General features: G+C 41.0%; 3 protein-coding genes, 2 non-coding genes and 1 pseudogene across 14 annotated transcripts; 1 reads left to right on the forward strand and 5 right to left on the reverse strand.

Annotated features, from left to right (window-relative positions):
* Positions 1–1,147: 1,147 nt before the first annotated feature.
* On the forward strand, positions 1,148–38,624 carry Reep5 (receptor accessory protein 5). Its single transcript, XM_045132360.1, has 5 exons — positions 1,148–1,340; positions 1,785–1,878; positions 27,218–27,356; positions 35,343–35,511; positions 38,445–38,624. The coding sequence occupies exons 1-5, from the start codon at positions 1,223–1,225 to the stop codon at positions 38,492–38,494; spliced, it is 570 nt and encodes a 189-aa protein (XP_044988295.1). The 5' UTR covers positions 1,148–1,222; the 3' UTR covers positions 38,495–38,624.
* Positions 38,625–41,424: 2,800 nt separating this feature from the next.
* Srp19 (signal recognition particle 19) lies at positions 41,425–65,713 on the reverse strand. 2 transcript variants are annotated; one of them, XM_045132361.1, is made up of 6 exons: positions 65,542–65,713; positions 64,733–64,808; positions 62,317–62,388; positions 62,114–62,225; positions 56,571–56,678; positions 41,425–41,596 (listed from the first exon to the last, which is right to left on the reverse strand). In XM_045132361.1, the coding sequence occupies exons 1-5, from the start codon at positions 65,580–65,582 to the stop codon at positions 56,572–56,574; spliced, it is 408 nt and encodes a 135-aa protein (XP_044988296.1). In that variant the 5' UTR covers positions 65,583–65,713; the 3' UTR covers positions 41,425–41,596; position 56,571. The 2 variants fall into 2 exon arrangements, with proteins under 2 accessions (XP_044988296.1, XP_004652528.1); XM_004652471.2 differs by lacking the exons at positions 41,425–41,596; positions 56,571–56,678 and adding an exon at positions 58,997–59,519 and having other exon boundaries at positions 65,542–65,694.
* A 20,003-nt stretch (positions 65,714–85,716) lies between these two features.
* Positions 85,717–227,652, reverse strand: Apc (APC regulator of WNT signaling pathway). Of its 9 annotated transcripts, XM_045132431.1 has the most exons (17): positions 185,153–185,282; positions 164,527–164,679; positions 158,713–158,797; positions 157,614–157,815; positions 148,734–148,842; positions 142,723–142,836; positions 135,668–135,751; positions 127,228–127,332; positions 115,306–115,404; positions 111,758–112,136; positions 108,608–108,703; positions 107,286–107,339; positions 103,649–103,788; positions 102,874–102,951; positions 101,421–101,537; positions 96,760–96,974; positions 85,717–95,506 (listed from the first exon to the last, which is right to left on the reverse strand). In XM_045132431.1, exons 2-17 carry the CDS (start codon positions 164,659–164,661, stop codon positions 88,939–88,941), a joined length of 8,580 nt encoding a protein of 2,859 aa, XP_044988366.1. In that variant the 5' UTR covers positions 164,662–164,679; positions 185,153–185,282; the 3' UTR covers positions 85,717–88,938. The 9 variants fall into 9 exon arrangements, with proteins under 9 accessions (XP_044988366.1, XP_044988372.1, XP_044988365.1 ...); XM_045132437.1 differs by lacking the exons at positions 164,527–164,679; positions 185,153–185,282 and adding an exon at positions 227,328–227,652 and having other exon boundaries at positions 111,758–111,833; XM_045132430.1 differs by lacking the exons at positions 164,527–164,679; positions 185,153–185,282 and adding an exon at positions 227,328–227,652.
* LOC123454175 lies at positions 102,286–102,695 on the reverse strand (annotated as a pseudogene).
* On the reverse strand, positions 134,689–134,795 carry LOC123454280. Its single transcript, XR_006633265.1, has one exon. It is a non-coding gene; the product is annotated as a U6 spliceosomal RNA (small nuclear RNA).
* LOC123454417 lies at positions 188,202–188,304 on the reverse strand. Its single transcript, XR_006633377.1, has one exon. It is a non-coding gene; the product is annotated as a small nucleolar RNA U13 (small nucleolar RNA).
* Positions 227,653–288,358: the final 60,706 nt, after the last annotated feature.

Here is a 288,358-nt window from a genome sequence, read left to right on the forward strand (position 1 = left end):
CTCTGCCCACTTCATGTAGAGGGGAAAACCGCCACCCCCCATCCCCACCAGAAGACTTCCCTCAGGACGGTCTACTCTTCCACCTTTAGGCTACAGATGCCTGGGCAGGGGCTGGAGAGATGGCTTAGCGGTTAAGGCGCTTGCCTGAGTTTGATTGCTCAGTACCCACTTAAAACCAGATGGTAATGGAAAATGGAATGTAAAGGGACACAACAGACCTGGTTAAACATCTTCCTGTGCCCTTGCCTTTAGGCACACAAAATGGAGGCCAACACCAAGTTGATCTTCCTGCCAGATAAAGAAGTTTCAGGAATCATTATCACAGGCCTTATTGCAAAATGCAGGTGTTTTCTGTTATCTAAGAAATGGGATGACCCCTCTGTGCAATGTACCATGGCCATCCTGGACCTCTCTTGTTTCTAAATACCTTTATGATTACATAGCATAGAATGTTTCTTGCCTCAGTTCTGCCTTATTTTGTATTTTAACTTCCATCCTGTTTTTACAATGAACATCTCGGGGTTTTCTCCAGTAAAATCTGACACTCCCAGCAGTTCCAGGATGCATCCTGAAATCCCGACCTCTGGGATGCAGACCTGATGCACCAATCTCTTTCTTTTCCTTTCCTTGCCTTTTTTTTTTTTTTAACCTAACAAAACTTTGCCTCACATTCTGTGAGTCTATGGTCTTAGTTATGTGACACCACACCTCCTAACAGTGCATGCATCTGCAGTTCATTTGCAGTGGCTAGAGACCCTGAAGCACCCATTTTCTCTCTCTCTCTCTCTCTCTCTGCAAATAAATAAAATATTTAAAAAGAAAAACACCAAATGCCTGGGCAGGTTTAGCACAGAGGTGTATGTACCAGACCAGTGGTACTCGTTCGCAGCGCGGGCGGGCACAAGGCGGCCAGCTCCTTCCTTTGTGTGTTTGTGCGGTCGTCGTCCCCCGCTCCTTCCCGCGGAGACCCCCGCGGTCAGGGAGGCGGCCGGGGTGTGGCGCGCGGCGCCCGCTGCGGGGGGGGGACAGAGGGGGGAACCGCGCGGGGCGGGCGGGCGTGGCGTGGCGAGGGGCGGCGCGGGCGGGCGCGCGGGCGTGCAGGGAGGACGCGAGCACGCGCCGCGGCCCCGCCCCGCCCTGCGTCCGTGCACCCGGCCGGCAGCCTCGCCTCGTCTCTCCTCGCCTCGCGATCGCGGCGGGCCGCGGCGCCCGGGTCCCCGCCATGTCTGCAGCCATGAGGGAGAGGTTCGACCGCTTCCTGCACGAGAAGAACTGCATGACCGACCTGCTGGCCAAGCTCGAGGCCAAGACCGGGGTGAACCGGAGCTTCATCGCGCTCGGTGGGTGCTGCGGAGCCGCCGCCGGGGAGGGAGGGCGCGGGCCACCGGCCTGGGGGGGGGGCGCTGGACGGGCGCACGAGTCGGGCCCGCGCTGACGTGTCGGTCGGTCGGTCGGTCTGTCTGTCCACCCGCCCGCCCGCCCGTCCGTCCCTCCCGCCGACCCGGCGCCGGGCTTGGTGCGCAGCCGCCGGAGTGCGGGGCCTCCCTCGGTGGGCTCCCGGGAAGAGGCGGGTCCCGCAGGCAGGTGCGGGGAAGGCCGGCCTGGCGCAGCCCTGCGCCTCCGGGAGGGGAGGGAGGCCGGCTTGGGGACTGCCCCGGGGTTCCCAGGCCCCGGCCGCGCCCCGCAGAAGGGCGGGCCCCACCTCCGTGTGCGCGGGGGCTTCCCCGCGGGGTGTCTGTGCTGCCGTCGACCCACCTCCCTCTCTCTGTCCTGTCCCTCTCTAGGTGTCATCGGGCTGGTGGCTTTGTACCTGGTGTTCGGTTATGGAGCCTCTCTCCTCTGCAACCTGATAGGATTCGGATACCCAGCCTACATCTCGTAAGTGGCTAACCCCGCAACTGTACCCTGCCTTCTGCACCCCTTCTCCCCAGGCAGGGCTGCTGGGGGAGATTAGACTATCTATGCCCAGTTCCCGAGAGAAGCGGAAAAAGAGAGACAGAGAAGTCCGAGAACCAGATGGTAGCGCTGACTGCTGAAGGTTAAACGTTTTGGAGCCTTAACTTGGTGCCTGATCTCTTGTCAGGTAGCCAGAAGTTATTTTATTTTTCATCAGATTATACCCTTGGGTGTTCACCCTTCTCCTGCTTGTACAGAAAGTGGCAAAGCTCAGGCCTCCTGCCTTTCCTGCTGGGGAGCCCTCAAGCAGCTGTAGGGAGGGATTACTTCTCTTTGATTATTGTGATGGGTATTTCACCTTTTATTAAATAGTTTATTTTTATTTATTTGAGAGCGACAGAGAAAGAGGCAGAGAGAGAGAATGGGTGCGCCAGGGCCTCCAGCCACTGCAAATGAACTCCAGATGACTTTGGAATTGAACCTCGAACCGGTTTCCTTAGGCTTCATAGGCAAGCGCTTAAAGGCTAAGCCATCTCTCCCATCCCCCCACCCCCACCCCGAGGTAGGGTCTCTCTCTCCCCCAGGCTGTCTTGGAACTCACAGTGATCCTCCTACCTCTGTCTCCTGAGCATTGGGATTAAAGGCTTGCGTCACAACTCCTGGGTACAGCATATGTTTTTGTCTTTAAGATCCCATCAGTTAGAATTTCCTTAATTCAGAATTTCAGCCTCCTTAGAACTAGAATTACTGGAACGAGCCATCACTCCTGACTTGACTTTGTGATTTTCAAAAAGACCAATGACCAAAGTAAAATATTGAAACATCTCAACAAACTTATAAAATACATCCATAATATAGCCCCTTGGTTATATGAATTACTCATTTATGTAATGAAACTAATGAATCATAAGATTAGACTGTAATGAAGTTTTTTTAATTTTTAAATTTTTTTGTTTATTTTTATTTTTTATTTATTTGAGAGCGACACAGAAAGATAAGGAGGCAGAGAGCAAGAGAGAGAATGGGCGCGTCAGGGCTTCCAGTCACTGCAAACGAACTCCAGACACGTGGGCCTCCTTGTGCATCTGGCTAACGCGGGTCCTAGGGAATCGAGCCTCGAACCAGGGTCCTTAGGCTTCACAGGCAAGCGCTTACCCACTAAACCATCTCTCCAGCCCTGTAATGAAGTTTTTATTTTATAATGCGTTTTCCTTTTGAAAATATTCTACAATTTCTCACGTAGAGAATTAGTCCTCTCCATGAATTAGTGTTGTTTTGTGCTCTAACATAGCTGGTGGGTTTGCCTTTATCCATTTGATTTCTGAAACTTGCCTCAAACATAGGTATAAACTTAAAGGAGGAATGCTGGGGAGATGGTTCAGTGGGTAAAAGTGCTGGCCTAGCTTGTCGGTTTGGGCCCATGTAAAGCTGGTCTTGCGCGTCTGTAGACCCAGTGCCCATGGCCAGAGGGGAGGTGGGAACAGGATCCTAGCAAGCTTCCAGCACAGCTGTGGCAGCATGGGCAGTGGGCACAGGTGGGAGTCACTGCTGCTTGCTAGAGATTCTGTCAAACAGTGGAACGGGTCATAGTATAGGGAGGTGGGTTTACCATGTTTCAGAGTCACTTTATTCAACAAGTACATAGGCTTTATTTTAAATGTGGCAAGGAACGGAGTAGACAGTACTTTCTCCTCTTTTCTTTTTTCCTTGAAGCAGGGTCTCACTGTAGCCCAAGCTGACCTGGAACTCACTCTTGTAGCACCAGGCTGGGCTTGAGCTCACAGCAATCCTCCTATCTCAGCCTCCCAAGTGCTGGTGTGTGCCCTGCGTTCTCCTCTGTGCATGAACAGTCTGCTTAGGTGAATGGGCCAGAAACAGGCGCGAAAAGCCCTGAAAAGAAAATAACCAGGGAGTTGTGTGGTAGAGGATAACAGGAATGGCTTTTCGGATATTTATCTGCAATAAATACTATTTAAGAGCTAGGTAGGCATGGTGGCGCGTGCCTTTAATCCCAGCACTCAGGAGGCAGAGGTAGGAGGATCACCATGAGTTCGAGGTCACCCTGAGACTACAGAATGAATTCCAGGTCAGCCTGGGCCAGACTGAGACCTTACCTTGAAAAACAAAACAAAAAAAAAGCTGAGGAATGAGAAGGGCCCAGCCAGGCAGAAGTGGAATGGGCCAGGCCCTGAGGCAGCAGACAACTTGGCTCTGTGACAAGGAAGAGCACTGAGGGAGGTACCAAAGAGGTAGAGTAGAGGTGTATGCCAGTGGGCGGCGTCAGCCTGGGAACGGAGAGCATGCACATTTCATTTCTGGTGGTTGGGGAATTTGCATTGTTTTCTGATCACCTCAGATGGGTTTTTTAAATAAGGGGTAACAAGACAGGAGGTACAACACGAAATATAAAGAGCCGCTGCTGTAGCCTCTGGAAGGGATTGGTGATCCTGCCAGATGCTTGCCAAAAGTTTATTTCCGCCCCTCGCCTTTTAGCTTTTGTGTTTGCTGTCCTAAGGAAGGACACACAGACGGTGTATGGTGATTATTGGGCCTAGAGGCTGCAGGGTGCAGAAATAAAACTTGGAAAAACTTACTTGCCTTCCTCCTACCCTTTTCTCTTCTCACCCCTGTGGGAAGTTCGTGGGTAAGGATCAGGTGCATCTGGACCCAGGTCAGGACTCGTTGCTGGCTGGAGCGTGGCTTGGCTAGTGGTGGTGGGAGGGGCGGGGAGTGGGCAGGGCCTTTCCTTGTACCACCTGCCCCCCCGATCGAGCGTTCTTACTTTCTATGCACACGTTTTCTCTTTGAGCTTCTTAACAATTACCTTTAATCCCAACGTCTGTGTTCCCAGACGTTTTGACCACCCCGTATAGGCAATCTGAAATCTAGTTCCAGCTTTCTTATTGGAGAACTGTTGACAGAATTACCTTAATCTCCTTCCTTCTGCTACTGATAAGAAAAGGCTAACTACTGAATAAAAATAGAAACCTCTATTATAAAGATAGACCTGTCAGTTTCTTCCTTAGCTGAGTACACAGTTCAGTGGCCAATGTCATTACAAATTAGTACAAACATTACCATTACCTGTCTAATTTGAAAATAGTTTTGTCACTCCCAACAATCTTTAGCAGTCATTCTCGTGTCTCCGGTCCCAGTTCCTGCTAATTGACTTTGTATCTCCATGAATCTGTCTATTCCGGGCATTTCATATCAGTGGAATCCTGTGCTTTGTGTCTGTGCAGCCCTGCTTTAACAGCATTGCTCAAATAACAGGCTCTGAGACCCGAGGGGAGTGCGATGCAGAGCCTGGGACCCAAGACGACCCTGGTCTGGTGTGGTCCTTGAGTGTGGTGCCAGGGCATGAATGCTGTGCCTGCTTTTCTGTACAAGCAGTTGTAATGCAAGGTTTAATGAGCTGAATTTCTATTTTTATTTTTGCTCTGCAGTGAGCAGAAAGTAGAGAGAATTTGGCTTTCTATCCCACCCAGGAACCTTCATGTTTAAAATTCTACAAAAGTATCTATTACTTTTCCTCCTTTTATTTCATATTTTTATTTATTTATCTGAGACAGAGCGCGAATAAGAATGGGTGTGCCAGGGCCTCTAGCTTCCGCAGGTAAACTCCAGATGCATGTCACCTTGTGCATTTGGTTTACATGGGGGTCCTAGGGAATTGAACCCTTGGTTCTTTGGCTTTGCAGGCAGGCAAGTGACTTAACCGCTAAGCCATATGTCCAGCCCTCATATTTTTCTTTTCTTTCTTTCTTTCTTTTCTTTTTTTTGGTGTGTGTGTTTTTGAGGTAGGGTTTTACTCTAGCCCAAGCTGACCTGGAATTTACTATGTAGTCTCAGGATGGCCTCCTTACCTCAGCCCCCCAAGTGCTGGGATTAAAGTTGTGCAGCACCACACCCGGATATATTTTTCTTTTAAAAGAACTTTTTATTGACAGTTTTCATACATGTATATAATGTATTTTGATCATAATCCCCTTGCTATTACTTTCTTTTTTTTTTAATTTTTTTTGCTCATTTTTTATTTATTTATTTGAGAATGACAGACACAGAGAGAAAGCCAGATAGAGGGAGAGAGAGAATGGGCACGCCAGGGCTTCCAGCCACTGCAAACGAACTCCAGACGCGTGCGCCCCCTTGTGCATCTGGCTAACGTGGGACCTGGGGAACCGAGCCTCGAACCGGGGTCCTTAGGCTTCACAGGCAAACACTTAACCGCTAAGCCATCTCTCCAGCCCTACTTTCTTGTTTCCCTCATCCTCTTGTATGAAACCCCTTCTTCTTTCTGACTAATCCCTCTTTTATCTTGACTTTTTAATTTTTTTGCCCTCCTCTGTCTTTCGTGATAGAATGTTGATGGGCCAAATATTGCGCAGGTAACTAGTCACTATGAGCACTCCCCCCTCCCCCCCCCGTGCTTTGGCTCTCACATTCTTTCCACCACCTCTTCCACAGTTGTCCCTGAGCCTTGGAGGATGTGATAGAGATGTTTCATTTTTTTTTTTAAATTTTTATTTATTTATTTATTTGAGAGTGACAGACACAGAAAGAAGGACAGATAGAGGGAGAGAGAGAGAATGGGCGCGCCAGGGCTTCCAGCCTCTGCAAATGAACTCCAGATGCGTGCGCCCCCTTGTGCATCTGGCTAACGTGGGACCTGGGGAACCGAACCTCGAACCGGGGTCCTTAGGCTTCACAGGCAAGCGCTTAACCGCTAAGCCATCTCTCCAGCCCGAGATGTTTCATTTATTGCTGAGCACCGAAGTCACTTGTTCCTCAGCACCTTGATGGGTTTTGAGTCTCCTCAGTAGTCATTACCATCTGCAAAAAGAAATTTCTCTGACCAAAAGTGAGACCAGCACTAATCTGTGGGCATAAGCATGAACATTTAGAGGACAACTTGATGGGCACAACATACCTATTTAGCCAAACAATACGGCCTTCTTTCTTAGGGCCAGTGACTTTCTTAGCCATCAGTTTTCAGTACCAGGCATCAATTCCCTCTTGTGGAGTGGCCCTCATATCCAATCAGGGAGCAGTCGGTCATGCCGCTTTTGTGCCTGGCTGGTCAGTTGTATAGCTCCCAGGGTCCGCTGCTGGAAGACAGTTGATGACTTTTCTGTTCTAGCCCTGCGGCATGAATTTTTCAACTGCTGCCTTCCTGGGATTTTCTGAGTTGGTTTAGGTCAGATATGTATCAAGTTCTTTTAGTTTTAGAGGTCCTAAATTTTTTGTTTTCTGTGGTACTGGGGATTGAACCCATGGCCTTGCACATATGAGGCAGGCACTCTGCCACAAGCTTCATCTGCAGTTGTTTTTAATTTTGACATGACAATATAGGGCCAGGTGTGGTGGTGCATGCCTCTAATCCCAGAACTTGGGAAGTAGGGGCAGGAGGATCAGGAGTTCAAGGTTATGCTCAGCTACATAGCATGTTTGAGGCTAGCCTACGATGGAAGAGATCCTGCTTTAAAAGCAAAAAAAGAAGGGGTGGGTAGGTTGTTCAGTAGGTACAGTGTTTACCACGAAAGCATGAAGACTGCAGTTTGATCCCCAGTACCCACATTAAAGTGCCAGGCGTCAGTGAGCTGTGGGTTCAGTGAGAAACCCAGTCTTGGAAAATAAGGTAGCGCGTGATTGAGGAAGCCACCCAGTGTTTTCCTCTGGCCTCTGCCTGCACAGCAGCCAGGCCTAATCTGGAATCCTGTCACTACAAAAGGATGTAAAAGCACATTTAGGCATGTTATCTGAAAATATTAAATATGTTTAGGATCCAACTGTGGAATCTATATTTAATGTTTGACAGCACGTTTGAAATCTCATACCTACTTCAGGAATGTGTTGTTTTTACCTCATTGTAAACTTGAGGCACCAGTACAAAGGGTTTTATTTTTACACTCTGCACAGCTGGTGGACACTTGTGTAGCGTTTTATTTAACTGAAAAGTATATTTATCTCTAAGGCTTTTACAAGTACAGCTCATCTGACGGCCATAGCAACCCTGTTATGTAAGTGCTATGATCATTCTCATTTTTACAAATAAGAAAACAGAAGTAGAAGTAACCTCATAGAGGTTCTGCAGTTGATTGATGAGACTGGTGTTTGACCCCAACCACCTTGTTACCAACGGTTTTGATGTTACACTACCTCCTGTGTATCCATTTACATCTGTTGCTTGGTGCAATAACCTTATGAAGAGAAGACAATCAAACTGTGGGTTAACTTTTCCTTTTATCATTTGACTCTGGTAACACATTACCTTTGTGCAGTGTTTATTTCCTATCTCAGATGAAGTACTGTCACCCCAAACCATAATTCTGTACACACAGATGAGCTAGATCACTAGTAATTTCTCATTATCTGTTACGCAGCTTTAATTTGACTATCTATCTATCTGTATATGTATATAAACTTGCAGAGTGTTGCTTTGTTTTACTGGTTGGTCTAGGACCATTTGAAATAAAGATCACACACAGATTTGCCTTTCTTGAATAAAAAAGCTTTGCTTTTATTTCTGTATTGGGAGTCAGTGAATCTCAAGGACTGTTGTTTGATCAGATCCCAAAGGAGCTGTGAGAGGGGAATTAAAGTCAAGATGTCTATAAGAAGTGTAATACAATGAACCACAAGTAAGAGTGACAGCCTCGTATTAGCTAGTGGTGCACAGCAGTTATGGAATGTAGGTTAAAAAGAATTGCAGTGTATTTACTTAAAGTTTTCAGTGACAAATTCCTAAGAGCAGTTTTGAGACAATCACCACAGTGTGACAAACCATTGTGAACCTTTTTTTTTTGAGGTAGGGTCTCTTTCTAATTCCAGGTTGACCTGGAATTTACTCTGTAGTCTCAGGCTGGCCTTGAACTCATAGCAATCCTCCTACTTCTGCCTCTTGAATGCTGGCATTAAAGGTGTGCGCCACCATGCCCGGCCTCTTCTGTTTCATAGCAGGTTTTTGGTAGCAGAGCTAAGCTTCTTTGTGGTACTGGTACCTGTAGCTTTTTTCAGGGACTCATTCGTGTGGGTTATGATTGTTTTCTTGGGCTTTTCTGAGAATCTGTAATTGTCTTTCGTTTTCTTCCTTTGTACTTATGACACTTGGGAACCACCATTTGATGCTTCTGTTCTGTTCACACTAGCTTTCCTCTCTGTGCTCTTTGTTAAAGCGCTTCGGAGCATGGCATGTTCGCACTCCACCTTCCTGCGTGTTATGAGGCTCACACCATTACCACCTTTGGCAAACTGAACTAGGATCAAAAATATAATTGGCATCCTGAAAATTATATGTCTTATTTAGTGATTTGCTGCTATAATCTTAAACATTTAAATATTTTACTTTTGTGAGGTTTTTTTTTTTTTTTTACTAGCCATGTTTTAATTTAATTTACTGCTAATATTGTTGAATTACCTTAAGATGACAGTGTTGTGGAGGAAACTAAAAAGTAATAAAATAGCTTTAAAATAATTTGTGACTGTTCTTGTAGATAATTGCAGTCAGTAGTTTGGAGTCTTCCTATTTACAGGTGTAATAAAAAAAAATAAAGTTTTGAGGAAGAAATAAGGGGAATGATTAAATTTACTTGTCCATGATTGCAGTTTTCTAGGCTCTAAAATAGTTATGGAAGGGATTCCATTTCTAATACTTTAGAGTGTTGTTCCCTATGAATTTTCCCCCATGAACTTCTTTCCTGTCCTCCCTGTGAAGATTCTAGAGGTTTGGTCTACTTACCCTTATTTCTATCCAGGCTGACTCCTGTCCCCTCTGTCCTGAAAGTCTCTTTTTTAGGCTGCTTTTGAATGAGGACTGGGTTTTGAAATATGACATCTTAAATCACTTAGTGACTATTGATAACACCAGCAGTTTAGAGGAATAATGAATTATTCTATCAGGTGTTTAAAAATAATTTCAAAATTGTTCATGAAATTACTTCTTGTGGCTGAGAGTGGTTGCTCATGCCTATAACCCCAGCACTCGGGAGGAGGCGGTAGGAGGATCACATGATCACACGTTCAAGGCCATTTTGGGCTTCAGAGTTAAGTTCAGGTCATCCTAGGCTAGAGAAATCCTGCTTCAAAAGAATACATTTCTTACTGTAAAAGCAGCCAAAGTATAAGCAGGTGCTGTAGAAACATGTCCCAGGTTCATTCTACCACTGCTCGCTTTTCTGATTCCTGGGCATAGAGTTTTGTCATCAGTCCCTTTCAGTCACATGGCTGCTGTATCTACCCGGCTTTGCATCCTTTGGCCTGGTGATCTAGTTAAGGGTTTGCTTGAAGTCAGAGGTAACTCTAGACTGTGCCTACTTCTTGCTGTGGCCCACTTTTATCTAGGAAGTAGTACTTGAGGTTGTGCGCTAAGTTGTAAGGTTCTTGAGTTTGGGTTAAACGGCTGCGCTGGGGATGAGTATATATGCTCTACCACCGAGAGACATCTAGCTCTGCTTTTTTTTTTTTTCTTTAAATGTTTTGAGAAACTTTATTAGCTTAAGAAAAGGAGGAAGTACAGAGAGCTCCCATCATGAGGGAGGTGAGAAGGGTTAAAGCCCCTGCTTTTTTGAGACAGAGAATTGATCCATAGCTTAGGCTGGTCTGGAACCCACAATCCTCTTGCCTCTCTTTCCAGTGTTGAAATTATTGTGCTACCACACTTGGCATAAGTTAAATTTTATGATACCATGTTAGACATAGATGTTATATTTATAGAACCATCAGTTTTATGATAAATGGTTATGACTCTGATAGGATCTGCCTGTGAATTTAATTTGTCATACAGTATGCTGGTCATGTGATACTTTAGGAGAATGTTGAAGAGTAAAGGATACTAAAGATAGAAAATAGGTTTTTGTTTTCCTTTCATATCTCCTTTTTGTATTTGCTGATTTTATTTTACTTAATTTTTTTGAGGTAGTGTCTTACTCTAGCCCAGGCTGACCTGGAGCTCCTTCTGTAGTTTCAGGTTGACGTTGAACTCACAGCAATCCTATTATCTCTGCCTCCCAAATACGTGGATCAAGGGGGTATGCCACCATGCCTAGCTTAGTTTTAATTTTTTAAAAATTTTTTGTTTATTTTTATTTATTTGAGAGCGACAGAGAGAGAAAGAGGCAGAGAGAGGGGGGGGGGGAGAGAATGGGCGCGCCAGAGTCTCCAGCCCCAGCAAACGAACTCCAGACGCGTGCGCCCCCTTGTGCATCTGGCTAACGTGGGTCCTTAGGCTTCACAGGCAAGCGCTTAACCACTAAGCCATTTCTCCAGCCCTCTTTTTTTTTTGCTTTTGTTTTCTTGAGGTAGGGTCTCACTTTAGCCCAGGCTGACCTGGAATTCACTATGCAGAGTGGCCTCAAACTTACTGTGATCCTCCTACCTCTGCCTCCTGAGTGCTGGGATTAAAAGCGTGCATTAATGTTATAGTAGTATTTATAATCATAAGTACTATATAAAAGTTGGATAGCATATTATTAGCATATTATTAGAAATATTTATTGTATATGAAAATTTCTTGTTTCTTTTTTTTTTTTGGTGCTAGGCATTGAACCAAGGGCCTCGTGCATACTAAGCAAGTGTGATAACCACTGAACTACATCCCTAGCTCCTTCTTGAACTTCTGAATGTTGTTGTGTTGCACATACAGACAGACAGGTTATATAGTTTACATGTGAAATAGTTTTAATCTGTTCTGCTTACTAATACCTTTTGTTTTTAATTTAGGTCTGAATTAAGAGCATTAAATGGTTCTTATCCTAGATGGTTGTGCTGTGTTTGAAATAATTTGCAAAGTAGCAGGAAGGGTGGCCTCTTTTTTGTTCCTTGCATAGACATTGGCTCTAAACATGTGGATAGATTAATTAGGAGGTGAAACCTCAGCAAGGAAGAAGCTGTTTCTGATCAGCATCTGGACATCCAGCTCAAGCTTGGTTTAGAAAGCCCTGCTGACGTGAGGATGCATGCCGTTTACACGAGGAGAGAGTCAGCCATAGCCATGAGTGTTAGTGACCCGTCATAGTTGCCTTCTCATTGCTGGGATGAAACATCCAGACCAAAGCAGCTTATGGGAGGGAAGTATTTGGTCTTACAGGCTCAAGGGGAAGCTCCTTAATGGCAGGGGAAAGGGTGACATAAGCTGAAGCTGGACATCACCTCCTGGCCCACACCAGGTGGACAACAACAGGCCTGTGCTGAACACTGACTGGCAAGGGGAAGCTGGCTACAACAATACATTGCCCCCAGAAGGCTCCAATTCCTAAATTGCCACCAGCTGGGAACCAAGCATTCAAAACACATGAATTTATGAGGAGCACCTAATTCAAGCTACCACATGACTTTAATTGTTTAGGGCCTTGCATAATTGAGGCAAGCACTACACTCTTGAACAGTGTCTCTAGCCCAGGAAGCTGGAAGGGGCAGAACAACAACAAAAAAGATCCTGTGCTTTTAAGGCTTTCTGATTTTATTTTCTGTTCCAAAGCTACCTAGTATATTTCGCTGTTTCAGTGGTCAAAACTTCTTGGCATGAACATCTCTTAACAGCAAGGAGCTACAACAACGTACCATGCATACACGTTGGGGTTTCCATGGTTGGTTTAGACTAACTTTGATTAATCTTCTTTTTTTTTTTTTTTTTAAATTTTTATTAACATTTTTCATGATTATAAAATATATCCCATGGTAATTCCCTCCCTCCCCACCCCCACACTTTCCCGTTTGAAATTCCATTCTCCATCATATTACCTCCCCATTATGATTAATCTTCTAAACCTGGGCCCAGCCCAGCTTCCCCGAGCCAAGGCATCTGTGCTTGATACAATGCATGAAGCCTGAGCTCTGTGGGTGAGTAGGAGGAAGGCAATAAAGTGTCCATATACATAGGGCTGGTGTTCCGCTCACGTGTTCAGTGCTCATTTGGCCATCCTTGGGTCTGGCTTTTACTTTCAGAAAGCAGCAAAGTGTGAGCAAGTAGCTCAGCCAGCAGGGTGGAGTCACCTTGCACCAGTTGCTCGGCCCAGTGGGCTATAAGAAGCTTGTCAGTGAGGTCTCTGAGCGTGTCAGTACCAGTTCAGTACCAAAGAGAAGAATGGTGTCGGTGTACCTTTCAGGGTGGGCACATAGAATGTTTATACCTGTTTGTTTGTTTTGTTTTTTGTTTTTCGAGGCAGGGTCTTACTCTGGTCCAGGCTGACCTGGAATTAACTCTGTACTGTCAGGGTGGCCTTGAACTCAAGGCGATCCTCCTACCTCTGCCTCCCGAGTGCTGGGATTAAAGGCGTGCGCCACCACGCCCGGCTAGAATGTTTATACCTGTATCCAAAAATTTCCTATTAACTTGCAAATAGCACTTTGGGGATTTGAGCTAACTCTATACCATTGTAGCATTGGGGATTTGGAGTACTTAGGATTTAGGGTATAATTAAGATCCGTAGATAATTCTCTAGTCTCCTTTTAGCCTCATTAAACAATACACCCTCTCTCCCAGCTCCTGTTAGCCAGAATGACTTGAATCTTCTTTCTGTTTCTCTACATAATCTCCTATGAATAACAGCAAATTATCACACTATAATTATTACCTGTCACAGACGTATGTACTCTGTGTCATGTGGTGTTCCCAAGGGTTTTCCATGTGTAACTGCTTTAATCTTCATAGCAACACAGTGAGGGTTTATCATGCTAGTTGACAGATGAGCAAGCTTAAAGCCCAGAGAGAATGAATAACTCACCCATGGTTAATACCTTGTAAGTGGTGGGATCAGGATAGAAAGCTGCAGGCTTAGGATAGTGAAGTAATGCTAGGTGTGTTTTTCTGTTTTTTTGTTTGTTTGTTTGTTTGTTTAGGTGTAGAGAGACTATTAAATAAAAGGAAAGAGGAGGTAGCATGAAGTATGCCCATGAGAAGGCAGGAAAGGGTAAAGGCTCCCTAGAGACCCAAATTGGGGCTATTCACAGGTTCTGAGTGGGGAGTGAGCTAGTAAGCCATGGTGCCAGGTTTTGGGGGCTGAGCTTAACTATCCACAATATGAATTTGGGTTTTCTTTCCAGCAACATTTATTATACCACCTCTTCCACAATAGAACATTTAGTTTTTGATAGCTTGTTTTGTTTAAATACAAAGTTCAGTTGAGAGCTGGGAGATTGCTCAGTGTTTAAAGTGCTTGCTTGCAAAGCCTGCCAGCCCTAGTTCAATTCCCCGGTATCCACATAAAGGCAGATGCACAAAGTTGCAAATGCATCTGGAGGTTTTTTTTTTTTAATTTATTTGAGAGAGAGAGAATGAATGGGCATGTGAGGACCTCTAGCCACTGCAAACAAACTCCAAACGTGTGTGCCTCCTTGTTTATACGGGTCCTGGGGAATAGAACCTGGGTCCTTAGGCTTTGCAGGCAAGTGCCTTAACCACTAAGCCATCACTCCAACCCACATCTGAAGTTTGTGTGCATGGCAAGAGGCTCTGGTGTGCCCAAACACATTCATATTCTCTCTCTCCCCCCCATTACCTTTCTTCCTGCAAAAAAACAGATAAAAATATTTTTTAAATATTTGTTTATTTATTCGTACGCAGAGAGAGATCAAGACAGAATGGGTGCTCCAGAGCCTCTAACTGCTGCACACAAACTTCAGATGCATGCGCCACTTTGTGTATTTGGCTTTACATGGGTACTGGGAAATTGAACCCGGTCCTTAGGCTTTGTAGGCAAGCACCTTAACTGCCAAGCTGGACTGTATGGCTGTTTTCTCTCTCTTTCTGTGTGTGTGTGTGTGTGTAAAACATAACAGATTGTGTCTATTGTTAGAGAAGTTTATAAGGAAATCTATTAATGATTATCTCAAGAGAGAAGTTAATTTAATACATTCACTTTAGAGTTTGTTTTTAACAAAGCCCCATTGAGAATCAGTCTCATAGGAAGAAGTAGTTACCGAATATCCCCAGAGCCCATATTAGCCAGATGCACAAGGTGGCTGATGGTGTACCCATTCTCTCTCTCTCTCTCAAATAATTGAAATTAAAGATAAAAAAAAGTTGCATTTTCACTGCAAAACATTACACAAGTAGCAGCTGTCCTCCCATCACCCAGGATTAAGCTTATAGAGCTGGCAGTGGCGCTTTCTGGATAACGTTCTTACACATTTGCCGATGGTGCAGTGGAGTGGCTAACACGAAACGACGAGAGAGAGCCTGTGTCAGGCGAAGTGGAATGAGAGGACCACTGCACGTGGTCTCCAGGCCGCCACACGTGCACCACGGCATCACACACACACGTACACACACACCAAAAAAAATGTGGAATTTAAAGCCAGGCATGAAGCTGGGCATGGTGGCGCACACCTTTAATCCCAGCACTCGGGAGGCAGAGGTAGGAGGATCACTGTGAGTTTGAGGCCACGCTGAGACTTCATAGTGAATTCCAGGTCAGCCTGGACCAGAGTGAAACCCTACCTTGAAACAAAACAAAACAAAACAAACAAAAAACTCATTCTTTTTTTAAATTTATTTTTATTTTTTTAATTATTAAATTATTATATTTATTGAGGGATGTACAAAGCCAAGGAAAGGCACCCATGTGGCTAGAGATCCCATGTAGAGGGCCTGGAAAAAAGCATGAAAAGAAAAAGAAAAAAGCCAGGTGTGGTGGTGCATGCCTTTAATCCCAGCAGAGGTAGAAAGATCACAGTGAGTTCGGGTCAGCCTGGGCTAGAGTGAGACCTTACCTTGCAAAACCAAAAAAAAAAAAAAAAAAAGAAAATTCAAGGCGTTCCTGCCATGTGAGGAGCTGGAGGGGAAAAAGAACCCATGTGGAGAGTAAGGGCTGGGGGTCCCTCCTAGTTGGGCCTGGGCTTGGGCCAGCAGAAAAACTCACCTACAGCTGGAAGTTCTCCAGTGATCAGAGCACAAAACTCATTCTTAAAGCCAGGCACTGTAGCATGCCTGTAATCCCAGCAGTAGGGAGGTGGAGGCAGGAAGAGTAGGAGTTCAAGGCCAGCCTGGGTTGTGTGAGACTCAAAATATCTTCTGTTTGTTTGTTTGTTTGTTTTTGCAAGGTAGAGTCTCACTCTGGCCCAGGCTGACCTGGAACTCACTACGTAGTCTCAGGGTGGCTTGGAACTCATGGTGATCCTTCCACCTCTGCCTCCCAAGTGTTGGGATCAAAGGCGTGTGCCACCATACCCGATTTACCTTTTTTTTTTTTTTAATGTAGAATTTGGGCTGGGAAGATAGCTCGGTGGATGCCGTGCCAGCATGAGTGCCTGTGTTTGGATCCCTACATGAAGCTGGATGGAGTAGCACCAGCATTTGTATTTCCAGAGGCGAGCTGGGAGGCAGGGATAGGAGATCCCTGGAGGATGGTGAGGCAGCTAGCCTGGTGAACAGAGCAGGGAACAGTGAGACGCCCCGCCTCAGAGTCGATGGTGAAAACCTGAGGTCCTCTGACCTCCACGTGCCACAGTGGCATATGCCCTGCACTTGCACAAACATGTATGCATGCATGCGCGTGCGCGCGCACACACACACACAAATGCAGAATTTGAGCTAGTTTATCTATGAGATGTCTCCACATCAGCATTTTATATTCCCTAACTGCTTCATGAGTTTTTAGAATTGTTGTCTGCTCCAGCCTAGGTTTGTTTCTGCAGCTCACTCAGCCCAGCCTCTCTCTTGGCATTTGCTTTGGAGAAGTAGAGCCCCACCCCTAGAAAATGGCTGGTGGCTTGAGGGACAGAACAGGGGAGTGATAGAACGGAACCGAGGTGGTCAGGCTTTGGTCAGTGGTAAGAATGTGGCAGAGAGCAGTGGACTTGTAAGTCCATGGTGTGTGTCCCGAGGAGCTGTATGTGGATGTTCGTAGCCCAGGGTCTGTGTCTACTACTTAAGGATGAAGTGGCACCGTAAGACAGTGATTTAGGCCTCTTCAGTCACTGTCAGCTGCTGTTGGAACAGTCGCAGAATGCCTCTCGAGTTTAGCTAGGGACTGAATGAAGCTGGAGAGTTTTATGTTCCAACAAAGCAAATAAAGGGCTATGGGTATAGTTCTTAAAATCTTAGTGAATGGTTTTATGCATTATCTTAAATCTACAGATTGGACAGTGCTTAGGTGAGTATTCTAGGCCTACTGGAGCTGATACATTCAGTTTGTAACTATTCTTCAATTTGCCTTTGATGTGCAACTTGCCTCTCCTAGCCTCTCACTCATTGCTGGGAGTAGGTAGTCGGAGTTTGGCTGCAGCCTACTTAGACCCATATTTTCTTTCTTGGCAGTGAGCAGGGTGGCACTGTTCAGACTGTGCGATGGTTAGTCTCTGGTAGTCAACTTGGCACGGTTTACAATCACAGTGGGAACAAATCTCTGGTCCTGCCGGTGAAGGATTTTCTAGATTAGATTAGTTGAGGTTGGAGGACCCACCTTACCTATGGGTGGCACCATCCCATGGCTGGGTTTCTGGACTATGTAAAAAGGAGAGAAAGAAAAAAAACACTTGTACATTCAGCATTCATTATTTCCTTCCTGTAGATATGATGAGGAGTCGCTGGCTGGTTGCCCCTGCCATGCCCTGCCTGCCATGACAGGCTCCCCCCGCCCCAAACTGCAAGCCACACTAAACCCTTTTCCTCCCACAAACTGTTTCTGGTCGGGTATGTCCCGGGAACTAGAAGGTGACCGATACCGATTGGAAATTTGACATGGTGGTTGTCAAGTTTGACAATACCTTGGCGTCACCCACACAACTCTCTCTGCTTCCTCCTCTCCCTTTCTCTCCCTCCCTCTCTCAGTTCTCCTGCCTCCAACTCCTGAGTGCTGGCATTACCGGTGTGTGCCATCCCCCTTGCTTCCTACACAGTCTTCTCAGAGTGTAGCTTGTGCTGCACATGCCAGCGTCTCAAACAGTAGGTCTTAAGGACTCAAATAAATAACGTTTACTAACTCGCCTAGGTGGGTGTGTGGTCACCTTCTAAGTGTGAGGGCACCATCTCGGACCACCTAGTGGTCACCTTGTAAGAGTGAGGGCACCATCTCAGACCACCTAGTGGTGCTCCCCACCACACCCAAGCAGATTGGGTGAAATGGGCCTCTGTGGATCTGGACCTGGAGGCTGTGACCTTTTTTCTTCCTCTTTTTCTGCTCTCTGAACAATTTGTGAGCCTTGGCTTTTCCAGTACAGGACTAGATTTCTGTGGTATGTCCTGGCACTGCCCATTTTGTACCAGACATTTTGGTCAGTGCTGTCTGGTCTGATGAGGAATTGTTTTTATAACTGAGAAAATAGCACGTGGTAGAGAAATAGGCACAGGCTTTGGAGATGCGCCGAGGTGTAAATCCAGTCTCTGAGCTTTGTAGTGTGGAGCCTTGTGCATTTGTCTCTTCTTAGCTGCCATTTCTTCCTCTCAAAAATAACCCAATATTGTAAGGCTATTCTAAAGGTTTAATTACTCAATGCTGTTTTGGTTGGTCTGCAAGTGATCTAAGGATTCGGACTTTAATTCCCTGTTACTTGATAAGTTGCTGCGGCCTCATTCTAACACACTTAGTTGTAATAGGATTCAGTACATGTACAGTAGCACATGTTTCTGGAAAGCCACCTTGTCCACCACTCACCTGGACAAGAAAGACTATTCAGAAGCTATCAAAATAAAGTGCTTGAGCTCCCACGGGATTTTCTCTCTGTGACTAGACTGAAGCACCTCACCTCTTCTAGTCTCAGGCTCCTGAGTGGGTGAGAGTATCTCTGTTTTATTAAAGTTTTCTTATTTTGGATAGCTTACAATTTTATCACATGGTCAATATATATTTAAAACATGAACATTGTGTTTTAAAAGTTAAAACAATAAGTAAATGTTCAATAATGTGAAAGGTCCTATAAATTTTTAATTTTATTCTTTTAAAACATTTTTATTTATTTTTTTAATTAATTGAGAGCGACAGACACAGAGAGAAAGACAGGTAGAGGGAGAGAGAGAGAATGGGCGCACCAGGGCTTCCAGCCTCTGCAAACGAACTCCAGACACGTGCGCCCCCTTGTGCATCTGGCTAATGTGTGGGGAACCAAGCCTCGAACCGGGGTCCTTAGGCTTCACAGGCAAGCGCTTAACCGCTAAGCCATCTCTCCAGCCCTAAAACATTTTTATTTTAAAAATATTTATTCATTTGAGAGAGAGAGATAGTATGGGTACACCAGGCCTTCTGCCACTGTAAATGGACTGCAGATGCATGTTTTACTTTATGCATCTGGTTTCATATGGGTGCTAGGGGATCAAACTCTGGGCCATTAGGCTTTGCAAGCAAGTGCCTTTAACCAATAAGCCATCTCTCCAGCCCCCTATTTTTATTTATTTGAGAGAGAGACAGACAGACAGTGAGTATGGGTGTGTCAGAGCCTCCTGTTTCTACAAACAAACTCCATAAACATGCTCCACTTTGTGCACCTGCCTTTATGTGAATACTGAGGAATTGGACCCAGGCTATGGGTTTTGCAGGCAAGTGCCTTTAGCCACTGAGCAATCTCTCCAACCCAAAAAAATTGTTTTCAAAGCTACGTGTGATCATGCATGTCTAAGTGGGGCAGAGACTGGGAATCACTGAGGTTGCTGGTCAGCCAACCTGACTGAAAACAGCAGCTCCATCTCAAAGAAACAAAGTGGAAGAAGGATAGAGAAGGACACCAGATGGTCTGCTTTGGCCCTCTTGTGTGTGCATGAGACAGGAACATCTATGCACATGTGTATACACCCCCTCAAAAAAAACACCTTTCAGTTTAACTAGACTTTTTTTCTTATTCTGACTTTATTCTTGCGTCTGATTTTCTTTTTTTTTTAAATAAAGTTATTTATTTATTTGAGAGAGAGACAGACACACACACACACACACACACACACACACACACACACAATGGGCATGCCAGGGCCTCCAGCCACTGCAAATGAATTCCAGATGCATGCACCACCTGTGCATCTGGCTTATTTGAGTCCTGGGGAATCGAACCTGGGTCCTTTGTCTTTGCAGGCAAATGCCTTAACCACTAAACCATCCCTCCAGCCTCATGTGCCTTATTTTCATTTTATTCTTTTTTCTTTGTTATTTCAAAGTAGGGTCTCACTCTAGCCCAGGCTGACCTGGAATTCACTAGTCTCAGGGTGGCCTTGAACTTAGGGTGGTCCTCCTTTCTCTGCCTCCCAATTGCTGGGATTAAAGGCATGTGCCACCACACCTCGTTCATTCCCCCCCCTTTCTCTCTCTCTCTCTCTCTCTCTCTCTCTCTCTCTCTCTCTCTCTCTGTGTGTGTGTGTGTGTGTGTGTGTGTGTATGTATATTATTGTTATTATTTTTATTATTTGAGAGAGAGAGAGAGAGAGAATGGGCGCACCAGGGCCTCCAGCCATTGTAGACGAACTCCAGATTCATGTACCCCCTTGTACATTTGGCTTATGTGGGTCCTGGACAATCAAACTGGGATCCTTGGGCTTTGCAGGCAAATGCCTTAACCACTAAGCCATTTCTCCAGCCCATTTTCTTCTGTTTTTATGTGTGTGGTATGCTTGTGTGTATCAGTGTTCACATGTGTGGAGTTGTGTATATGGAGGCCAGAGGTTGAAGTTGAGTTTCTTCCTTGATTGCTATCCACCATATTGACTGAGATAGGGTCTCTTGCTTGAACCCAGAGTTTACTGGCTTGGCCAGTTTAGCTGGCACCTTGCCCTGGTGATTCACTATGTCTTCCTATGCTGGGATGACAGGTGTGCCCCTGTGTGTTTGGGTGTCAGGTCCTCATACTACCAACTGAACCAGGTTTTCTATGGACTTGTGGATAATGTATATGTGTTCCATTTCCTCTTTCTCTTTCTCTCTCTTTGGTTTTTTGAGGTAGGATTTGGCTGTAGTCCAGGCTGACCTGGAATTCACTATGTAGTCTCAGAGTGGCCTCAAACTCCTCCTACCTCTGCTTCCCAAGTGCTGGGTTTAAAGGTGTGTGCTGCCACACTTGGCTTTTTTTTTTTTTTTTTTTTTTTTGAGACATAGTTTATTAGCTCAGCCTGGCCTCAAACTTGCTATATATAACCCAGGCTGGCTTTGGACTCATGATCCTCCTGTCTGTGCCTTCTAAGTGTGAGTTGTTAATTTCTTCTTTCTGGTATTATATAGTTCTCTAACGGCTGGAGAGGAAGCTCAGTGTTTAAAGGTGCTTATTAGCAAGGCCTGCTAGCCCAAGTTCAGTTCCCCAGTACCCATATAAAGCCTGATGCACAAAGTAGCACATGCATCTGGAGCTCATTTGCAGTGGCCAGATGCCCTGGTGTCCCCATTCTCATTTTCTCTCTCATAAGTAAATAAATCAAATATTAAAAAGTATAGTACTCTTAACATATTAACATGGAAATTTTTGAATTAATATTTTGACCATTTATCCATATTATTGATGAAGTGATTTGGTCCATAAAACTTACACCTTAAGTGAAATCTGACTATGTATCTGCTATGTATGGGGTCAAAAATAACACATTTTTGAACTTGAGAGGCAGAGGTAGGAGGATCGCCATGAGTTTGAGGCCACCCTGAGATTACCTAGTAAATTCCAGGTCAGCCTGAGCTAGAGTGAAACCCTACTCAAAAACCCAAAAAGAAAACAACAAAAAAACCCACACATTTTTATTATACTAATAACTTTCAAATCCACCTAAGTGCTGGGTTAAAAGTTCTTGCTTGCAAAGCCTGCTGGTCTGGGATCAGTTCCTCAGTACCCACATAGAGCCAGATGTACAAAATAGTGTATGTGTCTGGAGGCCCGGACACACCTATATTCCCCCTCTCGAAGTAAATATATATATATATATATACACACACACTTTTTTTGAGGTAGAAATTCACTCTAGCTCAGGCTGACCTGGAATTTACTACTTAATCTCAGGGTGGCTTTGAACTCATGGTGATCCTCCTACCTCTGCCTCTGGAGTGCTGGGATTAAAGGCGCATGCCACCAAACTTGGCTTAATTTTTAAAAATACAATAGCCGGGCGTGGTGGTGCACGCCTTTAATCCCAGCACTAGGGAGGCAGAGGTAGGAGGATCGCCGTGAGTTCAAGGCCACCCTGAGACTACATAGTGAATTCCAGGTCAGCCTGAGCCAGAGTGAGACCCTACCTCGAAAAACAAGACAAAACAAAAAAAAAATAAATAAATAAAAAAAATAAAAATACAATAAAATCCACCTAAATATAAATAGACGAGCCATATTAAACCAAATAAGACACATAGAGGAAAAAAGTATTTGAGGTTGGGCCACCCTGAGATTACATAGTAAGCCTGGGTTAGAGAGAAACCCTACTTCAAAAAAAAAAGGCTGGGGAGATGGCTTAGTGGTTAAGTTGTTTGCCTGCGAAGCCTAAGGACCCAGGTTTGATTCTCCAGTACCCATGTAAGCCAGATGCACAAGGTAGCACATGCATCTGGAGTTTGTTTGCAGTGCTTTGATGCCCTGGAGTGACCATTCTGTCTATCTGCCTCTTCATGCCTCTCTTTCTTAAATAAAACAAATAAATTTTTAAAAAAGGGCAGAAGAGATGGCTTACCAGTTAAAGCGCTTGCTGGGGAAGCGGAACACTCAGAAAGCAGAAGCCGGGGCTCGCTGCATGTTGGAGGCCAGTCTGCTTTACATAGCAAGTTCCAGCTGGGACTGTATGGCAGGGCCCTCTGTCAAAGAGCAAACGAACAATTCAGAAGCTTGCCAAAGACAGACTGCTGAATCATGCTGAGTCATCTGCTAAGAAGGCCTCATACAGTTAGAAGTGGCCTTACAGGTAGAAGTGGCCTTACGTGCATATGTCGATGCATGCATGTTTTGATAATCACAGAGAAAAATTTATAGCTGAATGAGATGATGGCTAATGATGTATGGAAGAGGGAGAAGAAGTAAAATTCAAGACTGGGCAAAACAAAATACTAACTTGAGAGGACTGGAGGGATGGCTTAGTGGTTAAGACGTTTGCCTGTGAAGCCAAAGGACCCAGGTTCAATTCTCCAGGGCCCACGCAAGCCAGATGCACAAGGGGCACATGTGTCTGGAGTTCGTTTGCAGTGACTAGAGGCTCTGACGTGCCCATTCTCTCTCTCTCTTCTATCTCTCTCTGCTTGCAAATAAATAAAATTTTTAAAAGTCCTTGAAGGGAGCGGGGCATGGTGGCACACGCCTTTAATCCCAGCACTCGGGAGGCAGAAGTAGGAGGATTGCTGTGAGTTCGAGGCCAGCCTGAGACTGCATAGTGAGTTCCAGGTCAGCCTGGGCTAGAAAAAAAAAAGTCCTTGAAGGACAATCACATTGAAATTTAAGAAAGTTAGCTGGGCGTGGTGGCGTTCGAGGCTAGCCTGAGACTCCATAATGAATTCCAGGTCAGCCTGAGCTAGACTGAGACCTTACCTTGAAAAACCAAAAAAAATTTTTTTTAAAAAATAAGAAAGTTGATCAGATTGTAGCTAAGTCAAAGAGCAAACATGGTATACCCTTTATAAAAGTATTATTTTTTTCAGTTTTTTCTTTTAAATATTTTATTTATTTGAGAGAGAATGGGGCACTCCAGGGTCTCTAGCCACTGCAAGTGAACTCCAGATGCATGTGCCACCTTGTGCATCTGGCTCATGTGGGCACTGGGGAATTGAACCTGTGTCCTTAGGCTTTGCAGGCAAGTGCCTTAACTGCTAAGTCATCTTTTCCGCCACTTTCTTTTTTTTTTGAGTCAGGGTCTAATGTAACTCAGGTTGGCCTAGAACCTGCTTTATAGCCAAAGATGACCTTAAATTTACAGTTCTGCTGCCTCCACCTCCCAAGTGCTGGAATTACAAGTGTGTACCACCATATACATCTGGAGTGCTAATATATAGCCAATGTATTTTCTTTTTTTTTTTAATGTAAAAGCAAAGAGTGTTTATTCTGCAGAAGCAGCCAGAATGCGGTGGTCAACCATTCATGCATAATGGCAATCCTGTGAGAAGCTCGCAGGCTCCTTTGAAGCACAGCTAGAGGAATTATGGCAGGCTTAGTCTTTTCTAACATGATTTAGCCAATGTATTTTCAATAATATGTCTTATAGGCTAACCTTTCTTCTAGTTTATTTTATTGTGTCTTAGTTATACTTTTATTTCTTGCATTTGTGGGCATGCGTGTGTGTAGGTGCACGTGTGTGCGGGTGTGCTTGAAGGCCAGAGGTCAACATCTGGTGTCCTTCTCATTCTCCACCCTATTCTTGTGATACTTTCTCTCTCTGAACCCAGAGCTCACCGGTTCAGCTCACCATCTAGCCAGCAAGCCCTGCAGATCACCTGTCTCCATTTCCGCAGAGCTGGGATCACGGGAGCTTATCGCCATGCCTGACACTTCATGTGCGTCCTGGGGATCTGGTGCCCATGCTTGTGCTGCGAGCACTTGACCCACTGAGCCACCCCTCCAGTCCATCCCCATCACCTTTGCTTTTTTGTTGTTTGTTTTGGTTTTGGTTTCTTGAGGTAGGGTCTCACTCTAGCCCAGCTGACCTGGAATTCACTGTGTAGTCTCAGGGTGGCCTCGAAGTTATGGTGATCCTTATACCCCTGCCTCCTCCCCAGTACTGGGATTAAAGGTGTGCACCACCACACCTGGCTCCTGTCACCTTAAAAAAATTATTTACTTATTTATTTGAGAGAGAGAGAGAAAGAGGCAAATAGAGAGGGAGACAGAATGGAGTGGATGGATGTACCAGGGCCTCTAGCAATAGCAAATGAACTCCATATGCATGTGCCACCCTGCGCATCTGGCTTACGTGGGTATTGGTGAATTGAACCTGGACCCTTAGGCTTTGCAGGCAAGAGCCTTAACTGCTAAGCCATCTCTTCAACCTCCCAACCACCTTTAAATTTTTAAAAATATTTTATTTATTTGAGATAGAGAAAGAGATGCATGCACATGCACACACACACACATACATATATAGAGAGAATGAGTGAATGAATGAATGAGAATGGGCACACCAGGCCACTGCAAATGAACTCCAGATGCATGCACCACCTTGTGCATCTGGCTTTAATAGATACTGGGGAATCGAACCTGGTTCCTTTGGCTTTGCACACAAGCGCCTTAACTGATAAGTCATCTGTCCAGCCTCTAACCACCTTTTTTTTTTTTTTGGTGAGGTAGGGTTTCACTCTAGTCCAGGCTGACCTGGAATTCACTATATAGTCTCAGGGTGGCCTCAAACTCAGGTGATCCTCCTACCTCTGCCTCCCGAGTGCTGGTATTAAAGGCATGTGGCACCATGCCTGGTTCTAACCACCTTTTTTTTTCTTTTCTTTTTCAAATTTTATTTTTATTAACAACTTCCATGACTATAAAAACATCCCATGATAATGCCCTCCCTCCCCCCACTTTCCCCTTTGAAACTTCATTCTCCATCATATCCCCTCCCCCTTTCAATCAAGCTCTCTTTTATTTTGATATCATGATCTTTTCCTCCAGTTATGATGGTCTTGTGTAGGTAGTGTCAGGCACTGTGGGGTCATGGATATCCAGGCCATTTTGTGTCTGGAGGGAACACGTAAGGAGTCCTACCCTTCCTTTGGCTCTTACATTCTTTCTGTCACCTCTTCCACAATAGACCCTGAGCCTTGGAAGGTGTGATAGAGATATTGCAGTGCTGAGCACTCCTGTCCCTTCTTTCCAGCACCATGATGCCTTCTGAGTCATCCCAAGGTCACTGCCATCTGAAAAGAGAAAATTCTCTTCCAAAAGAGAGAGTAGCATTAATATAAGGGTATGAACATTAAGAGAAGTGCTTATTGGGCAGTTTGATAAGCATAGTACATTTAGCCAGACTGGAGCAGACGTTACACCCCCAGGACTCATGACTACCCCTGTTTTAGGTTTTCAGTATCAGGGATGTATTCCCTCCCATGGAGTGGGCCTCCAGTCCAATTAGAGGGCAGTTGGTTTCCACCATGACAGACGTGCCACTAATGCACCCATTGGCTCATTTGGCCTGGCTGGCCAAATATATGGTTTGCAGTATCCACTGTCTAACCACCTTTTTTTTTTTTTTTTTTTTTTTGGTGGTTGTTGTTTTTTTTTTAAATTTATTTATTTGAGAGCGACAGACACACAGAGAGAAAGACAGATAGAGGGAGAGAGAGAGAATGGGCACGCCAGGGCTTTCAGCCTCTGCAAACGAACTCCAGATGCGTGCGCCCCCTTGTGCATCTGGCTAACATGGGACCTGGGAAACCGAGCCTCGAACCGGGGTCCTTAGGCTTCACAGGCGAGCGCTTAACCGCTAAGCCATCTCTCCAGCCCTAACCACCTTTTTTGAGACAGGGTGTCACTATGTTACCCAGTCAGACCAGAATTCACTATATACCCCGGGCAGGCCTTGAACTTGAGATCTTTCTACCTTCATTTTAGGAATGCTGGGAATAGAATGCATGTGCCACCATGCATGGATATATGTTAGGATAGAATAAAAAGTGGTTTAGAATACAGAGTTCCGTGAACTCAAGGAAGTTTATGCGATTCAGAATTAAAAGATTACTTAATTTCCATTCATTAGCAGAATAAATTTTGTCTGAGCAGTAGTTAGGCTTGGAAATGTCATGTTATCAATGAGTAAAAGGAAGATGGTCTGCAGCTTAGGATCCCACAGGGACAATCTGAACTGAATGGGCACGGTAATGGTTCTAGTCTGTTTATTATACAGCGTGTTACAGATTTTGGGCAGAAGATGACCCATGTTCTAAAAGTCCCTTATGAGAAACTCCTATTCATATGTGATGTATTCCAGCTATTAAAAATGCATGTGGAGCTGGGTGTGGTAGCACGTGCTTTAACTCCAGCACCGGGAAGCTGAGGTAGGAGGATCACAGTGTGTATGAGGCCAGCCTGGGCTAGAGTGAGCTCCAGGTCAGCTTGGGCTAGAGTGAGACCTTGTCTCAAACAAACAAAAACACATATGAATCTAGTTGTCATGAAAGAATTTTTCCCGATACATATCTGGAGGTAGTACTCAGCCTGGGAGTCTTCAGCCTTCAAACCCTGCTGGTATGTCCTAGGGCCTGGGTGGTGGCTCTGGCAGGCTAGAGATTCCCAAGAAATGACAATGCTATGTTCTCTGGTGGCCAGTAGATAGGGAGCAAGTCGTGACAATAGCCCTTCCGATAGCTTCACTTTCTTTTAGTCTCTATGCTGTATTTGCATCTAGTGACAGTACATACATCTGCGTGAGTTTTTCTGTATTGGAGAACAGGCTGTGAAAGAATAGCAATTGAAAGCGTTTCATTGAGATCTAACTAAATAATGTATTTTCTTTTGTGTTGCTTTTCAGAATGAAAGCCATAGAGAGTCCCAACAAAGATGATGACACCCAGTGGCTAACATACTGGGTAGTGTATGGTGTGTTCAGCATCGCCGAGTTCTTCTCTGATCTCTTCCTGTCCTGGTTCCCCTTCTACTACATGCTGAAGGTACAGTGGCTCCCAAACCTCTTCCACATATGTATTTACTCTCTATCACTAAAACTTTTTTTTTTTTTTGGTTTTCTAAGGTAGGGTCTCACTCTAGTTCAGGCTAACCTGGCTATCACTAAAACTTGATCTCATGACTCTATACAAGGAATAAGAACAAATGCTTAAGTGTTGAACATAGTGGCTTTTGTTGCCCATTACAAATAAGATAGGATTCAGGCTGGAGAGATGGCTTAGCAGTTAAGGTACTTGCCTATAAAGCCAAAGGACTCAGGTTCAGCTCCCCAGGACTCACCTAAGCAAGATGCACAAGGTGGCACATGCTTCTGGAGTTTATTTGCAGTGGCTAGAGGCCCTGGCACACCCATTCTCTCTCTATGCCTTTCTCTCTCACATAATATTAAAAGGAGGAAGACAGAATTCAGTATCTAACTTTCTTTTCCAACAACCCCCCCCCCACAAAACTTGTAACTATTATAAATACCATAGTAGTACACCTATTAAGATCCTATGTGCATACTCTTATGTCTACATGTGATGTGGAAACATTGCAGATTGCAGCATGATATCAATTCATGGTGGTGAGCAGGAGTTGTTGTTGTTAGTATGATGTTGGTTTTCGAAGTAGGGTCTCACTCTAGTTCAGGCTGACCTGGAATTAACTCTGTAGTCTCAGGATGGCCTTGAACTCACAGCAGTCCTTCTACCTCTGCCTCCCAAGTGCTGGGATTAAAGGCGTGCGCCACCACGCCCGGCTTTGATTTTTAATTAGTGTTTAGTTTTCTCGTGGGCATGCACATGTGCATTTATGTGTGTGAGCGTGTGCATGCCACAGCATGTGTGTGGAGGTCAGAGGACATGTTCGGCTTGGTTCTCACCTTTCCCTCAGTTGAGGCAGGGGTTCTCTCTCTGGCTCACTCTGCTGCTGCTTTGTTCTCTGCTGTACTTTCTGCAAGCTTCTGGGAAAGTTTCCTGCCTCCGTTTCCCACCTTGCTGTCAGTGTGCTAGCTTTGTAGAAGCCCACCACAGTTTCTGGCTTTTTACATGGGTTTTGCGGGTTGAACTCAGGCCCTCATGTGTGAGTGGTGAGCCATCTCCCCAGCCCTAATTAATTACAAAAGTACACATACTATAACTTAAAGGTACAGATCGTTCTGAAAGGTTTCTTTTGCATACATTTGTGTGAGGTGCATTGTTGCTAGGTGTGTGGGAACGTGTGCATGCATTCACTGGCCAAAGGCCTGTGTCAAAGGTCTTTGTCAATTGTTCTTCGTCTTATTTTTTGAGACAGGATCTCTCACTGAATCTGGAGCTCACTGATTTGACTTAAACTAACCAGTGAGCCCCGAGCATTCCTTGTCTCTGGAATAATGGGTGTGCACCACCATACTTCATATTTTATGTGAGTCCCAGGGATCTGAACGCCGGTCCTTAAACTTGTGTGGCAAGCACTTTACCCACCTGAGCCATCTCCACAGCCCCTAGTTCTGAAAGGTTTTTAAGAAAAACCACCAGTTCTGACAGGAGACTCACTCCCAATTGAGTCTATGGTGAGGGAATCCCACACAGACATTTTGTGATACATGACAGTGATCCTATTCACAAATAGATTGAACCCCAAGTTCACTCAACTCAAATTAAACAAATTATGGTCATTTCCTTCAAATTTTGAAATGGATTGAGAGTGTTAAGCAGTGGCTAAATTGAAACCATCATAATCTGAATGCCAAGAGCCTCTGTATTTTATTTTATAAAATGAAGGGAAGGAGAGGGAGGAAGCATCCGAGACTGCTAAGGGCCTGTATATTTTAGTGGGTAAAATGCAGAGAGAGAGAGAGGCTGACTGATTATACAGTAGATGACAGAAAGTCCTGTCCCAGTATTTCCTCAACCCAATTATAATTCTGGGTTGGTCTGAATAAACTTATCCTTATAATATTTTTTTTTTTTCGAGGTGGGGTGTCACTCTAGATGAAGGAAATTAGATGATAGATAGGATGTTGTCTCACTCTTCAAGTCTGTTTTCTTTTATGTATTTATTATTTTTTTGTTTTTGTTTTCTGAGGTAGGGTCTTCCTCTAGCTCAGAGCTGACCTGGAATTCACTATATATTCTCATGAGTCTCAAACTCATGGCAATCCTCCTACCTCTACCTCCTGAGTGCTGAGATTAAAGGCGTGTGCCACCATGCCTGACTTCTATTTTCTTAAAAAAATTTTCTTTTTTGGGGGGGGAGGCTGGAGAGGTGGTTTAGTGGTTAAAAATGCTTGCTTGCAAAGCCTGATGGCCCAGGTTCAATTCCCTGGTAACCACTTGAAGGTAGATGCACCAAGTTTTGCATGCATCTGGAGTTCATTTGCAGTGGCAGGAGGCCCTGGCTTGCCCATTCCCTTTCTCTCTCTACTTGTAAAGAATTGTTTCCAAAAAAGTAGTTTTTGGTAGGGCCAGGAACCAAGCCAGGGCTTTGCACATGCTGGGCAAGTGTTTACCACTGTGGTGGCTTGGTTCAGGCGTCCCCCATGAACTTAGGTGTTCTGAATGCCAGGTGCCCAGCTGTTGGCATCTTGGGAATTGGAGCCTCCTGAAGGCATGTATTGTTGTGGGCGGGCTAAAGGGTGTTACAGAAGCTTCCTCTTGTGTACTCCTGCTGCTGCTGTTCACCTGAAGTTGGCCAGGAGGTGATGCTCCCATTCTGTGCATGCCATCGTTTTCCCCTGCCATCATTAAGTAGACAAATTTAAGAAGATTCATATTTTACAACAAAACAACTTAAGCATTACTGAATGACTAAAAGCTTCATGTGTCTTCAATATTGAATGATAAAATGGGTCATGTAGATTAAATCCTGAAAAATAATTCGTAACAGCAAAGTCTCTTTCCTTCCCTCCCGCTCTCCCTGTCTTCCTTCTTTCTGAGCAACATCTTCTGCCCTGCCTTACATATTTATAGTTTTTACATATTTTATTATTTATATGTGAGAGAGAAAGGCAGATAGAAAGAGAAAGGGCACGCCAGGGCCTTGAGCCTCTGCAAACGACACATGCTCTGGCTTATGCAGATCCCAGGGACTCCAATCTGGGTCCTTTGGCTTTTCAGGCCTTAACTGCTGAGCATCTCTCCAGCCCAGATTTGACTCATTTTTAATGAGATAAGTTTGAAACCTTTAGTAAGATTCATCTATAGGCAGTGATCTCATAGTGCAGTGGTCTAATAAAAACTTGGCTTTTGCTGTGGATTCACCTGCTCACTGCTGTGCAAGTACCCCTCAGCAGCACTGTTTCCACCAATATTTGACCTTGAATTTCCTTACATGAGCAAGCCTGACTTGCCACCTATTCCTGATCACTTCTGTTAATGGAGACCACTGAGTAGCAAGAGGTTCAGAATGAGAGACAATCACTGGATCATTTACATTTGGTTAAGAATTTCTTTTAAAACATCACTTTGCAGCATATTTTCTTTCCTGATTGTAAAAAGAATGTGTATGTATTAGTGTCATTGAATGAATTCTCTGCATGATCCAAATAGGGTAACATTCTTGACATTTTAAGAAACTGATTCTGACAATCAAAGTGCTTTCTTCTATTCTTTTAATCCCAGAAGGGAGGCAGAGGTAGGAGAATTGCTGTGAGTTTGAGGTCAGCCCAAACTAGAGCGAGACCCTACCTCCAAAAACCAAAAATAAAGGCCGGGCGTGGTGGCGCACACCTTTATTAATCTCAGCACTTGGGAGGCAGAGGTAGGAGGATTGCCATGGGTTCGAGGCCCACCCTGAGACTACATAGTGAATTCCATGTCAGCCTGGGCTAGAGTGAGACCCTACCTCAAAAACAAAACAAAATAAAACCAAAAAAGCTTTCTTCTAGTTGTATGTTCTGAGTGGCTTTAGCAAATAGCTAGCCTTGGACTTGGAGCATCTGTAAGTTTTAGGAGTTTCACATGTTTCCATACTAGTGTAGATTTCATCTCTGCTATTCAGCAGTCACATGATTGTGTGGGAAGTGAAAGAGATCTGCAAATAAGGATGCTTTCTCAAAATTAAAATTGTTGGCCGTTTTTCATTTTTTGAAAATGGTCTGGAGCTGGAGAGATGGCTTAGCAGTTAAGGTGCTTGCCAGCAAAGCCAAAGGACCCAGAGTATTCTCCAGTATCAACATAAAGCCAGATGTCCAAGGTGCTGCATGCATCTGGAGTTTGTTTGTAGTGGCTAGAGGGCCTGGCATGCCCATTCTCTGTGTGTGTATGTGTGTGCGTGTGTGTGTCTTTCTCTCAAATAAATAAATTAAAACATTTTTAAAAAGCTAGGTGTGGTGGCACATGCCTTTAATCCCAGCACTAGGGAGGCAGGTGTAGGAGGTTTGCTGTGAGTTCAAGGCCACCCTGAGACTACATAGTGAATTCCAGGTCAGCCTGAACTAGAGTGAGACCCTACCTTGAAAAACCAAAAAGAAAAAAAGAAAAAAAAAAAGAGGAACCAGTGATTAAGTGTCAGCTCTTATTTAAGGAGATAACATATGAGGCACTAGCTAGCAATTGAATTCTACATGTCCCTAAGTGTGCTGTGGGATTGCCCTTGAACAGGAGTGTAGAAAATGATGATTGAGAGCTGGGCGTGGTGGCGCACGCCTTTAATCCCAGCATTCTGGGAGGCAAATGTAGGAGGATCGCCATGAGTTCGAGAACACCCTGAGACTGCATAGTGAATTCCTGATCAGCCTGGGCTGGAGTGAGACCCTACCTCAAAAAAAAAAAAAGAAGAAGAAGAAGAAGAAAAGAAAATGATGATTTAGAGCTAGAGAGATGGCTTAGTGGTTAAAGCGCTTGCCTACAAAGCCAAAGGGCCCAGGTTCAATTATGTATGATTGAGAGCGCATAAAATATAGATGACTATACCTTTATTTTCAGTTAATAATATTTTCTTGTCATTATAAGTATTTGCTTGCCAGTATAAGTAATGTTGCAAAGAACTGGCATAAGAGTGGGCCTGTGGCAACCTTTGGAGAATTGTAACTTGCACTTTGAGGGCACCTTGATAGAAAACATGGTTACATTTGTGTGGTAGCTTTAATGAATTTGGACTGTAGAATAAATACATAAATCAAGAGGAGGGAGTTGTAAAAGCTGACAGCTGAATACTGCCTTGAGAGTTGAGCAGTAATTAACTTTAGTTTTAATATAAGAACATGATTTAATTTGAGATCTTGAAAATGCTAAGAACATGGGTAGCGAGCAGTAATTATTTTACACTCCCAAGACAATTACTAGGGGGCACCAGAAAGCCCTTAGTGAATCCTGTAGAGCATAGCGTAGAACGTAGTCACCTTGAAGAGACAGACTGCAGACACTTTAGTGGGGTCCTCTCTGCTAATTTTGCCTCAGTTCATCCAGAAAAGATAAGCAGTTTGGCTGTATCACTGAAGAGCTAGTATCTACATAGGCAAATGATGTGTATTAGGTTTTCAACAATAGTGAAGACTTAGGTAATACTATTGTTCTTTAATGTACTTTCTTAAAATACATTAATTTGTGACTTTCCTAAAACCTAAAACTGACTAAGACAGAGTGACTTGCCTAACTTCATGAAACAGACCTCTTTCTGTCTCCTGATTCTTAATCTAGTGTGATTGTGTTACAGTCAGGTTCACAGTGCTGGCAGAAGTCACCTGACCAAGAGCAACTTGTGGGGGAAAAAAAGGTTTATTTTGGCTCACAGACTAGAGGGGAAGCTCCACAATGGCAGGGGAAAACGATGACATGAGCAGAGGGTGGGCATCACCCCCTGGCCAACATAAGATGGACCACAGCAACAGAAGGGTGTGCCAAACACTGGCAAGGGGAAACTGGCTTTAATACCCATAAGCCGGCCCCCAACAACACACTCCCTCCAGGAAGTGTTAATTCCCAAATCTCCATCAGCTGGGAATCTAGCATTCAGAACACCGAAGTTTATGGGGGACACCTAAATCAAACTACCACACTCTGCAAGTTGGGAGTTGGAATCCCCAGCACCATTGTAAAGCCAGATGCAAAGTTGCACACATACCTATATCTCAACATGCTTATAGCATCACCCATTGGCCCACATCAGATGGACAACAGCAACAGGAGAGTGTGCCAAACACCAGCAAGGGGACGCTGGCTATAACACCCATAAGCCTGCCCCCAACAATACACTGCCTCCGTCAGCTGAGAACCTAGCATTCAGAACACCTAAGTTTATGGTGGACCCCTGAATCAAACCACCTCAGATTGTTTTTATCTTTATTTGCAAGCAGAGGGAGAGAAGGGCATACTGGGTCTCTAGCTACTATAAATAAACTCCAGATGTTACATGTGCCACTTCATCTATCTAGCTTTAGGTGGGCTCTGACTGGGGAATCAAACCTGGGTTGTTAGGCTGGGCAGACACCTTAACTGCTGAGCCATCTCTCCAGCCCTAGTGTAATTTTTTTTTTTTTTTTTGAGTAAAACAAAACAAAACTCCCCAGACAAAAATCCATAAAGCTTCCATGAGCAATTGTTAACTGGAGGTATGATCTGCTGTAATTAACCTGATACCAAGAAAAACTAAAAGCTATAGCTGCAAAAATAGCTACTTCTCCATTTAGAGTTAATGTAAATATGTAGCTCAGAAAACAACTCCTATCTGGTAGCTAATCTCTTTTTTTCCCTCCTTCCTTCCCTTCCACATTCCCTCCTTTCTTTCTTTTCCTTCTCCTTTCCTCCCTCCCTTTCTTTGAGTGTGTGTGTGAGAGAGTGATTTGGGCATGGCAGGGCCTCCTGCTGCTGCAAATGAACTCCAGATGCATGCACCACTTTGTGCATCTGGCTTTATGTGGGTACTGGAGAATCGAATCCTGGAAATCAGGCTTGGTAAGCAGGTGCCTTTAACCCATTGATCCTGCCTGGTAGCTTCTATTTCACTGAGCTCTACTTGACATGCTTCAAGTACACAGGACAGCACATGCCTAAAATGCTAGCACTTGAAGCTGAGGTAGAAGATTGCTGTGAGTTTAAGGCTACACTGGGCTAGAGTGAGTCCATATTTCAAGAAAATAAAACTGGGGCTGGAGAGATGGCTTAGTGGTTAAGAGCTTGCCTGTGAAGCCTAAGGACCCTAAGGCTTGATTTCCCAGGACCCACGTTAGCCAGATGCACAAGGGGGCGCACACATCTGGAGTTTGTTTGCAGCGGCTAGAAGCCCTGGCACGCCCATTCTCTCTGTCTCTCTCTCTCAAATAAATAAATAAAAATGAACCAAAAAACTAAAAGAAAGAAAATAAAACTGCATAGTTCAAAACTATCTTTGAAAGGTATATATGGTAACTATAAAATTAAATTATAAAATTATAAATATATACAAAGATATGTTGCAAAGAAATTGGTAAGTTCAGGAATTTAAATCTTTTTGTTTGTAGCTCAGGGTAACCTTGAACTCAGAATATCTGTCTATTTTAGCCTCTGTAGAAGTTGGGATTACATATGTATCATATTGTGTTGGCTTTATATACACAGACAAGTACATATTTAAAAGATATTTTTGTTTATTTGTGAGCAGAGAGAGAGAGAGAGAATGTGTGCAAGCCAGGGCTTCTAGCTGGTGCAAACAGATGCAGCATCACTTTCTGCATCCAGCTTTACGTGGGTACTAGGGAACTGAACGCGGTCATTAGGTTTTGCAGGAAGTGCCTTAACTGCTGTGCCGTCTTTCCAGCCCCACAAGTACATATTCTTAAATTGATTTTCATAATCGAAAAGGCTGGTGATCCTGGTGTTTTTTGCCATTTTTTTCCAGTTCAGGTAACAAGCGCATTTTTGGTCAAGTTTATTTTTTTCCCCATCTAAGAAAAGCCTAACATTAACTGGAGAAAGCACTGGAAGTGCCACTGGAGGAAGCAGCAGAGGCAGCACTCTTCCTGGTTAGGGTGGCAGGGCGGAGTCTCAGCGCACGCTTTGCTCTGCTCACCGGTGTCTTGTTCTGTGCAGTGCGGCTTCCTGCTGTGGTGCATGGCCCCCAGCCCTTCCAATGGGGCGGAACTGCTGTACAGGCGCGTCATCCGTCCTGTCTTCCTGAAACATCAGTCGCAGGTCGACAGTGTGGTGAAGGACCTGAAAGACAAAGCCAAGGAGACCGCAGATGCCATCACGAAAGAAGGTAAGGCCTGATGACAGCCAGGATCGACCTGTGGAGATGGGATTCACTAGGCTCAGATGACAGGCTCTGGCCTAGTCCCCCTGGCTTGCCTCAGCCAAATGCCAAGGCCACTCAAGGAATTTCTTGCTTGTTTGTGGGTTTTTTTTTTTTTTGTTTTGTTTTTTTTTGAGAATGTACTTGTTAGCGTAATGTGCAGGGCACGTGTGCCATGGTGTATGTGTAGAGATCAGAGGACAGCTTCAAGTTGTCCCTGCTCCACCTCCTTGGAGACATGGTCTCTTACTGCTGCAGGCAAGCTGCCAGAGTGCAAAAGAACATCAGACCTGATTCTCCTGGCTGTTTTCCACCATCATGGGAGTGTTGGAAGCACAGATGCATGTACCACTTTGCACTTAGCTTTACATGGGTGCTGGGGAATTGAACCCAGGTTAGCAGGCTCTGCATGCAAGTGCCTTTAACCACTAAACCATCTCCCCAGTCTCAAGGAATTTCTTTTGAGGAAACTGCCCTTTGCTTTTCCTAATTCTTCCTCCATGACACTTAATGTAGCATTTAGTCATCATGTTGGAAAAATGGCTTTTCTACTGGGGGCAGGAATTTTAGTGAGTCATGTATTTCTTTCTCACTGACACATAAATAAATGAATCACATTTTTAAAAGCTAGCCTGGGGGGATAAGGTAAGAGTCGGAGGAGGATGGATGAGGGGTCACATAGTTCCATGCAGGCCATTGGAAGGCTCTGGCCTGTAGTTTGTGAGAAAGGCACTGGTGGAGATCTTTCAGCAGAGCCACAATATAAACTGTGGCCACTGTATTAAGACGGAAGGAGGAGGCAAATTGAAAGTTAGTAACGATAAGTATCACATTCTTGGCTATTTTGAAGCTAAAACAAATAGAATTTACGGATGGAAGTTTGAGAGAGGAAAGAAGTCAAGGCTAAGGCCATGCTTTTCAGCCTGTAAAGTTGATGGGAAGATTGGGTAAAACAAGTTCAGGTAGGAAAAAAATAAGAAATTGAGTTCTGGATGTAATTTGAGGTGTCTATGAGATGCCTACATGGAGTAGTCATTCAGCTGGTTGGGGATGTATGTTGAAAGTTTGGGAAGCAGGTCTGGATTGGGGGGTGTAAGAGATGAATCATGTACACTGACGGGGCAAATTGCAGGAACAAGGAAGCCCTAAGAGTATGGTGTCCAAGCAAAGAAAGTGTTTTTGGGAGGAGGAAGGTATGATACCTGTCCGTTGTGTTTAAACTGTAGACAGACCAAATAAGATGAAGTCTGAGTGAGAGATGACCATGGGATTTAACCATGAGGAAGGCATTAGTGATCTTGAGAAAGGGTGTTTTGTTTTGTTATTGTTGCTGCAAACATGTCCATTTGGCAAAACAACAGTAACCAGCTTCCTTCCTGAAACCCACAACCTCCCCACCCTATGCTTTTGGCTAGGTTTTAGTACCAGGCATGAATTCCTCCTGTGGGGTGGGCAAGCAAAATAGATTTTTGGAGTTCTGAGAACAAGCATCTGATTGAAAGGGATTTGAGGACAGGAGAAGAGGCACAAGAGACTATAGACACAGCAAGAAATCTCCTGCAGGGAAGTAAAGGCATTATTACCAGAAGAAATAGAGTACTGATAATTTTTTCTTAAGGTAAGAGCATGCTTAAAAATTAATTAGAATAACTCAGTAGAGAACAAATGATGATGGTTGAGAGAGAAGGTGAATCGCTGACCTTGGGAGCATAGCCGTACGGTGAAAGCTGTCCTAGGGTAGAGCAGAAATAGGATTTGGTGTATAAAGACAGGGATTGGGCATTGGAGCTGGACCATTTTACAGCAGGAAGGAGATGAAGGTTTACAGGTAGAGATGCTGGTAGGTGAGTATTTGTAACTGGGAGCTTTGAGAAGTGATTTTTCCAATTGCTGTAAATTTCTCAGTGATGTAAGATTTTAAAAAAAAAAGGCCAACAGAAATGATGGGGATGGAGATCATGGAAGGAGAAGAAACATGAATGGTTGTCTGGGCAACAGATGACAAACTTTAAGGGCCAGGTAATAAATACTTCAGGTATTGTGGGCTTTCAGGTACCTGTCACAAGTACTCAGTGTAGCATGGTAGTGTGAAAGCAGCCCAATATAAGGGTTCAGGAAATCGGAGGCTCGTGTGCAACTAGCACTATTGAATCGCTTCTAAGAGAGCTCTCTATGGAAGTTAGCATGAGAGAGTTGGCCTGCCGTGGGAAAGGTCCCTCCCACACCGCCCTCTTTCTCCTCTGGAGTCCTCTTTGTGGGCACACAGCCCTAGTCTATTCAATATATCTTTCTGTAACTCTGTTCTATTTGTAACTTTCATGTTCTCACACTTCAGGATTGGCAATTCCTTTTAAAAACTATTTTATCTTTATTTATTTGAGAGAGATAGAAAGAGGCAGAGGTGGGGAAGAATGGGCGTGCCAGGGCCTCCTCACACACTACAGGTTCTTACAACACGTTCCAAGCCACTTTTCCGCACAAAAGGAGACGGTGGTGGTGCAGGGAAAGAGCAGGAACTTTTCTAGAGCTGTCATGAGGGTTCTCTGCCTGGTGTCACTATGGGATGGAGGAACTACTAACACTGATGTGCAGTGAAGTCTTAGTGGCAAACACATGCATCCAGTGAGCATTTGACTGTATAATGAACACTGTGCCTAAAGAATCTCAGAATATATAGCTCGGTGACACTATCACATAAGAGGTGAGGCTAGCTGGCCGTCGAGAATTTTGCTCAAGTTTTCAGGATGTGTGTTCATTTCCTGGAAGCGTTCTCATCCTCACCACAAGCCTGTGGGTGCTCTCATCTGCACATGAGTCATCTATGTTGTTATCTAATAGCTGTGGTAGGCATGGAGTTTTCATTACTAAAACTTTTCATAATATTCTTTCCCTCCCAACAGCCAAGAAAGCTACTGTGAATTTGCTGGGTGAAGAGAAAAAGAGCACCTAAACCCCTGCCTGATGGACCCTTCCACCCTCTGAACGGCCTCTCAGAGCTTGATGTTGTATCAGGGACTGCGGTAGAGTCAGTCATGTTGCCTTGGAAACATTTGTGACATTAAAAATGGAATGTGTTGTAAGTTGTTTTGCTTACTGTGTACATAGCATCTTAAATTTAATGCAGTGGGCAGTATCTGAACTTCTGAAAGAATATTTTGCCTCTTAAGCAGGAAAAGACATTATCCTACAGGAACTATAAACTAAAAATCAAATTATATATCCCACAGGCTCTATACTTTACTAGGCTCACTCTGCATGCGTTTTCTTGGTACTTAACACTTAGGAAATCTTTATGGTTCTTCATGTACCGTATAATTTTACATAATTCTTAAATGTTTTTAATGTATTTGTGCATATATAAAGGGGAATGTTAATTATCTGGCTAGAACATGTACATTGTTTATGGGGAAGGGGCCAAAGGCAGGTTGTATATACCATTTATAACTTCGGTACAAGAAGACAGCCTGCTGATAGCTGCTAAATAATAGTGCATATAATTAATACAAATGAGGACAATTCACCTGAACACACTGACAGATGAGATTGAAAGGAAACTGGCCTTGTTATTTTCCTAACATTATAGACTGAACTCCCTGGACAAATCTGTGGAGCAGTTAACAACTTTACACACACACAGCAGTGCTCTGTAATTCCCATTTCCCTATAGAAATAGTGATACTGTCTTATCTGCTTTGGATTTGCCTGTTTTTAAGCTGGCAAAGTAGAAACTGAGTAACACGTTGACTTAGTGTTGTCCCTCTCCCCCTCCTGTACTCTTTTTTAAACCAGTTTAAAAACTTCAAGACCACCCACCTCTGATTGCATAGATGTTTTTGTTTGCTTGTTTTTTGAGACAGATCTTATGTAGCCCAATCTTGCCTTGAACTCACTATGTAGCTGGGGATGACCTTGAATTACTGATCCTCCTGCCTCTTCCAAAGTGCTGAGATGCCCATGCCTGAATGTGCCCATGTGCACCCACCCTCCCTTCCTATTTATATCATCAGCAGTATGCCAGTGATAACAGATAGCTCCAAGAGCAAATCTGGGGGAATACATGGATATATGATACAACCTATAATCACATTGGCAGTGGTTAAGTCAAACTACTTTCACCTTTTTCTCTATAGTCAGAATTATTTGTACTCAATTTAAATACCTTCACCTTTATTTTTTTATTTTTATTTTTTTAAAATTTTTATTAACATTTTCCATGATTATAAAATATATCCCATGGTAATTCCCTCCCTCCCCACCCCCACACTTTCCCATTTGAAATTCCATTCTCCATCATATTACCTCCCCATTACAATCATTGTAATTACATATATACAATATCAACCTATTAAGTATCCTCCTCCCTTCCTTTCTCCACCCTTTATGTCTCCTTATTTTGTTTTTGTTTTTATAAGCAGAATAAAAAAAAGTTTAAATGAATGATTGTAACTTGATTGGCCAAACAATTCTGGACCTGAAAACCTGAACTTTCCATCATGCTGTTAGACAGTTGCTTTAGTCTAATTCAAAAGGATCCTAACAAAATTAACATGGCAAAATACTTAACATTTAGCTCCCTTTCAGACAACTAGTTAGGTCATAGTGCTATTTCATTATATAAAAGTATTAAAAAAGCTGGGCACATGTCTTCAATCCCAGCAATTGGGAAGCTGAGGCAGGATCACTGTGAGTTTAAGGACACCCTGAGGCTACATCGTGAATTCCAGGTCAACCTGGGCTAGAATGAAACCCTACCTTGAACAAATCAAATCAATAAATCAACTTTTAGGAAATAAACAATTGTTATTGGGAGAAAATCAATTTTTATATTTATAAAAAAAAGTATCTCTTAAAAGTATATAAGTCCCTTTCCCATAAATTAATGTATACCTGGTGGCAGAATGAAAGTCAGCAACTGCTAGGATGTAGAATATATCAAATTGTTAACATAAGAATGTTCTTTGATATGATGGGAGACAAAAAGTGTTGCTCATAATTACTTAAAAATTAATACCAGTGTAAAAACTACTATAGTAAAATGTATTCTAAAATGCAAAGTTTTGTTGCCTTGATACCACAACTTTCGCCTACAGTGCTACTGTTGTTGCCAGTTAAATGTATGCTAGTGGTAGAAGTTATGAATTTTGTCTGTGTTTATATTTCACAAATAAAATATTGTTGTGACTAGAGTATTTGAAAAATGAATTGAGCCTGTGTCTGGCTAGAAACAAAGTATTTATTTATGTGGATAGTATGTCAATGGCATATAAAGTTTCAGAATTCCTACTAAACTTTTGAAATTCTCCAAAAAGAAGGAAAGGGCTCATGCAACAATTACTTCCCTACTTGAAAGCTTCAGTCACTCTATCGGTAAAATTACTACTTCTCTGGGGAGAATCCTCTGCCTGCAGCCTACAGAAAATGATCATGGACGCAAAAGTAAATCACTGCCTGTCCAGAAGGTATGATATACTGACCAGAAACGATTGTGCCTTTCCTTAATGATTCAAGGGATGTATATTCCAGAACCTCCAGTGGGTGCTTGAAACAGATGATACCAAACTCTGTATGTACTATCTCTTCTTACATATACATACCTATGACAGAGTTTCTAAACTGGGTAAAGTAATAACTATAATGAAATTTATCAATATAACAATTTAATAAAAGTTGCATGAGTATGATCTTAAAATATCCTACAGTGCTGTGCTATATTTCAGACTGGTTGGCCACAAGTAACTGAAACCAAACAAAGTGTAACCACAAAGGAGGGAGGTGAATCTCAAGTAAAATATCCATGTCTAGTGTTCACTTGTGTCTACTTAAAATTTTGCTAAAATATGGACTAGGAAAATACCCACAAAATACAATGAAATATAGTAGTTAAATAAAAACTGGATTTTATTAAACCCATTCTTCACTTGGCTTGTAATTTTCCTTTGGTGATTTCTGTCTGACAAAGGATGACTCCTGGGCTGCAGAGATGACTCAGAGATCAGCGTTGTTTCCTTGCAAACCTCTTGGCCTTGGGCCATTCTCCAGCACCCATGTAAAACTAGATACAAAAAGTGGCACATATGTCTAGTGTTAGTTTGCAGTAGCAAGAGACCCTGGAGCATGCACATGTGCAAATAAATTTTTTTGTTTATTTTTGTGATGTAGGGTCTTACTCTAGTCCAGGCAGACCTGGAATTCACTATGTAGTCTCAGGGTGGCCTTGAATTTACTGCGATCCTTCTGCCTCTGTCTTCTGAGTGCTGGGATTAAAGGGGTATGCCACTGTGCTTCACATCAAAAATTTTTTCAAGACCCTCAAGAAAGCATTTCAAGCAGTTATGTCTACATTAGATTTAAAGGAAGCCTAAATCACTGCTTCCTGCCTATTGCAGCTAGGTATGCATTGCTGGTAGAAATCACCCAACCAATGAATGCAATTTGGTCCAGCCATTGTGGAAATCAGTGTGGAGGTTCCTAAGACAGCTAAAAATTGATCTACCATATGACCCAGCTATAGCACTCCTAGGAATATATCCTAAGGACTGCTCTCATTTCCTTAGAAGTACGTGCTCAACCATGTTTATTACTGCTCAAGTCATAATAGCTGGGAAATGGAACCATCCTATAAATCGCCCAACCAAGAGCAGCTTGTGGGGGGGAAAAAAAGGTTTATTTTGGCTTACAGGCTTGAGGGGAAGCTCCACGATGGCAGGGGAAAATAATGGCATGAGGAGAGGGTGGACATCACCCCCTGGCCAACATCAGTTCAATAGCAACAGGAGTGTGTGTCAAACACTGGCAAGGGGACACTGGCTATAACACCCATAAGCCCACCCCAACAATACACTATCTTTAGGAGGCATTAATTCCCAAATCTCCATCAGCTGGGAACCTAGCATTCAGAACACCTAAGTTTATGACCTGATCAAACCACCACATTCCACCCCTGACCCCCATAAACTGATAGCCATACATGATGTAAAATACAATGCATTCACCCAACTTTAAAAGTTCCCATAGTTCTTAATGAATCCTAATGATGTTCAAACATCCCCATAGATCTTTTTAACAGCCATAATACCAAAAAACTCCCCCCCCCCAAACCCATAATGGCACAAAACAAACATTCACACTGCAAAAGATGGCATTGGGCATAGCAAAGAAATATTCAACCAATACAAGATTTAAAACAACCAGGGCAAACATCACACTCTGGAGCTCCAAGTCCAACAACTCTAGTCAGTAACACCACCTAAATGTTTTATTATACACCAGAGGTCTCATAGGACTTAGCATCGTGTCTGGCATACATTGGATGTAACAGTTTGGGAGTCTCAGTATGTAGTCCAGGCTTACCTCGAGTTCACCATCAACCCACCTCAACCTTCCTAGGCCTGAGGTTACAGGGTGTCACACACCCGGCCCAACACTTCCTATGTGTTCTACCTTCTGCAAAAACACCTTGAGAGTGTTACTTGAAACACCTACTTCTAGGGTGGGGGTGTAGCTTTGTGGTAGCGTGAGCACTTAGTGTGTGTGAGGACCTCTTATCCCTAGCACCAAAAAACACAATGCCACCCAAAGCCCAGCTCCCAAGAAAAGTGTCTAGAGGTTGTGCTTTGGTCAGTGGTTTCTTCCATCTGCTTTTATTGTATGTCTGCAGTCATGTTACTTAGCATAACACAGGTACAGTTCAGCATTCCGCCATGGAACCACACAGCATGGGTACACTTCAGATCCTTAGCTAATACTGTAGTTCCATATGGCATAGCAGGAAAATAACTATATTTGAAATTGACCTTTAGTTTTTTTCTGGCTCTTAACTAATATTAACTGGGTTTTTGTTTGTTTTGAGGTAGGGTCTCCCTCTAGCCCAGGCTGACCTGACACTCACTCTGTAGTCCCAGCCTGGCCTCAAACTCATAGCACTCCTCCTACCCCTGCCTCCCAAATGCTGGGATTTAAAGATATACGCCACCATAAAACAACCAGGGCAAACATCAAACTCTGGAGCTCCAAGTCCAACAACTCTAGTCAGTAACACCACCTAAATGTTTTATTATACACCAGAGGTCTCATAGGACTTAGCATCGTGTCTGGCATACATTGGATGTACTTGGCCTGATATTAACTCTTAAACTGTCTTCTAACACACTGCACAAAGAAGCACAGGGAATAAGATGCCTGAATGGGGTTGCACAAGCCTCCCTTAAGTCTTCTACAAAGAAGCACCAGATACAAGCTGCACTGTAAAGTGAGTGACCAGTGGAGAACAATGGAATCAGAGAGACACTGGAGCCTTCTTAGACCTAGTGACCTTGATCTGGAACAAGAGCATAGAAAGAAAATCAAAATCCCTTAGCGTCTGCCACCTCAGCTCTGCGGCCCAGTCCCAGTGCTGACGCTGGTAAACCTAGACACTGGGAAGTTTCAGTTCTTTCCAACTTACAAGCTACTTAGACACATTCTGCACAGGGGCTTGCTGTCATCTTTCAGCAAACACAGGGTGCTGAAGCCAGGGGCCATCTTGAGAAGGAATTTAGATTGCTATGAGAGTTAGAAAAGGCTGCATCTGGGGCTGGAGAGATGGCTAAGCAGTTAAGCACTTGCCTGTGAAGCTTAAGGACCCTGGTTTGAGGCTCAGTTCCCCAGGACCCACGTAAGCCAGGTGCACAAGGTGGTGCATGTGTCTGGAGTTCGTTTGCAGTGGCTGGAGACCCTGGTGTGCCCATTCTCTATCTGTCTCTCTCTCTGTCTCTCTGTCGCTCTCAAATAACAATTAAAAAGAAATAAAGAAAAGCCTGCATCTTCCCATCCCTGGGACCTCCCTGGTATTCCACTGTACTGGGGAGTATCTGCTTTGTGAATCCACAGCAGCTATGACGTAAGCCCATGGGGTGCCCTGCAGTGTAGGAAACAGGTACTGGAAGAGGGGAACGGAGGTGCTGTATTCAAGAACCAGGAGATCAGATCGGGGAGTGTGCCCTCTGAAACCCAAGTGTAGCCAACTGCCCCAGTTGCCTTATCCCAGTGCCAGCCCCAGGTCAGGGCAGGTGCCCATGTGGATCCCACGGCGCCTCCCCTGTGCACTGACCCAGGCACCTGTTGCTGGAAGGGTAGGGAGGGAGCGCCGGTCCCCTCTGTGTTCCCGGCACAGTAAGGGGCTTGCGGAACTCTGCCTTCAGTTGTCCCCTGGCCTGCAAGTGCACAGGTTGAGAGGGTTCTTAGTGAAGCGCCTCTCCCAGGTAGAAACTTCCAGCAAAGGGAAGAGAAGCACTAGTTTCTGCTGTCACTCCCGTCTACATAGTTCCCACTGTAGCTCTGCTTGTGCTCCTTGCCTGACTGTAGTACTGCCAGGCCTGGGTGTGAGACTGTAAGGGGTGAGGTTCCCGTGACTACCTGTCCCCATGTAGCATCTGGCCTCCACTGTGGACTGGTGGAAGGACAATGCTTTAGGTACCGTTGGGGTCCTTGGGACCACGAAGTACTTGCTAGTGGCACAGCTAAAAGCAGCGGCCTGAGGAAACTGCCATTGCCTGGTAGGGGCACCAGTGCCATTGTGTGGGTACAGTAAGCGCCCACACCTACCTGAACGGCTGGGGTCCCTGTTCTCACATGACATGCCACAGTATGCACTGTGCCCAGAGTCACCAGTGGAAGTCAAAGAAGCGATAGAAAATGACACTCTGGTGCCCAGGTAGACGCACAGCTAACACTGGCTAACAAACACACTCCTAAACACATGCCACACTCCTAAACACATGCCAACATAAAGCTGAGCACCAAGAAGGCTAACCAGTGTAAATAGTGGAGCATGTGATCTGGCACATGTGTAAATTTCAGTGGCAGCACAAGAATGAAAAAAAAAAAAAAAAAAACAGGCAATTTGACACTTTCCAAAGAACATGTCTCTAACAACAGACTCCAAACAAGCTGAAATGGGTGAAATGCCTGCTTTACCTCCATTTTGATGAAGTTAAGAATTTAAAGAATGAAGCTGGGAGCTGGGGAGGTGACTCTATTAAGCCTGGCTTAATAGAAATATTTAATTTTTTTTAAATAAAGAATGAAGCCGGGGCTGGGCATGGTGATGCACGCCTTTTAATCCCAGCACTTGGAAGGCAAAAGTAGGAAGATTGCTGTGAGTGCAAGGCCAGCATGGGACTACAGAGTGAGTTTCAGGTCAGCCTGGGCTAGAGTGAGACCCTATCTCAAAACACCAAAAAAAAAAAAAAAAAAAAGAATGAAGCTGGGTGTGGTGGCACATGTGTAATCCCAGCTATGAGGGAGGCGGACCCGGGAAGATTAGGTGTTTAAGGCCAACCTGAGCAACACAGCCCATCTTAAAAAGAGAAAATAAAAGAAAAAAATTTAAAAAATGATTATTAGATTCAATGAAATCCAGGAGACTACTCATAAACTATTACATGAAATTAGGAAGACAGTCTAGAATGCAATTGGGAAGTTCAGCAAAAAATTTTTGACAAAGAACCAAACAAATCTTGGAAATGAAGAGCTCAACAAGCCAAATTTAAAAAGTAATAAAACAAAACCAGCAACCTCTAGCTAAAGAACTGGGGGCACATCACAGCACTTGTGCGAGGCCAAGGTTTGGTCCCCGCAGTGCGGAGGGTAACAACAAAACGCAAGTGGGAGACGGCACAGATTAGACCAGGCAAAGAAAGAACACCTGAACGGAAGACAGGTCTTCGGAAATAACCTGGTCAAACCAAAGTGAAATGAGAGGGAGAGAGCAAGGGTGGGAAGAAAGTCAAAAGGAAGGTGTGGGAATGTACTATTAAGAATGAACTTTGGGGCTGGAGAGATGGCTCAGCAGTTAAGCGCTTGCCTGTGAAGCCTAAGGACCCCGGTTCGAGGCTCGGTTCCCCAGGTCCCATGTTAGCCAGATGCACAAGGGGGCGCACGCGTCTGGAGTTCGTATGCAGAGGCTGGAAGCTCTGGCGTGCCCATTCTCTCTCTCCCTCTATCTGCCTTTCTCTCTGTGTCTGTCACTCTCAAATAAATAAATAAATAATTAAAAAAAAAAAAGAATGAACTTTGGTTGGCTGGGTGTGGTAGCTCAGGCCTTTAATCCCAGGACTCAGGAGGTAGAATAAAACAAAGCAAAAAGCAAGAACTAAAAACAAAACAAAATGAAAAACTTGAAGATAAATAAGTAAGGGCTGGCGGGATGGCTCAGCAGTTAAGGTGCTTGCCCACACACAAAGCATGCAATGCCATGCGTGTACACAAGGGTGCACACATGTCTGGAGTTCATTCGCAGTGGCTGGAAGGCCCTAGCGTGCCCATTCTCTCTCTCTCTGCCTCTCCCTCAAAAACAAACAACAACAATCCTGTGGGAGTATGTCTTAGGGACCTTACAAATAACTTTTCTGAGAATATTGCTGTGAGATGCCTTCCTGATTGGTTACTTGCTCCAAAGTCAGTCTTAAATCATGTTAATCTACTGGCTTAAAGTGATGTGCCTATGTTTCCTTGCCTTGGTTTATCTGAGCAGCACAGATGACCAATATTGGCAAGACTGATCTTTAAGCTATGCTCATTACCCTATTTCCTCAGTGACCTGGTTGCACTTTTTTTTAAGAATAGGTATTTTTTGTATTGTTTATTTATGGAAGAGAGAGAGAATGGGCATGCCAGGGGCTCCAGCCATTGCAAGCAAACTCCTGACACATGCACCACCTTGCGCATCTGACTTACATGGGTTCTAAGGAATCAAACCTAGGTCCTTAGGCTTCTTAGACAAATGTCTTAACAGCTAAGCCACCTCTCCAGTCTCCTTGTCCTTTTTTTTTTTTTGCTGTTGTTGTTTGTTTTTTGCTATTTCTTTTTTGAAGTAAGGTCTTACTCTACCCAGGCTACAGAAGATTAGGGAAATTTTCAGCTCACTATATAGTCACTATATAGTCTCAGGGTGGCGTTGAACCCATGGCACCTCCTGTGTGCTGGGATTAAAAGCATACACCATCACTCCTGGCTTCTGGTTGCACTCTTGACCCAGAACAAGTGTGCATGTGTGAGAAGTGCAGAGCACGAAATTGAAGACAGTGCAATCAGTAATGAACTGCCTTCAGGACTGGCACAGACCTGTTGAAGACAACAGGTGTGATCACTGTCAGCAGAAGCTACAGACACAGGAACTTCAGAGCAGGGTGAGCAGAAGCTATGGGTCCCCCTCGGTTTAAATGATTCCAAGGGTTACTTTTCTTTCCTTCAGGCTCTGCTCATAGAAGCAGCTAGCCCAGGTTTGGGAAAATGACAAGGGCCAGTTTTCCTTTGTTCAGGCTCTGCTCTGAAAAGCAGTTAGACTACTCTTGGGTAGCAATTCCAAGAGTTAATTTCTATAATTCCAAGACTGTGTCCCTCAACTGGCAGGAAGAAACGGAGGAACCAAGACCTTTGGGACAACATTAAATAAACATCTACATTTTCAGACTGCCTGAAGGTGAGGAGAAAAACATTAAGGGGATAGGAAACCTATTTGATAAAATAACAGCTGAAAACTTCCCTAATCTTCTGAAAGATAGGTATATTCAGTCAGGGACAGGAGGCTTATAGGATTCAAGTAGCTATGACCAAAATATAGCTTCATGGCAGTATTAAGTACTGGACAAAAAGGAAAAAAAAAAAAAAAAACTTAAAAATGTGTGAGGGAAAAGGCACCAAGTCCCAGTTAATGATACCAACAAATAGATTTTCCCACAAAACTGTCCTCTAAACACTTTTTAAAAAAATGCTTATGCCTATATATTAATGCTACTCTCACTTTTGGCTAGAGAAGCTTCTCTTTTCAGATGGTGGTGACCACTGGGGTGACTTAAAAGTCACCATAGTGCTGAGAAGAAATGACAGGAGTGTTCAGCACTAAGACATCTCTATGACACCCTCCAAGGCTCAGGTCCATTGTAGAGGAGGTGGCAGAAAGAATTTTTAAGAGCCAAAGGAAGAGTAGGACAATGCAGCCTTCAGATGCACAATGGCCTTGATATTCGTGACCTCACAGTGCCTGACACTACCTACAAGAGACCTTCATAATAATAAGAAAAGATGATATATCACCTTTTATAACATCAACATAGAAGAGAGGGCTGGAGAGATGGTTCACAGTTGAAGGTTCAATTCACTGGTTCTTATGTAAAGCCAGATGTACAAAGAGCCACATGCACTGGATTTGTCTGCAGTAGCAAGAGGCTCTGGCATGCCCGTATTCTATCTCTATACTCTCTAAAATAAATAAAAAATTAAAAATAAAGATTCAACCATGGGCTGGAGCTGGAGCTCAGTGGTAGTAGAATGCTTGCCCTTCACCTGTGAGATCAATCACAGTCAATATATAAACCCATCAAACCACGAAGATGAATGAGAGGAAAAATACAGAATATATGAAACAATGAGAAGTCAAAAAAATGACAGAAATGAGTCCTTAACTTACTAACAGTAATCATAAATGTAAACTGCCTACCAAGAACACAGTTTCCCAGTAAGAGCACATGAAAACTGAAAGTGAAAAGACCCTAAAGGGAAGGCTTTACCCCGCTCTTGCCTTCATGGGCAGGAGCTCTGTACACTGCGGGTTTTACCTGTCCCTGCCTTCTCCTAGGCAGTGACTCTCTGTATTCTCTTTTCTTTCCTTCTCTTAAGCTTTGGGCTTCCCCATTTCAGGGAACCCCACTTATACCCCTTGGCCATGAGCTCTATATTCCTTCCTCTTAAGTTCTATCTATAATCTAAAAAACCCAATAAACCTTAAAAACTATACTAATGGAGGAGTAGCTATATTTATATTGTGACAAACATTAGTACAAAAGTTATTAGAGAAAAAGTTATATGATGATGTAAGGATTAATTCAAAGATGATATACGTATTGTATATTTATTTACTTTTAATTTATTTTGCATGCAGAGTGAGAGAGAAAATAGGCACACCCAGGCCTCTAGCCACTGCAAATAAGCTCCAGATGCATGCGCCACTTTGTGCATCTGGTTTTATACAGGTACTGGGAAATCAAACCCAGGTCACTAGGCTTTGCAGGCATGCACCTTAGCCACTGAGCAATCTCTCCAGCCCAGCTATTGTAAGTCTATATATACACCTAATATTGAAGCATTCAATTTTATAAAACAAGTGTTAGACCTAAAGGGAGGGAAGGTTTGATCACATTAACAGTGAGGGATTTTAACACCCCATTTTCATCAGTTGACACATCATCTAGACATTAACAAAAGACAAATATAGTGTTAAACCACAGTAAGGACCAGATAGATTCAACATACATGCATAAAATATCCCATTAGGATATGTGGCTCAGTGGTAGACACATGCCTAACATGCATGAGGTCAACTTCTAAGCAACAAAAACCTTGGCATACTTCACACTAGCCTTGTCCATTTACCCATCAGCAGTCACTGAAGTCATGAGGAACATTCACTACTAAGGCACTTGCATAGCAGGCATATCCACCAGCTTGGGTCACACCTAGCATGACTCTGGGAGTAATATTAATTGCCACATCTGGCACTTTGAGCTCCTACCCTGAAAATATAACTTCTGATTCACATTCCATGAATACAGCTAATAACTGAAAACCTAATAATTGAAATAAATAACTTGAGATGCAAAAATATCTATGAAATAATACAAGAAATACAAAAAAAAAAAATCAAGACAACATAACTCCTCCAAAGTTATAAATCCAACACTAATGACCTTAAGTGAGACTGAATTAGATGAAATACGAGAGAATTCAGAAAAATAATTACAAATACTCTCAAAGAATTCAAAGAGCAAATCAAAGGCATAAAGAAGAAAACAAACTCCTGAAGAACACAGGAAATCAATATAACAATCTGAAATACTGGAAATGAAAAACATAGTAAGTCAAGTACAAAACTCTGTACAAAGTCTCACTAACAGAATGGATCAAAGAGAAGACAAACCAGTAAGGTATATGTGGGAATTTCAAGTCATTAAGGACACTAAGAAGAGATCAAATTTAAGAATTCAGGGTATAAATCGGGCATGGTAGCACACACCTTTAATCCCAGTACTTGGGAGGCAGAGGTAGGAGAACTGCTATGAGTTTGAGACCATCCTATGACTACATAGTGAATTCCAGGTCAGCCTGAGCTAGAGTGAGACCCTACCTCAAGAAACCACAAAAAATTAAAAAATAAAAAATCAGGGTATATATAGAAGGAAAAGAATTTCAAACTAAAGTCATAGTAAATAAAATCATAAAGAAAAATTTCCCAAAATAAGGAAAGAGACACCAATAGAGATATAGGAAGCATTCAGAATATCAAATACATAAGACCAGGAAAAAAAACAAAACACCTCTCCTTGCATATTGTAATTACACTTCTAAACAAACAGACCAAGAAAATATGCTGAAATCAATAACAGTGAAGCACCTAGTCCTATAAAGGCAAGCCCATCAGGATAACAACAGATTACTCAACACAAACTTTAAAAGCCAGTAGGGCTTGGAATGATGTATTCAAAGTTCTGAAAGATAGCAACTGCCAACCCAAATTGTTGTATCGAGCAAAGCGATCTGTCAAAATTGGAGGAGAAACAAGAACTTTCCATGATAAAAGCAGGGTAAATGAATACATGACCACTAAATCAGCTAAAACATTTGAAGGGGGCTAGAGATGGCTTAGCAGTTAGGGCACTTGTCTGCAGACCCTGATAACCTGAGTTTGATTTGCCAATGCAAAGCCAGTACACAAAGTGGTGCAGGTGTTTGAGGTTCCTTTGCAGTGGCACACCCATTTTTTCTCCCCTGCCCTGCCTCTCCTCTCTCTCTTTGCTTACAAATAAAATAAAATTAGCCAGGTCTGGTAGCACACATCTTTGATCCCAGCATTTGGGAGGCAGAGGTAGGAGGATTGCCATGAATTTGAGGCCACCCTGAGAATACAGAGTGAATTCAAGGTCAGCCTGAGCTAGAGCAAGAAACTTACTTGATAAACCAAAAATAAATAAGTAAATAAAAATAAAATAATACTTGAGGGGCTATTCAATCTGAAGAGAAGGAAAAGCACATTCATGAGATCATAGGAAAGAATAAACCATGTTCAAATAGTAGCTAATGAAGGGAGTTAACAGAAAAATAGCAAGTACTACAAAATCAGGAAGAATAACAGGAATAAATACACAGCTTCTGCTGCAGTCAGGTTCTTATTGCTGATAGAAATCACCCAACCAAGAGCAGCTTGTGGGGAAAAAAAAAAAAAGAAAAAAAAAAAAAGAGAGAGAGAGAGAGAGAGAGATTTATTTTGGGGCTGGGAAAATGGCTTAGCAGTTAAGGTGTTTGCCTGCAAAGCCAAAGGACCGTAGTTTGATTTCCCAGGATCCATGTAAGCCAGATGCACAAGGGGCGAGGGAGGCATGTGTCTGGAGTTCATTTGCAGTGGCTGGAGGCCCTGACATACCCATTCTTTTTCTATCTTTCTCTCTATTTGCCTCTTCTCTCACTTTCTCAAGTAAATAAATAAAATATTTGTTTTTTAAAAAGAGGTTTATTTTGGCTTACAGGTTGAGGGGGAAGCTCCATGATGGCAGGGAAAATGATGGCATGAGCAGAGGGTGGACATCACCCCATGGCCAACATCAGGTGGATAATAGCAACAGGAGAGTGTGTCAAACACTAGCAAGGGGAAACTGGTTTTAACACCCATTAAGCCCGCCCCCAACAATACACCCTCCTCCAGGAGGCATTAATTCCCAAAACTCCATCAGCTGGGAACCCAGCATTCAGACCACCTAAGTTTATGGGGGACACCTGAATCAAACCACCACAGCTTCCAATAATATCTTTTAATATCAGTGGTTTCCATCCCCCTTGCAGATGATGAAAAGTCTGCTACCTCCAAGAAACTCACCTCTCCATAAAAGATAGTTACTACCTTAAGGTGAAAGAATGGAAAATGGTATTTTAAGCAAATGGGACTAGGAAACAAGAGAATGTTGCTATTTTGATATCTGACAGGATAGACTTTAAACAACATTAGTTAGAAGGGATAAAGAAGGTCACTTTATACTGATTAAGGGAACAGTCCAGGCTGGAGAGATGGCTTAGTGGTTAAGGTGCTTGCCTGTGAAGCCAAAGGACTAAGTTTAATTCTCTAGTACCCATGTAAGCCAGATATACAAGGTGGCACATGCGTCTGGAGTTCGTTTGCAGTGGCTAGAGGCACTCCTGCATCCATTATCTCTCTATCTGCCTCTTTTTGGCTTTCTAATAAAATAAAATATTTTTAAGAAGAGAATAACTCAACAAGATTAAAATTCTAAGCACCTGCACCAAACATGGGTGCACTCAACACTACTAGATGTGAAGTCACAGGGAGGGCTGGAGAGATGGCTTAGTGGTTGAGGTGTTTGCCTGCAAAACCAAACGACCCAGGCTCAACTTCCCGGGACCCTCAAACGCCAGATGCACAAGGTGGCACTTGTGCCTGCAGTTTGTCTATAGCGGGTGAAGGCCCTGGTGTACTCATTCTTTCCCTATCAGCCTCTTTCTCAAATATATAAAATAAATTTTAAAAGAAATATAATTCCTTTGAAAAATTAAAAAAAAAAATAGGGCTGGAGAAATGGCTTAGCGGTTAAGGAGTTTGCCTGTGAAGCCAAAGGACCTAGGTTCGATGCCCCAGGACTCATATAAACCAGATGCACAAGGGGCACATGCATCCAGAGTTCATTTGCAGCGGCTAGAGGCCCTGGTGTGCCCATTCTCTCTCTGTTTGTCTCTCTTCTATCTCTCTCTGCTTGCAAATAAGTAAGTTAAAAATTTAAAAATCACAGATAACCCCAAGCACAACAGTAGTGGGTGACTTCAATATTTCTCTCTCACCAACTGACAGGTTATCCCAGAGAAATATCTGCATTAAATTATAGAACAAATGGACCTAACAGACATTTACAGAATATTCCATCCAAATGCTGCAGAATGCATATTTTTTCAGCAGCACATAAAACTTTCTCTAAAATAGATCATATATTAGGCAAGTGTCTTAGCCACTGAGCCATCTCTCCGGCCCCCTAGATCACTGTTGCATGCAGGTTCACATTGCTGGCAGAAAGCACCCGACCAAGAGCAGCTTGTAGGGAAGGCAAAAAACAAGGTTTATTTAGACTTACAGAATCGAGGAGGCGCTCCACGACAGCAGGGGAAAAAGATACGATGAGCAGGGGCGGACATCACCTCCTGGCCAACATCAGGTGGACAACAGCAACAGGAGAGTGTGCCAAACACTGGCAAGAGGAAGCTGGCTTTAATAGCCATAAGCCCGCTCTCAACAATACACTGCCTCCAGAAGGCTTTAATTCCCAAACTGCCATCAGCTGGGGACCTAGCGTTCAGAACTCCTAAGTTTATGGGGGACACCTGAATCAAATCACTGTACTCATATAGTAGGACAGAAAGCAAATATAAAAAATTAAAGAAAACATTAGGGCTAGAGAAATGGCTTAGAGGCTAAGGCACTTGCCTTAACAAGCCAAAGGAACAAGGTTCAATTCTCTAGTCAAATGCCATCATTTGCTGTGGCTAGAGGCTCTGATATGCTCATTTTTTTATCTGCCCCTCTCAAATAAATAAATAAAATATTAAAAAATAAAGGAAGCCGGGCGTGGTGGCACACGCCTTTAATCCCAGCACTCGGGAGGCAGAGGTAGGAGGATTGCCATGAGTTCAAGGCCACCCTGAGACTACAGAGTTAATTCCAGGTCAGCCTGGACTAGAGTGAGACCCTACCTTGAAAAAAAAAAATTTTTTTTTAAATAAAAATAAAGGAAGGGCTGGAGGGATGGCTTAAGGGTTAAGACATTTGCCTGCAAAGCCAAAGGACCAAGGCTCGATTCCCCAGGACTCACGTTAGCCAGATACACAAGGGGGTGCATGTGACTGGAGTTCGTTTGCAGTGGCTGGAAGCCCTGGCGTGCCCATTCTCTCTCTCCCTCTCCCTCCCTTCCTTCCCCCTTCTTTCTCTGTGAAATAAATAAATAAACAAAAATAAAAGATTTAAAAAAAATAAAAGAAAACTTTAAAGGTTCCTTGTATTCTATGTAATCACAATGGAATTAAGATGCAGCAGCAAAAAAGACTATAGGTCATACATAAACCTCATAGAAACTAAACAACAGACTAGTGAATGATGAACAAATTAGGAAAATAAAAAAATTCTTAGAATCAAATGATAATGAAAGCACAATATACCAAAACCTTTGGGATACAATGAAGAGAGTCCTAAGAGGAAAATTTATAGCTTTACGTAGCTATTAAAGAACTGGACAGGTCACAAGTAAACAACTTAATGCTACACCTTAAGGCCTTGGAAAAAGAATAAGCAAAACCAAAAAAATCAGTAGACAGAAAGAAATAATAAATATCAGGGCAAGCTAGGCAGTTACAGCCATCTGATTTTTGACAAAACTGACAAAAAATATCCACTGGAGAAAAGACAGCCTCTTTAACAAATGGTGTTGGGGAAACTGGATATCTGTTTGTAGAAGATTGAAAGTAGATCCTTATCTGTCTCTATGCACAAGAATCAAGTCCAAATGTATTAAAGAATTTGATATCAAACCTGAAACTCTGAAACTGCTAAAGGAAAAAGAAGGGGAAACACTTCAACATATTGGCATAGGTAAGAACTTTCTGAACAGAATCCCAGTCATTCAGGGAGTAAGACCACTAATGAACTACGAGGACCTCATGGAATTAAAGTGTTTAGGCATCAAAGATGGGTAGAGCAAAGAGGCTGCCTGAAGAATGGAAGAAAAGCTTTGCCTATACATCTGACAGAGGATTAATATTTAGGATATACAAAGAACTAAAAAACAGAACAAAATAAAAGCCGGGTGTGGTGGCATACGCTTTTAATCCAAGCATTTAGGAGGCAGAGGTAGGAGGATCACTGTGAGTTGGAAGCCATCCTGACACCACATTGTGATTCCAGGTCAGCCTGGGCTAGAGTGAAACCTTACCTGGACAAACAAAATAAGTAAGTTAAAACAAAACCCTAAATAATAATAAATCAAACTCAATCAAAAAGTGGGCTATAGAGCTGGGTGTGGTGCACAGCTTTGATCCCAGCTCTTGGGAGGCAATAAACATCTAAAAACATATTATGTATTTTTAGCCACTCTCACCATCAGGCTTGAAAAGCTGCCTGTTACTTTGCTAGGAACCAACCTGGCTACAGATGGACATGCTCTCCACACAGCTCTCAACAGTGAGACTTGGTCTGTTGAGAAGAAACCTGGGAACTCTTTTCCTTTCTTTTTTGGGGGGGGTTGGGGTGGGGGAACAGAAGTAGCTAGCATGAGGATGAGCAACTGTAAGATTCTTCTCTGCTAATCCACGATCCAGTTTTTCAAAGGTTGGGAAAGAAGAAAAATTAACTACAACAGGCCTGAATAGAAGGCAAGATGTGGTAAAACCAGAGCCTCCTTTGTGCAGGGGCCATCTAGGCCTTGTGAGGCTGTGCCGGACCAAATACCTGCTGCTGTAAGAGGTGGGCCCAGGGGAAATGGAACCAGGACTTGTACGCCAGAGCAAGTGTGCTCTTCATTTTCTACAGAAACTAAGAAACAGGGCTTGGAGACATGGCTCAGCTATTAAGGCACTTGCCTGCAAAACTTAATGTCTGGTTCCATTTCCTAGTACCCAGGTAAAGTCAGATGCACAAAGGAGTGCTTGCACCTGAGTTTGTTTGCCACAGCTGGACACCCTGGCCCATCCACTCTCTTTGTCTCTCTCTTCTATCTCTCTGCTTACAAATAAAATTTTAAAATATATTTAAAGAAAAGAAACTAAGGAACGTTAAGTTGGAGTTGATCATTAGATTCAGGCCTGAGCCTTGGCTGAACTGCCATACACAATCCCTTGTTGTGTATGGTACTCGATGTAGGTCAAGCCTAGAGCACTGCTGGGGCCGTGATCACGAGTCCTAGAGGAAGAGGGCTCTACTAGGACAAGGGGAAGTGAAGACCAACTACCTCAAAACCCGTAACGGACTGAGCACCAACTGAACAGCTCCATTTGCACCTGCGCCTTCACAACCTTCTCTCCCTCTATGTAACAGACTCCCTCAGTAAAGATGGATTCTGGAATATTTAAAAAAAAAAAAGTAAATAGCATGGTTATCATTCTTCCCACCTTGAACTCTTATGTAAATGTTCAATGTTGTGTTAGCCCTTTTACAAACCTGAGATGAAAATATGTTAGAAATATCACAGATTGGGAAATGGCTCATTGGATAAGGCACCTCTTTTACTAGCAGGAGGACTGGACTTGAATCCAACTGGCAGTGGGCTCTGGGTTTAAGTGAGATCTTGCCTTAGTAAATAAAGTGCAAAGTGATTGAAGAAAACACCCAATATTAAGTTCTGGTCTCCACACGTGTACATGTGTACCCTCAGGCACAGGAACATACATTCATACCACATGCATGTAAAAAATAAAAATGTTACAGATAGTAGAGAGGAAAAACACACGGCATTATTAAGAAATTAACATATGGGGCTGGAGAGACGACTTAGCGGTTAAGGCGCCTGCCTGCAAAGCCAAAGGACTCAGGTTTGATTCCCCAGGACCCACGTCAGCCAGATGCACAAGGAGGTGCGTGCATCTGGAGTTCGCTTACAGTGGTTGGAAGCCCTGGTTCACCCATTCTCTGTCTGTCTCTCTTTCTTTTGAGGTAGGATGTCACTCTGGCCCAGGCTGACCTGGAATTCACTAGGTAGTCTCAGGGTGCCCTCGAACTCACAGCAATACTCCTACTTCTGCCTCCCAAGTACTAGGATTACCTGGCTCTCTCTCTTAAAATAAATAAACAAATAAAAATGAACACATAGCTGTAACAAGTTGTTGGATTTCATGCTACTTATAAATAAATTCTTTCTCAATTCCTTGTTTTCCTAACCAAACATTTCTAAGTGATTTACTTTCCAAAAGGAGTTCTGAATGTTTGACATATACACCCCTACTTCCAAATATGTGTAAGCACTATATACTTACTATAAAACATGGAAAATGTGAAAAAAAATAGTTGGCAGTAATTAAAATTTTTAAAAACTTTATTTGGAAGAGGGAGAGAAAATGGGCATCCCAGGGCCTTCAGCCACTGCAAACGTATGCATCTGGTTTACATGGGTCCTGGGGTATCAAACTGGGATCCTTTGGCTTTGCAGGCAAATGCCTTAACTGCTAAGTCATGTCTCCAACCCTAATTTTTTTTTTAGATATGGTCTATGTTGTTATGCTCAAGTGATTCTCCTACCTCAGCATCCCATTTAAGTTACCCATTGTAATTTTAATTATTTTAATACCACCATTTGGTATATGACTTGTGTGTCTGTGTGAGTACAGGCTTGTGCATGCCACATGTGTGTGGTCAGAAGACCACGTTCCATGGTTAGTCCTCACCTTCCATCTCACTTGAGGCATGATCTTCAGTTCTCGCTATTCACCGTGATGTGACCACTAAGGTAGGAGCTTTGTGAAATCCTCCTGTCTCCACCTTCCATCTGGCTACCTGGTTGGCATGCTATTATACAGAAACTTGTCACAGCGTCTGGCTTTCACATGAGCTCAGGCACTCTTGCATGGCAAGTACTTTATCTGCCCAGCCATCCCCCAGCCCCACACTGCATTATTTTCATGGAGTCTAGCTGTATAGTGCTCTGGGACTTGGGGTTTGCTTACTTTGGAATCAAGATTAATCACAAAAAAAAAAAAAAAAAAAAAGGCTGGGCGTGGTGGCACACGCCTTTAATACCAGCACAGGGCAGAGCTAACCCTGTTAGAATATAATCAGGTAGCTCAAATCGCTGCTTTCAGGAAGTGCGCTGAATGACTTCAGAAGGACCTTTCCAGTTCAGTTTCCTCACTGAAAAAGCACAAGGGAGGGCTTTACCATCTTTACCCTCCCTCATGTACTTCCTTCTCTTAATCTAATAATCTCTTTACACTTTAAGAAAAAAAAGCACAAATGAGTTTCAGAACTCCAAGGCATAAACGTTCTTATAAAGCTGCACAATAAGCAAATTTAAAGCTTAAAATCCAGGACTTCCCATATGAAAAGCAGCAGCAATTAACAATTTGATTAGAGTAACAGATTAAAGGGCTACACACTAGCTGGGCATAGTGGCTCATGCCTTTATTCCCAGCACTGGGAGGCCGAGGTAGGAAGACTGCTGAGCTCAAGCCCAGCCTGCAACTACAGAGTTCCAGGTCAGCCTAGCATAAAGTGAGATGCTACCTTGAAAAAAACAAAACAAACAAAAAAGGGTATGCCTTACAAACTGACTTTCCACAACAGGATTTACCATTTTCTTCCCTGTATCTCACTAAGCTTAAACTACCAATTTTATTCTTGTTAACAATCTCCTCTACTGGTATTAATTACTTCATAAGCAAAAGCTACAAAAATGAATTAAAAATTTTATTTCATTAACTTAAAAGGTGAACAAAGCCTGTATTTCAAATCTTATTATACTTATTTACCTGAAATACATTTTTATACAGAAGACAGATACAGAATTTCAAGTAACTTATGGAACAGTCATTGTCCATTGAAAATATTCTTCTTTCTTCCAAAAGAACTCATCAAAAGACAAAAAAAGAACAGGAAATCTTTCCTTTATACAGCATAAAAGCTAGATGCAAACTTATGGCGTAAATGCACTTCAGTGTCAACTCCGACGATGAAGGTGGGAGACACAAATGGTCAGAGTTCAGTTAAATGATGTCAACAAGACGCCTCCATTCACGTCTCTTACAGTAGGGCCACATGCTGATGATCACTCCTGATCACTTCTTCTTCTTCCCTTTCCCTTTTTTACTTCCCTCTCCTTGCTGAAGACTTGGGTCACCACCTCCTGTTTTTTGTGTCCTTGTTTTTAGTTTGGGTATCATTTCTGCAGCATACAACATTACTGACTTACCTAGAAATTAGAAGTTAGGCTCAGTGTAATAATCTAAGAATAAGACATAAAAGGTAATTAACTTGAACATCACTAGATCCAAGAAAGTATCGTATCAGGAAAATGAGCAGTAATCTTAAAACTCAAATGACTGAAGACAGTGACCTACTCACGCTGGTGCCTCTTAAAGAAAAGATACTGAGGGTAAGAACAAAGCTGAAAATATTCAAGTGAACATCAAAATGAAAAACTTTTAAGCTTGAAACAAGAATTTTGGTCTTGAACCTAACAATTGGTTTATAATGGAAGATAGTGGAAATTATATATAAATATAACAAATTGGAACAGGACTAGATACCACTATACCTTAAAACTACTGAAATACAGCCTCTGAACATTTTAACAGAAACCAAACAGCAGGGCTAGGAAGATAGCTCGATCAGTAAAGTGCTTGCCACATAAGCATGAGAACTTGAGTTTGATCCCCAGAACCCAGGTCAAGATGCCAGTGGCATGATGTGTGATCCCAGTGCTGGGGAGACAAATACAGGATTCCTGGGGCTCACTGGTCAATGAAAGACTCTATCTCACAAATAAAGATGGTGTTCTTAAAGAACAAGATTGACACCTGATGCTGTCCTTTGGCCTCCACATATACACATGCACACCCGACATATAAAAAAGAAAAAATAAAATATTAGAGATGATGGTATTTAGCATTCTTTGAAATCAGCCCCTTGAGGTCTCCACTCCTTATCCACCACTTGCCATTTAAAACTACTGTTTTAAAGGTGGATGTTTCACTTTTTTTTTTTAGATTGTTTTTGTCCATTTTTTATTTATTTACATTTGAGAGTGACAGACACAGAGAGAAAGACAGATAGAGGGAGAGAGAGAGAATGGGTGTGCCAGGGCTTCCAGCCACTGCAAACGAACTCCGGACACATGCGCCCCTTTGGGCATCTGGCTAACGTGGGACCTGGGGAACTGAGCCTCGAACCAGGCTCCTTAGGCTTCACAGGCAAGCACTTAACCGCTAAGCCATCTCTCCAGCCCTGGATGTTTCACTTTTTAGTCCATTTCAAAAACATTTACATCAAAACCGGTATATGTTTTTTTTTTTTTTTTTTAACAAACAGTATTTTATCTTTATGTCTGTATGCATGGCAACACACTATTTATTGGTCCTTCTTTCTCCACTCGTTGTTTCTTAGAGTGAGTTTTATTTATTTTATTTGCAAGCAGAGAGAGGGAGAGGGAGAGAGAGGAGGCAGGAAGGGGGGATGGACATGCCAGGTTCTTCTTTTTCCCCCTGTGCCTGACTCTAGACCAGCCTGACCGGGAATTCACTATGTAGTCTCGGGGTGGCCTCAAACTCATGGCAATCCTCCTACCTGTGCCTCCTGAGTGCTGGGATTAAAGACCTGCAACAGCATGCCTTGCATGCCAGGGCTTTTTGCCACTGCAAATGAACTCCAGATCCATGTGACATCTTTGTGTAGCTGGTTTTACAGCAATCAAACCTGGGCCATCAGATTTTGCAGGCAAGTGCCTTTAATCACTGAGCCGTATCTCTAGTTCTATTATTATCACTTTGCACGTACTGGGGATTGAACCCAAGGCCTTGTGCATACTATACAGGTGTTCTACCACTAAGTAATATCCCCAGGCCTGTTTTTACTTTGGAGACAGGGTCAATTTGCTTTACAACCCAGGCAGGCCTTGCTTCTTGTAGTCTTCCTGCTTTAGCTTCCCAAATAGCTGGACTATAAGCTTGTACCATCAGGCCTGGCTTCTGCAGACTTATTAATGAGGAATGATTAACAGGATCTGAAACAGCAATTAATATTCATCTGACTAGTAATATTATAGCCATAATCTAGGAGCAATGATAGCTTTCCAGATTTATAAAATATATAAAATGTTCACAAAACAATGTCTTTTGAGAAACAAGTGTGTTTTTTTGTTTTTGTCCCCCCTCCCCCCACCCCGAGGTAGGGTTTCACTCTAGCTCAGGCTGGCCTTGAACTCAGCCTTCTGAATGCTGGGATTAAAGGTGTGCACCACCACGCCCGGCTACAAGTGGTTTTTATTACATTCTCAAAGAGGTTCTTAACCACTGTTTATTTCTGTTAACAGTAGTTCTTTCTCTAAATTAATCAGTAAGATGCAAAATTATTTAGACTTTTTTTTTGAGACAATATCTTGCTATGTAGTCCAGGCAGGCCTTGAACTTGTGACAATCATCCTGCCTCCCAAATGCTGAGATTATAGGTGTGCACCACCATGCCCAGCTAGTTAAACTTTTTAAAAGGTTGGTCTTATGACTTTAAAAAAAATATTTTTTTATTTATTTGCAAGTGTGTGTGTGGGGGGGCGACAGAAGAATGAATGAGAACTGGGGTACCAGTTCCTCTTATGACTGCAAATGAATTCCAGATTCACGTGCTACTTTGCCCATCTGGCTTTATGGGAATTAAATGAACTAGACTGTTAGGCTTTGCAATCAAGTGCCTTTAACCATTGAACTATCTCTCCAGCCCCTTAGAAGTTGTGTATGTGTTAGAATAATAACCTCTCCTTGAATGTTATATATTCACTTAAAAAAAGCTTACGTGATGGAAACTGTACAAGACAGAGGCTGCCATCTTCCTGTCTGAGCTGTACTCGAACTCTGCCTCTGTATTGAACATCACGATTCCATTCTCTGGAGTACATTTTATTTTTCTAACAAAAATAAAGGAAAACAAAAACAGGCTTTAACAGAGTTATTACAACAATGAGTATGAAACATAGTGAAAAAACAATCATAGCATACCTCAAGAAATACATTAAGTCCAACTGCTGAGCATACATCTTGAATCTCTGTAGCTGTAGGATTTTCAACAGCCTAAATAGTTAAAAAGAAAAGCACTAAATAGCTGAGTTCTAAGTAGATATTGCTATATATTATACAAGTCGTTTTAAATACTATGATCAAAACACAGATTAAAACCTAGGTTTCTTTTTTTTAATGGGTATAGTTGCTTCAATTTAATTTTTTAAATTCCTAAGAATAACAGTGATGCATACTTGTGTGTTCATTTCTCTTTCAACTGAACATAAGCTTAATGAGGAAAAGGAATTTTTAAGTATATTTCCCATTACCTAGCATGTTACTTTGAACATATAAGTGCTCAATGCAAACTGACCGGTTAAATGATTACACACACAACCATTTTAGAATACCGTTTATATCTATTAAAGCTAAATAGATGATTCCACAGCCTATAATTTAGGCATATATGCAATATAAATACAAAAGCAAGTTCCCCTATAGACAAGCTCAAGAGTGTTCATAGCAGCAGCACTATTCATAATACCCTCACACTACAATCAATCCAGCTATCCATCAATTGCTCATTCATGTTACTGCTGCTCTGTTCACAATAACCAGGAAATGGGATCAGCCTAAATGCCCATCAATAGATGTATAATGACAATGTTGTACATAAACGTTATGGAATTTGGTTCTGCCAAAAAGGAAATTTAAGTTCAATTTGCAGTAAAAATGGATGGAACTGAAAATAAGTGAGGATCCCAGGTTGAGAAAGACAAACACTACATGTTCCCTCTCACACACAGAACTTAGCTTCTAGTCTTTCTATATGTGCATCTACATGGAAGTGAGGGAAAAAGACACAAGGAAACTAGAAAGGGGCCTAGGAGAGAGGGAAAAATTTTCAGCAAGAAATTACCTTGTAATTAAATCTCAGCAAACAGTATCTATGCTACATTAAACAAATATTTTTTGTAAGCAGAGAGAGAGACAGACACAGAGAGTGACAGAGAATGGGCACACTAGTTTGCTGCTGCAAACTCCAGATGCATGTGCCACTTTATGCATCTGTCTTTGTGTGGAGGTAGTGGGTAATTGAACTTGGATCATCAGGTTTTGCAGGCTAGCACTTTAACTGTTAAGCCACTTCTCCAGCCTTTATGCTATATTTAAAACTTAAAAGTCACTATTAACAGGATTAGCACCTGACCATTTATGAGAGCTTTAAAAAAATTATTTATTTGTGAGTGTGTGTGTGGTGGTGGTGGTGATGGTGGGGGTTAAGTGTGGGTGTGTCAGGAATATTTACAGTTGCAAAGGAGCTCCAGACACATGTGACACTTTGTGCATCTGGCTTTATGTGGGTAATGGGGAACTGAACCAGGGCCAGCAGGCTTTGCCAGTAAGTGCCTTTAACAGCTGAGCCATCTCCTGAGCCCATGAGATATTCTAGATACCTGATTATGTTTTGTTAGGAATTGCTGTTCAAACTTACTTCCAGATGTATTTCTCTTCTGATTAGTAATACCACTGAAAGTGTTATGGTATTGTTTTTGCACATTTCTACACAACAATTTTCATTGAGTTTCATTTTTATTGAGGTCTTTCATTATGTAAACTTAAATAACTTCAATTTTTTTTTAATGTAAAAAAAAAAAAATCTTTGTTTTGGGTTTTCAAAGTAGGGTTTTTTCCTAGCCCAGGCTGACCTGGAATTGACTATGTAGTCTCAGGGTGGCCTTGAACTCATGGGATTCTCCTACCTCTGTCTACCCAGTGCTGGGATTAAAGGCAGTACCACTATGCCCCACAAAAAAATTAAATATTTTATTTATTTGAGAAGGTGGGGGAAGAGGAGAGAATGGGTACACCAAGACCTCTAGCCACTGCAAACTAACTCCAGACACATGTGTTACCTTGTGCATCTGGCTTATATGGGTATTGCAGAATTGAACCTGGGTCCTTAGGCTTCACAGGCAAGTGCCTTAACCGCTAAGCCATCTCTCCAGCCCCCCAAGAAACTTTTTACCAAGTGTCAATTCTATAGACACTTTCTTTTCTCTTATACCTTACAGGTTCATTAAGAATGTATATTTTTGCTGGGCATGGTGGCACACACCTTTAATCCCAGCACTTGGGAGGCAGAGGTAGGAGGATTGCCATGAGTTCGAGGCCACCCTGAGACTACATAGTGAATCCCAGGTCAGCCTGGGCTAGAGTGAGACCCAACTTCAGAAAAAAAAAAAAAAAGTATATTTTTCAGATTCTTTTAGCTATGCAACAGTACCTTTTCTGGTTTTAATAATATTAACACTATTCCAAATCTTGGCTGCTGGTTCCCTCGGATCTCAAGAAGTGCAATAAAGTAAAAAATAACAAATGTTGTGGTCATAACAGGAATAACCTAACTGCTCACCTTATTTATGGGAATGCGCCTTCCTTCTGCGATGGTCTTCTTGTTATTTAAGTAAGCAGGGTAAATACAAATAAACCTGCCACAGAAAGTACAGCCGTGTAACTAGAACGGTATTAGAAAACCAGTCATTGTCAATGCAGGCCCATCTACACTAGTACTTAATAGATTTTCTTTAGACTGTCCCCATTTTACTGAACAAACTTAAAAAGGAAACCATTTGCTAACTCAGACAGAATAAGTATCACTGTTAGAGAAGAATCAAACACGACAGAAACAAAACGCGGCAACTGTTTCTTTAGACACAACGAGCTGTCAAAAGTTCCTGGGGGTGGGGCGCATACTCTTACGTAAAAAGTCGTTTATTTTCTTTTTTTTTTCCCCGAGGTAGTGTCTCGTTGTAGCCTAGCCTGACAGGATTCACTATGTAGTCTCAGGATGGCCTTGAACTCACAGCGATCCTCCTACCAATATGCTTCCCGAATGCTGGGATTAAAGGCGTGCGCCACCACGCCCGACTAACATGAAGTATGGAAAGAGGTATACAACGCCTTGAAGACGCCAGGTAAGTTTTTCTGAGCGCGGTCACAGTGGAAAGAGGGCACGTCTCCCTGCGTGGGTCTGTTATCTAGACCATGCGGGCTCGGGCTCGGGCACTCGCGCGGCTACCTGCGGACTCCGTGGCCCGGGCACGCGTGGGTGAGGCCGCGCGCTGCGGGCACAGGGGCGGGGCGCACGCTGCGGCCGAGGCCGCCGTGCAGAGGGAGGCCCGGGCGGCATGGCCGCGAGCCCCTTCCTTTCTTAGGACCCACCTGTCTTGGTCCGCCGGGGACCGCGCTGAGGCGCAGGCCATTGCGGTAAACAGTGCACACCACCAGAGCCTAGGGCAGAAAACCAGCCGGGTGCTGACTCGGAATTACAAGCCAGCCTTCTTTTCCGGCGGAAGTCCACCCCGCCAAAACAGCCGGCAGGCCGCATTTTCCACCACCACTTCGTTCCGGAACCTGACGCTGGGCGCCCGGACGTCTGCTCCGACGTGGCTCGGAACCCTGTCCTCTCGCGAGAAGTGTACCAACGGGACCCTCGCCTGCAGCGAGCGCCGGCCGCGCTTCCGCACGCTGTGAGCGCCCGCGTTACAAACGTGGCAGTACACGTGTTGAAGGTTAGGAAACACGTCCGCCGTAAAAGTAATGCCTTTGCAAGCGCTTATGTGTAGGAGAGGAAAATCTGCGCTTCCACCCTCTTAACAGCCCTAGCTGGGGTTCAGAGTTGAAGTGACAAAAGCAGAGAAACAGGGGGAAAAAAGAATATAAATTGTATGTGGCCCCGGAGCTTTAACACGTACATAAAGACGGGGAGAAAGAAGCCGAGATGATTATACTCCGGATTGGACAGTTAATTGACAAAAACACATTATCTGAAAAGGCTTAAAAGATGCTTTATTTTAACATTTGTTTATAATTCTCTTGGTTTCAATTTCTCATCCTTAAAGACAACATCGTTACCTTTCCTTCTAGCATAGGGAAAACTCTTCCACACGGAAATCTCATCCTTTTCTTTTTAAATTTTATTCAACTTTTATTTATTCATTTGAGAGAGAGGGAGAGCGCGCGCACCAAGGCCTCCAACCACTGCAAATGAACTCCAGACGCGTGCGCCCCCTTGTGCATCTGGCTTACGTGGGTCCTGGGGAATCGAGCCTCGAACCAGGGTCCTTAGACTTCATAGGCAAGCGCTTAACCGCTAAGCCATCTCTGCAGCCTTCATCTTTTTCTTTTAACCATCATAGCACCCTGAGAAAGGATCTGAGTCCAAAGCCATCGCTGGCTATATAGTGAGCTGAAGGCCAACTGGGGTGCATGGGACTCTATCTCAAAAAACAACAAATGGTTGACTGGGTGTGGTGGCTCACGCCTTTAATCCCAGCACTCGGGAGGCAGAGGTAGGAGGATCGCTGTGAGTTTGAGGCCACCCTGAGACTACATAGTGAATTCCAGGTCAGCCTGAGCCAGAGTGAGACCCTACCTCGAAAAAACAAAAAACAAACAAACAAACAAAAAATAGCAAATGGGGCTGGAGAGATGGCTTAGCAGTTAAAGCGCTTGCCTGCAAAGCCAAAGGACCTCGGTTCGATTCCCCCAATACCCACGTCAGTCAGATGCACAAGGTGGTGCAGCATCTGGAGTTTGTTTGCAGTGGCTGGAAGCCTTGGTACGCTCTTGCTCTCTCTCTTTCTCTCTCTCTGCTTCTTCCTCTCATAAATAAATAAATATTTTTAAAAAACAGAAGGGGGCTGGGACGATGGCTCAGCTGTTAAAGGCACTTGCTTGCAAAGCCTGCCGTACTGGGTTCGAGTCCCCAAGCCACCTATGTACACCAGGCACAAAAAGTGGCATAAGCATCTGGTGTTCACTTGCTATGTCAAGAGGCCCTGCCTTCCTCCTCCCATCCCCTACACACACATTTGCCAGTAAATAAAAATTTAAAAAATTCTTTAAACAAACCAAAAAGCTGGGCATGGTGCCACACACCTTTTAATTCCAGTACTTGGGAAATAAGATGTAGGACAATCACTGTAAGCTTGAGGCCATAATGAATCATTCCAGGTCAGCCTGGGCTAGACTGAGACCTTACCTGAAACTACATAGTGAATCATTCCAGGTCAGCCTGGGCTAGACTGAGACCTTAGCTGGAATCCCAGGTGTGGGCCACTTTTTTATCTGTACTTCTGAACTCGTCCACAGTGATTAAATCTCCTTTGACCACTCCTGATCTCTTAAATGGCTTAACCTTGCCTTTGGAACTTCTGGGGTTTTTGCCCTAAAACTCTGGTAATGTAATTCAGACAGCTTTGAACTTGGTATGTAGTCAGGGACGACCTTGAACTAGTAACCTGTCTCTCTTTTCCAAGTGCTAGAATTACAAATATGGGCCACTGGGGCTGCAGAGATGGCTCAGCAGATAAAGGTGCTTGCTTGCAAAGCTTGCTGGGTCAAGGTTGACGCCCTGGTACCCACATAAAGCCAGATACACAAAATGGCACATGCATCTGGAGTTCCTTTGCAGAGGCAAGAGCCCTGGCATGCCCATACTTTCTCTCCTTTTCTCTCTCAAATCAATCCCTGATTTAAAAAAAAAAAATGTTTAAAAATAAAAGACAAACTAAAAAAAGAAAGCCTACTCCTACAAAAAATACTTTAAATATCCTCCAAAGCTCAAGTGTATACAGTAAGGTTGGATAATTTGTCTTTTTGCACTTATGGATATAGATGCTTGGCTTGCATGACCCGAAACCCCTGACCTTTCTCGATTACTTTACTTCCAGAATCTCATTCTGAGTTTCTTAAAACCTGACCCAGTTCTGATATGTTACTTCTTATTAATGTGTGTGTGTGTAACAGGATCTTACTGTGTATCCCAGGCTGACCTCAAATTCAGAATGATAAGTCCTCAGGTGTGTGTAACTATGCCTGAGATCTTACTTTTTAAAAATTAATATTTGCATGTGTGTGTGTGTGTGTATTTGTCTGTCTGTTGGTATGGGTGAGCCAGGGTGTTGGGAAATTGAACCCTATGCAGCAGACTTTGCAAGCCAGTGCCTTTAACTGCAGAACTATTTCCTTCTTACTTTTTTTTTTAAGTCTACATGATTTCAGGAAGAGTGTCACACTATGTAAGCCCAGGAAGGAACACTGAGAAAGTTGATGGTGCCAATAAGCAGGCAAGACTGCATCCAGACTTTGCACCAATCCAGCTCTATTCTCTTCCTAATTATCCTTCCTTTATATAATACCCAATGTCAACTTAGCACGCCAGCCTTGCCCTACTTTATTCTCTTCTTTTCCATTTCTCATCCTTTCTCTTCTCTTGTTTTTTTCCTCTAGTATTTTCTTTTTCATTTCTTCCCTTTCCATTTTGTATTACTTATTTGCATATGTGTATGTACATGCATGATGTATGTGCACATCACAGTGCATGTCTGGAGGTCAGGGGACCACCCTGATGTGCTTCTATTCTTCTACCTTCTTAGGACATTTTTTTTTTAAGGTAGGGTTTCAATGTAGCCTAGGCTAACCTGGAATGTAGTCTCAGGGTGGCTTTGAACTCACCTCGCTCTTTCTACCTGTGCCTCTGAAGTGCTGGGATTAGCGGTGTGCGCCACCATGCCTGGCTTATTACTGCATTTTCATAATGAATTTACCCTTTGATAGTGATTGTTTTTTTTTTTAATTATTTATTTATTTTGAGAGCGACAGACACAGAGAGAAAGACAGATAGAGGGGGAGAGAGAGAATGGGCGCGCCAGGGCTTCCAGCCTCTGCAAATGAACTCCAGACGCGTGCGCCCCCTTGTGCATCTGGCTAACGTGGGACCTGGGGAACCGAGCCTCGAACCGGGGTCCTTAGGCTTCACAGGCAAGCGCTTAACCGCTAAGCCATCTCTCCAGCCCTAGTGATTGTTTTTTGCCAAGTATTCTACTGCCAGGGTGAAAAGGGGTGTGGTGGTTTGATGGAGATTTGGGAATTAGTGCCTCCTGGAGGCAATGTATTGTCGGGGGTGGGCTTATGAGTTTTATAGCCAGTTTCCCCGTACCAGTGTGTGGTACACTCTTCTGTTGCTATTGTACACCGGATGTTGGCCAGGAGGTAATTAATGTCCACCCTCTTCTCATGCTGTCATTTTCTCTGCCATCATGGAGCTTCCCCTTGAGTCTGTAAGTCAAAATGTGATTTCTGCCAGCACTGCAAACCTGACTGCAATAGGAGAGTAGAGTTAAAAAAAGAATAAAGGCGGGCATGGTGGTGCATGCCTTTAATGCAGTACTTAAGAGGCTGTGGTAGGAGGATAGCCATGAGTTCAAAGCCACCATGACTCTACAGAGTGAATGTCAGCCTGGGCTACAGCAAGACCCTACCTTGAGAAATGTAAAAAAAAAAAAAAAAAAAAAAAAAAAAAAAAAAGTTCAAATAAATCAGAGGGGATATAAATTCCCAAGTAAATTCCAAGAAAACAAACATGAACAGCTGAATGAAATACAAAGTCAGTATTGGATATGAAAGTGGAATTTGAACTTTCGGTTAAGATGGCACCATAAGAAATATGCCAAAGCAGCCTAGGGGGTAAAAATTCCAAAAGAAAAATCCCCCAAGATACATTCTTCTGCTAAAAAGTGAAGGTTTCTAAGAAATTATCAACCACAGCAGAGAAGTAGGAGAGATCCAGAGTGTCTAGAGACCACAGAAGCAGGCAGACGTGGCTCCAGCAGCAGAGGGACCAGGTCCATGTGGCCACAGCTGCCAGGCTTGGCCTGAAAGCAGGAAAAACCAAGTGAGGGGATTTTCCACTCACACTAGTTCCTCACAAACTCAAGAAACATGGAAGGGAGGATGGGAGAGACCAGTGGAGTGTCTCATGAGGAAAAGGATCACAAGGATCAGGGGCAGAACTTCAGTCACCATCCACAGCCTCCCCTCCCAAGCACCAGCAAGCACCAGACGCCTGGGGAAGGGAACTCACATACACACCACCTGGCATAGGCTATCAGAGCAGCGACATACAGACCTAGCCAGCCTACCTGAGCCCACAGCACAGCCAAGAGGGATCCCAAGCAGACATGCAGCATAATTGAGACCTAAGCCATCCCAAAACATAGCTGGGATTACACCAGGTCAATATCCATCAAATAAGCCTGGTATATAGGCTTGCATTGGAAGTGGTAATTGCACCTTCCATGTCAGGGTAAATTATATGTTAAATCTGATGGATGGTTGGATTTGCCATTATTAAATAAGCTATATTTTGGGCTTGTCATTTGTTGCTTCCTGATTTATAGTGCCCAATGTCTTGTGTTCTGTCATTCATTGAGAAAGGGCCTCACTTGGTCACAACCTGACCTTGGAACCCTCTACTGACCAGAAATCTCAGCCTCCCAGTTGACAGGATTAAGGCAACACACATCCTTAGGGACTGTGACTTTCTTAGAGGATCATTTTGTCATAATACCTACTCTTGCATAAATACTCTGTGATGCTTTTCATTGAGTATGTATATTGTTTAGTTAATTTTTAGAATTTGCCTATACTTTGTTCCATCCAGCCTACATGAATACTCTCATAGCAGGCAAACTCAACATCTAGGGTTACTTTTGTGGTTACTCTGAGAGTCTTAAGAGCCACACCTAGCACCTTAAGCGCCTACCTTGAAGATATATAATATCAACTTGATTGATACATCTAATTATACTGCAGATAATTAGAAAACCCAAGCATTAAATTAATCCAAGATGCAAAAATCTGTACATTATAACACAAGAAATACCAAAAATCAAGACAATGTAAAGCCACCAAAAAGTATTATTAATTCATCAGAAATGATCTCCAATGAGAGTGATTTAGAGGAAATGCCTGAGAAAGATTTCAAAAGAAGGATTATAAATATGCTCAAATAAATCAAAGAAGAAATCAAAGAAGACACAGGAATCAGTTTAATGAATTAAGGAGGTAAATATAAGACATAAATAGGGAAATAGAAACAATAAAGAAAAACCATTCAGAAATCCTAGCAATGAAAAACAGTCAGTCAAGTAAAAAACTAGAAAATCTCACCAGTAGAATGGGTGAAGGAGAGAACAGACTATCTAAACTAGAAGACCAGGTGGCAGATCTAATACAGTCCAACAAAGAGAAAGACAAACTAATAGGAAGATATGAATGGGAAGATATTTGGGGCACTATGAAGAGATCAAACATAAGAATTCAGGGTATAGTAGAAGGAGAAGAATTTCACTCCAAAGGCATAGTAGGCATTTTCAACAAAATCAGAGAAGAAAACTTCCTCCAAATTGGGAATGAGGTGTCAGTGCAGATATAGGAAACCATTAAAGCACCAAACAGACAAAACCTGTTAAGAAACTCTCCTCGTCATATTATAATTAAACTATCAAACACACAAACCAAAGAAGATATATTGAAAGCAGTTAGATAGGAAAATCAATTCACGTACAAAGGCAAGCCCAGCAGGATCACAGCAGATTACTCAACACAAACTTTCAAAGTCAGAAGGGCTTTTGAAAGATAATAGCTGTCAACCAAGGTTACTTTATCCTGCAAAGCTATCCAGCCAAATAGAGGAAGAAATAAGGACATTCCACAACAAAAGCAGGCTTAAGGAATATTTGAAGACAAAACCAGCTGTACAGAAAATACTTGATAAAAAATCCTTCATGCTGAAGATAAAGAAAAGCACACATATAAGGAACCTGGAAAAAAAAAACCATACTCAAATACTAGTTAACAAAAGAGAGCAAAGGTGAAACCAGAAGACTACAAAACAAGAAAACTGGCAAAAATAAATACACATCTTTCAATAATAACTCTTAACATCAAATGGCCTCAATGCCCTAACCAAAAGACATAGGTTTACAAACTAGGTTAAAAAGCAGGGAGCCTTCAATTTATGCCTCCAAGAAACTCACCTTTCTACAAAGGATGGACACTATCTTAGGGTGAAAGGTTAGAAAACGGTGTTTTAAGCAAATGGGCTTAGAAAACAAGCAGGGGTTGCCATCCTAATATCTGACAAGGTAGACTTCAGTCCAACACTAGTTAGGGAAGATAAGGAGGGTCACTTTATATTGATCAAAGGCACACTCCAACAGGAGGCATTATAATCTTAAACATATATGACCCAACATGGGGGCTCCCAACTTCATCAAACAAATGCTATTAGAATTAAGGTCACAGATAACACCAAATACAGTTGTAGTGGGTGACTTCAACATCCCACTTTTATCAATAGGTCATCCTGGCAAAAAATAAACAGAGAGGCATCTGGATTAAATGAGGTCATAGAACAAATGGACCTAACAGATACATATATACAGGACATTTCATCCAAATGCTGCAGAATACACATTCTTTTCAGCAGCACATGGAACATTCTCTAAAACAGACCACATGTTAGGACACAAAACAAATCTTAACAAATACAGGAAACTTGAAATATTTCCTTGCACTCTATCTGATCACTACAAATCACTACAGATCAAACTACAAATCAATAGTAAGAAAAGCTATAGAGCATATACAAAATCATGGAAACTAAATAATACAGTACTAAATGATGAATGGGTCAATGAAGAAATCAAGAAGGAAATAAAAAAAATTCACAGAGTCAAATGATAATGAGAACACAACATACCAAAACCTTTGGTACATAGTGAAGGCAGTCCTAAGAGGGAAAATTATAGCTTTAAGTGCCTATATTAAGAATGTAGAAAGGTCGCAAGTAAACAACTTAATGCTTCACCTTAAAGCCCTGGAAAAAGAAGAACAAGGCAAACCAAAAATCAGTAGACAGGAAGAAATAATAAAATTAGGGCAGAAATTAATGAATAGAAACCAAAAAAATTCTAAAGAATTAATGAAACAAAGAGTTTTTTCTTTGAAAAGCTAAATAAGATTGATAATCCCTTAGCAAATCTGACCACAAGAAAGAGAGAAGAGATACAAATTAATAAAATGAGAGATGAAAATGGAACCATCACAACAGATACCAGAGAAATTCAAAAAATCATAGGGATATACCATAAGAACATATACTCCACTAAGTTTGAACATCTGAAAGAAATGGATGATTTCCTTGATTTGTATGACCTACCTGAATTAAATCAAGATGAGATTAACCACTTAAATAGGCCTACAATAAGTATGGGGATCCAAGCAGTTATAAAAAAATCTCCCAACTAAGCCAGGCGTGGTGGCCCATGCCTTTAATCTCAGCACTCGGTAGGCTGAGATAGGTGGATTACTGTGAGTTTAAGGTCACCCTGAGACCACATAGTGAAATCCAGGTGAGCCTGGGCTAGAAAGCGAGACCCTACCTTGAAAAACAAAACAAAACAAAACAACAGCAACAGCAACAACAAAATCTCACAACTAAAAAAAGTCGAAGCTCAGATGATTCACTGGTGAATTTTACCAGACCTTCATGGAAGAACTAACACCAATGCTTCTCAAACTTTTCCATGAAATACAAAAGGGAGGAATCCTTCCAAACTCCTTCTATGAAGCCAGCAGGCAAAGACACAACAAAAAAGAAAATTACAGACCAATCTTCCTCATGAACATAGAAGCAAAAATTCTCAACAAAATACTGGCAAACAGAATACAAGAATATATCAGAGAGACCATTCACCCCGACCAAGTAGATGCAGGGATCATCTCGTTAGATACAGCAAAAGCATGTGACAAAATCCAACATTCCTTCATGATCAAAGTCCTACAGAGACTGGGAATAGAAGGAATATATCTCAACATAATAAAGCTATTTATGACAAACCTACAGCCAACACAATACTAAATGGAGAAAAATTTGAAGCTTTTCCATTAAATTCAGGAGCAAGACAAGGGTGCCTACTGTCCCCACTTTATTTTATTTTATTTTTTGTTTTTTTTTTTTGAGGTAGGGTCTCACTCTAGCCCAGGCTGACCTGGAATTCACTATGGAGTCTCAGGGTGGCCTCAAACTCATGGCAATCCTCCTACCTCTGCCTCCAGAGTACTGGGATTAAAGGTATGTGCCACCACATCTGGCTTTGTCCCTACTTTTATTTAACATAGTATTGGAAGTCTTAGCCATAGCAATAAGGCCAGAGACACACATACTGGAAAGGAAGAGATCAAATTATCATTATTTACAGATGATATGATTCTATATATAAAGAACCTTAAAAACTCTACTAGCAAATTTTTAGTGTTGATAAACACTTATAGCCATATAGCAGGATATAAAATAAACACATCAAAATCAGTAGCCTTCCTATATGCTATCAACAAACACACAGAGGATGAAATTAGAGAATCACTCCAATTCACAATTGCATTAAAATAAAGTACCTTGGAATAAACCTAACCAAGGAAGTAAAGGAGCTCTACAATGAAAACTATAAAACACTCAAGTGAGACATTGCAGAAGACACTAGGAAATGGATAAACATCCCTTGTTCCTGGATTGGAAGAATCAATATTGTGAAAATGGCAATCTTACCAAAAGCAATCTACACATTTATGCAATCCCCATCAAAGTTCCAATGGCATTCTTCATGGGAATAGAAAAACAACCCAAAAATTCATTTGGGATCACAAGAAACCTCGAATATCTAAAATAACACTGAACAACAAAAATAAGGCTGGTGGTATCACCATGCCTGATTTTAACCTATACTACAGAGCCACAGTAACAAAAACAGCATGGTACTGACATAAAAACAGTCATGTTGATCAATGGAACAGAACAGAGGACCCACATGTAAGTCCAGGTAACTATATCCACCTGATCTTGCTGGGAAAACTAGATATGTATCTGTAGAAGGATGAAAATACATTCTTCTCTCTCTTCATGCACAAGAATTAAGAAGTCCAAATGGATTAAGGACCTTAACATCAGACCTGAAACTCTGAAATTGCTAGAGGAAAAAGTAGGGGAAACCCTTCAACATATTCGTCTTGGCAAAGACTTCCTGAATGTAACCCCAGTTGCTCAGGGAATAAAACCACTGATCAACTGCTGGGGCCTCATTTGAATAGAGCAAAGAGGCAACCTATAGAATGGGAGAAAAATACTTGCCAGATATACCTCTGACAGAGCACTAATATTTAGGATATACAAAGAACTCCAAAAACTAAATAAGAAATTAAGCCACCCAATTAAAAAAATGGGCTATGAAGCTGGGCGTGGTGGTGCACGCCTTTAATACCAGCACTTGGGAGGCAGAGGTAGGAGGATTGCTGTGAGTTCAAGGCCACCCTGAGACTACATAGTGAATTCCAGGTCAGCCTGGGCTAGAGCAAGACCCTACCTCAAACAACAACAACAACAACAACAAACAAACAAACAAACAAAAAGGGGGGGGACTATGGAACTAAATAGAGAGTTCTCAAAAGAAGAAATACAGATGGAATATATAAACATCTAAAAAATGTTCTACATCCTTAGCCATCAGGGAAATACAGATTAAAACTATGCTGAGATTCCATTTCACTCCTGTCAGATTGGCTACCATCATGAAAACAAATGACCATAAATGCTGGAGAGGATGCAGAGAGAGAGGAACCCTTCTACATTGTTGGTAGGAATGCAATCTGGTCCAGCCATTTTGAAAATCAGTGGAGGTTCCTGAGACAGCTAAAAGTAGATTTACCATATGACCCAGCTATACCATATACCTTAGGCATATATTCTAAGGACTCATCTCACTACCTTAGACTTGCTCAACCATGTTTATTGCCACTCTATTCACAATAGTTAGCAAATGGAACCAGCCTAGATGTCCCTCAACTGATAATGATAAGTGGATAATGAAAATATGGCACATTTACACATGAAGTTCTACTCAGCAGTAAAGAAAAATGAAGTTATCAACTTTGTAGGAAAATGTATGGATGTGGAAAGAATTATACTTAGTTAGGTAACCAAGGCCCAGAAAGCCAAAAATCACATGTTCTCTCCTATGTGGATCATAGCTACAAATGATTGGACTTCTATTTGAGTAGGAATAAAACTCAGTAGCAGAGACCAGTAAGCTAAAATGGGGATATAAAGGGAATAGAAAGGGAGGGAGAGAGGGACTTCATAGGATGGTATTGAATATGTGTAAGTAGAAGAACAGATTAATAGGGGTGAAAAGGCCTAAGTAAGGTCAGGGGAAGAGATTGAGTAAAGGAGAGGTGGAGGGAGGGCTAATCAAAATCTAAGAGGATATAGCTCAAGCTCTGAACAACAGCAACTGCCAACCAGATTACTATACCTAACAAAACTATTTCATAATTAACACACTTTTGTAATTGAAATAAAAATATTATTTATTTGAGAGATAGAAAGAGCAGATAGAGAATGGACATGCCAGGATCTGTAGCCACTGTGAACTCCAGATGCATGTGCCCCCTTGTTCAACTGGCTTATGTGCATTCTGGGGAATCGAACCTGGGTCCTTAGGCTTTCAAGGGTAGCTCCTTAACCAATAAGCCATCTCTCCAGACCATAATCAAAATTTTTACCATGGAAAATATTTTCTATCACAAAAAATGCTAAAGGAGCTCACAAACACTAAGTCTACTCTACAGAATATATTTGAGGGAATGCTTTGAAGAAAAATATAAATACATCTATGAAGCTACAAGAATAAATGCTACAACAGTAGTTAGGAAAATGAAGGAAAGAAAAACACCCAACATCACAGAAATGACAAGAATTAATATATTCCTTTCAATAATAACCCTGAATATTAATAGTCTTAATTCCACAGTTAAAGGACACAGGTTATTCTGGAGAAGAGTGGGCTTGCACACCCAAAAAAATCTCTCAAAGAACTCTGCATACTCCCTTTAAGTCAAGCTGCTCTTACTCTTAGTTAGTTATTTTACAAATATTTTACAAATAGCGGAGAAAATGAAGGAGAACCAAGATCCATCAATGTGACAAAAAGGTAGCCCACCACAAGACATTCCACCTCTACCACATCTGCTGGGGCCCAAGAGAAACTGCAGAAGCTGTGACATAAAAACTGCTGTTACTGCTAGCCTGACAACCAGCTCCAGGGCGATGCTGACATCCATGTGATCAATCAAAACCTATCAAAGCAAAAGGTCCAGGTGTGGTGGTACACACCTTTAATCCCAGCACTTGGGAGGCAGAGGTAGGGGGATCCCTGTGAGTTCAAAGCTAGCCTGAGATTTCACAGTGAATCCCAGGCCAGCCTGGGCTAAAGAAAACCTACCTCAAACAAACAAACAAACAAACAAACAAACAAACAATAACAAAAGAAACTTAACAAAGCAGAAATCCAGAGGCTATAAAGAACTCAACACTAAATTGGACTGTCAACATGCCTGCCATGGCTCAGGGAACATTGTGGAAGAGAGGGCAGATTGTAAGAGCCACAGGGTGGGTAGGAATATCCTGAGGTACGGTTTCCTGCTACTCTACAGGGACTGACTGAGCCCTTCATGATCCCACAGTCAATACCATAAACCTACTGAGGTGGGCCTCCAGGGTAACAGGAACAGGGGCAAAAAAAATTATAAAAGAAACAAAATATAATTAAAAATAAATAAATAAAAACAGGATGGTAAGACAAGTGTAGTGGCTACATTAATACTGAAAAAAAGTTTATAAAAAAGACAAACTACTAGACATGGTGGTGCACGCCTTTAATCCCAGCACTCAGGAGGCAGAGGTAGGAGGATTGCCATAAGTTTGAGGACACCGAGATTACATAGTAAATTCCAGGCCCGCCTAGAGTAAGACTGTATCTCAAAAATCCAAAAGAAAAAAAAAAGACACAGACTAGCAGATTGGATTAAAATATAAGATCTATTGATTTGTTGATGCCAGGAAACGTACCCTGACATAAAAGACAGATCCAATCCTAGGGTGAAATTATAAAAAAAGGAATTCCATGCTACCCTACTGATCTGCTAGGCTCAAGATGTGCCAACTAGTACAACAGTGGCACATAAGCTTTTGGTGTATTTTTAGAAATTGAGAGTGAGAGACAGACGAGAGAGAATGGGTGCACCATTCACTGCAAACAAACTCCAGATGTGTGTGGCACCTTGTGCATCTAGCTTTCGTGGGTCCTGGGAAACCAAACCTGGGGCTTTGCAGGCAAGCATCTTAACTGCTAAGCATCCCTCAGCCCCTCTGTTTATGTGTCTGTCACAGCCTTTTGGCCCTGCAAATTAACTCCAGATATATGTACCACATTTTGCATCTGGCTTGATGTCAGTTCTAGGGAACCAAACCCAGGCAAGCAGGCTTTGCAAGCAAATGCCTTTAACTGCTAAGCCATTTCCCCATCCTAGGGTGGCATAATTATTATAGGGGTAATCAACTATTTTCTAATTGGGTCTGAGGACCACTCCACAGGAAGGAATTCATGTCTGGAACTGTTAAATTTGTCAAAAGCTCAGAGCTGGGGAGGTATAGACCCTAGTGAGGAAACTACTGCTATGGTTCTGCTAAATGGATGGGATATCCCTGTAATATAATTCTAATATTTATGCTTGTGTTCAGAGGTTAGTGCTGCTGTCAGCTTTGGTCAGGGACTCTTTCTGCAGTGGGCACTCGTTATTGTAGATTCACAACCGGTCACAGTGCTGAGAGTAAGTGACTGTTGAGTGCTCAGTCCTAATATAACACAGCCCCTCCAAGGCTCAGGGAACATTGTGGAAGAGCTGCGGGAAGGGATGGAATGCTGTGAAGCTCTGTCTTCTGGGCATGACTCGAACTCTCAGCACCTGTGATTATCCATGCCAGACCCACAAAAGCCTGGGCTTGTCAACATTCTGTCATGGATGGTGGAGGGACTTGTAACGGCCTCTCTCTCCCAGAGGATTTATAGGTAGTCAGTGGTTGCAGTGAGAGGGAGAAACAGTTCTTCAGTGGTTTAGCACTGATAAGTTTCCTATGCTCAGTGAATAACCTCTCACTTGATATTCCTGTAAACAAGTCCAATTAAAGTCATTGGATTACCAAAACCAACAGCATCAAATAGACATGAAAGTAGAAAGCCCACTCAAACTCTGCGGAATGTACATTCTTCTCATCATGTTGGCTATGGAACCTTATCTAAAATAGAACATATAATAGGATACAAAACAAGTCTTAAAATATAGGAAAATTGAAATAACCTCTATCTGACCATTATGAAGTAAAACTACATATCAACAATAGAAATCCCAGAATATTTTCAAACTCATTGAATGATGTGTTATCAAATAAATCAAGAAGAGAGCTGGAGGGCTCAAGAGATGGCTTAGCAGTTAAGGTGCTTGCCTGTGAAGCCTAAGGACCCAGGTTTGATTTCCCAGTACCCACTAAGCCAGATGCACAAGGTTGCATGCATCTAGAGTTTGTTTGCAGTGACTAGAGGCCCTGGCATGTCCATTCTTTCTACTTGCCTCTTTCTCTCTCTGAAATGAATAAATATATATATTTAAAGACCTGGAGATAGAAAGCTCAGTGGAAAAAGGTGCTTTCTTGCAAAACTTGACAGACTGGGTTTGATTTCCTCGACACCCACATAAAGCCAGATGCACAAAGTAGCTCATGAGTCTGGGGTTCATTTGCAGTGGTAGGAGATCCTGCCATGCCCACACTGTCTTTCTGTCCTCTTCTCTTCCTCCCTTTCTCTTTGGTTTTAATTGAGGTAAGCTCTCACACTAGCCCAGGCTTGACCTGGAACTCACTCTGTAGTTCCAGGCTGGCCTTGAACTCACATCACAGTAATCCTTCTACCTCTGCCTCCCAAGTGTGGAATTAAAGACATATGCTACCACACCTAGCTAAAAATATTTTTTAAAAATGAAATCAAGTCAGGTGTGGTGATGCATGTCTTTAATCCCAGCACTTGGGAGGCAGAGGTAGGAGGATGAGGGTGGGTTCAAGGCTGTCCTGAAACTACATAGTGAATTCCAGGTCAGCTTGGGCTAGAGTGAGACCCTACCTTGAAAACAAGCAAACAAACAAACAAAGAAATCAAGAAAAAAAATTCCTCATATTGAATGAAAATGAAAACACAACATACCAAAACCCATGGGACACAGTGAACCGTCTCAAGAGGGAAGTTTATAAGTGTATACATTTAAAAAAATGGACAAGGGCTGGAGAGATGGCTCAGCAGTTAAAGCAGTTTGCCTGCAATGCCTCACAACCTTGGTTCAATTCCCCAGTACCCACATAAGCCAGATGCACAAAGTTGCACATGCATCTGGAGTTTGTTTGCAGTTGTCAGATGACCTGGCACACCCACTCTTTCTTTTTCTCCCTCCTTGCAAATAAATATATTTTTTTACAAAAGAAAAAAATAGAGAAATCTCAAATAAATAACTCAGCATGCACTTTAGGGCTTTTGAAAAAGAACAAGAGGGACTGGAGAGATGGCTTAGCAATTATGGTGGTTTGAATCAGGTGACCCCAAGTGCTGGGATTAAAGATGTGTGCCACCAGAAAACTCTTAGTGCTGATAAAAACTTTCTGAAAAGTGGCAGAGTACAAAATTAACATACAAAAAACACCAGTAGCCTTCCTTATATCGATAACAAACATACTGAGAAAAAAAACTCAGGGAATTATCATTCATAATTGCCTACAAAAAATACCTTGGATTGAACGTTAAGGAAATGTAAGACTTTGAATGAAAACTTTTTCATATGAAAGCACAAAATCCCTGGTTAGCCAAAGCAACCCAGAGCAAAAGAATAATGCTGGTGGTCATCATACTTGATTTCTATACAACAGAGCCAACAGAACAGAAATAACATGGTGTTTTCACAAAATCACCACATAGATCAATGGAACCATGCAGAGGATTCACCTTTGAACCCATGCAGCTATAGCCACATGGATTTTGACAAAGATGCCAAAAATACATATGAGAGAAATGACAGCCTCTTCAACAATGTTGCTAGGAAAACTGGTTGTCCACATTTACAGATCTCTGTATCTCATTCTACACAAAAATCGACTCCAAATGGACCAAAGACCTCAGTGTGAAACCTGAAACTTTGAAATTATTAGAGGAAAAACTAGGGAAAATGTAGATACAGGCACAGAGAACTTTTTAAATAGATTCCACTTACTCAAGAAATAAGACCAATAAATGACAAATGGAACTTCATGATATAAAAACGCTGCACAGCCAAGAAAACTATTGGGTGAAGAGACGGCTTATAGAATGGGAGAAAAATCTTTGCAAGCTATACATCTGACAGAAGATTACCATCTAGAATGTACAGTAATTCAAAAACCAAAAACAGGAAATAAAAGAACCCAATAAATATAATTTTAATATATTTCTAATTTAATATAATAAATATATTAATATTTAATAATATAGCACATATATAATATATATGCAGATTAAAACTACACTGAAATTCCATCTTACTCCATTCAGAATAGCAGTCACTAAGAAAATAAATAACAGGACTGGAGAGATGGCTCAGTGGTTAAAATGCTTGCCTACAAAACATAAGGACTCGAGTTTGACTCCTTGTATAGCCAGATGCACAAAGTGGCCCATGCATCTGGAATTGCAGTGCTTAGAGGCCTTGACATGCCCATTCTTTCGGTCTGCTTGCAAATAAATAAATACTTAAAGTCTGGGGGCTGGAGAGATTGCTTAGTGGTTAAGGCGCTTGCCTGAAATGCCTAACAACCTGGGTTTTATTCCCCAGTACCCATTATTCCCCAGTACTCATCCAGATGCGCAAAGTGGTGGATGCATCTGGTGGAGTTCATGTGCAGTGGCTAGAGGCTCTGGCATGCCCATTCTCATTCTGTCTCTCCTTGCAAATAAATATTCCTGATATAATACAGTAGCATGTAGAGTGAAATACACAATGAAAACAAAAATAGTGTCATGTAGTTACTGCAGAGAGGAATACATTTTCTGGTTCGTAGACACTGAGGAAATTAATGACAGATGACAGCTACTTTTGAGTGCCATTCTATGTTAGATCTATGCTCTTCTTTAACTTTACAGTACTGTTAAAGTCGGGGGGGGGGGGAGGAGACAGAGTGACAGAAAAAGGGAGACAGGTTTGATTTCCAATACTACTGCTGAAGTGACAGCACAAGCCTGTAATTCCAGCACCAAGGAGGTAAAGGCAGGAAGATCAGGAGTTCACAGCTAGCCTTGGCTACATACCAAGTCTGAAGCCAGTCTGAGCTACATGAGAATCTGTCTCAACTTATCTTCTAAACTAAATACAAATAAGAAATTAAAAAGATCCAATGCTGCTACCAAGTGAGAGAAAGAAAATGATGGAGAGGCAGCAATAATAAAGAATGACAATGTCTGGGCCGGCATGGTGGTGCTTGCCTTTAATCCCAGCACTCGGGAGGCAGAGGTATGAGGATTGCTGTGAGTTCGAGTCCACCCTGAGACTAATTCCAGGGCAGCCTGAGCTAGAGTGAGACCATACCTTGAAAAACAAAAACAAAAAAAGAATGAGAATGTTTGCTGTAGATTCAAGTTAAAAAGGTTCAATGTTAAAAGACAGGGTTGTGAGGTGAAAAGCACATAGTCAAATTTACTCTAGGAAACCTTTTTTTTTTTTTTTTAAAGCAAGGATGAAAACAGAACCCTATAAATGTGTAGGTGGGAAAAAGCCTAGACTGATATTTGAAGTAAGAAATAAGTATTATGAGGAAAAAGAACTATGACCATAATTGTGACCCAAATTATCCTTGGTGAGGGCAGTTTTAAACTATGAGTGGACATAGAAAGTATGTCTCAATTTAGCTTTTGTGAAAAAAAAAATTGATAAAATATTCCAGTAAAGCCAAAATGATTGCTACAAAGCATCAAAGACAACTGAAGACATGTAATAAAGAGGAAAGAAACAATGGTGAATACTAACATCTGTTTTCTATTAGTTAATAATTGAAAATATGATGAGAAGCCAATTTTAACAGTTAAGGAAACAAGTGAATAAACTGGGAATGGTGGTGTCTACCTGTAATCCCAACACTCAGGGGCCGAGGTAGAAGGAACATGAGGTGTTTAAGGCCAACCATGGCTAGTTTTATTCTGTCTAAAACAACATCAATGACAATAAAAACAAAAATAAATAAAAAGCAGGACAGAACCAACCAAGAAAAGGAAACACCACTCCAAAGCAAGCAAGCAACGAATGACCAACGAGAGAGTAAGTTAAAGCAGGAGAGGACATCTTACACAGCACTAGGTTTTAGCTGAGCTAGTAAACATCTCGGCCGCTACAATGATCTCAGCCACCACATCCCAGGGGTCCGCTGGCCATGACCCCACCCAGGACCCTGAACTTCCACAATGGTACTGCCTCCCCCTCCCAGTGTTGGGATCAAAGGTGGTGCCATCATGCCTGGCTTGTTTACATATTAAGTTTAAAAGTTCTGAGTGCTTGAACGTTACCTTAATTCAGCTCCACTTATTTTAAATGCTGGGGCGCTAGGATGCCGTGACAGGGCTGTCATGGTTTCTGGTTGCCCAGTGCTTAAAATGCCCCTTGAGGATTTTGATAATTCATGTTTTTTTGTTTTTTTTTTTGTTTGCTTGCTTTTTGAGGTAGGGTTTCACTCTAGCCCAGGATGACCTGGAATTCACTATGGAGTCCCAGGGTGGCCTCAAACTCACAGAGATCCTCCCACCTCTGCCTCCCGAGTGCTGGGATTAAAGGCGTGCACCACCACGCCCAGCAACTGATAATTCGTGTTTGTTAAGTCCAGCCTCCTCAATGGAGAAACCTCTACAAAACCACCACCCACCCACCACCTTTCCCAGATTACACAGGCATGCCACAGGGCACCAGCCAATGCAAGACAGCTTGAGTAAGCAATGCAAGGAGGCAGTGCCACCTTATTTCATGGCCATGGCTACGGTGTTAGAGGGCTTTGGCATTTAGGAGTAGCATCTGGGTCTTTACAGCAGTCTGAGTTTGGCTTGGATATTGTTTCTTGTGTGTAGTTTCCAAGACTTTTTTTTTTTTTTTTTTTCAAGGTAGGGTCTCATGCTTGCCCAGGGTAACTTGGACCTCACTCTGTAGTCCAAGGCTGGCCTCAACTTAACAGCGATGCTCCTACCTCTGCTGGGATTAAAGGCACAGGCCTCCGTGCCCTGTGAACTGCTCCTTCTTAAACACCTTGTCATTTAGAGGACTCGTTTTAAACAACTTTAAGAATGACTAAAGCACCTCAGATAAACAGAATGTTAGCTTGCCTAGCTTCAGAATTCTCAAGAACCACTTCGACTGGCTTTAGGTTCTGCGCGTGCTGCTTTGCGGTGGTGGTCTTGTCACCTGTGTTGCAGAGATCTAATGCCAGCCTATTTCTTTCAGAGGCAACCTACTCTCCTCTTCCCAGTGTTTTTTGTTGCTGTTGCAGTTTTCCCTCTAGTTCTGACAAACACCTGCTAAAGTACGGCTTGCTGTAGTGTGCTTGCCTCACTTGTGTTAAGCCCTGGACTTGATCTCAGCACCACAAAAAAAAATAACTCTCTAAGATGTGTAAGAGTAGTTTTCGGTTAGCTTCACGCTACTTCAGGAATAACAAGGGTTAGTTCTTAATGCTTCCAACTCAAGAAAAGCAGAAGTAGCCGGGTGTAGTGGTGTACGCCTTTCATCCCAGCACTTGGGAGGCAGAGGTAGGAGGATCGCCATGAGTTCAAGGCCACCCTAAGATTCCATAGTGAATTCCAGGTCAGCCTGGGCTAGAGTGAGACACTACCTTGAAAAACAAAACAAAAAAGCAGAGGTAGGTTTTGGAAATGGCAGACTGAAGGGAGGGCAGTGGTTAGTGACTTGTCTCTCATTTGCTCTCTACCCCTCCTTCTTGAATCTGTTTTCTTCCCAGGCTGGCTGTACAACTCACAACGCAACGCTCACCATCAGTCAGCTTTAAGTGTACACGAGCTTTCAGTTCCAGTGCCCAGCAGCCAGAATTATTTTTCATGTTTAAGACAGGCTCTCATCCAGGCTGACCTCTAATTCACTACATAGCTCAGGATGACCCTGAACTTTTACCTCCCTAGTGCTGGGACTATAGGTGCACTACCAACCTGGGCTAGATTCTTTTGGGACCCTTATTTCAAGATTTGCCTAGTCTTGTTTAAAAGCCAGGCCATACAGGTTTTGTTAGTGACTAGCTTGTTGTAGGGTCTCCTCTAGGGTAAGCATTACAAATGGCCCTGGACATGGGCAAAGACCGGGACATGTTCAGAGACTCACCACTAGGGGTGGATGATTCTACCTGAAAAGGTAGTGTGAGTAGGGCAGGTATTGTCTGACATGTGTTTTCAACAGTTATTTCTTACTAGTGTTGCTTTATATTCAATGGCCAGCTCTACTAGTTATACATTAAGTATTTTTTAATTAAAAAAGTAACAATCAGGAAACTTCAAGAAAACAAATGAACAGTCATAAATGTAGAGAAAAAAATTATCCTGATTACCAGAGGAAAGAAAGTGTATTTAGCACCAAGAACAGTATTATACATATAGAACATACAGGTTGAAAGAAGCATCAATGGCCTAACAAAAACCAGCATATATTTGTATAGACCAGAGTTGAGAGAACAGCAGAAAAAGGTCCTGGGTTTACAGGAGTCACAGTCCATAGATTTCAACAATTACAAAGTAGAATTTTAAAGTCAGTGTAAGTATGGGGAGGAAATATGCTTACTTGAAAATGAAAAAAAAAATTTTTTTCTACTCTGATTCAGCCACTTTGAAAAACTGTTTTGGTAAATATTAATGACCTACTACTCAAATCTTTCTTTAGCTCTGGGCAACCTATTTTCACATTTCTGATACTCTGTTCCTTTGTATTAAGTTTACAAAGAAACACTGTGACTTCAAGAATTCAGATGCAGTGTAACTGGCTTCCATCCTCAGCACTGAATTACCTTTGTGGTAACATGATCCACATTTTACATAATCAAGAAAATTCTGACTATGCTTAGAGCATTATTTTGGTACTTAAATGTCTTAATCTTTTAGTTACTTACCTCTCATTAACTTTCCTTATAGTGCCTGCTAATTTGTAAAGTTTATCCTTGAGTGTCTGGTTTAATAAATTGAATTTTTCTTTAATCTGAAACCAATCTCTCTCATCCCAAAGTTCCCTTTACATGTCTCTTCTAATTCTATTGCAAATTCAAATTAGGTGTTTGTTGAAGTTCTTGTCTTTCACAACTGTTTCAAACGGAATACCAGCCGATTCTTCAGACAGTGGATATCCTCAGACTTACTTTTAGTCTGCAAGTTTGCTCCCTACTGGGAGTTGAGACTAGCTATGTTATATTGGATAGCTCACTATTCAAGTCTTCCTTGCTTAGCGAGAAGAGTTTGCTGGCAGATTATAAAGTTCCAGTTAATGAATGGTCAGAGTTGAAGGCCATCATGTCAAGAGCTTCACTGTGGTATAACTTAGGACAGTCTTTCTCAGAAGCACCAGGATCACCTTTGAACTTGTCATTTTTGTAGCCCTCTCCAGATCTACTCAAACTGGGGTGTGACCCTGCTGTGTCTTAATAAGCACTACTGGGGATTCAAACATCTGTTTAAAAGTCACTTCCTTAGGATTTTTCCCCCCCAGCAGTCCAACAGGGCCCTCCATCTTTAACAGTCATCATGCCTATTAATTGATCTTCAACACTGGGTTTAGTATGCCATTTGGAACAAACATAAGCTGGAAGTATTTGGCCTATTACTTAAGGCAGCATTCAGTGAACTTCCCAAAGTAGAACTGGGACTTACCCCTTAACTAAGCCAAACCTATTATCTTTAACCAGAGGGTTTTACCCAGCAACTTTTTCTTCAAGGGACAATACAGATTGGCCCTTCTTCCAGAAGTGTTGCCTTCAGGAATTCAGTCTTCTAGAATGTGAAGTTAATTCTTTTACTTCCAACATTGCTTTTAACTTGAATTAAAAGGTAATATTCTAAATAACTAGTACATCATCTCTTTCCACAAAAATACCTGAAGTGGCTTACAAAAGCTGTCATTCAATAGTTCAAATAGAAAATCAAGAATGAAAGAAAAATAGATAGGACCTATATTCATAATCTTCCTAGTGTTTACAATAGTCTTGGAGAACTATATTGATCACAACAACTTTAGAAAAAATTTATTTGCTAATGAAGTGTATTCTTCATGATGGAAGGTTCTCTTATAGTGTTAGAAAGTGGACCCTTACTAACACTCTATCACTATACCTATCAAAACAGTTTTCTGTAACAAGGAAGGATTTCTAAAATATTCTTTTCAATATGTTAATGATAGTAAATCTATCTGTGAAGTTCCATGTGATTTTTATTTTCTGAGTATAGCAAAATACTGATTATACTTGTCTGAAAAAAAAAGTCTGCCTTAACATGTCATGCGGTAATAGGTGTTCATTTCAGCAATAAGGAGAAGAGGAAGGAGGAAGACAGTTACAATGTAAAACCTGGAAGAGACTACTTATACCTAGGAATAATGCGTATTTTTTCAAGGATAGAATTCTGTTGAGAAAAAGGAAACATTCTAGGTGGGCCAGTTATGTCCAGGGCTTAGTCCTGTGCTATCATATACATTTGTTTTAACCACGCTCCAGTAGAGTAAGAAAAAAAGTGGAAAATACTGAACATTGAGAAGTGGTAATTACATAAAAATAAAATGTAGGAATGGTTAAGTGTCAACAGTTTTCTTTTAACTGTTTGTATTACAGTAGGAGGAATTTTACTCTTAATGCATAGAATCTGAAGAAAAAATTATATAAGCTTTTAAAACAGGCCCTTTTGACAATTGTTAATACAAATGTGAAATAAGACCCTTCAAACAAATACCAATTTCAGTAATAGTTTACATATAGCAATAATTTATTCTGAAATGTTCATTTAAGTTTGTTGAGACACAATTCAGGTCTCATTAATAAAAGAGCAGCCATCTCACCTCAAATACCAGAATATACAACAGTTACAGCATAGCAAAAATTCTATCTACTTTCAGATAAAATCTAGTTCAGGTAAAATAGTTCCATTCAATGTTTTACAGTTACACAGACTTTTTTTTTTTTTAAGCACAAAATAGTGTGAATTGTTACACTGTAGCTATCTCTATGCACATCATGTGACCACAGAACTGTTAAATCATTACTTCTGAAATTGAACCATCAGTTTCATTCATGCAGTAAAGCAAAGCAGGCTGGGTAAACTTAATCATCGGGAACCATATTACTGTGAATTTCACAGCCACATGATTGTTTATGAATTAGATGGATTCACAAGGACTAATTTTTTTGCATAAATACCAATTTCTCCCTGATGTAAGTTTAGTTTATAATCTAGAAATGATTGATAACAGCAATATACCATATTTTCTATCTGTAGTGTACATTATTTTAAGATGAGCGATAATTAAGGGATGATGGGATGGATGCTACTTAAATACATGTAAAACATACTGTACAAATATACTTGGCTTTACCATTTTTTTCCCTATCTATCAATAGTGCCTCCCAAAATATGACCAGTGAAGACAAAGTGTACTATCAAATATGGCTTCCAGAACAAAACTCTTCTAAAAGGAATCAAACCTACTTTACAAAAACCTTCAATCCCTTAAAGTTTCATTTGAAATAGAATTTGTAAGTAGCAGTTGGAATTGACGACGAATTTTCCAGTTCTTTTAAACAGATGTCACGAGGTAAGACCCAGAGTGGCGCTTGGGGCTCTGAGCACCACTGGAGTCTGTGCCGTCAGACTTGGAGTCTCGCTTCTTTGTGTTGTTACTCACTGGCGTGGGGATCTGTGACGGTCGGGCTGAAGTACTGTCTGCGCTGCTTTTCCTAGGGCTTGGGTTGTAATTAAAAGGAGTCACTCTGGCAGCAACAGTCCCACTTGGTGAACTGTGTTTGCTGGAGCTGCTTGAACTGAATGGAGTGCGCTCTGCTATAGAAGTCTCACTAGTCTCTGCTGCAGGGACAGAATTACTTTGTCCTGATTTTGTTTCAGTTCCTTTTTGGTCTGGGGCATCTACCTGAATAAAGGAGTTTAGGCGGTTTTCCAAACCTATGGTGTGCACGGGAACACTGCCATTACCCACATTTTGTTTTCCCTGATTGTCTTTTGAATCTTTAACATTTGGATTCCCCTTTTCTGAAACACCATCAATCACTGGGGGCATATTACCTGTGGGAGATCTTCCAGATCTAGGGTTGTTAATGGGACAGTCCTCAATCCGCACCCACACATCCTCTGTCTTAGAAACAGCAGGTGCCATCTGATAAATCAGAGTCTTTGATTCAGCACCGTTTGTAGCACCTGAGGAAGTGGTTTGAGGAGTATTTGTGGGAGAAATTTCACTTTCTTTTATTTTTCTCCATGTTCCTTTTGTAGATAATTGGCTTTCTTTAGTTTGTTTGGGTCCTGGCATGGAGTTTACGTGTTTCTCGTCCTCACTTTTTGCTTTTTCACTGGACTCTGACGAAGCAGAAAGAATAGAAGATGAGCTGCCGGTTCTTCTCCAAGTGCTCACTCGAGGAAGGGATGACGAGTGCTTGCTGTGCTCACGCTTCCAGGTTCCTGACCTGTTGATTGGAAGTCTGGAAGGGCTTTCCGAATGCGAGCGTGCTATGTCATGGCGCTTTGCTGCTCTTCCATCATTATACTCTATAGTGGGACTGAGATTCGGTGGGAGTTTTCGCCATCCACCAGGCTGAACAGATGGATGTGTGGAAAGAGACATATCAGGAAGGGAAGGACTTAAAACTGGTGTTTGTGCCTGGGACCTAGTGGGAGAATCTGGTCTAGAAGATGGAGAGAGAGATTCAAATGAAGCAGATTCCTCTAATTTCCTCCTTAGGGTTGGGCTTGGGGCTTCTTTGATGAAAGTAGACTGGCGTACTAATACAGGTCTTTCTGACCTATCAGATTCACTTCCACTTGATTTAGTTGAAGACATTCTAGAAAGTTCTACCTTTTTATTGGACCCATTGCCATTATTCATCTGATTTAGTCCTTTAGAGGCAGACTCACTTCTTGGGATACTACTGGCATTCTTGGATAAGCCTGTTTGTTTGGTAAGGTTCTGTTGGCTCAACTGTCTGCCTGGGGATGTATATGACATTTTCCCAGAACCTGAGGACTTAGTTGAAGCAGTACTAGGGGATGATGTCCTAGGCAGTTGAGATAATTTGTTAGGAGGACTTATTCCATTTCTACCAGGAGAAATTGAGTTTCGTCCTGGAGATTGCATAGGTCTAGTTAGTGGTTGCTGGGCAGGCCGTGAAGGAGTCGAGTCTCTAGACCCTGATCTTGAAGGCCCTTTATTTGAACAACCTGCTGTGGAAGTCTGCCTGGTAATAGGGCTCAGCTCTGATTTCACTGAAGGCTTGGTTCCTCTAGGAGAAGTGGTGGCTGTCTGACCTTCACTAGGGCTTTTGGAGGCTGGAGTCTTAAGGGGTGGGCCTTTTTTAGAAACAGGACTTGTACTTGAGGAACTATTTCGAACTCCTGGAATATGAATCATTGTCCTTCCTCGAGAGATTGAAGGCATGCCTGTTTGAAGGGGCTGTTTCATTTGGCTTGAAACTTCTGAATTAGATCGAACTTTTCCAGTAATCAAACTCTTATAAACCTTTTTTCCACCTTTGATCCCTTTGTTTTCAGATTCTATCTTTTTAGCTTCTGATGTGCTTTTCTCCCCAGGTTTGAGAATTCGAGGGCCTTTATTACTTGTGAAGGGCTTTTCTTCTTGATCAGGTGTAAGATGAAAAGGTGATCCCAGAGAAATCCCTGATTTTAGTGAAAGAATGGAGTCTGAATCGGATGAGGCTTGTCTTGATAAGCAGGCAGCAGCAGCAGCTTGGTGCAAACTACTCACTATGGAATTTGCACCTTCCTGAATGGCTTTCCAGTCAAAATTTTCTGAATCAGGGGACAGACCATGTTCTGAATCTGGTCTCTGTATATCTTTCAAATCAAGAGTCAAATCTTCAGCTAATATGCCACCCATGCTTCTGGGACTAGGCTTTTCATTGTCTGCCCTGAGTCTTGGGGGCCTTTTCTTTTTGGGCATTGCTGAACTTATACATTCCTGCAACAGATCGTCTTCAGAATCAATACTAAGGGAACTAAGAGAACTGTTTCTTGAGAAACAAACGGGGGTATCTTCAACATGAAATGATTTAGGAGCATAACCTGATACCTGAGGCTTACTTGTTTCTCCTTGTGAGTCAGGAGGCTCAGTCTCTTTGACAGGTTCATTTTCTTTACTGTTGTTATTTTCTTGGTCAATATCACTGAGGGAACTGAGAGAGGAATTACGAGAAAAGCAAACTGGAGTATTTTCAATAGCAAAATTCTGTAATTTTTCATCAGTTGCTGCTCCTCTGTCTGGTATGTCTTTGGGAGACTGGGAGAACATGGGTTGCTTCTGTAGTTGTGGTTTGGACTGACTTCTACTTACTGGCTGTTTTGTGACAGCTTGTGACTTATTAGCTGGCTGTTGGTTTGAGGTTAGCTCTGTGTGGCAGGCAGCTTTAGCCTCTGAATCCTTATTTTCTTTCCCCTTTCTTAGTTCAGCCTTTTCCCTGGAAAGGTCAACATCATCATCATCAAAATCTAGAGAACTCAAAGAGTCATTTCGTGAAAAACAGTAAGGCGTTCCTTCAATAGGGGTGTAATGATGAGGTGAATCAAAAGTAAAACTTCCTCTGCCTCGATCTTCATTATTAGGCAACTTATCATTGAAATCTTTAGAATTATTTTTCATGCTCTGTTTCTTTGAATCTTTGTTGTCTGGGAAACTTTGTTCACTTACGTTATTTTTTGAGTCTGCGTTCTTTCTTACACGTGTCCTGTATTCTATATTTTGTGGCATAGGTTTTACTGGTGAAGTAGGCTTCTTTTTCTTACCATCTACTTGATTTTTGTTAGTCCCAGATGAAGACACAGCTGCTTGCTGGACCTGGTCCATTATCTTTTTCACTCGGAAAGGCTTGTGACTTTTCCCTTTGGGCATAGCAGAATTGATGCATTCCGCAAGAATGTCGCCTTCCTCGGCTTTACTGTCATCCGTGTCCGGTGTGGCTACAGATGAGGCTTTTCCTCTTTGAGCCTCATCTGTACTTCGGCCTTCTGTCGGAATGGTGTCTCGTTTTTCAAATTCACCTGACAGTGCCCCTGCTTTAACTCCTTCTCCAGCAGCTAACTCATTTGGAGGGGATTCTATTGTTAGATCACTTAGAGATGTAGCTGTGGAAAAATTTATAGGTGTCCCTTCTACACAGTACACCCGAGGCATATCATCTCCTGGTGTAAAACTAACATGTTTTTGTGCTTGCAATCTGTTTTGTGACGGTAGAAGTTTGTACACAGGCAGCTGGCTTGGCTTCCTTGCCACAGGCGGAGGTAATTTTGAAGTCGTCTGGGCTAGCTTTTTGGCTTTGCGTGATGACTTTGTTGGCATGGCAGAAATAATACATTCTTCTAATATTTCAATATCATCATCATCTGAATCATCCAACAAATCTTTTTCAGAATCAATAGGTTTTTCCATCTCTTTTTCCTGTTTTTCACTTGGTTCTTCAGGCTGCTCTGGTTCTGTTTCATTCCCATTGTCATTTTCCTGCACTGGAGGCATTATTCTTAGCTCCACATCTTTCTGTATAAATGGCTCATCAAGGCTCAGAGCACTCAGGCTAGATGAACAAGAAAATCCATCTGGAGTACTTTCTGTGGCAAAATGTAGTAACGTATCAGTATCTGGAAGAACCTGGACTCTCTGAACTGCAGCACTGACTGCAGCCTGCTTAGGCACACTCTCTCTCTTTTCAGCAGAGGGTACTTTATTTTTTGGCACCTCTCGCTTGGTTTGAGCTGCCTGAGGAGGGGGTGGAGGAGTTTTGCTTCTGCTTGGTGGCATGGTTTGTCCAGGGCTATCTGGAAGGTCACTTGGGCTTATAATGCCACTTACCATTCCACTGCATGGTTCACTCTGAACAGAGCTGGCAATGGAGCGACTCTCAAAACTATCAAGAGAACTGACAGAAGTACACCTGCTAAACATGAGTGGAGTCTCTTGAACATAGTGCTCTGGTGGACTTTTGGGTGTTTGAGCACCACTTTTGGAGGGAGATTTGGCCCCTGAAGAAAATTCGACAGCTTTGTGCCGGGCTGATTCTGAAGATAAGCCAGAAGCTTGCAGCCTGCTAGACTTGGCTCTAGCATGCTGGGATGCTGCTGGAACTTCACTCACAGGGTCTTCCACTGACCCAGCCACACTGCTCTCTTTTATTTCCGCTATTTGCAGAGTAGTAGCAGAATCTGCTTCCTGTGTTGCCTGATCACATCCCATTTCATCTTCAGCTGATGACAAAGATGATAATGAACTACACCTTGAAAAACATATTGGGGTATCTTCTACACAGTAAGTTTGTATTGTTTCTTGGTTGATAGAGGGAACTTTGCAAGTGGCACTTTTTTGAGCCTGTCCACTTCTACCTTGGGCTGAACTTGGATGCAGCTGATTCTGCCTCTTGGCATTAGATAAAGGTGTGGATGCGTTCTCACTGCTTGAAGAGATGTGTTCAGGTTTAGTGCTTTGTGTTGATGAACTCTTAGAGAAAGAAAAGGATGGTTTTTGTGAGGAAGAAATGTCACTGGTGTATTTTAAACTATAATCAATAGGCTGATCCACATGTTTTTCCTCACTGTACTTTATACTAAAATTTGTTGGTCTCTCCTCTTCTTCAGGCTGCTCTTCCTCAGAGTAACGCTCACTATAGTTGGTAGGCTTATCATCTTCATAGTCATCTTCCTGACACAAAGACTGACTTACATTCTGATTTATTCCATGACTAGAACCCACTCGGTTTGTTTCTGAACCACTGGTTCCTCTCGACCTATATGGGGAAACACATTCCTGTTGTCCAAAATGTGGTTGGAACTTGAGATGCTTATCATCAGTGCTCTCAGTGTACACAGGGTAAGTGGTGTTTTGAGTTCTTGATTGTCTCTGCTCACTCTGTTTTATTTCATCTTCTATTATATGCTTGGGTCTTGCCCATCTTTCATTCTGTGAAGGACTCTGCCTTCCAGAGTTCAACTGCTCATCTGAATATTTAAGACTGTAATTTATTGGTGTATCCAGTTCTCCATCATTATCATCCATATGATTTGCACTGTGTATTTTATGAGCTAGATCAGCTGGATATTGTCCATAGCTGCAAAATTTACTCTCATCATCTTCAGAGTAGGATTCAATTGAGGGCTTCATTTGTCCTCGTTTACCATAACCATCACTACTACTAACACTATTTAAACTGTCATTTGAAGATCTCTTATATTCCGCTTTGGCATAAGGCATAGAGCATGTTCTATTTGAATTCTCTGACTTGGTAAAATTGTATGTGTTTGAATGTGTATGGGCAGCAGAGCTCCTCCTCACTGCATTCCTCTCATCTGTCACACAGTGCAAATCCGTGGTAGAACCAGAACTTCTTTCTTCCTGGGAGGTGTGAATGGCTGATACTTCTTCCATGACTTTGGCAATCTGGGCTGCAGTGGTAGAGATCTGCAAACCCCTCTTGGAAGAGGTGCCTGGATTTTCTGTTGCTGGGTGGTAGGTGCTGAGGCCAAGCCCTCGTTCTCTCTCCAAACTTCTATCTTTTTCAGAACGAGAACTATCTAAACTTCCCCTTGATGAGGAGGAGCTGGGCAACACTGTAGTATTCAAATATGGCGAAAGAACAGTCATGTTTCCAGTATTAAAATTTTCTGATCTGTTATCATCATGTCGGTTGGTGTCAAAAACATAGTCTCCATAAAGATTTTGCTTGTGTCTCTGCTTACTACGATGAGATGCCTTGGGACTTAAATTGTCAATATTGTCAAAAGTTTCTGATAAATGTTGAGCATCTAATTCTGCTTCCAGGGCTTTCTGTTTCCTAACATGAAGAGAGGGCAAGCTGGAACCAGGAGACATAATATTGGCATCCTTATACTTTGCAGGTCTATTTGCCATGAGATTCCTTAAAGCTGCAGCACTTCCCATAGCAATCATTTTGTGCTTTGAATGAATGAGGTTCTTGAGCATGCTAACTGCCCCCATGTCCCATAATGCTTCCTGGTCTTTAGGATTTCTTGCTGAGAGATTCCACAATGTTCCACATGCATTACTGACTATTGTCAAACTGTGAGATTTCAAGTGCTGTAATAAGGTTTGCAAGCAGTTGTTTTCTCTTAAGATTTGCCTAAAATAAAAACAAAAAATTACAAAACTAAGGCCAAAATTTGCGAGTAGTAACAATCAATAAAATGACAAAATAATTTAAAATCCAAAGATAATTGCTAAAAGAAATAGGCATATATGATTTTATCAATTCTCATATGAACTCCAAGCACACCACATTTCTTTTATTCTTTGATTTACATAATGTTTATTGTTCTAGAGTGGACCAAGTAAACAAGTTACTTTTCATTTATCCTATTTACTACTATGAGTTAACAAATGAAAAAAAAATTGAGCAAGCACATTCACTTTATTTACATAATAACAGTTTTCTAACTTAAGGACTGTAAACATGTCATAAAATCTTAAACAGGGACTTTGTGGTATTTAATATATAGTGGGCACCACAACTTTGACTATTTAGATATTTTGGAAGAAGTAGACAGAACTGATTGATAGACCGTATGTAGTTAGGTAGCACACTCTATGTTCCTAGACCAGCAAACTTACTTTCAAAAGTCATCTCTATCTCTGGCTTGATTTTGGATATTCCCATCTCCCTTACAAGTGCTCTCTGTCAGACTTGAGTGTGTAATCTTTAATATTGGTTGTTAAGGTGAAATATAAGCTTCAACGGGGTATTCTTCACCAGCAGGAGGAGGATAGATAGAGGGTGATAGATCAAAATATATTGTATACATGTATGAAAATGTTATAATGAAACCCAATATTTTATACAATTAACAAACACACATACACACACACTAATCAAAATGAATAGTGGCATAGAGTTCCTAGTTTACATTATCAAAAACTTTTAAAATGTCGGCTTTTCTTTTACTGGTATAATCTCATATTCTTTTGAAAACAGCAGAACAATGAATAAATTAAAAGGAATTAGTAAGCTGTGAAAGGTACCTGTATTCAAGCAGCAAGAAAGTAACTATTGTATTGGGTCATACTCATAATTTTTCTTTGTTTTAAAAATAAGCCATATACTCCTTTATGCCATCTGAATAAATAGGGATGATTTTCTGTAAAATTTTGACCTCTCATCTATAATTTATTTGTAAATTCCTATGAGATACTATAGAATTTATTAGAATGAACATGTTAATGACTTTATCTAGGAGTTAATAGTTATTTTTTCACTGCGATAAGGTTATTTTGCCTTGGAACTTTCAGTTACAGAAAGTACTGTTTACAATTAGGTCTTTTTAAAGAAATAAATTCTGTAATAATTCATTTGAAAGGAATATAAAACTTGTTATATACCTGTGGTCTTCATTTGTAGCTATCAAGCTGGACACATTCCGTAATATCCCGCCTCCACTTTCTATAATGGCTAAAGTATTTGTCTGGCTCCTGTAAGTCAGTGTGCCGACCAAAAATGCAAGTGCACCATCTACAGCACATATATCAGCTTTATTCTCAGTGCAATGTGCCGACAAATTCCATAAGGCACTCAATACACTTTTGAGAGTTGATTCCTATTGATAGAAACAATATATATCATATAGTTAGAATTGGAATTTTATATATATATATTTCAAATATATATATTACTTATATATATTATTTTTATTTGAGAGAGAAAGATAGGGAGAGAGAGACTGGGTGCACCAGGACCTTCAGCTACTGCAAACAAACTCCAGAAGCATGTGCCACCATGTGCATCTGGCTTAAGTGGGTCCTGGGGAACTGAACCTGGGTCCTTTTGCTTTGCATGCATGCTAGTGCCTTAACTGCTAAGCCATTCTTCCTGCCCAGAATTTTTTCTTTTTATTTCTCTTACTGCTTTACTCTCCTCACTGGTAAATTAGATGGGAAAATCTTCTAAGATGCCAAATGGAACTGAAGTCAGTATCCCTATAAAATAACCACAACACAATATTAAATGAATCATTTTCATCCTGTGTATCAGAGTACAGATGTATCTTTAAAGAAATTATATTAGGATATGAAATGTAATTGATATACATTACAAAAAGATAACATTTTTAGGATAACAGGAATTCTTAAAAAACCTTTATATACTACATATGGATAGGGAAAGACATTTAAGAAGTATTAAATAACAAGAACAAGTTGCAGAGCAACATCCTACATGTATGCAAATAAATGAAAATGTATGCACATGGTGTTGATTAAAAATAACAATTTGCTGGGTGCAGTGGTGCACACCTTTAATCCTAGCACTTGGGAGGCAGAGGTAGGAGGAGTAATATGAGTTCAAGGCTAGCCTGGGACTACAGACTGAGTTCTAGGTCTAGGCTACAGTGAGACCCTACCTGGAAAAAAACCAAAACAGAAAAATTATTGTTAACATTATTTATTATTATTAACATTATTTGCAAAACAGACAGAGGTACACACACACACAGGAAAGAGAGGTAGAAGGAAGGGAAGGAGGTAGGGAGAAGGGAGAGAATGAGAGTATGGGTGCACCAGGGCCTCCTGTCATTACAAATGAGCTCCAGACACATGACACCCTTTGTGCATCTGGTTTTACATGGACACTGGGGAATTGAACCCAGGCCATCATACTTTCTAAGCAAGTGTTTTTAATAGCTGAGCTATCTCTCCAGCCCAATATAACATTTTAGTAAGTACTAAGAGGCCTAGAGATGACTCAATAGTTAAAAATGAAAAGAACATCACAGCAAACATTATAGCAGTTAGAAGCCACAGAGTATTATTATTAGTACTACTACTACTACAATATTTGGATTTTTTTTTTTTTTTGAAGTAGGGTCTTACTCTAGCTCAGGCTGACCTGGAATAATTAACTATGTAGTCTCAGGGTGGCCTCGAACTCATGGCAATCCTCTTACCTCTGCTTCCTGAGTGCTGGGATTAAAGGTGTGTGCCACCACACCTGGCAATATTTGGATTCTTACAGAGAACTGAAGCATAAGAAAGGATCCACAGTAGACATGAGTGAAGGACTAACAGCTTTAAAGAAATAGCAAAGCTTGGGGGATAGGCTTTGGGTGTATATAACACTAGTTTATTTATTTACTTATTTCTTTTTGTTTTTTTGAGGTAGGGTCTCACTCTGGCCTAGGCTGACCTGGAATTTACTATGTAGTCTCAGGGTGGCCTTGAATTCACAGTGATCCTCTTACGTCCTATGTGCTGGGATTAAAGGTGTGCACTACCAGGCCTGGCTGAATACTATTTTTTTAGTACAATTTTGTGGAGGTATAATTGAAGGGAAAAAAAAAGCACATCTTTTAAGTATACAATTTGATCCTTTTGATGAAACCATCACTCCAATCAATATAGCAAACATTTCTAACACCAACAAAGGTTTCTTGGCATTTCCCTCCTAATCTATCCTTCCCATTCTACTGCAAGCCCAAGACAGCTATTAATCTGCTTTCTACATGTGTCAGCAGTCCATTTAAACAATTTTTTTTTTCTTTTTTTGTTTAAATTTTATTTTATTTTTTATCTTTCACAATTTTTATTAACATTTTCCATGATTATAAAAAAATATCCCATGGTAATACCCTCCCTGTCCCCCAGCACTTTCCCCTTTGAAATTCCATTCTTAGACAAGCTCAATAGACTAGGCTTTTTTTTTTTTTTTTTTTTTTTTTTTGGTGAGAGAGCAAAAGTGAGAGAGAGAACTGGCATACCAGGACCTATACTTGAACTCCAGACACTTGTGTCACCTTGTGCACATGTGTGGCCTTGCACACTTTTGTCACCTTGGGCGTCTGGCTTACATGGGACCTGGAGAGTCGAATAGGGTTTTTAAGAGTTCGCAGGCACGAGCCTTAACCACTAAGGCGTCTCTACAGCCCAACAGTCCATTTCTGACCAGCTAGAGGTTAACTAATACCTCTCCCTATGAAGATGCAATGTTTGGTGCAGTTGCCTGAGTTTCAATAAATAAAATCCTAACAGTAATCCAGAAATGAAAGAACCATATAGAGTTAGAAACAGCTGTTGACTATTTCATTCAAAATGACAATTGGGGAAGTTTGTTTTTAAGTATCTTTTTCTTTTGAGATAGGGTTTCACATTATGTTGCCCAGGCTGGTCTTGTATTCTTGAGCTTGAGGACTCCTCCTACCACAGCCTGTTGAATAGCTGTGATAACAGGTACATAATACTGCTTATCATTTACCTGCTAATAGCCAATAATGGCTATCACAAACTGCTTCATCTAAGTCTGTGTGTAGAGCAGGTTTGGTTCCTTTGAGTGAATACTTAGAAGTGGAATAGCAGGGTTGTATGGCAGAGATTTGGTAATTTGAAAACTCTGCCAAATATTTCCCAGACTGTGTTTGTTTCTACTATTTCACATTTCTACCAGCAGCGTGTTAAGATTTCTGATTGTTCAACATACTTGGCAAATCCCTGGTTAATTTAAAAAATTTTAACCAGTATGATGCGTATAATAGTATTTCAATGTAATTTTAATTTGCTTGTTCTTTATAACTAATGTCATGCACTAGTTTCAGTGCTCATTGGCTCTTCATACCCTATTTCATTAAGTGTAGGTATTAATCTTCTGTCCATTCAGTAGTTCTTTTGTTTTTGTTTTTTTTGAGGTTGGTCTTGCCCTAGTCCAGGCTGACCTTGAACTCATGGTGATCTTCCTACCTCTGCCTCCAGAGTGCTGGGATTAAAGACGTGGGCCACTATACCCAGCTTTTTTTGTTTGTTTGTTTGTTTTCAGAGGTAGGGTCTTACTCTAGCTTGAACTAACCTCGAACTCACAGTGATACTCCTACCTCTGCCTTCCAGCTTCTGGGATTAAAGGCAGGTGGCACCAGGCCCAGTCCATTCAGTAGTTTAGAGTTATCTTTATGCACACTCTATAAATTTGAAAACTATCTTTATAAATGGAAATTTAGTTAAATATTTTTCTAATAAATTTCTAAGGTATAAGACCACTTAGTTTATAAAAGAAAAAGAAAACAAAAACAAAAACAAAAAACACACAACCAAACAGGGCTGGGGAAATGACTTTAGTGGTTAAGGAGTTTGCCTGGGAAGCCTAAAGATTGCAGTTTGATTCCCCAGGACCCACGTAAGCCAGATGCACAAGGGGCGCATCATCTGGAGTTTGTCTGCAGTGACTGGAGGCCCTGGTGTTCCCATTCTCTCTTTCTGCCTCTTTCTCTCTGAAATAAATAAATTGCATTAAAAAAAAAACCCCAACCAAACAAATAATAAAAAATAAAAAACTTTGCCTCCTCCCTAGTACGTGGAATTAAAATCAAGACCTTGCATATGCCATAGCAAGTGCTTTACCACTGAGTTTTATTTCCAGCCACTATGGGTCTTGGACTGGCTGAGTGGAAAGAAGTCCAGACTGGTTAAGATGACTTGATTGATTACTCTCAAAATTTAACTTTCCCTTTTTTTTTTTAAATTAGTTTAGTTTCTAAAATAGATAACCCAACTGGAGGTATTTTCTTCTATAAATAAATTATTATTTGGAAAATTCCTCACCTCTGAATCTGATTACTTCTTGCTAATTTGACCATCAATATTCGAGGACTTTGGGGTACTGAGATTTGGAGAGCTCAATGGTTGACACACCAATGATGTCAAACCGGGAATGATTTTGTCCCTTTTCCCTTCCAGAAAACATACAGCTGGAAACATTTTTAATTGTCACTTCTGGGGGTGGGGGCGTGTACTCATAGCTAGTGGCAAAGGTTAGGAATGTCGCTGAACATCCTACAATGCACAGGCCAGCCCTAACATAAAGAATTATATGGTTCAAAATATTTCTAGTGCTGAGCTGAGAAGCTGACTGAGACACTGTCTAAACCCCCTACCCCCTTCACACTTCAGAGTTTGCAGTAAAACAGTAAGCTGTTGAGATGAGTAGGTCAGACATTAGGAGAACTCCTGGCTGGAGAAGGCAGTGAAAAAAAATGCTGAATAGGAATTACTGAATATTTTGTTACCTTTTTAACTTCCAAAGCACATTCCATCAATGCTTTAACACTTCCAACTTCCCGCAATGTCTTTTTGCTATTTACGTCTGCTCGCCAAGACAAATTCCTCAAGACACTTGCAATAACCTGAAAATAAACCAACTTTAGGATAATTTTTATATAAAATGATTCATGCTAGCTGCCTTTTTGCTCCTAACTCTAAAAGTAAGAGTAGAAATCTATTCAGGTTGATTAAACTTTATCTGAATGCTTGGAAACACAAGCATTTTGGGCTTCAAATTTTCTCTTTGAGTATTTGTATATGCATAACGAAATAATTCTGAGTATGAAAGCCAAGTCTATGTACATAAAGTATTGTACATAACCAAAAGGTTACATATGTGTGTGTATGAATAAATGTGACTTGATAAAATATTGAACTTTATGCATGAAACAGTTTCATGGGACAAAATTTTCAATGTGTGGTGTCATGTTGGCATGCCAAAGTTTCAGATTTTAGATTTTGGGTTAGGAATGTTCCACTTATATGATCAAGCATGGCATATGCATATATGAATGTCACAGTACAACCTATTGAGTTGTATAATCAGTGATTATAATAAAAATAGGAATACTGCTGGTTGTGGTGGTACACGCCTTTAATTCCAGCACTTGGGAGGCACAGGTAGGAGAATTGCCGTGAGATTGAGGCCACCCTTAGATTACATGAATTCCAGGTCAGCCTGGGCTAGAGCAAGACCCTACCTTGAAAAACAAAACAAAACAACAACAACAACAACAAAAGGAATATTCTGCCAATAATAAACAAATTCCTATGAGTTGCAACTACGGTGCCAAAATGAATTACTCTAATATATTGCCCTTTGTTCTAGTGTTAATGGAACCATTCTTTACTTTTTGAGCCAATTATTTTCAATTTGTTCATTTCTTGTCCTTGTCTCGAGACATCCTTGGCTTGAGATTCTTTGCCATACTCCTTAACAATTACATACCTGCAATGAACCACTTTATGGGGTTCGCCTCCTGACCAGAGGCTTAGCCATTCCCCTAGTTTCATTCTGTCACCAGCCTTAGTTAGGTTGATTTGGATTCAGCACAAAAGGCCTCCACTACCCTCACACACACTGGCTCATCACACTGGGAAGCAAGCACACAACGACGGGCTCTAGCAGCTTCACAAGTTCCATGTGCTAGACCATGTGGGATGACGGTGCTCGTCAGCACCTCTTGTAAACCAGTATTAATGTCCACTACACCTCCAGTAACAATGCCTTCCTTGGCCATGGTGGTGGGTTATGGGAAAATCACCCGAGCTTCCACCTCCATACGACTTGCTGGAAGAAGGGAGAGAGACTGGAACTATATTTAAATATGAGGTCCTACACACTACACCATGGCTTAATATAAATCAGTACAATAACCTCTTATATCCAAGTAAAACATCTGCAACCGCAAGTAGTACCTGCTGTAAGTCTTCGCTTTCCGATTTTAGTTGGGCCACAAGTGCTCTCATGCAGCCTTTCATAGAGCATAAGGTAGCCTGTAACGACAGATACGGAACAGAGCGTCATCAGTCCTGAAGCCACTTTATTTGCTGTTTGAGTTTAAATATATATATATATATATATATATAACTAAAATATATAAATAAATTTTAAATATAAATATATAAAAAATATAAATATATTTTAGTTTCATTTTAAATGAAAATCTTAGTTTTCATTTTAATTATAACTGATATTTCACCTGTAAAAGATCTGAAATAGATTATCTAAATGAAAGAGAGATGCCTTACCAAACTGGAAAAGCCAAACAGAATAATAACGATAAGCCAAGACTTGTAGAATAATGTCTTTCCCCCTCTATTTAACGTGGCTGCTGGGGACTGAAGTCAGGTTCTCATGCATGAGAGGCAAGCACTTTGCCAACTATCCCCCAGACCTAGAGTATAGGTTTTTAATCTGGATAGAATCAGTACATGTGAATACTTGTCTGTCATTAGCATTTTCAGATTTATTCTCATCCCCAAGAACAGTGGTGGTTTTTACTTACTTATTTATTATTGGGAAGTCAATCTGTAAACACACTTTTCCCTTTGTTTAGGGATAAGACAACCACATGAGTAATGACATGCAGTGGGTAAGATCAGTAAAAAGTAAATTTTAAAAGTAGTATGCATGAAAGTAAACTGACACACACTAGGCTATTTTAAGAAGTTAACTTTTTAAAAGACATACCTTGTTGGCTACATCTCCAAAGGTCAAGTTTGTTAAAGCCATTCCAGCATATCGTCTTAAAGTAATACTGTAGTGATCATTAGTAAGCCCATACATCTCACAGTCCACTTGCAATAATTCTGCAATGGCCTGTAGTCCTCCTAATTTACAAAAGGCAAGAGGAAAATGGTAATAATCTAAAATTAAACAAACTGATATCAGGTTACTAACTTAAATATTAGGAGAAAAATCCCAAAGAATGAGAATATAGTTTAAATTTGCTTTTAGAACTACAAGTCACAAAAAAAGTTGTAAAGGAATTTGTGTAATATATTTGTAAAGTACAACTGCCAACAATTCCATGTCCTGCCAGTTTCTCCACCCTCCAGCCTCTTGCTTAACTGAACGAGTATTATTTTCTATTTACTGCATATACACTACACCTTGCCAACAATGAAAGCTTTGTATTTAAACTCTAGGTCTCCCTTAATCTAAAAGTAACTTACTTTTCTAAGGGCTTTGTAAATACTCTTCATTCTCACACACTATGTATGGACTAATTACTTTAATATTTTATGTGCCACATACTTAGTCTTAGGAATAAAGCTAAAAAAGGAAACTTACTTAAGCAAACATTTTTTTTTTCATAAGAGAATTATCTGTCCCAGTTACTAAATTCTATAGTTCCTTTAAAGATGATAGTGTCAAATATCAACTATACCAGGATTCAGTGTTTTCCTTCCCCTAATTCTTCCCATGTGACATGCTCAACAATGCTCACAGTGGTCAACACTAGGAAGGTAAGGAGGAAGACAAAAGGAAAGGAAATGGAAAGACAACAAAGGAAGGGGTTAAACAAAGTGAAGCAGTGAAGTAAAATGGTGAGGAAGTGAATTAAGAGAGTAAGAATGCATATAAAGTTATTAAATTCATTATCAACATTAGTTATCACAAGACTTGGAACATAGAGAAATGGCTCATACATTAACAAGATGGGTAGTGTAAGTCTAAACAGGTCATTAGCCTGAAAGAGAACCAGTATATTAATATTAATTATGAATTATCTGAAAGGATCAGCACATCAAAGAACTTCTAAGTTTGTAAAACAAAGTTCTATCCTGAGGCAAGAATTTCAGGTGAAGATATTTATAGGAAGATTCACGAAAACCTTTATAACCAATAGAAATGACAGTTTCAAGCACAGATGAGCAAAAATTAATTTGCATAGAGAGAACCCAAGCCATACTTAGGAAGATTTTCCTCTATCCATCTCTGGTAATGAAAAATTATAGCTAGTGAACCAAATCCTTATGGTTCTTATAAACTAGACATTTGAACCGATTTAAATGTGATAAATTGTGTCAAACACAAGGTTAACAAGTGGATTTAACCTAGACCTCAGGTGGCCCCCATAAGGCTGAAGAAATAGCAAGTGAAACTGAAAGAGAAGTGCATATCTAACAACGGCAAGGCAATGATGAGAAATAATTACTTCAGGGAAGAGAAAACAGCACGTGTGAGGACCCTTGGGTCTGAAATTAAATCAAGGAGAGAGCTACAAGACTACAGAATTGGGTAGATACAGACCACATAGACTGTGTGTGCCATATGAAGGATTTTAGGCAGAGTTAAGAATCACTAGGTGCGTACCTCAAATAGGCTATGGGTAAAATGGGCAGAATGTGTTATGACTAGAAACAGGGAAAGAAGTAGGACAAAATACTCAGGACCAGAGAGACAATGGTGTCTTGCACTTGGGACAAGAAGAACATCAATCTGAGACATCTTTAAGAAGTGGAATTAAAGTACTCAGTTACAAAATGCAGAGCGATAAGGATGGACTCATGAATGACTTCTTAAGATTTTTGTTTGAGCAACTGGTTGATTAGTATGACAAAAGGAACCCTGGACTATGACAGTGACTTGGAGGAGGTAACAAATTCAGTTAGTAACTGGTGAACTGGAAGAGTCTAAATACCATCTAAAGAAAGATGGCAGGTAGGCAGTGTCAAAATGTGTCCTCAGGGTCAGGATGGAGTTCAGTGGTAGAGTTCTTGCTTAGCATGTATGAGACTCCAGATTCAATCCCCAGTAAAACATGCGTAGGAAATAGAACTTGGATTGAGATGTAAATTTGAAAAACACTAACTGAATACTGACCCTGATAAGGTAACTGAAGCCTAGGAGTGGATGATACTGCAAAGGGACAGAGAAAAAGCTTAAGGTAAGCTTCAAGGAAAGCCAAGGTTTTAAACTTGAATGAAGGAGAAGCAATAGCGTGAGAGGATTCTGACAGCGAACACTGACAGGGGAGGCGCTGTAGACCTGACATGAGTTCAGGACACTCAAGAAATGCCCAAAACGTTCAGAACTATGAAGGAGAGCAACACTGTTGAAACAAACTACACTTTGTTGTATCTAAAATGCTGTCTAGCATAATGATAGCTGGAATATTTTCTTAAGAAAGATAAAATGCATCCAAAGAAAGTCCCAAGAAAGCATTAAATTGTTAGTACTCTTGTATCAAGCACTAATTTTAGGATTTGATTTCAAAAGCAAAGACTAGTGAAGGATATATGAAGATTAAGGCTAATGCTAAAAAGATTTAATAAAATTTGGAGTATCAGATAAGATAGGGAGCCCTTTATAATTTCAGGCAAGTGAATTTCGAGACAATGAATACAATTCACAATTTAAAACTATAAATGAATTCACTGAAAAATGAAATTTATGGTTGAAAGAATAAAAAATTGTCCCAGAAAAATCACATTTCAATGTGAAGATGTTGATTATGCCCTTCTATATTTTTCTCGGTGTCTATGTTAGAAAACAGAGTATTTCAGAAACAGTATCTCATAACCTTAGAGAAAATGCAGGACAAAATGCTTCAGGTGACATTATTGGAATCCTTAATTTAGACTCATAGTTAAGAAAAGATAGGGAGAGATTATATTTAATTTTTAAAAAGTACATAAATTTTATTTTATAAGGTTTACATATGTCACCATAAGCTTGAAATACCTATTCTAAAAATCCCTATTAGGGGACACACATCAGTATTCTGAAGATCGATGTTCTACAAAATTTCCTGATCATAAGCATCACTTAGGCTGCTAATTAAGTATTATTTCTAGGTCCCTCCCCTTGGAATACTGTTTGTCACAGGACCAGAGAATCTATATGTCTTAACTGGTGCCTCTGGTGATTGTCATGATCTAAAAATTTTGTAAAATACTACTTGCAAATAAATCAAGCCAAGACCAAGTCTTAATCATTTGAGAGTTCTAGTGCCTAGCAAAATGCTTGAGGCACATTTGGGAACTCATAAACATTTAACACTGGTATTATATCTAAAACTTCCAATACTAATAGGTACAAACTTAAATGACCCTGATAGTTGCAGGTATTCACATCCGTATACATGACAGTCCTAGCAGATTGGGCTTAAGAGTTTCCCTTTCTAATTGGGACTCATGTATTCCTTATTCCTCACTGCCAGATACCTGTGCTATCTTATGCTATCCCCCATCCCTCAACTCATGAACTAAATCCTCCTTCTGCCCCAGTGAAAATTCGGAGGCTAGGAGTGAGAGGAAGGCAAGGCCTGTGGCTATGTCCCCAGCAGTCACACCCCCAGAGGCCCCATCCTGCTCCTCACCTGAAAGCCCCCGCCCTAGCTCCTGTGATGAAATGCCCCGGGTAGCCTTCCTACCTGAAGAAGAAGAGGAACAAATACTGAGTCTAGATTTTATTTTGAAATCCATATAGTTAATGTGTCAGTCCTAGACTATACCCCATTGGAACATATGACATTTATAGAAAAACCTTTATAATATCTTAAAACTGCTTTCCTATTTATTAGTTTTATCCTATTTTTATAATTGTCATTAGTTTATCATTATTATTAATTACTGTTACTATTTTGCAAATGCTGAGATTGTATTGAAATGGGAGAAAACCCATAGATTAACTGAGATTAATTAATGTCACAGGATGCTGGAAAGAGAACTGTGTGGGCCTGTGGGAAGAAAAGCATAGCTGGGGGACAGGCCTGAAATCTCAAAGTTCAGATCCCCCCGAAGTGATGACTCCCACAGTGCAGGAGACAACACTCACTTTTTGCTGAGCAGCTTCTCTGTGCTTAAGAGTTGATAACTTTACTACATTTAAGATAAATGATGAATGATAATGATACAAGTGGTAGGAATACAAAGTGGGCAATGGGATGTAATGTAACATAAACATCACAAAAGGTAAGGGAACAGCTCCATTAAGATGGAAATTCAACTGTATGGCTTTTGCTTGTGGCACGACTAGAGAAATCTAGTTCACATGAGTCAGCTCAGCATGATGCAATTTATAGAGTAGAAATCAAAGAAAAACCTTAACATAAAAAGTGGGATGCATAAGTGCATGCCATATATGGTTTCAGATGTGATTATATGTACCTAAAGGGTTAACTTGCAAAATTAATGAAACATTTCTAACTTATATTCTTCTATATAACTAGTTTCAAAAACATCATGATGAAAATCCAGTAGAAAAATCACAATGATAAATTAAATCTTAATAGTAATTCCTCCTAGAGCTCATCTAAAGTGACTGATAAATTTCAAGGAAAATGAAGTAGGCCCTATATTTCAAAACAACCCAAACAGCTCTCTCCATCACCTGTCACATAGGATCTACCTTAGCAACAGGGTCAGGAGTGGTCCATTTGGTAATTTTCTCAATGCTTGGCTAATTTTGAAAATCCAAGTTAGTTTATCGCAGGGTAGCAGTTTCTGTGATGCTGAACCCTTTCTGCCATGGAAACCAGGGTAGTTTTGGTTTTGCTCTAAGAAGGAAGCAGCTAGACAAAAGTTAGTGACCTTGTATTTCAATTCATCAATATCCATTTATAGCAATAATCAATTTCTATCATGATTTAAACATTCCCCAGTTATTAGTTTATGGCATTAAGAAACATTTTCATCTTACCGAGTTCATTCATTGCATGTCTATGCTCTTCATCAAATGAAAGTTTCATCAGAACACACACAGCAGGACAGATCTGATGTTCAACAGGAGCTGGCACTAAAAGATAAAATTACCTAAGCCATAACACTCTGTTACTTTAAAAGCAGGGTCATTAATATGTCCCTAATATATAGGAGGTTAGTAGATCAACAAATATTTGCTGAATGGATGAATAAATACTACCAACATGGAACAGAAGTTGTACAAAAGACCTTTCCTGGTTCCATGAAAATGTTTACCACTTGTCTGCTTCTAACCAAGCCTGTAAAATTAAATCCTTTCTAAGTTTATGTTGCAACTCACATATCTCATACTTTTAAAGAATAGTGACTATATGAATAGATAAAATTTTGGTATAAAGCTGTCAGACTTTGCTTATAATTCCATTGTAAATTATTTTTATGTCTGTAGTATCTAGTTTACAATATAAATATACTAAACAGTAAAACATTTAAAGGAATCAGGTGTTCATAAAATGTGACTACACATTTAATACTACAAGGTTTCAGAAGTCAGTATTTGAAGGGCTGAGGACATGGCTCAGTGGTTAAAGGCACTTGCTTGCAAAGCTTGATAGGCTGGGTTTGATTCCTCAGGACCCACATAAAGCCAGACTCCCAAAGTGGTGCATGTCTGGAGTTCTTTTGCAGTGTCAAGAGGCCCTGGTGTGCCCATTCTCTTTCTCTCTGCTTGCAAATAAAACCAAAACAAACACTGAAAAAGTCATTGCTTAACATACAATATGTTTTTCTTTGCATGTGCATGTGTGTATGTGCATGTGGAGGCCATAGGCTGGTATTGAGTTTCTTGCTCAATTGGTCTCCACTTTTATCTTTTTTGAGACAGAGTCTCTTAGTGAACCTAAAATTTACTGATAAGGCTATATTAGCTGGCTAGCAAGCCACATAGATCCTGACTTCACTTCCCCAGGGCTGGGGTTACAGGTCCTTGCTGCCATGTCTGGCTTTTCTGTGGCACTAGGGATCCAAACTCCAGTCGTTATGCTTGTTCAGTGTATCAATGGAGCCATTTCCCTAGACCTACAATGTTTTAAAATTATTTTTTTGTATACTTTGTTTCATGTGCCTGTGTTTGTGTGTACACATGTGCATGCAGATATATATGTCATTTCCTTGAGATAGTCTCTCATCGAACCTAGAGCTTGTGCCATTTTTTGGTTTGACTGGCTGACCAGCTAGCCACAGTAACCTTCTGGTCTCCTCCCCAGCTCAGCACTGGGGTTAACGGTATGAACGGCCATACCTTGGATTTTATGTGGGTGCTGGGGATAAACTCAGGTATTCTGTTTGTGCAGCAAGTGCTGTTACCAGCTGAGCCATCTCCTAAGGTCCCTTAAATTTTTAAAAGTATTTTTCAGAAGTAATAGTATGAGTCATTTCATAATTGTAGATAGCCAAATGAAATAATCCAGAAAAACAAATTTCTGCAAATAAAGTGTACTATTAGTTCTCATCCCTTGGTCTCCCAAGTAAATACAAAAAAATCATATCTGCCTTTTTCTTATTCTTAAAACTTTTAGATCTGAAACTATCTTCATACTTAAGCTTGGAAGAAAGTTTGTTACACAGCTTTATAATCTTTTTTTGAGGTAGGGTCTTGCTCTAGCCCAGGCTGACCTGGAATTCACTATGTAGTCTCGGAGTGGCCTCAGACTCATGGTTATTCTTCTCTTACCTCTGCCTCACAAGTGCTTGGATTAAAGGCCTGTATCACCATGTCAGGCAACTATGTAATTTTCTAAACTGGAAACCCATACACTAGGTTTTTTGTTTTGTGTTTCAAGGTAAGGTCTCACTCTAGCCTCACTTGAGCTGAAACTTACTTTGTAGTCCCAGGCTGGCCTCTAACTCACAGTGATCCTCCTATGTCTGCCTCCCAAGTACTTAAAAATTAAGGATGTGTGCCACCATATCCAGCTCATATACTAATATTTTAGCTGGAGCTAAGGAGATGCTAATACCTTCTTTTTGTTACTTCACAAGATTGTTGTGAGGATCAAAACAATTTACCAAGTGTTCACTGAGTATGGATACACTAATTTAAAGATAATGGCTTGGTCACCAATAGCTTGAGGAACCTATCTAAACCTAATCACTCACATTCTTTAATTACCAAGAGTTCCATGGAGTTGAGGACAACCTTCAACTCTTGGTCTTCCAGCCTCTACTTTCTAAGAGTAGGGATTCTAGAGGTGAGCCTCCATACCCAGCAAGTTTTAGCTCTATAAATTGCTTTTTGTGTTTTTTCTAGGTAGGGTCTCACTCTAGCCCAGGCTGACCTGGAATTCACTACGTAGTCTCAGGGTGTCCTCAAACTCATGACAATCCACCTACTTCTGCCTCCCGAGTGCTGGGATTGAAGGTGTGTGCCACCATGCCTAGCGATAAATTGCTTTTGATTTGCTGTTTTGAGAGTTTGACTGGAGCTTTTAGCAGGGTAACAGCTATCTGTATAACCTTGACTAAAAAAAGATCCTCCTGGCTGGACAGATGGCTTAGCAGTTAAGGCGTTTGCCTGTGAAGCCTAAGGACCCATGTTGGTCCTCTCCAGATCCCAGTAAGCCAGACACACAAAGGTAATGTAAGTGCAAAGTCGCACATGCGCACTAGGTGACACAAGTGTCTGGAGTTCGACTTCAGTGGTAGAGGCCCTGGCATGCCAATTTTCTTTCTCTCTCTCTTAAAAAAAAGGTCCTCCTATTGGGAAAGGACATTTTTGACTCAGTATTTAGCTTCAGAAGGGAAGCACATTGAACAATGAGAGAGGAAGAGGAGAACACTTGCCCAGCCAACCTGATAAGCCAAGCAATCCTGGTTATAAACATAGTGACATATTGTAGCCAGATCACCCTCCTATTTGATTTGTTGGTCCTTTTTTGGTTGCAGAGTAGTGTACAGGACATTTTCCTTTGCTCCATTTTTCTAGGGAAATATAGATACAAGCCTCAAAGATATTTTACTAGCATAGATACCTAATAGGAATTTCCTCCTCTATTCATAAAGGAAACACATTAATCTAAAAAAGTTTTATAATCTAACTTTTACATTTCTTTTGAAACATGCATTGTGATGTACACTACAGGGAACATACTTGGATTTTTGTCCTGGTCCATGCCTTGTTCATGGGCTTCCTGCCACTCCCAACAGGTTTCACAGTAAGCTCGTATCTGTTCCAAAAGATGAAGGACTCGGATTTCACGCCTGCCTCTCTTGTCATCAGGCTGTGAGTGAATGATGTTGTGGAGTGCTGCACTGGCCCTGGCCCGAGCCTCTTTACTGCCCCGGGAATTTCCCAACAATACAGAGTCTTTGTCATTGCCATGTAAAAGCTGGATGAGGAGAGGAAGACATCCAGACTGTCGCATGGATATACAGCTGTCTTGGGAGCTAGACATAGCTAGCAAAGTTCGTGACATATCATCCTTATCATGAGTACCAAGCATTGACAACAATGAATACACCATTTCCACCTGTGGGCCAAATGAGTTTAGAAACAAAATTATGACTTTAATATCCAAAAGTCAAAACTAATGAAGTGATGAATGGGATTATTTATTTTACTCATTAAAAATGAAAATAAAAACAAAGCAAAACAAAAGCCCTTTTCTGGATGAAATGAATGCTATTTCATAATAATATCCACAGTTTGCTTATGTGAATAAATGACAGCAATGATATTGTACAATGCTAAATAACATAGGTTCTACATACTTATATTGCTATTTGTCTGAATCAGTTGTCTGTAATCCACTGACTAATGAAAACCAACTAATTCTGCCATATATACACTCTCCAAAAACTTTTTTATCAAGTTGTACAATTGTATTTTGCTACTTTAAATCTATAATAGAAAGCATGATATAACAATTATAATTTACTAATTCTCAGCAACAATTTTTAGATTATAATTACATTTAAAATTATATGATTTTTCCCTTGTCATGTAAAAAATATTTTGCTGTAAAAAGGAAAATGCCATGATCACATAGCAAGTGACAAAGCCAAGATGTGTAGTCGTTTTCTTTTTAAAAAGTGACTGGTAGCTGGGCCTTTAATTCCAGCACTTGGGAAGCAGAGGTAGGAGGACTGCCCAGAGTTCGAGGCCACCCTGAGACTACATAGTGAATTCCAGCCTGGACCAGAGTGAGACCCTATCTCAAAAAACAAACAAACAAACAAACAAAAAAAGTGACTGGCAAGCATTAACTACTTTGACAATAAGCTCTAAGAATTAACTTAGAAGCACATGAGAAATAAGAAAAAGCACTCAGTGGCTTTGGATCATTATTAGCTTCATTTAAAAGGTAGAGGCTATTATATACAAGTAGAGGGTACTATATAAAGAATGCATCATCCCCATAAACCAGTACTTGGCAGGGGTAATTTGTCCCCATCAGTACATTTGACTATCTTAGAGACATTTGGTTTTAACCAAAAGAGCATGGGAATGTTGGGGGAGACCAGGGAATGCTGTGTACCGTAGTACAATGTAACAGAATGATCTGACCCAAGGGCTGAGGTTGAGAAAAGATGTTTTGCATGTGTAAACACACACATACTTTCAGAGGAGGAACAGTTCAGGATGGCAGTAGAGGACTGTAGACAGATGTCTTTTCATGAGAGCTAGGTTAAAAGTTTGGCTCCACCACTTAAAAGCAAGCTGGGTTATGCTCATGAATGAACTTGATTTCTCTGAACTTTGGTTTTCTACATTGCAAAATAGAGGAATTTATCTAATAGGGCTTTCTTTCTTTCTTGTTTTGGTTTTTCAAGGTCAGGTCTCACTCTAGTCCAGGCTGACCTGGAATTCATTCACTATGTAGTCTCAGGTTGGCTTCTATTCAAGGTAATCCTACCTCTGCTTCCCGAGTGCTGGGATTAAAGGTGTGCCTGGCTCTAATAGGGTTTTCTCCATGAAGATTAATTGAAATAATAATGTATAAAATAATAGCTCATACTCAAATTGCATAGTAAAGCCTTAATATAATCATAGGTAGTCACTTTGAAAAGAAATGGTATCCAAACTGCCAGTTTTCATGTAGCAGCAATGTTAAACAACAAAGCCTTTCCTTTTCTTATGGTGTGTGCAAACACAAGTGTGCCCCAGTGTAAAGGCCAGAGGAGGACCACAGGTACTCTCCTCTGTGACTCTTCCATTGTATTTCCTTAAACCTGGACCTTGAACAACTTTTTCAGTTAGACTGGCTGACCAATGAGCCTTAGCAATCCTCCTGTCTCTGCCCTCCACAGCACTGGGGTAACAGATGTGCATGGCTAGTCTGGCTCTTTCAGTGGGTGCTAAGGACTGAACTCAGGTCCTCATGCTTGCACAGCAAGTATTCTTATCCAGGGAGTCATCGCCCCGCTCATGAGATTTTCTTTACTTTCAAAAGCTATGTGCTGAGCTGGGCATGGTGGTGCATGCCTTTAATCCCAGCACTCGGGAAGCAGAGGTAGGAGGATCACCTTAAGTTCAAGGCCACCCTGAGACTACAGAGTGAATTCCAGGTCAGCCTGAGCTAGAGTGAGACCCTACCTCGAAAAATCAAGAAAACCAAACCAAACCAAACCAAAAAGTTATGTGCTAATGTTGGAGTAATCTGGTCAACTCCAGATTCAATTTCATTACTAAGAGCTGCTTGAACATTTTTTTTCCTTTCAGTTTTCTCATTTGGAGTGATGATAATACTTCACTGGGTATCTGAGAGGATTAGAGACAATGTAGAACAATTATTGGTATACAAGAGGTCCCAAGTAGTCACCACTGTGTATTATTGCAGATTAAAATTCATTTCTTAATTCAGCATTAGTTATTTTGGTGTGTTTTATAAGAGCTTTTATGCTGCTTAAACAGTTTATAGAGTACTCTGTGAAGATGATAGAAGTCTTTTGATCTACCTGGAAATGTACTGTTTAGTAACATTAAAATTCCATCTTAGTTAATATAATATTAAAGACTTTGGCTTTAAGACAGTAATAAAATAATTTTAAAACATTTTTTTTCCCCATGCTAAATCTGTTAACACCTAAGAAAGCTCACTTATCAGCACTGGCTAAAGTTCAATCTCCATGATTTTTCCATCCATTTCAATAAATATTTATTAAACCTCATATGCAGGTACTGTGCTAGATGCTAGAAAGATAAATAGAAGAAAAAAAAATCCTGTTTTCCAAAAAGGAGTTTCATGCAATTGTTAACTGAGATTCTAAGGAGGTCAACCTATCACATTATAGAGCCTGAACCCTAGGAATTACAAAATGTTTGCAAAAGAAGCAAAGCTCAAGAAGAGTTCCTGATCCTGGTCAAAAGAATTACTGCCATCTGTGCTGGGGGAATCTGCTGCATGCTGCTGGCGACAGGTGCAGAGGCAGAAAGCCACAGTAGTGCTCAGGAAGTCAGTTTGGCTGGAGCTTAGGATACTTGCAGAGAAGTGGGCAATGTGGCTGAAAAAGAGACAAGCTAGCACCTAACTTGACAGGATTTTAAAAATAATTTTCATTTTCCTGTTTATGCTTCTTTGTATAAAGGATATTTCTTTTTTCCCTAAAGAGATTGAGCCAGAATTTTCTAGAAACCATTCATGAAGAATGTCTTAGGAGAGCTAGCATTAGCAAGCAGGATTTGTAATATTCTGTTACCTTGGTTCCCAGGTGACTTGTCAGTCTTCGAGGAGCAGAATGTGTACTGCTGGAACTTAGAACACTGGCTGTTTCATGGTCTACTCGTGTAGTTGAACTCTAGAAATTAAGCAGATTTCAAATAGTGCAATTTAGATGACAAGGAACATAACATAACCATTTAAAATGTGTATATATACAATAACACATTTTCTTCAGGGATTGAATTCAGTGCCTTGTGCATACTAAGCATGTACTCTATCACTGAACTATACTCCTAGCCCCAAAATGAGTATTTTTGCTTATAAACTTATTGTTTTAGAGAAAAATTAAGGAAAAGGGGATCTTTTACAAGGAAACTCAATCCCACCAGTGTGAACATTAACTAATTACCGAGGAAATTCTAGAGTAATATATTTCCACAGACTGAAAGAAATGAAATCTTGTTCACATTCAGCCAATATGGAAACAATGAAGGAATTTTTGAATTCTGAAATGCCTCTGTCAAAAACTACATGTGAACTATGGACAGTACAGAGTGCTTTAATGTGGACAGAAGACAAGGTGGGAGAAAAGGACTGTCTTTAAATATTAGGTGACATTTTAGGCAAATGCTCTGTCACTGAAATACATCCCCACTTGTCATTTCAAAGACGTTACTTTCAAGCTGTGGATATTATGGAGCCGCTGAAATTTAAGTGGCATATTGGCAAAATCAGGACTATGTCTTTTAAAAAGAACATAAGACTTCATTCTCTCTCCCTCTCTGCAAATGAATAAATAAAAATAAAAAATAAAGTGAGAAGTCAATGTGGATGTGGTCCATGTGGATCACTATATTATTCTGCTTTTGTATATCATTTGGTTAAGGCACATGCCTATGAAGCCTAAGGATCCAGGTTCGATTCTCCAGGTCCCACATAAGCCAGATGCACATGGTGGTGCATGTGTCTGGAGTTTGTTTGCAGTGGCTACAGAGGCCCTGGCACACACATTCTCATTCTCTCTCTCTCTAGTAAATAAGTAAAATCTTTAAAAAATGTTTCCAAAATAAAACATTTGAATTTTTATTTTTATTTTAGAGAGAATAAGAGAGACAGAGAGAAGAGAGAATTTGGCGTGCTAGGGCCTCAGCCATTACAATCAAGCTCCAGATGCTTGCGCCACCTAGTGGGCATGTGTGACATTGTGCTTTCCTCACCTTTGTGCATCTGGCTATGCTGCGATCTGGCTACGGTGGTATCTGGAAAGTACAGCATGGGTCCTTAACTGCTAAGCCATCTCCCCAGCCCCCAAACAAAACATTTTAAAAGCTAGCAGCATCAGAATAGGATCTCTAGCCATTTCATCCTTCCCCCAACTTTGGCCTGAGCTTCATCACTGCCTACTCACTATAAGGACTTGGTTTTAAATTTCAAATCACACAGGTGAGAATATGAATTATAGCTATCAGCAAGAAGGTATCTAGTTTGTGTAATGTACTTTTCACCTTTCCTACTATTTTCTCTTCCTGGGGAAATCAACGTAAGCTCAAGAGATCCTATTTCTAGCAAAGATGTCAGGCCTTCCTTCCAACCATCAATTTATTTACTCAATTCTTTATAAGGGACTGTGGTGCATGAAAATGAACCTATCAACTAGTTAGGATTCTTTTGGGAAAATTTCTTATTTATTTCTTTGCAAGCAGAGTACGAGACACGAAGAGAAGGAGGGAGCTAGCAAGGGAGGGACAACGGGCACTCGGCGGCTTAGTGCCACTAAAAATCAACTCCAGAAACACGGGCCACTTTATGCACCCAGCTTTATGTGTGCACTAGGGAATCAAACCCAGGCTGTCAGGCTTTGCAAGCAAGTGCTTTTAACTGCCGAGCCACATTTCCAGTCCCTCTTTCTGTTGGCAGGGTCATGGCTATGTAACCCAAGCTGGCCTGAAACTCACGATCCTCCTTGCTTTTGCCTTCCCAGAGTTGGGACTAGAGGCTTGTATTGGTACTTCTGGTATGATAGAATTCTTGTGTTTCTGGAGGTTGTAGTCTAGTGGGGAAATACAGATATTGACCAATTAATTACACAAATAAATATAAAACCAAAAATGTGGTAGTCTTCAAAGGAGCCTATCAACAGTAGATTTGATCTGGGCTTATCTGAGACACACATGGACTCAGGTTAACTGAGCAAAGTGGGATGAAAGTAACAGTGCATGGAACAAACAGAAAGGTGTCCAAGGCACAGAAGGAGGAAGCCCGGTAAATACAAGGCACTCGAAAAGTCCATTATGGCTGAAGAGGGACAGTAAGGTGTGCCCCAAAGCTAACCAAAAGGGAGCACACAGATCATAGTAGAGGATAAGCTTTATTCTAAGAACAAAGGGAGGTCAGTAAGTAAGAGTGTTGCAGAGATTGATTTATACTGTGTAAAGATCATTCCCATAGAGAATAGAGAAGGGGTACAATGAACTTGCATGTGGTAGTACAGGCTAGTGTCCTAGAGAAGTATTTTGGTGGAATATGCCATTTGATGTGGAGAAAAATCAATAAAGTCAATTATCATTTTAAATGAGTGTCACAAGTTTTTGTTTCTGGGGCAAATAATATGATGAAAGAAATTTTAAAAAAAATATCAAGATGTTGTCATATATACAGTCTATTAAGGTAGATTAATGGAATTTTTTTAAATCTATGTGTGTGCATGCACGCATACACACCATGGGACATGTACAGAGATGAGACGATATCTCTGGTATTAGTCTTCACCTTATGCCTTACTTGAAATTATTGTTCACGACCGTATGTACCAAGCCAGCCCTTTATCTTCTGGGAATTCTCCTGAATACACCTCCAAACTTGCTGGAGGCACTAAGATTATAGATGCTCACAATCACATCTGGTCTTATGTGGGTTCTGGGGAATCCACACTCAGGTTGTCACACTTGCACAGTAAACACTTTATTGTGGAGTGATCTCCTTAGTCCCTTTCTTTTTCTTTTTTCTTGCTTGTGTGTGTGCATGTGGAATGTACATGTATGAGTCCATGGTATGTGCTCACCTGAGGCAGGGCACACTGGCCTGTGGTGGCTGGAGTGGAATGTTGGTGCCACACTGTGGTGGTTTGATTCAGGTGTCCCCATAAGCTTATGTATTCTAAATGCTAGGTTCCCAGGTGATGGCAATTTGAGAATTAACACCTCCCGGAGGCAGTGTATTATTGGGGGTGGGCTTATGGGTGTTATAGCCAGTCTCCCCTTGCCAGTGTCTGCCACACTCTCCTGTTCCTGTTGTCCACCTGATGTTGGTCAGGGGGTGATGTCCACCCTCTGCTCCTGCCATTGTTTTCCCCTGCCATCATGGAGCTTCCCCTTGAGTCTGTAAGCCAAAATAAGCCCTTTTATCCCCCACAAGCTGCTCTTAGTCTGGTGATTTCTGCCAGCAATGTGAACCTGACTGCAACACACACAGTGACTTACTTGCCCGTTCTTATTTGAGTCTAGCCTAGCCTTTGCAAAGAAACTTCAGACACATACACCACTTTGTGCAACAGGCTTTACAAGGAATTGGACCCAGGTCATCAGACTTTGCAGACAAGTGCCTCAACCACTGAGCCATCTCTCCAGCCCCAGCAATAACATTTAAACTGAGGAAGAGGTGGATAAAACATGGAAGTGAACTGAAGCAACAGAGTTGGAGGCAAGGGGAACATCATGTCAGATGGGAAGGCTGCACATACTCAAGAATTAAAGAACCTGAAGCTGAGTAAATGTGAGAAATGAGGGCAAATGCTGAGGGATACTGCCGGAGACTAGCAACATAAAGATATGGATCCCACTGTATGGGTACTGAGCAGACAGGGAAAGGCTTAAAAAAGTGAATAACAGGACAGGCGTGGTGGTGCACACCTTTAATCCCAGCACTTGGGAGGCAGCAGTAGGAAGGATCACCATGAGTTCCAGGTCAGCCTGAACTAGACTGAGTTTCTGCCTCAAAAAAGAAAAAAAAAAAAAAGTGAATGATGAAACTGAGAAGATGGCTCAATGGTTAAGAGTGCTTGTCACAAGCATGAGGATCTCTCAGGCTAGACAGCACCAAGTTTGACTCCTCAGAATCCACATAAAAAGCTGGGCATGGGCTAGGCATAGTGGCGCACGCCTTTAATCCCAGCACTTGGGAGGCAGAGGTAGGAGGATTGCCATGAGTTCGAGGCCACCCTGAGACTCCATAGTGAATTCCAGGTCAACCTGGGCTAGAGTGAGACCCTGCCTCAAAAAACAAAAACAAGCAAAAAAGCTGGGCATGGCCACACATGTGGGGGTGAGGTATGGAGACAGAATTGCTAGCCCTGACTGTTGGACAGTAGCTCTAGGTTGAGGGAGAGACCCCCATCTCAAGGAAAGAAATAAGCAAATTAGTGATAAGAGGACACTCATTGTTCTCCTCTGGCCTCCACACACATGTACAAACACTACATGTATTCTTTGAACACATACATATAAAAAGTGAATATGATCAGATGTGTATTTTTTAAACTTTATTTTTTTATTTACTTGAGAGAGAGAAAGACAGAAAGAGGCAGAGAGAGAATGGGCATGCCAGGGCCTCCAGCCACTGCAAACAAACTCCAGATGCATGCACCCCCCTTGTGCATCTGGCTTACGTGGGTTCTGGGGAATCGAACTGAGGTCCTTTGGCTTTGCAGGTAAATGTCTTAACTGCTAAGCTATCTCTCCAGCCCCATATGTGTATTTTGAAAGAATCACCTTGATTATAATGTGAAGGATGCACTAGAGATGGAAAGGTCAAAGGCTGAACACAAGTTAGACATTTACAGAAACAGATAATTCATCATTAGGTTTCATGAGACCAGAAACTGTCCTTTCCAATTCTCAATTTCCAGAATTCAACACAGTACCTAGCACATAATCACTCTTTGTTAATTTAAAAACTGTAAATAGTTATGAACAAGAATTCCCAGTATCTTTTTTTTCATTTTCTTATTTATTTATAGTCTTAAAATTTTTTTATTAACAACTTCCATGATTGTAAACAAAATCCTATGGTAATGCCCTCCCTCCCCCCATTTCCCCCTATGAAAATCCATTCTCCATCATATCCCCTCCCCTTCAACTCCTAGTATTTTTCACTGAACACTTACTATATTCCAAGGAGTGTGCTAAGCATTTAGTTCTCACAAGTCTTCCATGAGGCAGGTATTATCGTCGTCATATTTATGAGACAGGAAATACTAAAGCCCAGAGTCTAAGGGAGAGCTGGGGATGTAGCTCAGTTTGTGCCTTGCATGCCCAAATCTTCAGGTCCCATTCCCAGCAACACATAAAGTGGACAGGGTAGCACATGCCTGTAACTGCAGTACTTGAGAGATGAAGGCAGGAGGATCAGAAGTTCAAGATCATCCTGGAACACAGTGAGTTTCAGGCCAGCTTGGGATACTATAAGGCTCTATCTCAATAACAAAACAATAATAACCCCCCAACTCTCTGCCCCTGGAAAACCCCAAAGCAAACAAGCAAAACTCAAACCAAACCAAGCTAGAAAAACAAAACAAAATCCTCTACTAACTCCAAAATATGGGAGAGTAGAATTTCCTAGGTTTGCTGACTTAAGCATTTTGCTACTTATCTACAGCTGACGAACAATCTAATCAACTACTAAGTAGTGCACATTTAGGTTACTTCTCATTTTTTGCTCTACAAATATGATTAATCAGTTCAACCATGTTGGACTACTCAGGGCTGCTGAGCTCATCAGCATAAAATGTTAGGTGTTACAATGACAATTCACCCAGCAGGTACCTTATAAACTTTAATATTTCAATTCAAAATAGTCAATTTAACCTCATATAAACTAAAAGCATTATGTAAGAATGCCTGTTCATTAATACTGAGTTCTCATTAAGCTCTAAAAACAGGGTATCTTCATCCATATGATGTCAATTTTCTCTTTTAATTTACTATGCACACCACTTGCTCATTTTAAAGGATGCTTAATTTAGTTGTAAGTACTCTATGTATTTTGAACTTAAACTTAAAAATTATTTATTTACTATCTGTACAAGTGCCAGGGTCTTTAGGTGCTATAAATGAGCACCAGATGCATGTGTCACTTTGGGTCTGGCTTTACATGGGTGCTGGGGAACTGAACCTGGGTCAACAGACTTTGAAAGCAAGTGCCTTTTAACCACTGAACCATCTCTCCATCCCCAATTTATTTTCTTTGAGGTAGGGTTCCACTCTAGCCCAGGATGACCTGGAATTTACTATGTAGTCTCAGGGCGGCTTCCAACCCATGGTGAACTCCTACCTTTGTTGAGATTAAAGGCGTGCACCAGCATGCCCAGCTCTCCCCAGCCCAAATTTCAACTTTTGCTTGTCATAAGTATTTGCAAATATTGTGATCATCATGACTTTTCTTTTTCAGACAGGGTCTCAGGTAACTCAGCCTGGAGCTGAGGGTGGCTTTGAACTTCATGTCTCTGCCTCTTAAGTGGTAGGAGGTAAACTTTGTGTCTGCTACCACACCTGGCTGTGATCATGCCTTTCATTTGTTTTCCTCAAATACTTACATTTCACATATTTATTTGAAACTCAGTTTATGGTTTTCCCATCCACTTCATTATACAAAAATTTTAGTCCTTTTATATTTGTCAAAGTCTGTCTGTCTTTCTTTCTTTATTTTGGCTTTTCAAGGTGGGGTCTTGCTCTAAACTCAGGCTGACCTGTGATTCACTATGTAGTCTCAGGGTGGCCTTGAACTCACGGCAATCCTCCTTACCTCTGCGTCCCAAGTGCTGGGATTAAAGGCATGCACCACCATACCCGGCCCAAAGTCTGTATTTTTGATATTGAGTATCATCTATAATTTATCTGGTATAGCAAGTGTATTATAGATCTAAGTATTATAGATAGCTTACTGGATATGTAAGAGTTTCAAAGTTCACAGCAATTAGAATATGACCTAAAGCCCGAAGCAAATAATTTTTTTCTCTTGTCAAACAACTGTATGCTTCTTGCTTCCTCACACTGTATACAAAAATTTCTCAAATAATCCCTAAACAATAAGACAAAATAACTTAAAATAAGCTCTTTAGATAGAATTCCTTTATTTAAATATACCACTCAAGAGATTTGCTATATCATGTTAAATAGTGAATACAGTGGCAATAAACATGGTTGAGGGAGTATCTCTAAAGTAGTGAGATGATGAGTCCTAAGGATATATGCCTAGGAGAGCTATAGATGGGTCATATGGCAAATCTATTTTTAGCTGTCTCAGGAACTTCCACACTGGCTGGACCAGACTGCATTCCCACCAACAGTGTAGAAGGGTTTCTCTTTTTCCGTGTCCTCACCAGCATTTATGGTTGTCTTCATGATGGTAGCCAATCTGACAGGAGATGGAATCTCAACATAGTTTTAATCTGCATTTCCCTGATGACTAGGGATGTAGAACATTTTTTAGATGTTTATGTGCCACCGGTATTTCTTCTTTTGAGAACTCTCTATTCCATAGCCTGTTTTTTAATTGGGTTGTTTGATTTCTTAGTTTTTTTGAGTTCCTTGTATATCCTAGATATTAATCCTCTGTCAGACGTTTAGCTGGCAAAGATTTTCTCCCGTTCTGTAAGCTGCCTCTTTGCTCTATTCAGTGTCCTTTGCTGTACAAAAGCTTTGTTATTTCATGAGGTCCCAGAGGTTGATCTGTGGTTTTATTCCCTGAGCAATTGGGGTTATACTCAGAAAAAGTCTTTGCCAAGACCAATATGTTGAAGGGCTTCTCCTACATTTTTCTCTAGAAGTTTCAGAGTTTTAGGTCTGATATTAAGGTCTTTGATCCAGCTGGGTGTAGTGGCGCACACCTTTAATACCAGCACTCAGATGCAGAGGTAGGAGGATCTCTGTGAGTTCGAGGCCACCCTGAGACTACATAGTGAATTCCAGTTCAGCCTGAGCTAGGGAGACTACCTCAAAAAACAAAACAAAACAACATCAATAAAAAAGACCTTTGAGCCATTTGGACTTGTGTATGGAGAGAGATAAAGATCTATTTTCATCCTTCTACAGATACATATCTTGTTTTCCTAGCACCATTTGCTGAAGAGGCTGTCTTTTCTCCAATGAGTATTTTTGGCATTTTTGTTGAAGATCAGGTGGCTATAGCTACCTGGACTTACATCTGGGTCCTCTATTCTTTTCCATTGATCTACATGTCTGCTTTTGTGCCAGTACCATGCTGTTTTGGTTATGGCTCTGTGGTATAGGTTAAAATCAGGTATGGTGATACCACCAGCCTTACTTTTTTGCTAAAAATTGTTTTAGATATTTGAGGTTTTTTGTGTTTCCAAGTGAATTTTTGGATTGTTTTTTCTAGTTCCATAAAGAATGCCATTGAAATTTTCATGGGGCTTGCATTAAATGTATAGATTGCTTTTGATAAGATTGACATTTTCACAATATTGATTCTTCCAATCCAATAACAAGGGATGTCTTTCCATTTCCTACTGTCTTCTGCAATTTCTTGTTTGAGGGTTTTAAAGTTTTCATTGTAGAGGTCCTTCACTTCCTTGGTTACGTTTATTCCAAGGTACTTTATTATTATTATTATTATTATTTTGATGCAATTGTGAATGGGAGTGATTCTCTAATTTCATCCTCTGTGTGTTTGTTATTAGCATATAGGAAGACTACTGATGTCTGTGTGTTTATCCTTTCAAAGAATCAATTCTTTGCTTCATTGATTATTTGGACTTTTTTTTTTTGTTTTCTATTTCATTAATTTCTGACTTAATCTTTTAATTACATTATTTTTATTTATTTATTTACTTGACAGAGAAAGAGGAAGGGAAGGAGAGAGGGAAGGAAGGAGGGAGAAAGGGAGGGAGTGAGGGGGAGAAGGGGAGAGAGAGAGAGAGAGAGAGAGAGAGAGAGAGAGAAAATGGGTGCGCTAGGGCCTCCAGCCACTGCAAACAAACTCCAGACACTTGTGCCCCCTTGTGCATCTGGCTGACGTGGGTCCTGGGGAATCGAACCTGGGTCCTTTGGCTTTGCAGGCAAATACCTTAACCACTAAGCCATCCCTCCAGCCCTTCTGACCTAATTTTTATTATTTCTTCCTATTTACTGATTTTTTTGGTAATAACTTAAAAAAATTTTGTTCATTTATTTATTTATTTGAATGTGACAGAGAAAGAAAGAGGCGAGGGGAGGGGGATGGGTGCACCAGGGCTTCCAGCCACTGCAAACGAACTCCAGATGCATGTGCCCCCTTGTGCATCTGGCTAGCGTGGGTCCTGGAGAATCGAGCCTTGAACTGGGGTCCTTAGGCTTCACAGGCAAGTGCTTAACCGCTAAGCCATCTCTCCAGCCCTGTCTGTCTACTAATTTTTGATTTGCCTTGTTCTTTTCCTAAGGCCTTAAAGTGAAGCATTAAGTTGTTTACTAGCAACCTTTCTAATTTCTTAATATAGATACTTAAAGCTATAAATTTCCCTCTCAGGACTGCCTTCATTCTGTCCCAAAGGTTTTGGTATGTTGTGTTGCTAGATAATTTTAAATAGTGGTATTGAATGAAATATCTCCGTTTTAGTTCAGTAAAAGAAATTTAAATTTTTGGTGATGAGGATATATATGTATTTTGGCCTTTTGGAGGTGAAATGTCACTCTGCCCCAGCTAACCTAGCATTTACTCTGTAGTCCCAGGCTGGCCTCAAACTCATAGTGATCTTCATACATTTGCCTCCCAAGTGCAGGTTATGAGGAATTTTAAGCTTTAAGTCTAAATAAACTAACAGAAACATTCTTTTAGTTGTTTGTTTTTTGTGGTAGGGACTCATTCTAGCTCAGGCTGACCTAGAATTCACTATGTAGTCTCAGAGTGGCTTGAACTCACAGCAATCCTCTTACCTTTGCTTCCCAAATACTGAGATTAAAGGTGTGTGCCACCATGCCTAGTGAAATATATTCTTTTTATCAGAGAGAGAGCGGGGAGCGGGGTGGGGGGTAAGGATGGGGAGAGTGGGTGAGGGAGGGTGAGGGAGGGAGGGAACTGGCATGCCAAGGCCTCCAGCCACTGCAATCGAACTCCAGACATGTGCGCCACCTGCGCACATGTGCAACCTTGCGCACTTGTGTCACCTGTGCGTCTAGCTTACGTGGGACCTGGAGAGTCAAACACAGGTCTTTAGGCTTCTCAGGCAAGCGCCTTAACCACTAAGCCATCTCTCCAGCCCAGAAACATGTTTTTCTTTTTAATGGATAGTACCATTCAAAAGTAACCTAGTAAGGTAAAAAGGAGACATAAAGGGTAGAGAAAGGAAGGGGGGAGGATACTTAATAGGTTGATAATGTATATATGTAATTACAATGATTGTAATGGGGAGGTAATATGATAGAGAATGGAATTTCACATGGGAAAGTGTGGGGGTGGGGAGGGAGGGAATTACCATGGGATATATTTTATAATCATGGAAAATGTTAATAAAATTTTTTTTAAAAAAGTAACCTAGAAAAATTGAAGTAATTTTTTATATTGACAGTAGGAAAATTATCTTAAAGCCAATTTAGTGAAATTTTACTTTTTTATAAAGTCATTCATTTTAGCCAGGCATGGTGGTGCACGCCTTTAATCCCAGCACCTGGGAGGCAGAAGTAGGAGGATCGCTGTGACTTTGAGGCCACCCTAAGACTACATAGTTAATTCCAGGTCAGCCTGAGCCAGAGTGAGACCCTATCTCCAAAAACAAAAACAAAACAAACAACAACAACAAATCACTTGTTTTACAACATAAAAAATTCACTGAAGAAAATCTGAAAACTATAGTACACTCCAAAAGTTTTGTCACATTGAATTGTATGTCAATAAAACTATAATAGAGGGCTGGAGAGATGGCTTAGCGGTTAAGCGCTTGCCTGTGAAGCCTAAGGACCCCGGTTCGAGGCTCGGTTCCCCAGGTCCCACGTTAGCCAGATGCACAAGGGGGCGCACGCGTCTGGAGTTCGTTTGCAGTGGCTGGAAGCCCTGGCGCGCCCATTCTCTCTCTCTTCCTCTATCTGTCTTTCTCTCTGTGTCTGTCGCTCTCAAATAAATAAATAAAAAAAAAAAAATTAAAAAATTTAAAAAAAAAAAAAAAAAAAAAAAAAACTATAATAGAAAATGGTGGCAACTTCAATTGATGGTAAAAATAATGTAACACATATAATTAAGCTAGATCTATATTATTTATGAGCATCAGAACCATCCCTTTCAATAAGATCTGTACTTCTAGATTTATGTAACCTTGAAATACAATATAAAGTAAAAATTATTTTTAAAAAGTCCTGTGGTAATTTTTGTTTATTTTTATTTATTTATTTGAGAGCAACAGAGAGAGAGCGAGAGAAAGAGAATGGGCACATTAGGGCCTCCAGCCACTGCAAACGAACTCCAGATTGCACCTGGCTATGTGGGTACTGGGGAATCGAGCCTCAAACTGAGGTCCTTAGGCTTCACAGGCAAGCGCTAACCTCTAATCCATCTCTCCAGCCCTGGCACAATATTTTTTGTTTATTTTTATTTATTTATTTGAGTGAAAAAGAGAGAGAGGGGCATCCTGTGGTAATTTTTAAAACACATGGCCATTTCTTTGTACAGAATGCCTTAGAGAAAGAGCAAACCTATTCCAAAGCAATAACTAGGTCAATTGCACATATAACCAAACTATTTTTTTAAAAAAATGCTATATTCACACCATTTTAGAGTACCACAGAAACACAACATAGAGTTATGACAACAGACCCACAAATTTAGAAAGCATTACTGTTAAATGTAATAAGTACTTTGATACTGACTGCTTCTGGAGATAGCCATTCTAAGGAAATACAAAAGATTTATAGATCATCTTGTTCAAATTTCCTTTTTAAACAGTTAACTTGAAAATATGATAGAATAAATCACTTACCTGACCACTACCAGAAGTTGCCATGTTGAGTTCTGCCACTCCTTGACCTTCATTCTGCCGCTCAGCTTCCTGTGAGCTGGCTTCATGCTTGCTCTGAGATGACCTCTGTTAACATAAAGTTAGCATCATTATATACAAAAATGGTGTGGGCTTTTATAGCCCACAGCTTCTTTTTTGTTTTAAGGCTTTGAATGACAGAAGCATGGAACTGCATGCAACACTGCAAACGTCTAGCACAGCAGTAGTCAACTTCTGCAAGAGGAGAGTGAAGTGTGTGTCCCTTGAGCATCTGAGCTGCACAAGACAAAGGATTTCCTGAGACTCAGAAACACCGCCCTCCACCGCTGTGCTCTCATCACTATCAGGAATATAACCCAACTAGAACAAGTAACTGTCTTTTCTGCAAGAACACGTGATTCTGGCATTAAATGGAGCTGCAAATATAGCAGTTGAACTATCATCTAAGCTCACAAAGGGCTCTCGTGTAGGCATATTTATACACAGCATACACATTTTCTGCTAATAAAAGTCACATGAAAACAAAAATGACAAGCCCTTAGATACAGATAATGAATAAAAAAGAGTATTTTTCTAATGTAACCACCATCATCTGTTACATGAAGTAAAAGTGAGATTTTATCCAGTAAGAGTAGTCATTTCAAAACAAATATATTTAGTACAAACCAGTCACTTTGTCAAAACTACTGCTGAGTCAAAGAAAATACTTTTCTACTATCTTATATAGAAATATTTGCTTGCTTGCTCTAGGAAAATGATATTCAAAAATAAAAATTAATTTAATAATCTAACATAAAAGTAGATCATTACGTTATACCTTCTACTGAAAATTTTCAAACTGCAAACCTTTCTAGATCATTAAAAATGTCTTGAAAGGGCCAGGTGTGGTGGCACACACCTTTAATCCCAGCACTTGGGAGACAGAGGTAGAAAGATCGCCATGAGTTTGAGGCCACCCTGAGACTACACAGTAAATTCCAGATCAGCTGGGACCAGAGTGAAACCCTACCTCAAAAAACTTAAAAAAAAAAGGGGGGGGCGCTGGAGAGATGGCTTAGTGGTTCAGGTGCTTGCCTGCAAAGCCTAATGACCCATGGTTGCCCCTCCAGATCCCACATAAGCCAGACACACAAGGTGAGGTATGCATCTGGAGTTTGACAGCAGTGGCTGGAGGCTCTGATGGGCCAATTCTCTCTCATGCATGGTCTCTCTCATAAAAGATTACAAAAAACTAAAACAAAAGATTTATAGATCATTTTGTTCAAATTTCCTTTTTAAACAGTTAACTTGAAAATATGATAAAATAAATCTAGCATTCTAGCAAAAAAGTCTGGCTGCTTTCTGCCCATGTTTTGAACATGGGAATGAGGCTGAGGTGAGAGGTAATGGGCTACATTTTTTTTTGGTGGGAAATTTTAAGATACATTCATTACATGCTGGCCACAGCATGGTTATTGCATACTGCTCTTAGTGTGATGGTTAACAGCTGGCTGTCAACTTGACAGGATTTAGAATTATCATGAAACAAATCTCGGGAACTGTTGTGAGGGATTTTATAGACTTGGTGGGAGGACCCAACCTAATTGGGCAGTGTCATTCCATGAGCTAGTGATCTTGGACTGTATAAAAAGGAGAAAGTTAGCTAAGCACCAGCCTCTTTGCTTCCTGATAGTGGACATTCTGAATGTGACCAGCTGCTTCAAGCCCCTGCCTCCATGCCTCCCTAGCCATGATGGATTGTAAATGCAAAATGTAAGCTGAAACAAATCCTCCTTCCTTAAGTTGCTTTTATCAGACTATTTGGTCACAGTAATACAAAAAATAATCAATACAGTCAGATTTACAGTTTCGAGAAAGAGAACAGAAACATATGGAAAACATGCAGTTCGGCAAGGAAAGGAGCAGAGTGAGTTTAGGTTGCAGATGAGGAGGCGTAGATAAACACCTGCAGTTGTTACAATGTGCAGCACAACAGGGAGGACCCTCGCACTTTGTACTAGGACGACAGAAAGGCACCTGAAGAACAACACAAGGCCTTTCCCACTACTTCTCCAGCTTTCAGAAGCATAAATTCATTTAAAAGGTTTTAAAAATGATTTCACTGATACGAAGTTGCCACTGAAGAGGTTCCTTGCTAGAAAAGACTAGGAAAATGTTTTCCAGGGTTCACCAGGACCACTACAGATGTGATAGAAGGGGAAGAGTGCACCTTACACTTGCAGCTTGAGTTGGAAGCAGAAGCCATGTGGCTTTGCAGACATATACAAAATTCAAGAGCTACACAGTCACAAAGGCTGGCTGGTTTGGGAAGGTGCAGGGGCCAGGCAGCATATGGCAGAGTTGGAGAGTTTGCAAGGAGGTTCTGAAATACCACTGTGTGAAGCGGAAGCCGAAACTGCAGTGAAGTGCCCAGGATGCTGGACATGCCAGAGTTGTGGTGCCTCCTGAAGAAAGCGGAGGCACAGAAGGGAACTCGAGAGAGAGGTTACATGTGCTACAGGAGGCAGAAGTGCAGGCACAGTGCTATCCAAGCCAGGTGGAGCCCAAATGATGCCACCACCAGTCCCAGCTGCAAGGCACAGAGACGAAGCTCAGGTATTTGCCCTGCTGGATTTCAGTCTGTCTTTGGTTTGATCTTTCTTTGCTATGCTCCCCATGTTTATGCTGATTCAATGTGTACTGAAAGTATGTAACTTCCTTTGTGACTACAGAGGATCACAGTTAAGAGGTTGCGCTGAGTCTCAGGAGAGATGCTGAGCTGTGTTAGAACTGCTCTGGAGAATCCTGAGATGGACTAAATGCACTCTGTATTATGAGATGGCCATGAGCCGTTGAGGGCCAGTGGAGGAATGTTATGATATAAAAGTGATGTATTTGGCTGTCAAGTTGACAAGGGGTGAACTTGTGGTGTTTACCTTGATTATTAACTTGACTAGATTTGGCATTACCCAGATGATGGTGGCTTAACTAAGGAGGGAAGAACCCGCACACTCTGAAGGTAGGCAGCACTATGCTATGGACTTGGGTCCCAGACTGAATAAAAAGGGAAGAAAGGAGAAAGGGAGCCGGGCATCAGCATTCATCTTACTGTTTCCCGACTATAGACACAATGTCACCAGCCACCTCATGCTTCTGTTGCCTTGCAGTCCCTAGCATGATGGACTGTACGGTCCCCAACTATGGGTTAAATTAAACCCTTAAATTGCTTGTGTTAGTTTGTCACAGCAGTGTGGAAAGTACATCTTGCTATGGGGTATCAAGTCTTACTCCTGCGATCCTTAGCTGGCACAATTTAACATGAAGGGGCTAAGCACAGAGATAAACAAGAATGAATATGAGGATTTGAGGGGCTCAGTGGGGGGCAGTAAAGTGGACTTAGCAGTATGCCATTTATTATACTGTTGGTATGTTGGATTTAAAGTGTCTTTGACACACCTTAAGTAGAGATGTACAGCAGAAATATAGATTTAAGAATCTGGCCAGAACAGTTTAAGAGCCCATAACATATATATATGGTTACATAAGCCCCAAGATGAAATGAAACTGTCTAAAGGTAGGACGATATATTAATGTTCAGATAAAGAAAGATAACCCTAAAATACCCAGAGGGGTAAATAAAACAAAATGACAAACAAAAAATAACCAAATACTGATAATAATGGTGAATATAATAAAATTAAAAAAAAAAAAAAAAGCAACCAATGTCTCTAGGCCCAAATCAGTTAACAGCTACTGACTTCTTTTTTATTACCCTGTGAAGCACTATTATTATTTCTATGCTGCAAAGAAATGGAGGTGCAAAGACCCTAAGTGAGGGTTTCTGTTATAGACCCAGTATACGGGAAAAACACAGATGGAATCTCAACTCCACAACCCAACTCCCTAGCCCAATCTCCACTTAACATGCACCACTACTTTTCTCTTTTGCTTCTTCCAGTTCACTCACCTGGATTATCCCACTGGCCCTAGTCTATAGGCACACATACACTTTTGTATCACTATCAAAAATTACTAAAGCTGTACACAAGAGAGGCTACTACTGACTCCTAATAAAGAATAAGGCCATCTGTTTCTTCATTATCAAACTTACTTTCAAACTTCCCCAAGGCTTTCTATGCTTACTTATAGGTCTGAGAAAAAAGTATACATGTATGTAGGTATGCGTGCATGTATGCATTTTTGAGACAAGGTCTTATGTAGCACATATAGGGCACTGAGCTCCTGATCTTCCTTGCGTCCACCCCCTGAGTATTAGGATTACCACAGTATACCACTCACTTGGCTAAAAACCTTAAAAGCATTTTGGTTGAGGTATTTGTATGCCACAAAATCTACTATTATGTGTGAAATTCAGCAAATGTACCACCACAAACCAGCTTTAGAACAGTTTCATCATTCTAGTAAGGTCCACCTGCCTATTTACAGCTAATCCTTATCCCCACTCTAGCACAAGGTAACCACCAGTCTATTTTGTGTGGTTTTGATGTATGCGTCCCAAGCTGGCTTTGCAACTCCATCCCCCTGTATCATCTCCCAAGAGCTGAGAGTACAGGCATTAGCCATAATACCCGGGTATTTTTTTTTAAGTTTCCCCTTCTAGGCATTTTATACAAATAGATGTATATACCTGGCTTATTTCACCTAGTAGGTTTTTAATGTTCATCTATATTGTATTATGCTACCAGTGATTGCTGGAAGTTACTTTTTTTTTTGGTTCATTTATTTATTTGAGAACAACAGACACAGAGAGAAAGAGGCAGATAGAGAGAGAGAGAGAGAGAGAGAGAGAGAGAGAGAGAGAGAGAATGGGCGTGCCAGAGTCTCTAGCCACTGCAAATAAACTCCATATGTGTGCGCCCCCTTGTGCATTGGGCTAACGTGGGTCCTGGGGAATCAAGCCTTGAACCAGGGTCTTTAGACTTCACAGGCGAGCGCTTAACCGCTAAGCCATCTCTCCAGCCCCAGAAAGGTACTTTTTATTGCAGAACAGTATCCAATTATAAGTGTGGTATATAAAGCTGCTAGGAATATCAAAGTTAAGTTATTTTATAGTACCAAATAAAAACAAAACTTCTGAGGTCTCCAACCCCAAATAAACTTGTAGCAGTGCTAGAAAATGAGGATTACAGGGGCAGATTTTAGACAGAGAGAGAGAGGGAATGCATGAATATACAATCTTATGTTCCTCTCTTGTAAATCTTGCCCTATCTAATTTGACTCTAGTTGTATACCCTTATAATAAAAGTGGAATTGTAAGGCTAGAGTTTTAGTAACTTCTTAGCCATTTTAGTGATTTATCTAACCTTAGGGGAGTATGGGAAGGCTTAGACTTTTAAACTGGTAGACATAAGCTGGGGACACCAAAGCTTAATGGTTAGCACAAAAGGGGTGGGCAGTAAAAGGACTTGCCTTACCTTGTAAGGTCTGGGCAGTGTTAGAAGGAAATGTAGTGTAGTACATCCACTTGCGTGAGATTTATAATCAGGGTAGGTAGGACACTCAAAAACTGGGCCTGATTAAATGAAGTGAGAGCAGGCTTGTAATTGACTATGATTTTACTTGTGGAGTCTAATACTAACTCTAGGTAGTTAGAATAAAAATTGAACTGGGGAGGTAATATGATGGAGAATGGAATTTCAAATGGGAAAGTGTGGGGGTGGGGAGGGAGGGAATTACCATGGGATATATTTTGTAATCATGGAAAATGTTAATAAAACTTAAAAAAAAATTGAACTGAATTGTGGACATAAGAGTCAAATTTGGGTCAAAAGAGCTGAAAATAATTTTCAAAAGTTTTAAGAGATTGCAATGTACCTCCCACCTTCCAGTGTTGGCTGCTAAATAAAAACCTTTCTAGTTTTGTTCCTCCGTGTGAACTTTGTTTTCTCTTCTTTCTCTGGGTTTCAGGATTTTCCTTTCATCTCCAATGATGTGATATTTCATCACAATGTGGTCTTTGGATGGGATTATTTTCTTACGTGATATCAAATATTGGAGAGACTATTTTATTTGGGAAACTATACCTTTTAATTTTGGGAAATTTTAATCAATTAATTATTATTATTATTTTATTTTTTGGTTTTTCGAGGTAGGGTCTCACTCTAGCTGAGGCTGAACTGGAACTCACGGTGACCCACCTACTTCTGCCTCCCGAGTGCTAGTATTAATGGCATGCGCCACCATGCCTGGCTTAATTTATTTTTAATATAATTTTGCCTTTCCAGTTTGTCCACTCTCCTTGGGCCTCCTTTTATTTGGATATTGAAACGCAGAATGATAATTTCTATTTTCTATTCATTATCTTTGTTTTACTTATGAAAAAATCATTTTTTAGCTTTTCTACTGAGTTTTTCATTTCTGCTGAAATTTCAACTTCCATGAGCTCTTTCATTTTTTTATTCTAAGTGTTCTATTTTATGTCATCTTTTTCTTGCTCTACGAATGCATTATATTTTTCTATTGAAGATATTATTCCTGTCTATCTAACTACCATCCATCCATCTGGTGTTTTTTTTTTTTTTTTTTTTTTTATTTGAGAGCGACAGACACAGAGAGAAAGACAGATAGAGGGAAAGAGAGAGAGAATGGGCGCGCCAGGGCTTCCAGCCTCTGCAAACGAACTCCAGACGCGTGCGCCCCCTTGTGCATCTGGCTAATGTGGGACCTGAGGAACCGAGCCTCGAACCAGGGTCCATCGGCTTCATAGGAGAGCGCTTAACCGCTAAGCCATCTCTCCAGCCCCCATCTGGTGTTTTAAGACACGGTATTATGTACCCCAAGTTGACCTTGAACTCCTAATCCTCTTGACTTCACCTCACAAGTGCCGGGTTTATAGGCATGCAACACTATACCTGGCAGATGTTCAGAAAATTAATGTTACTTTTATTCTTGAAGTTTTCTTCTTTCAACAAGAAGAAATTAACTATTTCTATAATCTTTCCTACCAGAAACTTAATTAAAATGTCTAGTGGTCAACAGTATTGACCTCTATTCATTCTGAGAGTGAGCTAGGTATAAAAAAGTTAAATGAAGCTATGTATGCCTGTGTGATGAAGGTTTATCAACAACAGTGGCTCCATGGTGGCTTAGCTGAACTGGGGGATCTTCCAACCCAAGTATCTTCAGCTCTTCTGTTTGGGTTAGCTTTCTCAAGTAAGTTCCTTACAAAACTTGCTTAGAGATGGCAAGTGTGGAGGATGAGGTAGGTTTCAACATTAAGTATATTTTCAGCTGATATGGATTTCTGTATGGCATCTCCAACTTTAATTACACTAGGCTTATCCTTATCCAAAGATACTCATCTTTTCTGGTGTGGGGTAGGGGAGTGGGAATCACCCATTTTTTGCTAGGCATGGAAAGGAGGAGGAGTCACTGAGCTGTTTCAGACTGTGAAGTTTTTGGAAGCTCATCTGCTTCTTCTTTCTCCCCCCTCCTCCTCCTTCCTTATTAATGGAATGCTTCACGAATTTGTGTGTCATCCTTGTGCAGGGGCCATGCTAATCTTCTCTGTATCGTTCCAGTTTTAGTGTATGTACTGCCAAAGCGAGCATTCATCTGCTTCTTCACAGATTTTCAACTATCGTGCTTCCAGCCACTTTTCACACTTAGGTTGCCTGGTACAGCTAATTTGGACCCTTTAGGATCCCACAGTATGTACTACGTTGCTTCATGGCTTTCCTTATTCCCTACAACAAGCTACAATAGTTACAATTTATTTACCATCTCCTCGAATTTTATTATGAGAGAGAGAGAGAGAGAGAGAGAGGGTGTACCAGTGTCTCTAGGTGCTGCAAAAGAACTCCAGACACATGTGCCACTTTGTGCATCTGGCTTACATGGTTACTGGGGAATCAAACCTGTGTCCTTAGGCTTCACAGGCAAGTGCCTTAACTGCCAAGCCATCCTTCCACCCCTGTGCCTCTTTCATTTAATCCCTTTACTATCATTTTAATGGAATATGTGGAGTAAGCACAGGCAAACATGTTTGATCTGTTTTCTCACAATGTAAATATAAGGAAAAATCTTATAGGTGATGACAGCTAAATTAGTTATTTGATAATGTATAAACTGACAGCTAAAATGAGGCATCTTTATTAATGACTATACATATATGTGTATATACACACATTCTATTCTAGCTGACCTTGAACTCACTGTGATCTTCCACTTCTGTCTCCCACGTGCTGGTATTAAAGGTGTGGGACCCCACACCTTTAGCATAATGACTAGCCTAATGACTATAAATTTTGCTCTGAAAAATTATGAAGTCAAAATAGTCAAGGCTTCTGATAACTTTATGAAAAAAGTTATAGCGTATCTCTCTTTAGAAGAATACCCATATTTCCATGATGTCACATTAATTATAGGTATTTTCTAGGAATAACTACCTATATTTATATACCACAAAAGGTCATTTACTAACCTCTGCTTCTGTTGCTTGGGATTGTAAAAGCTGTCGTATACGAAGGATGTCCTTCTCTATTTGTTGAATTCTGGTTATTCTTCGCTACAGTAAGAGGCAAAATTAGACATAGTTTTATTAAAAACATTATTGTAAAGAATCATACTGTACCACTTAACAGCTCAATGCTACATAAATGACAAATTGGAGATATTTCAAGTTTTTTTTTTTTTTTTAAAGGGAGTGATAGGGAGAGAGGCAGATAGAATGAGAATATGGGTATGCCAGGGCCTCCAGCCACCACAACTGAATTTTAGATGCATGTGTCACCTTGTGTATCTGGTTTAGGTGGGTACTAGGGAATCAAACCTAGGTCTTTAGGCTTTTCAGGCAAGCACCTTAACTACTGAGCAATCTCTCTAGCCCAAGCTTTTTTTAGTATATTGAACTTCATGCACTAGATCTTTAGATCTGGTAAACAAAACTATAAAAATATAAGTCATATTAAACTGCATAGCACATATACTATAAAGATTAATAAACCAAAGCTATTTTTAGTAGTTCAGTGGTAGTAGTTAGCGTGTGTGGTGCCCTGGGGTCAATCCCAAACTCCCTCTCCAAAGTTATTTTCAAAAATATTTCAAAAGATCTGGGCGTGGTGGTGTATGCCTTTAATCACAGCACTTGGGAGGCAGAGGTAGGAGGATCACCGTGAGTTTGTGGCCACCCTGAGACTACATAGTGAATTCCAGGTCAGCCTGAGCTAGAGTGAGATCCTGCCTCAAAAAACCAAAAAAAAAAAAAAAAAAAAAAAAAGAAATTATACCTTTCAAAACTCTCCCTAATTATTGTTTTGAGATAGGCAGGTCTGGAACTCATGATGTATCTCGGTCTGGCCTTACACTCACATTATCTTCCAGCCTTGGTTTTCCAAGTACTGGGATCACAGACATAAGCATCATGCCTGGTGGTTGAATTTAATTTTTATATTTATCTAGAATTAATATAATGTAGTTGATTTATATACAGGATGGTATAACTGTAGAAGGGAAGAACATATGATCTATTTCAATAAACATCAAGGCTTTTTTAAACAGTAGAACTAAGCACTCTGACAGTTATTCCCATTACAACCCAGTAATGTTAAGATTTTCTAAGTACCTACTGCAGCTAAACTACTTGATTTTATGGCAGGCTTTCCCTAGCTTAGCCTGGAACTTGCTACATAGCTCAAGATAGCTTTGAACTTGTGACCCTTCTCTCTGTGCCTCCCAAGTAAGTATTACTTTTCCTTCAAATACAGGTATTAAAAAGATGGTCCAGATTTGCATTCATGCTATAAAGAGACCATCAAATAATCACAAAGCAGCAACTATAGAATGAACTACATAGGACTGAAGAAAACATGAAAAATATTATTATTAATACTGTTTTAAGGTAGGGTCTTGCTTTAGCTCAGGCTGACCTGGAATTCACTTTTTAGTCTCAGGTTGGCCTTGAACTCACAGTGATCCTCCTTCCTCTGCCTATGAAGACCTGGAATTAAAAGTGTGTGCCACCATACTGGGATTTTTTTTTTTCTTTTTTTTTTTTTGGTTTTCTGAGGTAAGGTCTCATGCTAGGTCAAGCTGACCTGGAATTCACTATGTAGTCTCAGGGTGGCCTTGAACTCTTGGCAATCCTCCTACATGCCCGGCTTTGCTTTTTTTTAAAAATACTTATTTACTTTAAGGTGCAGAGGGATGGGCGTGCCAGAGTCTCTAGAGGCTGCAAACTCCAGGTGCATGTGCCCCCTTATGCATCTGGCTTACATGGGTCATGGGGAATCAAACCTGGGTCCTTTGGCTTTGCAGGCAAGCACCTTAACCACTAAGCCATCTCTCCAGCCCCTATTTTTTAAAATTATTAAAAATATATATATATTTATTTATTTGACAGAGAAAGAGGGAGAGAGAGAGAATATGAGTGGGCGTGTCAGGGCCTCCAGCCACTGCAAACTCCAGACGTGTGTGCCCCCTTGTGCATCTGGCTAACGTGGGTCCTGGGTCCTTTGGTTTTGCAGGCAAATGCCTTAGCTGATAAGCCATCCCGCCAGTTCTCCCCCCTCCTACATTTGTTATTTTTAAATGCTAGATTCTATGTCTTTAATCCCAGAATTTGGGAGGCTGAAGCAGAAGGATCACCAAGAGTTTGAGGTCAGCTTGGGATATGCAATGAATTCTGGCCAGTCTTGGCTACGGAATGTGAAAGTGTCTAAGCACAAACAAAACAAACAACAAAATATCAGACTTTAATAAGCTGTGTGTGTGTGTGTGGATGCACGTGCGTGCACATGTGTGTGAGAGGGAGAGAGAGACTCATGCATATGTAGGGGTAAATTAAAAATTTGAGGTGCCTTTGCTCTACCTTCTTTGAGACAGGTATTATTACTTGAGAACAGAGATATGCAGAGAGAAGGGGGAGAAAAGGAAGGGGAAGGAGACAGAATGGACATGCCAGGCCTCTAGCCACTGCAGATGAACTCCAGATGCATGTGCACTTTGTCCATCTGGCTTTATGTGAGTACTGGGGAACTGAACCTGCGTCATTAGGATTTGCAGGTATGTACCTTAACTGCTGAGCCATCTCTCCCACCCAAGACAGGTCTTTTGCTACTACAAATGAGTTGCCAGACTGCAAAGGAATGTCAGACTAACTGGCCCAAGGGCTTCAGGTTCTTCTGGCTCTGCCTCCCACTGTTGTAGGTATGTTGGGATCAGAGATACATGTGCCACTTTGCATCCAGCTTTATGTGGGTGCCATGGAATTAAACCCTGGCCAGCAGCCTTTGCAGGCAAGCACCTTTAACTCCTGAGCCGTCTCTCCAGCTTTTAAGTTTGATCAATACTAATAAGAAGTAGTGTTATAGTTTGAATGTGAAATGTCTCCTGTTGGGCCATGTGTTTGAATACTTGGTCCTTTGGGAAGGTTGTGAAACTTTTAAGAGGCAGAGCTTCCCTGGAGGAAGTGGGTCACTGGTGTTGGGCACTGAAGTTTTCTAGTCCAGCCCCACTTCCTGTTTATGCTCAGTTTCCTGCTATGAAAACAATGTGACCAGCTGTTTCATGCTCCTGCTATCATGCCTTCTCTGCCATAATGGACTGTATCTTAAAATTTAAGCCAAAATAAGCCCTTTCTCCTTTGAGTTGCTTCCTGACAGATAATTTGATTACAGCAACGAGGAAAGTAATTAATACAGTGGAAAAACCCGAATCATTACATTAAAAGACTTTGAAAGCTGAATTGATTTTTAAAAATTAGCTTTAGGGGACTGGAGAGATGGCTTAGTGGTTAAGTGCTTGCCTGTAAAGCCTAAGGACGCTGGTTCGAGGCTCAATTCCCCAGGACCCATGTTAGCCAGATGCACAGGGGGTGCACACATCTGGAGTTCGTTTTCAGTGGCTGGAAGCCCTGAAGCATCCATTCTTTCTTCTCTCTGCCTGTCGCTCTCAAATAAATAAGAATAAAAACAAACAAAAAAACATTAGCTTTAGGGATGGAGAGATAACTTAGCAGTTAACATGCTTGCCAGCAAAGCCAAAGGACCTAGTATACATGTAAGTCATATGCACAAGGGAGAACATGTGCCTGGAGTTCATTTGCAGTGGCTAGAGGCCCTGGCATGCCAATTCTCTATGTAGCCCCCCCCCACCATACGGCCTCAAAATATAAATAAATTTAAAAAAACTTTCAAAAATTATCATTACAATAAATCAAATGTAGCATTTAAAACTAAGTACTGGGCTGGAGGGTTTTAGGTGCTTGCCTACAAAGCCTAACGACCCTGGTGTGATTCCCCAGTACCAATATAAAGTCAGATGCATAAGGTGAAACATGCATCTGAAGTTTGTTTGCAGTGGCTGGAAGCCCTGATGTGCCCATTCTCTTTCTCTCTTTTATCTCATTCTGCTTGCAAATAAATGAATAAAAATATTTCTAAAAAATAAGTATTGACAATGCATGATTTTTAAATAATAATTACATAGTGGGTATCCTAATACTGAAGTATCAAAATTATAAAGCAACTGTTTTAATAAAGAAAAATAGCATTAGAAGTTAGTTTCCAAATGATCTTTGATTGTCAGTCCCATCATAAAAACATGAGCATATAGTCATTAACAGATAAATAATAAAAATGCTTACTGCTGTAGCTATCCAATGTTATGTAGGAACAGAAAACATCAAAGTCGTTTTGTTATGCCACTGAAACATCAATACATCCTTTTTCCTGTAACATTCCAACTTCATTAATTCTCTAGTATAACTGTTAAAGTAGTAAGCTTAGAGCAAATAACATTCTCTAATTCACAATAATTACCATGGCCAATTCATGTAATGTAAAGTGACTGAAGTAATGCTACATTTTTCAAAATATTCTGAAGATGAGTACTCAATTTTCAAAGTAGGTGGTTCTCATTACTTGGCTTTAGAGAAACAACTAAAGTACACAATTCCTGGCTTCCTACATAAATGTTTTCTCCCTTTCTATGTTATCATTCCTTCTATACCAATAAAGTCCTACATCAAAATTTAGTATTTAGAGGATAAATACAGGAAACACTGCATTTCTGTACTAGCATTCTCTCAGTTAAGTCCTGAAGTCTGCCAATGTCCTGATGTACACTGATGTGGAGGATTTCTGATATGATGTCCCTTGTGCTTCTGTTTCTCAACACAAAAATTAAAAAATGCAGTAGGTTATTTTTCCTTTTTCTTTTTTTTTTGAAGTCAAAATACATCTTCAGAAGAACTTTAATGATATAGAAATCATTAAATACATTACATACCATTAAATATAAATAAGGAAGACTTAATAATGAGAGAATTATATGGGAAATCAAAAGTTTCTTTTGTAGGGAGAGCCAAAATTTTAAGGGAACATGAAATTTTCAACATCTGAAATGCCATAAGTGCAGGATGGTATGTAACATAGTAACATAGTTTAGGAATTGGTAAATGAATTTCTGTATAAGCATGCAGCCCTGTGTTCAAATATATGACCCTCACCTTAAATTTTGACATAGTGAAGTGTACCTATCATCCCATGTCCTGATATTTTTCCTTTTTCTACATAACAATCTGAAATATATCATGTTTAGTATGGAGTTGGTATGACTTTAGAAAAAGGGACTAAAAATTAGAATAATGCAGATTCAGGATAACTCTCAAAAATTAGACAATAATATAAATTCCTTAATTTTGAGTGAACAACATATTTAATTGTGAATTTTTAGGATTCTCTTTAAAGCCAAAACAAGACCAGTGACATTGCTTCCATTCAGAGATGCAATTTCTTATGCAAGAAATGGGAGGGGGGGGGGAAAGCCCCAACTATAAGGACTATAAAAAAAACAAATTATTGTCCTTTGCACACAATGTAACTATAGAAAATCCAAAAGAATCTTAAACTGATGAGGAAACTAAGGTAAAGAGTTTGCCGAGATCACAATGCTGGTAAGTAGCAAGTATGGTATTTGAACCAAGGAGTGTGCTTTTGGTCATCCTTTTAAATTGAGAAGGTTTGATATTGTAAAGACACACCATCTTCTTAATCTATATACTTGATGTGATTCTAATCAAAAACTATACTGAGGGCTGGAGAGATGGCTTAAGGGTTAAGGCACTTGCCTACAAAGCCAAAGGACCCAGGTTCAATTCCCTAGGACACATATAAGTCAGGTGCATAAGATGGCGCATGTGTCTAGAGTTTACCAACGGCTGGAGGTCCTAGTATGCCCATTCTGTCTCTGCCTCTGCCTCTCTCTCAAATAAATAAATAAAATATAAAATATTTTAGAAAAGGAAAAATTATTATATTGATTGAAATAATAGAACCTTATTACTACTTTACTTTTTCAAATTAATATAAAGTTTACTTATGATTTATTTTCTTTTTAAATTTTTCTTTTTTTTGTTTATTTTTATTTATTTGAGAGCAATGGACAGAGAGAGAAAGAGGTACAGAGAGAGAGAGAGAGACACAAAATGGGTTGCCAGGGCCTCTAGCCACTGCAAACAAACTCCAGATGCACACGCCAACTTGTGCATTTGGCTTATGTGGATACTGGGGAATTGAACATGGGTCTTTAGGCTTTGCAGGCAAGAGCCTTACCCACTAAGTTGGCTCTCTAGCCCAGAAGTGTGTATGTGTTTTTAAGTGAAAATAAAAAAAAAAAAATTCCTCATGCTTATTTGGGAACAAAGAAAGTAATCATCAAAATTTCTATAGGACTTAATTAGTGGATACAGAAAGGCTAATTTCAATAATAAAAAATGCTTATAGATAGCAAAATTGCTGTTATTTCTTGACATGAGTTTACAAATATGGAAATGTTTTCTATGTAACTCATTTCATCTTATCACAGTTTTCTCTTCTGTTTTGCAAAACTGAAGAGCAGCGGCATATTCTGAATGTTACTCCATATACTTAATGGCAAGACATAAAAATTGAAAGGAGAGCTGAATGAGGCTTAATCATCAGCTACTAAAACTTCAAAAATGCTCTTTGACCCTTATAATTGCAAGGCAGATCAGAACAATATTAAGGAAAACAAAATGTGGTAGAGGCAGAATTACATATTGGTTGTACTGGCCAGGAGTCAGGATAAACTGTTATCTTGAAATAGTTCCTCATAAGACAATTATTAATACCTTGGTAAGGCCAGGTGTGGTGGCGCACGCCTTTAATCCCAGCACTTGGGAGGCAGAGGTGGGAGAATCACTGTGAGTTCAAGGCCGCCCTGAGACTACAAAGTGAATTCCAAGTAAGCCTGGACTAGAGTGAAACCTTACCTTAAAAAAAAAAAAATATATATATATATATATATATATGTATATATATATATATACACATACATACATATGTATATATATAAAACTTTGTTTTCTTCATGGTGCTGACTGTTGAACCCAGAGCACATGTGAGGCAAATGCTCCACCACTGAGCTACACCCTAGCCTCACAAATATCTGTAATAACAAATTTCAGTAAATGTTAACAGCAATGTCATTTGTATAGTGTAGAAACAATTCAGTTACCTGTGCTCGTTTTTCCATATCCTGACAAGTACCCAGTTGTTCTTCCATTGCAACTCTGATCTGCCTTGCTTCATATTCCAATTGCCTTCTGGTCATATCTGTTTGCAAGGAAAACTAAAACCACAAATAATATTAAAGTATTAATAGTTCACTGTGTTTACTAGCAAAACAAAGAGCATAAAGGTATCAACAAGGTAAATAAGTAAGCTAACTGTGTAAGTAATAGACAATGAGGAATTTTTTTTTCTTTTCCTCAAAGGAACCAAAAAACTTGAGTGCAGGTGCGATAGGTTTCTTAGGTGATATGAAGTTAAAGCCTGCCCAACATTACAAATATTGCAATTACACTGGACTGTTTCATTTAAAGTATGTAATCATAACCAGTTAGAGTGAATCTAGCTTCAATTCCCTTATGATTTTTCTCCATTAAAAAGGTAGTATGGGCTGGAGGGATGGCTTAGCAATGCACTTGTCTGCAATGCCGAAGCACCCAGGTTCAATTCCTCAGGATGTGTGTAAGACAGACGCACAAGGAGCACACGTATCTGGAGCTCATTTGCAGTGGCTAGAGGCCCTGGCGTGCCCAGTCTCTGACTCTCTATCTCAAGAATAAATAAATAAAATAAAATTATTTTTAGAAAAGGTACTACAGGGCTGGAAGGATGGCTTAGTGGTTAAGGTGTTTGCCTGCAAAGCCAAAGGACCCAGGCTTAATTCCCCAGGACCCACGTTAGCCAGATGCACAAGGGGGCACTCGTGTCTGTAGTTTGTTTGCAGTGGCTGGAGGCCCTGGCACGCCCGTTCTCCCTTTCCCTCTTCCTCTTTCTCTGTCAAATAAAAATAAATAAATAAAAGTATTTTTATATGTACATACATTCATTTTTTCATTTATTTATCTATTCATTCATTCTTGTGGTGTTGCCCCATAACTTTGTGCATGCTAAGCTCTAACATTAAGCTCTACTCTCCAGACCTGAGGCATTTCTTGTATTTATTAAAAATTAGTATGTTACCATTGACAACATGAAAAAAAAATCAAGAAATAGTTCCTCTATACTTAAGTTTATATTTTCTTTTAAGGTAAGGATTACTTTATATATACAGGCTAAACAGAGAAAATTTCTATTTATAGGATGAAGAAAAGGGGACAAGAAAACCCACATTATATGTAAGCACAGATAAAGTAAGCAAAGACTGATAAAAATCTAAAAGTGAGGCAAAAATGAAATAAATAAAAGTGCTTTTCACGAAATGGATGTTAACTCATAAATGGATGTTAACTCATTAACCTTATTAAAATTCCAAGCACTGAGATAACTGCCGTGAATTCAGGAGAAGGAAAAGAAGAAAGAAAAAGAGACGAAATGACATGATAGGCAGCGGAGTTCTAAGGGGCCATGAAGAGAGAGAAGAGCCATAGATTTTTTCATGCTTTGGATGTCTATAGAAGGCTGCATGTGACAAGTGGTCCCAGCCCTCCAAACTGTGTTGCTATTTAAGTTACTAGTTCTCATGCTTGTCTTTATGTAAGACATCCACATGCAGAATGCATTTAGGTCAGCATACCCAAATTAAGGCTAAAATATAAGCCAGTTTGCATGCTGCTTTCCTATTCCAGCTGAGTTTGTTGTCATTTCTCTTGTCCTCTAGTTCTCAACCATCCCTTGTCCATCCCCCAAATAAAAGTTGAATGTGACATAGTATGTTACAATGTGGTTTGGAGCTGATGTTATAAGTACTGTGTTCACATCAAACATACTCATTAACTTTCTTTCCAAAATGAAAAGAAAATTTGCTTAATAAATTATAAAACACTGCAAATTTGAATTTTCTAATGCTGTCAATGGTCCGTAATATTGCCTTCTGTAGCCTAATAAATACCGAATAAAAAGAGAATAATTTATTTAACAACTGGTCTTTATTTTAAACGTTAAAAAAATTTTAATGCCGGGCGTGGTGGCGCACGCCTTTAATCCCAGCACTCGGGAGGCAGAGGTAGGAGGATTGCCATGAGTTCAAGGCCACCCTGAGATGACAGAGTTAATTCCAGGTCAGCCTGGACCAGAGTGAGACCCTACCTCGAAAAACCAAAAAAAAAAAAAAAAAAAAAAAAAAATTTTATTTTACTGTCATTTGAGAGAGAAGGGGGGGAAATAGAAACAGAGAGAAAGGGTACACCAGGGCCTCCAGTTGCTATAAACGAACTCCAGATGCATGCCAGATCTTGGACATCTGGCTTATGTGGGTCCTGGGGAATCAAACCTGGGTCCTTTGACTTTGCAGGCAAGTGCCTTAACCACTAGACAACCTCTCCAATCTCTGGTCTTTATTTTCAATAGTAACCAACTGCACTTGCATTGCCATATAAACCACACCTGTGACTGTTCTAGGAAGGTGAGTACTTAGGCCTAGGAGTTCTGGCTCCTGACAGCCAACTGTCAATTAGGAAATATAGTGTGTTACATGTTCTTGGAAAATTTTTTTTTCCTTCCTTTTGGCATACTATATTTTCCCAAAGCTACTATCAGAGGGGATGGGGAGATGGCACAGCAGTTAAAAAGTGCTTGCTTGCAAAGTCTGCTGACCTAGGTTTAATTCCCCAGTACCCACATAAAGCCAGATGCACAAAGTGGCACAGGCACCTGGAGTTTGCAGTGGCAAGAGGCCCTGGCCCATACACACTTTCTGATCACAAGTAAGTAATTTAAAAATTCTGAAAGTATTTATTGTCTTTTGCAAGAGGGTAGAGAGAGAGGGAGAGAGAAAGATATAAGAACAAATATGGGGATACTAGGGCCTCTTGCCACTGTAAATGAACTCCAGACACATTAAACACTTTGTTCACCTGGTTTTATGTGGATTCTGGAGAATCAAACCTAGGCCATCAGGCTTTGCAAGCAAGTTCCTTTAACTGCTGAGCCATCTCTCCAGTCCAATCAAAATATTTTTAGAAACCCTATTAGAAGATGAAAAATCTAGGGGCTATGGAGGTGGGTCAGTGGTTAAAAGGTGCTTATTTACAAAGCCTGCTGGCCCAGGTTCAAATTCCCAACTGCCCACATAAAACTAGATGGCTACAAAAATTGGTGCAAGCATTTAGCATTCTGTTTGCAGTGGCCAGAGACCCTGACACATGTGTGCATGCACATAACATGTGCAAACAAATAAAATGAAAAATCTAAGCAAAGAAAGCAAGTTATATTCTATCCAGTCCTTTAAGTCTCCTCCCCTCAACCTCTCTCTCCCCCACCCTGTCCCTTTCTCTCATTTTTTTGTGAGACAGTGTCTTGCTATGTGACCTATGCAGCCTCCCAAAGTGTCAGGATTATAGGCGTGAAACATCATCCCTGACTTATTTTCTCTTCTTAAAGTAGTCTATATAAAATATTTATGGACTAAAGTTTAAATATATAGTTTTGAGATTATTAATGTATTTCAGAAACTTCCCCCAATTCCTTCCTTTTTAAAAATTTTTAATCATGAAAGAGAAGGAGTGAAGTGCAAGAGTGAGACAGAACAAGAGAGAGAAAGAATGAATGAGCATGGGCATGCCAAGGCCTTAGCCACTGCAAATGAACTCCAGATGTGTGTGCCACCTTGTGTGCATATGCCACCTTGTGCGCCTGGCTTATGTGGGTTCTGGGGAGTCGAACCTGGGTCCTTAAGCTTTGCAGGCAAGCACCTTAAACACTAAGCCATCTATTCAGTCCTCTTCTTTCCTTTTTTATGTGTGTGTGGGGAGGGCAGGGCCTAATGCATCTCAGACAGGACTCAAACTTTTTATATAGCCAAGGATGACATTGAACTTCTGATCCACCTGCTCCTACCTCCATAAAGCTACGACTGCAGGTGTGTGCCACCACACATTTTTTATGTAGAACTTGGTATAAACCAGAGTTTTGTGCATACCAGGCAAGCACTCTACCAACAGAATAACAAGCCCTGAGCAACTCTTTTCATAGTATCATCTTATGAATAAAAGTTGATGTGAGAGGGCAGGAGGGATGGCTTAGTGGTTAAGTGCTTGCCTGTGAAGCCTAAGGACTCTGGTTCGAGGCTCGATTCCCCAGGACCCATGTTAGCCAGATGCACAAGGGGGTGCACACGTCTGGAGTTTGTTTGCAGTGGCTGGAGGCCCTGGCATGCGTATTCTCCCTCTCTCTCTCTCTCTCTCTCTCTCTCTCTCTGTCTCTTTCTCTCTCTGTGTCTGTTGCTCTCAAATCAATAAATAAAAAAGTTAATGTGAGAGATGGTAGGTGGGATAAGGGACAGGATGACAGAAATATTACTGCTTCTTTTGACAGCTGTATTTGAAAAAGGAACTGTAGAACTCACAAAAATAATAATATACATGCCTATAGTTACTGTCATTTATACCTGGAATAAGGTTCAAATTACCTTCAAGATATTTTAGTTGCAGAAAGTATTGGGCCTGATTTTCATAATAGTATACAAAAAGCCAGACAGATTGGGATAAACATTTCTATAGAATATGTTTGGAAATTTAACATATAGAACTAAACAACAACAACAAAAACCTCAAATCACAAATCTGAATACTTGGGGCTGGAGAGATTGCTTAGTGGTTACGGTGTTTGCCTGCAAAGCCAAAAGATCTCAGTTGGATTGTTCAGGACCCATGTAAGCCAGATGCACACGGGGACACATGCATATAGAGTTCATTTACAGCGGCTAGATGTCCTGGTGTGCCCATACCCTCTTTCTGCCTCTTTCTCTCTCTCAAATAAATAAATAAAATATAAAAATATCAGAATATGTGATGGGGGTGGTGGTGCACACCTTTAATCCCAGCACTCAGGAAGCAGAGGTAGGAGGATCACCGTGAGTTTGAGGCCACCCTGAGACTCCATAGTGAATTCCAGGTCAGTCTGGGCTAGAGTAAGACCCTACCTCGCAAAACAAAAAACAAAACATAACAAAAAATCAGAATACTTTAAAAAAAAAAACAAAAAACACCCAAATACTTGCCTCGTGAAATCCTGATTCAAACTTAACAGGTTTGCTCAACTGGGAACTTAAAATTATTATCTGTTGGAGCACAATGAATACTTATTTTTAATTTATTTATTTGTAAGCAGACATACAGAAAGAATGAGAGATGGGGACAGAAAATAGGCAGGCCAGGGCCTCCAGATGCATGCACTACTCTGTGCATGCAGCTCTATGTGGGTACTGGGGAACTGAACCCAAGTTGTCAGGCTTTGCAAGCAAGTGCCTTAACTGCTCAGCCATCTCTCCAGCGCCCCCCTTTTTCCATTTTTTATAATATTTTATTTATTTATTTGAGGGGGGGTGGACAGAGAAGGAGAGAATGGGCATACCAGAGCCTCTGGCCACTGCAAACAAACACCAGATATATGTGCCACCTTGTACATTTGGGTCCTTAGGGCTTTGCAGGAAAGCTCCTTAACTGCTAAGCCATCTCTCTAGCCCTCTTTTTATTTTTTAATAATATTTTTATTTATTTGCAAACAGAGAGAGCGAGTGAGCATGTGTGTGTATGTGTGTGTGTAAAAGGAGGGGGGAGGCAGAGATGGGTGCAGCAGGATCTCTTGCTATTGCAAATTCACTCCAGATGTATGTGCTACTTTATGCATCACTCTTTACATGGGTACTGGGAAATAAAACCCACGCCAGCCAGCTTTGTAAGCAAGTGCCTTGAATCACTGAGACATCTCCCCAGCTCTGAACATTTATCTCCTATTAAATAAAATTTCATTAACCAGCTAGGTGTGGTGGTATCTGAAATTGAAGCATTTGGAAGTTGGATCAGGAATTCAAGGTTATCCTTGGCTAAACAGTAAACTTGAGGCCAGCTTGGGCTACATGAGACCCCATCACACAAAACAACAAAAAACCCCCCAGAAAACATTCGTTAACTATTATATATTCAGGTTAAAAGTGGATTAAGACACATTACAGTTTATTACATACTCAAGTTATCTTGAATTCTTAGTGGATGACTTAAATTGTGTTGCTAAGTTACTTACATTTTCAGTTAAAGGAAGGCTATCTATTCTTTTAGTGAGATTCTGAAGTTGAGCATAATACCAGTCTTTTTCCTTTTCTTCTTTGTCCAGATCAGCAAGGAGTAATGATCTATTTTTAAAAGAAAGGTAACTTTATTCAGTGCTGCATGAGAGCAATTTTTACCAGCTATTATTGTAAAGTCTTCTACTTAAACCAAAATAATAATGAATTACTGAAAAATAATAATTTGGATTTTTGAAGGTAGGACTTAAACAATATTATAGTCCCTAAAAACTGAATATTAATAGAAAGTTATTACTTTACTCCCTAAGTAAGCTAATATTCATCTTTATTACTTACATTTTAACCACAGACTTTGTTATATACTTACTGTCTAAGAATAGGATGAAAAGTAAAAGGTACTGATATAACAAAATTCAAAGCTAGTGTAGGAACAAACAGTATACTAATGGAATAAAAAGAAAAACATTATGCTAGAACACAAAGTGAAAAGTATTGGAAGATGCTACCTTGGATACAGTGTACTTTCTGCTTCTTACACTTGAATTATAAGATATGTCATCTCTGTGCAGTTAAGAGAAAGTTATTCTAAGGAAGAAATATTCGGTTTGGAATTTGAATTTATGTAATTCTTGAACAACCCAATCAAAAGTATCCTTAATAGCAGGGTGTGATCAAGGCGCCCCACATCTGATCATTATCAACACACTACAAAAGAGTGTTTGTTACTAGACAAAATGTAGTAGGTAAAAAAAAAGTCTATCTTGTTTTGAGTGGCTATTTCCCAAAGAAATGCACATCACTTTCTTGTGCATACTTTCAGATCTATTCTATAAGTAATGCAAAGAGCAATGTGTATAATTACATCTGCATTTTAAATATAAATATTAGCTTATTAGTGTATATGTTGCTCTATACATTTTTTCATTTGCAAATGTATTATGTATTGGAGGTCATTCCACAACAGAACATAGAGGTATTGTGTTTTTTGCTAGCTGTACAATATCCTATGTAACTCACAGTACCAATGAACCCATGAAGGAAATTTACTATACCCATTTCTTTGTTGGGAAGCACTTAGGCCTTTTAAATATTTGGCTATTATAAGTAACATTACAAGGAATGTCTTGCCGGGTGTGGTGGTGCATGCCTTTAATCCCAGCACTCAGGAGGCAGAGGTAGGAGGAACGTTGTGAGTTCAAGGCTGCCCTGAGACTTCATAGTCAATTTCAGGTCAGCCTGGACTAGACTGAGACCCTGCCTCAAAAAAAAAAAGTCTTTACACACTCCAATTTACACATGTGCAAACATGTACAAAAGATAAATGGAACTTATTGTCCTTATTATGTGTTACACAACTTATGCTTTCACCACTTTAACAAATTTAAGCATTTGATTCAAGTGCTTCATTTTTATATATTTTGATTTTTTAAAACCTGCATATCACTAGGATTTTTTGTTGTTGCTGTTTTTCAAAGTAGGGTTTCACTCTAGCCCAGGCTCACCTGGAATTCACCATGTACTCTCAGGGTGGTCTCGAACTCATGGTGATCCTCTTACCTCTGCCTCCTGAGTGATGCAATTAAAAGTGTGTGACACCATGCCTAGCTATTACTACAATTAAAAATTTTTAAATTTATTAATCGAGAGTGACAGAGAGAGAAAGAGGGGGAGGGAGGGAGAAAAAGAGGAAGAATGGAGGGAGGGAGGGAGGGAGGGAGGGAGGGAGGGAGGGAGGGAGGGAGGGAGGGAGGGAGGGAGAGAGAGAGAGAGAGAGAGAGAGAGAGAGAGAGAGAGAGAGATTGAGAATATGGGTGTACCAGGGCCTCCAGCCACTGCAAATGAACTCCAGATGCCACTAAGCCATCTCTCCAGCCCCTATTACTATGATTTTTATGTGTGGATATGTGTACATGTGTTTGTGTATATGAGTGTATGTGTGTACAGAAAGAGGACAGCCTCAGGTGTCGTAAGGAATGTCTACCTCCCTGAGACAGGGTTTCTCACTGGATGGGGAGTTTATCAATTAGGACAGACTAGCTGTCCAGGAAGCTCCATAGATTTTCCTATTCCTGCCTCCTCAGTGCTAGGATTATAGGTATGTACCACCATGCTGGCATTCTTTATACAAGTTCTGGGGACTGAACTTGGGTCCTCATACTTTACCAACTGAGCTATCACTATGATTTTAACTTGATTTCTCGTCATGTGAGCTAAGCATTTTTCCATGTTTATTAATAATTCTTTTTCTGTGACTTTCTTACATACTGGGAAATGATAGTATTTTTTTTGTCAGTTACTGAACTGCGTATGTATTTCTCAATTTGCACCTAGAATTTGGTCCCATATAGAGTTGTTTTCCACTCTGATGATATCGTTATTTTTAAAGTTGTTTGATACTTCCTTGGTAAATGTGGGAATGAACGAATCATAGTTGTGATTATAATTGTGTGTGGAAGGTTTCGTTCTTGTTAAAATCTCCTTTATTGGGCTGGGGAGATGGCTTAGCGGTTAAGCGCTTGCCTGTGAAGCCTAAGGACCCCAGTTCGAGGCTTGGTTCCCCAGGTCCCACGTTAGCCAGATGCACAAGGGGGCGCACGCGTCTGGAGTTCGTTTGCAGAGGCTGGAGGCCCTGGCGCGCCCATTCTCTCTCTCTCCCTCTATCTGTCTTTCTCTCTGTGTCTGTCGCTCTCAAATAAATAAATAAATAATTTTTAAAAAATCTCCTTTATTTACTGAGAAACAAATTTAAAAATAAGTAATCTTAACAGTGATAAAATATATGAACAGTAAGCCAGGCACAGTGGCGCATGCCTTTAATCCCAGCACTTGGGAGGCAGAGGTAGGAGGACTGCTGTCAGTTTGAGGTCACCCTCAGACAACATAGTGAATTCCAAGTCAGTCTGGACTAGAGTGAGACTAGAGTGAGAAAACAGATAACAACAAAAACAAAAACAAACAAACAAACAAACAAAAAAAGACCATGAACAGTGAGAAAATACATGGGCAGGAAGAAAGCACCTATTGATAATCTAGCCACTTTGGAGTGGTACAGATCTATGAGAGGCTATTCCTACCTTCCATTTTGTACAACAGGAACAGATAATATCACTGCAGGAAGCCTTAAGCCCCTTCAATCTGGGCACGAAAACATAATATTTGATTCTGTTTCTCAGATTTTCCTAGTTAGGACCTGTAGAGCCTACCAGGTAAAAGTTAGGGAAGAGTGAGGCACATGGTAATGGTACTGTCTTCTCTGATTATTGTTCAGTAAGTTTGATAAAACATAAGGCAGGTGCTAAAAATGCTCAAGCTGACAGATCAACATCAGTGTTGATGGTGGAGTGAGTGACAGGTTAAAGATACTGAGACCAGTTGTTACTATCAAATTTAATAAGTAGTAAATGCTCTGGGGAAGCTAAGGTTACAGGGTCTTAAGCCAAAATAACAAGTGGTAAAATGAGAGGAGCTGACTTTGTGGTTCACATAACAGTTCTTAAGGCTCAGAATGAGACAGGGATAAACCTAAAGCCTATTCTGTGATTGTTAATAGTCTTCTTTAAAAAAGCTTTGTCAGCACTTCTGGTTAAGGTAGAAGAATGGAAGCCACCTGAAAGAAACTAGGGACAAAGGAGGAAGATTCCAAATAACTCACCCTTCTTGTCAAAAAATGAAGGACCGAGTAACTAGCAATCTAGATGGTAGTGAAAATGGAGGAGAATCAAGAAGAAAGCTGACTGCCCATCATGAAACATGCCACCTCTACCACATCTGTTGGGGTTCAGGAGAAACTGCAGAGCAAGTGGTGACATGAATACTGATCTCACTGCTAGCCTGACAACCAGCTCCAGGTCAATGGTGACAGAAACTGTGGTCAATCAAAGCCTATCAAAGGAGAAATCCAGAGGCTACAGAGAACTCATCACTAATCAAACTGGTAACAGTAAATAAATAAAAATATAAAAAGACTCTCCTGTTTTAGGCTGGAGAGATGGCTTAGTGGTTAAGGTGCTTGCTGGCAAAGCCAAAGAATTCAGGTTTAATTCCCCAGTACCCATATAAAGCCAGATGCACAAGATGGCACATGCATCTGCAATTAGTTTGCAGTGGCTAGAGGCCCTGGTGCACCCATTCTCTTTTTCAACCAAATAAATAAATATTTTTTTTTTTACAAAGGACTCCCAAACTTCTAACAAGCCTGCCCTGGCTCAGGGAACACTGCAGAAGAGAGGGCAGAAAGACTGTAAGAGCCACAGAGCGGGCAGGAGTACTCGGAGGCATGTGTTTCCCCCCCACTCCACCCACAATCCCACTAAGGAGGACCCTCAGGGAAATGGGAACCTGGGGAGGGGATAAAGAATACAACCTGTTATAATATATGAAATTTTAAAAATGCCTTTTCAGACTGGAGAAATGGTTCAGTAGTCAAAGGTGCTTGCTTGCAAATCTGCCAGCTTAGATTCAATTCCCCAGTACCCAACTATAAAGCACAAAGTGGCACATGCATTTGAGTTCGTTTGTAGCAGTAAGAGGCTCTGGTGTGCCTGTATATTCTTTCTTTCTCTCAAATACAAAAACTAAAAAAAATTAAAAAATGTTTTTTCTTTGTAAACCTCTTGCCTTCTTAGGCCTGTTACTAGCTCAGAGTCATCTAAAAGAGTATGACACATAAGTAGTAGGCATAAGTTGACAGTTAACATGACAATAGCTAATATTTATTGAATTGGATGGCTTATGTACAGGCATATTGCTGAGGACTTAAAAAAATCCTAATCCTCATGACATCGTATTTTTAAATTTATTTTTATTTTTATTTACTTTTTTGAGAGCGACAGAGAAAAAGGCAGATAGAGAGAGAGAGCACAAGCAAGAGAGAGAGAATGAGCATGCCAGGGCCTCCAGACACTGTAAATGAACTCCAGACGCATGCGTTCCCTTGTGCATCTGGCCAACGTGGGTCCTGGGGAAAAGACCCTCGAACCAAGGTCCTTAGGCTTCACAGGCAAGCGTTTAACCACTAAGACATCTCTCCAGCCCACAACATCCTTTTATTTTTCTTTCAGTTTTCTGAGGTAGGGTCTTACACTAGCTCAGGCTGACCTGGAATTCACTATGTAGTCTTAGGGTGGCCTTGAACTCTTGGCGATCCTCCTACCTCTGCCTCCCGAGCACTGGGATTAAAGGCGTGCGCCACCACACCTGGCTGAACATCCTACTTTTTAAAAAGTAAATTTTATTTATTTATTTGTGGTGAGAAAGGAAGAGGGAGAGACAGAAGAGAACGGGGAGTGGAAGGGGGGGGGGGAGAGAGAAAAAACATGGCACACCAGGCCCCCTTGTCACTGTAAACAAATTCCAGATGCATGTGCCACTTTGTGCATTTGGCTTTCCATTCTGGGGAATTGAACTCAGGACTGGCAGGCTTTGCTTTAACTACCAAGCCATCTCTCCAGCCCATACCTAACATCTTTTGAAGATATCATTTCTTTTACAGACTACAAAAGTGAGGTTTAGAAGGGTTATAGAGTACTGAAAACCCTTAGCCACTTTCTAGCCCTCATCTTGGACAACTTGGAAAAATCAAATGAAGAAAGAATGAATATATAACTTAAGAAAAGTCTTGAAAGAAAAAAACAAAGGTGGGAAACAATCATCAGAGTAGCACAAGAGAATTTTTTAAAGTTGAAGAAAGCAAGTTTCTAGATTACAAGGGCAAGTGGCTATTCAGCATGATGAAGAAATCATGCAAACTAAAGCATTTAAACTTCTAAAGAGGAAACACAGTCACTACAAAGAAATGAGAAACAGATTGGTCTTCAAAAACTCACCAGTCACCTTAATGTTTATTTTTTTAATGATGTATTTGTGTTGTGTGTATAGATGTGTATGGTGTGCATGTGTGTGCCACTGTATGTGGAGGTCTGAAGATACCCTCTAAGTGTTTATCACCTCTTTACAACCTACTTGAGAAAGGTATCCCTTCTTGTCTTCCCCCCACCCTGCACACCTGCACCAGTCTAGCTGGCTACAGGTTTCTGGATTTTCTTGGCCCCACTTCCCACTGATGTAGTTAAATTGGGCATCATGTGCCATTCTGCAGGGTCTGGCTTTACACAGTTGCTGGGGAATCAAACTCAGGCCAGCAAGTGTGCCACCAAGTGCCATTAACCACGGAATCACGTGTTGTATAGCTTTTTCCTCCAAATTGAAACATTCCCTTCTGGAGGGAGGTATGAGGGTCATAAAGACTTCTGAGTAAACCTGTAAGATGGAAAAGGCTCAGAAAACTGCAAGAATCACAAGCCCCTTCCCAAGGCTATGTAGGCAATAAATAATTGTTAGGGAGGGATCTTGGGTGGGGCATTCTGCAAGCTGGGCAAAGAGCTCCTGAGATGCAGTTTCCATGAGTCATCATTCATGCTGAGGTAAGCATTTCCATGATACAGCTGCTGTTTGGTCACCCAAGCTCCTCTAAGCAACTCCTCACCCATTCTCCTGTAGCAATCCTAACAGACCCACTGGCTTTATAAACCTAGACTAGTATGGAATAGTTTCTTTGGTCTGCAATTGGTGACCCATCTGTCTCATTTTGTCTTACTAGGAAACAATACAGCATAATTTAACTTTTATTAGTATCAATAAAATGAAATTAAATACACAATTGCTGCATTTATAGAGTACAGATTCAACAGTCATAGAATAGAAAAAGAAAGAAGGATATTGTTTAATCTCTATATCTCTCTCTGTACCAGTCTATCTCTGCTTGAAAGTAAATGAATAAAATATTTTTAAAAATATGTTAGATATGTGTTTTAAAAAATATTTTGTTTATTTATTTACAAGAGAAAGAGAGAGACAAAAGAGAAGAGAAGGGAAGAGAGAGGAAGAAGCAGATAGAGAGAGAATGGGCATGTCAGGGATTCTAGCCACTGCAAACAAACTCCAGATGCATGTGCCACCTTGTGTATCTGGCTTATGTGGGTACTGGGGAATCAAACCTGGGTCCATAAGGTTTGCAGGCAAGCACCTTAACTGTTAACCACTCTCTCCAGCCCTAGCTCCAAATTTTTAAACATAAAAATAAAGTGAACCTAGTGATGCTAATAATCAGTCTGCCAGGGTTGAGAACCTTTGAATAAAACCATATTAGTTATTAGTACATCTTTCTCTTCAGATAAGTCAATCCTTTTTATTTTTTCAAGATAGGGTCTTGTACTAGCCCAAGATGGCCTGTGTACACTCAGGCCGGCCTCAAACTCATCACAATCCTACCTCTGCCTCTCTAGTGCTAGATTAAAGGTGTGTACCACCACCATGCCCAGCTAAATCAATCTTTTGTGGCATGTAATCATGTCTGAAGTAGAAGTTGAGCCATATTCTGGGGATGAAGTAAGCTTTTCATGGATTTAAATTCAAAACCTTGGAACACTGGCAAGAAATAAGTAATACCAAGGCAGAAAACAAGAACTCACCCTTCAAGTATCAGAGACATTTAGATAAAAGGGGTATTTTATTATAAGTACTCATTACTAATAGCTGTAAGCTAGCATTTGCAATAAAACTTATTTCAAAAATTAAATCTGGGGCTGGAGAGATGGCTTAGTGGTTAAAGTGCTTGCCTGCAAAGCCAAAGGGCCCAGGTTTGATTCCTGAGGACCCACATAAGCCAGATGCACCAGATGGCTCATATGTCTGGAGTTTATGTGCAGTGGCTGGAGGTCTTGGTGCACCCTTTCTTTCTTTCTCTCTCTCTCAAATAAAAAAAAAATATATTAAAAAAATTAAATCTTTCTCCAAAACTCTTTGCTAGTAAAACCAGACTCAAAATAAGTTACTTATAAAGTTGGTATGCTCCCATGTCCTTTGGCTCTTAAAATGAAAGGGGACAAGGAGATGGAGGAGCATGGGCTCCAATTTACTCTTTATTTTCCAGGATAGTGTTCTACTGGTCTAGGTTTAGGGTAGAAAATAAAAACCTGAAAAGTTAAGAGATGAAAGAAAAGCTTAACTTCACCTTTGGTAATAGATGGACACACCCCAAATTATAAAGTAATAAAAGGCCTTTTGCTACTCACTGAAATATTTTGGGTTATTCTGTTTTTTTCTTTTAGGTTTCCTTATGGCATTTTGGGTATATTCTATATATGGTCTCAATAACAATTTCCACAAGTATAATTTTTTTTTACAGAGGTCACAGAGCTAATATGTAATGCACATTTATAATTTTGAATGTGTAATAGAACTTTTAGGGATAAGAAAGATAAGATAACATCTGTGCATTAGGGGATATTTTGTGAGTCAACTAACACTAATAAGCATTCTTGATAATAACCTATATTCTGGCATTTGTGGAAAGATAATCCCTATTTTAAAAAAAGAATATATTAGCTATAAGACATGTGAACTTATTCCATATGTCTAGCAATTTTTTTAGATAAGAAAATTAATAAGTGAGAAGTATTTCATTTGTGGTCACTTGTGATAGGCATTCCATAATAGAGTCATATTATACTTGATCTAACAGACACAGAGCCTTTACTTCAAAAGATAACCAGAAATTCAATTGAAAATTGCTTATATCTTTAACAAGATATAAATACCAGGATTAGGCATATTACACAATGTATAGAATATTTGAAAGATTTAAGTAATAAAACAAGTCTGTAGAATCCCCAAAAATTCCATCTTTCCATTTTTATATTTAATATATAAATATGATTAGCAGCATTCTCTCTTTATACTGACAATATAAAATGTTCTTTGGGTGTCAACTATTCCTACCATGAAACCGTGAGTGATATCCTTTGTTACAAAGAACATCGATAAATGCAGAGTATATGGTAAGTCAGCACTTACACTATCTAATGAGCAAAAGTTACCTTTCTTTCTCAAGCTCTTCTAGATATCCAGTACTTTCTCTGCTTCCATTTACAAAGACTCTTCTTGGAAACGACCCCATGGGAACAGGACTACCCTCTCCTGAACGACTTGATACAGATCCTTCCCGACTTCCGTAAGACCGGAGGGACATTTTTGACCGTAGTTTCACTCCAAGGAAATTGCTGCTATCTAAGTTAAGTTCTAAATAAAACAGAGACAAATTTTTATGCAGTAACTGCCTTAAGTCATGAAAAATATTCCTAAAGTTAACACATTATTTTGAAAATAAAATTTTTTGTTGCTTTCTTGAGGAAGGGTGCTTTGGCCCAGGCTGACCTAGAATTCATTATGTAGTCTCAGGGTGGCCTTGAACTCATGGGGCTCCTTCTACCTCTGCCTCTCAAGTGCTGGGATTAAAGGTGTATGCCATCATGCCTGGCAAAAGTAAAATTTTAGGTTTATGTTTAAATTATAAATATACACTAAATAATTATTTTGAACCGGATTCAACTGTCTCTGTGAAGTGAGCTTGAGTCAGGAAGAAAGCAAACATGTCAAAGGAAAGCTATAGAAACTGTCTATCCTTAAGATTCCCTCTAGATATTATCTAGACCATAAAAGTAAATTCACTGAGTAGTTTCAATTTTTACGAAGTACTGTGCCTGCCTGACATTGGTATTTTAGATAATAAAATGAGAATGACATTTAAAATTTTCGGTTAAAATGGCTTATAATCTGCTTATGTATGTAAGAAGCATTTGTATCCCAAATGAAACAGAGGAAGACAATACTCCTTCAACATATTTGCCCTGAAGTCTGTGGCATACTGAAGTGTTGGTTAGTGACTGGCAGGATACAATAAATTTTAAAATGAGTTTGGAACTTTCAAAGAAGAAATCAAAAATCATATCATTAAAAACCACTTAAATGTTTACCTAAAGAAATGACAGCAAAAAGACTTGATTTGTATTTGTACTTGAACAATTATATCCTAATGGATAAGACAGAGATAATACACAAAGAAAACTGATGCGAAACCAAATCAAGAGTAGTCAATCTGAGCCTAAAAATTACTTTTAAACACCTTTAAAAATCTACCTTTAAGACGTTCTAGTAAATCCATCTGTCCAGAAGAAGCCATGGCTTCATCTTCAATACTTCCTTGTAGCTGCTTAAGTACTTCCTATGGAAAAGAGACCATTAATATATTAAAGCAATGACATTCTAAAAACCTCTCCAAGACAGGATTTTGTATTTTGGCATTTAATTATCGTAAGGAAAAATGTTATTTCAGTTCCTGAAACCAGGCCATCAGCTATAAAGCATATTAAATATACAAATCATTGTTCATTGTGTTACATCCCAGTAACAGTAATAGTGGTAATTATATGAGTATGGGAATATCCACGGAAGATGCTAGATACATATTCAAGTAGTGGGTTAGGTATGATCAAAGTACATTATATGCATGTATGGAAGGTCATAATGAAACATACTAATAAAGATACCTCAATTAAAAAACCCTATTTATTTATTTACTTGAGAGAAAGAGAGACAGATAACAAACTAGAGGTTCACCAGGGCCTCCTGCCACCACAAATGAATTCCAGATACATGTATCATCTTGTACATGTGGCTTTATGTGGGTACTGGGGAATTGAACCTGGGCCAGCAGCCTTTGCAAACAAGTCCCTTCAACCACTGAACTATCTTCTCAGTCCTATCTTAACTTTCATCAAGATAATTATTCATCAAATTAATTCATCAAAATAATTTTCAACCAACTGAGATTCAGAGACCTGCTGAAGCACAAAAAGGGTTATACGTTCAGTGTCCATGCCTTTTAAATTTGCCGCAACATGACCATAAGACAAATGAACACATAAAACTGGCTGTTTCACAACTTACAATATAAGCATTCATATATCACATTGAAGTATGTTCTACTAGAATACTGATTTACATTTGCAAGATAATGTTCACTGCCTCCTACTCTTCATGTCATTGTTTTCTTTCCTCATATAAATTGTTTCTTGATGCTTTTCTCAGAGAATGCTACAAATTATTTTTCCAGCCAGTTTTTTTGTCCTTATATTTGTGCATGTTGTAGTATACCTGACAGAATTTGCTCTTTCCATTACTGGGGGTTAATATCTTCCATCTAACCAAAAACCCTAGGTAAGCTGGAACCTAGTTCAGTTTTTAGTTAAGTACACATCTGATTTGGTTTTACTGGTTCCCTGTATATGTCCTTTTTTTTTTTTTTTTTTTCTTTTGGTTTTTCAAGGTAGGATCTCACTCTAGCACAGGCTGACCTGGAATTCACTATGTAGTCTCAGGGTGGCCTCGAACTCATAGTGATCCTCCTACCTCTGCCTCTTAAGTGTGCTGGGATTAAAGGCATTTGCCACCATGCCCAGCTTGTCCTTCTTTTTAGATTAAAAATATGACATGTCTCTATTTCTTTAGCCTTTAAGCTCTTATCCCTATGCAACTTTAAAACTTGGTATTTGTCTTAAATACAAAGCCAGCCATGTTAGACAGATCTCAGCATTTCAAGTCTATAGGACATGTCACTTTGTCTTTTCAGCTCTGCTTGATTGTCTGGTGACATTTGTCTTTTGCCTAAACATTCTGTTTCCAGAGTTGTGGAACTCAGGTCTTTAACCTGCTTCAAAAAGTTCAAAATCAGACAAAAATCTTAAAGAGGACCTATTGTATGAAAACAGTTTCTCTCCCTGTGGCAAGGCTTGCCTCCTAACAGTCTGCCTTTTAGTCTATTCTCTCAGGCTTATGCACCTGGAGTTTGTTTGCAGTGGCTATAGAGACCCTGGTGCACCCATTCTCTATCTGTCTCTCACTCTCACTAATAAGTAAAAAGTAAATCTTAAAAAAACAAAAACAGGGCTGGAGAGATGGCTTAGCGGTTAAGCGCTTGCCTGTGAAGCCTAAGGACCCCGGTTCAAGGCTCGGTTCCCCAGGACCCACGTTAGCCAGATGCACAAGGGGGCGCACATGTCTGGAGTTCGTTTGCAGAGGCTGGAAGCCCTCGCAAGCCCATTCTCTCTCTCTCCCTCTATCTGTCTTTCTCTCTGTGTCTGTCGCTCTCAAATACATAAATAAATAAAAAATTAAAAAAAAAACAACAACAATGGGTTGGAGACATGGCTTAGTGGCTACACACACATGCTTGGAAAACCTGATAGCTTGGGTTCAAGCCTCCAGTACCCATGCAAAGTCAGATGCACAAAGTGGTGCATGTGTCTGGAGTTTCTCTCTCTCTCCCCCTCCTTCCTCTCTCTAATAAATTAATAAACATGTTCATTTAAAAAAAAAATGGAGCTGGGGGATGACTTAGTGGTTAAGGTGTTTGCCTGCAAAGCCAAAGACCCTGATTCAGTTCCCCAACACACATGTAAGCAAGATGCACAAGGCGGCACATGCATCTGGAGTTCATTTGCACTGACTGGAGGCGCTTGCACGCTCATTCTCTCTGTCTCTCTCTCTCTTTCTGACTCTCTCAAATTAATAAAACTTTTTTTAAAAAATGAGTAATATTACATAATCACATTGTTTTTAAAAATAGTTAAAGTAGTTAGAGACATCAGAGAATTACAACATGCTGTTTTTATTGGCAATTAATACACAACTGTCATTTAAAGGAGTTGCTACTTAAACCAGCTGTTTTTCTCAGAGATCACAGATGTTCCTTTTATTACCAGCTACAAATATATTTGTAAATTTCAGTAAATTATGAAATATGCTAATCTGAGCTTTTATTTTTTTGCCATCTGAAGAGATACTGTGCATATAGTTTTAAATTTATAGAGCTACCTTTCATTTTACCAAAATGCAGCAAGTAATGTAAATGTTTCAATAATAACTTGCCCACTGATAAGTCTTCCTATAATATGGCATTTCTTAGTTTACATGCTTCCTATCCTCATAAAGCTGTGATTTGTTGCTATGCTCACTACATAAAAGGTAAGTAACTTGAGCAAAATATTTGTGTCTGTGTGTATTTATAGACAATAGACAGGGCGCACTAGTTTCTGTTTAGAGTTCCAGCTACCTGGGAGGCAGAGCAGGAGGGTAACTTGAACCCGGAAGACTGAGACTTACTTGGACAACATAACAAGATCTTGACTACAATTTTTTTCTTAAGTTTAGATACAATTTTGCATTTATCTGGTTCCAGACCACCTCTGTTTTGCTTTATTATTATGGAAAAATTTAAACATATCTAAGTATGGTGAATATTATAGCAAATTCCCATTATTCTCAAACTCCCTTTCAATGATTCAAGCATTCTTGTTTTACCTACACTTATAGCAAGTACTTCAATTTCCACCTCTCCAGTCCAGATTTTACTTTAAAAACAAATCTTAGACATCATTTCTGAATTTTTTCTTTTGTGGCTGGGTTCCAAATCTAATGGTCCACCACAGAGCTCTATCCCTGGGTTACATAGGACAGTTTTTTTTTTTTTGGGGGGGGGGTGAACTCACTGCCTTACAACATCATTTTTTACTTTATCTCAGGCTGACCTGAAATTCACTATGTAGTCTCAGCGTGGTATCAAACTCATGATAATCCTCCTACCTCTGCCTCCCGAGTGCTGGGATTAAAGGCGTGTGCCACCATGCCTGGCAAGATATTTTAATAGTATATTTAAACATAAATCCTTTCTAAATACAGTAACAAGGCCATAATTATACCTCGAAAATGCATGTTTCCTGAATATCTCTTGTTCCTGTATTTAGTTTATAGTTTGTGAACACCATATAACCATCAGCAAGGCAGTATATTTTCTTGCCAGTAGGTGGTATTACTGCATAAAGTTTAGATATCCTTAGTTTAAATAATATGGTTAAAGGAGGTGTGGTATGCCTTGCTTGCTTTGTGGTAATAGGTTAATGACCAGGAAACATGATCAATATTATATAATGTACTGCAAAGTCTAGTGATTTTGTTTTTTAGAATAACCACAGTATTGCATTAACTTTAACCCAGTGTAAATAATTATCAGTAGTTTCAAAGTATCTTTCTACAAACAGTATTTTAAGATAAAACAAATATATTACAGTTCCTGTTCTTAAATACAGCGTTTTAAAGGAGCAGATGCATGAATAATTTCACTTAAGGTTGCAGTTGGTATGCTGTCATATGCTCAGTCCTACTAAAATATATGAATGGGTCTGGCAAGGATTTCTGCAGAAACAAGAGATGAGTACCAAATCAACTGACCACTGAATTCAGACATATCTGAAATTCATTAGAATTCCTGATGTTTACCCCAACTCTATGAACCTGATATTCCACTGCAGAAAGTTAAGTATGTGACTTACACTGTCACCCTAACAAACTTTCCACTTCGGTATGAAGGACTGGTTAAAATCTCTCCCAATAAATAAATTCCTAAAACCAAGCTAGTATTTGTGAAGGAGACAAACAGAAAATTAGAGATTGCAGAGTTGTACATTGAAAATCAGTTATCTACTATCTAGCTGTACTATGTTGTTAAATGTGAAGGTAACAACTGGCTTTAAAAAAAAAAAAAAAAGACAGCCAGGCATGGTGGCACACGCCTTTAATTCCAGCACTCGGGAGGCAGAGGTAGGAGGATTGCTATGAGTTCGAGGCCGCCCTGAGACTCCATAGTGAATTACAGGTCAGCCTGAGCCAGAGTGAGATCTTGAAAAAAAAAGAGAGAGGGACCCTTATTGACTTAGGTGTTTTTAAGGTTACTGAAAATAAGTTTCGTGGTAAAGAAAAAAAAAAGTTTGTTTATAGTCTACCTATTACCAAAAGGTCATGAGGCAGGGTATCTTGGAGGTGTTATTACTTGGGAGTTTTATCACAGAAACAGGCAAGTAGAGTAGAAAAAGGACAAGAGAAAGATAGGTAGGAAAAATAGCAAGAGCAAATGGCTGAACTGTTAGGATACTGAATATAAAGGGTAAAAGAGGAATAAGAACAGTTTCTTCAGTGGTAGAAAAAAAAGCCTAGAGAATAAAGGAGACTTTGAAATGCACAGAAAGGAGCTAGATAGACTAAGAAGTAAGTAAAGAACAAGAAAAGCAGAGAATTAGGCTCAGTCAGGAAGCAAGATGTGAAAACAGGCAGGCAGAAGAAACAGCACAAGGCAGAATTTTTAAAAGGAAAGGAGATGATTTTTTTTATAATCTCCAATTTCATGAAGTTATTTAATCCAGTGAAAAGAGATTCTGCCTCAGTGGAAATTTAAACAGCTAAAGTTTTAATCTTGGTTACTTTGAAACTAAAGTATTTTTCCCCCACTGTAAGACTGAATACTTTGCAACTTTCCTTGCTATTTAGCAAACTAATTTTAAGGCTTGAAGATATCATGGAAATAATCTAGGCTGGAGTTATACCAGTATTTTCCAAATAAGACAAAAATTTAAGCGTTCAAGAGTTCAGAAGGGGTCATGTAGCTCAGCTTGTGGCAAAATCAGGACTAGGAGCAGGTCCTGACTGACTCTAGCTTGGGGCTCTTCCCAGTAGTTCATCCTGATTTTCTTGATTATCACTGCAATCCTGAGTTGAGAAGATCTGAAGGAGTGGGGGAAGGTAGTTGTACTTAATACAGAGATCAATTCTAGAAAGAAGGTACTTTCCATGAACTACAAAGAAAATCTTGCTACTAAACCTAGCAGAGCAGTGGTGGAGTTGGGTTCTTATATTTAAGTTTAAAAAATAAAGTTACTGAGGTTAATTTCTTTATATGATTCATTAGATAAATTCAATACATCTCAATAAGAGCATGCTAACTTTTGCAAGAAAGAATTTACATATTAGTTTTGAATAAGGAATGTCTTACCTACCCGAAATTTACTAGAGGGAATACTGAATAAAAATGGATAAGCTACAGTTAAGTTATAGTCTTTATACCTTCATATTAGATGCCTCAGTTTCCAGTTTTGTAAGATGATTGGAATTATCTTCTAGCTCTTGTCGAAGATTTGAGTTCTCCATCTTCAGTGCCTCAACTTGCTTTAACAACTGATCATATGAAGCTGCAGCCATCCTTGGCTACCCTTGGACCTATAAGGTTAAAAAGGATTTTGAAATTCACTACTAAAAAAAAAAAAAATGGCTGCCTGTTTTAAAGAAAGGGGCAAAGAAAGCAAAACTCTCAAGATATGTAATATAAAGACTTGTTTATGCTTTGGTTTGGTCTCAGAACTGGTAAGTGAAGTAGCAGGATTAAATATAAGGAGCCTTAGCTGAAGACAAACAGGATTAAAATAGAAGACAGAACCTCAGTAGTGTTTGAATACATTTGCCTTTCCATCAGTGGGTAAGACTTCTATGATGTAAGTTTTTTTTTCCCCCCAAGGGTTTAGAGATGTTTTAACCAGTATTACATGTAAAACTTTAGGAAATGTAATCATTGATAAGAAACTGATATTAGTAATGTTACTTTATGGATTTGGACATCATTATAAGTTTTAGGGAGCCTAAATGGATTAATGAGATTATATAGCTCATTGTCTTACTTTCAGTTAATGACAGGCTCACACTAAACATCATCCATGATGAAGTAGTTCTGAAGAGCTAAGATTTTATGAAACAGTAGTCATTTTCAAAATGGTCACAAAGGAGACTTTAAATATTGATAGGGTGAATAGCCCAAGTGGTCTTAGGACAAACTGCATTCAAACTGAGGCTAACAGATACTTAAAGAAAATAGATGGGCAAGAAAAAAGAAAAGAAAAGAAAATGGATGGCCATAGAACTAAAGACTGTCAAAGAGAAGTGAAGCAGATGCTGGAAGTTAATAACATGATTGTGAAAGAAGAGGGGTGACAAGATAAGGCAGAGAAAACAGCCGGGTAATAAGAAATCCTTGGCATGACAAATTTAGAATGTTAGGATGTATATAAGGATTAGTCAAGAAAGTCAAGGAAGCCAGATTCTCTTTCATTTAATATTATTAATTTACTTTGGAATAAATAGAATTAAGAACAATTCTAAATACTTATTAGATTAAAATGCACATGTTATATATACATTAAAAGGTTTTGACATGCTGTTAGCATGGGTTAGTCTTGACAATGACAAAGTTGTGTCAACTGGAAAACCCTAGCAACAGATCAAGGGGTTTGGATCTAGTCAGTTCTACAAGGCCACAGTCACTGATAAACTGGGTGTGACTCAATGATACCTGAAAAGGAAGGAGGGATCTGAGGCTGGGGATCCCCTACAAAAGGCTGGATGGTTAGAAAGAATGAGAACTTTCACTTGGAGACACATGTCTTAATTTCAGATTTGGTCATCAGGTAACTTTTACTCCTTCATTTTAATTCACTCACTATTTGTAAATGGCATCCACTACCTGCTCTAACTTATAGAAAAACTGTTAAGATTAAGTAACAAAATGTAGGTTGAAAAATAAAAGTGTAAGCAAATATGCTATATAGTAAAAATGTACATGTAACTGAACTTCTGGTTAAACCTTCCTCCCCTATACCAAAGGACACAAGACAAGTAAACCAATCTCTTGAGGAAAGGAAACACCTTAAACATGAAGAAGGAACTCAGGACTGATCTATTTTGTGTTATAAATATACAGCACACTGAATATCATATAACATGTGATCTGAATGAACTCTAATCATTAGGCCTTAAGATTCTTAATTTCAAATACAATTATAGGTAATATTCACACTAAAATAGTAAAATAAGAAAAAGTAGTAACCAGAGAACAAAATGTATAGAGGTATGTTGAGACAGAGAGGTTGTAACTTTACATAATCACACAGAGAGAAAGACAGACAAGGTGGGCAGAACCATGAAAACTGCTCATTAGAGATAAAAAAATTAATTCTTCAGATGGACAATTAAATCTCTGTTCTCTGCTCTTCTCCAGAATCCTACTTACTAAAGTCCTCCTGCTCCTGAAGCAGGGTGTTTCTTCTAATTTTATGGGAAAATCCGGTGTTTCATGGAGAAATTCCTTACCTTATTGTAAGCCTTTTAGGTTGTAGCCATCTCTTCTTCCCAATTAAAATTTGCTTTATGTAATCTTGTGAAATCATGAATTTACTTTGAAATGCCTTTTAGGTAATCATAGGAAATTCATATCAAATATATAGTAAAATATGTATTTGTGGGTGCACCAGGTTCTCTTGCCATTGCAAACAAATGCCAAATGCTTGGGACACTTTTTACATCTGGCTTTATGGAGGGTGGTTAAGGAATTGAAACAAGGCCAGCACTCTTAGCAAGCAAGTGCCTTTAGCAAGCAAGTGCCTTTCACTGCTCAGTCATGTTCCCAGACCCCCAAATATATCTTAACTGTAAATCACTCAACAATGTTTCCTTTAATTGGGGGTGTAACTCAGTGACAAGAGTACAAAGGGACTGGATTCAATGCCTGGCATCACAAACAAGTAAACAAACAAAAGAAACTAGCATGATCACATTATAGTGTCATGTCTTAAAGATTCTTTGAATCTTTAACTTTACTGACAGCATACAAACATCAAAGTTATATACCAGTAAGTGAGATGTTCACTTAAGATTCCCTATTGCATTAAGTGTGGGACAGAGTAAAAGACAGCAAAATGAGACTACCTAGACTTCGGTACGAATGCTTATTGATAAACTTGTAAGACTGTAAGAAAGGGGGACCGAGAAAATGGCTCTGGGTTACAGCACTTGTTGCACAACCAAGAAGACTTATGTTTGATCCAAGCGCCACCAGAAAAGTAGAGTGGGACCATGTGTACCTGTAACCGTAGTGCTGACAGAAGCAGAGACTGGAGGACTGCTGGGGTTTGCTGGTCAGCCAGTCTAGCTAAAAAATGGGGATCTCCAGGTTCAATGAGGGAAAAAAGGAGGCAAAGAGCAGAAAGGCTTCAGATATGCAAAAGATACTCAAGTATAATCAAATATGGAGGATTCATTACTACTATTTTAAGTTTGGATTATTGTTTTTTTTTTAATTTTAAATCAGAACTGTTTTTATTGTCTTAGTGAAAAAACATCAAAGATGTGTCTGTTAGCACTCTTTACAATGAAGCCAGGCAAAGTGATATACACCTGGAATCCTAGCTTTGATAGGAACAAACAGGAGGATGGGAGGATGGCTTCAAGTTAGAGGCCAGCACTGTCTGTATCCCAAGTTTCAGGCTAGCCAGGGCTATGTAGAGAGACCTTGTCTCAAAAAACAGATTCAGAATGAAAAACTGTAAATATTGGAAAATTGGTTATATCACTTGATGTATTAATAGATCTTCAGATAAAAAAATCCATAACCAGCCAGGCGTGGTGGTGGATGCCTTTAATCCCAGCACTCGGGAGGCAGACATAGGAGGATCACTATGAGTTCAAGGCCACCTTGAGACTACAGAGTGAATTCCAAGTCAGCCTGGGCTAGAGCGAGACCCTACCTCAAAAAGCCAAAAAAAAAAATAAAAAAATAAAAAAAATCCATAACCATGTTGAAGATGATTTTACAAATCTAATAGCCATTCATATTGAAAATAATGATTTAAAAAAGAAAACTTCTGGACTAGAGGTATAGCTCCATGGTAGAGTACACGCTTACTTAGCATCTGTGAGGCCCTGGGTTCAATCAATCCCTAGCACCAAACCAACAGCTCCCAAACAGCCAGACTTCCTTAACATAATGTATACCAGCCCCCCAAAGCAGTATACTTACATGGCAGCAGGAGATCTAGTCCCAGTTAGGGAAGGGCCTGACTTGTTGCCATTCTATGACTAACATCATTAGTTAACACAATTAAACTAAAGAATGAACTTGGAAAGCAAGCACATGAAATAATCACACACCTGGAATATTTGAAAGAACTAACTAAATATTACTACAGTAAGTTACTAATATACTTTAGTACAAAACAGACATATTTCCTTTACATGCATAAACAGAAGCTAGACAGAAGATGAAATAGAAGGGGGAAAATCCCATGTATATATAATATATACATAAAACAAGGTGTTTCTGAAAAGCAGAAAAGTTGATTTCAACAAATAAAAAGACATATTTGTATATTATAGATATACGACATGAAGAATCCCTAATTTATAAATTTTAAAATCCTAATAAAAATAGTACATAAAGTTATTTTAGTTTTTGTTTCTTGCAGCTAGACACAAAAACTAGACTAGCAAAAATAGGAAAATAACAGATCCACCATGTGTTAAAATATGGCACAAAGTCTTTGTAATTAAAATGGTAATTGATATACAATATCAATCAGTTAATTTCCTCTTTTTTAAAAAATTATTTATTTATTTGACAGAGAAAGAGGGGGAGAGAGAGAGAATGGGCGCGGAAGGGTCTCCAGCCACTGCAATCGAACTTCAGACGCGTGTCCCCTTGTGCATCTGGCTAACGTGGGTTCTGGGGAATCGAACCAAGGTCCTTTGCCTTTGCAGGCAAATGCCTTAACCACTAAATTATCCCTCCAGCCCAGTTAATTTCCTCTTTGTCTTCTCTCCCTTTCCCTTTCTCCCTCCTTCCCTTCCTTCAAAACAGTCTCACACTGTGGCCCACACTGGCCTTGAACTCACTTTGTAGGTCAGGCCAACCTTAACTTCATAGTAACCCTCCTGCCTCAACCTCTCAAGTGCTGGTATTATAGGCATGTGCTACCACACCTGGCTTCCAATGGGTTAATTTTCTTTGTTTTGATAATCACAGTAAGGATGTGTAAGAAGTTAACACCTAGGGAAGCTAAATGAAGGGTACATGGAAACTAATTCTCTGTACTACTTTTCTTCATTTTCTGTTAAGTCCAAAGTTATTTAAAAATCAGAGTGGTTTTTTTTTTTTGCTGGGGATGTAGCTTAGCTGGTAGAGTGCTTGCCTAGCAGGTACAAAGCCTGGGTTCCGGGCTGGAGAGATGGCTTAGCGGTTAAGCGCTTGCCTGTGAAGCCTAAGGACCCCGGTTTGAGGGTTGGTTCCCCAGGTCCCACGTTAGCCAGAGGCACAAGGGGGCGCACGCGTCTGGAGTTTGTTTGCAGAGGCTGGAAGCCCTGGCACGCCCATTCTCTCTTTCTCCCTCTATCTGTCTTTCTCTCTGTGTCTGTCGCTCTCAAATAAATAAATTAAAAATTAAAAAAAAAAAAAAGAAAGCCTGGGTTCCAGCTCCAGTACAGCTTGCAGGAAGTGGAGGTAGGAGGACCAGAAGTTTGAGGTCATCCTTAGCTACTTAGTGAGCTTAAGGCTAGCCTAAGCTACATGAAACCCTGTCTCAAAGAATACAGAAAGATTTTGTTTATTTATTTGAGAAAGAGAAACAGAATGGGCACACCAGGGCCTCTAGCTACTGCAAATGAACTCCAGAACCATGTGCCACCTTATGCATCTGGCTTACATGGGTGCTGGGGAATCGAACCTCAGTCCTTTAGGCTTAGCAGGCAAGCACCTTAACCACTAAGCCATCTCTCCAGTGCAAGAGATTTTTTTAAAAGCTGTAATTTTAGCAGATGAAAAGATCAATCTCTGGAACACAATCTTTAAAATCTGAGAGCAAACCCAAGTAATTTTAGTATATGATAAAGGTAGTAACTCAAATATTTTAAACAAACACTCCTGGGGAACAAAAGCACAGCCATGAGGAATGCATCTATTCTTATTACACAACAGCAAAAGCTGAAAAAGAACAGAAGTGTGTGTTTGTGCGAGTGTGTGCATGCAGGTGCTAAGGACCTTGGACCTTGTGCACATGCTCCAACACTCCCAGCCCCAGGGACAGATTTAAATGTAAAAGACTTCATTGCATTTGAGTTATGCAAACAGTTTTGTTTTAGAACTAAAGCCATTTAAACAGGTATCTACAGTCCTCCAAGAGGATGTTATGCTAGTGTCAAACATTAATTTGTTAAATAAGTGAAAGGCCTACAGAGAGCCAATTTGAATTCTCTGATGTGAGGTTATATCACTGGGATTCAGTTCTTATGGTACTTCAAGTGGGAAAGTTCCATCTCTCCATTTCTCCTGTTTTCTCCTCTCCCTGCCCTCTCATGCTAGGAACTGAACCCAGGGCCTGATGTATGCTACACAAGAACTGTACTTCTGAATCACTCTCCTAGCCCTCTATGTAAAATTTTTTTTGAAACAGGGTCTCAGTAGCCCAGGTTAGCCTCAACCTCACAGCAATCCTCCTACTTCACACTTCTAATTCCAGACAAGGCCTGGGATTACAGGTGTGAGCTACTATGCCTGGCTCCTTAATATTTCTTAACACTAACCAACAGAGGATAGATATCTACTATTGCCACTTTTTTTTTTGTTTGTTTGTTTTTTCAAGGTAGGGTATTGCTATAGCCCAGGCTGACTTGGAATTCACTATATAGATTCAGACTGGCCTTGAACTTGCAACAGTACTCATACCTCTATCTCCTGAGTGCTGAGATTAAAGATGTGCATTACCATACCTGGCTACTATTGCCACTTTTATCTACCACAATCTTAGAGATCCTAATAACAACTAAAACTTTAAAATGGAAAGAATAATGAATGCAAAAGGACGAAATAGAAAAACCTTAAGAAATACAAAAATTTTTAAACTGCCAGATTCTAAATCAATATACTAATTTTAATAAAGGCTTTAATTCCAAGAAGGATGCACCTCATTCACTTTAACTTTTTTTCTTTTATATACATATAAGTTTTTATTTATTTGAGAGAGAGGAAAAAAAGGAGAACAGACATGCCAGGGCATCTAGCTGCTGCAAACAAAGTGCAAATGCATGAGCCACCTTGTGCATCTGGCTTACATGGGTCCTGGGGAGTCAAACCTAGTCCTTTGGCTTTGCAGGCAAGAGCCTTAACTGCTAAGCCATCTCTCCAGCCCACTTTTAACTTTTTTTTCTAACAACTAATGCATATTCTTATCCATTCTGTGTCTCTCTTTTCTAGTAAGGCCTCATAGGTGGTGATATTCAGTCTTCTCACTTATATTTTTACATCCTATAAGTGGCTACATACATGTACCCATGTTGTATCTGGAGCTTGTTTGCAGTGGCTAGAGGCCCTGGTGCCCCCATTTTCTCTCAAATTTAAAAAAAAAAAAAGATGACTGGCACCCTATGTTGTCCTTTCACATGGGTGCTGTGGCATGTGTATGCCTCCCTCCCCTGGACACACAAAGAAAAACAATATTAAATTTCATTTGGAAGCGCACACACACACAAAAACCCTCAGATAGTCAAAGCAATCCCCAACAACGACAAAGACAAAACAACAAAAAACCCATAAGGTTGCAGGTATTACTACCATACTAGATTCCAAGGTGTATTACAGAGCCATAGTTAAAAAAAAAAAAAAATAGCCTGATACTGGAAATAAAAACTGGTATAGGCTGGACATGGTGGTGCACACCTTTAATCCCAGCACTCAGGAGGCAGAGGTAGAAGGATCACTGTGAGTTTGAGGCCACCCTGAGACTACATAGTGAATTCCAGGTCAGCCTGGGCTAGAGCAAGACCCTACATTGAGAAACCAAAAAGAAAAAAAAAAAAAAAACCTGACATAGAAAAACAATGAAATAGAATATAAGATTTACATCTATCCATCCCCAGCCATCTGACTTTTGACAAAAATGTCAAAAATATTCACTGGAGAAAAGATAGCTTCTTTAATAAATGAAGCTGGAAAATTAACTACCCTACAGGTAGACAAATGAAACTAGATCCTTATCTCTCTTACCATGCAGAAGAAGCAACCCCAAATGGATCAAAGACCTTAAGACCTGAAACTGAAACTGTCAGATGAAAAAATAATAGGGAAAACACTTCTAGATATAAGCTTAGGTAAGGACTTTCTGAAAAAGACAAGAGTCACTTAGGAAATAATGCCAAGAATCAAATTCATAAAATTACAAAGTTTATAGAGCAAAGAAATTTAATTGACTGAAAAGCTGCCCTGCAGAATGGGGGAAAAAAATCTATGCCAACTATACATCTGACAGAGGATTGATATCTAGAATATACAAAGAATTCAAGTAAATAAATAGTAAATTGATCCAATCAAACATGAGCTATGAGCTGGGCGTGGTGGTGCACGCCTTTAATCCCAGCACTTGGGAGGCAGAGGTAGGAGGATTGCCGTGAGTTCAAGGCCACCCTGAGACTCCAGAGTGAGACTATACCTCAAAAAAAAAAAAAAAAAAAAAAAAAAAAAAAAGAGCTATAAGGCTTTAGAGATGGTTTAGCAGTTAAGGCACTTGCCTGCAAAGCCAGAGAACACAGGTTCAAATTCCTAGGACTCATGTAAAGCCAGATGCATAAGAAGGTGCATGCATCTGGAGGTCGTTTTCAGCAGTTGGAGGGCCCTGGCATGCTCATTCTCTCTCTCTCTCATAAATAAAATAAAATATTTTAAAAATGAGCTATGGAACTAAACAGATTTCTCTAAAGAAGAAATACAAATAATAAAAATATACTTAAACAGGATGAACATCTTTTAACATCAAGGAAGTACAAGTTATAAACCTACTTTGAGATTCTATCTCACCCCAGACAGAATAGCTATCATAAAGAAAACAAATGTCAAATGCTGGTGAGGGTATAGAAAAAGAGGAATCCTTGTTCCTGGTTGGTGGGAGTGCAAGCTGGTACAGCCATTATGGAAATCAGTGTGGAGAATTCTCAAATAGCTAAAAATTTAACTAACATATGACTCAGTTATACCATTCCTGGGCATGTACCCTAAAGAACTCTATACCCTTTACGAAGATACTTGGCTCATTCATGCTGAATGCTGCTCTATTCACAATACCTATTAAAAAAAAAAATCAATCTGGATGCCCATCAACTGATGGATAATGAATATGTGATATACATATACACAATGAAGTTTTATTTAGCACCAAACCAAAAAATACATCACATTTCCAGGAAAGTGGACAGAGCTGGACAGAAATATAGTAAGTGAGAGAACCGAGACCCAGAAAGACAAATGCCCCATGTTCTCTTTCATGTGCAGAACCTACCTTTGAATCTTTAGATCTGCATGTAAGTTGGAGTGAGAATCAGTAGAGGCTAGGAAGCTGGAAAGGGGTCACAAGAGTGGGAAGAAGGAGAAGCGAGGCTCAAGGGGAGGGGATAGAGCCCATGCAATATGAAACCTGTAGGGTGGAACACCAGGGGCAAAAAGGTAAGTGCAAAGGGGAGTGGAAGGTGGTTAGCCAAAATGAAAGATATGAATTTTTTAACCTACCTTTTTGTTAGCAAATTAAGAATATCATTAGAAAAAATGTTAGCAGTCTGGAGAGATGGCTCAGTGATTAAAGGTACTTGCTTACAAAGCCTGATGGCTTGAGTTCAATTCCCAGTTCCCACATAAAGCCAGATCAACAAAGTGGCACATGCGTCTGGAGTTTGTTTTCAGTGGCAGGAAACCTTGGTGTGCCCATACTAACACATTCTCTCTAATAAATAAAGTTAGAACTGAAGTAACAAGCATGGGTAGATGCTGCTCCTAAAAGCCATAGATTATTAAAGAAAAATCCAAGTGCCAGGGGTGGGATATATCCAAGTGAGATGTTGGTCAGGGAGGCCCCCAGAACAATACAGGTTTCTCTTTGTTGCCTACCAGAACTAGATTTCAAGATCCTATATACTAAAGATACCACATGCTTTGGTTGCAAGATATGGAAAAATCAAACTGGAGCTAAGCTAAGAACCCTCCTGGCTGGCTGTCATAGAGCTGGAAAGTGCTGGGTTCAACACCTCAGTACCCACACAAAGCCAGAGGCACAATGTGATGCATGTATATGGAGTTCAATTGCAGCAGCTAGAGGCCCTGGTGTGTTCATTCTCTCTCTCTCTTTCTTTCTCTGCTTGCAAATAAATTTTAAAAAATTTAAAACACATTATGTAAACATATGAAAATTGTTAATAAGTTAAAAAAGGCAAGGTTTTTCCACTAATCTTGGCTGCCCACTAGAACTAGATCATAAGACCCTATTACAAGACACAGAGAAACCCATGTGGAATTGAGCTGGAAGCTTCCTCCCTACTGGCTAGTTATAGTACTAGAGGATGCTACGTGAGCTGCTGGCAAGAAAACAACACCCACACATCCACAGCCTTACCCAGTGGTGGACTCTGTGCTACATAACAGGTCAGTTAGGTAAGATGTGCTCATTGGCACAACAGTAGCAATACTGTTATAGGAATAAACATCTGCTTTATGACTGGCTCTGAGACCCACTCTATGGGAGGGAACACTTGCCTGGTACTGAAAACCTCATCAAAGGCTGTCGCTACCCGGCCATGGTGGTGCACACCTTTAAATCCCAGCGCTTGGGAGGTAGAGGTAGGAACATCGCCAGGAGTTCGAGGACATCCTGAGACTACACAGTGAATCCCAGGCCGGCCTGGGCTAGGATGAGACCTTACCTTGTAAAACAAAAAACAACAACAACAAAGAAACCCAAACAACAACAACAATAAAAAAAGCATGTGGTTGGGGAGGCCATAGGCCCTAGGAGGAAAACTACTACTGTGGTCTGGCTAAATGAAGATGTGTCCATTAAACTTCCCTCTAAATATTTATGTTCATGCCCATAGACTGGTGCTGCTTAGTTTTGGTCAGAGAAGCTTCTTTCTACAGCAGGCAGGGACTACTAGGGAGCCTGAAAACTCATCTAAGTCCTGAGACTAAACAATTGCTGAGTGCTTGGCACTAAATGGGACACTCTTGCCAAGGCTCAGGGAATACTGCAGAAAAGGGTCTGGAATACATGTAAGAGGTAGTGGATGGAGAAGAGTGCTGCAGAATGCTGTCTTTCATATGACATGACTAGTACATTCATGGGCAAACAATGGCCACTGTTACCTGAATAAACAGAATCATTAATTCTCTGTCATTGATGACGAAGGAGCTTGACTTCCCCAGGGCTCCCTTAGGGGTTATTGCCAGTCACTGGGAAGCACCTTTTCTTCAGTGGTGTAGCCACTGGTTAGGTTGTCCATGCTCAAAGAAACACACCCCCATCCAATCTCATTCAAGCAACCCTAAGTAAACTCAGTGGGCCATGAAAAAAAATTCACAATAAAATGGGACTAGTTGGAAAGAAGGGGTTCAGTGGGGAAAGGATAAAGAAAAGAAGGTAATGAGAGGTATATATGACCAAAAGTGTCAATAAGTAAAATAAATTACCTATCTTAAAAATCATCAATAAATAAGTTTAATTAAAAAAATTTTTTGAGATAGGGTCTCACTCTATCCCAGGCTGACCTGGAATTCACTATGTAGTCTCAGGGCAGCCTTGAACTCACGGTGATCCTTCTACCTCTGCCTCCCAAGTGCTGAGATTAAAAATGTGTGCCACCACACCCGGCTGTTTAAAAGAAAATTATTTTTAAGGTTTATCTGGTAGTAAAAATCATTACTAATTTTCACCTGAATTTTTAAAGTATATAAAAAAATTCTACATCTGGTTTACTGACTATGATATATTATTTAAATTCTCCACACATGCCCTTATTCTTATGTATTTGGTATGTGAAATCCAGAAAGTATATCATTTGTTTGATAATTCCAATATGCCATTTTTCTATAAATGTATTACATATATTATCCTATTTTATTCTTAGAACTACCTCAAAGGTGGCTAATGGGACTCCAAAATGGCATATAACTTTCCTCAGAACACAGATCAAAAGGCTAAGTCAAGGTTCAAACCCATGTTTGTAGCTAGTGCTCATGTTCTACTTTTTAAATTTCTATTTTTGAAATTAAAAAAAAATTATTTAAGAGAGAGGGAGGGAGGGAAGGAGGAAGAGAAAGAGAGAGAAAGGCAAATAGAGAAAGAGAATGGGCATGCCAGGGCCTCTAGCCACTGTAAACTAACTCCAGACATATGTACCACCTTATGCATCTGGGGAATCAAACCTGGGTCCTTTGGCTTTGCAAGCAAGCATTTTAACCACTAAATCATCTCTCCAGCCCCTATTTTTTTATTTTTAAAAAGACATTTATTTTTATTTATTTATTTGAGACAGACAGAGGGAGAGAGAGAAGGTGAGTGAGAATGGGCGAGCCACGGCCTCTAGCCACTGCAAATGAACTCCAGACACATGTGTCACCATGTGCATCTGGCTTATGTGGGACCTGTAGAATTGAACTTGGGTCCTTTGGCTTTGCAGGCAAACGCCTTAACCACTAAGTTAAGCTAAGGTGCTCCAGTCCCTCATTTTTAAATTTTATCTATCTGCTGGGTTGGAGATGGTCCAGCAGCTAAAGGTGCTTGCTTGCAAAGCCTGACAGCTCATGTTCTTAAAGACCAAATAATACTCCGTCTTCTGCCCGGCTTTCACAATCTATTTTCATAACCTGGTAACAGTTTACCTTCCAATTTCATCTTCTATTAGCTTGCAATATAGATCTTAAGCCTTTGTTCACTAATTTCTGCATATTATTTCATGGCTCTGTATTTTATTAGTTATTCTTTTGAATGCAACATTATTTTTTCCCTTGCTTTATTATAACATATCCTTGATTCTTTAAGGTGCAGACCAGTTGCCTTACACAAAGTTTCCTGACATCTCCCAAAGAAACTGTAGATACCATCTACAACTTGGCCTAATTATTCTTATTTTTACTCTGAGATACTTGATCTCCCCAGTTAGGGCATAAACATCTTTAAGCAAGTCTGGTATCCAATACATAAGCTTTCAGTGTGAGTCACATAAAAGACAAATATGTGAGAATGAACAGAAAAAATGCACTATGAACCAGAGAGCAAAACAGAGAACACACATTCAGATAAAATGTGAGATGACTTTTCCATTAAAAGCATAAGATAATGAGCCAGGCATGGTGGCACACGCTTTTAATACCAGTACTCAGGAGGCAGAGGTAGGAGGATTGCCGTGAGTACGAGGCCACCCTGAGACTACATAGTGAATTCCAGGTCAGCTTAGACTACCTCAAAAAAACAAAACAAATAAACAAACAAACAAACAAAAGGAATAAAATAATGGATTCCTCTCTATGGCTGTATAATTTAAACAATAAATACTTTGAAATTTTTCCTCTACAAGGTACCACAGCAGTATTATAAGGGGGGAAGGGGTGTGAGGTGTTGAATTGTGTCCTCCCAAAAGGTATGTTCTAATCACAGGAATCTGTAAATGTGACCATTTTTGGAGTCAGGCTCTCCTAAAGTCCTAGAGCAAGGTCACAGTGTATGAGAGTGGGCCCCGAGTCCTAGAGTAAGGTCACAGTGTATGAGAGTGGGCCCCGAGTCCTAGAGTAAGGTCACAGTGTATGAGAGTGGGCCCCGAGTCCTAGAGTAAGGTACAGTGTATGAGAGTGGGTCCCGAGTCCTAGAGTAAGGTCACAGTGTACGAGAGTGGGCCCCGAGTCCTAGAGTAAGGTACGGTGTATGAGAGTGGGTCCCGAGTCCTAGAGTAAGGTCACAGTGTATGAGAGTGGGCCCCGAGTCCTAGAGTAAGGTCACAGTGTATGAGAGTGGGCCCCAAGTCCTAGAGTAAGGTACAGTGTATGACAGTGGGCCCCAAGTGCAGACTGGTGACCACTCAAGAAGCCTGTGTTAATAAACAGACACAAAGATACACAATGAGAATGCTACATAACAACAGAAGCAGAGTTAAGTGAGGCTGCTGCAAGCCAATAAATGCCAACAGTTACCAAAACTAGGCAAAGGGCTGGAGCAATGGCTTATTTGGTAGTGCTTGCCATGCAACTGTGAGGGTCTGAGTTTGGGTCCTCATCGCCCACGTAAGTGCTGTGATGTGCATTTTTAATCAGTGTTCACGAGGTGGAGACAGGTGGCTCCTTGGGACAAGCTGGCTGGCTAGACTAGCTAAATCTGCAGCTGAGTTTAGTGAGAGATCCTCTATCAATAAATGAAAGCTGGGTATGTTGGCACACACCTTTAATCCCAGCACTCAGGAGACAGAGGTCAGAAGATCCCTGTGAGTTTGAGGCCATGCTGTGACTACATAGTGAATTCCAGGTCAGCCTGGGCTAGAGTGAAAATCTACCTTAAAAGGGGGGGGGGGAGGGCTGGAGAAATGGCTTAGCAGTTAAAGCGCTTACCTGCAAAGCCAAAGGACCCAGGTTTGATTCCCCAGGACCCATGTAAGGCAGATGCACAAGGGGCCACACACATCTGGAGTTTATTTGCAGCAGCTAGAGGCCCTGGCATACCCATTCTTTCTCTCTCTCTCTAATAAATAATTAAATAAATATGCCTTTTAAAAAACCAAAGTATATAAATAAATGAGTGACTGATGAAGACCCCCAACATCTACCTCACATATGCACACATCCTTCAAGTGCACATACTACACACAGCAAACGAAAAAAGAGGCAACATACTCTTCCCACGTGCTAGGATTACAGGCATGTACCACCATGTCCACTGTGCACACACATGCAGATGAGGCTTCAGAGAGCACGACTGCGACCAACATCAATGTGCGAGGACAGCGTTTTAGGAAATGAACACCATGATCCAGGGCCAGAGGTTGAGAAACAAGTGGCCTACATGTAGGGGCCACCTGACTGCCTAGTATGGCTAAAGTCCAGCATTGAGGCAATCAGGGAAAGGCAAAGGCATTGGTATGAAGTGGAAGAGCACCATGGCTAGGTAAACAGATGGCATAAGCAGGCTGGGGTTTAAGCAGAGTGCCACAGAAACAGTGTTATGGCAAGTTTACAAGGGACAAAGGGAAGATTTACGTGCTGCTTTAGTATGGTTCCGATTCTATTATAGACTATTTCAGAAGTAGCTCATACACGGACATAAATTTAAGTGTTAACAAAACCAATAATCTAAAATACATTTTAGGTTACATATTTCAATGCCTTTCAACAAATATTTGTTTATCATCTTAAGTGACTGTCATATATACTTTAAATGTGGAAAATAAAATTTAGAACTCAGTTCTTCCCTAGTAAAACTCAGTCACAAAAGTATAGTTATTAAAATACTTCAGCCTAAACAAATGAACTGTTTGCTTAAGTTGTAAACAGAATATTGGTCCCAACACAGATGTCCATGACCTAATTTCCCAAACGTACAATTGTGTTATCTTTTTTATTTTTTTAAGTTTTATTTATTTATTTGAGAGAGAGAGAGAGGCAAGGGGAGGGGGAAATGGGCATGCCAGGACCTCCAGCCACTGCAAACGAACACCATATGCATGCTCCCTCTTGTACATCTGGCTTACATGGGTCCTGGAGAATTGAACTGTGATCCTTTGGCTTCGCAGGCAAATGCCTGAACTGGTAAGCCACCTCTCCAGCCCTGTATTATTTTATACTAGGTGTGATGTTCATCTGCTTTTCAACTTGACAGGAATCACACAGGAAAAAATCTTTGTTTATGACTGTGAGGAAATTTCTAGATGAGGTAGGAGGGTTCACCCTCACCATGGGTGACACCATCCCATGTACTGGGTTCCTGAACATTTTAAGAAGAAGTTAGTTGAGCATTCACCATTTACCTCTCTCTACTTCCCCCATGCTGATGCAATGATGGCACAAAGCCAGGAAATAGGTTCTTTCCTACAGTCTTTAGAAGAAATGAAGTGTTACTGATACCTTCACCTTGGTCCAATAAAAACTATTTTGAACTTCTGACCTCCACAAATTTGCAATAATAAATTTGTGTTTTTTCAAGCCATTAAGTGGATTATAGATATAATTTAGTTAGTAGAGTGTTTGCCTTTTGTACATGAAAGCACTGAGGATCGCTGTGAGTTCAAGGCCAATCTGAGACTACATAGTGAGTTCTAGGTCAGCCTGGGCTAGACTGAGAACCTACCTCAATAAAACAAAAAAGCAAAAAACAAAATTTTTAAAAAAAGGAAATTTATATACATGTGGTAACTTTTATGCTCTGTGAAATAAGGCAATCACATGAAGTTCCTAGTCAAATCCATAGACATGAAGTGCAGTGGTAGGTGTCAGGGAGAGGAAAACAAGTGTTCTCTGAGTTTCAATAGGGGAAAACGAAAAAGACCAGAAGATGTACGGTAGTTGTATGTTGTGGTAGTTTGAATGGATGACCCCCAATAGATTCATGAGTTTTACCCAAGTTTGTAACTTGGCTAGAGGAAGTGTCACTATGGGTAGATCCTAGAGTCCAGCCCTAAAGTGTGTTTGAGGGGCAGATCTAGAATTCCAGCCTAAGGTATGCAGAGAGCTGTCAGAGCGAGGGTTCATAGAGTGTGCTTGCTTGTAGTGGGTGGTGGTTGCATTTCTCTGTGTGCAGCTGTAAGAGGGGGCCAGCTTCTTCTGTCTTCTGTCATTATGCATTTCTTCTGGATCTATAAGCTTCTATAAATCCTACTCCTCCCATAAACTGTACCTGGTTTGAAAGTTCATCCCAGAAACATGAAGCTGACTACAACAAATATAAGCGTACTTAACATCACAAGATTATACACTTCAAAACAGTTACAATGGAAAATTTTGTGTTATTTTATCTCTTCAAGCCTTATGATCTTTAAAATAATGATGCTAAGTAGTTCACAAAAATGAATCCCAGCATTTGGGAGCAGAGGGAGGAGGACTGCAACAAGTTTGAGGCCATCCTGAGACTACACAATGAATTCCAGGTCAGCCTGGGCTAGAGCAAGATCTCACCTCGAAAAATAAAAAAACATACATTTGTGGCTAGATGGTATGGCTCAGTGGTAGAGGCTTGTGTAGCATGAACACATCTGAGGGGTCCAAATGTCTAGCACTGTAAAAACAAAACACACCACACATGTGAAGGTGTGTGTGTGTCTATGAAGAAAGAGTGAGCAAACGTGTGCGCATGCGCGAGCGCTTTCCTTGTATTACCCATACCAAAACAAGAACTGATAAATCTTTGTAAAAGTTTTTACTGCAAAGATTTAAGGAAAGGAAAAAAAAAAACAAAACAAAAAACAAAACAGCCAGGTGTGGTGGCACAGGCCTTTAATCCCAGCATTCAGGAGGTAGAAATAGAAGATCAGGAGGATCACTGTGAATTCGAGGCCAGCCTCAGAGTACACAGTGAATTCCAGGTCAGCTTGGGATACACTATCACCCTACCTCACACAAAACAAAACAGAACAGACTTGACTGTTAGAACTAAAAGAGTTAGAAATCATTTTGTTTAATCTTCTCATGGTACATTCAAGATGTTTAGTACTTCCAAAGTAATGTATGTAGCCAGGCGTGGTGGTGCATGCCTTTAATCCCAGCACTTGGGAGGCAGAGGTAGGTGGACCACTGTGAGTTCGAGACCACCCTGAGACTACATACCTAGTGAATTCCAGGTCACCTTGGGCTAGAATGAGACCCTACCTCATAACTCCCCCGCCCAAAAAAAAGTAACTTACTTTTTAAACTACCTGTGATTTCAAGTAGATTTTATGAGAAGGCAAAGTGCTTCAAAAGCACTACCACTTTCCTGTATATTAGAAGATATTTCAGTATAGAAACCTTTAAAGATCCTAAAACTAGCCAGGTGTGGTGGCACATGCCTTTAATCCCAGCACTAGGGAGGCAGAGGTAGTAAGAGCACCCTGAGTTCTGACCTGGAACTCACTCTGCAGACTAGGCTGGCCTCAAAATCTTGGCTATCTTCCCACCTCAGCCTCCTAAGTGCTTATAAAGCCTTCTTATATTGTAGTTAAAAACACATAAGCATGGAATTTCTTGTTCACTTGGATGATATATATCAGTGACTTATTGTTTTCAAATCATTTCTGCTACATATTGTTTTGCATGTTATATATTGAGACATTAGATAACAATTTCTTACAAAAACTTTACATTCTTATATAATAGGTAAGCTTGGATAAAATCCCAACATATCTCATTACAAATACTGCAAACATGTGAAATGAAAATAATGATACACTGAGAGAATTCATATGAAATAAGAATTTATAAATTCTTAAGAACTACACTACGTTAGAGTCAAAGGACTGAACAATATGTGACTAAATTTCAACATGACATCTTTAATGCTAGGTACAGTTGCAGACTTGAAAGCTATCCTAAGTATCATTAACCTTGACATCCACAATCATGGATTTTTTTTGTTTTTCAAGGAAGGGTCTCTTCTAGCCCAGGATGACCTAGAATTCACTATGTAGTATCAGGGTGGCCTTGAACTCAGTGAAACCTCTGCCTACTGAGTTCTGTGATTAAAGGTGTGCACTACCATGCCCGGCCATAGAATTTTTTTTTTTGTTTATTTTTTATTTATTTATTTGAGAGCGACAGACATAGAGAGAAAGACAGATAGAGGGAGAGAGAGAGAATGGGCGTGCCAGGGCTTCCAGCCTCTGCAAACGAACTCCAGACGCGTGCGCCCCCTTGTGCATCTGGCTAACGTGGGACCTGGGGAACCAAGCCTCGAACCGGGGTCCTTAGGCTTCACAGGCAAGCGCTTAACCGCTAAGCCATCTCTCCAGCCCCCGACCACAGAATTTTTAAAGCATAAAAAAATTAAGGAATAGCCTATGTGGTGACACATGCTTTATTTTTTTTTATTTTTTTTTTAAATTTATTTATTTATTTATTTGAGAGAGACAGACACAGAGAGAAAGACAGATAGAGAGAGAGAGAGAATGGGCGCGCCAGGGCTTCCAGCCTCTGCAAATGAACTCCAGATGTGTGCGCCCCCTTGTGCATCTGGCTAACGTGGGACCTGGGGAACCGAGCCTCGAACCGGGGTCCTTAGGCTTCACAGGCAAGCACTTAACCGCTAAGCCATCTCTCCAGCCCGACACATGCTTTTAACTCAGCATTAGGGAATATGAGATAAGAGGATCACCATTGAGTTTGATGTCAGCCTGAGTTACAGAGTGAGTTCTAGGTCAGCCTAGTCTAGAGAGAGACCCTTCTTAAAAATATTTAAAGAATAAAATTAAGCCAGGAGTAAGGGGCACTGGATGGTAATTCCAGCAGTTGGGAGCTAAGGCAGGAGGATTCTAAGTTTGAATCCATCCTGGGCTACATAGTGAGTTAAAAACCTGGCTATTCAAGGACTGAGGAGGTGTGGCTGACAGACCACCATGCATATTCATAAAAGCAAGGCATTTAAAACTGTCCTAAGCCTGAAGATGTACATTTTTCAGATAGTTAAGGTAAAAATAAAAGCAATGAAAAATATTTTATATTAACAGTGTGTCTTATAAATATTCAATAAACAGAAATATATCTTAAAGTCATGGTACTTTAAAATAATTGTCTGTAGAATTTATTCAATGACATTTACTGTTTTTGTTTTTTCAAGTTAGGGTCTCACTCTAGCTTAGGCTGACCTGGAATTCACTATGTAGTCTCAGGGTGGCTTCGAACTCTCAGCAATACTCCTACCTCTGCTTCTCGAGTGCTGGGATTAAAGGCATGCGCCACCACGCCCGGCTGAATGACATTTAAAAGTGACAAAATACAAACAGGAAATTAATAAATATCAGACCCATTACTCTGATTTTTCATGCAGTAATTTACATCTTAAAGTGATTTGCTCTCGAATGACTTAATAAATGGAATAAAAGCTACACTAACAAAGGAAAAGATTTAGTTACATACATAATTTATTAACATTTCCTATAGGACTCACATTAAATCAAATAATCTGAGCATGTCTTTTGTGGTATAAAATCAGTATCTGATGCATTCCACCATTAAAACATTCAGTCTGACAGTTTTCCCAATTTAAAAAACCAAAGTGTATTTTTTTTCTTCGAAGGCTGCAATTATATGCTGTGGCTTCTCGTAAATGGACTCTGCCTCTAGCATTTGCTGCAAGGGTTCTCATGCCCCTGCAGCTGTCTTTTCAGCCTAGCACCAGAGCAAAGCACTGCTGCAGTCATCAGCAAAAAGCCACCACCACTGCATTTTTGACTAACAAAGACACTGGCATCTCTGTGCCACCCTCTTCTCAGGGAGTTCGCTTGGATGTTGTACAAAGGCAGACACATTACCAGTGACCAGTATTTCACCGTCAACCAAAAGATCACAGGGTTTCTGTAGTACCTGCGCCTCTTGCTCCTTTCCACTAGACTCCCCATCGGCCATCAGGAGCAGCTTTGTAAGCCCTCTCTTGGCTACTACTGCCTATGTCCTTGTGACCAGAGAGAAAAAGGACCTTCCAGTGGGCTAGAGCTTTGCTCCTCGCCATGAATATGCTCCATTCTTTGTTGTCCGCTACCCGTTTCCTTAGATACTGTTATTCCACTCCACTGTCAACAGCATTATAAAAACAAAACAAAAAAAAAAACCCTTCTAGCTTCACAAGCAGCTTTCTCCCCACTCTACCCTTAACACTTTTGCCCCTCCCCCTTTCTTCCTCTAATGTCAAAAAACCTGGATCAAGCACAGGAAATCCATCTCCAGCGCTGCAGTGGGGGGTGGGGGAGGCAGGGGGACGACGCCCCTGATTCCTTGGCTTGTCATGTGCAGTGGACCCCGTGCCAAGGAAAGGCCACAGGTTTGAAACAGTCCTTGGGAAAAATCACCTCCTCCCATTCCCGCTGCAGCAAGCCTGGCCATCGCTGCTCCAGCACCTACCCCATTTCCGAGCCCGGCAGCACCTCCATTCTGTCTCCAGTGACACCCCGGCAGGCTGCGCCAATACAGCCACATGTCAGTCACGTGCGCCTGCGCCCAGCCAATCAGCAGACTCCCGACCCGAATGGGGAGCGCCCTGGTCCGCATCCAGCAGATTACACAGCTCCTTGCTGTTTCCCCCAACCGCACCACAGAGCAGGGCACAGAGACCCACCCTGTCGCACAGCAGAGCAGGGTAACAAGTCTCCCGGTGCGCCCTCATTGCCCCTTCCCCCTGGCAACCCAGGGAAACTGGTGGTAGCTAACATACACAATAGCATGGGGGAGGGGGGTCCGCAGAGCAAATCAGCATGGGATGCTGGAGGTGGGAAGAGTAATAAATTACCTCTCACTCTCGGTGTTCACATGCTTGCAGCGGAGAAACTGAATTCTATTAAGTGTATTGCAACAAATAATTTGACAACACTAGCTAGGTTGACTAGTCGCTAGGATTATTCTAAATTTACCACAGTTACCAGAAAAAGCTATGATGGCAGAAAAGCAGAGCAACTGAGATCAGAACCTTACACAGCCTGGGTTGGATGTTTTACACCTGCTACTCTAGCTGTGTATCTTCTCAGTGCTTCAAAATTCTCTCCTATAAAATGAAAACATAGTATAGACTAGAAAAGTTTTAGATACAGGGCAGTATTTACAGAAAGTGTTAGGGGCTGGAGAGATGGCTCAGTGGTTAAGGTGCTTGGCTGCAAAGCCTAAAGCCCCGGGTTCTGTTCCGCAGCACTCATGTGAAGTCATATGCACAAAGAGATGTATGCATCTGGAATTTGTTTGCTGTGTAGCTGGAGGGTGTTGGGGATTTAATCCATGCTTTATGAATTCTAGGCAAGCACTTTACCAATTGAGCTACATCCTCAGCTTCTACAAATGACATTTTATGGTGCATGCTCTTTTTGTTTGTTTTTGGTGTAGGGTCTCACTGTAGCCCAGGCTGACCTGGAACTCACTATGGAGTCCCAGGGTGGCCTCAAACACATGGGGTGATCCTCCTACCTCTGCCTCCTGAGTGCTGGGATTAAGGGCATGTGCCCTAACACCAGCTTACAAATGACATTTTAAAAGGATGCTAAACTTTAGACTTTTAAATGAAGCATATTTAATCTTTTTGTTATTTTTTCAAACAGTATGACAAAAAACTACTAAGTAGAATATTTGGAGCAATTCCATTTTTATTAAAAATTGTATGTGTTAGAAAACAACAAAACAGAGCTATCATTTTGAAGGTGGGAATATGGCGCAATTTATGCTTTGTGCTTTGGCCTTTCCCCTCTACTAGTCTCTCTGTATTATAATGTCTAATAATGTCTAATATATCTACTATGTTCAGCATATTTTGGAATGATAAAACCATGACTTCCACACTGACCACATATTGCTGCAATTAAAATTATATATTAAAATTATTTTAAAATCAGAAAAAGTGGCCTCCCTGTCTGAACAAAGGAAGTATGATCTATTTCATTCTATCCTAAGAGTCTTATGAAAGTGGCGTGGTTATATTAAAGGTTTTTAAGAGACTGTTACTGAAAGTGTATGATTCAGTGTACAGGACTTCTTACAGTCATCACTTGTGACAAATGCAGAATTTCTCATACAGCCTTGAATTTTCAGAAAGAAAAAGTATCTTTCAACATAAAGAATGATTTTAAAATATCCCAAAATAACTTCTTAATACTCTATGAACAATTAAGCCTATTCTTGACTCAGGCTATGAGTCAAAAATATTTCAAACCATTATTTATAAAATCAGTTTGTAGCCAAAATTTGACTCAACTCTTAGTACATGCATTACTACATGTACTATAAAAACAAGTCAATGGCTCAAATAACACAGTGCCCTCCCTCCCTCCCTCCCTTCTTTCTTGGTGGTGCTAGACTGCACTCAGGGCTTCCTCATATGTGCTAGGCAAGTGCTCCATCACTGACTTATGCACCAGCCCATCAAATGACTGTTAAAGAAAGCTATGCTGAATGTATCTCCCACTTAGATCATAAATCACTAAAGATTTCACTGACACTGTATGTTACCCCCTTCTTGTGGCTCATGAAAAATACAGAAAAACCTTCAAACCCATTGGGGGGGGGGTCTTGAGAGGTGGGTTAACAGTTAAGGTATTTGTTTGCAAAGCCAAAGGACCCAGGTTCAATTCCCCAGGACCCATGTAAGCCAGATGCACAAGGTAGCACATGCGCCTGGAGTTTGTGTTTGCAGCGGCTGGAGGCCCTGCACACCAATTCTTTCTCTCTCTCTCAAATAAATAAATAAATAAAATATTTTTAAGAAAGAAAGCTATGCTCATTTGAAGCTATGTTTCAAATCTAAAAAGCAAGCCAAAGATAACACATTTTAAAGTGCTGTCACCTGAATTATTCAAACAAAAGATTTATTCAAAGCCGGGCGTGGTGGCACATGCATTTAATCCCAGCACTAAGGAGGCAGAGGTAGGAAGACTGCCATGAGTTCGAGGCCACCCCAAGACTCCATAGTGAATCCCAGGTCAGCCTGGGCTAGAGTGAGACCCTACTTCGAAAAAAAAAAAAAAAGATTTATTCAAATCAGTATCCTTAAACTGAATTTTATTTTTAAAATATATTTTGCTATTTTAAAACCATAATTAAAAACTTAACACCATCATGATAAACTGTACCAAGTCTGAGCACAATGAAGATTAATGAAATAATTTGTTACCAGGTTTATACATATGTAGGTATAAAGCTCCTATTCTCCTTTTCAATCTGTTATCATCTATACTAAACATATATGAATTAAAATAACTTTTGTTCAAAACATTATATAGAAATAAATTTTATACTGAGGCTGTTTTAAGATTGCAGTTTTTTTTCCAGAAATACTATTGATTGCAACTACTCAGTTTGACAAGCTTCTCTGTTTTTAGTAAATGGCTTTATCCCTAAGTGTTATAAATAGGAGCACATAATTGTCTTTAAAACAAAGTTTTGATCCTGAAAAAATTAATGATCAAATAAGATTAATGGGATTTGTAATGCCAACACTGTAACAAAGTTTGTGGGAGGCACATGTCATGCAAATGCATGGACACCCAATGATCACACTAATGAGCCAATAAAAGGATCCACTCTCCCTCTGTAAACGTGTTATTGGCTAGCAAAGAAGTAGGTTTCCATATAGCTTATTCATATATCTTACACTTTTTTCATTGCCTTTTTTTTAAAAAAATTATTTATTTGAGAGAGAGAAAAGGAGGAAGAGGGAGAGAGAGGGAGAAGGAGAGAACAGGCACACCAGGGCCTCTAGCCACTGCAAATGAACTCCAGATGTATGCACCACCTTGTGCATGTGGCTTATGTGGGTACTGGGGAATCAAACCTGGGTGCTTAGGCTTTGTGGGCAAACACCTTAACCACTTAGCCATCTCCCCAGCCCCCACAAAGTGGTTTTGAAGACATTTCTGTATTTTTCATGGGCTACAAGAAGGGGGAAACATACAATGTCAGTGAATTTTTTAATGATATATGATCTAAATGGGAGATATATTCCGTTTTTTAAAGTATTCCCAGCAACAATAACCTTTAGTTAGTTTTTCTACCTCCAATCTCTCTCCCCTCTAATCAGCAAACATCAAAATAATTTTTTTACACTCTTGCTTTAGAACATTTCATGGCTTTCCAAACTTGACAGTGGAATTGAGATAGTTTGGACTTCGTCATGGAGTGATCAAAGACTGGCATGTTCGTTGTCGTCGTACACTAAATGCTTCCTAAGTGCAAAGTTTCTCTATAAATGCAACAACAAATTATCACTAATTTATTGGCTTAAAACATCCTAAATGTAACACATTACAGTTTTGTAGTTCAGAAGTTCAAAATAGGCTTCAGTGAGCTAAACTCAAGTTATGTGTGGTACTACAGTTATTTCTGGAGGCTCTAAGTTGAATGCTTTCTTCTTTTTTCAGTTTTTAGAGATTGTGGTGGTTTGATTCAGATGTCTCCCATAAACTTGGGTGTTCTGAATGCTGGGTTCCCAGTTGGTGGAGATTTGGGAATTAATGCCTCCGAGAGGAGTGTATTGTTGGGGGCGGGCTTATGGGTGTTATAGCTAATTTCTCTAAGCCAGTGTTTGGCACATTCTCCTGCTGCTGTTGTCCACCTTATGTTGGCCAGTGGTGATGTCCACCCTCTGCTCATGCCATCATTTTCCCTGCCATCATGGAGCGTCCCCCTTGAGCCTGTAATCCAAAATAAACCTTTTTGGTTGGGTGATTTCTACCAGCAATGTGAACATGACTGCAACAGAGATATACCTGAGTTACAATATCCATCCTCTTTTTTTCTTTTTTTGGGGGGTTTTTCAAGGTAGGGTCTCACTCTGGTCCAGGCTGACCTGGAATTAACTCTGCAGTCTCAGGGTGGCCTTGAACTCACGGCGATCCTCCTACCTCTGCCTCCCGAGTGCTGGGATTAAAGGCGTGCGCCACCACACCTGGCCATCCTCTTTTTTTTCTTTCATTGCTTTCCCTCCCCCCTCACCAAGGCAGGGTTTCACTCTAGCCCAAACTGACCTATAACTCACTATGTATTCTCAGGCTGGCCTCAAACTCATGGTGATCCTCCTAGCTCCAGGATTAAAGGTGTGTGCCATTTCACCTGGCCTCCTTCCTCTTTCTTTAAAGCAGCAGGAATAGGCTAAGTCCTCCTCACTTCCCAGGACTCTCACTTTGTTTCTGGTGTCATTCATGTCTCTCCTCTCACTTCTCATGCCAGTTTCTTTCACTCTTAAGGAACCATTTTAAAGATCTTGGGCTGGAGAAATGGCTTAGCACTTAAGGCACTTGTCTGCAAAACCTAAGACCTCATGTTTGAATCTCCAGGTGCCACATAAGCTAGTTGCACATGTGCACAAGGAGGCACACACGTCTGGAGTTCATTTGCAGTGGCTGAAAGCCCTGGCACATCCATTCTCTCTGTCTCTAAATTTAAAAAAAATCCTTATATTGGGCCCAATTCAATAATCCAGGGCACTTTCCCTATTTTCAATCACTTGCTTAGGAACTTTAATTCTATTAGCAACCCTATGCTACAAAGCATAACATATTCAAGGATTTTGAAGATTAGGAAGGAAACAACTCTGGGACCCATTATTCTGCATACTATAGTAAAGCTTTTTTTCTTTGCATCCTAAGTTTTGATTACTCCTTCTCTGTTAAATGGAAATAACTACCTGGTATATTTTATATCACTGATTTTTTTTTTCCTTCCTTGAGACAGTTTCATGTAGCCCAGGCTAGCCTCAAACTCATTATGTAGCTGACGATGGCCTCGAACTCCTGATCCTTCTGTATCTACCTTTGGAATAATGGAATTATCAGACATGTGCCACTACATCTGGTTTCTGTGGTGCTGGGCATCTACTGAGGCCTTTGTGAACACTAGGTGAGCACACCAACTGAGCTATATCCCTTGCCCTGGAGTTGTGTTTTTGGATAAAATGTGGGATGTGAGCAAGCTTTAAAAACTGACACACATATTTTTTTAAAAAGTAAGTGTGTTATTGGTACAAATCAAAGTTCATCCCAAGCATGTATGTTTCCATGAAGCAATTTACTATCCTAACCCTATGATCAATTCACTTTCCTCCTCTCTCCACTGTTCCTACCTTTTTATGGCATACACATATTTCATACCTCAGAGGGTTCATGTTTTACCCCACAGCTGATTTCATCTTGTATCTTCTATACATATCATGGTTTATATGTAAGTGTTCAGTAATTATTTGAGGATTTAAAATTAACTCCCAAAGAGCAGCTGATGACGTCTTTATGGAACAACAGTAATTACCAACTATTTAATATTACTGTAAAACACAACACGCACAAGCATATGTGTGTGTGTGGGGGGGGGTGTGTGCCAAACGTAAATGTCAGATGTCTTTCTTCTATCACTCTCCACCTTATTTTTTGAGGCAGGGGCTCTCACTAAATCTGGAGTTGACTAATTTGGTTAGACTAGCCAGACAGCAAGCCTCAGGTATCCACCTGTCTTCACTTTACCAGTGCTGGCATTACAAGTGTGTGCTGCTTGCCTGGCTTTTTTTTAGGGATGCTGGGTATCTGAACTCAGGTCCCCATAGTTGCAAGGCAAGCACTTTACAGATGAGCCAACTCCTCAGCCCATTAAGTAAAACCTTCTGTAGAGAAAAATGAAGTAGTTTAGGTAATTAGTAATTTAATCTAGCCCCTGGAGGCAAGAAGAAAATGTGACATAGCAATGAAACTAAGTTTATAAGACTAAAGGGCTACACTGTAGAGTCCCTGTAGTAGCTTAAGATTTTAAAATATCATTAAGTCACAATCATTGACCTTAAGGCCCAGACATTGGCATGTACTACAAGGAGTGAGAAGTACCAAACACTGTCCTAGACTGTGTCAGAGCTCCTCACTGTACCATAGTAAGGAGGCCAGTTTAAAATGCCTTTTAATCTAATTTTACACCACCTTAGGCCCTGCATACTGGGGGGAGGGGGGGCACTTACTTCTTTTGTCAATATTTAAGCTAATTCTATTAAATGGTCATCACTAGGATTAATCACTTAGGTTTAAGTGATTTGATTTCAATCACTGTAACTTTTAGCCTCCTGTTAAGTAAAACATGTTGGGATAGCTTGCCTAAGCTTTATCAATTTTAAAAATTTATTTATTTGAGAGAAGGAGACAGATAGAAAGAGAATGGGCACGCCAGGGCCTCTAGCCATTGCAAACAAACTCTAGGCATGTGCCCCCTTGTGCATCTGGCTTATGTGGGTCCTAGGGAATTGAACTGGAGTCCTTAGGCTTTGCAGGCAAATGCCTTAACCGCTAAGCCATTTCTCCAACTCAAGCTTTATCAACTTTAAGTCATGAGTAAAACATAAAATTGATTTATGTTAAGAAAAATTCTTATCATTCATAAGATCCGTTACTATTGAAGATTAAGCTGAAAACATAGGTTATTAAACAGTGTTTTTCTCTTTCAAAACACATTTGTCAAGAGTTGTATTAGAGCTTAGCTGTTTTGGCTCAACAACGACCAGGTTCTGCTCTATTATATGTAAAGTAACCATCTCATTTTTGACATCTCAAGTCCAGTGCTTATAACAAAATTAACTCTTAAGACATATTCCCTGCTTTAGGGTACAGCCTCATGCTCAAACAATGGTCTTCAATGGTCTTAAGCACTCAGAGAGAAATGTAAAACCAGTGATAGAAAGGGACACTTTGAATACTATATGAATGGCCTATTAAGTAACACAACAAGAGCTTTCCAAAAGGGGAAACAAGTAAGGCCTGAAGGCATATTGGCCCACTCTCTAACAGTTCTAATTCTACAATATGGAAAACAACCATAGATATCAAAATGATTATTTTCAAATCTAAAATATATATGGATGACTCTGACCAAGAGTCACTTAGTTCAAAAGACTTCCTTATACTGGGAATGGTGGTGAATCTCTTCTAGCTCGTGCCAGAACACCATTAAATAAGTCCTGAGGCCAACAATGTATTGTACAGCCCCTACTAGCACCCAATGGCTCTACGGTACCAATCCTTGGTCCTGGCTACTCATAGGACAAACTTAAAAAGGTATACTCTGGAAGGCTATTATACAAAATATAGTATATTCACCATTATCAAGGTTAAATGTTGTGTATATATTCCTGATAGTTCTCCTAGTACCTCAACTGTTTTACAAGTCCCACAAACAGATCCAGACCATATCAGACACTACTGTGCCATTCCATAAACAGTTCTGGGAGGAAATCTCAGGCAGCTCATGTTCAGATGGTCCTGAGACAATCCAGCTTCATCTACCTGGGTTCCCTCAAATGTTCCCCAAGGCCTAGAAATCCACAAGAAGGATAACACTGAAGGCAACCAGTGTGCTGTGTGCTGAGACTTTCAGAGTTCTTTTAGAATAGTTTCCCTCTTTAGGAGAGACTCTAACTGCCATATTTCTACACCCCAATTCAGCCAGTAGTTGTTCAAGGTCTGACACCATTGCCCCTTTCCTCTAACAGCAATTACAGTGTCTTTTCATGAGGGAGGGAATACGAGGGGACACAGTTAGGGTGACTGGACCCCTAAAAGTAAAAAAGAAAAAGGCAGAAAAGTCTGCACTTGCTAGAAATCCAAGATGATCTCACTTCTTATCACTTGCCTAGTTCCCTAGACCTGTTTTTCCACACAAAAACCAGGACCCCTCCTGGGAGGGAGGTTTTTCATAGGATTTAAACATTGTGGTTGGTCAAGTTGAGGCACTAGAACTTGGTGTCAGGGCTAACCTCTTCCTGAGACAGCCCCTAGCCCTAACCAACCAGCTGTCCCTCTGGTTCACCAGAGCTGGAAGACAGCCCACCACTATAAGGTTAGAAATACTTTGCAAGGGGAGGGCAGGTTCTCTGACCACTTGGGAACTTCAGCTGTGGGTGGGTTTTTCCCTTGGCTGGGCCTAGGCTGGCTCAGCCCAGGCCCGGGCCCAGGCCCAGCTGGGAGAGTCCTTACTCTTCACAAGGGTTCCTTTACCCTTTCTAGCTCCCCACAAGGCAGGAGCTCCTTGAACTTTCTTTTTGCTCCACAGTTTTTTCCAGGCCCTCCATGTGGGATCATTAGCCATGTGGGTGCCTTTCCCCTGCTCTGTACTTCCCTCAATAAATATAACAGTTTTAACAGTTTAAAGAGTTTCCTAAGTATCTTGTGAATGTATTAACAATTAGCATGAAAAAAATACATAGCAAAAATAAATTTGCAGAAAAATGTTTTGCACAGTAAGGAATCAAAGAAATAGAAACAAAAAATAAGAATACCATTTTCTCCTATTAAGTCGTCAATGATATCTCAACACTACAGAGCCAGTGAGGATTATAATTTGAATGTGAAATGTCTACCACAGGCTCAAGTCTTTCCGCACTTGAGCCCCAACTGCTGGTGCTGTTTTGAGAGGCTGTGGGATCTTTGCAAGGTGGAGTCTAACTTAAGGAAATGGGTCACTGGAGGATGGGGAATAGGTCTCAAGTTCTTCTTAGCACCTCCACGCTCCCATTGTCATGCTTACCATAACACAATGTGCCTTCTCCCCTTAAAACTGAGAATCAAAATAAACCTTTTCTCCATTTAGTTGCTTTAGTCAAGTATGTTATCACAACAATGAGTAAAGTAACTACTACAATGAGGTCACATGAAAATAGGTCCTTTAAAAGTACACACACCTAGCTGGGGAGATGGCTCAGTGGATAAGGAGCTTGCTTATAAAGCCTGCTGGCACAGGTTTGACTCCCCAGTACCCAAGTAAAGCCAGACAAACAAAGTAGTACATGCACCTGGAGTCCATTTTCAGCAGTAAAAGGTCCTAGCACATCCACACACTTTTACAGACACATACACTCTCTTTATCTTTCTTCAATATACACAAGCAAGACTGGTCACAAAAAAATTATCCTCTGTATAATTATATATATAATATACAAATATACATACATATATTTATAACTAAAAGCAGGCCTTTCAAGCCAGGCCTTGTAATCCTAGCTACTGCAGGCCGAGGCAGGAGGACCTCAAGTTCAAAGCCTGTCTAGGATGCAGACTGAGTTCAAGGCCAGCTCGGATAACTTAGTGAGACCTGATTTCAAAAAAGTTAAAACAACAACAACAACAAAAACTCACCAGAGTGTTTGGTGCACTTTTTTCAAACTATGAAATAGGTGATATAATGATGAATACAACATAAATGGGAGTGCGTTCAACTGGAAAAAGTACAGAAAAACAAAACCAACAACAATAACGAAAACCCAAAACAAAACAAAGAAACAAACAAAAAAACAAGTTCACTCATGATAGTAACTTTTCTACCTGCTATAGCACATGTGATGTCCAGCCTCGGCTCTACCATCTTCTCCCTGCCATCATAAAGCATCCCCCTGAGACTTCAAGCAAAAATAAAACCTTTCCTCCCATCACCTACTTTTAGCCAGGTGTTTTGTACCAGCAATGTGAGAACATTAACTACAAAAGAAAATTGGTACCAGAGATGTGAGGTTGTTGCTACTAGAAAATTGACTGTGTGACTTTTGATCTTTTGGAACTCATTTGCAGGAGCAATGTGAAAGAATTTGAAACTTGTGGACTAGGAGAAGCCTCTCAGTGCTGTAAGCAGAGCTTAATGAACCATTCTGTTGAGAGCTTAAAGACCTAAATGCAGAAAGAAATGTGTGTGGACTGCGAGGCTTGGCTAATGAGTGGCAAGAGATCTTTTTTCGAACTGGGTTAGAATCAGTTTGTGCGAGAGGCTGGCTATACTATTCCCATGTCCTGAGAATTTCAAATTAAATTGAAAAGTCATGGCTTGATGTGCTTGGCAGAAGACGGATCAGAAAAATAAGGCACAAAAGGATATGGAAGCTTTGTGCCTGAGCCTACAGCCTAGATCAGCTACAAATGTTTGTGAAGCACCACCACTGAGACTGGGCCAGCTGCTCTATACTGGGACAGTAGGAAGAATGTTGAAGTTTCCCAGCTCTTCAAAGTCAACTTTATTCTCTCTGGATTAACTAATTTGGTAGTTCCACTGGTATTATGGAAGTATAACAAATTCAGGAAAGAAAGGGTCATTGCATTTACAATCCAGTTTTTTGGATATGGCCCCTAGGCAATGTACAGCACAGTCCCTGACTACAGGCTATAGCAGTCATAGCATGGATGAATCATGGATTGCAGTGGAAACCACAGGGTTTGAGAGATGCCAAGACTGAGGAACAGCCACCAGGGACAGCTGCTGGCTTTGGATGGCATCTTCCCTAGGCTGTAGATCACTCAGCTAGAAGGGCAGAAGTACAACTCTAGGGACTTTGTGAGCAGTCACTGTTGCCAGACTTAAAACTTGATTGTTTGTCCTATTTTAGATCTTGCATTGGCTCAATCTTTCTTTGCTAAGCTCAGTGCCATCTTTTGCAGTATGAATGCTTACTCTGTGCCATTATGTATATTTAACTTGTGTTTTAATTTTACAGGCTTAGGATAAGATACTGTCTTGAGTATCAGATGGGACCTTGGACTTTGAGCTTTTTAACATTGTTGGGATTGAAGGAAAAAACAAACTATGGGGACTTTTTGAGTGCATTATAATATTCTGAGATGGTTGTGAGTCCACAGGAGTCAGGGGTGGTTTGAACCAAATATCCCCATAAATTTGTGTGTTCTAAGCACTTAATCTTCAGCTAGTGGCAATTTGGGAGATTTGGCCTTGCTGGAAGAGGTGTGTTGCTAGGGGTTGGCTTTGGAATATTAGAGCCAGCTTTCCCCTTGCCAGAGCTTAACAGTGGCAGACGTGATGGCCAGCCTTTGTTCTAATATCTTTCCCCTATTTATGATGCATCTTCTTGAGACTCTAAGCCAAAATAAAACCTTTAAGAAAAAAAAAATCCCAGGCTGGAAAGATGGCTTACAGGTTAAGGTGCTTGCCTTCAAGATCAAAGGACCCAGGTTCAGTTCCCCAGGACCCACATAAGCCAAATGCACAAGGTAGTGCATGTGTTTGGAGTTCATTTGCAGTGGCTGAAGGCCCTGGCATGACCATTCTGTCTCTCTCTCGCAAATAAAATAAATAAATAAATAAATAACCCACTGAATTATAGTCTATGAGGAACTGTATTTGACTTAGTGTAATTCTGGAAATTCTCACTTAAAAAACTTTTGAAGCCTCTTTATACAATAAATAAAATGTTTAAATATTTGTGTACAAGTAATTATTATTCTATATTCTTAACATGCTAAACCGTTAAAGCTCCAGTTTCAGGACACACAATATTTAAACAGTTCTTTTTAAAGAAAAAAATTCTGCCAGGAGTGGTGGCACATGCCTTTAATTCCAGCAGAGGTAGGAGAATCACTGTGAGTTCAAGGCCACCCTGAAACTACATAGTGAGTTCCAGGTCAGCCTGGGCTAAAATGAAACCCTATCTTGAAAAAAAAAAAAAGGAAAAAAATTCTGATTAACTTTAAAAAAGTTTAATGTAAAAAAAAAAGCTGGGCATGTGGCACACCTTTTTTTTGTTTGGTTTGTGCACCACACGCCTTTAATCCCAGTATTCGGAAGGCAGAGGTAGGAGGACTGCTGTGAGTTTGAGGTCACCCTGAGACTCCATAGTGAATTCCAGGTCAGCCTGGGCTGGAGTGAGACCCTACCTTGAAAAACCAAAAAATAAAAATAAAATGAAACATAAAACAGGATTTCATGCATATGGTTTTTCTAAAGTGTCCTTAATTTACTATTTTAAATTTTAATTCTTAATTTAAACCTAATAGAAGATTGTTCCCAAAGCTACATTTTACAATACACATCTATAATTCATAAAGACTATTTAAGAAAGCCAACGTATCCCTATTTGTAGATATTATCCTATACTTCAAAAATTCTAAGGACTCCTCCAGAGAACTCTTAGAACTGATAGTTTCAGTAAAGTAACAGTATACATAAGCCACACATTAAAATCAATCACTTTTCTATATACTAGTAACAAACATGCTGAGAAAGAAGAAATAATCCCATTCACAATAGTTTTAGAGGAGAAAATGCAATTCTCATATAATTGCCAATGAGTCTGTCACAGAGAAAAAAATTCTACAATTCCTAAAATTCATATGGAAGCATGAAACACTACATAACTAGTAGCTAGAGCAATCGTAAGTATAAAGAACAATGATGGAGGACTCAGAATACCTGGTTACGAAACATACTCCAGAGTGACAACAACAAAAATAGCACAATCCTGGCACAAAGCAGACATGTAGATCAATGGAAAGAATCAGAGGACAGAGAAATAAACTCACCTCATTTTCACCAAAGGTACCTAAAAGGTACACTGGAGAAAAGATTGCCTCTTCAACAAAAATGTGATGTGAAAGCTAGTTATCCACATATAGAAAAATGAAACTAAATCTGCCTCTCAACCTGTACAAAAATCACTCAAAACAGATCAAAGACCCCAATGTCAGACCTACACTGCTCAAGGAGAACATAAGGAAAATACTTCAAGGTACAGGTACAGAAAAGAACTTTAAAAAAAAAAAAACAAAAACTCCAAAAGCTCAGGATATCATACCAAGACTGACAAATGGGATTACATGAAACTTAAAAGCCTCCAAGCAAAAAAGTTAACAGAATGAAGAGACAGCTTACAGAGCAGGAAAGATTCTTTGCCAGCTATACACTGCACATAGACTTAGTATTTAGAATACACAAAGAAAGCCAAAAGTTAAACACCAAAAACCCCCAACTATCCTATCAATAAAAGGTCAAGTTAACTGAGCAGACAGTTCTCAAAAGAAAAAAAAAAATATTCAAATGACTGGGGCTGAGGAGATGGCTTAACAATTAAAGGCATTTTGCTCTGTAGGCCCACTGACCCAAGTTCTATCCCCAGCACCACATAAAGCTGGACATCACTGCTGCAGGTTTTTGTTACCTCAGTGAGCCTACAGCAATGGGAGGAGAGCCAAAAGAATCTCCAAGCTCATGGGCCGACTAAAATCTTCCCAGTGAAACACCAGAGAGTCCCTGTCTCAAACAAGGTGGAAAGAGAGAACGAACACCCCAAGGTTGTCCTCTGACCTCCACATGTGCATCATGGCACATGCATGCCCCATACACACACATACATACATACATAGAAACACACACATTTTTTAAAAAAGAAATAGAAATGATCAATCACTACATAAAAAGAAAATTAATATCCTCAGCCACCAGGGAAATACAAATCCAAACTACAATGATGTTCTACCTCACTCCAGTCAAAATGGCTATCAAGAATTCAAACAAATGCTGGTGAAGAACTGGGGTTGGAAGGTGCATTAGATATAATGTACACAGCCTTATACAGTCAGGAGGAATGTAAATTAAATTAGTAGAGTCACTAGGGAAATCAGTATGGAGATTCGTCAAAAAACTAAAAATAAAAAAGCAAAAAAAAGGAGGGGAGGGAAGGGGACCAAAAAAGAGATCAAGAAAGAGTAATGGAGGTGGTAAATGTGGGTCAAACTACAATGATTTATAGGTATAAAAATATCAAAATAAATCCCATTATTTTGCATGCTAACCAAAAAAATTATTAGTAAAAAGATACCAGTTGGGGTTGGAGAGATGGCTTAGCAGTTAAGGTGCTCTTGGCTGCAAAGTCGAAGGACCCAGGTTCAAATCCACAGGACCCATGTAAGCCTGATGCACAGGTAGAGCATGCATCTGGAGTTTGCTTGCAGTAGCTGAAGGCCTTGGTGTGCCCATTCTCTGTCTCTCTCTCTGTCTGCTTCTTTCTCTCCTTCTCTCTCAAATATATAAAAATATTGGAAAAAATTTTTGTAAAAAAAAAATCCTGGGTTGCAGGGATGGCTTAGCGGTTAAGGTACTTGCCTGCGATGTCTAAGGATCCAGGTTTGATTCCCCAGTACTCATGTAAACCAGAAACACAAAGTGGCACATGCTTCTGGAATTTGTTTGCAGTGGCTATAGGCCTTGGCATGCCCATTCTGTCTGTCTCCTCTGACCTGGAATTCACTATGTAGTCACAGGGTGCCTCCCAAATGCTGGGATTAAAGGTGTGCGCCACCTCACCTGGAAAATACAAAATAATTTTTTAAAAAATCCAGTCTGGAGGAAGTGGAGAATTAGGAACCCTCATCCATTGTTGGTGGGAATGTAAGATGGTACAATCACTTTGGAAAGCAATATGGAGACACCTAAAAAAGCTGACTATAGAGTTACCAACAGACCCAGTTATTCCCTTACTGGGCATGCACCCTAAAACCCTTAAACCTCAGTCCAGAGAGATTTGCTCAACCATGTTTATAGTGGCTCAATGCATAATAGCTAAGAGCTGGAATCAACTCAGATGTCCATCACCAGAAGAATGGATAGCCAAGATGTGGTATATCTACACAATGGAATTCCACACAGCAGTAAGAAAAAATTACACAATGAAATTTGAGGAAAAATAGTTGAACATTCTCAGTGAACTTGCCCAATCACAGAAAGATAACTGCTGCATAGTCTCACTCATCTACAACACCTAACCTGAATCTACCCAAGATGCTGACATACCCAGCAAGCATCTCAAGGACTAGACAATAGGGTGGGTAGGGAGGGAGGAGGGCAAAGGAGGAGGTATGAGACACAAATCTAGACCCAAATGGCAATGTTACCATAAAATTCTACATCCTAAAAGGCATACCAAATGGTTGAACCTTCACCAGGCCCTTAGAGGGAACACCTGAGCCACAAGGCACTGGAGAGGGTATGATGAAGACTGACCTTAATCTTCTACAGCCTGCCTCCCCACCCCCTCTTTCTTCTAACTCTTTTATATTATTTATCTTTTTCTTCATTCTCTTAGTGGGCACTGACCTGTAACTCCCAGTACCAGCATGTGGCTATCATCCACAATGAGCTTTTGATCAGAGAGACCTACAAGGGTTCCTAAAAGACAGACAGATTTCTGTCAGAGTACTTGATGACCCACCAAAGGTTAGTGGTAAGACCCTACTGCTGAAGATACCTTATGTGGTTGACATGTAAAATGGAATATGGCTGGAAGCTGGAAGAGAGTCAGTCCCCAGATAGACAGCACATCTAGTACCAGAAGGTGCTACATGGGCCACTGGGGGAAAATGACCAATACCAGTCCAAGTAACTCATGGTCTAACCTACTTAGCAGCAAATAACCTGTTGTGATGCTCACACAAGTGCAACAGAGGTGCACAGCCACGGTGGGAAACCAACTGCTCTTGATTTGGCTAACTGATCCTCTCAGTGGTACGGGACCCATAGCTGGAGGTGGGAAACAAGTCAGAACCATATCCAAACATGAGCATCCTCTCCATTATCAAGCTACCCCCAATCGTGTGCTAAAAGAAGGCCTACACCTATTAAATTCTCTATTAAAAAAATAAGGGTTATCCTATTAGTCTGGTGCTAACTTTACTCTGTTGGAGAATCTGCTTCTCTTTTTCAGATAGACGCAGATCCTAAAGAGAACTACCCCATCATACCTCATAAGGGCCCCAGCTGCAACTAAGAAAAATTGGCGAAACAAGCAAGGGTGCTGTTTTCTTGGTGAACCGGGTACCAGCACAAGGGTGAAGGAGATCAACACAGAGAACAATCAACTCCTACCAAATCAGAGAGCCAGAGACACAGAGGCTCCCAACACCTCACTGAAGCAGACGAAAAATGAACCCAACATGGCTCAGGGAAATTTTGCAGAAGAGGGGGGAAGAATGTCAGAGCCACACGTTGGGTCATGACACACAGAGACATTTCTCCTACACATAACTGTGGGCTAACTCCACAAGGCATGACCCATATACCTCAACAAGGAGGGGCTAGGAGGAGGGAGTAGGACATGGACGAGTCTAACGATAGTACCAACTTGACTATATTCACTGAGTACAAAACTAATTGATAAAAAAAAAACTTCAAACACAGAAAAGTAGAAAGAACATGAAAACAAAATACAAATATCCTTCAAAAAAATAAAAAAAAAAAAATCCAGCCTGGTGTGATGGCACACACCTTCAAATCCAGCATTCAGAAGGTGGGGGTAGGAGGATTGCTGTGTTTAAGGACAGCCTGAGACTACACAGTGAATTCCAGGTCAGCCTGGGCTAGAGCAAGACCCTACTAGAAAAAAACAGCCCCTGCCCCCGAAAGTATACCATTTTAATACTAAAGAACATAAGCTCTGTGTTGGTACCCTAAGGTCACTAAAACAGTATCACATGTTTATGGTATACCATGAATTTAAGAAAGAGCACAAAATAAATATTTTTGAGAGACTTTTATCCTGAGAAAACAAAATTAATCTTATTAACATTTAAAATATAAAATACCTAGATTATTTGATGAAACATTTATCAGTTTGCAGCAAGTATTAACCTTTGAAGTTCATTAGACATGATCAAGGAAAAACTTGATTTTGATTGAAGTTTAAACCTATACAGTATATGTAAAAAATATTTTGTCTAAGAAGTGTGTATATTTTAAACACACCTTAAACCAAATACTGAGTTAAAGATTTTATTTTCATACCATTGTCCCTAAATTCTTTTTTGTTTGTTTGCTTTTCATTTTTGAGACAAGGTCTCATCTACTCAGGCAGGCCATGAACTGATCCTCCTGCCTCAATCTCATAAGTGATGGAATCACAGGTGTGTGCCACCATACCTAAAATATACCCAAATTCTAACCTTGAAAGGAATCATAAATACCTTTCAATATCCTATACATCAACTGTAGATGGCATCAACCACCATTAGCCATTTTCTTCTTTTATGAATATTTTCCCTTCCTCTTGCTTTATGCTAATGTAAAACATCTAAAGCAACAGATAGAATGGGAAATGATTTTACTTCTTTATGTCTAAAGATAAATGCTTGCCTTCCTGCCCCAGCACACAGGGTACTGGCATGAACTATCAAGCTCTGCTAGTGTTCTTAATGAAGTTCTATCTGAAGGCTGGAGAGATGGCTTAGTAATTAAGGCACTTGCGTCTGGAGTTCGTTTGCAATGACTAAAGGCCCTGGCGCACCATTCTTTAACTGTCTCTATCAAATAAATAACTAATCATTAAGTATTCTCTATAAAAAAAGATAAACGTGTGCTATTATAGCCTGAATAATCCCAACTTACTAAGTGAAAAAAATAAACACCAAAACTCACTAACATTACTAGCATCAATCAATTCGGGCTCCTGGACTACAACTAGCAGTATTTAATATGCATAATTAATTTTGGGGACTAAGAGTTAAGAAGTCATCCAATAAATGAGTTCATAATGGGTATTTAATATCATATTCCAAAAGGAGAAAAAACAGAAAATCAAGGGACCCTAGTAAATATAATTCCGTTATTTAAAATATGATGACAATGATTTGGCGGGAGTGGAATTGAAAGCCCTTTGAATGCTAGGCACGTGCTCTACCCACTAAGGTATACTCCCAATACAGATTAACAATTTTCTTAAATTAAGTAATTAATTAATTAATTTGATAGAGAGGGGGGGGGGGGGAGAGACAGAGAATGAATATGGGCACGCCAGGGCCTCCAGCCACTGCAAAGGTGCTCCAGATGCATCTGGCTAATGTGGGTCTTGGGAAATTGAACCTGGGTCCTTTGGCTTTGCAGGCAAATGCCTTAACTGCTAAGCCATCCCTCCAGCCCCAGATTAACTTTTTTTTGTTTTGTTTTCTTTTTCAAGGTAGGGTCTCACTCTAGCCCAAGCTGACCTGGAACTCACTATGTAGTCTCAGGGTGGCATTGAACTCATGGTGATCCTCCTACCTCTGACTCCTGAGTGCTGGGATTAAAGGCATGTGCCACCATGACTGGCATCAGGTTAACATTAAAAAAAAAAAAAAACTTGATATTTATTTCATAAGCTTTTTGATACTTCCTTGCCAAGTACTCCTAAGCCAAGTAAAATTATTTAAAGCATCACATAGCTTTTATAGAAGATGATTTAGAAACTGGAGTGTATCTAATTTCCCATTTAAGTGCTGCTGTTCTCAAATAATATCAACTATCAATAAGCATCCTGATCTCAAACCGTCTCTAACTTATACAAGATGATAAACATTTTTTCTTAATCGGTTCCCAACAATCTGCTATTTAGTTCAAACAAATAGTGATATAAACACTTGGGACTTGCACAGAAAAGAGATATTTTGACATGCGTTCTTTTATAACTGAGAACACGAAATTCTTTTTAAAAAACAAAAGGGGCTTCAATACAGTGATAAAACCACCTGGCAGAATTTGGTAACTATTTCACAGAAACAGTCTGTATAAAATTTTATTAGCCTAGAAGCTAAGAAGGTTAGTATCTTTCCTCCACCTTCTAAATGAGCAGGGGAGAGGGGAACAACAACTGATGCTATTTAGCTCTATGCTGCGAAAGAAACGTAAGAAATACTTAAGTTGGTTTTTCCACTGAGAAGTAAAACTAGAGTGGCACTCATTTACTGTATAAATCTTTAACAGCTGCCTGACCAGCCAGTACTACTAACTTTATATTAACACCAATAAAGAACCTTAGCTCTATGTAATCCTGAGTTTTAAAGAACTGGTAGTCTAAAACTAACTTTCAAAATTAGCTTCTTCAGCTGGATCTATAATCCCAGCTACTTAGGAGGCTGAGGTCAGTCTAGGAAATAGCTGAAAGCCAGCCTGGGAATTTAGTAAGACCCTAGCTCAAAATAAAAAGTACAATACAAGGACTAAGAATTTAGTCCAATGATAAAATGCTTGCACAAGGTCCTAGGCTCAACTAAAAAAAATTTAGTATTTTCTACCTGCTACACCCAGTAAAAACCTCACATCCATTAGGATTACATGAACAGACTTCTATGATCAGGCCCTTCACACCATCCTTTGTCCCACAGTGATTAATGACTCCAGCCACACTCCAGCTACTTGGGTTCCTACACACTCACCACCAACTTACTGCATTCAGTATTTCATCTACCGCTCCTTTTCATCAATTATTGGTGAGCTGTTTTTAAAAACCCACTTTAGCTGATGTGACAGTTTTCATTGTCAACTTGGATCTAAAGTTTCTTAGGAGACAACTGGGAGTGTGTGAGAAGATGTTTTCAGAGAATGTTGACTAAGAAATTAAGATCAACCCCAAATGTGGGTGGCACTATTCCAGGGGCTGGGGTCTCAGATAAAGGAAAAAGGAGGAGGGAAGGGGCCTGGGAAGATGGTTTGGCAGTTAAAGGTACCTGCCTGCAAAGCCTGCTGGCCTGAGTCCAATCCCCAAGCCACCCATGTAAGCCAGACACAAAGTGGCACAATTGCAGTGGCAAGAGAAGCTTGTGTACCCCACCCATGCAAATAAATAAAAATTTAAAGGTCAGAGAGAGCCAGGTGAATCCCAGTATTCCCATCTCTCTGCTCCCTTATCCAGTTATGTGCAAGGAGGATCATGCACCTGTCCTTGCTATGAGGGACAGTACTCTCAAACCATGAGCCAAAACAAACTTTTCCTCCCTTAAATTGTTTCATGTTTGGTATTTAATTATAGCAGAGAGACAAGGAGCTTATACAGAAAACTAGTACCTAGAAATGGGGCTGTTACCATGACTACTGGAATATGTGGTTCATAGACCTACAGAACTGGTCTGCACAAGGAATGTGAAAGAATTTGGAAGCCCTAGAATATAGTAAGCAGAGTTTAATGGGTCATTCTGGTAGAGCAGTCCAGAAGACCAGAATGCCCAGACAAATAAAAGCAGTGGGGGCTGGGCTCATAATTTCAGGAGGAGGAAAGACTAATCAGCAAGGCAGTTCAGAGGTATCAGGTACTCTCTCCTGATCAGGTGATAGTGGAAGTCAGGCATGTTTTTGAGCCTATAAGGAGAGAATCTGGGTCATTCCACTTTGCTACAGGTCAGAGAAGATCTGGCCTTTTTATATACCTTCTTCCCTCAAGGATTTACTCCTTCCTAGGAGAGATAATTACCCCTTTTTGAGAAGATTACACCTTTCTAGGGGATTAAAATTCCTGGGAAGATTGCCCTTTCTCAATAAACCTGATCCCAGACACCTGGTATCTTAGCTGACTAACCAGTCCTGTAAAAGACCCCAATCTGAGTCTCTAGAGTGGACTTTCCCATTTTCTGGGAATCGTGCTCCTATCCAGTTGGGCAGGACCTCTACATTTCTTTTTTCCCTTAAGCTCACCCCATAATAAAATCCTTCTAAACTTTATCCTGTGTCTGTGAATGTCATTTGTCAAAATTCCTAAGACAAGGGTCTGGAAAGCCACTTACTCAGTGCAAGCTCTGTGTAACCACTGAACTTCTGGGACCCTAGCTCTTGAGTTATTGGTCACCGTAGAGCTGAGACACGGGTTTGATGCTTTTAAGGCACTTGAAGTTCCCATATCATCAGGACTTGGACTTGACGTCACCCATGTTCCACTGCAGCAAAGAATTTGTGATCTGCCCGTGTCCTGATACTTGAGTGAAGGCGAATTCAGAAGTAATGGTCAATTGTTTGGTAGGGGAAATATTAAGGCAGTGTAACACTGAGGCTATACCATGGTTATTGCTTACTGTACTTTTATCTAGACTTACATAAGAGAAACAGAATGATGGGGAAAATATGCAGTTTGGCAAGGCAAGGAGCAGGAACACAGTAAAAATTACAGACAGAAATGTCCAGTTTGGTGAGGAAAAGATCCTGATTTAACCTGGTTAAAGTTGTGGTTGTGATGGAAGGAGTAAATTGTAAATGTTAAAGAGTTTAGCAACATTGGTGGTATCACCATACCTGATTTTAACCTACACTACAGAGCCATAGTAACAAAAACAGCATGGTACTGGCACAAAAACAGACATGTAGATCAATGGAACAGAACAGAGGACCCAGATATAAGTCCAGGTAGCTATAGCCACCTGATATTCAATAAAAATGGCAAAAATACTCATTGGAGAAAAGACAGCCTCTTCAGCAAATGGTGTTGGGAAAACTGGATATATATCTATAGAAGGATGAAAATAGATTCTTTTCTCTCTCCATGCACTAAAATTAAGTCCAAATGGATTAAAGACCTTAACATCAGACCTGAAACTCTGAAACTGCCAGAGGAAAAAGTAGGGGAAACCCTTCAACATACTGGTCTTGGCAAAGACTTTCTGAATACAATCCCATTGCTCAGGCAATAAAACCACAGATTAATCACTGGGACCTCATGAAATTACAAAGATTTTGCACTGCAAAAGACACAGTGAATAAAGCAAAGAGGCAACCTACAGAACGGGAAAAAATCTTCACCAGCTATACATCTGATAGAGGATTAATATCTAGGATATACAAAGAACTCAAAAAATTAAATAATAAGGAATCAAATAAGCCAATCAAAAAATGGGCTATGGAGCTAAATAGAGCAGTCTCAAAGGAAGAAATACAAATGGCATATAAGCATCTAAAAAAATGTTCTACATCCCTAGTCATCAGGGAAATGCAGATTAAAACTACATTGAGATTCCATCTCACTCCTGTCAGATTGGCTACCATCATGAAAACAAATGATCATAAATGTTGGTGGGGATGTGGAAAAAGAGGATCTCTTCTACACTGTTGGTGGGAATGAAATCTGGTTCAGCCATTGTGGAAATCAGTGTGGAGGTTCAGCTAAAGATTGATCTACCATATGACCCAGCTATAGCACTCCTAGGCATATATCCGAAGGACTCATCTCATTTCCTTAGAAATACGTGCTCAACCATGTTTATTGCTGCTCAATTTATAATAACTGAGAAATGGAACCAGCCTAGATGTCCCTCAACTGATGAGTGGATAATGAAGATGTGGCACATTTATACAATGGAGTTCTACTCAGCGGTAAAGAAAAATGAAGTTAAGAAATTTGCAGAAAAATGGATGGATCTGGAAAGGATTATACTAAGTGAGATAACCCAGGCCCAGAAAGCCACGTATGTTCTCCCTCATATGTGGATCCTAGCTACAGATGATTGGGCTTCTGCATGAGAAGGATGAGAAGGAAAATACTTAGTAGCAGAGGTCAGTAAGTTAAAAAGGAGAGATAAAGGGAAGAGAAAGGAAGGGAGGAGAGTGCTTAATAGGTTGGTATTGTATATATGTAAGTAGAATGATTGAGATGGGGAGGTAATATGATGGAGAATAGAATTTCAAAGGGGAAAGTGCGGGAGGGGGTATTACCATCGAGTTTTTTTAATAATCATGGCAAATGTTAATAAAAATTGTGAAAAGATAAAAAATTTAATTTAATTTAATTTAAAAAAAGAGTTTAGCAACATTAAAGAGAAACCTCAGACTTTTGCACTGGTGCCTTGAGGGCAAGTTCATACCCATTGAGAGCCCCAGAGTATAATACAGCAAATTCATTTAAGTATTATTAAAATGACAGGGCCTTCAGGTACTGTGCTCTAAAATAGCCACCTAGAGAAGTGTTTTCCCAGGTTTAGTCTAAAAGATACACAGAAACCCACAGCCTGTCTACATTAGATGGGAACTGTCTGGAGCTGGCAACAAGCTTGGCCTCATCTGCCGCACACAAGTTTTGTAGGCATGTAAGATACAAGACTGAAAGAGTTATAGAGGCCTGCATCAAAGTTCTAGAAAGTTGCTAAGGCCAAACAACATGTAGCAGGGTTAGATTTTGATCCTGAGTGTGCCGTGTGTACAGCTATGAAGGTAAAGTCTAAGTTGCAATGGAGCTGCCAGGATACTGGTGATACCAGAAACACAGGACATCCACTGAGGAAAGCTACAGGCACTGTAGCTGGCCTGAGACAAGCCATATGTGCCACAGGCAGCAGAGCTAACAGGGTGGGCTACCCAAGCCTGTTGGAACTCAGGGGATACTACTATGAGCCCCAGATGCCATACATAGCACTTCAGGGTTTGGTGTTTGCCTTGCTGGGGTTGGTCTTGGTTTGGTCCCATCTCTTCTGGCTATCCTCCTGTCCTTTCCTTTTGGAATGAGAATATTTACTCTGGGTGGTTGTATCTTTGAGGTGAAGTATGCAACTGTGGTGGTGTGATTCGGATGTCCCCCATAAACATAGCTGTTCTGAATGACAGGTGCCCAGCTGATGGCTATTTGGGAATTAACGCCTCTTGGAGGCAGTGTGTTGTTGGGGTGGGCTAATGGGTGTTACAGCCAGTGTCCCCTTGCCAGTGTTTGGCACACTCTCCTGTTGCTATTGTCTACCTTATGTTGGCCAGTGAGTGATGTCCACCCTGTGCTCATGCCAACATTTCCCCCTGTCATCATGGAGCTTCCCATTGAGTCTGTAAGCCAAAATAAACCCTTTTCTTTTCCCCAAAAGCTGCTCTTGGTAGGGTGATTTCTGCCAGCAATGAGAACCTGACTGCAACAGTGACTTATGCATTTTGCATTATGAGATCAGCATGAGACTTTAGTTGCCAGGGGTAGAATGTTTCTGAAAGTGATGTGTCTGAGTGACAAAGTAATAAGGGGTGAACTTGTAATAAGTTAATCTTCACTATCCACTCTACTTGATTAGAATCACTTATGAAACACATCTCTAGTTATGTCTGAAAGGCATTTCCAGAGGGAACTGACTCAGGAGGTAAGATCCCCACTGAACATGGACAGCAAAACCCAGTAGATTGGAGGTCTTAGACTGAATTTTAAAAAGGGAGAAAGGAGGGCTGGAGAGATGGCTTAGTGGTTAAGCGCTTGCCTGTGAAGCCTAAGGACCCTGGTTTGAGGCTTGATTCCCCAGTGCCCAAGTAAACCAGATGCACAGGGGGGGCGCATGCATCTGGAGTTCGTTTGTATTGGCTGGAGGCCCTGGAGCATGCCCATTCTCTCTCTCTCTGCCTATTTGTGTCTGTTGCTCTCAAATAAATAAAAATAAACAAAAACATTTTTAAAAGGGAAAAAGGAGAGCTGGAGAGATGTCTCAGTGGTTAAGGTGCTTGCCTGTGAAGCCTAAGGACCCAGGTTCAATTCCCCAGGTCCTACATAAGCCAGTTGTACAAGGTGGCACATGTGTCTGGAGTTCATCTGCAGTGGCTTGGTGTGACCATTCTCTTTCTCTCAATCTCTCTCCTTCCCTCTCTCTAATAAATAAATTTTTAAAATAGGAAAAAAGGAGAAATTCAGCTGACTGCCATATTCCCTTTGCTTCTTAATTTGCCTAGATGTGAACAAGCAGCCTTGTGCTCCTACCACCATGTCTTCCCACTGTGAGCAAAACAAATCTTCCCTCCATTAAGCTTCTTCATGTCAGGTACTGGGTCACAGCAACAAGAAAAGCACCTAATACAAATGGCATCATCCCAAATACATCTAACTCCCCTTGCCAGTTTAGATCTCCCACCATCCCTCTCAACATGCTTGTGACATAGTTTACCAGGTATTTCATTTACAACATATTTGGGATTTTCTATTTACTGGTCATTTTCTTTTAAACTGCTTGAGATCAAGACTCTTGTCTTCTTTGTCACTTTAGGCAAGACTGTATATTCTTGTATGGCCAGAGTTACATGTCACTTTATTTATTTTTATTTTTTTAATTTTTTATTTATTTATTTATTTGAGAGTGACAGACACAGAGAGAAAGACAGATAGAGGGAGAGAGAATGGGCACGCCAGGGCTTCCAGCCTCTGCAAACGAACTCCAGACGCGTGCGCCCCCTTGTGCATCTGGCTAACGTGGGACCTGGGGAACCGAGCCTCAAACCGGGGTCCTTAGGCTTCACAGGCAAGCGCTTAACCGCTAAGCCATCTCTCCAGCCCTACATGTCATTTTATATTGTTAATAATATTCTCAAATTCTGCTTAATCCAAATAGATACTTCTTTTATTAAAGTTTTTAAAAAATATTTTATTATTTATTTGAGAGAGGGAACGGAGAGAAAGAGAGAGGGAGGGAGGGAGGAAGGGAGAGAATGGGTGCACCAGGACTTCCAGCCACTGCAAACGAACTCCAGACGCATACACCACCTTGCGCATGTGGCTTACATGGGTCCTGGGGAATCAAACCTGGGTCCTTTGGCTTTGCAGGCAAGAGCCTTAACCACTAAGCCATCTCTCCAGACCCAAATAAATACTTCTTGAAGTTACTTTCACATTGCTGCAAGCAACACCTGACCAAAAGCAACTGATGGGAAAGGGTTTATTCCGGCTTACAATCTTATAGGGACGCTTTGCGATGGCAGAATACAGACTGGGCATCACACATCAGTTGGAAAACAGCAACAAGAGAGTAAGCCCAGCTTTGGCAAGAGTAAAGCTGAGTATAACACCTCAAAGTCCATTCCAATAACACACCTCCCTCAATAAGGTACCACATCTCCCAAACTGTCATCAGGTGGGGACCAAGCATTCAAAACACAACAGTTTATGAGCAAAATCTGATTCAAGCTGCCAGAGTGCTCAAATATTTGTAGGATACAAATAAGTTTCTTCTCATATGGCAAGACCCAATTCTATGAAGCAGTCCTAACCATCTGAAAGCAGTGAGGCACTTCTCCCACCATGATCCTATGGAACTGAATTCAATTATCAACCCAACCATGCCTATCTCCCCATTAGTATATGAGCTTCTGAATAAGGAGTTCCATCTACCCCTTTCAAATATATATACATACTGTTCCTAGAACCCAGAAAAGATGGCAGGTGAATAGAAATATATACACACTATCCCCAAAACGTAGTAAAGACAAGTGAGTAGAAATTTGTATGCACTGTTCTAAAATCTAGTAAACATGATTAGGTGAGAAGCAGAACACATCATAAAAATGCAAATGATGGCCTGGAGAGATGGCTCAGCAGTCCAAGGTGCTTGTTAGCAAAGCTTGACAACCTGGGTTTGATTCTGTAGTACCTACCTAAAGCCAGATGCACAAAGTGGCACATGTATCCAGAGTTTGTATGCAGTGGCAAGAGGCCTTGGCATGGCCATTCATATTCTCTCTCTCACCTCTCTCCCTGCAAATACATAATAATAAATATTTTTAAATGCAAGTAAGCTGGGCGTGGTGTCACACACCTTTAATCCCAGCACTCAGGAGGCGGAGGTAGGAAAATGTCAGTGAGTTCGAGGACACCCTAAGACTACATAGTGAATTCCAGGTCACCCTGGGCTAGAGTGAAACCCTACCTCAAAAAACCAAAATGCAAAAAAAAAAACAGGCATTAGACAACCTGCTCATTTCTTAACTACTTTTCTATCTTTACTAATAATTAGACCATAAAGCTCTAAAAGTATTTTCTACTCATTTTAATCAGAGGTAGAGAGTCAAAAAAAATCAGATTATTGCCCAGCCAGCTCCTCATTCCGGAACTTCTTCAAGCTTTGGTACTCTTTTGCATTTTAATCTTATTCTCATTTCTAACCATCAAACATGTTACTGTCATAAAACTAAAGTCCCTGGGTTGGGAAGATGACACAGCAGTTAAAGGTGCTTGCTTGCAAAGCCTGCCAGCCTGAGTTCAAAATGCCAGTATCCACATAGACACCATAAACACTAAGTGGCATATGCATTGAAATTTGTTTACAGTGGCAAGAGGCTCTAGCATACCCATTCTTATTCATTCTCATTCTCTCTCTCCCTGCTGCTTGCAAATTATATACATAAATATAAAAAATACATTTTATATATAAATGTTTTATGTAACATATAATTTACATATTAACTTTTAAAAAATATTCTATTTTTTGAGAGAGAAAGAGGGGGGAGAGAGAGGCAGAGAAAGAGAAAGGGAAAGAGAAAGAGAAAATGGGCACACCAGTGCCTCTGACTGCTGCAAATGAACTCCAAACACATGTGCCCCTTGTGCAGCTTATGTGGGAAATCAAATCTGGGTCCTTTGGCTTTGCAAGCAAGTGACTTAATGGAATAAGCCATTTCTCCAGCCCCTATATTATTTTTTTAATCCTCGAGTCCAGTAGCTTATAAGTACCACGTGCTAACCAACTGCACAACTAGAGCTCTGAGTCCATTATCTTAGAGGCAGGGCAGTACAATTTTACAATGCCTAGTAGATTAGGGAATGAATCACAATGGTAAGATGAGAAACTTTTAGTTCAGGGCAACAAGGAGAGACGAATTACAACAGACATTTCAAACTCAAAAATGGAATGACCTGTTCTGTGGACAGCAGTGAACCTCTTTCCCCAGCTGCCCCGGCCCAGTGGACCCATGAACAAAGTAGCCATGGTGACAGGGACAGGGTTATGTATGGGCTTGACAACATGGACTCAAGGCTGATCTGTCTACAGCTGCTGCAGACTGCCAAATCTGCCAGCACCAGAGACCAATACGGAGTCCCTGATATGGCACCATTCTCTAGGGTGATCGTCCAGCAACCTGGTGGCAGGTTGACTACACTGGACCACTTCCACCATGGCAAGGGCAGCCTTTTGTCAGCACTGGAACAGATACTTATTCTGGATATGGATTTGCATTTCCTGCACATAGTGCTTTTGCCAAAACTACTGTCTCTTCTCACAGAAAGCCTTATCCGCTGTCACAGTATTCTACACAGCATCACTTCTAAGTAACTCACATCACAACCACAGAAGTGCAGCAATGGGCTCACGTTCATGGAATTCATTGATCATGTTCTCCACCATCCTAGAACAGCTGGCTTGATAGAATAGTAGAATGGCCTTGCAAACTCCAACTTAGTGGCAACAGCCTGGAGGTCTGAGACAGGAGACCTGAGAAGTCTGCGTATACACTGAATCAGTGTCCTATATATCATAGTATTTCTCCTATAGCCAGGATTCTAGGTCTAGGAACCAAGGGGTAGAAATAGGAATGGTACCCCTCACCGTCAACCCTAGTGATGCAATAGCTAAACTTCTGCTTCCTGTTCCCACTACCTTATACTCTGTTGGCCTACAAATCTTGGCTGCAGAGGAAAGAATGTTCCTGCCAGGAGGCACAAAAAATACTTCGTTAAGATGGAACTTAGTATTTCCCCCTGGCCACTTTGGGCTTCTGATGCCCTGGGTCAACAGCCACACAGAATTAAGTGCTAGCAGGGATGACTGCTAGACTATCTAGACTATCAGGGGAAAACTGGACTGCTCCTCCAGAATGGAAGTAAGGAAGAGTATGCCTGGAAAGCAAGAGATCCTTGACAGGACCTTTTGTGTTACCATATCCTGTGGCCAAGGTAAATGGGAAACTACAACAACCCCATCAAGGCAAGCTCATAAACGGTCCAGACCTTTCAGGAATGAAGGTGTGGGTTACCACTCCAGGTAAAGAACCAAGACCCACTGAGGTGCTTGCTGAGGGTCAAGGCAATAGAGAATGGGTATATACACACAAAGGTATAACAAGCTGGGTGTGGTGGTGCACGCCTTTAATGCCAGCACTCAGGAAGCAGAGGTAGGAAGATAGCTGTAAGCTCGAGGCCACCCTGAGACTACATAGTGAATTCCAGGTCAGTCTATACCACAGTGAGACCCTACCTCGAAAAACAAAAACAAAAACAACAACAACAACAAAAAAAAAAAAAAAGAGGAGGAGGTACAACAAACACCAACTAAGGTCACAGAAACAAGGATTGAAATTGCCATAAGTGCTTCTGTCCTATTTGTTGAGTATTTATGCATATATATACAAGTAATAAGATAACTTTTTCTTTCCTCTACTTCTGTACTATGTAATTAATATCAATTGAGGTAATGTCAATAATTATATGTTGTTAAATCTTTATTTAAATTATTGGATATTAGAGACTAAATGCTCCTTAAGGGATTTTTGTAGTATAATTGAGGGGAAAGAATACTGTGTTTCCAGTTACACATGAGATATGTTAAGTGGAATTATGACCTTGTTATTGACTTTATTTGGAAATTAAACATAAAGAGATGTAGTCTGATGTCAAGGTGATAAGAGGTGGACTTGTGATGGTTAAGTTTGTGGTCAATGTTATCAGATCTGGAATGAGTGAGAGCTATGTCTATGAGAATGCTTCCGGGCTAGATTAAGGAAAGAGGAAGTCCTCCTTCCTGAGTGGGCAGCCCTTCTCCTGGGGTACTGCATACAAGGAAGCTCCAGGAGAATGCCAGAGCTTTGTCTTCTTTTGTCCAGCTGCCCATACAACTGGCGCTGTGTGCTTTTTGCCTGGTCCCCTTACTGCCTGTGCATGTGTGCTTCTGCCATTAGTTGGGCCTTGTGTTGCAGCTACTAGGACCCACAATGCCAGCCTGCATCCAGCCTCATGGACTGAGCAACTACCTCGTTTTCAATGCTGTGGTCTGCAGACAACTGTTGTTGGACTACCCAGCCTGGATCTTGTGAGCTAATTTAATAACTCCTCTTTTTCACATATTCATTCTACTGCTTCTGTTCCTCTAGAGAACCCTGACTAATACAACTATGAGCATGAAGAAAAGTCAACATGGCCTGCCAGGACTACTCTACTTCCTAGAAGGTTTGCTTTCCCACTCTCTAAAGTTCATGTGTTTTTGGTTTTTTTGTCTTCGTGAACCTGTAACAGATCTATTTTTTCTTTTTAACTATGTCTGCCACTCTCTGTTCAAGTCTGAATTCATGAGGACTATAAAAGCTATTAAGAAATTCTCTCACCTCTCCTGTCAAAACTACATATATGTTGTGTGAATTTCCTGAGGAGATGTAAAGAAATGGCTGTTCACCTCATACATAGAAAGCATCAACAGACCACAGAAAGGATTTGGTCCAAGTCCAGCTTGGTGTACCAATAAGTTTATTGGTGTTATTTAAAGGAGCATGAGAAACTCTCTGCTATCTGTACCACCAGAGTCCTAACCTCCTCGTTGTGGGGGAACAAACCAAGTCTGTGAGGCATGTACAAATGGCGTAACTGAGTACAATTAAAATTAATCATAATCTTGGGCTAGAGAGATGGCTCAGTACTTGAAAGCACTTATTGCAAAGCCTGATGGCCTGAGTTTGATTCCCCAGTACCCACAGAAAGCCAGATACACAAAGTAGTGCATGTGTCTGGAGTTGGTTTGCAGTAGCAAAAGATCCTGGTGTGCCCATTCTCATTCACTCATCTTTCTCTCTCCCTCTACTCCCTTCTTCCTTCCCCTTCTCATCTCCTTGCAAAAAATTAAGTAAAAAAATTGCCAAGCATGGTGACACATGCCTTTAATCCTAGCACTCGAGAGGAAGAGGTAGGAGGACTGCTGTGAGTTTAAGGCCTGCTGAGGACTACAGAGTTCCTGGTCAGCCTAGACTAGAGTGAGACCCTACCTTAAAAAAAAATTACTCATGATCTTATACCATACATCAACCAATAGAACATGGCAGGAAGAAGAAACCAAAACCAAAAGAAGGCAGTTCCCTTATAAAAACAGCCACAGACCACCATTGTATGGCAGGCAGTGGTGTTGCTGCCCTGCCTGGGGCTCAAGTATACTCAATAAGTGACTTTTTCTACTCTGATTTCACTTGGGTGAATTCTCTCATTGTCTACAACCCCAACCCACACACCAATCTTCTATTTCCTATGTATTCTAGCATCCTCCAAGACCATATACAGCTGAGGCAGGAGCCAATGGGGAGTGGCTTCTCAGGTGAAGGCACAGCGGACCCTTCTTTCCATGTGGGAAGTTTAATGACCTAATTACCATTAGCACAAACCTAATTACCAGCTATAGTGTTCTAATTCTTTCTTTTTGTGGGGTCTCATTTTTTCCCCTGGGCTAGAATCTAAATCAGAACGATCCCCCTGCCTCTATGTCCCAAGTGCTAGGATTTTAGACGTGAGCTACCACATCCATCCATCTGTTCTGCTTACTTCATTGCCATGAGGGTAGGCTAAGGTCTTCTGTAGGTCATGGTAGCAACTCCTGCTTCACAATGGACACTCAAGCCCAAAGAAAAAGCTACAATAGGGCTGAGAGATGGTTTACTGGTTAAAGTGCATGCCTCCAAAGCCTAAGGACCCAGGCTCAATTCTCCAGGTCCCACGTAAGCCAGATGCACATGGTGACGCACACATCTGGAGTTTATCTGCAGTGGCTAGAGGCCCTGGCATGCACATTCATTCTCTCTCTCTCTTTCCCTCTATCTCTAATAAATAAATAAAATTAAATAAAATCTTCAAAAGAAAATAAAAGCTACAATACAATCCCTCCCCCTTTAAAATACCCTGCTCCTATCAGAGGTAATACCTACACTTGTGTCAGTGGATTCCTAATCTTTATTTTCTTAAGTCAATAACCCATCTAGCAGGTGAGGTGGCTCATGACTTTAATCCTACCACTCGAGGCACAGGTAGAAGGATTTCAGGTCAGCCTGAGCTACAGTGAGACCCTACCTCGAAACCCCCTCCCTCCCACAAAAAGTCAATAACCCATATTCCTGAATTTTTCCTTTTCTACTAGATCATTCTTTAAAACACATACACTAGTATCACTCATTTAGCATCAAATATCTCCTTGATCTTAAATTCTTCATAAGATATGAACTCATTTCTCTGCTTTAATTTCACAGCAAATTTTTTTGATCTAGTTGCTTCCAGTTCCTGCTGGTTCCTCAACTCCTAATTCATTCTTTAACCCGCCCTAATTCTAAGCAATTTTCTGTCAAAGACATGGCCAAATTCAATTTCCCTCATCTTTTTAATAATATTTGACAAAGCTTATTACACTTCTCTTCAAGTAACACTTTTTCTCTTGGCTTCCATGACACAGTCTAACGGTTTTCCTCCTACCTCTAATTTAATAGTTCTGCCTCTTCGCTACAGGCTTCTAAAAGATGGAGGGCCTCAGAGCTTTTTCTATGATTGCCTACTCTCTTCCCTGTTCTCTCACCTAGTGTCATGGCTTTAAATACCAACTATGTAATGCTAACTCTCAAAATTATTTCTCCATTTTAACTCTGTCCTGTAAATATTCCACTATCTACCTGATCTTTCATTTGGGCATTTCAGTGAGACATATAAACTAAGCAAACACTTGATTTATAGATATTCCTATACTCACAGCTCCTTGCAAATTAAATCTTCCAATTTCTTGTTCCAGTAAAAATTACTTTTAAAAACAATAGGCATTTTTCCCTCTCAGTTTCATCTTATAGTGTGGCAGTTTTATTCATCCACATTATTCTTTTTTTTTGGGGGGGGAGTTCAAGGTAGGGTCTCTCTCTAACCCAGGCTGACCTGGAATTCACTATGGAGTCTCAGAGTGGCCTCGAATTCACAGCAATCCTCCTACCTCTGCCTCCTGAGTGCTGGGATTAAAGGCGTGTGCCACCACGCCCAGCACATCCACACTATTCTGACAGTATAAACATTCTAGTATCTTAAATTTCTGCAGAACATAATTACAATTCCTACCTCTGTGAATGAAAAATACCCTATGTTCACTGAGATCTGGATGACAAGTGGGTCCACTGGCTAAAGTAGTAAAATCTGCTGTAGAGTGTAGAGACAATAGGTTTTGCCAATATGTGATCATCATGTCAACTGGCTTGGGTTAAAGGATGTTCAAAACAGTATGTATTGTTTCTTGGTGCACTTATGAGGGTGTTTTCAAAAGAGACTAGCATCTTGATCAGTAGACTGAATAAAGATCTGTCCTCACCAATGTAGGTGGGCATTATGTACATATACACTCTCTCTCTCTCTCTCTCTCCTCTTTCCTCCCCCCCCCCCATTCTGTTTCTCTGGAGAACCTTGTCTAATGATGTAAGAAAATGTGTCCTATAATATCTAAGAGAACACTAGCATTGTCATCTTTAGATATTCCCATCCTGCTTTTTCTCACCAGATGCATAAAAAAAAAAAAGCCAGCAAGCCAACCTGACATAATGGTGCATCCCAGCACTAGGGAGGTAAAGATGAGGCCAGCCTGGTTTTACAGTGAGCTCAAGGCCAGCCACAACTACACAGAAAGATCTGTTTCATACAAGTAAGAGCTGGGGATGTATCTTGGTGGAAAAGTACTTGCTTACCTCAGGGAAGGCCCTGGGGTTTCATCACTACTATTGCAAAAGACATAAATATATATTAAAAAATAAAAAGCAAGCTTGATAATCAAATAAGCATCTTCTTGAGCAATGCATAAATAACAACAAGCATTCTGAAAGCCTTAGACTTTCTTTTTCTTTTCTTTTGTTTCTTTCTTTCCTTTTTTTTTTTCTTTCTTAAATTCTCCCTGAGATCACTATGGGTACCAAAACCAAGAATGCTGGCCCAGTCCTTACTTAAATAGTAGTTATGGCTATGTTGAAAGGTATAACAACCACTTTTCAAGATGATGCCTAATGACTTAGAAATTCTGGAGTCATGTCTTTTCTTTGCATGAGCTTTCCTATATGAAATAGGCTGACCTGTGAGATGAGAGAGGTAGTACAGGAAGTAGAGTGTGCCACTTTCATATACTAACTTCTGCTTTGGTCTCTTGGATTATTTAATCTGCAACCAGTCTTTATGTTCACAGGATGCTTAAGAAACCCTGTTAAAAAAAAAAAAAAAAAAGCTAACACAAGAGCAAAACTGTACAAAATTTACATAGTTCTGAAAGAAAAATATAGCAAAATAATTTAAATCATATACCTACTGGGTGAGTAAAACAAGATTAGACACAAGTTTTAAAAATATGAATCTTTAAGATAAAATTATCCAGCAATAACAAAGTTGTGAGAACAAAATGAGTTGAGGAGGAGCCGAAAAAAAGAGGGGGAGGGGTAAGAGATAATCTGGAATCTCTTAAGTACAAGAGAATACTGATAAGACATGAATCCACACATTCATGAAGCACAAAGAATTAAATAACCAATCACAGCATAGTAAAACAACAGAAAACGAAAGCAAAGTGACAATTTTTTCTTCCTTAGAGGAAAACGGCAAGTTATCTATAAAAGAAAAAGAAACACTAAGAGCTGCAGTGTCAATAACAAAGGAAATAAAGCTGAAACAAAGCCAACTACTAATCTACAATGTCTTCAACTAGGGAAAACTGCTAGCCTAGAATTATGTTCTTAGCAAAAATATCCTCTAAAAATAGATTAAAAATAGGGGCTGAAGAGATGGTGCAGCGGTTAAGGAGATTGCCTGCAAAGCCAAGCAACCCAGCCTTAATTTCCCAGTGCCCATGTTAAGCCAAATGCAAAGAGGTGCATCCATTTGGAGTTCATGTGCAGTAGCAGGAGGCCCTGTAGTGTACCCATATCTACCCCTACACTACACCCTCTCCCCTTAACAAATAAATAAAAATATTACCAAAAAATGTCACATAAGAGATCTCTAAAGCATCACAATATAGGGAGGCTGCAGGTAAAGAGTAGAAAAAGAGGGGCTGAGGAGGTATCTCAGTGGATGAGGTACTTTCCTTGTAAGCATAGGGACTTGAGTTTAAGTCCCCAGAATGTGGTGGGAGCAAACTGGTAATTCCAGTGCTGGCAGGCTGAAAAAGGTGTTATCGCTGGGGTTCGCTAGTCAGTCAATCTAGCCTAACTGGGGAGCTCTAGGCCAATAGGACCCTGCCTCAAAAACTGATGAGACACTGTTCCTGAAGAACCAACACCCAAGGTTGTCCCCAGGCCTCCACATACATGCACACCCACATACCCATGAACACACACATACACCATACACATATGCATAATAAAAAACTTTTTATTAAAAATGGGAAAAGGAGCTGAGTGTGGTGACACATGCATTTAATCCCAACACTCAGAAGGCTGAGGTAGGAGGATGGCCAGGAGTTGAGGCCCCACTGAGACTACATGGTGAATTCCAAGTTAGTCTAGGCAGGAGCGAGACCCTACCTCAAAAGCCCACCCCTCCAAAAAATGGAAAAAGACATGTCATACAAATAATAGTCAAAAAAGTTTGAGGGCTGGAGCTATGGCTCAGGTGTTAAGTGTGCTTCCTGTGCAAGCAAGAGACCCTAAAGGGTCATTACCAGAACCCACATAAACACCCTGTTTATGTGCAGAGATTATATGCAAATACTATGCCATTTATGAGGGATTTTGAGCATCTATGGAAGGCCCAGGAACAAAAATCTTCCTTGGATAATAAGAGATAACTATAATGACAATGTTACTTAGAACTCAGAAAGGCTTTCAAATAAATTTATACGTATGCATTGCGCACATGTGCTGGTGTGAATGTCAAGTGTCCCCATTGACTCAGGTATGTGAATACTTAATCCCCAGTTTGTGGCACTGTTCTGAAAGAACGTTCCAGAAGAAAAGCCTTGCCCGAGGAAGTGTGCCACTGGCAGCTATCCTTGAGTTTGTACAGACCAGCTTGGGTTTGTTCTCTCTCTACTTCCTCCCTGCTGATGTGAGGATGTTACACAGGCTTCCTACTCAAGCCTGCCATGCCTTTCCCACCTTAACACACACCCCTTGGACCTGTGAGCAAAATCATCAATCAAAAAAAAAAAAAATTCCTTCATTAAGCTGCTTCTGGTCAAGTATTCTGTTCCAGCACCAAGAAAGTAACTGAAACAGCATGCATATTTATATGTGGGTGCACATTTGTGGGGGTGCACATCAGTGTGTGCACTTGCATATCCAGGTAAAGGGCTGATGTTAGGTATATCACTCCATTGCTCTCCACCTCATTTTTTTGAGGCACAGTCTCTCATTGAACAAGGAGCTCACCAATTCAGCTAGACTAGCCAGCCAGCAAGCCCCAGAATCCTGTGTTTCACTCCTCAGAGCTGGGTTACAGGTATGCACTACTACACCTAGCTTTTATCTTGGTGCTGGAGATCTAAACTCAGCTCCTTGTGCAACAAGCATTTTACTGAGCCATCACCCCAGCCTCTAAATTCATACCTTTGTTTTTCCATTACAAGAATCCTATATATGTAATGTTGTGATGCCAGTAGTACAATATACACAAGTCAGGGCTGAAAAACAGCTGTTGAATGAATGGGGCAGGACTTTCTATTTCTCTGCTCTTCTTACAATTTTCCTTTCTGTGTTAGGCACCAAAAACATTTAGACTGTAAGAACACAAAGATATTTAAGACTAGGTAGAGTCCTCCATGAGACAAAGGAAAGCAATGCCCAAGTCTGATATATAATCAAGATAAATAGTTTGCAACGTTGTAGCATGATACAGAAGTTAGGAAGCTGTTCAGAGACATGTGCTTAGGGAAGGTCTCAACAGTAAAAGTGGCTCCACCAGGTATGCTTAGATGCATTAGATATCTTATCAGTTTTAAAAGAACCCAAATATTCTAATATACCATTCAAATATTATGTAGTAATACATTTTAAGCAGTCATTAATAATTATTTAACTGCCCCAAATCCTAGGTATGGGACTAGGGAGATGGATCAGTGGATAAAGTGTTTTCCATGCAAGAATGAGCACTTGAGTTAGAATCTCCAGAACCCATTTAAAGCCAGACACTGTAGCTCTAGCAATCCCAGTGTGCATCTAGGTCAAGAAGGGAGGATCTCTTGGAAGCTCATGGGCCAGCTAGCCTGGTGAATGCAGTGTGATGAACAATGACAGACCCTGCCTCAAATAAAACAGAAGACAAGGACTCACACCTGAAAGTTTTCCACTAACTTCCACAGGTATACCATTTGTGTGCCCACCCTCACATATATGAACAAGCACACACACACATACACATACACACACACATACAACATGTGTAACTTCCATCAACCCTTGGGTTAACAGTGCCTTAATGTTGCTACTATTGCTTGAAAATTCTCATTTCTTTAATCTTACTTCTCCATACAACACTACAGAGGTATGCCGTAGACATTGAACATTACTTTCTCGTCATTCACCTACTCTCTTTCTTGTATTTAAATGCCATATGTTAACTTTCCTAGAATCTTCGTAACTCGGACATGAGAATGCCAGGATGGGTACCTTGCAAAGGTCTTCTGTATAAGGTCTACGTAGGAGATGGGAGGGCACAATTCTACCTGCCTTTGGTAGCTTTGTGAGAATGTGACAGCTGGAACAGAAGGAGCCATCTGCAACCATGATGGGATGCATCAAAATCCAAATGTTAGCACACAAGCTTAAAGCTTAAAGAAAGCACTGAGGGCTGAAGAGGTGACTTAGCAGTTAAGGCCCTTCTCTGCAAAGTCTAAGGACTCAGGTTCGATTCCCCAGGGCTCATGTAAGCCAGATGCACAAGGTGTGCATGCATCTGGAGTTCGTTTGTAGTGGCTGGAGGCCCTGGCATGCCCACTCTATCTGCCTCTTTCTGTCTGTTTGTCTGTCTGTCTGTCTCTCTCTCTTAAATGAATAAATAAATAAAATATTTACAAAAATAAATTACTGAGATTCTTGATAATGTCACTGTACAGCTAAACTGACTAGTCATGGAATCTGTAAATTTTGAACATCTTTTTATGTGAGATACTATTTAAATCAATTTAGTTAGGTATTCTGTAACTTGGAGCTTAACTAATATAAGACATATTTAAGATCTGATAACTGGTAGATAGTAGAATAAAAACAAAGAGTAGTGAGTACTGTAACATTTAATGCTGGATAGCTAAGAAAAAAGTTACAAAAGACAAATCAGGCAAAACAGGAATATGAAAACATACACACACACATACACACACACCCTGGAAGAGGTCAAAGTGGCTGGGGATTAAACTGATTCAGTTGAGTATAAGTAAACTTTGACACACAAAAAAATTTAGGATGGAGATAAACAGCAAACAGCAGAAGCAGGGAGCAGAGTTACAAAAGTGAGAACCATCTATACAGAAATGATTCATGCAGGGCGTGGTGGTGCACATATGAGTTCGAGGCCACCTTGAGACTACATAGTGAATTCCAGGTCAGCCTGAGCTATAGTGAGACCCTACCTCGAAAAACAACAACAAAAAGGAAATTATTCATTATCATATAGAAAAAAATTATATGATCACCAAGAAAACAATGAAAAGCATACGGAGCCTTGAGAACACTGGTTATCTCCCCAGAACCCATTTCACTCCCTCTACATTGTGCTGCAGACCTTATTTTTAGCAAGATCCATCCCACTGGCTAGCCAGTTAAAATAATCCCAACCCTCTAGAAAAAGATACTGTTCCAGATTTGTAAGCATGATCTTCTTAGGTTTGTTCAATCAAAGTATACCTAAGAGCTTTTGGGAAAGGCTACAAGAGAAGCCTTCTCTCTTCCCTTGGAAGTGAAAAGACAGTAACATGAACATACTGACAGCTATCTTTTTATTAGGAGACACAGTCTAAGCAGAAAACCAAAACAGGACGACAATGTTGAGAGGACAGGGGAGCTAGAACATAACATGATCTCTAAAAAATCACATTTCTATACACCTGTCGTTAGCTTTTTGTTTTGAAACCTTAGCTGCAGCTTAAGTGAACAGGAGAACAAAGTTAAGGCAGTGTAAGAAAGGTGAAGAATTTTCAGCAAAAAGGAACCAGCAAACACAATGCAGAAGAACCAAGAAATGAAATCATCTTATTATAGGGTATCATATTTTACAAGTGATCTAAGGAAATGAAGTATGACATAGGAAAGGCCATTACCTTTGGTGTTTAGGAGGCCACAGCGACTTAAAAAATAGCAATTTAGAATCCTATATCTTGGAAAACAGACTAAAAGGTTGAACCCTCAACAGGACCTTAGCGGGAGCACTTGAATCAAAGGATGCTGGAGAGGGTGAGATGAAGCCTAACCTTAAATTTCTGTTGTTTCTTTTTTTCTAATTTCTTTCTTCTCTCTTAGTGCTGGCCTGAAACTCTCAGTACCAGGATGCGGTAAATAACCACAATAAGCTGTTGATAAGAGAGACCTACAAGGTTTCCCAAAACAACACAGACTTCTTCAGAGCACTTGACTACCCACCAGAGGTTAATGGTAACACCCTACTGCTGAAGACACCATATGCTGTTGGCACAGACCATGGAGAGACCTGGTTGGAATACAGAAGAGAACCAATGCCCACGCAGTTAGCCTGTCTTAGTGCTAGAAGGTGCCACATGGGCTACTAGGGGATAGTGGCCAACATCTGTCTGAGCAACTTGAGGTCTAAGCTACTCAGAAGCAAACAACATGACATGATGCTCACACAAGTGCAATAGTGGCACACAGCCACTGTAAGTAACCAACTGCCTTGGATTGGCTAACAGATCTGTTCAGTGGAAAGGAAACCATATCTGGAACTGGGAAAGAAGTCAAAATCATATCCAGATAATGAGTTTGCTTTCTAATATCAAGCCCTCACTAAACTTGTGCTACAAGAGGGTCTACACCCAGTAAATTCTCTCTAAACTACTAACGGTTATCCCTTTTAACCTGTGCTGACTTCACTTTCTGTTGGAGAATTTGCTTGTTTTTCAGACAGCAGTGGGACCTGAGGAGAGAAACGACACATTACATTTCACCAGGGCCCCAGCTGAAACCATAGAGGAATTGGGGAAATGAACAAGAATGCTGCTTTCTCAGTGAACCAGATATCAGCACAAGGGTGAAGGAGATAGACAGACATCGAAGACACCGAACACCTACCAAACCAGAGATCCAGTGGCTCCTAAGAGCCCATCATCGAAGTAGGCTTAAAATGAGCCCAATATGGCTCTGGGAGTTTCACGGAAGAGGCGGCAGAAAGATTGTTAGTCATAAGTTGGGACATTATGCATAGACATTGCCTCTCCTCCTTAAACTGACCGCTGTCCCCACAATGCACGACTGACAATCCCCACGGGAATGACCAGCATCCCCAACAAGGAGGGTCCCTTTGGGGGGGAGGGCCAGGGATGAGGGAAAGGATGGTACCAACATGAGCTGTTTACATACTGAGTATGTCCATAACTAATAAAAAAACACAAAACAAAACAGCAATTTCAGTGAGGAAAGGGTAAAGGAAGTCTCAGTGAAAGTGAAAGATAAATTTATTAAGAACCTCACAATGCACCTAACACTTGGACGGACACGTAACATGTACTAACTCCTTCACTAGCCATCCTGTATAAGTACAATGTCCTACTTTCTAGATACAAAATAGCCTGAGTAGTAAATGTGACCATAGCTCCTACGAAGCAGCTTTAACAGACTTCAAACCCAAGACTGAAAGATCTATCTGGATCCAAGTCGACATTCTTCCTACTACACGGGGCTCCTGAGGTCTATAGTGGCACAGCAGACTCAAGATTCCGAATGGCTTCCTAAGAGTGGAGGGCTTGTATTTGGAACCCCTAGAGAAAACATAAATATAGGCTAGCGAGGGAGAGATGGGTAAACGAGCACTAGTTAGTATAAGGGATACTTCTAATGAAAGAGTCATGGACACACCTGAAGGGGACTGCTCTTTGAAAAGGACATTTCTTCCTCTGACATGTAAGTAAATAAGGAGGCAACACAAAGATGAAACCAAAGAGGAAGTACATCAGTTGGTTGAAATTTTTCACTTCTAAAGCTTACTTTTTTTTAAATTTTATTTTTCAGTACTTGAGTCCTTCTAAAACTTCTGAAGCCCCATCCATTTGCACTCTGGAAGGACAAGCTATCCTTATATTTCTATATTAGTCATCTATATTTTAATCCCACTTCTGGGGCTCTTGACACAGACAGACAAAGGGCAAGATGAGACAATCCGTCATTAAGCTTCCCGCTGCCCTTTGATACTGCAGCTTGCTCTTCAACACCTCAGCAAGGTAACAACACTACTCAGTACAGTTTCTTCTATCGCTTCTTGCCACAGCCATAAAGGAGGGGAAGCTGAGAGACTGGCACAAACCAATATGTGAGAGAAAATTCCAAGTACTGTGTGAGTTGTTAAGCATTAGTAATAATTGACAGCACAAGAAAATTGAAAAGTTTTATGCTGAAAAAGCTCATTCTTCATGTTAGTCCTTTCTAAACAAAAACAAAGGGCTTGTCCAATAATGGAATTCTAAGTTTGCAGCGAATGAAAGAAGTAAATGGCTTATCTTTCCTGGTGCCATTACATGATACCTTCCATTTATACGGTCCTAAGGTCCCTTTTGTTTTTTTTAAAGGAACATAATACTGCCCAATTCTTTCCCTGGATCTACAAAACTGCACCTCAAAAAGTCGAGACGAAAGACTTTACCAAGATGCAAGAGACTAATGAGTTAGACGAGCGATCATTTTCCATCACAGGGACCGCTCTGCTTTCTAGTCTGCGGGGTCCCAGTGAAGTCAGGGCTCCTGAACCATCCTAGAACACTGCACCCCCCCCCCACAAACACTTCTCTTTCTGCAAGGATCAGAATCCACTGGCCTTCGGCCAGGCTCAGGTAACCTTTCCTGACAAGAGTTTGATTTTTTTCTCTTTTTAAACTTTTTAAACGAAGCAAGATCGCACCAAGGAAGACGGGGAAGCCCTGCAACGGGATGGGCGACCCACCCACCTTACAAGAATAGGGAGCGGCTTGCAGGGTGGTGGCGGGGTGGGGGGGGACGCGGCCGCCGAGGCACGGGAAGGTGCGAGGGCGGTGGGCTCCCACGGTGTGAGGAGAGGGGGAACCTGCCAGACCGGGGGCCAGGGCGCAGGCCGGGCCAGGCACGGGTGGGACGCGGGGCCGGGCAGCGGCGGGGCCGAGCCGGGGCCGCGGCCGGAGCCCGAGCCGCCCGCAGCCTCACTCACCTGCCACACGCTCGCCCGGCGGCCCGCAGCCTGGACGCCGCCGGGGCGCTTCCCCTGCCGCCGGGCACAGCCGCGGCCGACGTCGGAGCCCCACGACCCGAGCGTCGACGACGGCACCGGAGCAGACGAAGCGGCGACCGGCCCCGAGCGCAGGGAGGCGTACATAGAGGGGGCGCCGGGGACCCGGGGGAGGCGACTTCGTGCTTCCACCTTCCTCACCGGTAGCCAACGACGCCTCCCGGGAACAGCATCGCGCCTGCCTCGGCCCCGCTGCTCCCGGGCGAGGCCCGAAGCTTCCCCCCCAGCCAGCAAACAGCAGCGGCCGGGCTTCCGGCGGCCACACTCCGCCCCCCTCGCTACTCGGCCTCCGCCATCTTGCTGGAGGCGGGAAGGCGCGCGGTGCGCACGCGCGCGAGCGCAGTGGGCGGGGCGTTCCTGGGCTCCGGCCGGCTCCCCGGACCGCAGTGCGCAGGCGCCCGCCGCCGCGCTCGCGCTGCGCCTTGGGTCTGCGCGGTACTGTGAGTGCAACGCTGCTGCTGGGAAAGCTGGTCCTGGGCGCGCGGAGCATGCCTACCTTTCCTGGGCTGTACTGCAGCAGATTGGTAGACCTTTCTGAGAACACTACGGTTATTCTGCAAAGATCTATCTGGCGCCCCACGCACCCACCGACGTGCCAGGTCCCAGAGCCATGACTGATGAGTAAAACTGAGCTCCAGCACTAAGGGAACCCTTCAGTGTAAGGGAAAAGACAGAGCTGAGAGAGTTCTTGTGTTGTAGCTGCTCCCTCGGCCTCCTCACCCATTTAAATGTCAAATCTAACTGCTCTGGAAGTCCAGGGTGTCTCAGCCAAGCGATCAGAATTCTTTGCATGAGCTCTCCATCTGAATTTTCATTCTGCATTAACAGAGCGTCGTTTGGGTTTCTAGTGAATCCTAGATCCTGTTCCTGGCTTGGGGTTATAGCAATGAGGAAGATGAATTCATGGAATTTTACATTCTGTGTGAAAAAAAAATCTTACAAAAGCTAAATAAAAGCATGCCTGAAAGTGGTAGAGAGTAGGAAGAGAACAAACCAGGGGCTGATGACGGACAGTGAGTCACTGATGAGCAGTCTCCTGCCACGGGAAGGACATTGACCTGAGGCCTGACTAAGCAGATGTACCAGATTCAGTGAGAAGATACGGGGTCAGAGGATTTAGAGGAATGGGCTTCAGGTAGGAATGTATTTGGCGGGTAAGAGAGACAAAAAAAAGTAGGCTACACAGACAATGTTGGGAAGTGTGGAGAGGGGAGGTAAAGGTTAAATGAAGTAGGGCCTTTTGAGGCCGTGGTAAGGATCATGTTTAATTCCAGGCGGCTCCTCCAACACACGGACACTGCCCTTATAACTCCTTTTCAATCACTTGTAGCTTCTGCCTGCCTTATTGCTTTGAACAAGCCAATTTGACTACCTGCAAGGCCTTCCTTTAGTCTTTTACATGTTTAACGTATTCAGATTTCCTTTTAAATTCCACATCAGAAAGGCCTAAATGGATTCACCATCATTGCACCATGTTTATTTCTTTCATGGCATTCAATGTAGTTTTCTCTTAAATACACACACACACACACACACACACACACACACATGTTTTACAAGATAAGGTCTCACTCTAGCTCAGGCTGATCTGGAATTCACTATGTAGTCTCAGGGTGGCCTCAAATTTATGGTGATTCTCCTACCTTTGCCTACCAAGTGCTGGTATTAAAGGCTTGGGCCACCATGCCTGGCTTTTTAATATTTTTCATTTATTTATTTGTGTATGTGAGAGAGAGAATGTGAATATGGGTGCACCAGGGCCACTTGCAAATGAATTCCAGATGCATGCATCACTCTGTGTTGGGGAATTGAACCCAGGTCTGCAGGCTTTGCAAGCCAGTACCTTTAACTGCTGAGCTATTTCCCCATTCCCTCAATATGTTTTTGAACATCATCTCCTTTATTTTTATGTTTGTTTTGAAACAAGATTTCACTATGTCAGCCTCAAACTCATTATGTCACTGAGGCTGGTCTTGAACTCCTAATCATCCTGCCTCTACCTCCCAAGTATTGGGTTACAGGCATTTGCCACCATACCCTGCTGTTTTCCAATCACACATTTATTGACTCTTCATTGTCACCACACTAAACAGTGAGCTCCATAAGAGAGAGATGTTTTATTTTTAATCACCTTGCCCAGCAAGGGTGATTACTCAATAAATGTCTATTGAATTAATTAATATGGAAGTTTGTCTGCATCTATGCAATTAGTGGTGTGTGTACATTATATTATTTTTCACTTGCTGGCTTTTAAAATTAAATAAAAGTCACTCCCTATATTTATGTCTTTGCAACTGGGTGGGAGATGGGAAAAGGTAAGGGTAGTGGGCTCAGAGATTGTACTGTACTGTTTGAAGGGCTTTAAGTTAGTGAAACATCTATTATTTATGCTGTGTACTATGGTAGATATTTAATCCTCATCCCTGCCTATCTAAATAGTCATCCTCACTTTATACATGGGTAAATGCATAAAGAAATAAGTCATGTGCCTAAGGAATACTTTAAGAGACACTACTGGTCCTAAAGTCCCATACGTTCCCTTCCCATTTGAAAATAAATGGATTTGGGGCTGGAGGGATGGCTTAGCAGTTAAAGCATTTGCCTGGAAAGCTGAAGGACCCTGGTTCAATTCCCCAGGACCCATGTTAGCCAGATGTACAAGAGGCGCATGCATCTGGAGTTCGTTTGCAGCAGCTGGAGACCCTGCTGTGCCCATTCTCTCTCTCTCTCTCTCTCTCTCTCTCTCTCTCTCTCTCTCTTTCTCTGTCAAATAAATAAATAAATAAAAATAGAATATTTAAAAAAAAATAAATGGATTTGGAGACTGGCCTACCGGTAATTTGACTCTGTGTTATTAGCAGGCTTTCATTAAGCACTAAAACTATTTCTGTTTAAGAATTCCAGTCATATTGCTAGTCTTACATGGATTCTCACCAAAATCCTGACTAAAGACTGTTGTTATTCTTTTAGACTAGAGCAGGGCTTATTTTACCACTTTCATTTTAACTTTTATATTTTTAAAAATATTTTTATTTCTTTGTTTAAGAGAAAGAGAAAGAAAGAGAGAAAGCAGCACACAGAGGAAGAGAGAGAATGGGCGTGCCAGGGCCTCCAGCCACTGCAAACTCCAGATGCATTGCCATCTTGTGCATCTGGCTTTAGGTGGGTACTGGGGAATTGAACTTGGATCCCTTGGCCTTGACAGCAAGCACCCTAACCACTAAGCAATCTCTCCAGCCCTAAATTTTACATTTTTAATGAATAATCTATGTACTTTTTCATCATAAGGGAAGAAGAAATATACCTGGAAAAAAATAGATACGTATCCTACATGGCTTGGTTAAGTTTCTTTACTGAGTTTGGCTAGCTCTTCCATCTAGCCTCCCAACTAGTCCCTTAGGCCCCAAAGACAGTCTTCTGACAAAATTACTAGCACACATAAACAATCTGTCATCGTTGATGTTTGACAATTATATGTTATTGTTTCCCTCTAAACAACCTCAAAATGGCTGGAGAGATCTGCTATGTTTTTTGTCTTGTTTTGGTTTTCAAGATAGGGTCTCACTCTAGCCTAGGCTGACCTGGAACTCATTCCTAGTCCAAGACTAGCCTCAAATTTACAGTGATCCTCCTACCTCTGCCTCATGAGTGCTGGGATTAAAGGCATATACCACCATGCCTGGCTTGAGACCTGCTATCGTATTTGGGGCAGGGCGGCATGTGGTGGTTATATAAGGTAAGAGACAAATTATGTCATGATGACATATGCTCATCAACCAAACCCTCTTAGCCCACATACAAACTAAGTAATAGTTGGGAATATATAGGTGACAAGATTCACTCATACTCTCCACATCAGTGAAGTGCAATCCAGGAACAATCTCTGGAAATACGAAAGTGTCTTTAGTTTCTATTATATTGAGAGGGAGATGGGTAGCACTGGGGAAGGCAGTTAGACAGGAGGGCCCATGGGAGATGGATCTTGATTCCTGTCCACTAAGTGAAGGTGAACCAGGCTGTCTCTGCTTAACATTGCGCCTTCACCCTGCTGTCGGCAGCAGCTGCCAGAGATTTGGAATTACTCAGGTGCGTGCAGAGTTCGAGCCTGGCATCTTATGAAAGCTGCACCCAGGTGTATTTATTTTTACCACCTGTTATGGGTTAAATTGACCTCTCTTCCACACCCCCCCAAAAAAGGCCTTAACTTCCTGTAACAAAAAATGTGGCCATAATTAGAAATAGGATTATTGCAGGCATAGTTAAGTTAAAATTGCATCACTGGGCAATGGGAAAAGAATTAGTGACTTTCTTGTTGCTATGACCAAATAAATGACAAGAAATAACTTTCTAAGGAAAAGAGAGTTTATTTTGCCCCTTATAGTCCTTTGTGGTGGCAGGAGTTTGAAACAGCTGATCACATTCAGAGCACAGTGAGGAAGCAGAGAGAAACAAAGGCTAGAGTTCTGCCAGCCCTCTCCTTTTTATACAGTTCAGGGCCCTGGCCCATGAAATGGTGCCTCCCACAGTCAAGGTGGTTCTCCCCACCTCAATTAAGCTAATCAAGATAATCCCTCAGAGGCCATTCTAGGTTCTGTCAAATTGACTGTCAATATAAACCATCATAGAAAAGTAACCCAATATGACTCTAGTCCATATAAGAGGACGGTCATATGAAGACAGACAGAAAAGGAAAACTTTGGATGACAAAGGCAGAGATGGGAATTATGCAGCAGCTGATAGATAAGGAAGGCCATTCATTGTCAACAAAACCTTAGCAGCTCAGAAAAGGCAAGCAAGGATTTGCTTGTCTACAAGTTTCAAAGGAAACATAGTTCTGAGGACACCCCAATTTTTGAATGTATATCTTTCAGAACTGCAAGTATAGAAATTTCTGTGTTTTAAGCAACCCACTTTGTGGTAGTTTGCTGTTTGCAAACTAAAAGGAAATCCAGTGGTATAACAGAGTGAGTCCAAAAGCCTGAGAATTGAGGAACTGATGGGCATAAGTCCTGGCCTGAATCTGAAAGCTCAAAGATTTAGGAGTGCCCATGTCCAAAGTCAGGAGAAGATGCCCTCTGCATCAGTCTATCAATTCAAATGTGAACCTCTTCAGGGGACACTCTTACAGACACAATCGGAAATAAGGTCTGGAATTCCATAGCCTAGTTGAGTTGACACATAAAATTAACCTGATACCTGGCAAGCATGCAATAAATGTTGCTTGAATATGAATAAATGAGTGTCTCCATACAGGTATAGATAGATAGCAAACAGGCTATACTAGAGCTGAGAGATGGCTCAGTGGTTAAAGGCACTTGCTTGAAAAACCTGATAGCCTGGGGTCAACTCCCCAATCATCATGTTCATGTAAAGCTAGATGCACAAAGCAGTGCAAGCATCTGGAGTTCATTTGCAGTGGCCAGAGGCCCTGGTGTGCCCATTCCCTCTCTTTCTCTCTGCTTGCAAATAAATACATAAAAGTATTTTTAAAAGAAAGAAACATGAAAAAAAAAGTATAGATTGTTTCTCCAACACCAAGAGAAACTCCAGGACAAAAAAACTACAAAGGGGGGCTGGAGAGATGGCTTAGCGGTTAAGTGCTTGTCTATGAAGCCTAACGACCCCCGATTCAAGGCTCGACTCCCCAGGACCCACGTTAGTCAGATGCACAAGGGGCGCACGCATTTGGAGTAGGGCTGAGGAGATGGCTCAGTGAAAAAGACACTTGCCTGCAAACCTAATGACCTCAGTTTGATTCCCAGTACCTATATAAAGCCAGGGACACAAACAGAGGCAGACATCTGGAGTGCATTTGCAGCTAGAGGCCCTGGTGTGCCCATTTTTTGTATCTCTATTTCTCTTCTGTCTATCTCTGCTTGCAAATAAATAAATGAAACTTTTTTTAAAAACCCAGAAAGTATGTATTTCAGATATCTCTATTCTGCCTCAGCTTGAACAGGTTAGAATGTGTATTTCCTGAGGAGCTCATTTCCCCCTTGAAGCTTTTGCTGGTTATCCTTGGCTCTAGGTCACATCTCTTTGCCCAGCCTAGTTCTCTTTTGCACAAAATTATATTGTTGTTTGTGAGGCTCATACATGCTTTGTCTTCTCCATTAGATACATACATGAGGGCATAGAGCAGACTTTATTCATCTTTGTGTCTATATTTCACAGTGTCTTGAACTGAAAGAATCCAGACAAATAAAAACAACAAATTTTTATAGTTTTAGAAGCTAAATATTCATATTATTCTTACTATTTTTGTATGTACTTGGAAACCTTAATATTTACTTTTAATTTTTTTTAAGTTATTTATTTATTTATTTGAGAGCGACAGACACAGAGAGAAAGACAGGTAGAGGGAGAGAGAGAGAATGGGCGCGCCAGGGCTTCCAGCCTCTGCAAATGAACTCCAGACGCATGCGCCCCCTTGTGCATCTGGCTAACGTGGGACCTGGGGAACCGAGCCTTGAACTGGGGTCCTTAGGCTTCACAGGCAAGCGCTTAACCGCTAAGCCATCTCTCCAGCCCAATATTTACTTTTAAAAGACACTCAAACTTACTACTCCTAACTGGTGAGCTAAGTTCAAATGTTCACTTCCCTTCTCTCTGCATACCTCACTAAAATGTCAGAAATTTTTTATGAAAATAATATTGTCATGCACCATCATCTGTATCACTTTTAAAGTCCTACAAGATGGCTTACCAAAATGTTCATAAGTTTTGGTAAAATCTATAAAAGTAACATACCTCAACCACAATTGGTTCTATTCTGACTTCCATGGTGTGTGTGTGTGTGTGTGTGTGTGTGTGTGTGTGTGTGTTATTGTTAGAGTGGCTTCAGTAATTCTAGGATCCACTGTGGAGAAATTGAGAATGGTATGCAATTTGGTTGAATTTAGTTGGTGGATATTTATATGATTTACAACCAGCGCTCTGTGTAATGTCTTATTACTAACCATCAAGGTGTAGGAATAGCTTCCAGAGACATTCCAATAGCCCATGTCTCACTCTCAGCATTATAACACAAAAGTGGGGCCAGAGATTTTATTGTTACATGAACATGTCCTATGGCATTTTTGCCAGTGGTATGTTTACAGGCCGAAACTATGTCTATAGAAAATGATTCCAAGTTTCATGTTTGGAAAAGAACCCTTATAGAAGTTTCCCCAAATAAGACTATATTCTACAAACAAACAAGCAAAGTCACTAGTTGTGGTGGCACTTGCCAGTGTCATCCCAGTATTCCAGATAGAATAGAGAATAGAATACACTTTTCTTTTTCAAGCACACATGGTAGACCGTTTTCCGGGCCAGGAAACAAACCATGCAGGATATGTTCTGTGATCTTAAAGTAATTGAATGAGTAGTCACTGACAAAAATGCAACAGAAAAAAACTATTATATTTTGAAATTAAATCATATACTTCTAATTAATACCTTGTCAAAGAGGAAGTCTCAAAGGGAGTTTTAAAAAATAATACACAGAGCTGAGTGGAAATATAAATAAAACATCTCAAAATCTGTGGGACTCAGATAAAACATTGCTCTAAGAGGGAAAATTTTAGCACTAATGATTACATTAGAGATGAGAAAAAAGCTTAAGAAAGTTATTAAATTAATAATCTATGTTCCTGTCTTAAGGATCTAGGAAAAATAAGAACAAAATAAACTCAAACATGCAGAAGGAAAGAAGTAGCAAAAATAAAGCAGAAACTGATCAGATGAAAAAAGAAAGCAATAGGGAAATTAATGAAACAAAAAGCTGGTTAGTAAGCCTTTAGCAAGCCTGTCAAAAAAAAGGGAGAAAAGACAAAATCCCCAGCATTAGCCACGAAACAGGATACGCTACAGTTCTTACAGCCACTGAAAGAATAATAAGAGAATACCATGTTCTTGTAAATTCAACAACTTTAGAAGAAATGGACCAATTTATGAAAACCACAAACTCCTGAGGCTCAACTGAGATGAAGTAGAACAGTCCTATACCCATTAGAGGAATTGAACTTGTCTTTAAAATGCTCTGGAAACCTCCAGACACAAATGGTTTCAACTAAAGAACTCCACCAAATGTTTAGAGAATTAGCACCAATTTTTTGCAAACTCTTCTAGAGAACACAGGAAGGAATACTACTCTACTTCCTATGTAAGGTTGGTATTACTATCATACCAAAACTAAACAAAGTACAGTAAAAGAAAGCTACAGAATAGCCCCACTCATAAACAAGATACAGACAATTAGCTAGAAAATAGTAGCAAGCAAAATCCAAAAATGTATTTTAAAAAACTATATAAGTGACCAAATAGTATTTATGCCAGCTATAAGTGGCTGGTTCAACATTCAAATACCAATGTAATCCTTGCAATAGTCAACATTATCAACAAGTCAAAGAAGAAAACACAAATAGTATCATATTAATTGATGCAGAAAAAGCACTTGACAAGATTGAACACCCATTCATGACAACATCTGGGTCTGCTTCTGGGACAGTAAATGCACATAACAGGGAACAAAACCATGACTTCTGAGAATGGCAGAGTATCCCAGTAGCTAATCAGAAAACTTAGCAAATGAAGGCATAAAGTGGTGGGCAACCAAAGGCGGAAGACATGCTGCAGTCCAAAATATGAACTTGACCTATCTCTGATACCGACTTAACCTAAAAAGCCTCATAATCCGAATGTGGTGACGCACACCTTTAATCTTAGCACTTGGGAGGCAGAGGTATGAGGATCGCCATGAGTTTGAGGCCACCCTGAGACTACATAGTGAATTCCAGGTCAGCCTTGGCTAGAGAGAGACCCTACCTCGGAAAAAAAAAAAAAAAAAAAAAAGGCCTCCTAAATCATACTGATTCTCTTTTCACATCTCGGTTTTCCTCCACTTTACCAAACAGCAGCATTTTTCATACCTTTTATAAAAAATATTTTTTATTTTCTATTTATTTATTTGAGAGAAAGAGAGAGATATATACAGAGAGAATGGGTGTGCCAGGGCCTCTAGCCACTGGAAATGAACTCCAGACACACCTGTGTCTTGTGCATCTGGCTTACGTGGGTCCTGGAGATCGAACCTGGGTCCTTTGGCTTTGTAGGCAAGCACCTTAACTGCTAAGCCATCTGTCCAGCTCTTCATACCTTCTTCATACCATATGACTCATTACCCTACATGTCAATTAAGCTGAGCAATTAATCAATGCCTCATATATGCCCCAGTCCATCTCATGAAGACATAGACTCTAAGTGTTCCTTTTTGTGTTCTAAAACACATTTTATGTTGTACTAATGATTTTTATACTAATTCAATAAATAAGAATAACTTTTAAGGGGCAGGCACAGCAGTATGGAACAGGAACTGGACTTGACATAAACGACCCAGTGCACTCCAGCCCGGCCCCAGCTGAAACCACAGTGGAACTGGGGAAATGATCAAGAGTGCTGCTGTCTTAATGAGTCTAATATCAGCACATGGGTGATGGAAAAGATACTGAGGATGCTGAACACCTACCAAACCAGAGAGATCCAGAGGCTTCTAAGTGCCTGTTGCACTCAGGTTCGCATTGCTGGTAGAAATCATCCAACCAAGAGCAGCTTGTGAGAAAAAGAGGTTTATTTTGGCTTACAGGCTCAAGGGGAGGCTCCACAATGACAGGGGGAAACAATGTCATGAGCAGAGGGTGGACATCACCCCCTGGCCAATATAAGGTGTATAATAGCAACAAGAAAGTGTGCCAAACACTGGCATGGGGAAACTGGTTATAACACCCATAAGCCCACCCCCAACAATATACTCCATCCAGGAGGCATTAATTCCCAAATCTCCAATAGCTGGGAACCTAGCATTCAGGACACCTAAGTTTATGGGTGACAACTGAATCAAACCACCACAGTGCCCATCACTGAAGTAGACCTAAAATGCTCCCAGAATGGCTCAGGAGTTTTGCGGAAGAAGGGCGGAAAGTTTGTTAGAGCCACAAGTTGGGACATTTTGTACAGAGATGTTGCCTCTCCCCCATAACTGACTGTTGCACCCATAATGCATGACCCACAATCCCCATGGGGTTGACCTGCATCTCCAGTGAGGAAGCCCTCTTCAGAAAAGGGGCAGGGAGGAGGGAAAGGACGGTACCAACATGTGTTGTTTACATACTAACTATGTCCATATCTAATAAAAATAAAAATAATAACTTTTAATAGTCATGGCTTTATAGTCACAAAAATAAAGGGATATGAATTTAATTTAATGGGATTCTAGTAGAGAGTTGTGATAGGATTATTTGTATAAGATTTTTCAGGCAGTTCCATTTCTAGACAAGATAGAGTGCACATATCAGATACACCTATATGATTCAAACAGTCAAAAAATGGGCAAAATATGTAAAAAAAATTTTGAGGACTTGAACAACTGGAGGTGAAGAATGGTGAACCCTGAGAGACAGAAACAAATATTTTGAGTTTCTTTCACTTTTTGCACCTAGAGAAGCCACCAGCTCATTGTGAACTACCTTATAGTATGGGATGGAGGAGAGCTTCTTCCCAAAGGCACTAAGGAACTGAAGCTCAATGTGACTAGCTCAAGAGGGTCTGAATCCTGTCACCAGTCATTGAGGGAGCTTGGAAGAGGATTGTCCTTAGTCAAGCCTCCAGACAATGCCACAGCTTCTGCCAAGAGCTCCTTGACAGACCTTGAGCTGAGGCGTCAACTAAGCCAGGCTCAATCCCTGCAGAAACTATGAAATAATAAATATTTATTGCCCTAAGTTGCTATGTTTTGGCATAATATTTCATTTAGAATTATATTAATATAGGAAGACAGACACAAAGCCTGATGAAATCCACATCCTACTGCAGTGGTTATGGACTTGGAATCATGAACCCAACTGACATTTTGATCTTTTTTCTTCTTTCTCTTTTACCTATGTGTGTGTCTGTGTCCATTCCTATGCACACACGTATGCTTAGGATTGAACCAAACTACATCCACAGTACCCATATCAAGTTCTCATTGATCATACAATATATTTAAGCTCTATGCATTTCTTTTTTTAAAAAAAATTTATATATTTGCAAGCAGAGAGAGAGACAGAAAGAGAGGGGGAAAGAGAAGGAGAGAATGGGTGCACCAGGCCCTTCAGCCACTGCAAATGAACTCCAGATGTATGTGGCACTTTGTGCATCTGGCTTTATGTGGATTCTAGGGAATTGAACCCAGGTTGTTAGACTTTGCAGGCAAACACCTTACCTGCTGAGCTACCTCTCCAGCCCAGCTGTACTCATTTCTAAATGTTTTCTAATGGAGGCGACTGAATATAATAAAGTAAGCATGCGGAGATACTGGGCTTTTCATCTAATGACAGAAAAAAGAAAACCCCCTCATTGGATAGAAACTGATAGTTAGCCATAACCAATTTTGGAATATCTGTCTTTTAAGTGAAACTGAGCAGAGTAGCATTTATTTCCCTTGGCTTTAATTACTTAAAATGCTATTTAAAATTTAGATATTAAAGGGATGGCATCAGTGTAGTTTGAAACTCACTATACTAAACATTTGCTTCAATTTATCTTATATTACCAGAAATATAACATACTTATTGTGAAAAATTGAAAATTCCAAAAAACACCATGAAGAAACTAAAAGACAACAGTGTTACCAGCCAAGATAATTAACATTTTGATAAAGATTTTCCAGATTTATTTTTAAAAAATAAAAGAAGTTACAGAATAGCATTTTTTCATCAGTAATAAATCTGTTTTTAAAAAGCTAAAATATTTTTTCTATTAAGAGTATCTAAACTTGGGCTGGAAAAATTGCTTAGTGGTTAAGGCACTTGCTGGCAAAGGCAAAGGACCCAGGTTCGATTCCCCAGTAACCCATGCAAAGCCAGATGTACAAGGTGGCATATACCTCTAGAGTTCATTTGCCATGACTAGAGGTCCTGGCGCCCCCATTCTCTCTCTCTCTCAAATAAATAAATAAATAAATAAATAAATAAATATTTTTTAAAAGTTCAAAAAGCTCATTTTAGATGTTTACTTTTCTTCGTATGCTTTTCAGAACTCTCTTCCCATGAAAACTAGAATGCATTAAACATATTTTTATTGATTTACTTGAGAGAGACAGAGAGAAAGAGACAGAGATAGACAGAGAGAGAGTGACTGTGGGTGTGCTATGGCCTTTTGCTGCTACATACGAACTTCAGACACATACACCACTTTATGCATCTGACTTTATGTAGATACTGGAGAATCAAATCTGAGCAAGCAAGCTTCGCAAGCAAGTGCCTTGAACTGCTGAGCCATCTCCCCAGTCCAAACCTGGAATAGTTTAATGAATAAACTTTTACGAAGAAAGTTAAACCATTCATTGAATTGAAATCTGCATTAATTTCCCTATAAGTATATGGTTTTACTGATGGGATTAATAACTAAGCACTAACAACCAGTGTGAATAAACCAGGGGGGGCCATTCTACAAGACTAAAGCAGCCCCAGTACCATGTTGAGAGTGGTCGGGCGCAAGTGCTCTGCTCCTTCCCCCTTTATGCTGCCATTGCTGCCCTAAAATTTCATGCGAGGGAAAGGTCTGCAGAGTTGTGCCAGGATCTTTAGTGGGCTGGGGATGGTGCAAAGAAGTAAGAGGTCATTGTGAAACCTCAGTGGTTTTATGAGCTTGCTATTAAACACAGCCACTATTAAAGATTAAATGACATAAAATTAGAATTCAATAAATTATATTGAAAACAAAGCTAATAATTATTCAGACCTATCACTTTTAAACCAGTTTACTACATTTTGCTCTTCCCAGCATTCCTGTGGCTCCACCCATTGTATCTCTGTGGTAGAAATGCTGAGTACCAGGCTGGGGCACACCTTTGTGTAACTGTGCTCAATGAAGTCTCATTGTCTACTTGAAACTGGACAAGGTGAGAATATTTACATCAGGGACATCAACAAATACCCCAACTCTGGGCTTGATATGTCGTTTTGCTGATAGTCTAGTAATGCAGAGCATGCTAACATTGTGAATTAAAAAGTTGCCTTGAGGACTTCCGGTTAAGATGGCGGCGTAGGTACCACGCCAAAGCAGCTTAGGGGGGAAAAAGACCAAAAAAACTCAGCAAAATACACACTTTTACTAAAAAGTGAGGTGTATAGGAAATTGAGGCGGCAGCGGAGAAGTAGAAGAGTTATAGAGCATCCAGAGCCCGCACAGGCGGGAACAGCGGCTCCGGGGCAGCTCGGCCAACCGCCGCAGCCGCGGCGCGGCAGAAAGCCGCCGGACTCTCGGCTCGAGCCGCAGGACAAGCCAGGTGCGGGATTTTCCCCTCACACCGCGCTCTCCGCAACTCGGGAAACGTGAGGGGAGAGCGCGAGCAACGGAGGGAGGAGCGGACCGCGAGGTAGAAGCACACGTGGAACAGCGATACAACCAGAGCAGCCACGGCTCCCTCCCCTCCCCCACCGCCTGAACCCAGCTCCAGCGAACACAGCAGCGGCCTGGGACCGGCCACGCCAACTTGGGCTGACAGCGGGACCTAAGCAGGAGCAGAGTTCGGCAGCAACTTCAGCGGCTCCAGCACCGGTACCAGCGGCCCCAGAAGCAGCGGACCCAGGAGCGGCAGCGCGGCAGATCCCGCAGCAGAGGCTTCGGGGGGAGCAGCGGCGGTGGACACGGCAGCGGCAGCTTCAGCAGCGGTGGTGGCTCCGGTGGTGGCAGCTACAACAGCAGCAGAGGCAGCAGCAGCGGCTCAGTTTGCCCCGTAGGAAAAGCAAGTGCCCAGCTCCAGAAATCAGAACAGCAGCCCGACGACCCAGGCAGCAACTTGACTGAGACCACAATAACCCAAGGTAACTGGGATTGCACCAGGGAAGGGTCTCACTTGGTCACAAGCTGACTTGGATACCTCAACAGACCAGAAATCTAAACCTCTTTATTGATAGAGGATCTGGTCATTATAATAACTACTCTTGCATACATACTCGGGGCTGTTTTTGATTGAATGTCTACAGTGTTTAGTTAAATTTTAGAATCTACCAGTATTTTATTCCACTCAGCCTGCTTGAATACTCCTATAGCAGGGAAACTCAACCCCTAAGAACATCTTTGTAGATACTCTGAGAGTCTTAAGAGCCACACCTAATACCTTAAGGTCCTACCCTGAAAATATATTACATCAAATCAATTGATACAGCTAAGAATACACAGCTAGCTAGAAAATCCAAGCATTAACTTAATCCAAGATGCAAAAATATATACATTATAACACAAGAAACATTAAAAAGCAAGATGATATAAATCCACCTAAAAGTATTAATGCATCAGAAATGTCCTCCAGTGAGAAAGAGTTAGAGGAAATGCCTGAGAAAGAGTTCAAAAGAATAATTATAAATATGTTCAAAGAGGTCAAAGAACACATGAAAACAATCAAAGAAGAAATCAAAGAGGAAATCAAAGGAATCAAAGAAGAGGCAGGACACCAATTTAATGAAATAAAGAAGGCAATACAAGACATAAATAGGGAAATAGAAATAATAAAGAAAAACCAGTCAGAATTACTAGCAATGAAGAACACAGTTAATGAAATAAAAAACTCTGTAGAAAACCTCACCAGTAGGATGGATGAGGGAGAGGACAGAATATCTAAGCTAGAAGATCAGGTGGCAGACCTAATGCAGTCCAACAAAGAGAAAGACAAACTTATAGAAAAGTATGAGTGGGAATTTCAAGATATTCGGGACACTATGAAAAGATCCAATATAAGAATTCAGGGCATAGTAGAAGGAGAAGAACTCCACTCCAGAGGCATAGTAGGCATCTTCAACAAAATCATAGAGGAAAATTTCCCCCAAATTGGGAAAGAGGTGCCAATACAGATACAGGAAGCCTTTAGAACCCCAGCCAGACAAAACCCAGAAAGAACCTCTCCTCGCCACATTATACTCAAACTTCCAAACACACAAACCAAAGAAAAAATATTGAAAGCAGTTAGAGAGAAAAATCAAGTTACCTACAAAAGCAACCCCATCAGGATTACAGCAGATTATTCAACACAAACTTTTAAAGCCAGAAGGGCTTGGAGTGATATATTCCAAGTTCTGAAAGATAACAACTGTCAACCAAGGTTACTTTATCATGCAAAGTTATCCATTCAAATAGATGGAGAAATAAAGACATTCCATGACAAAAGCAGGTTAAAGGAGTATTTGAAGACAAAACCAGCTCTACAGAAAATACTTGATAGAATCCTCCATGCTGAACAAAAGGAAAAGCACACATATAAGGAACCTAGAAAAAACAAGCTATACTCAAATACCAGTTAACAGAAGAGAGCACAGGTAGAACAAGTAACACACACATACACACACAAATGGCAAACATAAATACACACCTTTCAATAATATCTCTTAATATCAACGGTCTCAATGCCCCAACGAAAAGACATAGATTTGCAGACTGGGTTAAAAAGCAGGATCCTACAATTTGTTGTCTCCAAGAAACTCACCTTTCTACAAAGGAAAGACATTATCTTAGGGTGAAAGGTTGGAAGACGGTGTTTCAAGCAAATGGGCCTAGAAAACAAGCAGGGGTTGCTATCCTAATATCAGACAGGGTAGACTTTAGTCCGACGTTAGTCAAGAAAGATAAGGAAGGTCACTTTATATTGATTAAGGGCACACTCCAACAGGAGGACATTACAATCCTAAACATATATGCACCTAACATGGGGGCTACCAAATTCGTCAAACAAACACTATTAGAACTAAGGTCACAGATAACACCAAACACAGTGGTGGTGGGTGACTTTAACACCCCACTCTCATCAATTGACAGGTCATCCAGGGAAAGAATAAACAGAGAGGCATCTGGACTAAATGAGGTCATAGAAGGAATGGACCTAACAGATATATACAGGACATTTCATCCAAAGGCTGCAGAATATACATTCTTTTCAGCAGCACATGGAAAATTCTCTAAAATAGACCATATATTAGGACACAAAGCAAATCTTAACAAATTCAAGAAAATTGAAATAATTCCTTGCATTCTATCTGACCACAATGGAATTAAACTACAAATCAGTAGCAAGAAAGGCTATAGAGCATACACAAAATCATGGAAACTAAACAATACACTACTAAATGATGAGTGGGTCAATGAAGAAATCAAAAAGGAAATCAAAAAATTTATAGAGTCAAATGATAATGAGAACACAACATACCAAAATCTCTGGGACACAATGAAGGCAGTTCTAAAAGGTAAATTTATAGCCTTAAGTGCCTATATTAAGAAATTAGAAAGGTCGCAAGTAAACAACCTAATGCTTCGCCTTAAAGCCTTGGAAAAAGAAGAACAAGGCAAACCAAAAAGTAGTAGATGGGAAGAAATAATAAAGATTAGGGCAGAAATTAATGAAATAGAAACAAAAAGAACAATCCAAAGAATTAACAAAACAAAGAGTTGGTTCTTTGAAAGGATAAACAAGATTGATAAACCCTTAGCAAATCTGACCAAAAGAAAGAGAGAAGAGACACAAATTAATAAAATCAGAGATGAACAAGGTAACATCACAACAGATTCCAGAGAAATTCAAAAAATTATAGGAACATACTATAAAAGCATATACTCCACAAAGTATGAAAATCTGAAAGAAATGGATGATTTCCTTGATCTATATGACCTACCTAAATTAAATCAAAATGAGATTAATCACTTAAATAGACCTATAACAAACATGGAGATCCGAGCAGTTATCAATAATCTCCCAACTAAAAAAAGCCCAGGCCCGGATGGATTCACTGCTGAATTTTACCAGACTTTTAAGGAAGAGCTAACACCATTGCTTCTCAAGCTTTTCCAGGAAATAGAAAAAGAAGGAATTCTACCAAACTCCTTCTATGAGGCCAGCATCACCCTGATACCAAAACCAGGCAAAGATAGAACAAAAAAAGAAAATTACAGACCAATCTCCCTCATGAACATAGATGCAAAAATTCTCAACAAAATATTGGCAAACAGAATACAAGAGTATATCAAAAAGATCATTCACCCTGACCAAGTAGGCTTTATCCCAGAGATGCAGGGATGGTTCAACATACGCAAATCTATAAATGTAATACATTACATAAATGGATTGAATGACAAAAATCACATGATCATCTCATTAGATGCAGAGAAAGCATTTGACAAAATCCAACATCCCTTCATGATAAAAGTCCTACAGAGACTGGGAATAGAAGGAACATATCTCAATATAATAAAGGCTATTTATGACAAGCCTACAGCCAACATATTACTAAATGGGGAAAAACTGGAAGCTTTTCCACTAAAATCAGGAACAAGACAAGGGTGTCCACTGTCTCCACTTCTATTTAATATAGTTTTGGAAGTCTTAGCCATAGCAATAAGGCAAGAGACACACATAAAAGGGATACAAATTGGAAAGGAAGAAATCAAGTTATCATTATTTGCAGATGACATGATCCTATACATAAAGGACCCTAAAGACTCTACTAGCAAGCTGTTAGAGCTGATCAAAACCTACAGCAATGTAGCAGGATACAAAATAAATACACAGAAATCAGTAGCCTTCGTATATCCTAACAACAAACACACAGAGAATGAAATCAGAGAATCACTTCCATTCACAATTGCATCAAAAAAAATAAAATACCTTGGAATAAACCTAACCAAGGAAGTAAAGAATCTCTACAATGAGAACTTTAAAACACTCAAGCAAGAAATTGCAGAAGACACTAGAAAGTGGAGAAACATCCCTTGTTCCTGGCTTGGAAGAATCAATATCGTGAAAATGGCAATCTTACCAAAAGCAATCTACACATTTAATGCAATCCCTATCAAAATTCCAAAGGCTTTCTTCATGGAAATAGAAAAAACAATCCAAAAATTCATTTGGAATCACAAAAAACCTCGAATATCTAAAATAATACTGAGCAACAAAAAAGAGGCTGGTGCTATCACCATACCTGATTTTAACCTATACTACAGAGCCAAGTAACAAAAACAGCATGGTACTGGCACAAAAACAGACATGTAGATCAGTGGAACAGAATAGAGGGCCCAGATGTAAGCCCAAGTAGCTATAGCCACCTGATATTCGATAAAAATGCCAAAAATACTCATTGGAGAAGAGACAGCCTCTTCAGCAAATGGTGTTTTGAAAACTGGATAAATATCTGCAGAAGGATGAAAATAGATTCTTCTCTCTCGCCATGCACAAGAATTAAGTCCAAATGGATTAAAGACCTTAACATCAGACCGGAAACTTTGAAACTGCTAGAGGAAAAAGTAGGGGAAACCCTTCAACATATTGGTCTTGGCAAAGACTTTCTGAATACAACCCCAATTGCTCAGGCAATAAAACCACAGATTAACCACTGGGACCTAATGAAATTACAAAGATTTTTCACCGCAAAGGACACAGTGAAAAAAGCAAAGAGGCAACCTACAGAATGGGAAAAAATCTTCGCCCGCTATATATCTGATAGAGGATTAATATCTAGGATATACAAAGAACTCAAAAAGTTAACTAATAAGGAATCAAACAAGCCAATCAAAAAATGGGCTAAGGAGCTAAATAGAGAGTTCTCAAAGGAAGAAATACGAATGGCATATAAGCACCTAAAAAAATGTTCTACGTCACTAGTCATCAGGGAAATGCAGATTAAAACTACATTGAGATTCCATCTCACTCCTGTCAGATTGGCCACCATCATGAAAACAAATGATCATAAATGTTGGCGGGGATGTGGAAAAAAAGGAACCCTTCTGCCCTGCTGGTGGGAATGCAATCTGGTCCAGCCATTGTGGAAAACAGTGTGGAGGTTCCTAAAGCAGCTAGAGATTGATCTACCATATGACCCAGCTATAGCACTCCTAGGCATATATCCAAAGGACTCATCTCATTTCCTTAGAAGCACATGCTCAACCATGTTTATTGCTGCTCAATTTATAATAGCTGGGAAATGGAACCAGCCTAGATGTCCCTCAACAGATGAGTGGATAATGAAGATGTGGTACATTTATACAATGGAGTTCTACTCAGCGGTAAAGAAAAATGAAGTTATGAAATTTGCAGAAAAATGGATGGACCTGGAAAGTATTATACTAAGTCAGGTAACCCAGGCCCAGAAAGCCAAGCGCCACATGTTCTCTCTCATATGTGGATCCTAGCTACAGATGACTGGGCTTCTGCGTGAGAATGAAAATACTTAGTAGCAGAGGCCAGTAAGTTGAAAAGGAGACATAAAGGGTGGAGAAAGGAAGGGAGGAGGATACTTAATAGGTTGATATTGTATATATGTAATTACAATGATTGTAATGGGGAGGTAATATGATTGAGAATGGAATTTCAAACGGGAAAGTGTGGGGGTGGGGAGGGAGGGAACTACCATGGGATATATTTTATAATCATGGAAAATGTTAATAAAAATTAAAAAAAAAAAAAAAGTTGCCCTGTCTATAGCTGTTACATTGGGAATAGCTCAAAGACTGATGAATTCTTATTCTTCCAGCATTCAGAAAACATTCTCAATCATCCAACAGAAAAATCATTGACAAGTGAGTAAAGTTCCAACACGTACCTTCCTTTTACTTCATTTGCCATTCTCCCTTCTCCCCGTCCAGTTCTCTTCAGCTAAGCATCAGCAAATCAGCAAATAGGGAAAAGAACTGAAAGAAAAGTAAGAAGGGGGCAGTGAGAAGAGAGAGGAAAACAGAAGAGAAAGGAAGAAGAGGAAAAAGTTCTGTTCTGCCTTGCACGCTACTCTCTAGGAATGGGATTTTTTTAGTCTATGTAAGTAATTTTTTTGTGTTTCTTTGTTTATTTTCAATGTAGGGTCTCACTCTGGTTCAGACTGACCCGAAATTCACTATGTAGTCTCAGGGTGGTCTTGAACTCATGGCAATCCTCCTACCTCTGCCTCCCAAGTGCTGGGATTAAAGGCTTGTGCCACCATGCCTGGCTGTAAATAATTTTTAAAAATATTTTATTTTTATTTATTTATTTACTTATTTGACAGAGAGAAAGAGGCAGAGAGAAAGACAGAGAGAGAGAGAGAGAGAAAGAGCATGGGTATGCCAGGGCCTCCAGCCACTGCAGACCAACTCCAGACTCATGCACCTCCTTGTGCATGTGGCTTACTTGGGTCCTGGGGAATCAAACCTGGGTCCTTTGGCTTTGCAGGCAAGTACCTTAACCGCTTAGCCATCCCTCCAGCCCAGTACTTTATTTATTTATTTATTGAGAATTAAGAGGGAGTTTATTACAAGGGCAAAGAACACACCCAGGAGGAGGTGTGCAGTCCAGTAATTTTTAATGTAAGGAATGCCTAGTTGGGGTAGCAGAGGGATGTGATAGTCAAAGGTAATGATAACTCTAAAGTACAGAGCAATAGCTGATACAAAGAACAGCTACAACACCGACCGCCCAAGGGGAGCTTCCAAGGAAGAGACGCCGTCACTCTGGGCCGAGAGCTGGATCTAAGCCTCGCCGAAGAGGGACCAGCCGAAGCTCCCTGGATGGAGAAGTTTGCTGAAAATCCTGTCCTTGGGAGACAGGTAACAAAGGTAAATCCAACTGCCTTACATCTTACCCCAAAGCTTTCTGAGGGGAGGGTTGAGGAGTCCCTGCAGGAAGCGGTGAAGCTAATGATATTCCATTGCAAAGCAGCCTGGGGAGGCTCACTGCCTACGGAAGGCTCACTGCCTCCGGATGGGCACCACTCCCTCCTGGTTGCTGAATGCTGCCGTTGTCTGCTCTCTCCAGTAGCCAGGCACTCCAGGAGCCATGCCCTACAGGAGCCTAATGCCGCAAGAGCCAGTGTGCGTTGCAGGAGCCTGCTAAGAGACGCACACCAGCAGCAAACGAGAAGTCCTTCCAGGGACCCCCCCCCAGCATCCTCTGTGGTCAAATTCAGCACCATGCTAGCTGGCAGAGGAGAAATACAAGGTGTCTAACTCCATTATCACAGTTCAGGCAGTGGAGGGTGAATTCAGAACTGAGGTGATAGATTGATAGCTAGAACAGCATCTCCTAACAGGAAGGTTCAGATTTCCATCTTTCCAGTTTCATTTGAAGCCATTTTGCCTGGTAACGAGGCTTATTTTTTTTTAAATTATTTATTTATTTATTTGAGAGTGACAAACACAGAGAGAAAGACAGATAGAGGGAGAGAGAGAGAATGGGCGCGCCAGGGCTTCCAGCCTCTGCAAACGAACTCCAGACGCGTGCGCCCCCTTGTGCATCTGGCTAACGTGGGACCTGGGGAACCGAGCCTCGAACCGGGCTCCTTAGCTTCACAGGCAAGCGCTTAACCGCTAAGCCATCTCTCCAGCCCACGAGGCTTATTTTATTACATACAAGGAGAGAACCTTGCTTGAAGCCAAAGAGGAGCTCTGGCATGAGGATGAGAGCAGCAAAGAAAGAGGCTGTTAGGCTGGAGAGATGGCTTAATGTTTAAGGCATTTGCTTGCAAAGCTAAAGGATCCAGGTTTGATTCCCCAGGACCCACATAAGCCAGATGCACAAGGTGACACATGCTTCTGGAATTTACAGTGGCTGGATGGCCTGGTGCATCCATTCTCTCTCCCTTTCTCTGCCTCTTTCTCTCAAATAAACAAATAAAAATTTTAAAAAATTAAAAGAAAGATGCTATTTTGGTTTGAGTTGAGGTTAGATGTGCCCATCACTAAAAATGAAGACCTTACAGTGAAAGTGAATTTCATTTTAGAGAAATTTTCTTCCCACCTGAGTTGCAGTGCAAATTCTAAGTCCATTACACTATTATATCTCTGGTATCTCAACTCAGGTATGCTGTGTGGACAGCAACATGACTGGGAGTTGAGCAGGGTCAGTGCTGTGGCCTCAGTGGCGTCTGTGGGGTTCTGGAGTATATCCTTAGAACCCTGGCATGCATTTCCCCCTTAGGAACAGCTGGCTTGGAGGTTACAGCCCTTCTCAACTTCTTCCAGCAACAACAGCTCAGAGAAGACAGGCTTTTTCAGAGGCTAAGGCACATATACATCCTATCTATTATCTTAATATGACCCAAAGAGAAAAACAAAACATTGATTAAGCACGTATGGTATGCTAAATGCTAGTCTGTAAATAATACGTTAGCAAATAGGAGCTTACTTCAAGGAGCTCACTGAGGGGATACAAAGAGATAAGAAGCTAGACCGACATATACCTCCCAATAAAAGCGTTTGCTAAATAATCCAGGCCAAATCTCTCAAATAATACACTGCTCACTCTTCTCCTTTGATGACTGAGAGGACAAAGTGACAAGAGCAACAAAGAGGCAGTGTGCAAAGTCAGGGACAAGAAAGAAACAATAAGGGAAGTTGCTGGGATCAAAGCAGGACTGAGATAACTGGAATGATAGAAAAGAAGCGGTATAAATATTAGCTTATTATCTGAGGAGAGCTTTGTGTCTGAGACTGCTCTTATCCATATAGCTTCTTCCTTTGTCAGTAGTCAAGGTTCACATTACTGTCAATGAGAAGAAGTCTCCTTCTCGGATCCTTTGGTCTGTGGGAAAGTGCAAGGGGGTAAAAACATGGGGTATTATGGAAGAGAGCTGGGTATTCAGGGAGATGAGAAAGACTTTATTTATTTATTTTTTCCTTCTCTAGTAGCAGGAATAAAATGACTTAGAGAGGTATTATTTAAGCTAGAAGAGTGTTCTACTCCAGGGATCCATCTTTTCTTCCTTATCAATTCTCTATTCCCCTCCCCTGACACACAAAAGTTGTGATAGCAAATTAATATTCCAAGAGGGAGAGAGATCAATTACCTTTATGTTGGGATGGACAATGAAGGGCTATTTTAAAATACAACAGTCTAATTACTTCATTTGTGTGTCCTTTCATTGGTGTTTTCAAACAGAATTTGCTTCGATCTAATCCTTTAAAATACACCTGTGCCCAACCAATGTGTAAATGCAAAGGCAAGTATGTATTAATTCTAAAATTTATTATATTTCTTGGTTGTTTTACTTTCAAAAAGTGCTTTATCATAGCTTAATACTCATGATTCAAATCCCTTTACTGACCCATGCTGTCTCGGTAAGGCACTGATAACAGAGCATTAAATTAATTTCCACGGAAACTAATATTAAAACATCAGATTATGGCTTTGTTACAAAATGTGGCAGATGGGAGAAAGAGATGAGAAAAACAGAGCTCTCTTCAAAACATGGTATTTTTAAAAACAGTCATTAAAACTGATGGTGAGAGGAATGTAGAGTAAAAGCTTCGAAGTTGCATAGTGCTTACCCGATTTCTTATTTACTTCTGTGAAATGTGCATAGGGCTGAAATTCTCCTTCACACATTAGCTTCTAAGAATTACATAAGAATAAAATATTTGTTTGGCAAATTCTCACCATAAGGAACTATGATCTTTTGTTTCTAGCTATGCTGCCTAAGAATCCTGATTATAGACCTGCTTTTCAGGTGCTAAACAGACGATGATGGAGTTGCTTTTACTAAGGCAACAGGATGACTCCTTTGGATACTAGAGTTTAATCCATTTGTGATTGTGCCCAACATTTGCTCCTGTTCATGGGAGACAGAAAAGACCACACAAGGAGAAGAAACATCAAATCCTGATGGTGAGAATTTAAAAAGTGTAGACACAGGGGATGGAGTCTTACTCTTGGTACTTTCTGAAACAAAGACAAGCTAGATCTTGGATGAACTTTTGTTCTGGACAGAAAAGCTTATAGGCAGGGGGACTGCAGCAAGACCGACATTTTGAGTGGTTTAGTCTCTCAGTTCTGCCTCTAGCTCCTCAGCTGAAAGCTTTTATTCAGCTTGTGTATGAGGTTATTGGAATATATTTACCAGGAGCAGATAACAATGTTTAAAAGATTTTGATGCCCAAAGTGTAGAATCAAGTGTGAAATCTGCACATATATTAGCCTTAGAAGAATTTGTCACAATCGTGACCTTCTCCATTATGTTGTCAGGAGATGTGTAATATTCTGGTTAACAAGAACTCTTCTCACCAATCCATTTGTCTAACCTTCTGAGAATCCCATAATGTCTTTCTTTAATTTTTTTCTTGGTTTATTTAGATGATGTTGAAACAGCCTCTGTACTTATTAATTCAACCAACCGAAAATTGAAAATATGGGGAGAAAGTATTAACTGTACTGAATCTGTACACTCTTTTCCTGTGTTTCTATTCCCTAAACAATATAGTATGACAACTATTTGTATGGTATTTATAGTGTATTCAGTATTATGTTTTTTTTCTAGCAGATGATTTAAAGTATATAGGAGAATGTTTGTAGGATACATGCAAATCCTAGGCCATTTTATGTAACAGACTTGGGTATCTGCAAACTTTGGTATCTGTAGAGGTTCTTTTATAGCTGCTGAGAGACAACTTGGATGTTAGATTATATTGTAATCTATATCAAGAATCGAAACTCATGAGTTTAGAGCTCATGCTTATGCAAAGAATTCACATTCCTCTTTTATCATTCCAGTAAGTACTAGAACTGGAGGAGCTGTGTACTAGACAGCCAGAGCTTCGAATAGTTGGCAAGCAGATGGAGGACCTGGCCCAAGGAATATGCTACTCTGGTGTCCAGTAAGAAGATCATCATGATAGGAGGAAAAGATGATGATATCAAAATGAAAGAGAGACTGATTGAGAGGGGAAAATGTGTGATGGACAGTGGGGATCTAAAGGGGAAAGCGGGGGGGAGGGAGAGAATTACCATGGGTTATTGTCTATAATTATGGAAGTTGTCAGTTTAAAAAAAGTCAAAATAAAAAGCAGAAGAAAAAAAAGAACAAACTCTCCAGCAGAGTCCCTCAGCTGCGATAGGAAGGCAAAAGGAAAGGCACAGATCGGTGAGTCTGGAACACTCGGCTCTTAGGTGAATGTATGTTGGTATTTATGGAAAGGTTACCACAGAACCAGCTAGGGTCAAGTTCCTGTGGTAAAAGGCAAATGGAGCCGGGCATGGTGGCACACTCCTTTAATCCCAGCACTTGGGAGGCAGAGGTAGGAGGATCGCTGTGAGTTCAAGGTCAGCCTGGGTCTACAAAGTGATTTCCAGGTCAGCCTGGTCTACAGTGAGACCCTACCTGGAAAAACAAAAAATGAAACAAAACAAAAAGACAAGTGGAATTGCTCACAGAAAACAAAATTCATAATAAATACAATACTTTGAAATTTGGATTTTTAAAATTAAAATAGACCTTTGAGCTGGGTGTCATGGTAGGAGGCAGAGGTAGGAAGATGTCTGTGAATTTAAGGCTACCCTGACTACAGACTAAATTCCAGGTCAGCCTGGGCTAGAGCAAGACCCTACCTTGAAAAAAGAAATAGACTTCGCAAATGTAATATTATGTTAAATTAATTTATATACTTTGAAAATGAGCTTCATTTGTACATTCAATGACTCCAGCTTATTTTCCCAGAATACACCATATAGTCAAATTCCCAAGCTAAGAATAGGAACAAGCTGTTAGTAAGAGGAGTGATGGGTGAGAAGTAGACCTGCCAAGACTGAATGATTAAAAATGATCCTGAGTTGTTTTTTTTTTTTTTAAGCAGAGATCTTTTCTCACCTCCATATGTTACAATATCTTATAACAGTAGCACAAATGTTGCTCCAATTTACAACAGAAGTGGCAGAATTCCTCAGCCTGGAGATGTAAAACCCATATTTTCCTCATGCCTCTATACCAGGGCCATAGAGATGTTGGGTGGAGGGTAATTCTCCCACCCTGTGGCTTTTTGGAAAGAGTTTTTAATTGACATGCTTTCTTTCTTTCTTTCACTTTTTAATTTTTTTTATTTTTCAAGGTAGGGTCTCACTCTAGCTCAGGCTGACCTGGAATTCACTATGGAGTCTCAGGGTGGCCTCAAACTCATGGCGGTCCTCCTACCTCTGCCTCCTGAGGGCTGGGATTAAAGGTGTGCGCCACCACGCCCGGATGACATGCCTTTCTTGTTTCTAATAAAGAAAAACAAAAAAACAGATTGATAAAAAGAATGATGCATAGTTATTCCCATCTCCAGTGAAGGTGACAATCTAGGAATGGGATTCAACTTCCTCAGATGGAAGTTAGGGTAGACTTGGGAGGAGGTTTTTTTTTTTGGCATGAAGGAACTGTGGGGCACAGAGGAGTGCCGGCGATGTGCTTTTCTGTCCCTGGAGGACTTACAGATGATGACACGGCATTCATCTGAGGGGGAGTGAGTGTAGTGGTGGAATCAGGAATGTGAAATATTAGTTACGGAATAACAGGCCGCTCGGTTACTAAGGGGTCCTAAAAATAGGGTGAGAGTGACCGAGAGGGAGAGAGGAGTGGGTAGTTCTGGGGAGGCCCCCGGGTGGCAGCATCCTGACAAAGGCAGTGCAGAGTTGCTGTTCGCAGCTGCAGAGATCAAGCAACAAGCTTGTGCAGCCAAGTCTGACAACAGCCTGGCTTTCTTTCCGCGCATGCCAGCCCCATGTACACAGCTCTCAGATCCATAGCCTTTAAGGCTCAAGGCTCCTGATGGGCGAAATGTAGGTCCCCTGTATCTCCAGCAAATGTGCTCATTTGCAAACATCTGTTCCAACTCCCATCTACGTTTCAGAATAAGTCTCCAGCCTAGTCAATATTCAAGCCCCAGACTCCCACCCATGACGTCCTGACGCAAAAGTGACTGTTTTCATACTGTGATGGGAGGAATCTAAGCAATAACGAAAGGGTAGCTATTTTATTTTGAAGCAAAGTTGATTTGTTTTCAGCCTGAACAAATTGACCGGTATAAAACTTGTTAGTATGATATGATTCCCTTAAAATATTTTTGCCATTGTTTTGTGGTTTGTTTTTGTTTTTTGAGATAGGGTCTCACTCTAGCCCAGGCTAACCTGGACTTCACTATGAAGTTTCAGGCTGGCCTCAAACTCACAGTGATCCTCCTACCTTAGCTTCCTTCCTCGGTGCTGGGATTAAAGGTGCCACCACAGGGGATTAAGGGGAGAATGGGTGCCCCAGGACTTTGAGCAGCTGCAAACCAACTGCAGACTCATGTGCCACTTTGTGCATCTGGCTTCATGTGGGAACTGGGGAACTGTACTCCAGTTGTTTGCCTTAGCAGGCAAATAAATGCCTTAGCTGTGGGGACTTCACCCTAGCGCTCTTAAAATATTTTAAGAGGTCACTGCTTATCACGCAAATGGACAAACTCTCCAGGAAATAAAGTGTTGGAAAGCTCGTCTGTACATTTGCCCCATCCTCTTTCTGATATTCTATCAATGCCATGTCACTTGTTTCCTGTAAGAGAGGTTCCATCAGGGATGACAGCTGTCAGATGTTATTTCCTGCTTGGTGGGGGTTTAAAATGTTTCTGATGTTGCTATAACAAAAGACTTTGCTCACGAGTTTTTCTTTTGGTCGATGGCAAAACATGGTAGAAATGATATTTGTTTGCTGTGTGGACACTGGACAGATGTCAAGAAAGTGGAGAGAGGAAGGGAGACATGGATTTGGGGTATCAACTGAGGAGGGGAACCCTTGCTGTCCTTCATTGAGCAAGTGCGTTGCTGCTGAGTGCTGCCAGCTGGGCTTGCGTACTCTGGATCCTTTTGATACCTCTATCCATCCTTTTAAAAAGTTGCTTGTGAGAAAGCACAGCACTGTTTCTAAAGATTCCTATTTTACCCATGATAGCAACATTATTAGTTTATGCATTTGAAAGCTTAGTAAGTGACCTTTGGTTTGTGGGATTATACAAAGAACTCAAAGAAAAAAAAAATCATCCCTCAAACTTTCATTCTACTTCACTATTTTATTAAGTCAGCAACTTTTCCTGGACTGTTTTGTTAAATTTAAAAAGAAACTATTAAGGTTGGGGTGTGGCTCAGTGGTAGAATGCTTGGGTAGATGGAAGAAGCCCTGGGTTTAATCCCCAACACCACAAAAAACAACACACGCGTGCACGCTCTCACACACACACAAACAAAATTTCTTGTTAGGGAAGAACTGTTAATACTGTCAGAAATTACTGCCTCATAATATGATGAGTAACTGATAAAAATATAGGACACAGATTGTTTTTGCCTTTATATTTTAGATATTCTTAAAATTAAGCATAATATGACTATAGTAAACTTCACCTCTTTTAGTGTTCAGTTTTTCAGCTATTGACAAACACATGTAGTCATGTAACCTCTACCACAACTAAGAAATGGAGCAGCTCCATTACTCAAAAAAACCTCTACAATATATGAGGATAATATCAGATAATATCCATATCTCTATTAATAAACCCTTCCTGAAGCCCCAGAAACCACTGATCACACAGGTTTGCCATGGTCAGGCAATAACATATAATTAGGATCATATAATATATATATATATATATATATATATATATATATATATATATAAATGTATCAACCTTCTAATTTGCTTTTTAAAAATATTTTTTATTTTTATTTATTTATTTGAGAGTGACAGAGAGAGAAAGAGGGAGGGAGAGAGAGAAAGAATGGCGCCAGGCCCTTCAGCCACTGTAAACGAACTCCAGACGCATGCGCCCCCTTGTGCATCTGGCTAACATGGGTCCTGGGGAATGGAGCCTCAAACTGGGGTCCTTAGGTTTCACAAGCAGGCGCTTAACCACTAAGCAATCTCTCCACCCCTCTAATTTGCTTTTTTTAAAATCACTTAGTAACAGTTTATTTACTGCTGAGTGTCATTGTGGGAATATTACAGTCTATTTCTTCATTCCCTAGCTAAGGGACTGCAATGAGCTAAATTGTGACCCCTCTAACTAGCACAATACTGTGGCATTAGGGCATATGAAAGGGATGAAATTTTTTTTCACATAAAGCATATAGGAAATAATGAAGATTAAGTGAAGTCATAAATGTGGGTACCTAATGTAATGATTGGGGGTCTTTATGAAAAAGGAAGAAACATGAGTGTTTTCTTTCCAAACACGTACCAAGGGAAAGGCTATGTGAGCATATTATGAAAGGGCAAGCTGGGAAGAGAGGCCTTAGCAGAAACTGAACTGGTCAACACACTAATCTTGCACCTGTAGCTTCCAGAACTGTGAGAAAATAAATTTCTCAACAAAGTTAACAGACTTAGTGGGTTAAACCCTGAAGGAAAAAAGTTCCTGTGGGCGTCACCGTGAGGCATTAGAGGAAGACAGCTGTCCCTGGCTTCTGGTCAACAATCTGCAATGAAAAATGAATGTTTCAGTCCTTCTGAATGCGCTGCTTAATAATTTGGAAAGCAGAATGCATCTCTCTGATGCTCACTAAGCATTTTTGGCAAGTAATTTAGGCGCATTCATCTTCTGTGACATTGCCTAATGGAGCTCTCTACTTCCCCGAAGCATGTTGAAAGTGGCTGTTCAAACGTGTGCATTCCGCACCTTACAGTGAGTTGTGTGTGTCTTATGGTTGGAGGCAGCCCACCTCGGGCACCCAGCCTAAGAAGTTAAACTAATGAGTTCTCTAGGAACTTTTCAGGGAGGTGTTTGCTATTTTAACCCCTGAGTGAGGTCTTGGATCTTTTAGTTACAAGTTAAAAAACAGTTTTAATCAACCCTGTTCAATATATTCCAGTTTAAAAAAGCGTTTTATTCCTAAGCTAGAAGCAAACAGAAGTTAACTGAAAGGAATATTGTGAGCACTTTACCCACGTTTCAATTCCTGAGCACTAGGAAAGTGAGAACACTGAGCCAGTGTTATAAATAGCTTTAAATTGGAATAAGATCTTGCCATGGTAATGTCAATGATGACAGAGAAGAAGCCAGAGAGTTGTTGGGATGCTTTTGTCTGTAACTTTTTTTTTTTTTTTTCTTGAGGTAGGGTCTCACTCTGGCCCAGGCTGACCTGGAATTCACTATGTAATCTCAGGCTGGCCTCGAACTCACAGTGATCCTCCTACCTCTGCATCCTGATTGCTAGGATTAAAGGTGTGGGCCACTACACCTGGCTGTCTATAACATTTGAAGACTGACTGATTTTGAAAAGCACCTCTGAATTAAGGAAAAGAGGAGGGGCAGCCAGTGGAAGAATGAATCTAAGACCCATGCTTACGTTTCATCAGTTCTCAAATCCGTCTAGGAAATGGCACAAATCTTGTTAAGGAAAGGCAGAGCTGTGGGTTCTCACGGGTGCAGCCAAGCATGTGCAGGCTCTCCGTCCTCACCTGGGGTGAGATAATTCTAGGAGACAAACTGCTCTCGCTAAGGGGCATGCTCCCTGTTCTGACTATAAACCCTGGCCCGCCAGGGCTCCCCATACCTGTCTTTACCAATTCATGTCTCCCAGTTCAACCCCCAACACTGTCAGTTTAGCTTCTCATTCTAAGAAAGATAATAAAATCCATTACTAAGATGGCTCATTATATAAAAACCTATATGCATTTGTTCAAGCTTCATAGAGCTTCTGAACAGCTATTGACAATTCCTAGTATTTGAAATTTATATGCCATATATCTGCTGAAAAGTACAACAGACAAATGTTCTTGATGCTTTGAGACTAGTCTTTTAAGAAAGATTCCAAATGTTTAATGCTACATTTTAGAGTTCGAGAAGAACAAGTCATCAATTATCTCCTTGAATTGTGACTTTTCTCACCCAAGCACTAAAACAGGTTCTCCAGGACAGTCTTCAATTCTCTTTTTCTTCAGGATACTTTAGGGAAACAAATAAGAAATGTGGATTTTCCTCCCAAGGGGTCTACTGTTGGAACAACACTTTAGTGTGGCTGGGACAACACAAAAGAAATGAACAGGTGGGGCTGGAGAGATGGCTTAGTGGTTAAGTGCTTGCCTGTGACGCCTAAGGACCCCAGTTCAAGGCTTGATTCCCCAGACCCACGTATGCCAGATGCACAAGGGGACACATGTATCTGGAGTTCGTTTGCCCTGGCTGGAGGCCCTGATGCACCCATTCTCTCTCTCTCTCTCTCTCTCTCTCTCTCTCTCTCTCTCTCTGCCTGTTGCTCACAAATAAATAAATAAAAATAAAAATAAAAAAAAGAAATGAACAGGCTCTAATAAAAATGAATAAAAATGAAGCTCAGGTTCAAAGTTGAGTTCATGTGACTATAGTTATGTTAAAAAAATATATATATACATGCAGATAAGACCCAAAGGATCCAGGAATGGTGGCTTGTGCCTGAAATCCCAGTGATGAGGAGGCTAAGGCAAGAAGATCTACAAGTTTAAAGCCACTCTGGTCTGCCTAGTGAGTGCCAGGCCAGCCTGGGCTACAGAGCAAGACTCTGTCTCAAAAACCCAAAGTGGGGGAAAAACAGATTTGATGTGCACATTTTTGGTTTCAAAATTTGCAACAGTAACATTATTATATAGCTTGTAATAAATTACTGTTTTTTCTGAGACAGATTCTTGCTATGTAGCCCGGGCTGGCCTGGAACCTTAGCTTCTCTTGCCTGAATATCCAGAGTGCTAGGACTTTAGGTATGAGCCACCGTGCCTAGTGCAATAAATGACATTCTTTAAAAACAGAATGTAAGCTGGGCGTGGTGGAGCACGCCTTTAATCCCAGCACTCGGGAGGCAGAGGTAGGAGGATCGCCATGAGTTTGAGGCCACCCTGAGGCTACACAGTGAGTTCTAGGTCAGCCTGAGCTAGAGTGAAACCCTACTTCAAAAAAAAAAAAAAAATTAGAGACTGTAAGGGCCTCAGGGTGGGTGCCAATAGTCCGAGACACCGTGTTTCTTCCATCTCTGCAGACAGTGAGGCCTCTTGGTCCCCACAACGAATACCAATAACCCCACTGAAGACCCTCAGCAGAATTGGGGTGGGATATAGGGGGTCTATTTGTGCAACCTTTTTATTAAAAAAATCAATAAATTTAAAACAATAAAAATAAATTAGACCAAGGCATTGATAGCCATTTCTCCAAAGAAGAGAAAAAATGCTCAGCAAAAGATATTTAAGGACAGGAGTGATGGCTCAGTGAGTAAGAGCATTTTCTAGGCAAGCATGAGGACCTCAGTTCAATACCCAACATCTGCTTAAAAAATAAATTGGGCATGGGTATTGTAGCAGTCAGGTTCACATTGCTGGTAGAAATCACCCAACCAAGATCAACTGGTGGGGAAAAAAAAAAAAAAGGTTCATTTTGGCTTATGGGCTCAAGGGGGAAGCTCCATGATGGCAGGGAAAATGATGGTATGAGCAGAGGGTGGACATCACCTCCTGTGGACAATAGGGACAGGAGAGTGTGCCAAACACAAGGGGAAACTGGCCATAACACCCGTAAGCCCACCCTCAACAGTACACTGCCTCTAGGAGGCTTTAATTTCCAGTTGCCATCAGCTGGGAATGTAGCATCCAGAACAGTACAGACACGTACATATATCATGCACACACACACAACATATACTAGACACACACATCAAAAGGAGAAAAAATATATTTAATATTACTAAACATTGGTGAAATGTGAATCCAAACAACAATGAAAAACAACTTCATATCCATCAGGATGGTGATTCTAAAAGAAAAGATAAAATTATGGGCAGGAGAGATGGCTTAGCAGTTAAGCGCTAGCCTGTGAAGCCTAAGGACCCCAGCCCAAGGCTCGATTCCCCAGGACCCATGTTAGCCAGATGCACAAGGGGGGGCACACATCTGGAGTTCGTTGGCAGTGGCTGGAGGCCCTGGTGCGCCCACTTTCTCTCTCTCTCTGTCTGTCGCTCTCAAGAAAATAAATAAAAATAAACAACGACAACAAAAAAGAAGGAATAGGAGACCTTTATACACATGTTCATAACAACATTTCCCACAGTAGCCTAGAGGTACAAACAACCCAAATATCCCCATTACTTACTGAGCAATCTCCTGACTCCACAAGACAGGGTCTCACTGTAGCCCAGGCTGACCTGAACTCACTCTTGTAGACTCAGGCTGGCCTTGAACGCACATCAATCCTCCTGCCTCTGCCTCCCAAGTGCTGGGATTAAAGCTCTTGCTACTTACTTTTTTTTTTTTCTGATAGATAATTGTGTCAATGAATGGACAAAAAATGTGGTATATATACAATGGAATATTTGTCTTAAGATGGAAGGAAATTCTGACAGGCGCTAGATCAATGAAGCTTGAAGACATATAAAGTAAGTAGGCCACACAAGGACAAATACTACATGACTCACATATAAGGTTTCTAGAGTAACCGAATTCATGCAGACAGAAAGCAGGATGATGGTTTCCAGGGCTTGAGAAGAGGAAGAAATGGGGAGGTAGCTCTCTGTCTAGTTCCAAAGTCATACTTGCTTTCTATCCGTCTCCGTGGGTGTACCAAGTGTAATGGGCAAACTTCATTGTCAACTTGACTGGATTTGGAATCACCTAGGAGGCACACTTGAGGGCTTATCTGTAGAGGTGTTTCCAGAGAGTTAACTGAGGGGAGAAGGCCTAGCCTGAATGTGGGTGACACTATCCAATGGGCTGGGAGCCCCGACTGAATAGGGATGGAAAGAGGAGGAGGTGAACTGAATGTCAACAGTCATCTCTGATTCCTGACTGCAGGACCAATGTGACCGGCCACCTCAGGCTCTTGTCACTATGCCTTCCCTGACACGATTCCATTGCATTGTACCCTAGCTCCCATGACTCCATTGTCTCTTTAATGTGTATGAAATGCCAACTAGAGAAGGTGAAGATGTTCCTGAGACAGACGGTGGGGATAACTGCACAGTTAGGTGAAGGTGTTTAATGCCATAGAAACTGTACATTTTAAAATACTTAAGATGGTATATTTTATGTTTTACAGAGCCCAATTAAAGCACAGTCTCTCATCATAAGGAGTGTATCTGGATATCCTCATTTCTTTATATTCTTATTCTCTTTGTTTAAGAGAGAGAGATAGAGAGAGGGTGTTTGGACTTACCAGTCCTCCTGCCACTGAAAATGAATTCTGGACACATACATCACTTTGTGTGCCTGGCTTTGTGTGGGTACTGGCTTAGCAAGCAAGCACCTTCAACCTCTGAGTCATCTCTCCAGCCCTCTTCTTCCCTTTAGCTCTGTTCTGACTGAAATTAACTGCTCAACACTCAAGCCTTTCCATTCCTATATTCTCCTCTGATCACTTAAGTTGTGAGTTTCTACGCCAACAGACGCATCTTTTGAATCACAAGCATTTACCAATCATGCACTGTGTCCAGTGCTGTGGATGTTAAAGCAGAACATGGACTCAGTGGCCTAAAGCAAGAATCTGACAGAATGCGGCCATGGGAGAGAGGACACCTGGGGGGCAGAGCAGCGCTTCCGGAGTAGGATGGTGTCTGATATGCCCACCGAGAGTGGGCACAACAAGCACGCCTTGGGAACTTGGAGAGAGGGCTCAGAGAGGTGGCTTGAAGTAAATTTTAAACAATGAATAGAATGCGATAATATGGAAGTGGCAGGTATTGAACTTAGGAGCGAATTCATTAGTCATCTGCAGAGTTTAACGTTGGCATCATTGACTTTGTGTACCATATACTATTTGCTGTAAGGGGCTAGATGCCAGTAACCTCCACCTATGTCATGACAACTAAAAAGCCTCCCGTCACTGGTATAGGCAATCTGTCTCTGAGACAGGGAAGATTTAAGTTTGACAGAGAAGAAAGTCCTCTCCTGTGCATGTGTGTGTGCACACACTCTCACTCCCATATGCGCTGGTGCAAATGAACAATAAATGCTTGTGCCACTTTTTGCATCTGGCTCATGTGAGTGGCTTGATAACTGAACCTGGGCAGGCAGGCTTTTCAAGCAAGCACCTTTAACTGCTGAGCCATCTTCCCAGCTCCTGACATGAAATCTTTGACTGGGGCACTACCCACTAGTGGGGCACTACCCGCTCAAAGAAGTGGTTGTATTTAATGTCATAGTCATGGCACCAAACAATGTAGAGATGCACAAACAGTCAAACTTAGAAGTAGTAGTACTGGTTTTATGTAATAAAAGGAAGTGTTTTTTACAAGTTCACTGGATCAGTTAGAAAGGTTTTTTTTAAAAAAATTATAATTCAGAAAAGAGATAAAGGTTTAAACTGAAATTGTACTATATGAGAAAATGGACATGTGGGGCTGAAGGGATGGCTTAGCGGTTAAGGTGCTTGCCTGCAAAGCCAAAAGACCTAGGTTCAATTCTCCAGGACCCACGTAAGCCAGATGCACAAGGTGGTGCATGCATCTGGAGTTTGTTTGCAGTGGCTGGAGGCCCTGGTGCACCCATTCTCTCTCTCTTTCTGAAATAAATAAATAAAAATAATTTTTAAAAAGGGGTGTGTGTATGAATTTGTGGAAGGAGAAAGACGAGGAGTAGGAGCGAAGGCTGATAGTACTCGTGGACAAGCTGGGCAGGACAAGGAGGGCCCTGGTCTTCATGAGAAGCTGAGGAGTCAGGGTGGGGTAAACGCCAATCCCTAGACAGCTAACTGAGGGCTGAGTTGAGGATCTACTGTCTCAAACTGTGACTTGTAAAGTAGGTTGTCAGGCTGAACCTGGATTCATGTGTAGGTACAGAAGGCAGGAAAATGTAGACTTGCATTAGTGTTCTCACAAAAACAAAAACAGGTTTGGGAAGAAGGAGAAGAGCACTGAACCATTTGCTTTGTGTTTTTGCCTGGCGATGTCCATTTGAGATGTAAAGCTGAGTCAGTTCTGATCTGAGATTCCGAAATCTGCACGGGGAGCTCAGCACGCTCCTTGATAGCCCCAGGAGAGTAAGAACTTCCCTCTTCAGAATTCGAAGCCATTTTCCCTTCTCATGGAAGAAATACAGACAAAGCAAGAGCAAACTTCAGTGTGAGGGCCTCTCCCTGGCTGACAGCCTTGGGACACTGCTAAACTGGTGAGCTTCCCATTGTCATTTGAGAAAGCCAGCTGCATAGCTAGATAGAGTGAGCCTGTCTCTTCAACTCCAAGACTGTAATTATGCTAAAATGGGAGCTTGCAGCAGTGAATAGAAAAAGAAGCCTTGGAATATCTCTCCTACCCTAAACAACTTTATGCTTGAAAGGAAGCAATTACTGAGAACAAGATGAGGCTAAGTGAAGACAGCATAACTTTCCAGTTTTTCCAACTTGGGTATTGACAGCATCACGCTGACCTCAAGTAATCTACTCTCCCTCCCCACAAAGCTGTAATAATTCCAGTTTTCTGCCTATTAGTCCAGATAAAAATTATTTAAGGTCTGGAGAGATGGCTTAGTGGTTAAGCGCTTGTCTGTGAAGCCTAAGGACCCCAGTTCGAGGCTCGGTTCCCCAGGTCCCACGTTAGCCAGATGCACAAGGGGGCGCACGCGTCTGGAGTTCGTTTGCAGAGGCTGGAAGCCCTGGCACGCCCATTCTCTCTCTCTCCCTCTATCTGTCTTTCTCCCTGTGTCTGTCGCTCTCAAATAAATAAATGGACAAAAAAATATTTTAAAAAAATTATTTAAAAAGTCAACTCCTCCCTACTCACTTTAAAGCAACATCCTGTATTGGTATTGGCTTACTAGTACTTGCAATTCTACCTGTTTTATGTTGGGGGGTGGGTGTTTGGAGGAAGGGTCTCACTCTAGCTCAGGCTGACCTGGAATTCATTATGTAGTCTCAGGGTGGCTTCCAACTCTCAGCAATCCTCCTACCTCTGCCTCCAGAGTGCTGGGATTAAAGGTGTGTGCCACCGTGCCTGGATTTTTTTTTTTTTTAATAGAGAGAGAAAGAGAATTGGCCCCTAGGGCCTCAGCCACTGAAATGGCACTCTAGACACTTGCACCATCTAGTGGACATGTGAGATCTTACACTCACCTCACCTTTGTGTGTCTGGCTTACATGGGATCTGGAGAGTAGAACATGGATCTTGAGGCTTCACTGGCAAGTGCCTTAACCACCAAGCCATCTTTTCTGCTTTCTACCTAAGTCTTTATGTTTAAGTTTATGTTTATGTTTAAGTCCTTTGGTACTTAATGAATTGGCTCTACTTTCTTTTGTGCTTAGGATGGACTGGAAACTTCACACATGCTAGAGAAGTATTGACACTACCTTTTTCTAAAAATAAACTTATTTTTTAATTATTATTTTAGTTTTTTGAGGTAGGGTTTCACTCTGGTCCAGGCTGACCTGGAATTCACTATGTAGTCTCAGGGTGGCCTCAAACTCATGGTGATCCTCCTACCTGTGCCTCCCTAGTGTTGGGATTAAAGGTGTGCGCCACCACGCCTGGCTTAAAATTTGTTTTTATTTGAGACAGAAAGAAAGAGTGGGAAAGAGAAAGAGAGAGAGAATGGACATGCCAGGGTCTCTAGTCACTGCAAACGAGCTCCAGATGCATGTGCCACCATGTGCATCTGGCTTATGTGGGACCGGGAGAATTGAACCTGAGTCCTTAGGCTTCACAGGCAAGTGTCTTAACCACCAAGCCATCTCTCCAGGTGGAACTGCCTTTTTTTTTTTTTTAAATTATGTGAGCATGTGTGCACTTGTGTGTGTCTGCCTGTGTGTATGTGTGTATGGGCACATGTGCCACCATGCCTGTGTGGGAGGGCTGAGGATGACTTTGAGGTGTCTCACCCCGCTTCAGACAGGGTCGTCCTCTTTGGTGAAGGTATGGCATCTTCACTGACCTGCTTTCTCCAGCCAGGTCCCACCTGCTAATGGTCCTTTCAGTTATTGCGTTTATTAATCAGTTTATCCACTGATGATATCAGCACCCTCATGATCCAATCACCTCTCAAAAGCTCATTAACTGGCAACCAAGCTATTAAGACATAAGCCTTCAGGGGACACTTTTAGATTGAAATCCTAATAAATGATCATGCTCAAAAATGTTTATTACACATTCTTTTTTTTTTTTAATTTTTATTTATTTATTTATTTGAGAGCAACAGACACAGAGAGAAAGACAGATAGAGGGAGAGAGAGAGAGAATGGGCGCGCCAGGGCTTCCAGCCTCTGCAAACGAACTCCAGATGTGTGCGCCCCCTTGTGCATCTGGCTAACGTGGGACCTGGGGAACCGAGCCTCGAACCGGGGTCCTTAGGCTTCACAGGCAAGCGTTTAACCGCTAAGCCATCTCTCCAGCCCAAAAATGTTTATTACACATTCTTATAGAGATCATAGCCAAGGATAAATCAACACAAGGAATCAAGGGGAGAAATGCTGAGCAGGAAGAAATACCATGATCTCTAAATGATGTGATTGCCATTCTAGGATATTTAACACAAAGAGAGAAGAGATATAGTTTAAAAAGTTTGAGTAATTATAATGCCTAAGTTGATAGGTTTTTGACATATCAGCAATAATCAGTTATAAAATATATTGTTCCAGGTGGGAGAAATGGCCTAGTGGTTAAGACATTTACCTGAAAAACCAAAGGACCTTGGTTCAATTCCCCAGCACCCATGTAAGCCAGATGCACAAGGTGGTTCATGCATATGGAGTTCATTTTGCAGTGGCTGGAGGCCCTGGTGTGCCATTGTCATTCTCTCTCTCTCCCTCCCTGTGTGTCTCTCCCTCAAATAAATAAATAATAAAATATAAGAAATGTGTTGTTCCTTAACTAAATCAAGGAATTTCATCCAATGTAATATATGCAGTCATTTCAAAGATAAAGTGAATCTCTGTAACATGGAACACTATCTAAGGTGTTTGGTACAAGGAAATCACAAGGTCCTGAATAGTACATAAAGTATTGAAGTAAACAAAATAACAAATATATATTTATATATGACTGTATAAAGCACACATGGGTGAAAAGCTGGACTTATGATTACTTTTTTCTGTATTTCTGTATTACCCTGATAATGATAGTTATGTTTTATATTTTAGATTCAGGAAAAATTTAACAAAATCCCAATTATTCTTTAGAATAAAGAGCTAAGAAAAAATGTAAAGAGACTGGTATGGTGGTTCTATGCCTTTAATCCCAGCACTTGGAGGCACAAATAGGAGGATTGGATGCCAGCTGGGTGGGACTACATTCTGAGTTTCCAGGTCATCCTGGGCTGGAGTGAGACCCTGCCTCAAAACAAACAAACAAAATATTGTAAAGAATCTTACTGAGTGTTCCTTCATAGAAAATTTGAAAGCTCACTTCCTTAAGTGAAACTAAGAGTAGCAACTAAAAGGAAATTGAAAGTTCTAAGGTTTAGATCAGAAGTGAACATAACTATGTGCAAATATTGGTAAACCAAAACATTTTAAAAGATAGGCACGAGATTGAAAATTTTCCATTCTATGGTGTTTGGGTCAATTTTTTTTAAGCAATATATTTCTTTCTGATTTTGCCAGTAACTCATGTTTATCCCAGGAATTTAAAAAAATTACCAAATATAACAAATATAGAAATAATCTATAATCATGTTTGACAGAGATAACTAAAATTAACATTCTTGTGTATATGAATTTTCCTTTAGTCTTTTTATCAATGTAGAAATATATTTTGAAAAAGGATCATACCTGTTTTCATCTCATAACACATGGTAGGCAGCTTCCCATGTCAGTGTTTGAAAGATCACTGAATCTGTTACCTTTTAACTTTATCATAAGTAACATAGTAAGGAGTTTGTTTACATAAAATGTTTGAGTATTTTTGAAAAGCCTCATGACCACAGAGATCTTTTTGGTGTTATTTACACATATGTCCCACGTGCAGGGAGTGCCGCCTGATCCCTGCTGGGGAATCAGTGCGAATGAATGAAGCTCCCGTTTTCCCAGGCCTGTGGAGCTGAAGCCTTAGTGCGCAGAAGGATTATCAAGAGACATTGTTAATGTACAATTCTCAGATCTCAGCCCCAGAGACATCGATTCAGATGTCTTTGGAGGGACCCAGGTGGTTCTAGTGCTGGGACCAATCACTGGGAAACATGCCTTAGGCTAAGTAACTGGAACAAAAGCATAGAGGTTTCGTAGGCCTCTGCTAATCCACCTTTGTGAAAGGTTTTTGACACATTACTGTTTTAAAGTGCCCGCTTCTTTGCCTATTTATTTGTCTTTTACTGATATCATATATTATGAGCTTAGAAAATAATGACTAATTTGATAGGAGTGAGAAAAACAAAATATTTTTATTAAATGTTAGTTCTCTATATTTATAGCATCTAGAATGAATTCCTTACCTCTTGACAGTTCCTAGTTTTGTTAATTTTGGCTTGCTTGCTTATTTATTTGTATGCTTTATTGCTATCTAATTGGCAAAAAATTGTATATATTCAAGGGCTATATCACAATTTTATACATTGTGAAATAGTTACCACAATCAAGCTGATTAACATCTAAATTACCTTATAGGAATAATTATATTTTTTGTGATGAAAATTCTTAAGACTTCCTTGTAGTAAATTTCAAGTATACAGAACACTAACTACAGTGCACATTATATCACTAAGTACTCTGTACCTGCTGTATATTAGGAATTCAGAGCTCAGTCATTGAATGACTTACACCTCCCCATTTCCCTCATCTCTCGTTATTGTTTATTTCTTTTTTTCTTTTTTTGACGTAGGGTCTCACTGTAGCCCAGGCTGACCTGGAATTCACTATGGAATCTCAGGGTGGCCTCAAACTCATGGTGATCCTCCTACCTCTGCCTCCCGGGTGCTGGGTTTAAAGGTGTGCGCACATTTTTTTTTGAGACAGGGTCTTATCATATAGCACAAACTGGTCTAGAACTCACCGTGTAACCCAGTCTGGCCTTAAATACAAGAGTCTCCTGCGTCTGTCTCCCATGTGCTAGGATTACAGTCATGAGTCATCACACCTGGCTTTTTTCCCTTTAAGTTGATTTTCTTAGGCATTTTGTCATAGTGATGGAAAGCTGACTAGTAGATTTTGAGGTGTTGGTGGAAATCCTTGGGGTTTTGTCAGCTCCCTTGCACAGTTTCTGGATGGCAGTGAGATTAAGAGCTGGACTTTCCTGTGCTTCTCTCTCTGGGTTCTAGAAATTTGTGCTCTCCTTTTCCTTTTGGGCCCCTGGCACCCCTTCGATTTTTGAAGTTTGTTTTGGAGATTTAAAAATGTCTCCACAGGGCCTGGAGAGATTTGCCTGCAAAGTCCAATGACCCCAGTACCCATGTAAAGCTGGCACACCCGTGCTCTCTCCCTTTCTCTCTCTCTCTCTCTTGCTTTTGCTCTCGCTCTCCCTCTTCCTCTTGCTCTCTGTATCTCTGCTTGCAAATAAATAAACTTTAAAAAAGTCTCCAAAAATTCCCCACAGTGGTTACTGATATCCTCACAAGACCTGCTCTGTTCTGAGCCCATCAACATTTTGACATAGAGGATGGAAGAGGACAAAAGGAACGAGACAGTAAGACAGAGAGAGGACTACCTTGAAAGAGGAGGGTCCTCAGTGGATGAGATGTGGGAAAAGGGGAACAAAAGAGGATAACATGATGGAAACACAACCAAATTATAGTACATTTATACATTAAAGTTCCCAATGAAAAAATTTTAAATGCAAAAAAAAATGTATCCACAAATTGATAACCTCCTTTCTAAAAACCCACGATAATTCCCTATTCTTGGGCATTGACTGGACTTGGTGGTTCTCTTCTAATGAGTACAAGGCGGTGGAAATGAAGAAAGAGATGAGATCAGAACATCAAAGGCATCTTGATTCCTCCCCATCCCTGTGGCCCTTGATCACTGATGCTGAAGGAAGTGACGTACCCTTCTGCGAAGACACTCACCAGCCCATGAAGAGATCACAGGAGATTGTGTGAGCAGTCAGCAAGCAGCTGCAGCCTCCAGGCGAGGCTTTGAGGTGAGTTTTGAAGAGGGCCCTGCAGCACCTGCCAAGTTTGCAGATGGAAAACTCTGAGCCAGAACCACTCAGCCAAGCCGCTCCCAGATTCCTATCCCACCAGAGCTGTGGACATAAGGGTTTGTTGTTTTAAGCTACCAACTTTGGGGTAGTTTGTTAAGCTGCAGTAGATTTAAAAATTGCATTAGATATTTTCCCATTTTATAGTGTCTTTATTCTGGTAAATCTGAGCCTGGCTTTAAAGTATACTTTGATTCCTTTTTTATTTTTATTTATGTTTAATTTTTTTTAACTTATTTATTTGAGTGCAACAGACAGAGAGAGAAAGAGAGAGGGAGAGAGAGAGAGAGAGGGAGGGAGAATGGGCACACGAGAGCCTCCAGCCATTGCAAAGGAGCTCCAGACACATGCGCCCCTTGTGCATCTGGCTAACATGGATCCTGGGGAATCAAGCCTCGAACTGGGGTCCTTAGGCATCCCAGGCAAGCGCTTAACCACTGAGCTATCTCTCCAGCCCTCCTTGTTAACTTTTCGAGCTGTGTAGTTTCACTTTCCACATCAATGTGAACTTGGGTGGCATCTCTGACCTGAATGTGGCTCATGTTACCCTTTGCTTTCTACTCCTTCCTGTTGTCACTCAGTCTCTGGGATGGATGGCACCTTTTGCCATTCTAAGTTTTGGACAACACTGAAAAGAAAAAGTTAATTTATTCAGCTTGCCCTCCCCTCACATTGCATCTATAAAAAGAACACTATGGGACAAGACTGCTGCTGCTGGATAGAGATGAACAGATTCTAGACAGAGAACACGTGCTGCCTCCAAGTGCTTCCCTTCTTATGTAGCTAACCCCACATGCTTCTAAAAATCCCTTTGAGCCGGGCGTGGTGGCGCACGCCTTTAATCCCAGCACTCAGGAGGCAGAGGTAGGAGGATCACCATGAGTTCGAGGCCACCCTGAGAATACCGAGTGAATTCCAGGTTAGCCTGGGCTAGAGTGAGACCCTACCTCAACCCCCCCCCCATAAATAAATAAATAAATAAAAATCCCTTTGAATCCTTTTGATTTCTCGATTGTCAGTTCCAATACCACTGGCGTTTCCTCCTGCTTCGTGTGAATTGACATGTTTTGTCTGTCTGTGTCACAGGTTCACAGTGTCACCTGCCCGTGTTTGAAATCCCTTAAGGAATACTTTTCTCCTATGAGGGTCACACTGGAATTTCATTTTTAGAATTTTAGAATATTGCGCAAAGAAAGCAGAGCAAAGGGCAGAATCACATGACTAGTCAGATATGACCTCATGAAGTCGGAGTCGCAACCCCGAAGCTAGATACAGAAGATATTCCACTTGAAAAAGTTCTTGTGACCGACTTTTATAACAGTCTATACCCCTCTACAATGAAACAATCGTCTGTTTTGAAATGCAAGCGTTAGAGATTAGGGTCTCGAAGTTCAATGAATTGAGAAATAAAATCGCCACTAGAAACACACGGTTTAGAATGTAGAACATAAGGTCTCACACATTGCGAGGTAAGAATCATGGAAAAGCATGGCTGCACACAGGGGCAGCTTAGAACTGAAGAATGTGAATAGTTATCTAGACATAGGCACAGTTCTACTAACCGTAAACTTCAAACTTTTTTGGAAGAAATAAACATTGCAACCTATGTCTTGGTGGATTTCCATAAACATACCCACCTATAGATTTTAAAAAGTAGGGCTGGAGGGGTGGCTTAGCAGTTAAGGCATTTGTCTGCAAAGCCAAAGGACCCAGGTTTGATTCCCCAGGACCCACATTAGCCAGATGCACAAGGGGACACATGTGTCTGGAGTTCGTTTGCAGTGGCTGGAGGCCCTGGTGCGCCCATTCTTTCTTGCTTTCTCCCCCTCTTTTTCTGTCAAATAAATAAATAAATATAAATAAAATATTTAAAAAGCAAATTGAGTTGGAGTTGTGAAGGGCAGAGAGAAAGGGTTCTTTCCTTCTGGCTAAGTGAGGCTTCTGTACCGAGACTTCACTTGAATCAGTTGAGGGGCTTTTTTTGTTTGTTTTCTTGAGGTAGTCTCTCATCCTAGCCCAGGCTAATTTCACTTTAGCCCAGGGTGGCCTCAGACTCACAGCAATCCTACTTCAGCCTCCCAAGTATTGTTACCATGTCTACCTTTGAGGCTGCTGCATTCTAACTTTTCTTTTCTCTTTTAAAAAACATTTATTTATTTGAGAGAGAGAAAGAGGGAGATAGAAAGAAAGAGAGAATGGGCATGCCAGGGCCTCTAGCCTCTGCAAACAAACTTCAGACACATGAGCCCCCTGTGTATCTGGCTTATGTGGGTCCTGGGGAATCGAACCTGTGTCCTTAGTCTTTGCAGGCATACGCCTTAACTGCTAAGCCATTTCCCCAGGCCTTTTCTTTTCTCTTAATAGAAACTTTCCAAAATAGTTCATTATTGATTACTTTGCTGGGCAAAAATAACAATAATAAAATGTCTACATATGGAAGGGTGGTAAGTCCCAGTTTTATATCATACCAACAAAATGGTGTCTCGGGAGCAATTCTTGTTCTCTCCTTTTGAGTCCTCACGAAGGACCGTGTGCCTCTTAGCTAGGATTGCGTGTGTGACTCTGAGTAAGGCGATTACCTCCCAGAGGGCAGCAGACAAGTTTGAGGGGCAATCCCCAAACTGCACAAAATATGCCAGCCTGGGTATTAGGTCTCTCTATAAAACTATTTTATGATCTGTTGCACCCCATTCATTAAGTAAGGTAATAAGCACCACAGGTTACATGCAGATGGGCTTGTGGTTAACTTTAAAATGTGGCATCTCCAGAAGGAAGTGTGCTTGGAGCAGGGCCAGTTGTATTGTCGTGTCAAACTGTTTCCATCTGCACGTGGCTGGTCAAACACTGACCACTTGTGCCTGCATTTAGCACCAGGGTCCTCCCTTGGCGAACAGAGAGGGGAGTGGAGGCAACCCTCAGTCTATGGCAGTAGATGTCTACAGAGAGCACCATGGCCCTGGCCCTCGTGGCTGGGTAGAGGGAGCTTTGTAGAAGGCTGGGGAGTACTCTGTTCATTCTAGTGAATGAGGAGCCCAGAGCGAAGACCTGTGTCAGGGGATGGCTAGGTCTGCAGTGGCAAGCTCAGCTGGTAGTAGACAGCCCCTATAGGGCACTGTCAATCCCTTGGCTTGACATCTTTGAGCAAGGTGAAGTCTTTTATGTTCTCTAAAATGTCCCATTTCATTCTCTTTGGTCTCCTATTCTTGGTGTCTTAATCTGTTTTCTGCCCCCATAATAGACTCTCTGAGATTGAGTCATTTATAAAGTATAAAGATTTATTTCTTGGGCTGGAGACATGGCTTGGTGGTTAAGGTGTTTGTCTGAAAAGCCTAAGGACCCAGGTTCAATTCCCCAGTACCCACATAAGCTGGCTGCACAAGGTGGCACATGCGTCTGGAGTTTGTCGGCAGTGGCTGGAGGCCCTGGTGTGCCCATTCTCTCGCTGCCTCTTTCTCTCAAATAAATAAATTATTTAACTAATAATTGCATTTAAAAATATTTCTTAAAGTTGTGGAGGCTGTGAGTTAATGCATCACACCATGTTCAAGACAAAGACTTGGTGTCAAAAGCACGACACTGGTATTGGGCAAAGGCTTTTTTGCTTCCTTGTGGCATGGTGAAGGGCATCTCAAGGTAAGGAATTGTACAGGTGAGATGGAGACCCATTGGCAGAACTCTTCTTTTCCTTACGAGCCCTCTCTTCCAATGATCCATTCCATGATAAAAGCTTTATGTTATGCAAGGGTGCTATCCTCATGAACTAGACATCTGCTAAAAGTCCCGTCTCTGTGGCTCAACACTTAAGGGTGCTTGCTTGTGAAACCGTCTGGTCTGGGTTCAGTTCCTTAGTACCTATGTAAAGCCAGATGCACAAAGTGGCACATGCATCTGAAGTCTATTTGCAGTGTCAGGACAACCTGGCAAGCTAATTCTTTCTCTCTCTCTCCAATAAAAGAATAAGTAAATACATAAATATTTAAGTCCTATCTCTTTTTTTGTAATTTTTTTTATGACAGGTAGAGAGTGAGATAGAGAGCGAGACAGAGAGAGCAAATTGGCACACAAGGGCCTCCAGCCAGTAAAATCGAACTCCAGATGCATGTGCCACTTTGTGCTCATGTGCAACCTTGCATGCTTGCATTGCCTTGTGCATCTGGCTTATGTGGGACCTAGAGAGTTGAACATGGGTCCTTAGGCTTTGCAGGCAAGTACTTTAACCATTAAGTCATGTCTCCAGCCTAAAGTTCTATCTCTTAATGGTATTATAGTAGAATTGCATTTCAATATAAGCATTTGAGGGGAAACTCAAGCCACAGCAATGGATCAAAACATATGTCTTTAAAATGCCTATTATTTCTATAAGTGGCTTTAGTTATACAAAAGTTATACAGTTTGCCTAAAACATAAAACATCCACGTTTTCATCTACACTCATTTGTCATTTATTTCTTATAATTGTTTATATTTTTATCTGTGGAGTTCTTATAAGTGTTTATATTTTTATCTGTGGAGCTCTCAGCTTTAAATGTCACGGTTTTATGAGCCTCACCTCATTATTATTAGACACAGTTTCTTATCATAGTTTCTTCCTGCCTCAGTGTCTGTGGAATGCTCTCTATCTGTTCTACAAAATTCTTAATGGATATTCTGCTAGATCAGTCTTTTGATACTGGCAGGATACACTTCATCCTTGAAAAAGATTGTGTGTTTACCAGTCAGCCTCAAAAGATGAGGGACTCCAGGGAAAGGCCATAGGAGGTGGCTTTTATATTTTTTTTTTCTAAAATTTCCCTTAAGTTTTCAATAGTAAACATCTACTATCTTTATTTCTAATATTGAAAGTTGAGATAGGGCCTCATTCTAACCCAGGCTGACCTGGAATTCACTGTGGAGTCTCAAGCTGGCTAAAGTTCACCATTATGATGAAGTAATGATCTTTGACTTGTTAAAGGCAGATGTCGAAAGTTTATCATTTTAGAGAACGATGTGCATTCTACTCCTTTAGTCACGTACCAAATATGATCTTCACGAAACTTACAAATGAACTTAAAACATCTAGTGCTATTCTACTTTAATTTTTGTGTTGCTGTGGCAAATGGTAATGGAAATAGCAGAATAGTTGATGTCCTCTTAGCAGGTGCTGGCTGGGTCTGTCTATACCAGAGGCTATCTGTTGTGGTAACCAGGGCATTGGAGTCAGTGACAGCTGGGCTGTGTCCTCACTATTTCCCATTATAATACTTTAACCATTTCCCCCCACATTGAGACACTGTTTATTTTATTTTACTTTTTATTATTGACAACTTCCATACTTTTAGACAATAAACAATGATAGTTTCCTCCCCCTCACCTTCCCCCTCACAACTCCACTCTCCATCACATGCCCTCCCGCCTCAGTCTGTCTCTCTTTTATTTAGCTGTCATCATCTTTTCCTCCTACACTAGTCTTGTGTAGGTAGTGCCAGGCACTGTGAGTCATGGATACCCAGGCCATTTTGGAGACACTGTTTTCGGCCTGTAAAATAGGGATGACAATAATACCTACCTTATCAGATAAATCATGATTATTAGGAAAAGTCTGTAATCAACATGCTTCAGAGTGGAGGAAATTCTATGAGAATGTTCCAGTTTCTTCAATGAATACGTTGAAAGGAAAATAAAGATGTTTTGCCCTAAAGGAAGGGAAGAAAGACTAAGAAAAAGTCAGAGACTGAATATGCGACATATTTAAGGAAACCTGGCAGTCAAAACTGTTTTGTTATGTTATGTGTCTTCCAAATTAAACCCCACAATATTTACTTAAATCAAATACATGTTTATGGTATCCCACTAAGTGTACATCTAGGCCATACTGCCATTCTGTGGACAATTATATGGTCCCTGATAGGCCGGTGAGAGGCTACAGGAAAGGTTAATGACAGACTTCTTCCCTCTTGTCTTGGCTTGGATGTAATTAGGACATCTTGAACAAATAATTTCTATGCTTCTGTATTTCCTCCATAAAAATTGGGGTGACCATCATGATACCTGCCTCATGAAGCTGCTGTAAAGGTTGTTACGCCATCACGTGTAAAGTTCTAGTACCCAACAGGTATTCAAAAAATACTGCTTCCTATTATTTTTTAAAGTTTTATTTTTACTTATTTATTTGAGAGGAGCGAATGGGAGTGCCAGAGCCTCCAGCCACTGCAAATGAACTCCAGACGCACATGCCCTCTTGTGCATCTGGCTAAGTGGGTCCTGGGGAATCAAACGTTGGTCCTTTGGCTTTGCAGGCAAATGCCTTAACCGCTAAGCCATCTCTCCAGCCCTGCTTCCAATTTCTTTTTTATCACAATAGTAAGCACTTCTCCTGCCCTAAATGAGCTTATGATTGACTAGAGGAAGTAGGAAACATCTTCTGTGTCCACGAAGAATGACATGACGGCCCAAGGCTCCAGGACAGGAATGTGGGCAGATACCTAAAGGCATCATGGGAGCGCAGGGTTTGGACTGAGGAGATGCACAGATAAGTTTGTGTGTGTGGACCACAGATAGTTACTTGGCAACCTCTCTTGTGATTGCAGGAGCTGTAATCTCGGGGTGCCTGGTCCCCAGGGGAAGCTGCTGTAGGTCGAATTAAAGTTTCCCGTAGACACCAGTACATGTCCTGTGCTGGTGCTTTGCCTCTGACACCATTAACCCTTTCTCTGCCCAACATTTCTCAGCGATGGCCATGCAGCAGCTGCTGGATGGAAACCTTGGAAGAGAGAAGCCTGGTTGAGGGTCAGTGGGCAGCCAAAGTTCAGCTATGCCCCGAGAGAGCTTGACCACTTAGGGAAGAGAGGAATTGAGTATCCTGTGCAGAAGGGCTTGGGGATAAGATTGGGAGGAGAGTCTTGAAGCTACATACAAGTTCTCTGAGGTCTCTGACATCTTTGCCTTCCCTTCTTATCTTTCTTAGGCAGCCCTGGTGTCCCATTCCCAGGGCTCAGGGCCCCGGAGCTGAAAGTGGCTAGGTGAGAGGGAGGAGCCCTGGATTTGAGTCAAAAGATCAGTCTGAGTCCCGGCTCCGTCACTTACAGATTGGTCTTGGACAAATTGCGTAACTGCCCTGGATTGCAATTTCCTCCACCATAAAACAGGATTAGTAATACCTGCCCTGGGTCTCTCAGGGGAGGACTGAGTGAAGTCATGTGTATGAAACACGAGGTATTATTTTCAGGGACTTGGCTCCTATTGCTCTTGACTTTTGGATGTGTCTTGAAATGAACTAATCACTCGTGGAAGTGCCTTTACCTGTATCCTTGACCAGGACATAGAAAATGGAGACTTGGGACTAAAAAGGTCACTTATATTTGGTATGCTTTAAGCATATTCATTTATTTCCTCCTTAGGGAAATCCCCACTCTGTGTATGACTGAGTTCTTACTCATCTTTTTATAATTCAACATAAATACTGTAATCACTTTAAAGTCACTAGGTGGAAAAGGAGGTTTGTTTGAGACCACATCATTTGCTGTAAAGGGTAAAAAATGGCCTTGTCTCAATACAGGATGTAATTATTTCGGGTTCTGAACAAAACTGTTCTTTGAACAGATCATGCCTTTCCTTTGCAAGGTTCTTTAAGTACAAAACAAAACAAAACTGCAAACTTGGGCAAGAAAGATGCCATGGAAATAGAAATGCCAATCTCCAAGGATCTTAAGGCACTTTCAAAATGATAAATAATTTATTTTCAAGCAACCCTAATATGATGAATTTTACTTTAGACATAAGACAAGGAAGGCCAATAGATGTTAAGGGACCTGCTCAAGGTTAAAGCAGCTAAGCTTGGAATAGAAGTCAGTCTGGAACCTGAAGCTTCTTTTGATAAAAGGTACTTAGATTACTGCATTTATTGAATATGAACTATGTCATCTTTGCTGTGGAAACCTTGTCATAGGAGCTCACAATCTGGTGGGAATCTCTCATTCTCTCTCTCTCTCTCACACATACCCTTTCTCCTAATATCAAGCAAACATCACTGAGAACTATAATGAGAAATGAAAATGTTATAAAAGTAGAGGAGGGGAGAGATTAATTAAGATTCAGACAGAGGGGAACGCTGGGAATATTTTGTTCAGTAAAAGGAATTTGGGCATGGATAGGAACAATAGAAGTGGGGATAAACCTACAGACTTCATGGTAGAGTTATGATGAGAGTCAATAACTCAGATTTGGAACACGCGTGGGACACAAAATAGCCAGTAGATCTGGAGTGTGCACAGACTAAGGCTCAGATCACCAAGGGCCTTGAATTCTGAGGTGGAGAGGCTGGATTTTGCTAACCAGGTAGAGCCACTGATGGTCTTTGGGTGGGGAAGATGTGATGCCTGTTTTAATAGGAACATTGCCATTGCATCAGTTTAGAAAGATATGGTTTAGAAGGTGGCAGGAAACCAATAATTCACTAATTCATGCAACTATTTAATAAACATGTGTGAAATACTTTATTATATACCATTTGCAGTGCTGGGTATATCAATACAAAAAATGCAGAATTCCTAAAGTGAACACACAACACACACACACACACATTTATGTCCACTGCATCGAGTCCTGACTCATATCTAAGCACATACTTGATTTCCTCTTTGGATATCACAAGGACTACTCAAAGCTTATGAAGGCAAAATTATACACTTGGTTTTCCTGCCTAATCTCATTCCTATCTCAATTAAATGTGGCCACCATCCCAGTTGCTCAAACAAAATCATGGATAAACGATCCCCTTTTATTCACCCAGTTGATAGGTGTTGCAGTCAGGTTCGCAGTGCTGGCAGAAGTCACCCAACCAAGAGCAGCTTTGGGAAAGAAAAAGGGGTTTATTTTGGCTTACAGGCTCGAGGGAAAGCTCCACAATGGCAGGGGAAAACAATGGCATAAGCAGGGGGTGGACATCACCTCCCTGGCCAACATAAGGGGGACAAAAGCAACAGGAGACTGTGTCACACCCTGGCAAGGAGAAACTGGCTATAACACCCATAAGTCCTCCCCCAACAATACACTGCCTCCAGGAGGTGTTAATCCCCAAATCTCCACCAGCTGGGAACCTAGCATTCAGAACACCTAAGTTTATGGGGGACACCTGAATCAAACCACCACGATAAGCAAGGGCGGACCATTCTACCTTTAAAATATATGCAGACTTGTCTGTTTATTTCCATCACCTCTGCTAACCTCACAATACCGCACAACCCTCCATTCTCTGTTGCCTGGACTACTGATGGAGCTGCCTGCTGTCCACAGCTGCCCACTCTCCACCCAGAGACATTCTCATTATGGCCTCAACTCTCTGTTGACTTTTCCCACCCTGCAATTCCAACTCCATCTTACTTTGCTCTCCTCCTTGCTCCTTCAGTTGCAGATCTTCTGCCAGTTCCTCTAACATGTGCATCCTACATTGTATTCCCTTCAACTGGCATTCAGGAATATTGGGTGGGGCTCCAGAAACAGAGAGAGCATAAGAAGAGTGAGACAGCAACAAAGTGAGTGCAGTTTTGGACAACAGGGTTCTAGAATATTGCGATCCCCTGAGAAGTATAGAGTATCTCCCAAAGATGTCAACTTAAAGGATAGCAGGCCGGCACATTTGTCTACTAGGGTTTGCCCTCCAAATTAAAGGTTGTCTAGAAGGCAATGACACCCACTTCTTTAGGCTGTACTGGATGATACTAGAAAAGGCAGGAAGATGCTCAGATGCTTGACGTGGGTGGCTGAAAGCTGGAGGTGTAAACTGAACTCATAGTAAACTGTTCGCCACAGCTGTGGCTGGAAACAGAGGAGGGCTGAGGGGAACGTAACAAGCAGTGAGCGCAGGCCACGGAGAACAGAGGAGTCCACTGCCCCGATCATTTTCTTGGAGGCTTTGTGCATGCTGTTCTCTTAGCCTGGATTTTTTTGTCTTCCTATTCTGCAAATGGCTGGATCTCTTTCATCCTTAGGTTCGCAGCTTAAACATAATTTCCTCAGAGATTCTTTCCCTGGTCTCTACTCTAAAGTGCAGCTTCCTTGGTCATCTCCATCCAACACCTTCAGAGTATATTGTGATTTTGTTTGTGATTCTAAATTTTTTTTTATTTGAAAGTGAGAGAGAGAGAGAAAGAACGGCATGCCAGAATGTCTAGCCACTGCAAACGAACTCCAGATACATGCACTACCTTGTGCATGTTGGCTTTACGTGGGTACTGAGGAATCAAACCTCGGTCCTTTGGCTTTGCAGGCAAGTGCATTAACCACTAAGCCATTTCTCCAGCCGTGATGCTGAATTGTTTTTATCATTCGTATGTGCTTGTAACTCCGCCTCTCCTGTTTGTTTCTACTTACCTGGTGCCTGGCACAGTGTAGGTACTTAATTAATGAATGAAAGACAAAAAAGCTATAAGCCTAAAATTGTAGTCCAGAAATCTGTCTCAAGTCTTTCTTTTTCTTTTTAATTTTTTTTAAAATTTTTTTAAAATTTATTTATTTGAGAGCGACAGACACAGAGAGAAAGACAGATAGAGGGAGAGAGAGAATGGGCGTGCCAGGGCTTCTGGCCTCTGCAAACGAACTCCAGACGCGTGTGCCCCCTTCTGCATCTGGCTAACGTGGGACCTAGGGAACCAAGCCTCGAACCGGGGTCCTTAGGATTCACAGGCAAGCGCTTAACTGCTAAGCCATCTCTCCAGCCCTCTTTTTAATTTTTTTTTAAAAATTATTTATTTATTAGCAAGAAAGTGGGAGGGAGAGAGAGAGAGAGAGAGAGAGAAAGGGCCTGTAGCCACTGCATATGAACTCTAGACACATGTGTCATTTTGTGCATCTGGCTTTATATTGGTACTGGGGAATTTAATTCAGGTCCTTAAATTTTGAAGGCAAGTGTCTTATCTACTGGACCATCTCTTCAGCCCTATTTTTTTTAAAAAATTGTTATTAAGAATATGTTTTGAGCCGGGCGTGGTGGCACATGCCTTTAATCCCAGCACTTGGGAGGCATAGGTAGGAGGATCGCTATGAGTTCAAGTCCACCCTGAGACTTCATAGTTAATTCCAGGTCAGCCTGAGCTAGAGTGAGTTCTTACCTAGAAAAACAAATAAACAAACAAATAAGCATATATTTTGTATGGACACACCATGTGTTGGTACCATCATTTCCCTCCTCCCTGAGCCCCCAGTCTACTGAGGCCCCACCTCAGTGGGTTTGCTGGTATTCCCCATGGGGTTGTGGGTTATGCGTTGAGACCTCAGAAGTCAGTCATGGGGAGGGGATGCAGAAATGCCGCTATGTATGCACTCCCACCCTGGGCTTCTTACAATCTTTCCACCCCCTCTTCTGCAGAATTCCCTGAGCCGTAGTGAATGTGCTTTAAGTCTCCTTCAGTATCGAGCTCTCCAGAGCTTCTGGATTTCTGACTTGGTAGGTGTTGAGTGTCCTCAGTGTGTGTCTCACTCACCCTGGTGCAGGTTGGCAAGCTCTGCATGGAAGCAGCACCCTTGCTCATCTCACCAAATCCTCTGTGGTTTCACCTGGGCCTTGGCTGAAGCTCTAGGGGTGGTTCACCTCCTCCATCTCCTTACCTTCTGAAAAAGAACAGATTCTCCAATGGAGAGTAAAGTCAGCATACTTACATGGGATAAGCATTGTTATCGTAGAGAGGTTTTGATGGATGTAGGCCCTCTTTTTCTCCAGTCCTATTTTTATTTTTTAAATTTATTTAAGAGAGATAGAGAGAGAATATGAGTATGGGTGCACAGGGCCCTTCTGCCACTGCAAACAAACTCCATACATAAGCAGCGCTTTGTGCATCTGGCTTTAGGTGGGTTCTGGGGAATCAAACCCAAGCCATCAGGTTTTGCAAGCAAGTGCCTTTATCGGTTGGGCCATCTCTCCAGCTCAAGAGTTTCTTGCAGCAGGAAAACATAGGAGGCCTGATTCTTCTACAAGCCTTCTCTGTGCCGGAAGAGCTCAGGCTTCCTGGGAAACGATTGGGGTTAATGACCATGTGAACAGGGGAGGGTTTCACAGATATTTGTGGCACTTCTAGTATGGGTCTTATCTAGGGGAAGGGCATAGTGAGGACATAGTTCCTGCTCTCATGGGCGTAAAGGGACTTTGAGTGGCACAGTGATCTGGAGACCGTAAAGCTCAAAGCAATGGGAGACCTCATGGTGGTGGCAGGTTAGACTAGGTTGTTGTAAGAGCCTTCTGCCCCTTTAATCTGAAAGAGGTGCTGGAACTATTTAAACTAAGGTGGTACTTGAAAAATGTTTCGTTCACAACTCTCAAGAACTGCCTAGGACTGTAGAAACCAGTTTCAGATATAGAATGCAGCTGTGCAATCCCACAGAGGGACAAGGGAGGGGATGCTGGCTCTGTGCCACTTCTGGGTAAATGAGTAGTAATGTAGGATTGAATCTGTTAGACATTTTTTTTTAGTTTAAATTTTCAGCTCATGATACATTTGTGGAGATGGTGATTGCCAAAAAAGAATAGTATCATTGAATAAAATTAGATGTAATTTATTTTTAAACTTACAGCTCACAAAATATACCTTTGCATTAAAGATATTCTATGGTAACATCTGCTTTAACAACATTAACCACTAATGCACAATTTGACGGTTGGAAAGACCATGGAAAATAAACTCATTTGTTTCTCCCTATCTCTGAAAGACTCCCCCAACCCCCCAATTCAATGTAGATTCTTTAAAAAATTATTCTAGAATATTTTAGAGAAGTAAATTTAAGATAATGTATAATGGACTGGAGAGATGGCTTAGCACTTAAGGCACTTGCCTGCAAAGCCAAAGGACCCGGTACCCACCTAAAGCCAGATACACAAGGTGGGACTTAAGAGACCCTGGCGTGCTTGTTTTCTCGGTCTCCCTCTCTTTCTCAAATAAATAAAAATAAAACAATGTACCAGAGGATAATGTACTTTGAAAGAGTACTTTGAAAAATTGGAAAATTCTATTGTCAGTGTGTTGTACTATTATGGCCTAGAAGATCTGGAAATACTGAATGTACATGCTAGCTGAAATAAGTAAGTCAGGCTTTGAAGTATTTGATTGATGACTAAAAGTGAAATTTGGGCTGGAGAGATGGTTTAGCAGTTAAGGTGCTTGCCTGCAAAGCCTAAGGACCCAGGTTAGATTCCCCAGGACCCATGTAAGCCAGATGTACAAGGTGGTGAATGCATCTAGAGTTCATTTGCAGAGGCTGGAGGCCCTGGTGCACCCATTCTCTCTCCATCTGCCTCTTTTTCTCTCTCAAATGAATAAATAATGTTTTTTTTTTTTTTTTTTTTGGTTTTTCGAGGTAAGGTTTCACTCTAGCCCAGGCTGACCTGGAATTCACCATGGAGTCTCAGGGTGGCCTTGAACTCACGGCGATCCTCCTACCTCTGCCTCCCAAGTGCTGGGATTAAAGGCGTGCGCCACCACGCCCGGCTAAATAATGTTTTTAAAAAGATATTTATATTTACTTATTTGAGAAAGAGAAGCAGATAGAGAGAATGGGCATGCTATGGCTTTTAGCCACTACAAGCAAACACCAGACATGTGTGCCACCTTATGCATCTGGCTTACGTGGGTACTGGGGAACTGAACCTGAGTCCTTAGGCTTCACAGGCAAGTACCATAACTGCTAAGCCATCTCTCCAGCCCCTAAGTGAAACTTAACAATAGCATTAGCAAGTGAACTGAAAAGTGACAGTAAGTAGCACTGAATATAAACAGTAGTGTATACATATATATATTAGAACATAGTATATATTAGTTGCATTCAGCGGTCTCATGAAGATCAAAGCTTCTTTCTAGGGGAAATAGACTTCTGTTACATTCTAGAAAAGGGTAAAGTATCTTTCCCTAAGATGATTTGCTTTGGAATCCTAATTGTTTTTGCAATATTGAAAAACAAATAAAATCCAGTATTATAATTTTAAAGCCGGGTATAGTGGCACAGGCCTGGAGAGTCAAGAGTATGAGGTCAAGCTGGGTGTGGTGGCACATGTCTTTAATCTCAGCACTCAGAAAGCAAAGGTAGGAGGATTGCTGTGAGTTAGAGGCCAGCCGAGACCCACAGAGTGAGTTCCAGGTCAGCCTGAGCTAGAGTGAGACCTTGCCTCAAAAAAACAAACAACAGAAAAAAAAAAATAAAAAATTGAAAAATGACACTAATTTAGAAGATGAGGATCATATAAGTGGTTTGAACTTGAGCCTAAATAAGAATGCTGCTAAGTTCTCCTCTCTTCCTCTGGCAAGGCAGGAAGCATCTTCTTCTCACTCATCACTGGTCCTATGAAAAAGAAGGCGAGAGGGCTGGGCTGGGGAAATGGCTTAGCGGTTAAGGCATTTGCCCGCGAAGCCTAAGGACCCCGGTTCAATTCTCCAGGACTCCGTAAGCTAGATGCACAAGGGCGCATGGGTCTGGAGTTCATTTACAGTGGCTGATAGCCCTGCCATCCCCATTCTCTCTCTCTCTCTCCCTTAAATAAATAAAATATTTTTTTATAAAAGGAGAGAGAGAGAGTGCGATAATGTGTGGTGGAGGTGGTGTTTGTGTGTACATATACGTGTATGCAGGGTGGGTGCAGTGTGTTCAGTGCACTTGTGTGCAAAGGAGAATACTCCTTCATGGGTTTCCTTCAGATGGAGTCTCCCACTGAACTCAGAACTATTTGTCACACTAGCTGACCAGTGAGCCTCTGGGATTCTGCCATCTTCACTCCCCATGAGACTGGGGTCATAGGCATGAGTGGCCTTGCCTAGCTATTTTTATGGGTCTTGATGAATCAAACTCAGGAAATATCAGGCCCTCTCACGCCTTCAATGCTTGCATAACAAATGCGTTTACTCACTGAGCCATCTTCCCATTTCTGCAAAAGGCAGCTCAGCACACATGTATTTATGACAGGTTTTACATGATACTGGAGACTTCATAAAGAAATGAAACAGTTAAATCCATGTATTTTTATGTTAGGTTTAGTGAATGGTGGACAGTTTTGTTTTTAAAGATTTTTTTAAAAAAATATTTATTTATTTGAGAGAGAAAGAGGCAGACAGAGAGAAAGAGAGAGAGAGAGAGAGAGAGAGAGAGAGGGAGAGAGAGACAGAGAGAGAATGGCCACACCAGGACCTCCAGCCGCTGCAAGCAAACTCCAGACGCATGCACCATCTTGTGCATCTGGTTTATGTGGGTCCTGGGGAATCGAACCTAGGTTCTTAGGCTGTGCAGGAAAGTACATTAACCACTAAGCCATCTCTCCAGCCCTGGTGGACACTTTTGAAGAAATATGATGGGGCAGGGAGTTGTCCTGGTAAAACAGTGAGGAATTTAGCAAGGCCTCCTTGTCTCATTCCTTTCCGTGTGCCCGCGTCTTCAGAGCTAGGCTACTACTGTGTCATACACTACTGACACAAAGACGTACAAGGAAGAGGTTTTACTTTGTCTCCTGGTTTCAGTCCCTGGTTGCCTGGTGAGTCACTTTAGTCCTGGGGTGGCGCAAACTATCACGGTGGGAACATGCAGTGGAGGTGACACTGGGATCTGATCCGCACTTCAGGGGCTCGACCCTGGTGATTATTTTTCCCCCAAGGACACCATTTCCTACAAGTTCCACCATTCCCTCACAACACCCTAGTCTAGAGACACATGGGTCTTTAGAGGACATTCCAGACTTAAACTATACCATTCCTTCCATCCAGGCGTAGGAAGGACACTGCTCACAAGAGGGTCTTACCATTTGCTTTGAGGGAATGTCTGAAGAACTTTCCTAGGTTTTATGACCTGCTGTAGAGCAGGATGGATGGGGAATATTAGAGAGATTTTTCTGCTTCTGTTTTCTCAAATGTATTCTGGAGAAGTATATCCTGAACTCACCACTTACTTCCTACCAAAGGGGAAGTTTTAAACTGACCTTGAAGAAATACAGAAGCCAGGCGTGGTGGCGCACATCTTTAATCCCAGCACTTGAGAGGTAAGTGGAGTGCTATGAGTTCGAGGCCACCCTGAGACTACATAGTGAATTCCAGGTCAGCCTGGACTAGAGCAAGACCCTACCTCAAAAAACTGGGGAAAAAAAGAAAAGAAATAAATAAATACAGAGATCCTGCCAAGTGGCTCAATCATGGAAAAAGAGGTCCTGTAATTTTGTGAATGTCTAATTCCGCATAGAGGAAAAAGAACAAGCCTCAAGACTTCCCAGCTGTAGGTTTTGTGAGCCTGAGCATACAACAGGTTGCCTCTGCCTTTTTCATTCTTGCTTGCATACATGGTAGATTCTGCGGCAGCTCCCAAATGGGCACTGAAAAATCTCAATGGGGGGTGGGGACTGGAGAGATAGCTTAGTGGCAAAGGCACTTCCCTGCGAAGACTAAGGACCCAGCTTCGATACCCCAGTACCCATGTAAACCAGATGCCCAAAGTGGCGCATGCGTCTAGCGTTCATTTACAGTGACTACAGGCCCTGGCATTCCCTGTCTCTCTTTATCTGCATCTCTCTCTTAAATAAAATAAAGGAATAAATAAAATATTTAAAAATATCTCAATGGGCTTTTCTCTTCCCTGTACCAGTTTGTGATCCTTTAGGTTGGCACACACCCTCATCCATATACGTCATTATGCTTTGTTCTCATTCATTCCCCGTTCCCTCTGACCTCTCCCATGCCTCCTTCCTACCTTCAGCTGGTTCCCGTTCTCTCTTCCCCTAGTTCTAGTCACTGTACTCATCACAACAGCATTACACTATGGGTTGAACTGAGCTGAGAATCTTAGGGATGGGGGAAAATTATACACCATGGACTGTTCCATGCACACACTTAGAAAATGTTGCATGGGTTGGAGAGCTGGCTTAGTGCTTAAGCACTTGCTTGTGAAGCCTAAGGATGCTGGTTCGAGGCTCCATTCCCCAGAACCCACATAAAACACATACAAAAGGTGGCACATGCATCTGGAGTTTGTTTGCAGTGGCTGGAGGCCCTAGTGTGCCCATTCTCTCTCTCTCTCTCTCTCTCTCTCTCTCTCTCTCTCTCTCTCTGTATCTGCCTCTTTTTCTCTTGGTCGGTTGCTCTTAAATAAATAAATAAATAAATAAATAAATAAAAATAAGCAAACAATGTTGCATGAAGTTATTTTCAGATTGTTTTTATAAGATATACATGAAATATAAATGAATTTTGTGTTTAGACTTTAGTGTTATTTCTGATATACTTCATTGTATATTCAAATATTGCTGTAATTAAATATCTAAATTCTGAAATTCTAGTCTCTAGATTTTTGGATAAAGACAACTTAACCCGAACCATCTTTCCAGTGTTGGTTTAGAGATCTCAAAGGTTCCCAGGCTTGGGATAGAGAGATGGCTCAGCAGTTAAGGCACTTGATTGCAAAGTCTGCTGGTCCAGGTTCAATTTCCTGGTACCCACATAAAACCAGATTAACAAAGTGGTGCATGTGTTTGGAGTTTGTTTGCAGTGGCAGGAGGCCCTGGCATGCCCATTCTCATTCTCTCCCTCTTAAATACATAAATATTTCTTTAAAAGGTTCCCAGTCCCTTGGGAGGCAGAGGTAGGAGGATCGCCATGAGTCTGAGGCCACCCTGATACTACATAGTGAATCCCAGGTCAGCCTGAGCTAGAGTGAGACCCTACCTCGAAACAACAACAACAACAAAAAGGTTCCCAGTCTTTGTTTTATGGAGTAGAGGCACAAATAGTTTGGAGACAAAGAAGGCTGTCTTTAGTGAGCTACAGAGCTGCTGATCATAAGACCCCCACTGTATGGAAGAGTTTAGATGAATTTTAATGTTGACCTAAAATAAAATAGAATAAAATAAGAAATGTCATAGGAAATTAAGACGAAAAAAAGAGAAATGGAGGAAGAATAAGCTGTACCTATCCCTGAGTCAAAACATGTGCCAGGCAAAGGGGAAGGCCTTGTGTTAGCAAACACTGGCTTGCACACACACGTCCCTTCAGCTCTCTGTTACCCCCAGAAGGTTTACCTGAACTCAAAGTCTGCAGTCTATTTTTTCCATTCAGTAGACTCACTGTCAGTTTATATTATAGACACCTTTGGCATTATTCTTTTCACTCTATCTAGAATATGCAACTTGTTAAATAGAGAAAAGTATATTAGCAAATCCTTTTCTTTTCCCTTTATAATAGACAAGATTAGGAACACTCACAATTCTAACATGATACATAATAAATAATTGACAGGGGTCTAGGATAACTTATGCCATGGTTAATGCTGATTTTAAAGCATTAAAAGCACAAAATCAAAATATTGATTTTCAGTGTTTTTATTTTTTGAGGTCAAAACATCTGATTAGCTTCTAGTGTTTCAGCCATTAGGAGTTATATTTAGTTGAAAATGGAGAGACTGTTATTTTTTTACCTCTAATTTGCTACAACTGCTCTTTGCCAAAGATGATCTTTAGATGGACAGTGAGAGGAGTTTGAAGTGTTAGGTCATTGCTTCCTGATGGGCTTCTTGTGTTTGGATTTCAGAATTTATAGCTTTGGTGGCAATCTGCAGTCACCAAGGGAAAACACATGAAGTCTAAAATATTCCCATTTTCGTGTTTCCCGTTAAAATAACAGCATACTTCTAAGACATAAAAATTGACACCAGGGCTGGAGAGATGGCTTAGCAATTAAGCACTTGCCTGTGAAGCCTAAGGACCCAGGTTCACGCCTCAATTCCCCAGGACCCACGTAAGCCAGATGCACAAAGTGGCGCATGCATCTGGAGTTCGTTTGCAGTGGCTGGAGGCCCTGGTGTGTCCATTCTCTCTCTCTCACTCTCTTTGCCTCTTTCTCTCTCTCTCTGTTACTCTCAAAGAAAAACAAACAAACAAACAAACAAACACACCAGATGCCTGGTGACAGTATCTTCTATTCCTGTGCAAGATCTACTGCAGACTTTTGGAGAGATCACTGATGGAAGGAACTACCTTCTCCACAATCTTCAGGCACTGAGCACAGTAGTGTCTCTATATACCAAAGGGTAGCAAATGTCTCATCTTAACAATGACAAAAAAAGCATCCCCTTCATTCATGAGAATGTGTCCCTGCCTGAGGTATGCTAAGGATTCAGTTTCTAATTGTAGCACCTGAAAAGGATCCCGAGTGACC

Source organism: Jaculus jaculus, chromosome 13, assembly GCF_020740685.1.
Source record: "Jaculus jaculus isolate mJacJac1 chromosome 13, mJacJac1.mat.Y.cur, whole genome shotgun sequence".
Lineage (NCBI taxonomy): Eukaryota > Metazoa > Chordata > Mammalia > Rodentia > Dipodidae > Jaculus > Jaculus jaculus.

Excerpts from the sequence above, each read along its gene's own strand:
- Reep5 (XM_045132360.1), top strand. The coding sequence starts at position 1,223 with ATGTCTGCAGCCATGAGGGAGAGGTTCGACCGCTTCCTGCACGAGAAG. Across the intron at positions 1,341-1,784 it reads CCGGAGCTTCATCGCGCTCG|GTGTCATCGGGCTGGTGGCT; the intron begins GTGGGTGCTGCG and ends GTCCCTCTCTAG. Across the intron at positions 35,512-38,444 it reads AGATGCCATCACGAAAGAAG|CCAAGAAAGCTACTGTGAAT; the intron begins GTAAGGCCTGAT and ends CCCTCCCAACAG.
- Srp19 (XM_004652471.2), bottom strand. The coding sequence starts at position 65,582 with ATGGCCTGCGCCTCAGCGCGGTCCCCGGCGGACCAAGACAG. Across the intron at positions 64,809-65,541 it reads TCCCCGGCGGACCAAGACAG|GTTTATTTGTATTTACCCTG; the intron begins GTGGGTCCTAAG and ends TTTCTGTGGCAG. Across the intron at positions 62,226-62,316 it reads GACTTAATGTATTTCTTGAG|AAAAATAAAATGTACTCCAG; the intron begins GTATGCTATGAT and ends TATTTTTGTTAG.
- Apc (XM_045132430.1), bottom strand. The coding sequence starts at position 227,492 with ATGTACGCCTCCCTGCGCTCGGGGCCGGTCGCCGCTTCGTCTGCTCCG. Across the intron at positions 157,816-158,712 it reads TTTACTAGAACGTCTTAAAG|AACTTAACTTAGATAGCAGC; the intron begins GTAGATTTTTAA and ends TGTTTTATTTAG. Across the intron at positions 148,843-157,613 it reads GAAGAGCTTGAGAAAGAAAG|ATCATTACTCCTTGCTGATC; the intron begins GTAACTTTTGCT and ends TTTTAAAAATAG.